Source organism: Melospiza georgiana, chromosome 19 (genome assembly GCF_028018845.1).
Source record: "Melospiza georgiana isolate bMelGeo1 chromosome 19, bMelGeo1.pri, whole genome shotgun sequence".
Lineage (NCBI taxonomy): Eukaryota > Metazoa > Chordata > Aves > Passeriformes > Passerellidae > Melospiza > Melospiza georgiana.
Window position 1 is genome coordinate 5,799,748 of NC_080448.1, and position 211,559 is coordinate 6,011,306.

Sequence of the window (211,559 nt, forward strand, 5' to 3'; positions counted from 1 at the left end):
AAATTCACTAATACTCCCATACATCACGTAGTAAAAGTGATTGTAAGTGCTGGTTTGCCAGACAATAAAGCCAATGGAGAAGAGAAGAGAAGAAGCATTTGGGGTGGAGCTTGGGAGAACTCTGCTTCCCAGAGCACAGCCAGACATTTCTGGGGACATTTTTGGGGTTCAGTCACCCTGACTTAAGGGGAGAGGCTCCTGGGGCCACCCAGACCTGCTCTGGGATGGTGGCAGCAGGAGCCCCTTGGGGTGGCACTTGCTGCCTTCTGGGTCCTTCTCTTGCTTCTCTGGGCAGGTGCCCCTGCCTCAGTGTCCCACCCTGTACAAACCACCCGACTGCCAGTGCAGGATCAGCTGGGGGTGTTGATGCTTTAAACAAATCCCCTTTATGGAGTGGGGTAGAAGAAAACCCCTGTGGTTAACTGAGGGGAGCTGGAGCCTCCCTGGTGCCTCTGGACACTGCACAGGCCCTGCTGAAGGCAGCAAGGGTCTGAGGAGCCTGAGCCTCCCTGCCTCAGCCTGGAACACGTGGGAGCAGGGATTCAGGGATCCCTTGGGGAAGGCAGGACTCATTCTCACTCCTTTGCTCCCTTCCTTCTGTCCTTGTTCAAACAGCATCTACAGCATTTCCTTCATGTGCACAAAGGATAAAAGCAGCAGGGACTGGAGCCTGTCACAAACAAGGATTGCCAGTGACATTACAGAACACTTCAGTTCCCTTTTCATTGCTGACTCCTGAGAATTAAGTTTAAGGAGAATTCCTAATCTCTGAACCTTAGCAGAAATGTTCCATTTTGTTGACAATAAATGCTACACAACAGAGAGCCTATCAGAAAAGCAATTTAGAAAATGTGGTTAATCTTCTTTGGTCTCTGAGATGAAATGACTGATTGTTGGGTTGCTTTTTGTTTCCTTTTAAACAGCTTAAAAAGGAATTTCTTAATGGGAATCAGAAATTCATGTGCCTTTAAAGCCAAGAGTTTGGCTCCCAGACTACAGCTGCTGTGTTTCCCCTCTGAGTGTAAATAGTGGCACGAGGTAGGAAGTGCAGCATTGTTGGGATCTGCTTTGCTTTGTTGTTTCTAGCACCTGCTTGCTCAGGCACTAGAGGAACACTTCTGGCTCTGGTTCTTTAGCCAACTCTTGGAGCTCTTGTTAAGGGATTCCAGGTGACAGAACCCTTGCAGAGGAGTCCTGTGAGCTCTGGGGGGAGGGAGGGCTCAGGGGATCACAGGAATCCCCAGCCTGGCAGGGATTTGCCATGGGGTGAGCACCTGGCACTGGAACCATCTCTGCTGCAGAGCTGTGCTGCAGGTCCAGCACATCCTGCAGGGAAGGGGAGACAAACCCAGGTTTGCTGTGCCTGAGAGATCTTCTGGCACAGCCAGGACAGCAGCTCCAGCCCTAACTCACATCTGGTTCTGCTCTGACATTTCCTGAGCTCATTTATTCCTCCCTGGACCCCAAGGGCCCTTCCTGTGGCAGCCTGGCCCTCTTCAGGAGCTGTGCTCCCCCTCCTGCCCCATCCAGCTGACACAGCACAGCTCTGGCTCCTGCAGGTCCAGGAACCAGACTGGCACCACGACAGCTCCTGCACTGGAGTCCAACCCAGTTCAGCACTGGCCTTGTCTGACAGCTCTCAAAGGCACCTCTGTACAGGAACAGCTACAGGCACAGCCCAGTGCCAGCTCAGGCTGGGTGAGCAGGAGCAAGCACTGCTCTGAAGGCAGTGCCAGCCTCCTGCTCTGGGATATTGGCAGGGAGAATTAGCATTGACAGTCTGATATGGTATCATGTAAACAAAGCACGAGGTCACTGGCACAGCAGTATTGCACTCCCAGGCCCAAGGTGCAGCCATTCAGCCAGCTGGATTTTGGTATTTTAGAAGCCTGTGAACCTCCTAGGAAGGCTGAATTTAGCATATGGAAAACTTTAGAGCCTGTAGGGATTTCTGTCCAACGTTCTTCTGGGCCTTTCTGTGACAACCACCAGCACACCCAGTGCAGTGAAAGTCTCTCCTCTGTCCCATTGCTCAGTCTCAGTGACAGGTGGGTCAGCCACTGGAAGTTTTCCTGTGGTGCCCTTGCAGGCCCTGGCACCTGGGCACTGAGATGAGGAGAGCTGTGGACGTTATTCATGTCTGCTATGGTTGCACAGGCAGCTCCAGATTTCAAATGTTTAAATAAAAAAATTTATCTAAGTATATATATATATATATATCTCATCTAATGTCTCCAGCAGATATAAAGTTTCTTATAACATATTTAAATAAAAAATAATAATCTGAATCAAGCCTTCAGTGTCAAAGAAAAGGTGATGTACAGAACAGGTCCTCAACTAGTGCAGTCTGTGGGAGTGGGAGTGCTGGCAGAGCAGCAGCATTCCATAGGACACCAGCTGCCCCACAAACAATGTGGACTTCATTGGCTACAACTAAAACCATTTACACAATCTACAGTTGCTCACTTGGGCAGCTTTTTCTGGGTCCAGTGGACAGCTGGTGTCCATGCTCAGGGGACCCCTGAATGTCCTTGTGTTCCAGAAGTTTCCACATTCCCAGCTGCCCTGCTCATCTCCTGGGCCTGACCCTGCAGGCTGGAGAGAGGGATGGAGAGATGGAGACCCCCTCTGTGGTGTGGAGCTGAAGGATCCACTGGCACCCAGCACAGGAGGGTTCCAGGTTGAGACTGGTGTGGTGGGAGCAGGAGTCCACGTGTCCTGGCCTTCAGTGGCAGCTGCAAACAGGGAACAGAGGAGTTACTGGGGAAGTGCAGGGATGGATTGCTGGGGCCAGCTAAGAGACTGGCCTGGTTTGAAAAGGAAGTGAGATTGTTTGGAGGCTGTGGTGAAACCAATGGGTGCTCAGATTTGAATGTTGGCACCTGGTGTGGCCACTGAGGACATGGATACACCTCTGGGAACACAGGGGGTTAAAAGCAGAGAACTCCCAGGGGAACTCTCTCTTGGTTCTGGTCCATGAAAGAGGTCAGACCTCGTTTATATTGTAAGTTAATAAAGTTCTTTCCTTTATTCCTAAGCTGGAGCCTGCCTTGCTCCATTTCTGGTCACATCTCACAGCAGACATTAAGGAGAATATATTTTCATGGGTGCACTGGCATTGCACTCTGTCAAACCATGACAGAGACCCCTGGTGTCTGTGCAAGCAGGGGGTTGGCACAGCCTGCCCCTGGGCATGTGCTGAGGCCATTTGGAATGGAGCAGAGGCACTGTGACCCTGGCCCAGCCCCTGCAGGAGGGGACCAGCAGCTGTGTGCCCTGTGCAGGCACAACTGCTCCTGCTGTGGGCTGAGGCAGCCCAGGACAGGCTCTGTTCCTGTAGACTGCTTCTGACACCCCTAAAGAGGGGCTGCCTTGTGCCTTGAATTCTCATTTTAGAAACAGCTGTCCCCTGGAGGGCCCAGCTCAGGTGCTGCTGGCACGGCAGGGCAGGCACTGCCTGTGCCCATGCTGGCCTCAGGGCCATGTCAGCACCTCTCTCACTGCTGAGGTACCTCTGTGTGGCCTCTCCAGCAGCCAACTGCTGTCCCAGATAATGGGGCAAGGATAACCAGTGCTCTCACTGCAGGATTTCCTGTGAGAGGGCCTGGGCTCCATGTTATGCAGGAAATTGCCCCTGACCTTAAAAATTAGTGGTTGCTGGATTACAGGAAAATTCCCCTATGATGGTGCCCTGGTTTCTTTCAAGCTGTATAAGACTGGACCAAAAAAGAGGGAAGTGCAGTGAAAAACCTTGGTGTGCCCAGGACACAGGTAGTGTGGTTTGTAAGCCACTGGTCTGTAAGCCAAGTTTCAATAACAGCACCAAGGATTTCCTCCCAGATTTGTTGATGGCATTTTAAAATAAACTCCTCCAACTTTATCCAAAAGCTGCTGTTGGTGAATACAGAGCCTGCAAACTCCAGGCAGCCCCACACCCAAATCCCCTCCTGTCTGTGGAAATACCACATCTGCCGTGCTAGAGATTGCATGAAATCTTTTCCCTCAAAAGGCCATTCTGAAGTGTCTTATTGAGTTCTGATTTTCTGATTAGTCTTTCAATGCGTTTAATTTATGGGAAAGAAATCTCCTCTTCAAAAACTTGCTTTAATTAATTTTGGCTGCAGTGAAATGCTGGGAAGTGTTTATCACTTGTGGCAGCTCCAGGCAGCAGCGCTGTGGCTGTGGGGCAGTGATAAGGGCAGCAGGAACACGAGGGACAGGGTGGGCAGCAGGGAGGGGACAGGCCCTGGTCCCTCTGGCTCAGAGGTGTCACCCTGGCTCCAAGGGTTGCAGAGGGGACAGGGTCAGGAGCTGCCTGAAACACTTTCTGCAGAAAACCTGGACTGTGCCAGAAATGGTGTTTGGGTAGCAGCCCATGTTTGACCCCGAGCAGGGCAGCAGGAGGTTTTGTGAACACCAAAAGGTTTTCAGTTCTGGCCTGGCACAGTCACACTGGTCAAGGGACATGGGTGACACATGGGCTTTTCTGCTCAAAGAAGGGAACACCAGGTTCTGGAAGCAACTCGATACCACAAAGGACATTTGAGCTGACCCCTGGTTTCCCTGTTCCTGATTTGCTCTGCTTTGGGCTGAGGGTGGCAAAAGTGCAACCAGAGCTGGCTAAGGAAACTTCTCTGCAATTGATAAGGAAAGAGATGGGCTGGCAGGGGTTTGTAGCTTGGTTTGGGTCACTCACCATCTCAGACTTTCACAGAGGCTGGTGGCATCACAAGCTGATTCACCCTGGTGGAGAGAAAACAGAAGTGTTGTGTGAGAGCTGCAATTAGCAAAGAAATGGATTCCTAATAACATACCAGCCTGGTAGATCCAGGTTTTGGTTGCTTAACAGTGTCTAAAGAAGTGGGACATTAAAAACTGTCCTGCACAATGGTATGAAGCTGAAACCTTGTCACACAGGGGTGCCTGACAGCAGTGCTGGAACATGCCAAATAACATTGCTGGCACCAACTGACAAGGATTTGGGAAGGTCCCAAAGGCATCCAGGTAGCTACAATTTCCCTAAGCCAATACAAGATTGCTGTTGGCGTCCTTCAGCCTGACAGCACAGATGTAAACAGTCATCACTGATAAAAACTAAGGAAAATTGAGTTGTCTTTCAGTTTGCAGCTCCTGAAGTCCTGCTGCTGTTCCAGGCACTGCTCTGGGTGATGGGCAGCGTGTGGCAGGGACTGCTGTGCCACCAGGCAGGAGCTGTCCTGAAGGACAGTGAGGGGAGAGCTCCTGCCTGCTCTGAGGGCCACAGGGACAGCAGCAATACTCCTGCCAAGGCCATCCCTCAGCCCTGCTGCTTGTCCTTGCAGAACATGCCCTGGACAATCCAACCTTCCTCAGCAGCAGCTCCTCTCCCATCCCCTCCCGTGCTGTTCTTGTTACTGCCTTTGACAGTGGCACACAGCAGCGCCCTGTGTGAGCTCTCAGAGGTGACATCCTCACCCTCCAAAGCCTTTGGACCTCAGTGGGAACACCTGGATTACCACAACACTGGGAAACCCCCAGCACACCCACAGACCTGCCCTGACGTGGCTGTGAGTGCTTTACCTGAGGGCTCTCTGCCTCTACTGGGGCAGCAGCAGCATAAACAAATCTGAGTTACAAAGGGAGAGTCTCCACCTGCCAGGGGAGGTTGGCTGTGCCGGTGTTGGGGTTTAGGACTTCTCTTTTTGTTTATTTATCTAAAAGAATTTTCTGCTAAATGTGTTGCTAAGAGACAATAACAACCAGGTATTTCAGAGAGGCAAAAGAAGTGGCCACAGCTGAGGGGAGGGCTCCAGCTGGCTGCTCTCTCCTGCTCTCTCTTTACCTGGGGGCTTCTCTGAGAAAGGCAGAGATAAGGGGAGAATTGGGCTGGGGAAAAAACCCCAAAGGGGCTGGGGCAGCTGCTGGCTCTCTTGCTCTTCATTGGAGGAGGAGGAGGAGGAGGAGGAGGAGGAGCTGGCCCAAGTTTCTTCCTACAAGTCCCATTCTTGGTAATCCCAGTGCACTGGAGATCACATTGTATTGAACATTGGAATTGTGCAGAATGCATCAGAGAAAACTACCTGGGCATGCTACAGCCAAATTCTAAAGTAGAAAGCAAGCTATGGAATGTCACAAAACTATCAGAGAACACTGAAACTCCAGAGGTTTGAGTGAGCCATAATGTTTGAAAGTCCTGTCCCTTGGCACATCATTCCATATTCTTAGAGAACACAGAATCTATAAAGTCAGTTTTGCCATGACTTTATCATGGACCTGCATTGCTGACACAACTGGAAATAGACACAACTTTCCTGCTTGAATAACAGTTCAGCCTCCTATGGAATAAAATATACCACCCTTTTATTTTAACACATTTCTCTCAAGTTCTGCTTTATCTCTGTTTCATAGACGGGAACAGAGGCCTGCAGGGGCTAATCCTGAAATGTTTTTTGAAGATTTGATGGGAAATTAGACTGCACGTGACTTGTGAACCTGCTGGGGAGAGAAATGACTTTCAGGGATCACACAGGAAGATGGTGGACAGGAGAGAGAAATGAAATAGTTCCAAATTTGGGACAGTGCCTCCTCAGTCCCTCTGAAGCCCCATGATGCAGACAGTGGTCACTGCCACAACCAGTGGCAGTGGGGCTCAGTTCATGGGTCAGGTGGGATTTTGTTTACTTTTCTTAAAGCAAATCTACAAATAATAAATTTTAAACTCTCTTAGGTGGCAAACTGTAGTACATGGGCTTAAAATAACAAGGCTCAAGAGCATCTAAATCCCTCATTAAGTACCACTTGCCTTTCTAATAACGATAATCCCACACTGAATGGATCACTGAGCATTGGCTCCCAAATTGTTCTGTTTGCTCTGCAGTGTTTTTTTAAGATTATGAATGTTTTCATTCCTTGAAGAGAGTAGGGTGGGAACCAGTCTGTTATTTCTGGAGGAGGAGGAGGAAACTCACCCAGACTGCCTTTCAAGAACAGAAGCTGTACAACTTTTTTGGTTTTTTTTTAGGGACTCCTCTAGCAGTTAAAAATGTGGCTGATTCTCTCTAACTCCATCACTTCCTCTCCTGTCAAACCTAAATATTTCTCCTAGATCCTATCAAGTCATTTCCATGTACTGTGACAGCACCTATAATTCTGAAGTATTTATAAGACTGTCTGTTTAATATGAAACTACATGCTCTAGAGCTGTTAAATATTTATGCCACGTAAAATGGATCTAATTTCACTGCACCTCGGCCGCTCAGAGACCTGCAAGAGGACAAGAGAGCCAATTTAAGATAACAGATGACTGGCCAGGATCTTTCACAGGTCAGCCATGCTCTATTTCAGGAGCTGGGCAGGATTGTTCTCCAGGTGCCTTCCAGCCTTGCTGGTGCCCAGGCCAGCAGCTAATGCAGATTACAGGTTGTCGTGCAGCCAGCCCTCCCAGGGCTTTGAAAGGATTCCTGCTGCCAACACGCAGAGCAAGAACCTTGTGCTCCTCCTGGGCAGCAAGGGGAGAGCCCAGCTGGCCCTGCCCAGCTGTGAGAGCACCGTGGGATGTGTGGCTCCTGCTCAGCTCCAGGGATGTGCCACCTCTGTCCCTGAGCTCCAGGCAGGAAGGAGGACACACCTCAGGGTGCCGGGCCCAAGGCTCCAAGAGAGGCTTTTGGGAATGCTGCCAGCCTGGTTCACGTCAACTTTCATGCCTAAGTTAAACACCACCTGTGTTTCAGGATCCTGCAGCTTTCCCAAAGCTCAGTTTTCTTGCTATGTACACAAGCCAGACTCTGGCTTTTGTATTTGAGAAGCACATTAGGAAATGTTGTCCTGGTTTTTACAGCCTGCTGTACTTAACATCACTTAATTTTTACAACCAACAATAAAATGCTCCGGTAGGGTCCTTCTAGACTGAAAATAAATCAGTTTTTGAGTTATTGAGCAGGAGTTTTTTAGTGTTGAGTTGTTGAGCTGGACCTCATTCAGCAGACAGAAACACAGGGGCTACAGGGGCAGCTGGACCACTGGACTTGGCAGCAATTCCTGCCAGTGATTAAGGATCCTTGTCCTTAATTTCAGTGGGGAGAATTGTGTGTTTCTGCTGCAATGTGCCATCAAGTGCCTGTCTGAAGCAGTGCTTTAGGAAGGGACACTGGAGAGCAGTCACTAATGGCAGCTCCCAGCAGATTCTCCTGTCTGAACTTCCTCAGACATTGGGAGGTTAAAAACATCTCCAAAAAGCCTTGTAAACACATTAAAACATGAAATTCTAGGTGATGAAAAGTTCATGGCCAGACATCCTTGAAAGGTAAGGAGATTTTATGGCCTTCATCTATGAAAACCAAATCTATTTTCAAATGCAGCCAGTTAAAGGGTGGTTTTTGCATCAGAGCAGCATCACCCTCCAGCTGTGCCTCAGGGATGATGAGCAGCCCAGCCAGATGCAGCAGGCTGAAATTCCAGCCACTGAAACAGCAGCATTCAGAGCTGATGCTGCTGCCTGAGACTGGACAAGGAAAACAGAGGCCAAGGATGGTCACTGGTAGCTCCACACCTGCTGTAAGAGTGAATTTTATTAACTCATCCATGAACACAGAAGGGACTTGCACTGCTGCTGCTGTTATCACCAATTCCTGCAGAGAACTGCTGGAAATGTTATGGAGCAGGAGAGCTGGAGCAGCCCCTGGAACAACCAAAGCCACAGCTGTTCTCTCCCTGTTTTGCTCACTGCAGAAGCCAAAACAAACCAGAGATCTCTCAGCTGACTCTGCCACACCCTGAGTGCAAACACTGGTGCCAGTCCTGCCCCACCTTTCCAGCAGACACTTCAGGAGGAGCAAACCCAGCAGGGTGGGCACTCCAGTTCCAGTGTGTGCCTCCTCAGTGCAGAGTTTTGGTAACAGTGCAGCAGGAGCTGGGTTAGCCAGTGCTGCCTGCAGTAGCTAAGCACAGTTCCCATTTTCACCTGCAGCTGGAAGGAGATGGATTTGGCTCCCTGCTCCACAGCAGCTCCCCTGGGATGCTGAACAAGCTGCCACAGCCTCCAATCCTCCCCAGAAAAGCTGCAGAACATGAACCCTCACTCTGAGCTGGTGCCTTCAGCAGGAACAGCAGCATCAAGGATTGCTCCCAGAGAGCAGCTCCTGCTCTGCCTGACCTCAAGCTGTTCTGAGGGTGAAGTCAGGAATTCTGGGACAAGAAGTGATTGGGAACATGAATTCCTGCAGAATTTCAGGCTCCAAGTAGGCTGGAGCTGGGGACAGTGACTGAAAGGGAAGGAGAGCAACAGTGATCCATCAGCCTGGAGCTCCCAGTGAGTGGCACAAGGACAGGATGGCACTGTTAAAAACAGTCCAAGCACTGAGCTTCTGATGCATCTGCAGGTTATCCAGCCTGCAGGAACGGGCTGTTGATGGAGCTGAGGCCAGTTTGCTGCAGGAAAAGGATGCTGAGAGAACTCTAACCAAATTCAGGCAGCAATCTGGCCCAGGAGGGGTTTGCTTTGGAGCAGCAGCAGTGCTCACTGTGGCTGCTCTGTCTGTGCCCTCATTCCAGGGGCTCTGTGCCCTCCATCCCAGGCTCACACAGGAGCTGCCTGTGCCCTGCCCTGCCCTCTGCTCTGTCACTGCAGGGTCACAGTCTGTCTCTCTGCTGGGGACAGGGGCTCCTCCAGCTGCACTGAAGAAATGAATTGGCTCAAATCCCCTTTTCTTCCTGCATGTCAGTGGGTTTAGTAAACAAAATATGATAATCATGTACAGCAAATATGTTTTCCCCTCTACTTGGTTCAGCCCCTCAAAGCTGCACAGACTGTCAGTATTTTCCATCTGTTCATTTAATCCAGGTGCAGATTTGTCTCCAGAGGCAGAAACATGGGTCAGCTCCATTTTTTCCTCTTTCACACATCTTTACTGAGGAGAAAACTGGCATAAAGGAAAAATCAATAACCTTTCCTGCTATTTTCCCAGGCAGCAGAACAGATGTGAAGATGAGCAGTTTACAGCAGCAATCAGGGTCCCAAGGACCTGGATGGAAATGAGCTCCAGAGCTCACCAATCTTTGGGGGTTTTCTGCCACAGACCCCTGAAGTCTGTGAAGATGTGGGTTGTGGAACTTTGTGCCTGAGTCTGTCTCTGGAAGGATAATTCTGCCAGATGTTGATGGGCTCAGAATTGAGGTGGAGGGTTTTAGTGCCACGGAAGATGTGTGTAACAACATGCAATTATGTCCTCTGAAATAATGGAGGAAAGAGGCAGTGGAGTGCCTCACTTTTGATTGAATGATTGGATGGCAAGGGGGAGAAAACATGACATAAAAAGCAGATAAGAACGAATTAAATCTTAAAATAGAAAATCCTGTAGAACATCCTGATGGCACTTGATTAAAAACATACTTCTTATCCTCCAAAATAACTGCTCATGCTGCAGCTCTTTTCACCACTGAGCTACCAGGTGTGGGAAATAACACAACCATGGAAGGGGTTGGGGTGAAAGGGACCTTGAAGATCCTCTCATTCCAACCCCTGCCATGGGCAGGGACACATTCCAGCAGACCAGGCTGCTCCAAGCCCTGTCCAAGCTGGCCTGGGGGCCTCAAGGAAACATCCATCCATTCCACTCCACTGTTACAGTCCTGGCAATCCCCATTTTGGCAGAAACTTTGGGAATCACCAAGCCAGAGCACTTAAGACACTCCTTACTGAATCACTGGAGATAACACTCCAACAGTTTGTCCCTGTTTCTCTAAAAGATGTCACTGGGCCTGTGCTGGCTTTGGCTGGAGTAGATTTAATTGAATTTTCCTCCCAGGGTCTGGAGTGGGGTTGTGTTTTGGTTTTGTGCTGAACGTGGGTGATTATACAGAGATGTTTTTGTTATTCCTGAACAGGGCTTGCATGGATCCAAGGCCTTTTCTGCTCCTTGTCCTGCCATGCTGGTGAGGAATTGGGTGCCCATGGGAGGAGACAGAGCCAGGACAGGAGACCCAAACTGATATTCCACACCTGTGACTCTGTGCTCAGTATATAAAGTGGGGGAAGCAGGAGGGATGGTTGGAGTGAAGGTGTTTGGAATAAAGGTGTTTGTTCTTCATGTAATTTGTGTCTAAAGGGGCCCTGCCCTCCTGGGGGATGGCTGAACTCCCACCTGCCATGGCAAGTGGGGAGTGAATTCCTTGGTTTGTTTTGCTTTGCTTTGTTTGTGGTGCAGCTTTTGCTTTCCCTATTTAACTGGACTCAACCCACAAGTTTTCCACCTCTCAGCCTTCCAATTCTCCCAATGCTCTGGAGTGGCTGTGAGGGGTTAAAGCCTGGCCCAGGTCAAGGACCCAACCACAGTAAATTGCTCTAACACACCCACAGGCACAGGATCTGCCTTGCAGACTGCTGCATTAAGAGAGGTCACTGCTGCTTATAAAAGCCAATACCTTTGCAAAATGCTCTGCCATCAGGAACCAGCAAGGCTGAATTTTTCATGATTCCTTCCATTTCCTTGTGTCAGAGATTGTTTCTTGCTTGGAAGGCTGCTGCCTTCTGCTCAGAGCTCCAGTCACCTGCGTGGGATCTGATCAGATTTTGTCTCTGTGCCAGGGCAGCCTTAGCAAAGGATCTGTCTCAGTGAGAACTTAAAATCTCCTCCTGCATGGCAAACTCCCTCCTGTATGCCAAGAATCCTCCCTTGCCATGCCAGTGCCAATTGACATGCTGGGTCCATTGGTAGCAGATGATTTCAGTGCCCCTTGCACCCTGTGGGAAGGTGCCTCCAATCCTGATTTACAGCTCATGAGCACTCCAGGGACAACCTCTGAATTCCTGGGGCTCACAGCAGAGAGTCAGCAGCCAAGACAGCAGGAGGACTCCCACACAGTTCTTGATCTGGAGCTCCTGGAAGAGTGAGCTTTGGCTTTCCTACAGCACGAGGCACATGGAGAGGTTCCATTCCTGCTGTGGGAGAGCACTGAGGAGCTGGGAATAGTGTAGGGATATTGTTTTCCTTTCTGTGGCACAGGGGATGAACCTGGGAAGGTCAGTCTGCTGGGGAATGGGTGGTTTGGAGATCCCAGAGCTCTGCCCACAGCCCCTTCCACAGCTCAGAGCAGAACCAGCTGCCCCATCCTTCTGCCTGGGCTAAAGCAAAGCTGCTGCTGCCAATGCTGAACTCTGACAGAGCCTTTCAAACACCCTGTCAGGACCACAGCTGAGCTCAAGCTGCCTGTGAGAACCCACACTGACCTTTGCCACCTCCCACCCAACCTGCAGGAAAGCCACAGGCTGGCTGAAGTGGCACAACAAATCAGCAATTGCTCTATATTAGACCAATTTCCATCTGCATAGCACCAGCTGCAGCAGCATTTAAAATTCAGGTTCCCAGTTGTTACATTCTTGGTTTTGCTAGCTGTTCATGGAGTTACAAACGTGGCCAGTAAACAGGTGAGAAACCAACAGCTCTACAAGGAGCTTTTCCAACCAATAACAGAACCACTTACATTTTCACCACCTCTCCCTTTGCATTCCTACCACAGATTCCATATAAACCATCTAACAGTCTAATCTTGTTCATCTGCAGTCTGTGAGTTGTTATCCTGCCACTGTCAGATACTCAAACTCACTCCCTGCCTCTCTCCTCCCATCACCACAGACCCTCTGCATTTAATCCAGGCTTTTTGTTGTAAATTCATGTGGCTTCAAAGGCCAGCAATGTCTTATCTGGGCTAAAAAAGCATTGTGAGTTTCTCCCACTGTAGGAAATGTTTAATTATTGTTCTTTTGTAAAGTCAAAACAAATGAAGCAATGACATTCCTCCCCATAAGCAGCTGGGTATCAGCAGTGAGCAAACTGTTCTCAAAACTCCCTTTTTGGGAGTTGTTAAAATCCACCTGCAGCTCCTGAAATCCTCAAATCCAAACTCTGCCTCCATGCAGCACTGACACAGCTCTCTAAAATAAGTGTCCAGCATCCCATAAAACCCTCTGTGATACAGCTCCAGCAATTTCAGAGAAGGAATGTTCTTTTTGGCAATGCAAAGCACCAGAATGGAGCACACTCAGCACCAGCCAGCTGCCACCTCAATACCTGGGAAATGCTCAATGGCAACAACACCAGGTCACCTGGGGGGTCCCTTCTGTCCCCAGCTGCTGCCACAGAAAAATGAGAGACAGGGAGGTTTGACAACTCTGTGAGTCCTTCCCCTGTCCCACATAATAGAATCTGCAAAGCAAAAATAAGGTCAGACACTTTCAAATTGCTGCAATAGGAGAACTGGGAGATAATTTTATATCCAGTTCTGCAAAAGGCTAAAAATAAGCCTGATAGGAGGCAGAAGAAAGAGCCTGAAAATGGATTATTCTCATTTTTCCTGTAATGCAATTTGAAGATGTGCCATGTTTAAGACAGCAGAAGTGTCTGGACTAGGGATGGTTCTTTTTGTGGATTTTGCTATCTCCTCTGTAAAGAGGATTTTTTTCTAGTGTTTGTACACACTGGTTTTAAAATGAAATGTCCACCAGCACTTCTACTCAGCAAGAGCTTCCACATCAGATCAAAGGTGTTATGAGTAATTTTTTTTTCTTATTAAATGTTTAATTTTCATTTTAGAAGAAAAGAAATACCTTGAGTCGTTTAAATAACCTGATTCTTATTATGCACACAAAGGGGTGAACGATTCTGGTTGCAGGCTCTCAGGTGCTGAGTGGTCACTGGTTAAAGACTGAATTCCTTTGTTCTCAATATCTGCAGCAGTGCAGCTGTTTGCTCCTGCTCTGGCTGCACCAGGATCCACTCTGCAGTTGCATCCTGCTGCCTGATCTGCATTGCTGTGTCCTTGGCAAAAATACCAGCCTCTGTCATGCACAGAGGGACTGAGCTGGTGTAAAACCTGGACACCCATCCTAAGCAAAAAACAGAAAATCTGATGTTTCCAGGTGTAAAACAAGGGGTTGAGTTTAAAAAAATGAACCAAACCAAGAAGAAGTTAAAACAATAAAATCCTTTGAGGAGTAGAGTATCCCACACCTGGGGTATTTTTTCAGGGTGATTTTTCAGGAAGGATCCAGATGAATTTGGTTTTCCCTCAGCAGCAGCTGGGAGTGGCCATGGCTGGGGACAGGGCTGCAGGATCACTGCACTCACTGCCCAGGAAAGGACCCTGATACACATTAATTATGGTGATTTATATCCCTGGTACCCAAAAGCTGTCACAGCTTGGGAAAGGGACTTTTTTGAATTCCTTTTCCTAATTAAAAAAAAAAATTGCACATTTTTTCTAATTATTGATGGAGCTTCTATCAAATCCCCAATGTGGGCTTTTCCCCTGCAGCCCTGCAGGGTGAAGCTTTGTTTGTCCCAGTGCTCCACACTGTGAGTGAGGAAGGGATGGACACAAACCACAGACACAGCCCTCAGCAGTGCTGGGTGTTCAATTCCATGGAGTGAAGAACCTGGACTGCTCCCAGCCTTGGAAATGGCTCCTTGGCAGGGCTGCACAGGTACCTGGGGTGGAGCTTGAGGATGAAAGTGCAATTATCAGATTTCTGATCCACTCCAGAGGGCTCTGCCATGGCAAGACTCTGTTGTCTTCCAGAGAGTAAAATCTAGCTTGGGTGTCACCAATATCCCTCAAGCAGGTAAGAGAATTACAGTTCAGAGTGCTGATGTTTGGAAATAAAATACAACTGCTTTAAATCTCCTCTGCAGAGGTGCAGAGCAGGAAAGAAACAACAACACAGTCAATTGATATCACAGAAGGAATTGTACTTGAGTGGTTTAAAAAACAATTGAAGTATTTATCATTGCTAGTGCCTAAGACCTCTTATAGAACCCATTCTTAACTGTTTTCTCTCTCTTATCACTTTGGAATGGTGGGATTAAATTTGTGTTATAGAACTAGTCCCCAAAATTATTGGATTATTATAGTGATGTGCTATCCTGTTCTCTGCTAGTACTACATTTTCTAAAAGCCTCTTTAAGATGTCAGACTTCTGAAGCAGCATGAAAATGGTAATAAAATAATTTTGTTTTAAAAAAAGAATTTCTATGGAAAGAATTTTTTTCATTTGTGCTTTGTGAGCAGCCTTGTTGACTGGAATTCCTGTGCTAAAAAAAATACAAAATATGCCAGGAATTGTGGCAATGATAAAAGTAGTGTGAAAGCCTGGAAATTCTTGTTTGGAAAGGAAGCAGGGTGGAAACTGGAGGAAGCTTTACAGGAAAGAGTTGCTATCCTGGTATTTGCCCTGCCTGGAAGAAGAAATTATTCCTAAGCAGATGCCCCGAGACGGTTACACAAAGAAACAAACAAACTCAGAAATCCCAGCAATCAATCCCTGAACGACATTTCACAGGAGTGTGGCAGCTACAGCAGGGACAGCTCAGCTTCCAGAGGCTGTGAGAGCAGTGTTCCACCCCTCTGCTCCCTGCCGGGGCACTGGAGGGTGGTGCCAGTGCCCTGTGCCCTGTGCCCTGGCCTGGCGGTGATGGATGGCTGCATCCCTGGCGGGTGACGCCGCTCCCGCAGGTTAATTGATTTCTGTTGGCAGAGCCAGCTCCCAGCTCCCGTGGTGTGAGCAGCAGGGCTGGCTGCTCAGGGAAAACAAGGCAGCCTGAAATAGCAATTCCTCTGTACCCAGCAAGTAATAGGTGGGATGGAGGGGAGGAGTGGCTGGGCAGAGAGCAGCCCCTGCCAAAGGGGTGCGATGCCAAGGGCAGATGGACTGGCAGGTGGGAGCTGGATGGTGGATCTGGGGTTTTTATCCACTAATAGCAAAAGGCTGTTACCCTTCCTCTCACAGGCAAGCATGGAGATGCTAACAAATAAATCCTGCCCCATGAATTCTGAGGAGCCACTGAAGCTGCTGGAGGGGCAGACAGGGCCTGGTTGGCAGCACAGACCCTGCTGCACAAGGGTCCCTCCACAGCCTCCAGCCTTACTTCTCTCTTACTCCACTCTCACTTCTCATAACTTGAGTGAAGCTGCACTCCAGGAATCTCACTGCAGGATGCCACACTGTATTTTTAACATAGGAGTGGGCACACCCCAGAAAGAGTAGCCTTCCTAAGAGCCACTTGAGGGAAATGATTTTGTTAACCATTATTTATGACACTTGTTCTCCCCAGTTTGCAACACAAAATACCTGTGACTGACTAATAAAAAATTCATGAACAGATGTGAGTCAGGAAAGGGAACGATGCTGAAAGAGAAACAAAACCAGATTTGAAACCTGAATGTTTTTCTTCTAAGAATGGAGCAGTGGCTGTTTGGGAGGCTGGTTGCTCTGGATGTGGACAGAGTGCAACCAAAGCTGCTAAGGGCAGACAGCAACAGAGGAATAAACCCTTTTGTGCAGGAGCCATTAGAGGTGTGGATGTGATCTCCCTCCCACACTAACACTGCTGTGACCAGCCTGAGACCTGTGGTGCCCCCTGAGTGAACCAAACCCAATTCCTTGGGATCTGCACTGGAGCTGAGAACAGCTGGAAACCACAGTGCCCTGCCCAGGATAAAGGTACAGGTGGGCTTGACATGCTGAAAAATGGGAGTCACCTGGGACTCATCACTGTCTGAATCCTGAGCCCCTCCTTCACCACCTGAGGTGTCATCATGCCACACTGGCAGCAGATGTGATGCAAAGGGACACAAACCACCACAGCTAGAAGTGGAACGAGCACTCTCCTCTCTGAACACAGGAAAGACAAGCCCTGAAGCTTTTCTATTATCAGGTGAGCACCCTGAGCAAAGGAAAATGCTACAGAGGGGGTTTCATCTGCTGCACTGACACCAAGTAGGACTTTTGGTTCCTTGCAGCAAAAAAACCACCCTGAGCATCCAGAAACTTCTGTTCATCTTGCCATGTCTCCAGGTGGTCACTGCCTGGACTGGCATGGACAGCTGATGTGCACAAGCACAGCACAGGCACAAAACAGGGCTGGAGAGCAGATCCCACCTTCCTGCCTCATGCCATGCCAGGGAGGCCATCAGAAACAAGGCAAAGCTTTCATGTCTTACCTAAATAATCTGCTGTAGGATTTACCTCTGTTTTCCCTTAGGAAGTCCTTCCTAACACCTAATCTCCAACTTCCCTTCCTGCCATTTAAGACCCTTGTATGCAGATAACAAACCAGGCACACACATCCTGGCAAAACCAGGATGTGATGTCCCCAAAGCCACACTGAAGTTCAACTCTGTAGGACTTCCCAGGCTTATGACATGAGGTCTTGTTTTTCCACAATGTTTAATAAATAAAAATAGAGGAACTTCTCCTTCCTTTGGTATTTATGTATGCTAGTAAAAGGAGGGTGGAACTGCACTTGCAGGGCCACACCACCATCTGTGGCACTGCTTCCAAATCTCTTTCATCCATCTGATCAGACAGTGAGAGCCAGAAAGTATCACCCAAACTGTTCCCACACTTATGTGAACTCCAAGCACCTAATTTTCCTTCCACCTCTGCTACACCTGGAGTGATATTCCAGGGCTCTTCTCCTTAAGGTAAATCAAGGCTCCCATTCCCCAGGGGGAAAAAAGCAAAGGGAACTTACAGCCAACACCAGACTAGTCACCTACCCACATACTGAGCATGACATTACACATAGTAACTCTTATTTTTCAACAATGATGAGAAAGAGACTAACCCCAGAAGTTTGTATGTCATGTGGAAGCGTCTTCTGAATTACTGTAGTTGCCAACCGTGAGATGATCCGAATCGGTTTCTTTACTGAAAAACAGTTGCTTTTCTTTCATGAAGCTGCAAGAAGGGACTGGGAAAGACTCTTTATCACAGCAACCCTTGAGTGCACATGTCCCCACACACAGCTTGCTGCCTCCTTGCCTCGTGTTGGCTGGCAGAGGTGGTGAGTGGGGCTCTGGGGATGGAGGCAGGTGGGTGCAGCCTTGACCAAGCTCTGGGGAGCACCTCCTGCTCCTCACCTCACACTCCACCAGCTCCAGCACCCAGCAGCCCCTCACCATGGACAGCCTGGGCTGTGACATGCTCAGGCAAGGGCGTGAGGGGCCTGTGCTCCCCTCTGAGCCATGTGGCCAACAACTGAGATCCACCAGAGCAGAAGCGTGTAAAGGATGCCCAGCCAGCATGACCCAAGCCCCTGTGCTTCGTGCAGCCTCATGCACTCTGCTGAGCCCAGGTTCTGAACACACAACCCAACATCCTTTACCTGGAAGGGCCAAAGCCAGGGGAAGAGTACAAGCATAAGGTTCAAGAGAGCAAACAGGCTGTGGTGCCTCCCCGTTGGCAATGGCCAGGCTACTCACTGTTGCTCAGCTTTGGCTCGGTCACTGAGGAAGAAGAGGGCTGTGGCCAGGAAGAACATCCCTCCCAGGACAATCACGAAGGGGCAGAGCATGAGAGCATAACCCAGGCTGAGGAACTCCCACACTGGGGACTCCTTTGTGCTTTGTCGTATCAGGTCGGAGATCTGCGAGAGGGGAGCAGAAAAAAATGAGTCACACAGATGAAAAAGAGACACCATGAGAGTGAAGGGAACACAACTCCTGAAACAACCACCCACCAAACATGTGTGAGCTTTGAAATGGAACAGTGTGTTCAGCACAAGCTGAATGTCCCTCACACCCTTCATCTTTGCACACAGGAGCCTGGGCAATTTCTGCTCTGAGGTGTGACCGTGTTCACTGGGGCCTGAGGATGAGGGAAGAGATGAGGATTTCACTCCATGTTTCAGAAGGCTGATTTATTATTTTATGATATATATTATATTAAAACTATACTAAAAGAATAGAAGAAAGGATTTCAGAAGATTTCAATAGAAAAGAAAAAATTATAAGAAAGGCTTGTATCTCAGACAAAAAGTCAGAGCCAGGTGACTGTGATTGACCATTAATTAGAAACAACTAACATAGACCAATCAAAGATCCACCTGTTGCATTCTACAGCAGCAGCAGATAATCATTGTTTACATTTTTGTTCCTGAGGCCTCTCAGCTTCTCAGGAGGAAAAATCCTAAAGAAAGGATTTTTCATAAAAGATGTCTGTGACACTGAGGCTTGGCGGGGCTCTCCTCTGGCTGCCACTCTTCTGGCCTGATCTAACATTATTCCCACAGCCCTTTCCATGCTCTCAGGCAGTGTCAGTGACAGCATCTGTGGGTGTCTGACCTTGCTGCTCTGCCCAAACACCCAGGGGAGCCAGCAGGGCCCTGCTGGGGCTGCTCAGGGGGTGAAGCAGGGATCAATCTTCTGCAATTCCTGTCAAGTCCTGCTCACTCCCACACCTGATCTACCTTTCAGCAAAGGGAGGTAATAAATTCCATTTCTGTGTACTGAGTGGGAAGGGGGAAATGTTTTCCTAAGAACAAAAAAAACCCAGATCCCATCTGATTTGGAGAAAAATAATTGGAACCTGGGGGCTTTATGCCCATGTCTGAGGTATATGGGGCTCATTCCTTCTTTCAACCTCCCAGGCTTGAAGTGTAATTGTGTGCAAGACATGGCTCTGTCCCAGGCTCAGACATGGGGCTGTGCTGGCACTGCACACCACCAAATTAATGGATCACGGCAATCTGCACCTTCTGACAACCAAAAAGCATCATAAGGTGAAAGTAAACACAAATTATTTACACCTACACAAAGGAGCAGAGACACACAACAGCACTATTTACTTTGTTATGAAAAGCTTTTGCTAGAACTCACTAAAATGTAATGCATATCTGTAGCTAAAACTTCCACATTTTAATATTTACTGCCCAGCAAACAATTTTACTCTCCATAAATCCAACAGAGAGGTAGCAGCAGTTGGGGTGGGTCTCAAGGCATTGGGTATTTAAATGTCCAGCTCTGTTTTTATCCATGACCTTTTGCTGGGGGAGAAACACTAATTTATACCAAAAGACTGCAGGGAATTTGGAACAAAAAATCCTGCTGCTGTGCACACACACAAATCAGCTCCAGAAAACAGTCAAAGCTTGTGCAGCAACTTCAAAACTGCCACATCACTGGTAATGGAAAAGTTGGAGTCAAACACAACCTACAAGCAAGTTGTGACATTCAAGGCTTAAATCTTGACAGTGAAAAGAAGAACTGTCACATGCAGGAGAAATCACCAGCTCACACTCTGCAGTGACCTGGAAGGTGAATGTGAGTGAGGAGATGCCTGACCAACAGAAGGTCTCAGGAGGATGATGCTCATGGGGTTCCAAAGAACACTGGGAGTGTTTTAGCAGGGAGATTTTGGAGCACTGGAGTCTCAGTGTGGACACTCCTCAGCACATCCTGCCCAACACTGGAAGAGTGTAACTACAGGAAGAATTGAAGGGTTTTAGCCTCATTTCTCTGTTTCATTCCCTGCCCTAGAAAGGATGAGGAGAACATTTCAGTGCTTGGGATATAGAAGAGTTCCAGTCCTCTCAAAAAGAACTTTATTCACAGTGTAAAACACACGAAGAAAAACAAGAGTGTTGCAAACAATTCTCATGTGAGATTCAAGGAAAATAAAGTGACCATTAGCCAGAGAGATTTATTAAAAACAGCAACAAGACTTGAGTGTGAAAAGGATGCACCACAGGAAAGTAGCAGAATGTGCTCTGCATTCGGGGACATCAGCTGGTCATTAATTCCCTTTTGTATCCACACACCTTAATTCCAAACGTTTCCCTTACTCTTCATTATGAACCAGAATTTGGCATCGAGTCAATGTCTCTGTCAGACTGCAATATCCAGAACTGAGGATATTCTAAAACAGAAATCGAGACATCCTAAAGCACTTTTCATTTTGGGGAATGGATACAATTATTCTCTAAAAGGACCAGATAATAAATCACTTGACAAATTGACATGGTAAGTCAGCAGCAGAGGATGAAAAGCCATGCATGTGGTTCTGATTGCTTTCTCCATGGATGGCATGACATTCTAGGCTAAAAACAGCTTTGAAAGTGTAAAGTCTCCAAAAGATAAATCTCCCAATGCAGTTTGTCTCACACCTTCCCTTCTAATGCAACAAATTGTGCTGACCTTTTCTAGCAACAAATCATGTTATTATTAAATCTGCTGTATTTTTCATTTTTAACCAAACACATTCTGCAAATGCACAGTTTAGAAAAACATGCCTTTCCTCCCTTTCAAGGTATAATTCTTTCCACCAAGCCTGCTGGGCTTCCTCAGCCAGGTTCCACATAATTCACTCCCCAGTGTCTTCATCTCTAAACTCTAGGATTTTACCAGGTCCATATTTTTATATATATTATTTTATATATATAAATATATTTTTTAATATATAATTTTGCTGTTAGCAGTCACTGCTCCCTGTTAGTTTGTTCCAAACCACCTGCTAAGGCTGGAACTTTGGCGTCTCCTCTCAAGAGGACACAGGACATAATTACAGACCCAGGCTCCAAGAATGACACACCGTTTGCCAAATGCTCTGCTCTGTACTGCCAGTTTTGGGTTTTCCTTGCCATGACAGCATCCTGAGCTGGCCAACTGTGATTTGGCAGGACCCAACCAAGCATAATTTCTGGTGTCTTCTCTCTAAGATGAGTAACAAGCTGCGGGGGCTGCGCGTGGCCGGTGCCAGCTCTGCAGCACGCAGTCGTGTGTGGGATTCCTCCCTTTGTTCCTCCAGCTGGGAGGTGCCAAAAAGCTTCAAAACATCTCTGCAGAACGTGGGGGTGGAAAATCCAGAGGGAAGTCCTGTTGCTGCTCTGCAGTCTAATCACAAATCTTTGATACCAACTGTAAGAGCCTGAATGAGAGATGCAGTGAAAATGCAGTTTATTGGATCCAAGGTGTTACAGCAGTGCAGGGTTGTGGGTGACAGAGCTGTGCCCACAGCTGCCAGCTCCAGCTGCAGGCAGGCCTGGAGACCCTGAGTTTAGGTTACAATGCATTATAGACTTTTCTTTTGGTTACAATGCATTATAGACTTTTCTTTGCTGAGCATCTTAATACAGCAGAACCAATCTGTACCTTAACTTCTACCTATAGCCTGTCATAACTCTATAATTACCATTTTCATGTTACTGTTCTCCAATCAGTAAAAGTCAGTACATTACAGTTTAAGCTAGAAGTTGTGTTTCAGTTTTCTTGCAGGGGAAAATTCTGAGAACTTTTTTCTACTTGTAACATGGGCAGGCTTGTTTGCCTGTGCTCTCTTTCTGCTTGGTAAAAACATCTTCTTGTTTGAGGTGGGTTTATCCTTTGCTCTAAGTCATAAAAACCCTTCTAACTAACACACCCTTTGCCTCCTTGGTTATCCAGTAAGACTGGCTCAGCAGTTCTTTTCTTCTATATCAAAATTTGCTTCCATTTCTATTCCTTCTTCAGACTCTACATTTAAAAATCTTTCTGCTAAGCACACATAGCTATGAGACTTGTCAAACTTCCATCCTTCCCAACAACCAACCTAGCTGTGAAATTCACATCTCCTCCCTTGCTGTGCAGCACAGAGCTCAGAGCAAGAGGATTGACTTTGCTGAATAAACTCAGCTTGAGGCTCTTTCCCAGCAGAACAGGACAGTGTGTGCTCAGCTGGATGGAGTCCAGCTGCAGACAGCTCCTGCTTTCTGGAGAAGCAGCAGTGCAGCTGCAGTGGGCACCATCCCAGCCCCAAATCCCCACCTGTGTCTCCATCTGAGTGCAGGAGACAGCAGAGGAACAAAGGGAAACTTCATTACTGTCTTGGGAGGAGTGGTGTGTGCTTTGGAACAGGCTGCAGGCCTTGGAGACAGGAGGTGCCAAGGTGGGCTGGAGCCCAAGGAAGGCATCTGGATTCCATGCTCTGTCTCTCCTGAACAGTCTGGGTGGGTAAATTAACTGGTTTATTAATTACACAGTGTAATGGTAACAACATCTCCAAAATCACTGTTTCATTTCCTCCTCTCTTGTTGCTGAGTCAATATCTCAATTCCTCTGCAATTGGCTTCTCTAAGTTTCTGATGTTGCCACTTGGGCACAAATCCTGCTACATAAAAGAGTCTTTCTGGCACAAATATGTGATTTCCATGATTACCAGTTTGATACAAGCCAGGTTCTCCCTGCTCCCTGGCTGATCATTTCAGTACAGTTCCTTAACACAGTATTCCCTGTAACCCCACAGTGGTTTGAGATCCACCCACTCTCAAGTCAGAGTGAATATGAAAGGTTTCTTTAATTTTCTTAAAAAATGGACTATGAATGAAAATGAAGCTGAGAAAGCAAAAAGGAGGGATTTTATAAAGTAAACAATTTGCTGGGCCTGGGGGAGAAGAGTTTATACTGCACTAAATGGCATGAGGAACACTTTATAATAAGAGGAAGTAAACCACTTTTTTTTTAATGATATTTTCCCCCTCCCAGGATGACCAAGCTGCATTGAATATATGGTGCTGCCTTGAAATACAGTAAATTAAGATGCTCCATAGGGATGCTGCTTGCTGTGCCAGCACATGGATTTGGTACATCAGAGCAATATCTGCCCCATTTGCCCTGGAGAGGGTTGAAAGTCTCTTTTCCTCAAGTCATAAACTGCCTTTCTCTCTGGTCTGCTCTGCCCAGGGATTTTGTAAGTTGAGACCAGTCTTTCTCTGATCCCAGACAGAGAGGCCTCATTGCATGGGGAATGTGAAGGAGCTCCCATGACCCAGGCAGGTGAAGGTGTGGGATGGATGGGGGTGCCCCATTCCCATGGAAAAACAGGTCTGGGGCACAGAACCTTTAGCAGAACCCCCATCCCCACCTCTCCTGGCTGCATGGGCCCCTTCCCTGCCTGCACATCCCGCAAAAGCAAAGTGAATCCTTGTGTTGAAGAGAATCTGGACACATTCTGAAAGGTGCTCAGCACCATGAAATCTGCCCAGCTTGGGAGCACGCAGGATTCTTGGAAGCTCAAAGAAAACATTTATTTAAGGAGGTTTTCAGTGCACAGAGGAGTGACAGAGCAGATGAGACAGAGCTTGAAATACTCGAGTGCAGCAATGACCTGCTTTGGATTTCTGGGCTTTCTCTACTGAGGTACTTTCACCTACATTAAACATTTATCAAAAATACTGAGAACCTGAACATCTAACAAAGTCATGGACATGACAGATGCACAGAACTCTGAAAAAAACACCAAAGCAGGCTGTGAACCCTGGGTACAGAGCATTTTAGAGATGGGAAGTCATTTGGTATTTTATTAACAGACTTAAATTTTATCTGTTCCTGACTCATCAGAAGTGGGAAGCTTGTTAGCTCAGTGCAATGGGGAGATCAATCCCATGAGGACTGGTCTCCAGGTGCTTAATTCTCCTCTTCTTTTGCAGCTGACAGCTATGTCAAAAATTTGGCCTTTCAGTGCACTATGAAAAAGGCTTTTAATTACTCAGGACCGGAGAAATCTTCAACCTAAAGTTACTGCTTGAAGAAACAGATAATAAGGAGGAGGGGCTGGAGGTTCTCACCCTCACATCATTTCCCTGGCAAGCACAGTGGATGTTCAGCCCAGCAAGGCCAAGTCCCATTTTACCCACCACAGTGTGAGTATGAACAACACCAGCATGAAGGTGGGGAAAGATCCCTGCAGGAGGAGTGGCGCCATCAGGGTCTCACCACACCTGTCAGGCAGCTGAGGCTTGGGACAGAAAGAACAATAAAAGCCATAAATGTGTATCACAATTCATCTACCAGCTCTGTCAGGTGATGGGAGATGATGCTCATACAGACTCATCTACACTATATCAGAACAAGCTGCAAAAGGCAAAAAGACAGAGACTCTGTTCCATCCTCAGCCCCACAAGAGCAGTGGGATATCTCCTGGTGGTCCATGGACCAGAGAGGGATGGCAGGATGTTGTATTTGCTGGGAAATGTCACAACAAACACAGGAATGAAGAATCTGATTCCATGTTCTCAGAAGGCTAATTTATTACTTTATGATACTAAATTATATTAAAGAATACTATACTGAATATACTAAAGAATACAGAAAGGATACTTACTGAATGCTATAAAGATAAAATAATGAAAACTTGTGGCTCTCTCCAGAGTCAACACAGCTTGGCCCTGACTGGCCAAAGAGTGAAAACAACTCCCACCAGAACCCAAACAATCACCTGTGGGTAAACAATCTCCAAACACATTCCACATGTGAGGACAACACAGGAGAAGCAAATGAGATAAAAATTGTTTTCTTTTTCTCTCAGCTTCCCAGGAGAAAAACCTTGGGAGAAGGGATTTTTTTCAAAGAATGTCAATGTCACAGCAGGGGAGTATTTTGCATTTTTGTTTCAGGACATTACTGCCTTCTTGACCTTGAGCTGTGCAACCCCCAGCAGGCACCTAATGGGCCATGTGTGAGGAATGGCTGCATGGGTCAGCCAGGGACAGAACACCCAGACTGCAGCTCACATCCCAACCACCCACCTCATTGCTATACCCTGGTTTTAAGTCAGACAGAAGTGGATTTGACTCCCAGTGGGCTGAGGTCTGTTTTAGTCTAGCAAACTAAGCTGGGAAAAGTGTCCTTCCAGAGTAAGCATGTCCTACTCTGAAGCAGCCATAGCCTTTTAAGCCATAAAATATGAATTTTAAACCATAATACATGAATTCTACTCTCTCAGGCAGGCAAGTGTTTACACATAAGCTACTTTCCACATAGATATACTTGGTGAGGCCAACACCTTCAAACCAAATCAACAAAAAGGCTGTTTCAAACTGGGCCAAGACCCTGTGAAATCTGCACCTCCAGGTATAACTTTCGTTAAAAAGTATCTTAATTGCTGCATTTACCACAGTTTTCCTTGCCTTGCCCCTAATGAAATTCTGATCTACTTGCCCTGATACTCTGCACCAGGGATAATTAACAGTGCTCTGCTAACTACTTGCTAAAGGAAGGTCATTAGTATTCTTGCTGCTTAAATAGCTCATTAGGTTTATCAACCTGCTCAGAGGAAAGCTGGGGAAGGAGAAAAGTGAAGGTGCCAAGGCTGGAGGTGGTGTCCCTCCAGTAAAAGTGGAACAGCCCAAGAGGGCAGGAGAGATGGAGCCACCATCAGAGGAGTCCAGGGAGCAGTGCTGGTCCATCCAGAGGTGCTCCTGGAGGAGAGCCACCTCTGGCACTTCAGAACATCCTCTCACAGGCTGATGTGGCCGGGTGACAAGGAGACACTGACTGGTTTTCATCCTCAGACCCTCTGAACAGCTGCACAGAGGGGATGAGAAGGAGTTGAAGCAACCAGCAGCAGGGCAGTGAGGGCAGTGTGTGCCCACCTGCCTGGCACACAGGGACAGCACTGCCTGCAGCAGGTCCTGCTGGCATCACAGGCAAGGGTGGAAGAGCAAAGAGCTCAGCAAATCACAAACGTGGAGGAAGGAAAGAAAAAGTCCCAAGCCACAGCCTAGAAATAAAACCCTCCTTCTGCCTGCATTCAGATTTCCAGAAGCAGAAGAGCAGTCAGGGAGTGGAGGGGGACACAAGAAGAAGGATGATGTAAACCCTGAGCAGTGAAACAGGTTCATGCCCGTGCACAGATGGACACAGGAGCATGGACTTACTGTTGTTTTATTTTAAAGGGCAACCAAGATCAAACCAGAATTAGTGATACAAAGAGCTGAGTTGTGATGCAGCCTGACAAGAGTTAACTATTTCACATGCTGCTGCCACCTCCCTCCACTTGCTCTTCTGAGTCTGAAATGCTGTCTGGGCAGCAGTTGAAGACCTTTATAGGATATTCAACATTAATGGTGGGATTTGGGGCATTTCTCTTAACACTTTTGTGCTCCAGCAATCGTGGCAGTGGTCAGAGACAGAAAAGTACTACACATATTTGGGTGCAATGCACTGAGCAGGTGAGATTTCTCACCTGATGCCTCAAGAATAGAGTGTGGGGTGACTCTGGAGGTGTTAAAAAGGAGTTATTTAAACTACAGGTTGGTTATCACAAAGATCCTGAAAAAAGTTACAGCTTTCTAGGAATAAAAGCTGTCTCATCTACTGAACTTCTGCAGCAATGTCTATTCCTATTTGGAAATGAGCAGGCAGTGCTGATTTACAATAAATTATCTCAGAGCTTGCCATGTAGTGAAGCTTTATGCAAATTGCAGCTGCCACCCTAAAGCTGTATTTGCATAACTCCTTTGTAAGTCAATCTGAAGCCTTTTTATCACAATAAAAGTTATCAATATTTAAAGAGACATGAAAAATAGCCACACATATGTGCTCCCTGCCACTTAGCTTTTAAGCACTAATGTGTATTTGCTGCTTTGGGGGGCTTAAGGAGCTGCAGTGCAAGATTTGGAATGGGTGAAGTGACAGAAAGTCTGAGTGTGACCCTGAGCTCCAGGACACACCACAGAGCACAGCAGGAACTGCACACCTGAGGCTGATCAGCACCTTCTGTGTTGTACACAGGGATTTTAAGATCAATACCACATTTATTGGCATCCAGCAGAGATAACTGCTTGCCACAGCTCGGTCCTACAAGGACAAAGGTCCCCAGTTCTTTATTAAGAGCATTGCTGGAGGGAATCTCACTATAAACTCACCAAAAGCAGGTAGGATGCCAGCCATGTTTGGTCAAAGCACTGATCATTTAGTGAGGGAGCTCCAGGGAATTCTGTAAGCAGTTGGAAGACACAGCAGATCCCAGGTGAACCCAGGGGATCAGGAGGTTGAGTTTCACCCATCCTGAGCCTGCCTGTTACTGCAGCTCACAGAATTACAGGATTACTAAGGTTGGAAAGGATCCCTGAGATGATGAAGTCCAACCTGTGATTGAATATCACCTTGTAAACCAGAGCAGAGCACTGAGTGCACATCCAATCCTTCCTTGGACACCTCCAGGGCCTTCTGCTGCTCTCCTTCAAAACCCATCCCTGCTCCTGGTTTGCCTTGTGAAGGGTCTGGGGCTACAGCAGTGGGAGCTGATGCCCTCAGGGTGGGGATTCCATGAAGAACTGTGGGAATTAGGATCCCAAATTTCCCGTAAATCCAGCAGGAGCAGGTTCCTCAGCCCTCACAGACTGCCATGAAAATCCTGGTCAGAATCTGCAGCCTGCCCAGCTGGGGCTCAATGCTGCAGGGGGTTTCTCCATCCTGCACTGCAGCTGGACAGTTCCTGTGGTTTGTTACACCCAGGGGCAGTGCCTGCCTTAGCTCTGGTGCAGAAGCTGGCTGTCCTTTCACTTTAAATAGTGTTTGTTTTCTGTGTTACGTGGAGCTGGAGCTGACCTTTCAGCCCTGGTAGCAGAGGGAGGATGAATCAGCCCAGCCAGAAAAGAGCTGCACAAAGGGATGCTGGCTCCCTTCATGGCACGAGGGCTTCACTCCTCCTCCTCTGCACAGAGCCTTGGACCTGCCTCACCTCCTCCCAAATCACAACTGCCCAACAATTACAGCATTAGAAAAGGAAAATAATTCAAAAATAATAACCAATAATTCAGAAATCATTTAAAATAGCAACAAATATTTTCCCAATCTAAAGAAAGCCTAATTTGCAGCTATTAAATTGGGGCTATACATATTTCAGCCAGAAATACTTAACTCACAACTTGCTTGATCTCTGAATACCAGGAGGGCAAGGCACATTATTCTACAAGCAAAGACCTTTTATTTTTAATCTATGACATCAAAGAGCCCCAGGCAACTTTCAAGAATAATTGCAATCATTCAGGGCCCTGGGAATTCCTCTTGGACATCCCTCTTCTGTAAGGGAAAGGCTGAACATGCAGCAGTCACCTGAGGCAGCCTGGCTGCCCCAGCCCTGCCTGAATCCTTCTCCTCTCCCACACTCCCCACATCATGCCCTGCATGAAGCAGCCTCTCCTGCAATTCCTTTCTTCTTCTGCCACCTTCAAATAACTTCTAAAATAAGATTGTTTCTCCCCAGGTGCCCAGAACATTGAAGTAAATAAAGAGTTAAGCTAAATCGAGCATTTTTATTCTCTTGAGAGATTTCTCATTTCTTTGGTCTTCTCACTCTTATCTCTATCTGCCTTTTCCTGTGTGCTTCAGAGAGCTGCAGAGCAGCCACAGCACTGCCACTCAAAAGTAAACATTGATGTATATTTAAACAGATATACTAAAAAAATTAAGTATATATAAATAAATATGTGTAGCTGCACACACTGGTGTCTGCAGGATGAATGATTGAGCAATGATGGTTGTAAAAAATAAAAAAGCCCCACAGCACCCAGCAGCTGTGTGTGAGCTGGAGGAACACATCAAAGTCCTGTCTCTCAGGGGATGGGACCAGTGGAGATCCCAGTTACATCCCTGGAAGCAGCACTTTCAACACACCAGGAGCAAGGTCACACATGGATTTCTGTGGGAGCTACTGTATTTTATAAATGAAGATCTGTGATCTCTGCAACTCCACGCATCAAACTCCACTGAAGGAAAGAGACATTTCCCCAGTATATCCAGATTTCTTTTCCTCATTACATTTCCCAGGCCTTTTATTTCCAACTGTGAATGTTCTCTGAGTGCCAGATTTTGGAGCTGGGTCTCTTGTTCTGTTCTGCAGCAGGACAAGGGTGGCATAGGAAGGGAGATCCTCAGTCAGACCAAGGGCAGCCACTGCAGCAGTCACAGAAAGGAACCCAAAGTGAACACCCCAGGAAGGAACACAACAAAACCCCTGTTTGGGCACTGCCCAGGCTCCCCAGGGCATGGCCATGGCCCCAGGGCTGCCAGAGCTCAGGAGAGTTTGGACAATGCCCTCAGGGATGCCCAGGGTGGGATTGTTGGGTGTCTGTGCAGGGCCAGGAGCTGGATTGCATGATCCTTGTCAGCCCCTTCCAGCCCAGAATATTCTGTGGTTCTGTGATTTACTGTCACACAAAGCAGGTACAGCTGTGCCCATAAACAGGTATTTGGTTTCTGAGGTCAGTTAACAGCTAAACACACACATGATTCTTCCAGCCTAATTTCTCTGGGCCCCATGTCCACACCACAGCAAGAACATTCTCTCTTTCCAGAGCTGGAAACACCTCAGGCTACAAAGACGTGGTAGTTTATTTCCCACACCCAAGTAGTCCCCCCTGGCTTGAACTGCAGCTCACAACAACCCAACCAGGTAAAGGAAGTGGCACTGCTCTGCAGCACTTCCCATTCTGCTGACAAACACAGGCCCTCCTTCCCAGCAGGACCTAACCTGGCATTTCAGAGGAGCAGTTTGGAAACCAGAGCAAACCCTGCCAGAGCCTGCTGTGAGCACTTACAAATCCAATGAGATAAGGACTGCCAGCATCTCCCAGGAGGTGTGAAGTGAAACTCTGCAAGGCCACTGCGGTTGCTCGGCGAGTTGGAATGACCACGTACTGCAGAGAAGGGGAAAGAAACAAAAACAGGTAAAGAAGCTGAAATATGAACCTGCCCATCTGCCTTGTACTGCTCAGGGCAGCACAAAACAAACCCAGCCAGAGCACTGGCCAGTCCATGGCTGGCTCAGGCAGCTGGGAGCCCCAGATACCCCTCTGAGGGCTGAGGGAAGGAAGCTCTGCCCTCTCTGCTCCTCTCACAGCTTGCATTATCAGCTTTGCCCACAAGACACTTTGCTGTTGCTCCTCAGACTGCATTTTGCTTTGCTGGTGGGAAGAATAATATTTAAAGCTGCTCAACTGTTGGGGAAGATGAAGCAGGAAAGCCTTATAAATATGATTGTCTGGCAAAAGATTTTGAGAATATGGAAACTGTAAGCAAGACTGAAATGAAAGCAAGCTTTGAGATCCCTCAGTTACTGAACAACAGGAAAACAATGGTGTGGCCAGCTGAAGGTGATCCCCTTTCGATGGAACAACACCCTCTGCTTGCAGACAGGCCCAAGGGTCAGGGCAGATCCTACAGCTTGGCAGAAGGGCCCAAAGAGGAGTTTTTAGGGTTTAAAATGTAGCACAGTATGGTAATGTAATGATTCTTATAGGCTGTATGTAAATGCTATAGGATTTGTATCTTGTACTAGATTGGTTAGTGAGAAAGAGAATATTCAGCACAGAAGAAGATTTATGGTATTGTAACGAGAACCTCACTCTTATCCTCTTCACCACACTCTTGCCTTTTCTCTCAGTCCTGCTCTGAGCTGTGTTTGGCAGCTCCCAGCAGGGCCCTGCCCCCAGGCCCTGTGCAATAAACCCCAAATTCCAAGCCCTGGTTTCAGAGATCTCTGCTCTCTGTCCATCCCCACCATCCCACTCTCGATGTTCCTACACTCAACCATCAGCCTTGCAATCAAGGACTCTGCTGTAACCTGGGAAATTTGGTTTATTCCATAACAAAAGTTTCTTAAACTATCAGCAATCCACATCAGTATGAAAGGTCATGGTCACACATCCTCCCTTCCCACTCCCATCTCTAGCCACTTCACATTTTTCTCAAAAAATTGTGATTCCATTTGTGACAAGTGACAAAGTCACCTTAGGAAAATTTTCCACAGCCAAGATCCTGTATTTTGGTCTGCACTCCTCTAATAGGACATGACACCCTTAGCCAGGTCATGCAGAATCAGTCAGATTACACAGGAGCAGTGGAAAACACAAATTACTTCCCCATGAAGGGACTAGAGCTCATAGATAACAAAGCCTTAACCACAGAAGGGAATGAAAAATTAAAAAATAAAAAAACCCAGCAACTCCCTGTCCTGTGGAATGACCTTAATTTTATAATTCACTTTTTAGAGGCAGAAGAAAGTAATTGTCTCTGGCATAAATTGTTAAAGACACTGGCTAAGGACATCTGCATCAAGTCCACATATCCCAGTTTATGAATTGATCCTGTCTTGATTTAAGGGCTGGAAGTAATGAAGAATTCAATAGGTCTCTGAATCCAAGTGAGCATTGTTTCTGCCTGTAAGCACTGATCTCACTGTGCCTTTTGCTGTGCCTCTGACAGGAATAACTCTTGTTCAGCCCTTTGGAGACCATGATCCCTTTTATTTATTCATTTTCTCTCTGATGGGCTGCCTCCATCTTTCTTTAGAACTCCTGGAATCCTTTCCCAAAGTAATTTATAAATGAAATGTGCCATTTCGGGAGTGGGCAGAGATACACAGAGATCCTTTACCTGCACTGAGTGGCAGTGAGCATTCACTGAGGGCACAGGACTAAAGCACACTGCAGTGCCTGAGCTACTCCTCACAGGGCAGGGGAGCTGCCCTGTCTGCAGTGGAAAGAATCACCAGAAAACCAGGAACAAAATAAAGATCACTGAGAAAATCCACACTAAAAGAGAACTGATGCCTGTTTAAAATTATCATCTCATTCCAAGCACAGACAACTCTGAATTACGGCTAAAATTAGATTAAATGCTTTTCCTTAGGGTTTACCATATGTGATCAGATGACATGCCAATGCACACTGCTAATGCACTTTCATGCCATGAATTAAGCAGGCACCCTGTTCAACTTCTTTTGTGCAACAGAAGAGCAGGATAAGTTCAGATCCAGAGCACCCACCCAGCTGTGGATGTCAGGCCCTGCCCTCCTTTTGCATCCAGGAACTCAGAACACGACTTGAAGGGAGAAATCCCAAGAGCAAAATTAGCTCTAAACCTCATTAGAGACACAGAAATGTGCTGCAGGTCAGGATGTCAACAGTAGGAGACCCCACAACTCATTCTCACTCCCCCAAAAGACAGATAATGGATGCAACCTGGATAGACCAGACAGAAGAAAGAATTAAAATTAAGACTGAGTTATTTTTGTTCTTCCCACCTGGCCCAGTTCACACGGGGGCAGTGGAGAAACATTTTGCAAGAGTTCTTTGGGAAAGGGCATCTGAATAGATGAAGTGAAATTCTACCCAATTCAAGATGTGAAACACAAAATTTAAAATCTAAAAAAGATCTTTCTGTAAAGTTTATGTTAATCTGGAGAAAATAATCTGCCTGGTTCCGTATCCTATCATTTTTTGTAGCAAAAGGAGAAAATAAATGGCACATTTATTAAACATTTACCGCTTTCAGGGAGTGGCAGTGAATTGATGCTAATTAGAGGAAGAAATCTTAATGATACCTGTATCATATGTGTGCGTGCATATATAAATATTTATGCACATGAACACACATTTATATATGTGTATATATGAATATACTCTAATATATTCTAATATGAATATATTAGACATAATTTTGCATGTGTAGCTATTTTATGCAAACACAGTTTTGCAAATTAGGAGTACAGTTTCCAGCTTAACTGAAGAAGTTATTGATGGTTGAAACACCACAAAATGCTAAAACTTGGTATATTTGGTGTGGAATTCAAGAGACAAACACTCCCCTCAAAGCAAAAACCCAACATGTAGCAAGCAAAGAACATGATCTCCTTAGAAAAACATATTGGAAAGAAAGAAAATGAAAGCTTAAACCAGCACCTCCAAAAACAATGAAAAATACTCCACCCTATCCCTACTTAAAAAAACATTTTGTTCTGATGGACAGGAAGCAGTTGGTAGCAAACATCTTCTGTTCTTGGAAGACAGAAGTAAATTATAACTCTAAACGGGCATTTCAATACTAAAATAGACCTAAATTCAAACCATGCACAGCCTGGTTTGGACATCCCACAGAAACTGGAGGTGGGAGAGCCACAGCAGCCAAGGAGGAAATCTGTGGGATTGCCCTGGCTCATCCCTGATTCCAGGTTCAGCACAGGGGATGGGCAGGGTGGCTGAGCAAGCAGCTCTGCTCTTTAAATAGAGGTTCAGAAAGGCCAGGGATGGCTGCTGACATCTCCTTCCTGTGATGAAACCAGCAGGAGATGGTCTGAAAAAAGGGGAAAGCCAAGGAGAGATCACCCTTCTCCCAGGAAAAGGCCACGAGACAAAGAGGGAAGTTCTGATGTGTGACGGTGTTCACAGGGGTCTGAGGATGAGGGAAGAGATGAGGATCTGACTCCATGTTTCAGAAGGCTTGATTTATTATTTTATGATATATATTACATTAAAACTATACTAAAAGAATAGAAGAAAGGATTTCATCAGAAGGCTGGCTAAGAATAGAATGGCAAAGAGCAATAACAAAGGTTTGTGGCTCAGACCCTCTGTCTGAGTCTGCTCACTGTGATTGGCCATTAATTACAAACATCCAACATGGGCCAATCCCAGATGCACCTGTTGCATTCCACAGCAGCAGATAATCAATGTTTACATTTTGTTCCTGAGGCCTCCCAGCTTCTCAGGAGGAAAAATCCTAAAGAAAGGATTTTCCATAAAAGATGTCTGCGACACTGATGTTTATGTGTAAGTTTGAAATAAAACTCTACTCTCTCCAGCACTCTGCTGCCTTTTCTGGGTCAGGACAATTCAAACTGGCCTCTTTCAGCACCAAAGACAAAGAAAACATGCACTAACACTGTTCAGGCACTGACAGAACCTGGAAATAGCCCAGTTGTCCCTGCTGCTCAGAAAAGGGAAGGCCGGGATCCAGAGAGACCCTCCACAAAAGCCAGGCAGACACAAAAAAAAATTACTAAAATTTTTTAGACACTAAAAAAAATGTCTAAAAGAACTACTCCTAAATGAAGAGAAAGGAGGCTGCTGTGGTTTCCAGCTCCCAGCACCATGGGGCAGAACACCTCCACCTGCAGCCCTTGGATGGTTTGGGATGGCTGTGTTCCCCCATTCCAATCTAACCTGCAGCACTTGGAGTATTGTGTGGAGACACACAGAAAAACAACAAGAACCTCTGGAAATGCAATTTATCTTTGGCTATAAAAATAGGGCAGCATTTTGTACTAAATAAATAACTGGGTTTTATTTTTAGGGAAGGTAATCAGAATAAAAGCAACATTCCTACATGCCTATGGCACAGCTGAGCACCACTCTGCGCCTGTTCCAAGCCTAAAGGAAGACTCTGACTGCACAACAAAGCATCAAAGCAGCTTCTCCATGGCAGGTCATGACCATTTAGAAAGAACTGGTGTTTTAAAAGAAAACAGAAATATGCAGAGCAATTTTTTTTTTTTGCATGAATGTCAGGACTATGAATAAACTGGAGGATGACTTTTCTCAGCCAAGTCCTAAAGAGACTGTGTTTGAAATAGAGGCACTTTAAATTGCTTCGTGGCTCTTACACAAAAATTCCAAGCCCCTGTCCATCATCTCTGCTTTTGAGATGTGGTATGGATGAAACCCCCACTATTAGCTCCAGATTCCCACAAAGCCCCACACACTGCACATGTCCCAGAGTGTTCCACACTTGCCTGCTGCACTGTAGCTCATTCATTGTTGCTGTTATGAGGCAGTTTTAATGCTGCTTCGGGGTTCTGGTAATTTTAAGGCCAATTTGCAAAGATGGCTGATGAAATCTGTTTCATAATTAGCAAGCTCCACACAAAACATCCCCCCTTTCCCCAAGCACCATCTGAGCATGTGCCTGGGAGGAGATATGGAGAGTTGTGCTCAGGAGAATCAGGGCTGTTTTGTACAGATTTGCATTCAGAACAAAATCAGCCTTTCAGGATCTCAGGCAGGGCAGAGCTCTGCAGCACCGACAGCTTATCAGAGCCAGCACTTGGCACCTTGGGCTGCAGAAAATACAGGAGCAGGGGAGGCAATGCAAGCACAGAGCCAGGAAGAGCCAGCAATTAAATTGGAAGATAATAAGCAAACATCCTTGTTTTGCCATGGAAATTAAACTTGCAAAACCTCTGGAGGTCCTTAACAACTTGCCCAATAGGATTCTTAAGCAGTCATGGGATCTGTAAAATTTGGGAAAGCTGTGAGAGATCATCTGGGAGGCAGTTTCCAAAAAGCCTCACTCCTGACATAATGAAATCAGTGTTCAGGCAGTATTGAGAGCTTTTATCCATGAAAACAGGGTAATATTTATGTATAGGATGAAAGTGTTGTTAAGCTTACGCTAATAATGCTTTTAAACTCCTTCCCAGCCTCAGGCAAGAACAGACACACTTCTGATTACGCCAAATAAATAGTAATCAGGAAAATTAATTTGCCAAACATATAAAGTGCATCTGCTAAAGCATTTCCACATCTTTGTCTGGCAAGGACTTCCCAGCAAGCTGTCTGTCAAACGTGGCTGCAGCCTTGGCTCTCACCTGTTGTCATTCTGAGCCCCCTCTCATCCCCTGTGTGCTCTGTCTGCTCTCCAGCCTCTCTGCTTCCAGCTCTGGCCTCATCTAAGTGATGTTTACATTTATTTCTCTAAAACTTTCACACATCCACTCATGCTGTTAATGCATCAAGCTGGGCATTATATACAACACTTAGTCCATTTTCCAAAACAGACCAGGGAACAGTGAGCTGAAAAGCTGGCAGCAATTACCAAAATCCATTTTTTCAACATGGCTTTAGTTTCTTTGCTGTATTTTGGAAAATTGAGCTATTATTTCCAATCATTTCTTATGGAACTCTTTTGCACTAAAGCAACATAAATAACTGCAAATGCATCCCTACAAAATGCAAGTGACTATAGGATGCTGGCAAGACAGATGGCAAATCCTATAAAAGCTGTTAAAAAGCTACAGGACATTGAAGTCACATTGAAATCAACACAAAAACCTCTGTAATTAAATGGGACAATGATGGCAGCCCTAATACCCTTGATATAACAGAGCAGTTGGTTGAAAATATCTTTTGGGGTTACCTTGAGACAACACAGGTTAAATTTCAGGTCTGTCTCTGGCCCAGATTTTCTGGAAGACCTTGAACATGCCTGACAGGATCCTCCCTCCTGGCTGGGACCACCTCAGCAGAGCCCTCACCTGTGCCAGCCAGTGCATAAACCATCTGCAATTTAAACCTCTCCCCCAATTCTGAGTGGAGAGAGCTGGGATTGCTCCTGGGAACACCACAGCCAGGGGCAGGATGCAGCAGGAAGCTCTGGCAGGAGGCAGGAATGAGCAGCTACACACATTGTACTGTCACTCCTTCCTCAGCACAGCTGTCTCCAGGCTGCACATCTGGGCAAGTGCTGAGATCCCAATTATGAATGGCCACAGCAGCCTTGAACTCAGCACAAGCTGCAAAATCCCCACAGAGCTCTGTCCCACCACTGCTGACCTGGCAGGAGGAGCTTTGGGCATTAAAAGTACACCCAGAGTACACTGACAACCTTTGTTTCTCTGAGCCACTCTCACACTGAGAGGAGTGGATTGAACCACCCACCCCACCTCTCAAAGCCTTCCCTGCACAAAGGAGTGAAAGATGGAAAGTTCATCAGGCAATGCAGTGATGGCAACTGCAGAGCTACTTCAAAATATAAACACAGCCTTGAACTTCAACATAAACACAGCTTAAGCACAGAGGCTTGGAGTTCTTTGCTGAATCAATACATCAACACCATTATCTTTGCATCTCAGAATACTGAACCTGATTGTTTCCTTGCTGGTGTTTGCATAACCAGCAAATACAAGTCAAGGGAGTTTTCTATTGATGCCAGACTGATTATATTTTTAGTTCTGTCAACAAGCTGACAAAAGACCTCAGGAAAGTCCTGTAATGGTCCTGTGCCTCAGTGCCTTTCTTTTCATACAATCAGCAACACCTCCTTCACAACAGGGCTTCAACAAAGTTATGTTTGATGGGCTCTGATGGAAACCTCTGCAAAACATGCAGAGCTCTTGAACAAATGTCCAGACTATTTCATGTGAAAATGGGGCTGCTGAGGTCAGCTTGCTGATTTAAAAGACTTAAAAAGCTCTGTGGTGGAGAAAGAATAGAAAATGAAGGACATGAGTTGAAAAGTCCCTGACAGTTTCCTCTCGGACAAGGTGAACATGGTCCAAAAATTCTTTATACTTTCTTTTCCTCTCTGCTCTCCCAGAGGTGGGCTTCTATTGTGTATGTGTTGAATGGTAGGTAGATGGGCTGCCTTTGTGGTCACAGGAGGGAGGGAAGGATTTCCTATTGCAGAACAAAGCTGAGTTATTGCTAACAAAGCCCACAACCATGCTGACTGTTAGGAAATGCTGCCTGAATTCTCTGCATGTGGGGTTTGCACAAACTTAAAATTTTGGGAAATTATTTGAATTCAGAAATGTTGTCCTTTCTGGACATCTCTCCCTGGTGCTCAGAACAAAGGACAAAAAAAGATCTTTTTTCTTTCTTTCTCCCTATGACACTTTTCAGTAAGCAAAAATAATAATGAAAACCAGAAAAGGCTAAAGTAGGGATGAGGATCTAGAAGAAATTGTGAACTTCAGGTTGCTCTTGCAAGTTGCCAAACTGCTCTGAGCACAGAAAGATGCTGTTCCATAGTGCACTCACCATTAGTATGTCTGCTGTGATAGCCCAGTTTGAGAACAGAAGAGTTTCTCCGATAAAAATGCAAATCTGTTGTAACAAAACACACAAAAAGGAGAAGATTTATTCACTTGACATTCAGAGGAAAAATAACCTGCCACAAACTTTCTTTTGTTGCTTATTTTTCTCATACCTACACAGCACACTCCTTGTTGCTGTTGTGGTTTATCCTGACTATCAAGAAACCATAGACTTGTATCAGAGCTCTAGAGGGCTGAAATGTTGTTATTGTAAACTAAGTTTATGATCTACACAGCAGCTAGATTAAAGGCTGACACATTTGATTTTAGAAGAACATGAAAAACCAGCATGAAGAGACAGCCCCAGGCTTGCATACTTAGAATCATAGAATTGTTGAGGTTGGAAAAGCCCTTTAAGGATCATCAAGCCCAACTTGCACTATTCTTTTCCAAAAAGCCAGTTAGAAAAGGCAAGAAAGCCACAGCTCCCCAAAGCACAGCCATTTCCATTCCTGGGAACCAGGTTTTGTGTTCAGCTCTGCAGCAAAGCAGCTGAGGAGGATCCCTTCCCTCCCTGGCAGCCTCACACAGGTAAAATCTGCCCAGTGGAGACTAGAATTGACTCTGGGCTCTGCTACATCTGTGTCTTGTGGTGAGATGCAATCCTTGGCTCTGTGGAGATGGTCAGTAAGAGACATCAAAAGCCACAGAACTGCAGGAGTGGCAGCTGTGCCATGATGTGACCACTGCCACTGTCCTTCCCACACACCCTGAGGTTGCCCAAATCCCTCAGACCACCCCATCCCTGCCAGGAATAATGTGCTTTATTTAGCAAGTCTTTTGCACTGACCTACAGAAGCTTCCTCTATTTGTTTCTAAAATTGTCTTTGTTTCCCAAATACTTTCCCTCCCTATCCCCTTTTTCTGTGACTGGATCTGCTTCCTCTGTGATGGTGTCCAAGCCAGTCATTACAGCCCAGCTGCAGTTAGGAAATCTCTATTTCCATTTTCCCACTGCCCATGGAATGGGCTTTCCCTAGAAATGACAACTGCCAAAGTAAGAACACATCCAATAAACCAAGGTGCTCTCAGGAGTTGAAGCCATGTGTCCCATGGGTACCAGATTCATACTCAGACCTGCTCTGAAATCTGTCCTGCTACAGCTTTGCAGCTGCTCTGGCTGGGTTCTGTGGCTGGAGAGACCAAAGTGAGCTTGGCAACAATGGAATCACACTTGTCAATGGAGCATCAACCTGTCCTGCCTGCTCCCAGCACTGCAAACAGGCAAATGCTGCCTTCAGCTGGTGTGAACTGCACACATTTGAACTGCTACAGGCAGCAAGAACGTGTCCCTTGTGCAGGAATTTAGCACAAGTCCTTTAAATAAATCACTGAAATGCTGCAAACTTCAGAGCACACCAGTTCTGAGCTGATGAATGGGTGTTTCAACAATTCATGAAACATGTGATTAATGGGTGGCTACTGGTAAAAGGAAAAGAGGAACAAGAGGAAGATCAAAAAGTAGGATAGAAGGTACATTAAAAAATGTCTGCCCTTCAGCTGCTGATGGGGGCTTGTAAAAATGAGTTCACCCACTGCAAAGGGCATGTGAGGATATGTGGCATTTCTGCAGAAGGGAGGCTCTAGGGAAGCTTCCAGCAAATAGGGCAGCTCCAGAGCAGATGACAGCTCTTGAAATGCTCAGTTTGGACTCCTCACACACTTTTTGAAGCCTCAGTTTACACTGAGACTTCACCTCTGTTTCTGGCTCCAGCTGGGCTGTGTAGCATCTCACCACGTCCATTTGGTGTCTGATTGCTCATCTGTGCTTTTCTGTTTAAGTGATGAGTTAGCCAATCCTGACTCCCAAAAATGATAAATAAAGCAGGTTTCAGAGTGGACACACCAGCAGCTCTCACAGCAAGTTCTAAGCAGGTGACAAATGCCTTCCATGACTGCTTGCAAAGGGTGTATCTGTCAATATCTTCATTATTTGTATTTCTCTCTGCAATGGTGGATAACACACCCTCCTGAATTTGGAGCAATTCTGCCTCCAGCTCAGTTCTGGGCAATATTGATGCCTCAGAAGCAGGCAGGTCACCAACAACATGACAACAGAAAGTCCCTGGGGTTGAGACTAAGATGCTGTCAAAGCTCTCTGGCAAGGTTTTACCTTGGGATTTGCTGTTTCTGCAAGATCATAAAATGTCTTTGAGGAATTGAAATAGATGTTGAAATTGAGGAATTTGGAACAGTGTCAAAGGAAGGCAAAGCAGAGCATCTCTCTCCAGTCACTTGGAGATTTAAACAAGTGTAAAATCTGCAGCTGAAATGTCTCAGCAGTGTGAGATGATGATGCCACACACATAATGGGTTTCCAGGGACAGGTTTGAAAACCAAGTTTCAAAGAGTTTGTATTTCAGGAAAAGTGGGACTTACAGATATGCAAATTGGTGCTTTAAGGAGCTGGATTACAACACACAAATCCACACACTGCAAAGCAAAGTGAGTAAGTGATTGGACTATACAGCCAAGCAAGATAATAAAAGAGAAATACAGGTGTCTGGGCAGCTAAATTATACAGAATTGTTGTTTTAGTCCACCTTGCCAGCCACTTTACCACTGCCAATAATTTACTGCATCAGTATGAAAAGATTGGCTGGAAAAAGTCACCTGCCTACCTGCCTCAAGTGGGAGTGGCTGCTGCAGAATGGGAACAGCAACTGCCCCCAGGGACCAAAACCAATTGCAAGAAAGGACTGAGCAGGAGAGAAATAATACATGTGCTCAGGGGAGGGAGAGGGCAGACAGTACACAGCTTGTAAGGGGCAGGGTGGAAGATAAAACCCATAAAACCAAGAAATGAAAAAGCAAGGGCTCTGCAGGCTCTTGCTGGAGTGCTGAACACTTCATTGAAGCTGATGCCTGTATGAGTAGCAATGAAGCTCTCAGCTGTTGACTAAAGCAGGGAGGAGATGGTGATCTGGTGGCCACTGCAGCTCTCTCTCCCAGTGAGACAGAACATCATCTCATGGGAGCCCACCTAATTGCTTGGAAGTGAGATTTTTAAGGCTCTGAGCCAAGGAGGGTTGCAAAAGCATTCACTGTCAATTTTTGCACGGTGTGATCCATGGCAGAAGCCTAAGGACAGTCACAGTACAGAAGGCTGGCAAATACCACCATGCTGCGGGACAGACACTGCCTTGCCTTCCACAGACACAGAACTCAAGGATGTGAGGCAGCACAAGCTGTCAAGGAAGATATCAGAGACAGGAAAATCAACCCATAAATTTTACTGTATTGTTTCCAGGAGGAGATTTCATCATGGATTTTGAGATAAGGAAGGTAACCTAGCCCATCATTCTGTCCAACATCCACAGAATACTCTTCTCTTCATTATGGACCAATGAGACTTAAAACAAAGAGCAATGAGAAACTGCTACACCATGCAACCTGGCAGTGCAGGTCCCCTACTCCCATTCTCCTTGAAATACAAGGAATTAAACTCTCTGGAAGTCTGCAAGATTGCAACAGCTCTTTGAATGGCATGGGAAAATATGAGTTTGTGTTAGAAACTTGCCTTGGAAAGTCAATTCAGTGTGGCTCTGCTACAATAATGAGACACTGGTAGCTCCAACCCAGACCTGTCCCCTCTTTCTGGGCATCAGGATTCCAGCAGCAGAGAATTTGGGGCTATGGAGAGGCAGAGCTTCTTGCTTCAGCCTAATAGATCACAAACAGGCTCATATTCCCTACACCCCCTCCATATGCAGCTCTAACTTCCTTTGCAAATCATTGACTCCTTATTAGATTTACTGCTCATCCATAATAAAATAAATTGCTTCAAGGATTGTTTAAATGATACAATCTATATTTATATACTTAAACAATGCAGAATAGTCACATGGCTATTAAAAAAATAGAAAAAAAAAAGATAGAAATGAGATTAATAGCCACCTCCTGCTGCACAATTTCTGAAAACAGTATTTCCAGCCTAGAAAGGGAGAAGTTTCTGTATAAAGAGACTGAACACCACAAATGAACATGTCTGTCACTAGGTCTGGGAAAGGAGAAAATCACAGCTCTGTCTGCACAAAGAGGTGGAGGGAGCAGGTGAGGGGTGTGATAGATCAATGAAAGGAGGGTAACCAGTAACACCCTCTCCCAGGTTGTCTGAGGTGAGCATTTTCTGCCAGTTCAAATGTTAGCTCATGGTCACAAACCAGAGACCTGAATCTTAAATAGCCAGAGGAGGTATTCCTGGCTGTGCCTTAATGATTTTGAACTTCCACTCTTTCTGGTTGTGCTTGCCCATAACTGTGGCAACTGCTGAAAGACTCAGCAAATAACCATGGCCAGGCCAGTGTGGAGACACAGAGAAATGAGGAACAGCACTTGGCTGGTCACTTGTACAGAACTCCCCTTGCTGGATGAGCAGGTGCTGCAGTGTGGAATGAAAGGATTTTCAGAAGGGATCCCACTACTCCAAACATCTCATACTTTCCCTTCATAAACTTCTCCCAGGTCCCAGGCTTCTCTCATTCTGATGTTAAAAGGGAAGCAGAGACTTGTTCAGTGCCTGGATTTTTACTCCCTGCTGAAAGCAAGATTCTAGCCCGAGGCTGGATTATTTCAGTTGAGCTTTTCTTTTTCCCCTTAGTCTAACTAAAAGAGGGTTGGTTTAGATGAGATGTGAGGAAGGAGTTTTTTAGAAGGTGGTAAAGCATTGGCACAGGGTGGCCAGGAGGTGGGGGATGCCTCATTCCTGGAAATATTCAGGGCTGGATTGGAGGGGGCTCTTAGCAGCAAAGTCTAGTGCAAGTGGGGGTTGGATGACCTTCAAAAGTCCCTTCCAATCCAAACCATTCTATTTATCTGGATCTATTTGATGTCTTTTAATATAATTCAATTATAAGCACTCAGGGAGGGGCCACATTTTAATCTGCTTTTGTGCAGCATCAAGCACTGTAGGTTCCTGGGCAATGTAATACAGATAACAAATTGAAATTACTGGCTTATTAATACTGGCCTGGTGCAATCCACCTGGTTATGGAAATGAATGGCACTGAAAGGGAGCCAGAAGCTTGCCCACAGACAAATCACACTGTAATTGTCATCTGGTACCACTGCAGCTACATTACCCTCACTGCAAGGGAAGTGCTCAATTTTCCTGTACCAAAACATGAGGCAAGAGCAATAAAGGTGTGGATTGAGGTGCAGATAGAAGAGCCCAAAGGCTGTGGGTTTCCATGGAGCTCTGAATTCTGATGGCAGCAGGGATAAGCAGCTGAGATTTCAGGCACACTTAGACACTGCCAGAATGCCAAGAGGCAAAAAGAAGGACATTCACAAGGGCAAAGAGAACATCCCAGGCTTTCTGCAGGGGACAATGCACACAGCCCTCAAGGAGTTTGGTAGGGTGTTGGGGAAGATGAAACAGGAAAGCCTTATAAATATGATTGTCTGGCAAAAGATTTTGAGAATATGGAAACTATAAGTGAGATTGAAATGAAAGCAAGCTTTGAGATATAACTGGAAAACAATGGTGTGGCCAGCTGAAGGTGATCCCCTTTTGATGGAACAACACCCTCTGCTTGCAGACAGGCCCAAGGGTCAGAGCAGACCCTACAGCTTGGCAGAAGGGGCCCAAAGAGGAGTTTTTAGTGTTTAAAATGTAACACAGTATGGCAATGTAATGATTCTTATAGGCTGTATGTAAATGCCGTAGGATTTGTGTCTTGTACTGGATTGGTTAGTGAGAATGAGAATATTCAACACAGAAGAAGATTTATGGTATTGTAACGGGACCCTCACCCTCTTACCCTTTTACTCTCTTACCCTTTTACTCTCTCACCCCTTTTACTCTCTCACCCTCTCATCCTCTCTGCCCCTCTCCCCTCTCAGTCCTGCTCTGAGCTGTGTTTGGCAGCTCCCAGCAGGGCCCTGCCCCCAGGCCCTTTGCAATAAACCCCAAGTTCCTGCCCTGGCTGCAGAGATCTCTGCTCTCTGTCCATGCCCACCGTGCTACCCAAGGCCCTTACAGTAGGGGCTGGCATATGGAAAGGATTTGACTCACGTAGGCTCCCACGATGCTGCTCTTGGCTGCCACGAAGATCAGACAGATGAAGATGGCTGATCCCAGCATTCCAACAGCACAGACAAGAGGATCAGCTCGCTGGGTCTTGGACCTGCACCATTTGGTGGCTCCTGCCCCTGTGATTACACCCAGGAAGCCAGTGAAGCATGTGATTGCTCCAAAGATCAAACTGTCCAGAAATAAAAAATTTAAAAAAAAGGAATGTAAGAAAGAAAATACGAGAAAGGTGGGAGGATTTTTTTCCCCAAAATGGGCATAGTCTTTGGGTATTATTATTTTATTAGGTTTATAGTATTTTATTAGGTATTATGTATTATTATTATATTAGGTATTATTATTTTATTAGATATTATTTTATTAGGTATAATTATTTTATTAGGTATTATTATTTTATTAGACATTAGGTATTATTATTTTATTATGTATTCTTATTTTATTAATAATAATATAATTATTAGGGTAAATTGACTAATTTGCACAATTTGCATAATGGCTTTGCAAATTTTAAATAATACAAATGCTCATGGTTTTAGCCCTTTCCCCCTGCAATTAAGAAAAACACAGCATGTGAAATTTATTATTGTACAAAGGTTTTGATCTATGGGCAGAGGAGTGCAAAGGGCTCCCACTACTTCCTTGGGTGAAACTGGGGTTCCTAGGAAGAGCCCTGAACAGCTAATTATGTAAACACAAACTAATTAATAACCTTTCATTGATCCTGTGAGGGGAAATCATGGACAGGCACCAGGAAGCTTCAGGGCAAGGAAATCTAACAAGACTCTTAAACACCAGTGATTTCCAACATACTTTGACTTTATAACTCCTTTCAGGCCACTTCAAAGCAGCTTTTTGCTGTTAGGTAACACATTTGAAATGAGTTAATTTCAATTTAAAGAGCCATGAGGATTCTCCATATGATATGCACAGGACTTGGATTACAGGGTCTTGGGCAACCACATCAGAGTAACTTGAGGACAGTTCAAAACTGAGGTGTCATCAAGGAGGGGGAAATTCTCTTTGTAAACAGCAGACAGGCAGTCAGGCTGGAGCTGTGTGCTTTGCTCACTGCATTTTTGTGGAACAGCCTGAGCTTGCCTGCTGGACACTCTGGTTGATGGACTCCACACCACTAACTGCTTTAATTGAGATGGGATTATGTTATGGCAAGAAGGTTTCCCTAACATTATTTTCTCTCATGAGCTAAAAAGCAAAAGATCTGACAAAAGGCTCTTTTAGTATCCTTTATTTACCTGAAGGAATGCTTTTATAGCATTTCCTGGTTTGTACCCCATTGTAAATCACAAAATGAAGAATTACTTTTCACAGCTTATGTGTTGCAAGTGATATTCCATAACCAGGACTGAAAACAAAACCACTGTAAAGCATCAAAAACTCCAGCCCAAAGTGTCCCAGATCTCTGGGACATTCTTCAGCAAAACTCAGCACACACAGCAGTTTACAGAGCAATAAAACAGAGAAGTCCTGCCTCACACAGAAACAAAAGCCTTCAGGATTAGTCCCTGCAGCTTTAGGGAAACCATTCCAACCTCTGAATTACAGGCACCACTGGGGCCTCCTCACCTGCTATCACAGATGGGTCTTAAGGAACCAAATTCTCAGCTCTCCAAACATCCTCCTTAGAGGATTTCTCTTTTCTGCTCTACACCACAGCCTGGGAACTAAGACAGAGCTGAGGTCACTGCTTCTCCCTTGGTTTGACTTCATGCAATGAAGAAGAGAAATAAAGCCTAGTTTACAATCCCAGCATTTCCTATCATTGTTACAAGGACCTGGAGGAAATGACAGACATTCTAGTACCCTGTCTCTGTGGGACTTGCCTGTTTCCTCTGGTAAATAACCCCCACCCCCTCTCCCCCTGTGTAAAGCAGCTGACCCTGGCTCTCACCTATCTTTGGTGCCACAGGGCTGGGAGCTGCAGGTCTCTGCTGTCTTCTGCACCACCTGTGCTCTGTGAAGGTACAGAGGGATCCACATTCCAAGTGCCCCCGTGGCAAAGGAGACAGCTGAGGTGGCCAGGGATGAGAACACATAGCTGCGGCTGGGAGACAGAACCAAGAGAAGGTTTGGTGACAAAAATGGAAAAGCAGAACCCCCATGCAGGAGCCAGAGCTTCAGTGACAAAGCCCTGTGTCTCCCACACTTGCCACCTCCCTTTGCCAAGGGCAAGAGGTAACAGAAGGTACAAAGGAATGGAGAATAAGAAGCATGGAAGGTTCACATGTGATGCTCCACTGATAATAATAAACTGAACCCATCAGAGATGCTACACAGCTCTGTGCCAAGGGTCTGCTTGAGAAGACAATCAGTACTTGGTCACTAAGACAGGATATGTGACTTACAGGGCTGTCACCCTAATGTCACCTGTTTACTTGAAGGAGCAGTTTCACTTCTCCCTCCCTATCCATACCACCATATGGTTACTACTTACATAAACTACCAAAAGCATAGAAATAATGATAAATTTTCTCACATCGCTTTTCACAGTCCTTTGGCACTGGATGACAATACCAGGCAGGTATTCTAGCCAGTAGTTCCATCACAAGTTTCCCATCAGAATTACAAGATAACCCTGAATTCAGAAGTGAAAGTATTTGCACATTCACAGGCCAGACTTCTGGAAGGAAGTGCAGCTGCTGAAGCACTTGTGAGCATGTGAACCTTTATGCACACATAGAGTGCCCAAGCACATTCAGTTCTCATGGATTCAGCCACGTGTGGTAGTTCACATATATTTAAACTTGCCATAGTGCAAGCTTCTGTGTGGTTTTTTATCTCAAATTGCTAAAACTCTCTTTTCCCACTCAGCAGAATAGCTCTTTTAAAGAAGAAAATGGATCTAAGTGTCTGAGCAGCAGTGGCACAACAATTAATACAGGAACACAGCAATTTCTACACTTCAAAAGCCCTGATTTGTGTGAAGTATGAGCCAAGCAAAGCAAGCTTTTTCTTAGATGCCAATCTTGGAAAGGTTAGAGCAAAACTTGGAATTCATCATTGTCACAGCAGTCAATACCTCATGTAACTGTGATTTTCTTCCTTAAGTCCACAGACTAAACTTCCTGCAACTCCCTGCATGTCATCACTTTCCAGTCTCACTGTGCTAAATCCAGACCATTGGATGTTCCAATTAAGCATTAGAGGCAAACCATGGTTTTTACTCATGCTCTTACTTTCTAATCAAGGCTTTCATGTCTCTCAGCCACGAAGTCCGAGCCTTCAGCTGCCCCCCAAGCTGTTCAGCATTTCCTCTTTTAGCAGCAGGCACAAATATCAAGATGAGTGTCCCTGTTATCATTCCCAGGAGTGGAGATACCTGCAAGAAAGGAGCAGAGAGTTAGGGAATTAGGAGCCAGGAGGGTTTGCTTTGACTGGTCAGGAAGAAGCAGAATTCATCCTTTTGGTTTCAGTGGCTGCTCCTCTCAGCCAGTCAGAACCTGCAAGAATTGAGGCATCTGCTCCTGTCCTTCCTCCAGGTCGTTCCCTGGACTCTCTTATCTCACTCTGGACACATGCAGCTTCGAAAATACCCTGAGTAAGGCTGTCCATTGTGTTAATAAGTACCAAGATTCATCTAAGCATGATTCTTGAGTGATGTTTAACTCTTGGGAAACCTGCTCCCAGCTGGGCTGAGAGACCAGCTGGCTTCTGGGTGAGTGCAGAGGCCATTTAATGGCAATTAGACCAGCTGAAAGATTTTTGGGTGTAGTAAACATGCTTTGAACACCCCTGCTTGATACACATCCCTCTTCCAGCTAACCCACAATGGCTTCCTGTTTTCAGGCATCTTCCTCAGCACAAAAGACCAAGAAACACTGAAAATTCAGGCTGGAAGATAGGGAAACAACACATTCAAGGGCTTGGTTTCCCAATATCCAACCCTTTCTCCCAAGCACTAGGCAAAAATACAAAGATCACACAGCATTTTGCAAGCTATAAGAACAGTTCTTGTTTTGACAAGAATTGTTTCGAAATTCCATCATTGTCAGAATGGAAAATAGCTCCATCAGGAAAATAGGAACATGGATTTCACTGACGTATCATCTCATTGAGACATGCTACTTAAAAATAATTCCTGTCCAAGAAAAAAAAACAACAACAACAACAAAAAAACCCAAAACAAAGCAAAATAAAACAAAGAAAAAAAAGACAAATAAACAAAAAACCCAAACCCACTTCCATTATTAACCTAAGAATGGCCTTTACACATGGAGCAGTGTTTCCTATCCAAAGATGACAAACTCACAATCCTTCTAGGGAAGGAAAGACAAAAGTATTTCAGTATTTAAAAGTCAGGAGAACCACTCATCCAGGAATATACTGAAGCCTGACACAGTATCCTTATGACAGGTGAACAGAAGACACAGAACTGGTAAAAAGTACTGGAAATGCTGTTTTTTCTACAGCCAGATGACTGCAAGTGTCTTTGATTTTTATCTAAAAGCATAAGTACCCATCAGGACAATATCCTTGGGCACTCAGTAATGCTGCAATGAAACACTTGCTTTATTGTAGGATCCAGAGACAAAGCTGCCACTTGTCCATGTGCCCTGCTGTGTTTTTCAGCCCATTGAAGTGTGGATTATTCCTGACCTCTTCTGTATTTGGAGCCCACAGGAGATCACAGAGGGAAGCATCATCTTGGGGAGTCATTCCCATCTTGTAAGAGCACATAATTGCCATAGGGATGGAAGCTGCTTTACACTGATGTCTGGATGCTATTTATATGTGCTGTGTGACTACAAAGTCTGAGCAATGGTGTCTAAGGCAACCCCACAGATGTGTGCAGCTCATCAGATTCCCCAGATTTTGTACAGCCAGGGAATCCTGCACCAATGTGTCATTTATAGAGGAAATCATGAGCTGTAAGGGGTACAGTCTTGCAGACAGCCTGAATTTCTCAGGATAACTATGAAGACACCACCTGAAAAGTTCTAGTAATGATCTCTTTTCACAGATTAACCACTTGGGTTTAACAGACAGATTTGATTTTCCAAGAGTGCTCCAGTTAAAGCCCTGCTGACCAGAGGACAGGCTTTGGGGTTTTTACTTCTTGTGTTCACCTCTGCTCCAAAGTTCATGTTACTCTTAATTATTTCTGCTAATGAGGCAGCATCCTCCTGGTGGGAAGCTTTAGGCTACTCCACTTTCCACTCTGGTGCACAGCTGGAAATTGCCCTCCACTCTCCCAGATGAACATTCACGGTGATGCTCCTGGCTTTGCTTACCCTGGGCATGGCCTGTGTCACAGAGGATGTATTTGCTTCAGATGGGAACCCTTGCATTTCATCACCAAGTGTTATAAACAGTGCTGGCCTGAGCTTCATGAGCTTTATGGTCTCCATGAAGAGCCAGAGCCAGAGAATGCACCTCACATGCCACCCTCAGCACCAAAGGTCAGAAACCAGCGCTGCTGGGCCACTTCCTCCCAGCTCTTTCAAGACATCTTTGTGTGCAGAAGCTGTTTGTGAGCATGTCACTGGAGTGGATTATCTTTTCAGCCCATTTATCAGGGTCCCAAGAGGCTAAAATAGAAGGAAATGGAGTGTCTCAGGGCAGAAAAACAAGCGGAAACTGGAACAAAGTGTTTTTTCCTCAAAGCCGGAAGCCATTCTCAGAGTTTCTTGACAGCAGGAGACTGAAAGACTGTGGAGTTGATTTAAGGCCAATGCCTCGTCTTCCTGCCCCCATCAAAAAGTCATGATTGATTGATTGATAGCAAAGTGATTGGAAAATTCTTGCTCCCAAGCAGGGAAAACTCCAAGTCCCACAAGCCCACAAATCTTTGCTTAGAAAGTGCATCTGCCATACACTCACCATCCACAGAGGTAATCTCCAATCCTTCACCTTTCAGATACAATAACATGTTGAGCCATTGTGTGATGGAACTCTTGCTAACACTAATCAACCAATTAACTCTCATTAAGATGTGCCATTAAGAGGAACTTACCCGCAGTGCCCAGTGCCAGTCTCCAGCAACCTGCTTCACACTGGAGCCAGTGATGTACCCCAAGCCACTGCAAGAAAGGCCAAGAGAGAGTTGGTCAGAGCTTGAAGTGTGCCACACTCACAGCTGTTCTTAGACAAAGGCAGAGAGGCACAACCAACTGTGTGTCCTCAGCTCCCTTGTCCTACAGGAAGAAATATGGGGATTGAAGCAGATGGTGGATGGTATGTGACTCTACCCAGCAGTGCTGATCTAAAAATGTCCAAATCTGATGGAAATTTAGAAGTTTATGGCTGACCTTTCAATCTACAGTGGATGGAAAGAAAGACTTAAAAAGAATTTATTTCCCAATTTTACTTCTACATCAGGCCTTTCTCTGTACTCATATGAATATTGAACAATTTTATGTTCAAGCTTTCAGTTAAAAAGTGCCCTTCAAGGATAGGCCATACTCCATCATTAGATTTTTCTCTTCTTGTCACTAAATAGTACTTGGCTCTAATTAAGCAGGAAGAGTCTATTTTCTGTTAGCTTGGAAGAAAACTCAAGAAGAACATGCAAGTTTGATGGGAGACCTTCAGCCACATGTAAGACAAAAGGTGCATCAAAAGGTGAACATAGCCACATTTCTCTCAACATGAACTGAAGGTAAACACTCTTTTTCAAACCTGCTGCATTTGTTGCTGAGATTGCCTTGGCTAAAAGTTGCCAGGATTGCAGTGGGGCAACTGTGAGCCCCTCCCCAGACCCCCCTTCCTTTACTGAAGAATCTGCTAAGCTTTGGAGGTTGTCAGCTGTAACCTCCCTATAACTGGACATCTTACCCACTCAGGCCCCCAAATCAAGCCATGAATCATCACAGACTGGTTTGGGTTGGGAAGGAACTTAAAATCCATCCAGTGCCACCCCTCCCATGGGCAGGGACACCTCCCACTGTCCCAGGCTGCTCCAAGCCCTGCCAGCCTTGGGCACTTCCAGGGATCCAGGGGCAGCCCCAGCTGCTCTGGGAATCTGTGCCAGGGCTTCACCACCTTCACAGGGAAGAATTTCTTCCCAATATCCAATCAAAACCTCTTTCAGTTTACAGCCCTTGTCCTGTCCTCCATGGCTTTGTAATCCACGCTGCTGCTGGATATTGAGACAATGAAGTTCTAGAATCAGGCTCAACAGGATTAATATTTGTAATTTCTTTTTTGTTCATTGAATTTTCTATGTGAATACTTGGAATTCATGATCCTCTTGGCAAAATACTCTTTTCACCAGTTAAGGATCTGTTTCCCTCTATTTCCTCAAGAGCAAAAGGATGTTTGTGAGTTTTATCTCACAGGTAAGTGCTCCAGCTTGTAAAATGCACCACCAGAAGTTTTTCTCTGAGTTTGGAACCTGTTGCCCATGGATTCCCTGCTGGAAATGAACCCATACTGCCCTTTTCCCCAGGATATTGTCCAGCTCTGGGAAATGGTATGCAAACTATGCAAAGCCACCTTGCTGACAATACCACAATAGAGGGTCAGCCATTATTTTAAAAAATAAAAATAATGACAGATTCCCTCCTGTCCCAACAATCAGATACTGTGTTGTGCTGATAAAGAAATTCCACTGAGAGAAAAAGTCAGTTAAAATATTTTTATTCCATTTCCACCCATTGCTGTAAAAATGGAGGAAGAAAACTAAATAAACCAACAACAAACTTCCCATTAGTTCCCAAAAGTCACACATGAACCAGTAACAGGGCCAAAAAAGAATCTAATTCCTGCAACTAATTAGTCACTGCTCACAATATTTTCCTGTCTACATTCCAGTCAAGGTCAAGAACTATCATCATTAGCAATTTCAGATCCATGTGAGTTTATTTCAGAGAAAAGCCATAAGGAGATTGAAGGATCTTTGTGTCACTTACCTGCCCAGAGGAATTGCAAAGTAGAAAACAGAGAGCATCAGGGTCCTTGTGTTTTTGGTGAACAGGTCTCCAATGATGGTTGGTGCAATAGTAGAGTAACTCGCTTCACCAATGCCAACCAAACCCCGGGACAGCACAAAGAGCCAGAAATACTGAGAAAAGAAATTGAAACATTAGCAGGTCTCCCCTTGGCTCTTTTAATTCAGGACAGCAATCAGTGAAATACAAATTCATGTGACTGGAAAATGATGCTCCTGTATGCATTTATTTTTAGAACTCTATATTTATTATATATTTTTGGAACTTCAGAGCTGTTTCATTTGTCTTTTGCCCAGAAGAAAGGGATGATAATTTTTGTGAAGATTTATAGGCATGAAAGAAAAGTAATAATAAAACATTTACTCAGTGACATTCAAGAACATTTCCTAAAGGAGGCAGAAGACCCCCAGTTTGTTGCCAGATCCCAGCTCACTCTTGCTGCTTTGGGAAGGCCTGGGGAGGTGGGTGAGTGTAACAAACCGTGCTCTGGGATCCAGGAACAGCAACTCCTGCTGAGCACAGCCATCCTCCCCAGCGTGCCAAGGACAGTCCTACTGGGAAATCCTAAAGGCTCTGCAAAGTTGGGATAGAGTGGAACCCGAAATTCCCCAAACTGAATGTCCTTCTTCCTTGAAAGCTATGGAGTAAGAGAATCTTTTAAAGCTGCTGAGCACCCATCTCACTCCACTTGCCTTGAACAGCAGCACACACCTCCCCAAAACTGTCAGAGGTGACCTGAGCTTTACTGGGAACCCAGGAACATCCATGTCCTCTGTAAGCAGGGAATGACCCAGAGGCTCACAGGGCAGTGCATGCAGGAGGCATTCAGCTGCCCAGGGAGCACCTGCCTGTCTGGCTGAAGGGCAATCCCACAGGATGAGGATATATCAAAAAACAGGTGACCCCAACATCTGGGAATGATTGGCATCTGACTCCATTCATCCAGAATTATGAACTTTATTAAAATTATATTATATTATATTATATTATATTATATTATATTATATTATATTATATTATATTATATTATATTATATTATATTATATTATATTATATTATATTATATTATATTATATTATATTATATTATATTATATTATATTGATACTATACTAAGACACGTACTAAAGAAAACTCATGACTGTCTCCAGACAGTCAGGACACAGTTTTTTCCAACTGGCCAAGGAAACAAAACAATCCTCAGCAAAATCCAATTTACAAATCACTTCAGGTAAACAATCTTCCTAATATTCCACATGTGCAAAAACAACAGGAGCAGCAAGTAAAGATAAGAATTGTTTTCTCTTTCTTCTCTCTGTTCAGAGAACATGAATGCCACAAGGATACACTTCATATTCAGCACAACTCAGTCTAAAATGGTCAAAAAGAATTTGCTTATCCAATAGAAATTTTTTAATGGCCCATTTCAATCAACACTTTCATGAACTGTGAGGACCTGATTTTCAACCTCAGCTCTTTCACTGCCCCTGCAGTTTCCTGAGTGCAGGCTAAGACACAATGCTTTGATGCCTGAATACCAGATACATGAGAACAAGCAAACTCTCAGCCATCTAAGCAGCTTGAGCTACACCCAGAAATAATTGCAGGGACAGAAATGAAGCAGTCACTGCAGAAAGTTGTAAGCACAGGGAAATCTATTTCTACAAATTTAACCTCTATAAATCCTCAATTTGCTGTCATTATTCTGCAGATCATTTGTGAGAAGAACAGCAGGGATTTACACTGAAGGAAGGCAAGCTTAAATTAGATATTAAGAAGAAATTCTTCCCTGTGAGGGTGGTGAGGCCCTGGCACAGGGTGCCCAGAGGAGCTGTGGCTGCCCCATCCCTGGAAGTGTCTAAGGCAAGGTTAGATGGAGCTTGGAGCAACCTGGGGAAGGTGTCCCTGCCATGGCAGGGGGTGGGATGGGATGAATTTTAAGTTCCTCTGTGATTCTATGCTTATGATGTGTCCTTAAGCATGAAAGTGCTTTGGGAAAAATGAGCAATTACCAATTCTCCTTCTTCAAATAGGAAAAAGACAAGGAAATGACTGATTTTGTGCCCTACAGCAAAGCCAAGCTAGAGTCCAAGTCTCATTCACAAACATGGAAAATGCCATGCAGACTCCAAGCCACGTGCCTCAGCCATAAATACATCCATCAGCAGACAAAAATCTACCACTGACACGTTTGCATTGTTCTGCTCACCGTAATCCCTGGCTGAAAAGAACATTTTGAGAATTCCAACAGCCACAAAAAAACAAAATACTTTCGTGTACTCTTCACTTCCTCATATTTTGGTGTGAATTGTGGAGCAATATGCATTTTCTGCAGGAATACAAGTTCCTTGTTTGCTGGCAGGGTGTGTGCAGTGCTGCTCACATTCATGCATCTCCCACAAGCTGCACATACGTAACTCACACACGTGGGTGTGAGCAGAAAGGGCAATACCGTGACTCAAATGATTTAATTTCTGTCAATTTCCCAATGCTCAACCACTCCACTGCAGAAATATGCTGGCAGTCATTGGTGCACAGGTAACCAATGTATTCTGAATGAGCAACAGTATTTCTAACGTGCTGAAAGGCTTAGTCATGCAGAATTAGAAAGCAGGGAGCTGCAGGCTGGCTGTGGTTTCTGAGGAAGATCTGGATCCCAGAGAGGGTGACAGGCAAAGTAGTCACCAGCCTGGGATGAAATGGGTAGTGTCACCTACAACTGAAGAATGACAAGTTTGTAAATGCACTGGATGTTCCTCAAATTGGAAATACCTACAGAAAAATGTCACAGTTTTGTGCTCACCAGCTGGTATTGCCCCCAGTGAATGCACTGGGTAGGAATTTCCTCCAAACAATGCTGTGAGAAGGTTCCTCTTACAATCCTTGTGCAAAGCAGGAAAGCTGTGCCAAGTACTCCTTTTGTGGTAGAGTGACTCATTTTCATCAATACCATGGAATCAGATGCCCAATAGCATGAAATCATCTGCAACAAGTCATGTCCACTCTTCTCTCTCAGTTCCTCCTCAAATCCCTCTCCTTGGTTTATCCCATGCTGACACACTCCAAATATCTGTTTAATATTTAAACTATGTTTTTTGAAGCAGTGGTATTCAAACTTAAGTAATAAGATTTTTACTTCATCTGGGAATAAAAGCATTCTTAAAAAACATAATCCACATAAAGACCTGAATAGTATTGCCCTTCTGAGATCAGATATTCAAGACTACAGACCATCCAGCCATCTAGTTGTGATAACTGGATTAAACATACAAAAATCTAAAACAATTTAGGGAATTATTTATAGTTGGTTCTATACTGTGCCTGGTTTTGGAGCTCTATATCTAGGATTAAAGAGCTAATTCCTCTTCTTACCAGTTCTTACAGATCTTTGGCTAGCATGGATCCTGTTGGAACTCATATGATAAAATTATTTTGCTAAAATGAGCTGGGACCCCGATCTTCCATCTCTAATCAGTCACTCAAAAATTCTGTTTTAGCTGTCTCTGAAGAGGGACAGCTGTGGAGCTCCCCAAGGCAAAAAGGGGTCCCATCCATGACAGGCCTTGTCTGTTTGTTTTCCATATAAGAAGAAAAAAAAATACAAACAACAAAACAACTCTAAAATTCTTACTCTACTGCTCATTTGGACCACAGGCGTTCCATGAACCACTCAGAAACTGGTCCCAAAACCACTCCACATGCAATACAGACAACTGCTATTTTTTGTGTACATTTATACACATCCACCCATGAACATCCCTTTTCCTCTCCAAGTGTATGAGGACACGACAACCTGCACAAACACATGGCAAAGTCAGATATTCCACATGCTGAGGGAAACTCTGTTCTCCTCCACAGCTGGAGCAGGACACCTCTGCCATTTCCTCTGCTCCGGATTTTCCCCCCACTGCTTTTCCATTTATGTCCTACCTCAGGGTTCTCAGGAGTTTAATGAAAGAAAAAGGGCTGACACCAGCTCAATTCTGCCAGTGCTCAAAAGCAGAACAGGCAGCTCAGACTTTAACTGAATTTCACTGTTCCCCAAGCAGAAATTGATATATATTGAAGAAGCCAGTTTCTTTCTATATGACTTGGTAACTCTGCTGTAATTTGTCCATCTGTGCAAGTAGGTTTCTGGCAGGAAAACTGAAAATATCTGAGTCAGCTTTCAGGACCTGAACTAATTCCTTCCCCATAGGTTAAGCCCAGCAACCTCAACACTTATCAGCAGTGTTTTATGAAATGAAATGCTTGAAACTGAAGTTTATTTGAAGCAAGCTATTAGGGCAAACAATTAATTTGTCTTAAATTCTGGAAAGCAGTCATATCAGAGACGGTCTGCACCTCCATGAGAGCTGCCAACATGTGGTTTGGAGAGATGCAGAGAGTTTTTTGGGAGAGTTCATAGCCTCCATCCCCCTCCTTGCCCATGTGCCAGCCCAAGGTGCAGCTCCCTGGCTGTGCCACTGGGGAGGGACACCTGGGCCACACAACCTGCCTGCTACCAGCTCCAGGAGCAAGTCAGGGTGCAAAATTTCCTCCTGGAACTCACAGCAGGCAGGTTGTGTGGCTCAGGGCTTCCAGTCCCTTTCTCCACCTTGTGTGGCTGGTGAGACACAAGCCAGGGAGGATTCCAGCACACAATAAACCATCAACATATGGAAAGAATGTTGGCTGCAGAGACCCAGAACTGCCACAGCCTTGCTGGGAATTTCCCTTGAAGAGATGGCATCACCAGAAATTAATGCATGGAGAAAGCACTCACACCTGTGAATGGGAGGTACAAAGGGTCAATGGGTGTGCTCTCTTCTTCCCATGTCTCAAATATATAGAAGGATAAACAGCCTCTAGCCATAAAGGAAAAGAAACCCAATTCCTCAAAATAGAAATGAGTTTCAGAAGGGATACAAATCCTTATCCCTTGGGGATGTGCCAATAAGGAATAGAACATTCTACCTGCCAACTTCTACATTTCTCAAACTATCAGCAAGCCTTAGACAGGAAGAGTGACAGATCATGGGGTCCAAGGGACCTGGTCTCTAGAAGCTATGGATGTGACAATCCTTCCAAAATTTACATCTGAAAAAAAGCTTTCATGGTTGGAGTTAAATATTTATAATACAGAACCATTGACTTGTTTAGGTTAGAAAAGACCTCTATGCAGATCAGATCCCACAGATAAAATGTACAGTGTGGTTTCTATTCACACCTTCATAGTGACTTTACTCTCCATCTCCTGCACACATAAATGTTTGATGGCCTAGGACACATGACTGGCTTTAATCATGTTTGGTGAAACCTCCTAATTATACATTTATCCTAGTTGTATAGACCATTCAGGGAGTAATATGTGTTTTAAGAGGTCTAATTACAGCTTGAAGTTCTTTCTCCTTTTTTAATTAGCTAACAAAAGGAGTAAAGCCACTGGGTCTTTAAAAGATTATCTGCCAGTGGTAAACCTATAATCTGCCAAATATGTGTACAACTCTGAGCCACCAGATTTACTGTCTAAAGAATCATATGATCCTTAAGCTTTGTTTATTAAGTATTTGCATTTGAATGTGGAATAGCTTGTAAGGGTCTCAAGAGAAGCTGAACACATGCTGCTTTCAGCTGAGGGGCACATGGACTGAGGAGATCCCACAGACAGAGACACTCCAGAGTCACGAACTCCTGTGTGTGCACAGCACCAATGCAAACCATGTTTAAATCTGCTGTTGATGGTCTAAAAGAAGGATCTTTTAACTGCTACAGCACCTGCACCCTTCACTATGAGAGAATGCTGATAACTCCCGTGGATAATGCATTAACTGATGTAAAAGAGGACTCAGTACCATTAAATTCCTCTTTGAGCTGAGTTTTGCCATATTTTCCTTCTTTTATTTTATAAACATTATGCAAAAATCAAGAATATAGAATCAGGGCTTGCATCCTTTGAAAGAAGATGTGCATGAAGCCATTCCTACCACAGGCAGCTGGGGTTGTCCCACAGAGCCTAAAACGTGGTGAAATGACAATAAACCAAGGAGAAAGCATTGGGACTGAGCTGATTTCCCTGAGTTGCACTCCTGTATTTCTCCAGCTGGCTGAGCCTGGCACGAGGCAGTCAGGGCAGCACAGCAGTCACAAGTGATCAGCTGGATAAATCTGAGACACTGCAGGAGTGTTTGATCAAAGTAAAGCCCACAGGGCTCGAGTATCGATTCAAGGGCTGCACAACAGTGGCTCCCTTTGGCAGCTGCACTCACCGGCAAGAATTTGCCCTCCTGGAGCAGACCCTGCATTTGCTGGCCAGGCAAACACCACTTCCTCCTCTGCTTCTGTAAGGTTCCCCAGCACTCTGCAGGGTTTAAATGGTTAATGATGACACACCACACCTCTTGCCAAAAGATGCACCATTAACTATGAGGTAAACCAAACCAGGAACCTGCTCTGAGTATCGGGGTGGTGACTCAGAGCATTGACTCCTGCACAGTCACAGCTCAAATTCCAGCTCATTAGCTGAGAGCCACCGAAGAGCTGAGCCCTGGAATGACATTACATATTTGCTTAAACACGAAAAGCTCCAATTCTCACAGCCCTCCCAGGAATGAGGGCTCACCTTGAACAATATGAGAGTTTCTAAGTCAAACAAGGACACTGACATAGCACGAGAGACAAGCTGACATTAAACAATGAGGTTGGTGTTTCAAATTCCATTCTGTGCCTGGGTGGATGACAAAGGCCACAGCAGAACAGATAAGCTTAAATACATCTTCCAGCACTGTGCACCCCTAAAGCTTTAAGAATTTTGCATATATATAACCAAGACACCTGGCTTCCATCACTGGATATAAGTTCTGGGCACAAATACTTGATGGGAATGCTATGTCAAATCTAGATATGAAACTCAAAGTTAATGCCTCACCTTTTCAAACATCAGTGGTTCTAACTCTTCTCTAATAAAAGCAGAATAAATATTGTAAAGAGCCAGAGAGGAACTACATAGTACTGGTGAATTTGTTCCATGCCAATCCTGAAGAACATGTCCTCCTGTCAAGTTCAGCCCAGATTTTTAAGTAACTGAATATTCATTCCAAATTTTGGCCATCTGATGTCTTACCATCTGGGAGATCTTTGAGCAGGAACAAAGGAAGATGAATTTCTTTTTCTTTATTGACAAGTAATCTTACCTAATCCCTCATGGGAGTTGCCAGCCAAGAGACAAAAATACAAACCAGCATGAGGGCAGAACTGTGCACTGAGATGTTTTGTGGATCAGTACTTTCCTCTCCTGTTCAGGGGGTGGCTAAGCACTGGTTTCAGGATTTCCAACAACCAAAGGGAGGGGGTTATGCTCAGTCTCTGGGTGGTACAAAGGGACCAGCAGGGCACATGCTCAGGTGGAGAGTGGTTGGAGACAGGCTGATGGGTTATCAGCTCTGAGTCAATGCTGATAGTTATCAGTGTTTATCTGTTTGCTGTAGAGATACCAGTGCACTGAGAAGTTCATGTTAGAGCTACCTGTCAGATAAATCTAATTATGAACCACCCTTCTCACCTCCACCAAGAGTTCTCCCCTTATCAGCCCCGAGTACTGCACCCAGGGCAGAGGCACTGCAGCTGCTGCTTCTTCTGCCATTTATCCTCTGCAGGGAAATGATTGGGTTTACACTCCTCTTTTCTTCCCTCATTGTGTGTGTTATCTCTCACCCATGCCTACTTCTCACTCCCCATCTCTACCATCATAACCACTTTCTAAGTCATTACTGCACACAACATTTCCCAGAACTTCCATCACCACTGGATTCTAGTTGAGTTCTACAGTTTTCTCCCTTCAAATGGAACCCTTGATGCTAAGTCCATCTTCCATCACCATTTTTAAACTGCTCTTCTCCTTTGCAAGCACTCAGAGAATAAGAGAATAACTGGGACTGGGAGGAGTTTTGGAGATAGTCTGGTTCCTGTCCCCTGGTCACAGCAGGACCAACAAAAGAATGTCCAACTGAATTTTGAGTATCTCCAAAGATGGACGAGCCACAGCCAGGCTGGACAACCTGTTGCAGTGTTGGACCATCCTCAAAAATTGCCTCTTCTTATGTTTAAGTGAAATTTCCAGTATTTCAGTCTGTGCCCCTTGCCTCATCTTTGCACTGGGGACCTTTGAGAGCAGTCTGGCTGCACCTTCACAGCTCCCATCAGGTTTCAATGTACACCAAAGCAGCACTATGGGCTCTGTGGGGACAGAAGCACTTCTAGAGTGAGGATGCCACTTTGACAAAGGTAAAGTATTTAAATTCAGTTAAATCCATATGGCAGACACCATCTCACATTTGCTGTGTCTCTGCCACGTTCACACCAGCCAGGTTTTTCTTCACTCCTTTTCCCTTAAGCCTGCCTGGCATAGAAAGCATACTAGTTTAAATATTTATGTCTGGCAAAGGATGCTTCTCTTACCCAAAGAGCCTCCCCTAACTCTCACAAGCAGGTCACTAAAATTCAAGTGCAAATGCCCCAGGCTTTCTTCCTTCAAGTGCTCACAGGTTTTATTCCCACATTCACATCAGTTTTATTCACATGTATTTATTCCACACAGGCTGGCTGCAGGTTATAACTGTGTTACAGATGAGACCACACCAAAATTTAACAGCAAGCTCTAATTTACCGAAACCTTAATGCATGTGATTAATCATTTCCTCAAGGGCCAATACTGAAACCCTTTGCATTTAGGATGGACTTATACAACAGCCTCTAAGCAGGTCTGATTCCTCTGCAGCATCCATTTACACTTTGTCAAACACTTCCAAACTTCAGCTCATTTGGATGCATTAAGTGTCTCACTGATTCTCAGCTCTGAACACCTCACCTTTGAGCAATTCCCTTTTGGGAAAATTCATCTGCTACTCAGAGCCCTGAGAGGAGAAAAGAGACTACAGCAAGCAGAAAGAGATCAAAATACATATTTAAATATAAAAATGAGCAAGAGAGACGAAGCAAAGTCCACTCACCTTTGCTTTGATTGCCTCTAGTATTTGTTAATGGCTTTAGTTCTCCCAGGTAGCCTGTTCAGGCACACTTAATAGAATGTGGAAAGTTTTATTTGGGAATGCATTTAAGATTCTGGCTGATTAAAGCATCCCTATTTTATGAGATTTATATTATTATTTAGTATATAAAAATAACCAATAAAGACAGTAAGATACTCCTTTTTCAACTCATCACACCCTTCAATCAGCAACTAAAGTGTTTAACAACTGCAAACCCACAGGGAGGCTCTAAGGTAAAACACCCAGTTAAGTGTTCTGGAGATAAAAAACAAACCCAAAGGACCCTGGAAGTAGCAAGATTCCCCCAGCTCTTCTTCCACAGAGTTGCTTTGTGCTTCATAGGGACAAAAACCTGTGGCAAGTTTTTCTGAGCTATTTGCAAATGCTGAATTTGAAAATCCCTTTCAACACTAAAATTTCAGTGTCTGAAATCCATCACTCTCTTCCCTCCAAAGCTGTGGCAGTCCTGAGGGAATCCTCTGTTGCTTTTCAGTCATTATTATTATTTTTGGGCGGCACAAAAAAAACCAAAAAAACAACAAAAAAAAAAAAAAAAAAAAAAAAAAAAAAAAAAAAGAAGCAAGCCCAATTCCCATTCTCCATCTCATTAGGGAGTGTAATTACAAGACACTGGGTGATGAAGCAGCACCACCAGGTCCTGATAATTGATAATAAACTGAGTAGAGTTTCAGCTCCCTAACTGAAGGGCTTTTCATTTGATTGATCTCCCCATGGTAAAAATACTACAACATGCAAATGATTGGATTTACATTCTCCTCAGTTTAGTTTCTTGGTCATTAATATTGGATTAATGACAGGGACCTGGGATGAAATTAGGAGGGAGGTACCAGGTTACTCACACACCAAACCCCATCCAGCAGATGCAATGTTGCTGTAAAATAGACCTTAAAGAAAAAAGCTGATGTTCAAAATAAATCACAGGGTTTATAAAGAGCCTCATGTTCCCAGTGCCTGGTAGAAGACAGAGTTAAAACATTTCTTTTCATCCCTGGCTGTGGTGTAAGGCCCAGAGGAGTCCATGGCCCTTCACAGGGCTGAAATAGTGGTCATTTATCCCTGTTACAAAACCATTACACCAGAATGTATCTTCCAGAAGTGTTCCCCTAAGAACATTGATAGTTCTGGGTCTGAAGCAAATGGCTGCATTTTGTTCCAGATCTGTCAGGTGGGACACACTCACCAGCACTTGCCTCCAATATCTCTGGCATTAGGCACCATCACAGTTTCCTTCCTGAGATGTGCAAACACAGCCATAATCACTAAAATAGGGACTGGAAAAAATACAATATATTTTTGCAACTGTGGAAACACTGCAAGGTTTCTGACAGACTCAGGTTCCCAAATGCAGCTGGAATATGGGGAGGCATTCACTGAACCAAAGAATTTTCACAGGCAGTAATGGATTACTGTGTCCAGGCCACAGATGAATCAAACCCTAAATCCAAGCAATAAAGAGATGCCAGATTTTTCAGAACAAACATTTTGAGGCATTGGTACTTATCACTAACAACATCTGCCCCTCCAGTGATGCCTACAGAAATGTGTGAGACCCAGCCTCTTCAACATGATGGGCTGTCTTGGCTCTCTTTGGTTTGGACCAATTCTTCAGCAAAAATTTGGTCAAATCCATCAGGTTGGATTGGAGATTCTTGGAGAGCACAACCCCATGTCCCTATCCCTGGAACCACTGCAGAAACTGATTTCTCAGCACCCTTTGAAAAAAGCTTCATCCAACTGACTGAGACACCCAGGTGTGAAAACTTTGCCTGCACTGGACCCATTTTCAAGTTTTGAGAGTTCATGAAGGACACATTTTAAGGGACTCCCTCAAGGTTTAAATTAAATTCACACAAAGTTACAGTCCCTGCAACTTTTCCCATACTGTTGGTTCTGCTGATTCTTGGCATATTTTGCTTTGCATATGCTAAAAATCAAGTACACCAGCAGGTCAGCTCTTGCAGCAGCTTTGCTGAAGAACCATTTAAATCATTCCAAACTCTGATTTTTGCTCCTGCTTTCTGTTTTCACGCTTCCCTGGGCTTGCTGACTCAATCAAGATCCAGAGGCCTCCAAGAACTCTGCAGAAGGCTGAGCTTGCAGTGTGTTTGGCCCATATCTGAGAGATGCCTCTCTTCTAGCATCACATTTCCAGAGAGGAAGTGGTGCACCTACCAATTCCTTCTACTTTGGAGTTACTTCTTATTCATGATCTTCCTTGAACAGTTGTCATGTTCCTTTTTGAAGTGTTATTAATTGAAATGGTTTTGTCGCGCTGTAGCTTAATTTCATTCTTTAAATCCAGCCTATCTGACAAAATGACAGCCTATTAAACCACACTAAACACATTTGGATGTTTTGTGACTGTCTTCTCCTGAGGCTTCATCACTCATGTTTTCAGATTTGATGATCATCACCACTGCCAGGGATTTCCAGCTCAAAATCTATTAAGGAGGGCTGAGATTAGTACTCTAATTTGACTTATCTGAATTGCAAATGCAGTGTTTTGTGTAGCCTGGGAACTTTATACATTTAAAAGAAATGTCAACACTTCAAAAGACTAATTTAGCACCTGGTACTGTAAAACATTTCCCTTTTTCCCACTATTTGCACATGACTTAGAACATAATGGTCCTTTTCTCAGCCTTTATGCACAACCCAGGAGGCCAAGGCTGTGTGGCCATTGAGGCAGCACTTACACTTCCCAAGGAGTGACTGATGCATTTGGATCAGCAGGCAGCCAAAGAAAGGCTCAAATCCATACTTTAGCATCTGAACAGAAGGCAGAGCCTGAATAACACATTCTCTCTCTCCTGCATCCTGTTTTTCAGGACAATACACACAACCTTCAAGAACCATCCTGCTAACAGAAAGTTTAGGTTTGTTTCCAGGCCTCCTAATGAGCCTAACCTGGGATGAATGGATTGTTTTCTTTGTGAGGCATCATTAACCAAGCTCTGCTGAAGCACTGTGCTCCCTCCCAAGGCATCAGCTCCAAGAACACCATCCCAAGCTGCCTCACATTTATCCATGCTGAACACACATCAGTTTACAGCCTTCAAAAATGGAAACATTTCTCCAGAGCCATATCTGAGCATCCCAGTGGATCATGAAGGCACACATTCTATCTACACCACCAGCTTGGCACCCTCTCTGTACCCTCAATACACAGCTAGCTGGGAACTAATTCCCAAAATGACAGGACCACCCAGGCACTGCAGCAGTGACTTGCTTTGCCTTCTGAACTGGTCTGACCAAGCCAGGCATCCCCCAGCATGCAGCCATGGACCCCACACCAGGAATGATGTTGTGTCCCTCAGGCCACAGCACTATTGCAAGGATCCTGCCAGGCTGATAGGAAATTTAACAATTCCCTTATATTTTAATATTTGTTTTAATATTTGCTTGGAAACTCACATGCAGCACTACTACTTTTTTTTTTTTCCCCACACCAACTGATTAAACCCCAATCTATTTAAGAGCATTTTCCCTTTCTTCCATTCCTTGAATGTTTTGAACAAGGTTGAGCTTGAGATACTGTCATAATTATTTATAAAACATAATGCTAAAGCATTATAGAGATTTCCACTTACACAGAGTTAAGACATAAGACATTATTTGTGTTCCATCAGCATGCCCTGGGGTTAGGTCTCTGCTGCAGCATGACAAGCAGAATATACATTTTAACAGACAGCACAAGAAGGAATGTTTCCAAGACACACACAGCCTGGAAATAAAACAATCATGCCTTCTTCCCTCTGCCTCCTCAGCAAATAACTGGCCCAGGTGAGATTTCCTGCTCAGGCACAACAAAAGCAGGACAGGTGGAATGTTACATTGCTTCCACACCATCCATCAGCTGACACAGCAGATGAACTTTCCTACTCTTCAACCCAGATGCTATAAATTCAGCTTTCTGTAAAAAAATGGGACAAACCTGTAAAGGTCTTTGGCCTGCAAAACTCTTTAATGCACCATGCTGCTGTCTCTAAGCATTTCCATGATCCAGTGAAACAGCACCAAATGCGTGTGGATGCAGGGTCTGACTCAATTGCCACAGACACACAAAAGGTTCCCACAGGCCTCTAAAGAAGGAGCTGAATCAGAGCCACAATCACAGAGCCTGTGATAATGGTTTCAACATCTTCCAGTAACCCAGATAACAAAGAGTGCTCTGAAACAGGACAGGCAATCACAGAGGGCCCTCACTGAGACCCTGTGCACACCAGCACTGAGCTCTGAGCCTGTTCCTGGGGGCTCTCCCAGCACAAACCTCTGCTCACCTGCTCCAGACAATGCCCGAGCTCTGAGGGGCAGCTCTGACACCTCAGTGCAAGAAACTGAGCTGGGATCACAGCCTCTGCTGCAGCACACACTGAGTGAGTTCTGATGCCAAGCAATGGAAACATCTTTCATATCCACAGTGTTTGATTCAGATACTGTATGATTTCAGACCAATTAATGACCTAAAAAGAGGTGCAGGAAGCACATTTGTGGACACACAGCTGCCCACAGCTGGGGTGATTTGAGAAATTTGAATAGGACATGGGGCCAGACTGACCCCACCTGGGGGGTGCATCTTGATTGCTCTCAGGTCCCAGAAGGGAGAGCAAAACCATTCCTGTTCCAGACACCCTGCAGATGGGAGACACAATGTGTGGTAGAGATATTCCTTATGATAGTTACTTGAAGTTCATTTTCCCCATCACAGGCATAAGCTTTCTGAGTAGGCTTTGGATCTGTGCTGTGTCTCTCCCCTGGCAGCCATCACCAGCTGTGTTTTCAATAACTCTTCCCAAATGCTTCACAGGTACATGGACACAGATACTGGATGGAAAAACCCCAGCACTGAGCAGAAAATACACTTCAATTTCTGATAACACTTTTGAAAAGCTGCCTGTTCTCACAGATTGGCTTTTTTGGGTCTGATGCTCTGAGAACACCTTAATCTAGTTTTCATTTATAGTTTCCCTTGGAAGAGTGACAGGTACAAAGGGACAAGGTAAGAACATAAAATGACCAGGAGACAAACACATGACAGTAATTCTGCACTCTACAACTATTTCATTTATATAAATCTTTTCCCAATGCTTCCATCCTTGGTTAGCAAAATCTGAGGGAACAGTGAGGACCCAAGATTGAAGAGTTCAAATCATTGCAGTTGTATGTGCAAGAGAAGATGTTCTTAGAGAAAAACAGTTTCTCCAATACAAGTACTCCAAATACAGTATTGGAATCAGCTGTGCTGAAGATGATAGCACAGATACCTGGAACATCTTAAGATACCCAGAACATCTTAAGACCAGCTCAGTCAGTGCTCCATTATTAAAGGAATAAGCAATAGTGCATTTTTTCCTACAGTACACCTCATATAATCCATATTAAAAGGTGTGAGATAGTGAAACTCACAAAAGCACTTGGAAGGAACAGCAGGTGCCTTCTTGCTGGTGAGGGGTTAAAGAAATGGTGCCTTTCAATTTCCACATGGTGATGCTGGGTTAATGGCTGGACTCCATGATCTCAGAGGTCTTTTCCATCCTTAACAATTCTATAATTCTAAAAGGAGCTGTGGGAACTATCTCTCTTTAAATTACCTCCTTCAGACAAACAAGAGAGGGGCAGTGGGGCAGAATCAGTCCTTACACAATTCCACTCTGCAGGGTAGAGCAGAGATGAGAGCCCTTATCCTTTCCCTCTCTCACTGGGACTCCTGAGCCACCCAAGCCCAGCCCAGCACCTCCTGCAGCTGGCACCAGTGCCCCCAGTGCCCTGTGGAGAGAGGGAGCTCTGACAGCTGGAAGGAGAGGAGATGCAGGGATTGCCACATCTCATCTTAGAGAGCAGAGGCCATGCAGGAGCCTGGGGGTATCTCGTGGTGCAGGGGCACTGGGGCAGCACAAAGGGGCAGAAGTGCAGCTCAGAGGGATTTGGGAGCTGACACCCCCCACACAGAGAGCACCAGCACCCACCTGATGCTGGTACCAGCAGGCAGCATTTCTCCTGAGCAGTCTAGCAAAGGCCAAGTGTGCAGAAATCCAAATGCCAACAGCACTTGCTCACCTGCAGGGCTCCTGTGCCCCATCAGAGCTGGCAAACACAGCAGAGCCAGCCAGGAGCTGTGGCCATGCCCCTCTTTGGTCACTCCAGCATCACCTGTGTGACAGCCACAGGGCTGCTGGAGCTGCCTGTGATGGAAGGGACTGGATGCACACACAGCTGAGTGCCCAAAGCTGCTGGGAGAATCCCTTCTGCCTTTTCTCTACAAGAGAGTTCTGCTCAAAAATAACAGGCTGGAACAGCAGGATATAAACATCCCAGTAATTCATGGGGGCTTCAAAGACAGCATTCAGTCTCCTTACATATAAAATGTTGGCTTGGGGATTTTAGTTTTGTTTGTTTATGTTTTTCAGGCTGTGTATTTATCTAGCACAGTGGAACCACAGGCACAGGAGCTGTATGTTTTACATTACAACTTCTGCTGGAGCACTTAAAACTAAATCCTTTTTTTTTTCCTATAGTGAATCATCATGTGTAGGGGGTGGCTGGATTATATTTATGTTTTTAAAATTAACCCAGCTAACCATTTGTTCCATACTGCACACAATTTGTTGCTTCTCTTTTAGAAACTCCTTGAAAGACAAGTTTGGAAATAAAAATACATCTGGCAAGTCTGAAAGACAGGACTTGAGCAAGCACTGCAAACTAACTGCAACTCCACCATGGACAATTTGCTTCCTCTTCCAGAAATAAATCAAAATAAAAGAAAAAGAAAACAACACTAAGAGAAATACCTATCCAGAGGTAAATTGCAATGGGAGCAAAAAGGTTTTATCTTGTCAGCTATATCAAAGTCTTTAAAGAAATATTTACCAAGAACTGGAGAATTCAAAAGCACATTCCTGGTTTACCTTGTCAATGCTTTGCTTTTCCATTTCCCAATTTTCTGGCTGGTGTCTCCCACCAAACCCCACTAGCACAGCCTGCCCTGGGTGCTTGAGGCACTGCTGCACTCCCAGCCTGGGGGAGCAGAAGCCTTGGTTCATTTGTAAGCCAGCATGCCTTTTATACAGAATTATGCTTTATACAAGATATTTACATGGACACAGCAGTATTTCAGAAGACTAGAGAACAGTCTGCAAATTTTCATCTCCAAGCTCTTTCTTGCTTTAAGATAGAGGTGTCTCCCCATAGGGGAGAGGGATCCTGATGTCCCAGAGGGATCTGCTGAGAGGGGCTGGAAGTTTAGCACCAACCCCAGGGCTCACCTAAGACAATCTGCTGCTCAGACAAACCAGCTGAGAACATTTATCATGAATAATGGATGTGGATATCCAAGCAGCCAGAAACAAACTCTCCTGATAACTCTCCTGATGATCACTCCTGACAACCAGGTTGGGTCATATTAAGCTGTTCAGAAAGAGAGAAATGGTGCAGTTGGGATTACAGACCCTTGCCAATGACATCCTGGAATATAAACCACCTCAGGGTGATCACCAACCACAGGCAATCAGGCACTGTGCTCATGGAAATGCTGTCTAGGGAAATAAACTGGTTACTTATTATTAAATCAGAGTTTATATTGATACAGAGGAATACAAACATATATTTAGCTTTTTGTGTGGTTGGAAACACATCTGGGTGAAGAAACTCTATGAAGATTGTGCCCTTGGTTCATTACTTTGGGATATGACTCTATGCCACACAAAACCCTACTGATTTGTTGTTGATTTATTACAGCTCATGAACCAACAACCAGCAAGTGTTTCCCCAAATGCCTGACAAAAGCCAAAAACAACACAAGAAACGGTTTTGCAGGTGAAAGTTGTGCTGGTAGGTGCAGACCTGATATAAAGTCAGGTTTAAAGGGAGAAAATCTCTAAGCAGGTGTTGGTAATTAGAAAACAAAAATTAAGACACACCCATTATTTATTGAAGCTTCTATAAATGGAGTTAATTTAGAGATATGTCTAAATATGTACCAACTTTACCTGATTTTATATTATTGAACAAGTTTGTTAATGGTTTCTTAATGGAACTTTTATTTTAAAGTGCTAAACAGTGCTATAGAGCAGAAATGTGCAAGTACCAAAGCAGAGGAGGCCTCATGTCTTATCTTTCTATAGAGAAATTCTGGACTAACATAAATCATCAAACAACACTAAAAAGTGAGCTTACCAATGTTATCTCAGTCTTACTACTTCTGATGATTTTCTTTAGTTAAATTTATAATTAGATATTTTTATCCATGGAAACAGGTGTATTTATGGAATCAATCTGTGATACAGTATTTATTTGGTTTCTTACTCTGATTTCTTTCAAAATTAATTTAAGCTCTCATGAACAATAACCAAACTTTTAAGCATGAGCTGTCCTGTTTGTATTTTGCTATGTGTGGAATTCAGGCATTGCTGTTTTCTATCACCCCCTGTATGCACTGGAACTACCCTCAGATTTTGGCCTGATTTTCTTTTGCCTTGTGAGAGCCTATTATCTAATTATTTAGTACCTACCAGCAGATAAGACATCAATTCTTCATTTATTTGACAGACATTATTCCATTATAGGAACCCAGAGATACTTGATAATAAATAACTAATGATATTTTTAAAAGGCAGAGCTCTCTAACAACTGTCTGCATGGCACATGTATCCGATTCCTGATTTATCTGCTGATTTTCAGTTACTTTTTTTAACCCAAGCAGAATAAAATAGCATTTAGACAGTATCTTAGATGAGCTTTACTGCACTCCAATTCTTTTGTGCTGGGACAGAGTTAATTTGGGTTAATTTTTGGCTGGGACAGAGTTAATTTTCTTCCCAGTAGCTGCTATGGGACCATGTTTTAGATTTGTGCTGAGAACAGAGCTGATAACACAGGGATGTTTTCATTGCTGAGCAAGGGTTAGACAGAGTCAAGGTCTGTTCTGCTCTTCAGCCCCCAGAGAAGGGCTGGGGGACACAGGAACTGGGGGGACACAGGAATTGGAGGGGACACAGGAATTGGGGGGACACAGGAACTGGGGGGGCACAGGAATTGGGGGGACACAGGAATTGGGGGGGACACAGGAATTGGGGGGACACAGGAACTGGGGGGACACAGGAATTGGGGGGGACACAGGAATTGGGGGGGACACAGGAACTGGGGGGGACACAGGAATTGGGGGGACACAGGAATTGGGGGGGACACAGGAACTGGGGGGGACACAGGAATTGGGGGGACACAGCTGACCCCAGGGACATCCCAGACCACAGGGCATCATGCTCAGCAGATGGAGTTGTGGCAGGACAGTAGGACAAATGAGAATGAACATGTGTCTCTCTGTAAATTTGTTTGTACAATAATCTAATCATTGACTCAAACAACAGCATTTTCCATGGCTTCCTTTAGATGTTCAAATTTTAGCCAGGGACTGACACACTACCAAAGAGCTTCACAAACTGGGTGCCTTCAGAGTTCACCAGCTCTGTAGCTGCTTTTGGCCTTTGTTAAGCTGTCTCTTCCCATTTGCACTCCAGATTTGAGCTGTGTGCTGTGCATTCTATTTAATTGCACAGCGACAGGATGCATGAGGCACTAGGCCCCATCAAAATGTGAAGAAAGGCAATCCCTGAGGACAGGGATTCTGCTATTCCTCCTGAAAGGCTGCTCTTTCTCACCTAATTCAGGATTTTTGGTGCTGCCACATAAAGGAGTTCTCCTGTGTCAACTTGCTCCTTCCAGCCCTGTGTTCTCATCTCAACTTGCATGTGACAGCTTCTCTACTCACAGATGTTTTACTACTGCTTTTATTTGTGCCAGCAAAGAGTTTTTGATATTTCAGCTCTCTGTCCTCCTTCCCAACAAATACCTATACTGTCTTAAAAGGAAAAAAAAAATGTTGATAGAAAAAGCAACATTTTACTCCTCAAATGAATCCTCGACAACAAAGATCAGGAAAAATGCCTAGATTAAAAAAAAAAAAAAAAATAGAAAAAGCTCTTCTCTGACCCTTTTAGCATGTCAGGAATTCACCTTGTTCAATGTGGCATGTTGGAGAATTTTGCTCAGAAATGGCTTATAGAGTTTTGCTCAGACATGCCATAATCATATACAGCTGATGGAAAAGGCAGTAGTGAAGAGCAAATTCTCACAGCCTGTTTCTGTAAACAGCAGAAGTTCTCAGGCTGTTTTTTCATAACAGGTAAACATTCTGTCCTTGGCTGGTATGGGAAAGCAAAAGTTGACAAACATGGAGGCCTTGAGAACTTTCAGAACAGGGTGAGAAAATAAATCTTGGTTTCAATAACAAACCACAGGTATTGAAAACAAAAGGAGGGGTTAATGTTTAATCTGTAACCTATGATGAGCTCGGGTTTTGCAATATGTATGAACTTAATTAACACTGTTATAAAATGTGCTTGGTGGATCAATAAATCGGAGTTTGATGCTGATCAGAGGATGGGTTGTCTCCCTTCACTTTCCACAGTGGCATGTCTTCCCAGTTAGGGCTCAGGGCTCCAACATGGGCACCAAAGTGGCAGGGATAACATGGGAAGCTGGATTATTCTTAGGACCTTGCTCAGTGCTGCAGCCACTGGTAGAGAACATCCTTACAGCAGCTGCAACATCTTCCATTGCCTCCTGAGCCAGTGACAGGGGCTGGGCATGAGAACTCTGGATTGATAACTAAGTCTTCTGCTGGAGTTGAGGACTACAGGACAATCAGGACAGGGGATTTTTCTAAGTATTAGGGTGGTTTTTGTCAAGATGGTCTTTGGGGTCCAGAGTTAGTACTGATGCATATCCAGGATGACTTAATACAGGTCTGGCTATTTTGATCTTGTCTCTCTTATGACTTCCAAAACATTGGGGCTTGGATTCCAAACATTTGCTACTGCCACTCTGAGCCCCTGTGTACAAATAACCATTTATATTAATCCCTGAACTACTTCAGCTAATAAGCCCCAAATCCTTCAACTGAAATTCAACTCTGAAAGCATCAGTCCAGTTCCAGTGCTCTCCCACTTCCAGCTGTGGGACCCAGTTGCAGGGAGATCAATGAGAACCTAAGCATAAATATATGTCTGCAACACAGGAAGTGTTCATAAGAAGGTCACTGGCTCTCTCTAAAATGCTTCTGTCTTTGGGCTCTGATCAAAGCTGCTTTTGCAGAATGTTATGAGAAACATTTAAAGAAAAAAATTAAAGAGAAAACAAAAAAAATTTCCTTCTTTATTTTAGATGAGACACATTCTTTCTCTGGAAAAGGTGCTTCCTGGCCAAGGGTAACCCAGAACAATTTCCTGAGTTAAAGGCTTCTACTTTTGGCCATGTGCATCTTGCTTTAGAAATGCAGCAACAACCAATCCTGGTGAAAGCCACACTGACATGAGTACCACTGCCTGCTTTAAGTGGAAACTCTCTTTTTTTAAAAAGTGAAGAGCATGTGGGTGGGCAGGATGGAGAAGGGTGGAGAGGTTTAGCCCCTGGTTGTCATTCTTTAGGCGTGACCACAATGCTGCAATCCCTGGAACGCAGCTGGACAGAAAGGATGAGGAATGCCCCTGCCTCCCTTGGGGAAACCAGCCTGATGATGGCAGGAGCTGGGATTTACCTCTGCAGGAATGTTGCCACCTGCAGCAATTAAATCTCTGCTATAGTATGATTAAACAAGAGGATATTTCCCCCCAGAAACTGCCAGATCAGTGTTTCCTCCAAATGCCTCTGACAAGAAAATGAATGCAGTGAGGAGCGCTCAGAATGGGGCACTGCAGCTGTCCTGGGAGCAGGAGAGGGAGGCAGAGCTTGACAAAATTAGGTGAGCCTGGCAACTCCATCACCAGTTTCCCCAGATAAATCCTTTGAGAAGTGTTAAAGGAGCTGAAACTGTCTGATCTCTGTGTTATCATCCACTTTCTCTGCCTTGGTGGCCAGACACCAAAGTGCATCTGTAAAACCACTGCTGGATGCATTTTGTTATTCCACATACCACGAGCAGACTTCCCAACAAAATCCAATGGCTGCAGTTACATATCAGAAGACAAAAGAACCACTGTGTAGCCATGGATTCATTTTCCCCAGACTTTTGTAAAGCCTTTTAAAGCTTCTTTAGGATCTCCCTCAAAACAAAGCCCTTATGTCAACAGAAACTCTTGCTTAGATATGCTTCATCTGTTCCTTTTTATGAATATGCACTATCAAAGGGTGACAGCTTTCACAGTTAAGCAAACACAGTTACACAGAGCACACTTCTCCCACAAAAGGTCAGATAATACAACATGCTAAATGTTAAATACACACAGGAGGGATGTGTTCCCCTTGAGCACACTGCAATGGGGAGTTGTTTAGGAAAATACTGTCCATCTTTTCAGGACAACCTGCAAAGTGTCTTTGCAAAGATCTTACCTGTTCAGTGATGAAGGAGCTTGAAAAAGTGACAGCTGACCAAAAGAAGATGCCACAGCTGAGAATGATCTTCCTGTTGAAGCGGTCACCAAGGTAACCAAAGATCGGCGCCGCCACCATGAAACTACAGATAAAAACTGCAAAGGAGAGAAAAAGGAAAAAACACTTAATAAACATCAGGCCAAGAACAGGAAGACTAATTTTCTGCAAGCCAAATCCTCTAGAGGACAGTTCCAAATAATTAGACATTCTGCAGCCCTGCCTTGCAGAGCTGTGCAGGCCAATAAGGCTTTCTGAAGTCGGTGCTTCCTTAATCAAACAGATTTTTCATTCCCAGAGAAACTTCAGGCCAGGGAACTCGTATTACTTGAAAGCACCAGCCCCTCACAGTCTGACTGGGGATGGGCAAAACCAGGACAGAATAAATTAAGAGCTTCTGCTTAAATGTTACTGAGAAGGTGAAGTGGAGGATGGAAGGAGTTTCAAGCACACAGAAAACAAGGGAAGGGCTCATTTTTGGCTCTGCAGCAGAGACCTGAGAGAAATGGGCCACAGAAGCTGAGGCTCTTTCATCCTTGCATCCTTCCAATTTTAAAGAAATTATGAAACAGTGAGGAACACCATTAAACACCACTATCATCCTACTGTCACCAGCCCTGTCTCCTCACTAGGTCCTTTCACCATCACTAAACTTGTACTTAAACCATCACTGAAGCAGCCTCACTAGAAGAAAGAGTTTTAACCTACAAAGTCCAAACAGGCCAGGATTGTCCTCATCTGAAAGACTTCAAGTTGACCATTTGTTCCCTCCAAAAGCCCCAAAGCATTAAACAAAGAGCTGCTATCATGTAAGAATGAGGCTCGTGACAGAGAAACTTCTGCAAAATCACCTCAATTCAGAGTTCATTCCTTCGCCCAACTCAGAACAACCTGGCCTGTGAACCCCCTGAGAACACCTGAAATGGGTCATACACAACACGCCCCTTATTAATTTGGATTTTGGCAGAAATTTCCATGTCTGAAGCTGATTTTTACCTGGCTTTTGTCTGTCCACATTAGAGGATTGGATAAGGGCAACTACATGGACTTTATTGGTGTGCAGTATGAACTCTGACTATAACTGGCTGTCTGGGATTCAGCAAGTCCAGAAGGATTTGGGTAGGACACCAGAACACCTGGGGGTCTCTCTTTAGTCACACAGTCCTGACACTCATTTCTTATCAGGTGGGTCTTGGAGGGCACTGTGGGCTTTTGGCACAGCCCAACCCCAGCTGTCCACTTTTTATTGTGTAAAATAAGGTGGGGGGACAGTATAGGTAAAAAAATAAAGGACAAGAGCAGAGGACACACCTCCTTTTGGGTGGAGTGTGTATATAAAATTAAAATGGTTAAGACCCAAATAATGAATTTTTCATGGGTGATGATATATGATAGTTCAAAAATGTGCAGAATGCTGAACTATGACTAAATGTATTTTTTTAAGTATAGTAAGATGTCAAAGCTGCTTTATAAATAATACACATTAATTTGCATCTGTGTTTTGTGACCCATGTGAGTGTGTATGTATTTTGCACTGTGATATTTGAACTCAATTTCAGGATTACTCTTTTTACATTTAGAGTAAAATAAATCAAGATAACAGAGAAATGTTAAGGCCTGAAATGCAGCACATGCAACATAGCACAGATACTTCAGTAGTAATGCTATGAACAGTTTTGTTCCTTAGCTCACACATAAATCCTATTGATAGAACTCAGTCCCTGCATCTATCCCAAAATCCTTGTGCAAACAAAGCCTACCAATAAAACTACAAGCAGTGTTCTCATCTCTGTTTCACAGAGAAACTGGACCAGCAGCAGCTCACAAATCTCTGCTCAGCAAGGGCACATCTGCTCTGGCCCCACTCCAGCAAGGCACTTAAGCACATGCTTATATTGGGCACTTCAGAGTCATCAATTCCATGATTAAGTGCTTTCCTGAATTAACACCAAGGGCTTGGCACCTTGCAGGGCTGGTGCAACAACTTGGCACGAAGGATGTGTGGCTGTTCATTGGGAATGAGAAGCAGAAAATGACTGTGACTCGTCCAGACCAGGGTGAGCACTGCAATTTGATCTTTCTCTTGGAAGGACACTACAATTCATTCATCTCAGACCCTCATTTTCTGCCATTTTTACAATGTAAAAAGGCACAAAACTGAAAAACTTCCAAGGGAAAATTAGAAACATCCAAGTCAGCATCCCAGCATTTCAAATATCAAAAAATATGGTTAATTCAACTTTGAGACACACAGGGTGTCATTCAAAACTCATATTAATCACTGGGATTATTAGCTTCAATGACCTCTGGATCATAAATGAAAAGTCTAATTCTGGAATCTGGGCAAAATGGACAAAGCTACTCTTTCAAATAAAACCAACAAAAAAAAAAAATTGTCCAATGACTTTCCAACAATATACATCCTTCTGCTGCTCAAATCCCTTTGGAGGATTTATTTTTGGAAGACTCTGAGCTGTGAGCTTTGTCAGTGGTAAGCAGCTGACTTGACAGCTCCGCAAGGTGTAAAATGAAAGGACAACAGAGCCAAATAAATAACAGGTAATAGAACACAGCTGTCACAAGAATAAATGCAATTTATATCAAAGTATTTATGACCCAAATATGCATCAGAGCATTGATTGACTCAAATAAATGCAGGGTATGATGGCTGTGTGGTCTGTCAAAAGGATTTTCCTGTTAGAGGCATTTCCCATGAATCAATTTCTGCAATTACTCCTGCCACTGACAGCAGAGACTCCTGAGCCCAGCCTGGGCTGGCAGAGCTGAGGTGAACAAAAGCAGGGCCATTCCAGGTGGGATGGAAACCTGAGTTACTCTGGCACAGGAGGTTCTGTGAGGTTCTGTGACAATAAACACCACAAAGGAGAGACCTCATCCACCAGACACAAAACTGCTTGTATGTTTTTACAAAACAGGATTGAACAAAACCCTGTAAGAATACAAACTGAAAGGCTGCTGAAGGGAGCTCCTCTTGTTCAGGACATCCTCAGTGGGAGAGAGGGGCAGCAGAAATGTTTAACCTGTAGGCAAGAGGGCTGAGCATAAGGCATTAGGCACAAATTGCATTCCAGTAATAGAGCCTGGCACTTGTGCCAGCCTCCTCCTCTCTGGATTCTCTCCCTTCTTCCACAGCATCTTCTGCTCCTTGCACTCCCCCACTCCCAAATTAATAAAACTGAAGTGACACCACAGCAGCTGCTGCTTCAGCTCAACCACAGCCACAAATCTTTTCTATGAGGGCAGCAGTGGGACAGAGGCTGGCATTGCACTTTCCTCTTCCCAATCAACAGCTCCTCTTCCCATTTTCACTTAGAGACATCCTGGAATATTACAGCTCTTGAAGAGACACAGAGTGCAAGTCAGGGCAGGGTTAGAAACCCACTGGGATTTAAGATGAGCTACTGTGAGGCAGTGATGGCACTGGGGGCAGGTACAGCTCTGGCAGTCCCATTATGGATGTGTACAGCTCATTTCTCCTGGTAAATGATCTCCAGCAGTGCCAGCAAAAGTGGCTCAGTCCCAGCACAGGGTGGAGCTGAGATCCATTTCTGCAGGAGTAAATTATCATGTGAGCAAGGGATGAATAAACAGACACACAGTGAATGCCATCAAGGAGGGAGGTTCTTTTAAGTACAGGTATTTTCAAAAGGAGAACCCATTTGTCTTTATTCCTCCCTTTGTGGCTTAGCCACTGGAACACTGCCTGTGGTGAGAAGGCAGGAAGAGTGTAATTGCCCAAACAGGATGGCTTGGTGTCTATTTCTGCCTCTGGATGCCTGTCCCACCCTGTACAGGTGCACAAGCACTTTCTCAGCCAGCACTGCCCAGCTTTTTCTGTGCGTGGCTGGAATTACAACAATGTGCAGCAGAAAAAGCCTTACACGTCCCACCCAAACACCCACCAGACAGGGAAATCATCCTCCCAAGCCTCTATTGCTGCTGCAGGTGCTGCAGCTCCAGTCCTATTTCAGGATTATGGCCAGGGAGCTGCTATTCAGACACATTCCCCTCTCAGGAGCTGCCTGTGTACCCAGGGGAAAAGTAAATCCAACAGTGGAAGCAAAGGAGATGAGAGAAGAGGAAGGAACTGTAAACTTTATATTTAACAGTCGCAAAAAAAAACCCTGCCTCCTGGAACTAGACACCATCACTTTTATTTTTCTCTTCTTCCTCTCCAAACAAAAACTTTACCAGCTTGACATTACAGCTATTCCCTGAAAAGGCTCTGACCTGCCAGCTCTCCACCCGGTGATTCCAAAGACACTTGCCTCCATCTCACTCGCTCTTTTCTTTAGTGGATTTTTGTTTAGTGGACTTATGAACCCAGAGATAACCCCAGAGAGGGGCTTCTCCTGCCAGCAGGTCATCCACAGAGCAGAATCGAGAAGGAAGAGAGGCAGTGACAGAGCCACACACACAGGGGCTGCTGTTCCTCAGTTCCTGGAAGGTTGAGCAGATCACAGGCACCTCTGAAAAAAAGTCCCTTCTTTTGGTTTTGACTTTAAGCACACAGGGCTTATCTTTTCCTGTCAGGAATAATGCTAGAAAGGTTCAGGGTCAGGTGAAAATAGCTTTCTCTACACAAGGATGCTCAACAAAAAAACCCTAGTGGGTATCTTTGAGTCAGCAGAAAACGTGTGTACACATCTAATTGAGTGCTGACAGTGAGTTTGGCTCTGTGGAAGGCAAACCCAGACAGCCTCTGCCTCAAGGGACTGGCATCCACTGAGACACTGCTGAGAACTATGTGCTGAGAGCTTGATAACATCTTCCCAACAACAAATTGCCAAACAATGAGAACACCCCAACAGGCAGCTTGCCCTGGATGGGATGCTTCATGGGTGTGTGCAAGTACAACCCTGGGGTTTGGTCGAGCCACTTCTACCCCAGGGACTTTCAGTCATGAGTGCACGTGTTTCTCAAGCTGCTTGTGACACCAGTCACCATCCACCTGCAATGGTGAATAAAACTCTCCAACATCCCAACCAGCTCCTCTACTCCAAAGACATGTTTTTGCAGTGCTTCCCTCTCTCTTTTAATTTTTATTTTCTCTATAATACAGCATATATATATATATATATATATATATATATATATATATATATACATATATATATATACACATATATATGTATATAATATATATTATTTATATAGTATATAATACATACACGCATATATATAAGTGTATGTATTATATACTATATAAATAATATAAATAATATATATTATATACATAATATATATATTATGTATATATGCATGTATCATAATAGCATAAACTCAGCAAATACAACACAGCACATTTAATCACAGAGAGGCATGGGACAATTTAGAAAGAAAGTTAAACATTAATTTCTACTTTAGGGCTAAGGAAATTAAGACACAAGAGAGTAACCTGCCCATTATGAACTACAACATCTGGAATCTGGAACCCACACAGGTCTTCCAGCTTCAGCAGTGTCCTCTTTATATGATCATCTCTAAGCTGGAGGGATTTCTGAAGGTCTACAACCACAATTTAAAGTGATTTTTTTCTTACAGCACCATTTAAGCTAAGAAAACACAGATCCTTTCATGCTACTTAACCATTGAACCTGACCTGTGCCCCAGCTCAGGCACAGTGTGGTGATGGTCAGGCACTGGAAGAAGCTGCCCAGGGCAGCAGAGAAATCACCATCCCTGGAGTGCTCAAAAACTGTGTAGTTGTGGCATTGAGGGCCATGGGTTAGTGCTGGAGTTGGCAGTGCTGGATTAATGGTTGGACCTGATGATCTTAGAGGTCTTCAACCTTAACTGGATGATTCAACCTGGATTGTATGATATGACCAAGGTAAAACTGATACCTAATGGTGGGGCAGCCCAAGGCCCCAGGAACCTCAGCAATGTGATTTTACACATTCATCTTTTGAAGGAGGATGAATTAATACAATAGAATTGATTTCAGAAAATACCACCCTGAAACCATTCCTGCCACAGACATTTTTATAGGTACTCTGTTACATCCCTCTGCACATGGGCTTTGTTTTACTTCATTGCTAATTCAGCAGCCAACAGATGGATTGTGTTACTGCACTTTGCTGGGTGCAAAGCACGAGACCACCAGGTTCCAGACTCATGCAGACAAGAAGTTTCTGACAAGTGTGAGGAGCTTTGAAACACCATCAGTTCCATATGCCATGCAAAGCTGTCACACACTGACAATGTCGAACACAGGAGCATTAAAAAAGAAATAAAAACCTTGAGAATGTATCAAATCAATTGGAGTAAGGTATATGAAGGTTTGGGTTGGATGTGGTCTGAAAAGTTCTCCCAGAACAGACCACAGGACAAAATGGAGAATTTTATAAAAGCCTCACAGTGTCCTTGTGCTTGTTGAGTAAGGCAAAGTGAAGAGTCCTGCACTTCAGGCACAGCCCAGGGCAGTGCCACAGGCTGGGGACAGAGTGGGTAGAAAGCTGCCAGTGGGAAAGGACCTGGGTGTGCTGGCCAACAGGGGCTGAACATGAGCCCACATGTGCCCTGGTGGCCAAGAGGCCAATGCATGCTGTCAGGAGAGTGTGGCCAGCAGGAGCAGGGACACTGTCCCTGTGGTGACCATGGGTGAGGCCACACCATGAGCACTGCACCCAGCTCTGGGCCCCTCACTGCAGGAACAGCACTGAGGGGCTGGACATGCCCAGGGAAGGGCAGCAGAGCTGGGCAAGGGGCTGGAGCACAGGCATGATAAGAAGCAGCTGAGGGAGCTGGGGGAGGGCTCAGCCTGGAGAAAAGGAGGCTCAGGGGGGACCTCCTGGTTCTCACATCTCCCTCCTGGTTCTCCACATCTCCCTCCTGGGGACCTCTCAGTTCTCCACAACTCCCTGACAGGAGGAGGCAGCCCATGGTGTTCAGACTCTGCTCCCAGGGAACAGGGACAGGACATGAAGGAACAGCCCCAAGCTGTGCCAGGGAACACTCAGGCTGGACTTCAGGAGGAATTTCTTCACTGAAAGGGTGTTCAGGCATTGGAAGGGGATTCTCAGGGAGGTGGAAGAGTCCCCATCCCTGTAGATGTTCAAGGATCAACTGGACATGGCACTCAGTGCTCTAGGCTGGGGGGCAAGGTGGGAATGGGTGAGAAGTTGGGAAGAGAGGAGAAAATATGTTTTGAAGGTGTGGCCCTAACTGCTCACACAGTCTGTGTTTTCCAGTGTGTGTTTGTGTTTCACAGGACACTCCAGACCATGTTTCCCTCACTGCAAATGCCACTCATCAGTATTCAAGCTCAATCTTGTCTTTTCCATAGGGAGAACACTGCACCATGAGGTGCCAGTTTTTTCCCTGCACAAGCTGATACAAAATGTAAACAACATGTTTAGGATGAGTATGTGCACATACAGTTGACACACACACACACAGAGGGAGGCTGTGGTACAACACACTCAGCTCCATTTGCTGAGACAGGGTCAGAACCTGGTTACAAAAACACCACTTCAGAAGCCAGACAAGGCCTGAACGCAGCTTGTCTGGCAAGTTCACAATTCACTCAATAATACTCAAGATGCAGTGCTTGGAAGAGTTCAGTACTGATAATTCCCCTCTTTTTCCTCACTGCAGAAACCAGATTCTTCCAAGGGTTAGCCCCTATGTTCCCAGCAAAGGATATCCTGAAGTTTGCTTTGTTCACCTTAACTAACAAGAATAATTGCTTCAGTGGGAATTGCTGGGAAATCCACTCCTTAGAAACAGAAAGTAAGATAAGACTGTCCAGAAACCCAGCACTCAATTTTTTAACTGTTTTTATTAATTTTCTATATTAATTGAAGCTGAACTTAAAGATTCAGCCATTCATATCTTCCTTATTGCTGAAGGAGACTAAGGAGACTAACTATCTCATAAGGAGATAGTTACTCACAGTTATCAATTCACAACTCTTTTATGCATCTGAGGTTCAATTCCATCTTGCTGTATTTCCCCTGTTGTACACTTTGAAATACAAGTGTACAACAGTGGAAAAGCCAGAATTCTACTGCACTGTTTTATCTCTCTGGATGTCCAGCAAATTAATTTGGAGCAGGAGCTGACATGCTACAAGACTAAACTTTGAACAGCTGTACAGAGACAGCATCATTTAAATAGAAAAGAGGAAACCCCCTGCTTCTGCTTTTCATTGTGGGAATTACAGTGATCACATTAGCACTGTTTTAAAGGGATTTGGGCAACCTGAACATCAATAAAACTGTTACTCAAAGGATGGCTCCAGCATCCAGCTCCCAGTCCATCACTTTCCTTGTGCCTGAACTTGACTGACCCTGCAGTGGGAGAGCAGCAGCCATCCAGCCCTGAGGAGCAGCTTGTCCAGTGAAATAATAGTAGCAGAATGTTTTCTGTGACTCTGAGAACTTGAGGAGGAGCAGACACCACCTCTCCTCATCAATTCAAAAAATAATATTCACATTAGTGAGTTCCACAATCTGGTTCACTCCATGCAGAGGGAAGAGGAGGCTGTGGCACAGCTGGGTTTCCATGGCAGTGCCATACAAAGCCATGCAGATTATTGCCTAAAACAGCATTACATTGCTGGCACTTGTCAGCAGAGCCCAGAAAACGTGCTTTTCTGGCAGTGTTTAAACTCTGCTTTTGCATTTCTTACTTTTCAGAAGTGATGGATGAAATAAGCCAAGGCCAATTCTGTTTTACAGCTACTTCCACTTTGAGTTGTTTTCCTGCAAAATGCTTTCAGTGTGGTTTCATTTAGACTCCTGACCAAAGCTGATGGAAGACTCCTTGATTCAGTGGGCATTACAGCTGAGAATTTTATTTAGATAGAGCTGCTTATGGCTTCTAATGGCAGCAGAGATCAGAACCTCTGTGCCAATAAAAACACTTCTGCACCAGTAAGTTTACTGCATCCCTGTAATATTAAAGGTTATTACTGAGAAAGGCACAGTAGGCATCAAAAAGAATTGCCAAAAATGCAGAACAATTCCTTTTACAGTAGAACATTAAACAACTGAGAACGGAACAACCAGTGTGAAATATGGAGGAGATCTAACACCATGAGTGACAAGGAAAAGGGAAAACTGAATCCCCTCCTCTCTTAGAAGACTGACCAGCCAGGTGGCATCAAATAACACTGGCAGCTGAAAAATGCAAATCAAAGGAGACCTTAATTCACAAAACTTAACTAAAGACTGGAATTTTAGCACAGGATGCCCCAGGAGTTAAGAGTTTATGTTTTTACAAAACAGAATTGGACAAAACCCTGCAGGAATACTGACTGAAAGGCTGCTAAAGGTAGCTCCTCTTGTTCAGGACATCCTCAGCTAGCCAGGATTTGGTATACCCAGGAACTACCACCCTATTCTTGTCCTGTTCATCTTTTTCTTCCCTACATGTGTGATCACAACCAAAGACTCTGGCTAATACACTGAAAGGATGTGGTCTAGAAGTTACAACTATTCCCACAGTATTCTGAAAAAAAAAACAAACCAAACCAAACCAACAAAATTTAGGAAGACAAAACTGCATCTGCATCATTTCTACCAGCTTGATCATGCAATAACCTATTAACAGATCCCTGAGCTGCACCCAGCTTATTCCTAAAAGCTGGAATGTGGCTCACAGTTACATTTCTACATTTCAGTTACTCTGACCCTGTACATACACAGTTATGAAGCTCCCAGTCAGAGCTTTGTCCTGTTGCAGTTTCTCCTCCATTTGACTTAAGCAGCTCTGGGTGTTTGGGAACCTTCTGGTCACACAGGGCAGCAGGAGGTGTCAGCCCTGCCTGGCTGTGGTGCTCACACAGTGCGTGACAGGGTTGGTTTGCCACTGTGTAATCAGTTGCAGGGAAAGTTCATTAACTTAGTTAGCCAATTAGGATGGATTTATATCCATTCTGGTCAATCCTGAATTAGACATGAGATCCCAGAGGTGCAGAGACTGGTCAATAGCTGTGCAGCACTGCAGCATCATGAGTGACACAGCTACGACATGACCAAAATATACCGAAACCAGTCTTGGCTGCTGTTACAGACACAGCCAGCAATCACTCTAGCACTCATGAAAGTCTGCTCTGAACAAATAGCACTTTTGCTTTTCCCTTTCTGTGCACTTTTCCAAGATGTTCTGCCCGTTTTCCATCCCTCTGAGAGCTGCAGTCACAAATAACCCTCCAGCTGGGACGAGGCTGCTCCTATTTGCCAGGAGGATGAAACACCTACACCCAGGGCTCACAGCCAGAGAAAGGTGTCTTAAAAAAGCATTTAAATAACCACAAACCCCAAAGGAGCTTTATTTTGTTCTGCTGCCTTCCTCTACTTGAAGAGCTCTTTCTTGGCCATTGCAATTATGACTCCAGGCACACGCACGGCGCCACATCCGCCACATCCGCGGAAGCAAAGGTGAGATCTCCTCAAGGAGCTGCTCAGACTTTCCCTGGTGCCAATACAGAGCTTGTGTGACCATCTGGAGAGCAAAATCTGGGGCCTGCTGGGGTCTGAAAAAAAATTTTATCTGATTTCTGGCAGCATGAGCTGGAGGGTGGAAGTACAGCGAGTCCCCTGGGGCAGGGACAGGGATGGGCACCTTCGCCCTCAAAGCCTTTCCAAGCACAGCAGACACTTAAACACATCAAGAAATGACAGCCTAAAGCTGGTAATGCAGGATAATCTAAATCCCTTGATCCTTGAAATCTGCATTGAGCACCATGAATTAGATTTAACTAGCAATAAAATACTTTAAATCTGTTATTCTCATAATAGAATGATGCTTCATTTGCGTGTGGTATAAAGAGGAATAATGTGCCTGGTTCCTATTTGAGATAGAGAGGAAAGGCTGTTTTCATACTGAAATGAGCTTTGCCATCCTTCTGTACAACAGCACTACTAATCCTGCGTCCTTCCTCAACAAACATTTTAATTTCAAATAATTAACTAGGATGCAATAGGAATTATTCTGTCTCAATCTCAAAACCTACTTCCTGCAGCAATAGAGAACAGGATAAAGAGGAGACACTTGTACTGGGTATTGCTAATAAATTCCTTGCTGCATGTTATTTACTGACAACAGCAGTTTCCTCAGAAAAAAGAAAAGAAAAACAAGGCAATAGGAAGTGCTTCCCCTTCTCTTTAGAGTGGAATCAAGAGCTCCTCATGTATTTGGGAGGGAGATCATCTGGTATATTCTCATCCCACATCTTTCAGACTTAAGGTTTGTTTGGGTTTGTTTTTAAATGAAAACCCTAAATAAATGACTATTCCACAGTGGGAATGCCTTGCTGACCTCTATACACAGAGCTCTCAATATCTGCTGGTTGCATTACAAGAGTTACAAACTCTGCAGGACCCAAACATTCTCTTCCCAAAGGGATTTGGCCAAGGCTGGGACAGGATGATGGTTTTGCCAGCAGTCTTGGCCAGAAAGAGACCCTCAGCCCCTGCCTTCCACCAGGGGGATTTTGGAGCTACCAGTCCTGATGGCTACACTGCTGGGAGCCAAGGAAATGCTGAGAGTGGAGAGGAAAAGCTGCACAAAGCCTTGCAATGCACATGGATCTGCTTTGGGAATGGGGAGGGGACACAGCTCTTTGCTGACATTCTCCCCAGGCTGGCAGTGGCACTGATTGATTTCTTTTTAATTATTTTTACAGTTCTTTAGGGGGCTGTTGTAGCATCTATTGTGGGCTTGGCAAAACACATGCTCCCTCTTTGGAAGGGAAAATGGCCAGAGATGCATTTTAATGATGGAATTGGCTGTCAGCTACCACAGCACTGACAGCCTTGGGACAGCATCTAATCTGGTAGGGAACAAGGAGTAAATGAGAGTTTATTCTCAATTTTTATGTCTATCATTGGCACCCACCAAAGAGAGTTAAAACTGGAGACATTTCTGCAGATTTTGTGCTCAGGAAAGCACGTAAGCACAGGCACATGGGCAGGAAATGCTCTGGGGTGAATGAGGGACATGCAGGACACCCCAGATCTTGTTTCAGTGTTATCACCAAGGCACAGGAGCAGAGCACTGCTGTCCAGGGAGGGCAGGACAAGGAATCACATTCACACTGTGTGTTTGTGCATGTGCAGATAAAAGGGTGTCAGAGCTTGGTAGCAAACTCCTTCCACACCATTTTTCACAAAACTGTTCCCTTTCCAATTCAAGCCATACATCTTCAAGATCTGCTTATAACAGATCAGTAAAATGCCATCTTTTAAAATCAACAAAACTCAATAACTAAGGAAATTATCAATTTGAGGGGGAAAAAACAGATTTATCTCTATATTAGAGCTGACTTCCTTCACAAGAGCCAGTTCACATCTTTCTGAATTTCCAAACACACTGACTTCACCCTGGTCTCACACTGCCTGCCTCTAGAAATCTGGAGGAAGGCAAACATTTGTCAAATTAAACTGAATTCTAAGGGACGAAAATATCTTTTTTCTCATCATGAAAACTTTAAGAGGACATCTGAAATATCTGATTTTTATTCACTTGCTCTGAGATGCAGGCGGTGGCAGCAAGGGGTACTGCTCTTTAAATCCTGCCATCTGCAGCCTTATGCTAATTCACTTTTTTTAGGAATAGAAATCACTGTGGAATGAGAATATGCTAAAATTCACAGAAGATATGGATATAAAAGCCATTGTGGGTAATTGCCTTGGTTTGATGCTTATCCAACAACTCAGAATTGTCTTATTTTCCTCTAAGATTTCCCTCCTCCCAGGGCCATTAGTGCTATTGATAGCTTCACCTTTATTTGCAGAGGAAACACACACATTTCATAACACTACCCAGCCAATCCTTACTTCTGAAGAGCTGTTTGCTGCTCACAGAGGGAATTTCAGTATTTTGTCCTGCCCAATTACCTACTTTTTTCTGGGTTGCCTGTAAAATGCAAAGTGTCCTGTGCAATGACAGCTTTCTATATAAGCTACCACCCATTAGGGACAGGCCCAAAACCACACTAACTTTACAGGGGAAATTTCTGCAGTGCTGAGTGGGTTTCAATTCAAAGCACCAACACAGAAAGAGAAGGGAAAAAAATCATCTCACAGTGGAATCTCACAGTTTCTCCCTAGCAGCCGTGTCCACCTTTCTGCCTGAGGCATTGCCAGTGAATAAATAAGTCCCCCAGTAAGATATCTTTCATTTAACCTCAGGAGAGCACTTCATAAGAGCACAAGAACAATGACAACAGATCAGAAAACCATGTAGCCTTGCATCCTGTCTGTGGCAGGGACAGCAATCAGATCCTTCCGAGGAAAGTACACAGAATTCCTGCACAGGCAGCTGAACCACTCAGAGCCTGCCTTCAGCACTCCCAAGAATTATAATGGGTTATCCACACACAGATCTGATCTTTTAAGCTCAGGTCCTGACAATATTCCTCGTGACATTCATTTCCACTCTTCCTTGAGAAGTTTTTGGAATGCTTTCCAGCAAACTGACCCCTCAGAAAAACATACACCCCACATCCTTTTCAGGACTTTCATTATGTTATGTGATTTTACATTACTCCCCTCTTATTTTTGAGGACAAGCAAAATAGAAGTAATGATTTTTGAAACTTCTCCTGTGAGAAGGAAGTGGAGGGTGTCTGTGAGAGTGCAGCAAGGGCCAGGGCTAGCTGCTCTGGACCAGACATGCTGGCCCAAAGTGTGGTTTGTGTGTAAAAGTGCTCACTGTCTGGTTTCATTATGAATCACAAGTCCTCTACAAGGCAAGGAAGGAACCATTTGCTCTCACTTACCCTGGGCCCTGATCTGATTCTCATTTATTACCCATCATTAAACTCACCCAAACACAGAAACCGTGTGCTGGACACGAACAATCACCAGCAGCTGCAAAAGACAGGTAATAAAGTGCTGAACCATTTCCTAGTGTGATTAGCAGCACTGTGAGGGTCAGAGAGGAGTCTGAGCCACCAGACAGCAAGATCTACTTTTGGCAGAAAACAAAGCTCCAGCCCCTCAGCAGTTGTCAAGCTGCTTTCTCCTGTGTTAAAGCACACCAGGTAACTCAACCTATTCTCCTCTGAGAGTCTGGCACCTAAACTACAACACAGGTATAGATATATACAACTATCTACTGATTCATCTATCTAGATATACATATATAATTGAAGACATATTTATTTTGAAATACTACAGGCTTTCCAGACAACCACCAAACCCCAAGTACAAGATCCAGAAAATGCCAGAGGTATTTTGAAGATGACCTTAGGACATTCATAATACCCTCATCTCCCACACTTTTTCATGTCCAGCAAGCTTTAGGGAGAGTCTCACCATCATTCAAGCACCAGTGGTCTGAGAACAGCTCAGGGACCACAAATATTTTCTGCTTCCTATCCCATGCCACACGATGCCCATCAGCACATCCATGGGCTGATCCCTCTATTATTCCAGATGCCAGTAACATTTCAAAAAGCTTTTGCATCACAAAGTAAATGCAAAGAAGCATCATCATTGTCTTCCATTTGCAACTGTATATTGAGGACTAGGACAAGAGCTGAACAACCAGCAGGGCACAAATAAACACCTGCAGTGACAACAGCCTTCACCCCACAGTGAAGAGCCACCCCAGGATGCAGGGAAGCCTCTCACACACTGTAGGTGCTGTGCAACAGAATTATTTGCCAAGTCAATGTTGTCTGCAGTATTTAGAAAAACTCCTGCCTCTTGCTGTTATAAATGACAATTTAGACAAAGAGCAAGTGTTTCACAGTGGCTGGGGGGCCTTCAAAAAGGGACAAATTAGTTTAAGGAAATTGTTGAAATACTGGCATATACCAGTGTTTAACTTGCCACGGTTTGGAAAAGGATCACAGCTACACTGGAGAATGAATCTCTGTGTGTCTCACAGAATCTCTGTTTTACAGTTGTTATTGCTAAGATTATCACCCATGTGTCATTCCTGACTTGGAAAAATATTCTAATGCCAAACTGAGCTTCAGTTCCAGGAGTGAGCTTTGCAACTGAACTTGCTCCTATGGATAAAAGAACACGATATCTGTAGAAGACTCCAGGGTTAATCACAGTGTGAACAGCCTGTTTTAAAGAGTGTGACTGGACTCTGTTTAAAATAATCCCTCAGTTGAAATTTCTTTGGACCAGTATCTTTCTGGGAGAACAAGCAGCACTGGGAAAAACCACCCTGAAACAAACACTGCAATGCGCAAGGGTTGCAAATGCAATTCCTTCATGCATCATCAATTACATTAATGGAGAAAAGGAAAGGCAACATTGGCTAAATGCAGGGATTGTCAAGGTATTAAAGAGGCCCATTTCAATTAGGTCTAAATATGTAGAAGGTGGGCCTGAGGAGTGGCCAGGGGCCCATCTGGTGCTGGTTTGTGTTCAGTGCCTGTTCCATTCTCCTCCCAAGAGACCAGAAATGCCCTGAGGCACCAGCTGAGCTCTGCTATCACAGTCCTGTTCAGCTGGAAATGAACCTTGGGGGAAAACTTGGCAAGGTGCTGCCCAGAGCTTATTTGTCCAGTGGCTAGACAAGAAACCAGTTTCTGGATTATGAATCTAGAAAGAATAAGTTCAGTAAGTACAAATGAGACAATTTAACACATCTTTTATGTACAATGCAAATATTTTCTCTGCTAGGTGTGTCATACTGAGTCTCTGGAAGGTGTAACATTAGCAGCTGGTAGGAATATCTCACTGGGGAACTTCCATTGAAAATTCAATATCCCTTGTACATCATCCTTTATAATACCTCTTCTGCCATAAAACATCCTCTATGAGAACAAGGACAACTTTGGACAATTTGCTTTTAAGGAAAATGTTTGCTCTCTTCATGTTTTTTGAGTTTTTTCCCCCCAGAGATACTTTCTTTTAATATTTTCTCTTTGTTTTGCCACCCTCCCCCTCAATATGACATATTTGCTGTCACACTTGCTAATAATTTTCCCCATTATCACATCCATGGGTTTCAAAGCAGTTGGCAGGCAGCAGGGCTGCTACATCAGCCAAAAGCTGGAAGTCACTGAAGGCTCTGGGTGGGTAAAGCAGGAATGAATCCACCTACATTTTTATAAGAATTTTCTAAGAATTACAACCCAATAACTCTTAGAGACAGAGCCTCTTTCCAGGCCCCCCATGACTAAGCCACAGAGCTGAGGCAGTCTCAGCTCCCTGAGCTGTAACAGCAGTGGTACCTCACTGGTGCTCCAATGTGATGGTGGGAGATGCCAATTTAAAAATAAAGCAGGAGATGGTGAGAACGAAACCAGCAAAAATCATGAGACATTTTCATGCTCCTGTTCTGTAGTTTTACTTTCAAGAAGACAGATAGAAGAGATGGATTTATGTAGTGAAATATTGCATGGTTCTCACTGTAATAACTGTTTACATCAGCTCTTCTGAAGTAATATCTATTTTTAGTATCAGGCTTTTAAAAGATTCTTAGCTCAATCACTAATTTTGAGCTTTTAATTTATCCTGGGAGCAATTTTTCAGGTGGAATTAGTGCCACTTCACTTTGATTTGCAGGCACAGTTAGTAAGTTAAGCATTTACATATCCCAAACTACACCTGGAAAATGGAAAGCTGCTTTTCAAAAAAGACCATATGGTTAAATTGAATAGAACTCAGTAAAGACTTTTTTTTCTTTTTCTTTTCTTTCCTTTTTTTAAATTGGTGCTAAAGTTATTCTTTAACTCACCCATCTTTCTTAACATGACTCATTCTATCACAAAGGCTCTCATGAAACAATTCCTTTCTTTGTCAGACTTTGTCAATGATTTCTAGTGCTCAAGAGATGTGGCCAAGGGCACTACAAGAATTTTATTGTTATTTGTACTCCAGGTAGTTTGGACAAAACCACAGGATGCTGATGACACAAACACAGTGCTGACAACTGATACCATCAATTGCTGAGGACCACTCACATCCCTGGGTGAGGCAGAGCCAAGGAAAAATCCAAGGAAAATTGTGAATAAGGCAGAATTAAAAACAAAGAATTCAGGACATACTTCAAACATCCTTCAAGGAAAACAAAACAAACCCAACCCAACCCCAGACAGACAAATCCTCTGCTGAAAATGTCACTGTGTAACTCTTAGCAAGGTTGGTTTTAACAGGCATTCATCAGAGGCTGGCAGGGGATCATCCTGCCTCCACAAACTGATGATCCAGACTAAGAAGGAAGCAGGGAAATGACACAGAGAAGAGAGCACCTTGGCCACCACTGTCACTGCAATGATCTCAGACATGGGGTGGGATTGTTGGGCTCTCTGTGCAGGGCCAGGAGTTGGACTTCATGATCCTTGTGGGTCCCTGCCAACTCAGAACTCTCTATGATTCTATGAATTGTAAATTCATAGAAATTACAATTAAAAAAATCAAAGCTCAAACTGTTTTACCTGCGCTGCCTCCCTAATTCACCTCCAAGTCCACCCCAACAGTAATTTGTTGTAACCATCCATTTGAAGTTAGTGCAGCTCCAAATGAGCAAGTTTTTGTAACTCCTTAGTTCTTTAGGGCAACTCTTTGCAGGAAAGGTGTGTTACTATTAATGTTCTCACTTCAACACCACTGTCCCACAAGGAAATAAATTAGAGGTGCCTCATCTCCAGCTCAGCTCACCTACAAAGAACAAGGGGAATGAGGCAGGAGGAGAATATGTAAAGTAAGTCTTCTGTAAACATTAGTGGATTAAAAGCTTGGAAGGAGCAAATGGTTAAAACTGTTCAAAAGTTTAATTGCTAATAAACTAATGTATAACTGAGTGGGGGAATAAAAGATATCAGAACTGAACTTTCCCTAGAAATGTCCTTTCCGCTGAAAACCAAACCACTTCCCTGCTTTCAGCAGCAAAAACCACAAGAATGTGTGTGAACCCCTCCTTCTACTACTCATGCCATCAAAGAACTGTTTGTTTTTCACCTGTGATTTAAAAACCTGAGCCTTCCACAGTCATCTGACTGCCTTGAAAACAACCAAAGAGAGTTTTAGCAAAAAAATGTTTATATACATTTACGTAACTGTACATGTACAGTGAATTAGGGTGAGTAATGGATTATGATCAGTAATATTTTCTCTCCAAAACTAGGTTCCCCACATAATTTAAGGAGAAAATGGCTCTTTGCTCTATAATCTTAAATCAGCATACAGGAAACATCCCCAAATATGTGCATGCACTGGGGGAAAGGGGAGAGCATGGGGAGATTAATACAACAATACACCATTCATGCAAGTCAGGCTTACTTGTGTTAATTGGAATCTAGTTCTGCAGGCTGCTAACACTACCCAATACCACGAGGAATGTTCACTTTTGCAGGTACAAGTGCCTATGAATGAGTCACTGCTCCTCAGGTGCATTTGGGTCTTTATATGGGAACCACTGCAGCCCTGCTGACCTGTTCTTGCTTCTGCCATGGCTACAGATCCCAAAATTGTGGCCCACAACATAACAGCAGGTTCTTTCCAGCCAGACCAATGCTACTTCCAGTAGCAATGCTACTTTTATAGTGATAAATCACTACACAGATTTGATTGTGAGGATGCAGAGTGGTCTGGTACACAGCCCAAAAGGCTTGAGCAGCACTGGTTTGGAGGAAAAGTCACCTGGAACTCCACAGAGAGGACACTAGAGAAGCAAAACAATTGCATGGACTGGTCCAGGACCCCAACATTCCACTCCTGCAAACACAGCCCTGGATGGCTGCTGTGCTACAGGAACCAACCTCAGTTCTCTTCATTCCCAAACAGCACCTTCAGTGCTCCACAGTCATTCACACTCTGTCAAGACTGTTTGGGTTATCCAAGTGATATCTCTCTCTCAAATCCCACAGTATGGCATCACCCTGGGGATCTCCCAGTGGGCACAGACCAAGCCTGACCTCTTTGTCACCTGATCTCTCCCTGCTCTTCTCATTCTCACTAACTCACCTGCAGAACTGCAGCTCTGTGCTCTCAAAAGTGAGAGTTCTCCAGGCGTGGGAGACAAGACAAAACCAAAACAACCTTAAAATAAATCTTTTCAGAGAAAGCACTTCAGGCTCCCCTGGGATGAAGCATTTTAAATATATCAAATGTACTATAAATATATAAAATGTACTATAAAAATTAGGTATATTTTCTCACCCCCAGTTAATAGAAGACCCTGATCCAACTTTACCTAATGTCAAAGCAAAAAAACCTTTCTCTTCTGAGCTAACATTTACCTTTACACTGGGGCCAAGATGCATCAACAGCAACTGATACCATACTGAGGCCACACACAAATGCTCCCCTGGTCACCACACTTGAAAATTAAATTTATAAGCAGAGTGAAAGCAAGAATTAAAGATAAGCAGCTTTTCCACTTACTACCAAAAGCTTTTAGTGCCACTGAAGAAGGGGAGGAAAAAAAGTAACCTACTTATAAGGCTTTTGAATATAAGTCCATGCTTTCCTTCCAGCAACTGGTAGCCATAAAATACATAATAACTGATAATGAAAATGTTTATCTCCCTCTTTCATAATTACAGCTATGGTGGTAATGAAAAACGTCAAGGGAGCCAGACCAGCCCTTCTGAACTATTTGTGCATAAAACTGTGCAGATACCAGTTACATGAGACTGCACTGCTGGTACTAAGAGGAAAGTGCTGTTTGAAAGTATTACTCAATACCAACAAAAATCCTGTCTTCCACTCTACAGTGCTTGAATCAAATTCTGAGGTCCTAGGAACATACATGGGGGGATGGACAGTCTGTGTTAAAACTGTGGGGACTTTGGGTGGAATAATAACTACTTCTCTAAAATCTGTGGGAAATCTTTCCCCTCATTATTATAATAAATTGCAGAAGTGAAGACAACCTTGGCAAGAGGTGTCTGAACTACAGCCTGAGGGAAAATAGGCCAATTTCTACTCATAGAACAGATGTGCCACAGGCAGCAAAAGTGCAAGTTTCCCTCACAACACCCAGCCCAAGTACCTGAAAGGCCAATGGTGAGGACAAACTTTCCTTGTGCAAAGCAGAAAGCCAGGATGAATTGTTATCTTGTGCTACTGGCCATGCATTATCATAAAGTGAAGATATTAATGTGAAGATATTAATGAAGATGAGGCAGTCTGGATATTTTCCCTGCTCTAGTGGCCTGCACTCACTTGCTGACACAAACAGCAGAAAGATAAAATACAACAGCAGCTGGAGCACTTCCCTCCTCTCAGCAGGAAGCAAGGACACCTTCCCTTCCCACCCTGACCATTCCATCCCCCCCAAAGAAGATTTACTTTGCAATCCAGGGCAGTCCAGTGAGAACACAGGCTGTAAATGGCATTTTTATACTTCAGTCCTTGGTGCTTGGGCACTGGGCCAGGGCATAAACACGTTTGCCTCCAACCTGCTCACTGATTCAGGACAATACTCTCCTCCTTGATTGCAGAGGCATTTTCAAATGGGTTTAAGTGCTTTCATGAATCAGACCCTCAAAATGCCATGACTTCTCAGGAAATCAGACTGTTCTAGCACACAGGAGAAAAAGACTGAACTTGTAAAGGATGTAGGTAGGAAATCAAGTTCTGAACTTTGTCAACTCACTCCAGTGAAATAAGACCAGCCCTTGTCACAACATTAATCAAGGCATATTGAAAGTGCCCGGCTTTCTCCTCTTCATTGCTTAAACTGACCTTGCTTAATCCCTACATCAGCAGAATCCTACAGAAGGTGGAAAAATTTCAGAGAAAAGGACACAAAGTCAGGTATGGAGGGGGAAATGGGGAGAAAGGTTTTGCTCATTGTTGAAAGGGTTTGGAGGATCTCCTGGCAGAAAGAGAGCTCCACCTTGTCCTCCACTTTGAGCACTAGACTGCCAGAGAAGTAACCTGGATTTAAGAATTCTTAGTGTTGTTGGAAGCAGTGTAGGACATGGTGGACCAAACCATTTGCAGTCATAAGAAGAGCAAGCACAAAGTATTCTATAAGCATTCTATCTCACCTCCTGGCTTGCACACCTGAGGAACCACCTCCTTGGGAAGTGCTCAGGTGCAGGAAGCCATTCACCCCAAAGGAAAGCCCATGAACTTGAAATAGAAAACAGAAAGTGTTTAGATGATGGTTTTCTCTGTTCTGGCAAGAAGAGGAGTTAAGTGGTGGAGTAGGAAGCAAAATGTGAAGATGGAGTCCAGTTCTGCAGAGCACAGCTGAGGAGAAAGTGTCCATTTAGGGAGAAGCAGATGGTAGAAAAGAATCAAGCAGCACCTGCAGCTCATGTAAAATGCACATATTCAAGGGTAGCACCTGGAGAATATTGTTTCTGCATGGAATAAATAAGAATGTTAGAGAGGTACAGCTGCCACCATAAGCCAATGACAAGAAGATGGGAGTCAAAGGGAAGTGAATTTCATCAAGTCTGATTTATCCCACCATTGTGCTGCATCCACTGTGTCAAGACCCATTCTCAGTGCATGTGTTTATAGCTTGGTGGGAACAATCACAGCACAAGAGAGCTGATTGTGTATTTGTGAGGCTGTAACCTACTGAAAGGTTACACTATGTCAGCTCAAGAAGTAGGGCAACACAGGTAGATAAAAGTTTCACTTTTCAAACGAACAGAGATTGGAGCTGGAATTGACCCTTACAGGAAAAGTGAGCTCACAATAAGATTTATGAAAAAGTACCTGGCATTGGTTGGCTTTCTGGGAAATCAGGGGCTGAAAGGCATCTGGGGGAATGCCCATCCCTGTGCACATGAGGAAAGATAAGTTTCTCCAGAGCCCCAGTTATCTGTGATTATTCACCTTTCATGAGTCCTTGCTGACCTCTCACCTCCTTCCATTTCCTGGCTTGTGACCTTACACTGCACACTCCTGCCTGCCAGGGTTTGCTCTAATGACATCTCTATGCTGTTCCTGAAGACAGAGACTTTCCCCCTTCTGCATTCCCATGGAATCCTTGCAATAACCTCCATTTGATACATCTCAGTTTCCACCTGCAGAAGTTCCTGAGCTGGAGCTGGTTGGAGGATTCAGGTGCCCAGTAACAAGGACCAAATCTCTGGGTCTAAATATTAATTATTCATTAATTAATTATTATATATTCATTAATTCATATATTAATTAATTACACTAATGCTGCATGTTCAGGAACTGGACTGTAGTTCTCATCCTGGCTCTGCTGTGCTACTTTGGGCAGGTAATTTTTCCCATTTGGCTTTTCTTGGTTTCCCCATCTACAAGGCCCAGCCTTACAAGCCCTCCTGATATAAAACATCCTGAGATCTTTGGACAACAAACTCTATCATGAGCCAACCACTGCTATTATTAGAGCTCTTGTGTGCTACAGAGACTCTGGCAAGATACACAAAAGCAAAATAAATTCAAGGGCAGAAAGAGCAGACAGAGCAATAAAACACAAAAATTGTAGAAGGAAGAGAAAATAATCTAGTGAAAACCAGAGCACAGCACTGGGGCATTACTCCCATGGTATAGTGTATATGGAAGGATAACACTATTTTGAAGCAGTTTAAAATCCAGCTGGAGCAGTACAAATACAGTTGTCCACCTCCTTAGTCTCTGTGTTCTTAGTGGCCTGTAGTTCTGTAGCTGCTCCTACCTAACTCCACACATAGAAAAGCCTTTTTGTATGGTTTGGTTTATAAATGTATTGACTGGCTACAGCTGTACAGCTCAGTTAGGCACAGAGATGCTCTACCACCTTCTGAGTTCAGCCAGGTTTATCCTTTCTCTGGCTGGGAAAAGAAGCCAGTGAGAACTGAAATGCACAGGAAAGCTTGGATGCAGAGCTGTGGGAGGGTCAACTAAATCAATATTTACACAACTGCATATGTAGTGCTGTAAAAGGGAAGATCAGCACACAGTTACAGCATCATTTGGAGATAAGTGAACCTCAGATCACCAGTTTTATGTGTGCCACTCTAGAATGCTACTGAGCAAGCAGCAGTTGTGCTCCATCTGTCAGTGTGTCCTCTGCTGTCACAGGATGCTTGCTGTAGAGCAGACCATGGTCTGCTTCTTTCCATTATGGATGAGGCTGGATTGTCCTGTGATTTTTCTGTACAGAGAATTACAGTGTCTCTATAACCAGTTTACATTTTCTCTTGGTTAAAGAGCAGCTTGCATGTCAGGATTAATATAAATGAAGACAAAAACTCTATTTGTGCTTGCAATTCCTAAGTAACATGTCACCTTTGCTTTCCAGAGAGCATCAGAAGCTGAGAGCATGGACTGGTTTGGAAGTGATCAGAGGGAGAGAGATACCAGATCAGCTGTGTCTGCCAACAGTGGGGTGTGGGATGAACACAGGGTCAAACATTATCCTTGGGGGATTTCTTTTCCCCGCTTTCTGTTTGGATTTTCAGATCCATTTCCTCCTAAAAATTTGTGCAACCTTGTTTCTCAGTTAAAAGGCTTTTAAAAATTTTAGAAGTTTTTTATTTTACTGCCTTTTTGATGAGTGCATATAGACATTTCGCGCTCCCCTTCATTAACATTGTAAATTAATTTAGGACTGATTTAGATGCAGGATTAACAACCTGAGGACTAATCCACTCTTTATTCAGAGGACATAATCAGGATGAGCAGTCTTTGGTCTCACATCACTCCATTAGTTAGCAGGACCATCTCATGGGAAGCAAACAATATTTGTGTCTGCTGGCAGAGGAACTGTTCAGGGTTGGGGCAGAAGAGTGGGAGACACCTGGCCTGGCTCCAGCTTGGCTCCAGGCTTCTTCTGCAACCCTGGGCAGGTGCTCCTGCACTGCACCATTTCCCCTGACTTTACATTGAGGAGTCTGGTTTAGAGAAAAGACAGAAGATTAGAAGCAATGTTTGTGGTGGTTTAGGGTAGTATCTTTTATTTAAGCAGGATTAAGATACCTGGGCCATGGGCCACCTGCCAACACAGAAACTTGGTAAGCTGGAGGAGTAGATTTGATAAGCCTTCAGTTACATGCCCCTATCCTTATTTACATGAAATGGTTTAATTTTCTGAGCACTGTTTTCCTCTGATAGCACTGTGATTAGTACATCATTATCTATACTGCAGAAGCAAAGTCAAGTCCTCAGTTTTCAGATCAGCAAAAAACACCCAAGAGAAAACACAGCTTTTCTAAAAGCAACAATTACCTGTCAGAAAACTTGACACACTCAAGAGAAACCCTGCACTATCCCAGTGATGCTGTTTTCAGATGTCCTGTGTGTTTGCCAGAGAAATAAATAACATATCTTGCAATTAACAAATGAATCTCCTGCTGAAGTTAGCTTTTACTTGCTGTCAATGAATAATCTTCAGAAGGATTTCATCCACTGAAGTGAATGAAGATTAAATACATGCTTTGGCAAGTGTCCTTTTCCACCAGAATATTTTCTTGAAAGCACTTTTTGTCTAATGATACACTGAGGACCTGTTCCCCTGAGTACAATAAATAAATACAAATAATTGCTGTAGAAAAGAGTGTGACAGACAGGCAGTGCCATTTTGGGCATAACTGATTGATGCTTTGTATAATCAGTGACACTTGTAAAGCTGAAACCTTCTGTTCTGGACACATGCTGCTCACATCAGATAAGCTGAGCTCTGCTGTCCCACAAGGACAGCATTTTTAAAACATTTAATACAAATTGTTATTAATTGTTTGCATGACATTACCAAGAACTACAACCACAAATGAGGACCCTGCTGTGCCACTGGCTGCAGGAAATAAAAAAGGAGGGGATATTGCAGTTCACATCATTTGAAATCAAAGAACAATTGATGGAGTTACAGAACAGTCTCACCTTTAGTGAGATCATAAAGAATGAATGATTTTCTACAATTCAGTGTTGGCCACAATTTCACAGACAAGCTCCTGACAGGTGTTGGGTACCCACCATGATAGCATAGGAAAACATGTCATGCTGGCACACTATTTCAAAGCCTAACAGAATTCTCACTTTTTCAGAGATATAATTGTTCCAGCGTGGCTCCCTCAGACAGATGACAGTGACAAGACAGCTACAGCACCACAAATCCGTGACTCTAATTAATACTTCTGCAGGAGCTTTTCAAAGCAGACTGTTTTCTTAAAACCCTGCAGTTCTTACAAATCCTGCTACTCCTTTCCACTCTCCTCGAGGATCAAACATGCTGTGGTGTGTGCATGAGACTGGCACTCAGTGTCACCCTGTGCAGCTCACTGATACAGACCCCCCTCTAAACCCCTCAGGACAGAGGCCACAGAAGCTGGGATTCTCCTGGGCTTGTTCAGCTCTGCCTAAAGATGTCTGAGACATGAAAATGCCTGCTCCATTAAAAGGACATCAGAGCTGCAATAATCCTTTCTTACACAACAAGAGAAATGCTGGAAGCTAGCAGCAGAATTCCAGGGCTCTTGTTCATCCATGAGTTCTCGTGGATGCAGTGGTTGTTAGCCTTGCCTACAGCTTTCATCCTTGGGTTCTTGCCCCAGTGAGTTTTACATTTTCATGCCACACCATGCTCCCAGGGACTGTCCATTCAGCAGATTCTCTGTCAAGCACTTGAAGGGCAAAATGCATCATACTTATTACCAACTAAAGAAGTGAACAGGATCCTGGTGTTGGTTTTTTGATCTAGGGGAAGGAACCATCTCCTGTTTGAATTTAGTTCTTATAAATAAAGTAATTATTGGTCCATTGTACACTCAAGTCATTCTGAGACCACACCTCCTGCCCAACAGCAAATCAAAGCCAAAAAAAACCCCTCATGTTCATTTAGCTCCCCAGTAGGAGTGTATTTATTCACCTTTCTAAGAGCATATTTCACAATCAATATGGCCATGCATCAGAATGAAGAAATCTGTAGGCATCAGACAAATGGAGTGTTAGAAAGAGCAGGGAGAGATGAAACACTTTCTCACCTGTCTGCAGCAAGCCAGCCCCACTGTCTTTGACTCCAAAGTGCTGCTGGATGTCCAGTAACACACCTACAAGGAAAACAGAGAATATGCTCAGTGCCTTCAGCCTTTGACGAGCATTCAACTCAGACCTTTTGTGATGCATCAGCAAAGCTTCAAATTCCACTTTAAACACATAACTTCTAAAGGTTGTGCTTTTTTTTTCCCCTACACATGCACTCACAGTAATTTTGGGCTGCTACAATAAAAGCAGGGGTGGGCAGATGCAATATCACACAATGAGCCTGGGAATTAAATCCTCATGAATGGAAACTGGTCTTTTCTTTCTACTTAAATAAGATCAGACTTTTCTTTTTGGGTGTTTTTTTTTCTTTTTTCATAATCCAGACCTCTTACTTCTGTTATTTCACAGAAATACAGGGAAACTGATTCTGCACCTAAGGTGCTTCTAATGGTTTGACAAGACTGATTGAATCCAAGACAAGTTTTAACAAATCTCTGCTGGGAGGAGATATGACAGATTGATAGCAATGATAAAAGGTTTCATATTTAACTAGTTCTGGGGAGTTCCTACTTTCAAAGCCAATATAACAAATACATTTAAAATACCTTAGTAAAGGTGGGTAAATGACCAGATGCTCAGATTTAAAGCACCTACAAGCAGAACCAAACTAAATCTTCTGCCTTCCTTGAACCCCAATAAATTAATTGGCACAAGCAAAATTAGCAGGTTTTGAAGTATTTACACATTCAACTGGACTTAACATTTTTGTACCAAACACTTTCACATATGTAACATCAGGTGTATGGGACAGCCATGTTTTTGTAACCAACAAACCAAGATGAAAACCCAGAGCAGAGCTTCAATAGCTCATTTGGGGGCACACAGGTTTGCCAAGCTCTCCAGTGGTCTCAGATGCAAATCCATAGGCCTGAATATTTGTCAGTGGTCCAAATAACCAGCATCTGACTTCCTGGGTCTGGAATTGAGGCTGTTGCTCTCTCTAGATCTGGGACTTCCTTGTTTTGACTGCTGTCTTCCCCAAACCTGAGTTATGCAAGTTTCTTTTCTAAAAAGAAGAAAACCATTCTCTAATCACACTGAACATCCACAGAAGTTCACCTCCGGCTCAGATTCTCATCCAAGGCTTTATCCAAAGTCATTCTTCTCATCTCTGCAGGTTACAGAAATCAGCTGAACACCAACCTGAATCACTCACCATAAATGTCCCAGCTTTTGGGACAGCCAAGATCACACTAAATGACAAATACAAGGAGATAAAAGACCCAGAGATAACCATTCCCAGAAGACATCTGGGACAATGCCAAGGGAACAGTCATAAATTAAAGACACTAAAGGAAAAGAAGAAGATGGAGAGAAGGAGAGAAAAAGGAAGAAAGCTCATTTGAGCTATTCTGTACTATTTGTATATCACTGTTTACTCAGGACAGCATTCAGGTGGGATTTAGGCCTCCATATCTGCCCAGAAACATTAGTTCAACCTCCTGCAACACCTCCCACTTCCCCATTCTCTCATCAGAGTGTTTAGCCCCAAACAAGAGGGCTGAGGGTGGGGAAGGGTGTGAACCTAACTAATGTATGTCATTACTGATAAATGTGGGGAGATGCAGAGCCAGACTCCTCACACTGGTGCCCAGTTAAAGAGGCAAAGGGCAACAACTGAAACCTGGGAAAGTCCATTTAAAAACAAGGAAATGAATTTTTAGTGCCAGGGAGGTCAAGCTTGGATGTTCAGAGAGGTTGTGGGCTCCCCATCCCTGGAGATAACAAAAACCCAACAGGACACACTCCTGTGCAACCTGCTCTAGCTGACCCTGCTTTCAGCAGGGGGCTTGGATTAGATGATCTCCAGAGGTCACTTCTGACCTAATTATTCTGTGATTCTATACTTTTCTGAAGGATTAAGTGCCTGATTACATCCATCCTGACACAGTGTTCCCCTGGCCTTTCTTTTCTTTTGGAACATTGCTGTCTACTACAATTTCAATTTGTAGTAGGAATTTCTTTGCTTTTTCTTGGCTGGCAGATTTAACTCCATTTACAAAGTGCCCTGGCATTTCTTGACTGTGCTCCCCTAGTTTGTTCCATTAACAACTGAGATACCATTATCCAGGCAGCAACTGATGAGCAAAAATTAATTTGCATTTGCCTAGCAAACCCCTCAGTGGTGTAGCTGACTTACCTGCCTGCTCCCCTTGGTGTTCCACCCTTCTACAAAAAAAAAATGTTTCTCATGCCACCCAATTTAGAAACCTCACTGATCTTAACCAGCTCTGAGCACTTTGTGCTCCAGTACTGCTTGGTCCCAGACTGCCACATCAGGCAAAGCTCAACAAGTCAAAACATCTCCTGGGCACTAGAATCCCAATTTTAGGGACAATGAACTCATCAACATCCCCAAGAACAATGTGGAAGAAGAGAGGAAATGCCAAGGACAATATTTTCCCATGCTCTCCTATCATCACTCAGTTGTGCTGCACAGAAATGAAATATCCTACTCACTGCTTGCAGCTGAGCAGGGGGCTGGACTAGATGGAATATATTCCATGAGGGAATACACTCACATGTCAGGAGATCCACCCAGCACCCTGAAAGGTGGCTCTCCCACCTTCAGCAACATATTCCCAGCCATGACAGAATGCCAAAGAGGCACATTAAACTTCTAAAAGTATGAGAAGCAGGAGCCTGGGATGTGATGGAAAACAGACTTTTGTGGATTTGCATGAAAAACCAGAAAGAAGAGGGGATTATAATGGTGCCTACACAAAAAAGCAGAGGAGAGTTTCCAGTTTGTGAAAAATTATTTGTCCAGTGACAGTGGTTTTGCCATCCTACAGACCTTAATGAGTTTTACAAGCTTGAACTCTTGTAGCCACAAATTAAATACATTTTGGACACAGACATGCAGACACTTGGATTAATCCTACAATTTTATCCTGGTGGTGGAAAGCAGGTTCTGTGGAGAGTCAATACAACAGGACAATGCAGAACCACAATTATAAGTCCTGTGTGACCTTGGAAGAAGGTCTCAGAGGATTAAGAGAGATCTGCATGTCTAAATTACATGGATTTCCTACTCCAAGTCATTTTATATTCTCTTTGGACTACAGGTGTTTTGATTTGGGTTTAGAGCATTAAATTAGAGGCAACAGTGGGCAGATGATGCAACACACCTGTGAAGTGATAGCAGCTGTCTGCTGTGGGAGTTTTCCTGCTCAGCCACTCCTCCTCTCCTGAATTCACTCAGCTCTGTTTGCACCTCACCGTGGCAATGACTCACCCCAGAATTTAATAAGATTTAGGGATACAATTAAGCAATGATAGACCAGGGGAGAATACAGGAAAATGATAGAGCTTTTGACTTTCCCTTCTGCTCTAGATGAGGGGAAGGGAGAGAGCTGGAGCCAGGCTGCAGACAATGACCACATTGCTTGCAGGGCTGTGTCTCACAGCTCCTGATGCAACCCAAGAGGTGAAAACACCACACATGGCTGGCAAGGTCTTTCTGGGATTAAAGCTCATACTTATGACCCAGGAGGATCTCAAAATAGCCAAGAGCAGCCAGCAGGCACCAGCCTTCCTGAGAGGCTCTCTGGAGGGCTGCTGGCCATTTGGGATGGCTCTATGATTACACAGCACCTTGTGCTCTCCCACCTTTTATTTCTTAAGCACATTCTGTGTTTTCAGGGCTGAGCAAACATACAGGAAACGTGGTGCCAATCTCCCAGAGCATCTCAGCAGCTGAAGCAGACACTGTTAATGCTGATGTAGATTTGGAACTCAATGAGATGAAACACAGGCAGCACCCAGCCAAGCAGTGCTGATCAAGATGGGCACAGGGACAGGAGTTACTGAGAGCCCAGACAGAAGAGCACAGACTGGTTACTGCAGCCATCTCCAGGGCACTTTTACCAGGCCTGATGTCTAAGAACCTACAGACACCAAGGCAGCTATCAGACTTGTGAGCACTGGGCATGAAGAGGACTTTGAGGAGCAATTTGGAGGATAAAAGGTCGTGGAGTGCTACAGATAGGGAGGGACATGCCTGACCTCATCACTCGCAGGGTCAGAAGGTTTCTAGGGTACTGCTGATATATTTACTGATCATTTCACAATCAGTGATTGTAAAAGACCTGATTCTGATGTGCTTTTGGAATGCAAATCCACATTTAATGGCCCAGGTTATCTCTGTTTTAGGGGAAATACTTTGGGAAAGCCAAATATTCCTGGAAGTGAGCAGTTCACACCTCACACAGGGAGTTTGGTGGTCCAGATGAGGCATGAGGCTTGCCTAAATAGGTTTTGTGTCTCTGATCTGAGCTACAACAAATCAAAAGCTGCAGGATTCTACATGGGCTCTTCACCAAATACTGCTGCCTGTATACATTGCCATGATCAGAAACAGAGTCCATTAGCTAAACCACAGTGAAATGACAATTTCAAAGCAAAACACACATTAGAGCTTCCCTGGGACAGCCCCATTTTCCAATCACCAAAACAAAACATCATGATTTGCTTTCAAACTGCTTCCAAGGCAGGTGCAAAATGTAGAGTTGGGCTGTGCACAGAGTGCAGAGCTACAGAAGTAAAGGCACAGGTTTGCAGCTCACATTTTGAAATACTCTGTGTGTGCTGCAACACCACTGGCCAGCATAACTACTTACTTAAGATAGCATTTCATTTTTAAAGGTATTTTTGAATGGGGGAAAAAGGATGGTGCTTGAAAGGAACAAGCACATGGTTTTCCACAGGATACAGGATGTGTTCCCCTAGCACCCTCCCTCCTGCCCCACTGCAGGTCTGGACCTCTCTTTAGGGAACCCAGATTCACACTCTCAACTCCCTGAGAGCCAGTGCAGACTCTGTACTGACAACTGTGTTTCTTCTATTACCTCTTGCTGCCCACCTCTCTTCCTTACAAAGGCATTTTCTTCCCAGACTGTGGTCCCTGGTACTTCCAGGACCTTCCTCAGAGGGATAGCCAAGGCCTGGCCTTCTATCCATTAAAGACACAAACCACCTTCCTCCCATCAGGCTCTTCCTCATGCCTGCAGCCATATTCAACCTCCTTCAAATAAAGCATTAAGGAGGCAGAGGAGTGGTGCAACACACCTGTCTCTTTAGAGACATGTGAGGAGATTAGGTGGAGAGAAGTTTATTCTGAAGTCTCTGTGATTGTATCTTCTCTGCAAGCCCAAGGTGCAGCAGCAGTTCACACACTGATCCCTGAGCTTCAAACGAGCTGCCTCAGCTCAGCCACCCACCAGCTATTAAACACCAGCGTCACAATTTGAGTCCCATTTAAATATTCAGCTGCAGAAAACCACCGTGGTAGCCCTACTGATATTTGTACCTCAAGATAAATTCCCACTGCTGCCAGAACTAGCATGTCTAGAATATAAATGCAGTATTACCTTCTTTGGATTGCCATGAAAGCATTCCCTGCCTGCTCTTCAAGTACTGATAAACGCCTGGTGACATCTGGCTTGAAAACATTGACAGGAGCTTCCTTAGGATATAAACACCAAGTTTCATTCTGCAAAACTAGTTTCCACTGTTGCATGACACGACAATACACACTGGTGAAACAGTCTTTGGTTTCGAAATAATGCTGCAGGATTAAAAAGAAACAAACAAAACAAACCCAGCAATTAGACAAATCAAAACAAGGGTTTCCTAAGATCTGCTCACACTGGAATGCATGAAACTTGTGACCTAGAAAGCACAGAAAAGCAACTGCCAACACCCACAGCAGCGTCCTTTGGAAGGGGTTTCCCTGAGTAATAGAATAGAGTGCTGGGAAGAGACAATCACAGCAGCTTGAGCTGAAGATCAGAGTGAGCCAGGATCCTGATGTCATTCACAGGACATGAAACAGCTGCTTAAAGATCACAGAAGAGAATCAGAGAATACCCTGAGCTGGAAGGCACCCACAGGGATTATCCAATCCAGCTCCTGGCCCTGCACAGACACCCAACAATCCCACCCTGGGCATCCCTGGGAGCTCTGTCCTAACTCTCCTGGAGCTCTGGCAGCCTCGGGGTTGTGCCCATTTCCTGGGGAGCCTGGGCAGTGCCAGCACCCTCTGGGGGAAGAAGGTTTTCCTGATTTGCAGCATAAACCTCCCCTGAGAAAGCTCCAGCCATTTCCTAACAAAACCCCAGAGAAGTGTGAGAGCTCACAGCCCTCACAGGCACTGAGAGCCTCCCACAGCTGCAGAAGGTGATGAGTGGAGCCTTGTCTCAGATGATGGTTTTGGACTGTCAGGACACAGCAGAGGAATTGCTGCTCACTCCAAGCAGCATTTGCAGTGGGTTTTTGGAAGGACAGGTGCTGTGAGCTCTGCAAAGCACACACTACTACCTGGGAAATGAAACAGAAATGCCTGTCTGAGGTGACATTGCTATTCTGAATCAAAACCTGTGTTATCCTCAGAGACTCACACCACCTGTCACACCCACCTTTTCCATTCATTGTTTTTGCCATTATTATAGTATCAGCAGGGAAGTATCTGAGCTATTCATTTATTCATTCATTCCCAAAGGCTACTACTGGCTTACCTGCATAGCATGTAACAAGTAATTAAGCATCAGGGAAAAAAAAATAAGGAATGTGATTAATGAAGAACATGGAGAAGAAGTATATTAAAAAAGCAACTTCTTGCTCTGGCAGTAATAAATGATGGTTTCTCTAACACAGCTCAAGCTCCACTGTAATGTGGTATGCAAAGTCTGAGCACAAAATTGCCTGGGAGACTGGGAGGAGATAAAAAAAGTTCATCAGGTGTAGAATCGATTAGCACAAGGCATAATTACCACAGGGTCAGGGCGTCTGGGGAAGGCAGCACAGGACAGCCAGTCTTGTTGGGACTAAAAAAAAACCAAAACAAAACAAATAGGAGTTTGAATGTAACCATGGCTGCCAAATGCTGGGTGCCTCATTGGTAAACCCACACCCTAATCAAATCCTTCATCTCCTTAATTACAGTGTATGTCTGTTCCCAGGACTATGGCTGGGAAGGATGTCCTTGTCAAATAGGGAACATGGGATACTTGGCCAGCATGAAACAAAGAGCTTAAATAATTTCCAAAACGTGGAACATTTTCCATTTATGACCCATTTCAACAAAAGCTCTCAGCAGTAAGACTTGAAAATGACATGGGCCAGATGTGAGGAGAAGCTCACAGCGTCACTTCCCTGTCCTCTCCAGCTGGGACACAGCTCCCTGCAAGATCCCTCATCTCACTTGCAGACTCCTGCCTAGCCTATATAATCAGCCTGGCAGCTCCCACAAGCCAAGGGAAGACTTCAATTAGAGATAAGTGACAGGATTTGGCTCAAAGGACAGACTAAAATGAATTGGCACCTAGACCTGAACTTAAAACCAAACTTATTCATTGAGACTTGGAACAGTTCCTTTCTGTGGAATGGGAAAAATCAGAAGCTCTTGCAAATCTGAAAAACCAACAGAAACTGAAGTAGTAGCTGAGGTTTTATATCAGTCATCTGAAAGGATAGGAACCATTAACTTTCAGGCAATGCTTTCTCCCACACCCAGCATCTCTAGCTCAGGACTCAGTTTAGACCCAATTTCTGGAGGTTTTTATCTCATGCAAACACAGAATGAAACACAATCTTTACCAGAGGAAAAAAACCTCCTCTTGGGACATTTTAGATCTAAGCAGCAGCCTCACCAGATTTTCACATCAAAGAGGAGAGCCTCAAAAAATAATGTTATTATTTCAATTATTCAAATCTCAGAAAATTCAGATACTCCCCCAATTCACATTCTCCTCATGGACTCTGTGGCAGAAAAAATTGGGCCTGCCACCAGAAGCTCTACTTGTCTTCTGCCTTTCTAATCTTTAGACAAGACTAACAAGTTGAGCTAATTCATGCAGTGAAACATATCTCAGAGACTTTGTATATGAACTAATTAAAATAAAGAAAACCAGTATGGATAATGATAGAGCAAATCAAGTGCATATGAATTCAGTCAGTGACTCACTGCTCCCTTGTTTTCCTTATTGGAAAACTTGGCTTATCACCATACCGGGGTGACAATGAGTCAGGAAACTGGCATCAGCCACAAATTGGAAGGAAATTAAAATAAGTATCTACAGAATCTCTTTTTTGGAGAGATTTTGGAGATTTTTGCTGTCTTTGTATGGATGTGGTTATAGACTTCACAGTTGGAACCTCATGGTTTTCTGACTAGATAAAATCAAGAAAGGAAAGAAGCATTTATGAGATCCAGAGACAATACTTAATGATTGGGCTCTTATTCTCAGAATCAGTTTGAGGCCTTTACTTTTATTAAAGTAAATATTTTAACCAAACACATTTGAAGCATATTATCATATTCTACTGAATGCTTGATACTCCCTTATCAAGTAAATAGGTGGGTATTAATCACTTGGAACCACTCAAAGCACATGCAAATATTTTAACAGCACTAAACTGAGAACTAAGAGTGTGCATGGCATGGGGTTAACAGTTCTAAACCCAAGTCCATGCCAGCACAACCACTTTGCTGCCACCTCACTCACACAGACCATGAGAACTTGCTCTGTTACACCTTCTGACACAGCACCTGTTGGATTTGAGGTTTCCAGGCAGGTTGGGAACACAAATCCCACCAAAGAGCCTGGGCTATTATGTGCATTTCTGTGTACAGGCCGCTGTGTCTCTGGAGCTCATTGATTTAATTTCACAATAATAAAATTAAATCCAAACTGTTAAACTAAAAAAAAAAAAAAATCAGACAAAAATGTAAATTTCAAGGTTGTGAAGGTGAAAGGAAGAAATCCTCAATGTTCTCTAGTTCCACACTCCAGCACTTTTTACCCACTTCCTTTTCTCCTACAGCTCTGCACATTTCTGTGACACAGGAGACTGAATGAACTGGGCTAATTAGTGACTGATGATTTACAGCAGATGACAGCTAATTTCTCCAGTTAAGAAGATTTCTATCAAATCTGTAGAAATGTGCACCCAGATTGGACATACTTCCAAGTGACTGCATCTCATCTCTCATTTGCATTTTGCTTCTGTTTGGCAGTGCCTCGCAGCTATTTCAGAACATCACAAGCTGTCCAGGGCACATTGCTATATTGTATGTCATTGTAAGGAGCTTGCTATTCTTTTTTACCACAAAGAATGTTTTACAGAATGCAAGGGAGATGCCAGATGCACCTTGTACAGAGGGATCTGCAGAAAAGCAGCAGCCAGGAGCAAAGCAGCCCATCAGGGAATGTCAGGCACGTTCCAGGCAGGTTCCTGCAGTGCAGGACTGTCACATTGCCCAGTCAAAGAGTGAAACATCCACTGCCATGGTCCTGGGCTAACAAAGAGCTCTTGTCATCAACTCCATGCCAGTCCAGGGGTGTAAGAGCACACCTTCAGTGCTCCTGCACACTGATTTTCACAAGTGGCTGTGCAATGGTAATGTCCATTACACAAATCTCCCTCTATGATCTAGATCTCATGAGGCTTTAAGTGCACAAGCAGGAAAAGCTGGAATTGTCCATAGCATCTCGTCCACAGATTAAAACCTGGATAAAACTGTGACACAAACTTGGTGCTGCCACCCTTTTTTTTAGACAACAGGAAGGAAATCTGTAAAAGAACCCAAGGCCCCACCATTTCAAGTAGCAACTTAAACCTTGTTTAAAATTCCAGATGAAGAAGCTTTTGGACTCAGCTAAAAATACTGACCCTAACTTTAGTAATCCAGAATAGCCTTTTACTCCTAGACACATGCTTTAAACACCCCTGAGACTGCTGCTGAACATGGCAGGTAGGTTTATGACTCTGTCATCCTGCATAAAGAATCATGGAATGGTTTAGGTTGGAATGGATGTTAAAGCTCATCTTGTTCCAAACCCCTGCCATGGCCAGGGACACCTTCCACTGTCCCAGGCTGCTCCAAGCCCATCCAAGCTGGCCTTGGGCACTGCCAGGGATCCAGGGGCAGCCACAGCTGCTCTGGGCACCCTCACAGGGGAGAATTCCTTCACAACATCCCATCCATCCCTGCCCTATGGCAGTTTGAAGCAATTCCCCCTTGTCCTGGAACTCCAGGCCCTTGTCCAAAGTCCCTCTCCAGCTCTCCTGGAGCCCCTTCAGGCACTGGAAGGGGCTCTAAGGTCCCTCCTGAGCCTGCTCTTCTCCAGGCTGAACAAGCCAAACTCTCTCAGCCTGTGTTCATAAGAGGAGGATAAAGCTGCTCCAGGGCCACCATAACACAGTGCTTCCTTTCATCCACCTCTTTTCTCTCTAGATCACCATAATTAGGACTTTTGGGGTCCCCTCACCCACCCTGATCTGGAGGGCACATCCCTACAGCAGCTTCCCATACCCAACACCCATTCCCTTCCTCCTTTTCCTTCTCTCCATCCTGGTATTGAGCTGGGAAGTCTCCCACCACAAGTGCACTGCTCTGCAGGAATCCCACTATCTGCATGATGTAAATAAATCAAAAGGTCCTGTTTCATCCTCACATGCTCTGGGGGAGATGTTTTTCCCACAGACGAGGCCGAATGGGGCTACATTCCTGCACACTGCCCATGTTTGGGTCCTGGAACCACCCTGAGCTTTCTGTCACAAGTGTTTAAAGCAGCCACTGCAGAGTCCAACCATGGGCATATTTTAATTTATGTATGAGTGGAAATGGCCTCCTGTCACTGCCCATTCCAACATCTCCCTCAGATTAAAACACCCTTCCCTGAGCACAAAGCAGTGTGACACTCCTCACAAGCATTTATCTCCCACAGACACACTCTGAGTGTTTTTATTTCATTCTGGGTCCTGGTCAAGATGTGTCAGGTCACAGCTGAGTATGGTGCCCACCTGTCCATTAGTTATTCTAAGCAAAGTGTCTTTAAATTAATCTCACTGACAAAGCAAATGCCTTTGTACAGGTAATTAGTAAGAGCACACAGGTATTCAAAGATCTGTGTAGGGCACAAAAGCTTGTAAAGGAACCCACAGCTTACCCACAGCACTGTTAGAGAAAAGAAACCAGCTCTGGAGTTATCACAGGAGATATTTAAATGCCTTGGTCTAACTTCTTAAAATGATCTACTAAAGAATTTACTGTGTTCCACAATAGGTCCGTGGCTGATATAGCAAAAATCTGTGGATAAAACCTTATACCTGCATGAGAGTGTGTACTCAGATGAGAACAGGGACACTAAAATAAGCATGGGTTATTTTTTAGAAGTCAGGGCTTCTCCAGTCCTGCCAGGACTCAGTGGTGTGGGCATGTGGCTGCAGTGAGACCAGGAAGTCCTCACAGCACAAAGTGCAAGTTGCAGTGGTTTTTGGAGCTAAAACACCCTTCACAGGAAGGTTTTTGATTCTGCCAAGCTGCACTGCCACAGGACCTCCATGAGAAGGGCCATGGTAACAGGACAGTGATGCACCCTCCTAGGTGACAGAGCAAAACCTGAATTCAACCCTGAATTAGGAGACAGGGCTGCTCTGCTCTCAGTCCTGACACTACATCACTATTTAACCTTGGGCATGTTACTTGATCATGCAGGATTTCAGAGTCTGCATTAGCCTAATGAAGATAATAACAATAATCATGTGTGTCACAGATACAGTTGGGCTTGGTTATTATGTTCTCATGAAGTGCTTGGAAGAGCCCCAGATGAAAGGGAAATTAGGAGAAGGAAGATTAATTATAAGATGTGCATCCCAAATAAAAACCAGACAGGAACATTGTTGTTGCTGTTATTAGTGGAGAGTCTGTCTTATTTAGGCCAGCTTTTATTTCTCTGTTGGTAAAGCAGACCCATTTTAATCACTTTCCATGTTCAAATTTTATTTGTAGATGGTAGGCAGCTGATAAATGCTGCTGAGCTTCTGATACTGCAGACATAAAAGCCTTTGATTGAAGGTCTGATTTCACAGTAACCACTGTCTGTGATGTGACAGGCCTGTGTTTTTACTGTTGTGAGGCAAAACAAGGAACCAAAAGTTTACTCAGAAGGAAAGACTGGGATTGAAGAAAAGGAAACATTTCCTGTGGCTAAACACACCACAGTGAGCATAGTCATAGTGGGAAATTATATCAAAATTGGGTATTTAACAAAAACTTGTGCAAATGGGAACATCTTTTGTACAGTGATTTTGTCTCAGGAAGTACCAAGTATTTCTCATTTAGGTTAGTATCATTTCCTGTTTCAACATGGGAAAAGGGACACAGGGAAAGGCACAGTGACACATCTGAGCTCACATCCAACTGAGCAGCACAGCCCAGAGAGACCCAAGAGTTTCCCCAAGCCTCAGCCTGGGCTGCTCTCCCTGGAGCTGCCTCCTCCTCTGCCAGAGATCAACCTTGTTCCTCCTGCAGCCTGCTGAGAGCACCCACACAAACTGCAGCCAGGACAAACTGCAGCCAGGACAAACTGCAGCCAGGACAAACTGCATCCCACACAAACTGCATCCCACACAAACTGCATCCTGGACAAACTGCATCATGGACAAACTGCATCCCGGACAAACTGCATCCCACACAAACTGCATCCCACACAAACTGCATCCCACACAAACTGCATCCCACACAAACTGCATCCCACACAAACTGCATCCAGACAAACTGCATCCCACACAAACTGCATCCCACACAAACTGCATCCCACACAAACTGCATCCCACACAAACTGCATCCTGGACAAACTGCATCCCACACAAACTGCATCCCGGACAAACTGTATCCCGGACAAACTGCATCCCACACAAACTGCATCCCAGCCTGCTGAGAGCACCCAGACACCCCAGAGTCACTGAGGATGGAAAACATGTCCCAGATCATGGAATGCAACGTGATCCCCACCTGGTCAGCCAGCCCAGAGCACTGAGTGCCACCTCCAGACATTCCTTGGACACCTCCAGGGATGGGGACTCCATCACCTCCCCGGGCAGCTCCTTCCAATGCCTGAGCACCTTTTCCATGGGGAAATTCCTCCTCATGTCCAACCTGAACATCCCCTGGTGCACCTTGAGGCTGCTCCCTCTCCTCCTGTCCCTGTTCCCTGGAGCACAGCCCCACCTTCCCCTGCTGTCCCCTCCTGTCAGGAGCTGTGCAGAGCCACAGGGTCCCCCCTGAGCCTCCTTTGCTCCAGGCTGAGCCCTTTCCCAGCTCCCTCAGCCATTCCTCACATGACTGACTCTCCAGACCCTTCCCCAGCTCCACTGCCCTTCTCTGGACACACTGCAGGCCCTCAATGAATGCCAAACTTAAATTCAGCATCATCCAGTGACAAATACAGTTCCAACTCCAACTTCATTGTGATACCAAATTTCATTAAATATCCCTTGGGGTATTCAGTAATGAATTGCTTAAAAAATAGATGAGTACAGGAACCTGGGAAAAAATTAATAACTGCACATAGTTTCCAGGACACACAAACTCCTTGCTTTCACCTTGCATAGAAAGTTTTCAGGTTTAAAAAAAAAATAGGGTGGTATTGAACCTTTCATTTCTCAAGAGTCAGATTTTTGAAAATTCTTGTCAGCAAGTCACCTACACCTTAATTTGTGGTAATTAACAATGCAGCAGAAGAAATGAAGTACATAGCCTCCTCTTGTTTCAGGAGACACTGCAATAGAGCTAAAGAAGGAGTTTCACCCCTTAACTATAAACAGCAAAAGGCTCTAATTTGTTCAGCTTTGCTCATGAAATGTGCATTAATTCCTTAATGACAGGTGCACCTTGGAGTCAGGACAGCTAATCACTAGATCAGGAGTTAACCACAGTACAGGGCTCAGAGAAGCCCACATCTTTTTCAAAGAAAGCCTTGGCAAGGTCCCACAAGCCAGTTCACAGCAAGTTTATAGCAAAAGGTTATTTCCTAAAAGCAGAACTAATGATCCCTGGTTTTCTATGGCTTTATGCTTGAGACAGCAATCTCCAAGCTTTTTCAGAGGTGGTGGATATTTAAAATCTTTTGCCTTTGTGGTTTCTTTCACATCTCATAAACATTAAGATCATCTTCCAGGGACTCCCTCCTTTCCCTGGCTCCAAATGTCTGTGAAACCCCCATCAGTATTGTATCATGAAGAAATCTTCCTTCTAGTGTGGCCAAAATTGCCAATGGATTAAAACAGTTAGGGAGGAGGGAAATAATGAATAATCCAGAGAGAAACCAACTTACAAAATACTCTCTGTTTAAAAGAAACTGCTTCCATTGCAATTCACGTCTCCATTTACTGGAATTGCTGAAGTTCTTTTATTTTCTATTCTCCATTCTTTCCCATAGTGACTTTCCTGTTTCAGAAGAGCCATCTGCTTCACAGGTCCAGAGTCAGCCACAGCAGCTCCTCCTCTCCATACAGAAGCAGTATTATTCCACTGCATCTATAAACTTGGAAATGTGTGCATTACCCCTTGTCTCTTACAACTCTCTCTTCTGTTAATCAACACTGTCAGTCATTTAGTAAGATAAACACCACAAAACTTTGGTGGTGGTTGGTTTTTGGGGCAGTCCCTAACTCCCATTCCTTATCTCAGGATGTTATGTAAGAAGTAGAAAGCTGTTAAAAATTCAGAGATAATCAAAATCAGTCACAGGTGCTGCACACAAGGGACTAACACTGAAATAAAGCAAACAGACCCTTCTTTTGCACAGAAATACCTGAACAGCTGAAGAGATGGGGTTAGGAAGAATCTGCTTAGCCACCAAATGGAACACAAAAGGCAGAGCTTTGATGAAGAAGCCCTGTTGGTGTCCTGTGAACTCCCTTTCTCACTGAGAGAAGGAAAAGATCCATTTCAAAAGTAAAAGGCAACTCAGTCCAAAATCTGGGCAGTCAGTAATCCAGACACTGGTCCTGCACTTCAGACACTGGTATCAAAGACATTTCTTTCAGGAAAAATGCCAGTCCTTTTGTTAATTTATTCTTGAGTTAGACATTAAGCAGAAAATGAAACACTGAGCTGTATGCCCATTAGAATGCTGCATTATGTCTAGAGGAGGAAATAAAAACAGTGCCAGTCTGAAGCAAAAAGGAAAACCAGCCTCAGTGCTGTTTGGGTGTTGAAGCCAATGCACAGTATAGCAAAATGCTTCTGTGGTGGTAAATTTAGAGTAAATGAGGATTCAGGAAGTACTGCAAACTCTGAGCACTGAGATTGATACCATCAGATAAAGTGATTGTTTGATATAAGAAACTCTATGTCAAGCATTCTGCTGTGGGACATGGTGGAGAGCAGGCTTAAGACCTCACCTAAGGGTGCTGTGTCCCACAGCCTTTATCCTGCTCCTGCCACTGGCTGGAACCATGCCTGGCTCCAAGCACCCTCCTGGTGCTGGAGGGCTTTGCTGGGCTGGTGAGCACCTGCTGACCCCAGCTCACATCAGTCCCAGTCCTGCAGGAGGGGTTTGCTGAGCTGTAGAGCACCTGCTGACCCCTGCTCACATCAGGCCCTCCCCACCATGAGGGGTTTGCTGGGCTCTAGAGCACCTGCTGACCACTACCCACATCAGTCCCTCCTGGTGCATGAAGGGTTTGCTGGGCTCTAGAGCAGCTATTGACCCCTGCCCACATCAGGCCCTCCCCACCATGAGGGGTTTGCTGGGCTGTAGAGCACCTGCTGACCCCTGCCCACATCACTCCCTCCCCACCATGAGGGGTTTGCTGGGTTCTAGAGCACCTGCTGACCACTACCCACATCAGGCCCTCCATGGAGAACGAGGAGGCAGCTCTGGAGGGAAGTGCAGAACACCCCAAGGTGCAGACACAGGTGTCCCTGAACATGTTTGAGCACATAAGGGCAGCAGGTAAAAGCACCAGGACCTGACAAGAGGCACAGGTGAGCTGCCCCAGCACAAAGAGCTGTTTTCAAACAGGCCAAAGCCAAGCTAGCAAGGGTGCTTTCAACTCAGGCCAAGCCCTGCTGTGAGTGGCACCCAAAGCCAGCAGATCCCTGTGCAGGTCTGAGCAGGCAGGCAGGTGCCCCCAGGAGGGATGCACTCCACCAAGGCACTGCAGCATTCCTCAGCAGCCTCCGCACTGCCGGGTTCTCAGCCAGGGCCCCAGAAGCAGTTTGTTCCTTAAGCTCTTCCCCGCAAGGTATTGGAGATGATGGAAATGAAAACAAGAGAAAATTAATCTTTTTATTAATTTAGAAAGATGCAATTCATGACTCATAGCCAGCTTGTATAAATAATGACATTGTTTAAATCTTATTTGTAATTATACTTAAAGCCAGAGACTTTCAAAGCTGCACTGAGAATAAGGCATCCAACTGTCTAATTTATTGTTATTTTAAGCAGGTACTGTATGCCCAAATTCCCTTGGCAGATTATATCTCAGTTTAAGTGTTTTGCTAGAGGTAATTTTCACATGTTCATGACAGCAGCAATGAGAGGAAGGAAATCAAACAAAAGAGAATTCCATCTATGTCATCCAATTTCTTCCTCTCTCTGGCAAGCCTGGAAGTGCTTTGTGCATGACTGAGAAACTGCACATGCCCTCTGCTCCACCTGGCTGGGCAGGGAAGAGAAAGTGGAAGTGAGGAAGGACCAAATGCAAGTGGTTTGGGAAAGGAAACAAACCAATAGGCTTTCTTTATCTTCAGTGCAGTCTTAGAAAAATGAAAAACTGCTCTTTGTGCAACTTCTCATTCTATGAGGCACCTGCTCTTTCATTACAGCAATGGTAATAAGGAACACAAACTCACAAGTAGATCACCTTGAAAGTCTTGTTCATACTTCCTCAGACTCCTGCATTCCCCAACCACAGACTTAAATTTAATAAGGATCAAAAAATATGTATAGAAAACTAGAAGTTACCAAGGGGAAAATAATTTGTGCTAATGCATTTATAAACCTGGAGCAGCAATCTGCCTAGGAAATTAGTCTTATTAACACCTCTCTTGAAATACCCATGGCATGCTTGGAGGGCACCTGCTGATCCTCAAGGAAATGGGTGCAATTTTGAGGACCTGTCATACAGCTGGTTGATCTGGAAAAGTTGGACAGATAACAAAAATGGCTGGAGAAGTGCCCAACATGTATCTACTGCTTTTAAATCCTTATCACAGTGCTGCACTTGTTGCATGAAATCCCAGATGTAGCAAACACATGGAAAATTATCAGCCTTCTAATATATATAGATGCTAGTAGCCAGAAGGATCACAGTCACCCATTCATTCAGCACAGAAGTTGGGCTGGGAAAGAGTTACCATCCATCTTTCCTTGAGACTCTGTTTTAACCATGAGAATTTCTACATCTAAGTATAATCAAATCCTAAAATCCTATATTTACTAGGACTGCAGGATATAGATTACAGATTCAGAAAAATTATACTCTAAATCAGTTTAACTTTTTCCTTTCCCTGCTCCTAGGAATCTGGGGTGCTCCTCCCAAAATGAAGAAACTTGCCTTTCATGTCAACTCCAATTCCCATGCAATAGATTTCATTTTTGTTTTTTCTCCTGCTCATTTTGCTCCCACTTTGTGGTGGAAGTGACACTGAGGAATCAGAGCTGCTCCTTGCACACTGAAACCAAATAGAGCAGATTTTCCTTCTGTGTTCACAAACATGATCTTTGACTTTTACGTGGCCATTATTTAAAAACACAAACACAGCGTTTTCCAACCTGGGACTGACTTTCAGTTTCTTCCTTGACTTAGCTGTGTCCCTGTCAGTGTCTGCTGCAGGTAAGAAAATACAGCATTGATATCTTCAATGGCAGAGACTGAGAAAGCTCTTGTAATTAATGCATTTTAAATGACCTGTAATTTCAGAGAACACCATTAATTCACCTCCTCACATGTGGGGTCACAACCTGCTCTTCCCTCTCTTCTGATACACCAAGGGCCCAGAGGAGGATTGCAGATATTGAGGGACAATAGCCATTAGATGTTAAAAATTCAAGTGTTAGAAATGATAAAGACATTTATCAAATGCAGACACACTCTGTCCCACTCCTACCTTCTTTTTTGTATAATTTCCTCCTTTTTATATTGTTATTAATGCCATTTTTTGGAATAGAGGAGGAAAAAATATTCACCTCAAGCACATCACCCTAAGATACATGAAAAAGAAAAGACTGCATAAAACATCTCTAGACATAAAGTTCCTGCTGTGTGCTGGAGGCAGAGTATATCACCATTCAGCTAAATGGTGCAATAGAGAAGTGGAGAAAAAAGACAGAAATTGCTTTGAAAACAAAAACAAAAAACTGCTTTCCTGGAGCTATCATCAGGTTTGCTTGTCAGATTGGATACTTTTTTTTCTATGCTCCATTCAAATGCAAAGAAAATGCTTGAGGAAAATTGCTAGTTCTGATATTTACACCCTTCACATATGCAGCTGGAATGAGATTTCTGCTGTGGTGGAGCAACAGCATCAACAAAACAGTCTAAGCCTAATGGCAGTCACATTGCAAGCACTATTTAAACATATGCAAAGGATTTCTTGATTCCCTGCTACATATTTCCTAGTAAACTTCATGCTTATATAATTTTTAAGTACTTATTTTTACAGGAAATTTTAAGAAAATGGGCCAACTCAGGGTGAGATGAGTTTGGAGGCAGAACTGGAGGAAGTAGGTTAATAAAGGTAGATGGAGTAATGTGTAGATGTGGCACTTGGGGACATGGTGACCTTGGCAGTGCTGGGAATAGTGTCAAGACTTAAAGGTCCTAAAGGGCTTTTCCAATCTAAACAATTCTCAGATTCCCTGAAAAACCTCCCCACTGCAGCAAGGAAAGCAGAAGCTTCACAGAAGTTCCACACAAGGCAAATCTTCCCTGAGTCACCAGCAAACATTTGTTGTGTTTTAGTTTCCATCTGACAGCTCTGCCTCATGCCATGGCTTTCCAAGGAAGCACTTACAGAGTCAAACCAAATTTTTAGAGAAGTAGGATTTAAGAAATGCCATCTCCTGTGAGATTTGGCATTCTCCTTAAAACAGCTGTTACTGAATACTATAAGACTGAGCTCTACAAATCCACATGGTTGTACAAAAAATCCCCCAAACAGGAAAAAGCCAGGCTCCAAATCCAGAATCCAAAAGCTATTTATCTCTAAGTTCCATAGCAAAATTGAAAGGTCAAGTCATTATAGTGGCCACAGTTGTGGCAATTATTATCTGTAGGGTGTAAATTTCCACCAGACTTCAGTATCACATCTTTTATTTTTTTGCAAACAGAAAAAAATAAAACTCTGCAGCCATAGAGCTACAGGTAAATAAAATCCTCTGCCTTTTGCTTTGTTAACAAAACACTACCATGCCTCAAGGATGTTGTCTGGGGTTTTGCCCCCACAAAAATTTAATTGCCTAATCTTTCTTATCCAATCAGCACAGTGTCCCAGTACTTTGCTTATCAGCTGCTTATTCCCAGAAACCTGCCCTGCCCTGATCCTCTCACTGCTGCTCCCCAAGTCACCTGCCAAAGCAGCTACTTGTGTGGCCATGCCCAGAGCAGAGAGGGAGCAAAATCACCTGGAAGGGAAAGGGAAGGGAAAGGGGGAGGTATGTTATTGAGTTACTTTCCCCTCCCTGCAGAAAACAATGGCTGATTTGCCTTATAAGACAAAATTAACAATGTTCCTGCCTAAAAATATTCCAGAAAGTCTTTAGAAATGCCCAAACACATTATTCCAGCTGAAGCTTGTCCTAATCCTCACCACCACTGCTCCAAGTAGATACAGGCTGGTTCCAGAGCCTCCTAAAGTGCTCTGAGTTGAATCAATTTCCTCTTCAAGTCTTTTATACCAACTGATATGTTCTGAAACACATCCATTTCTGTCACAGTACAGGTATTTAAAACCCCTCCATCAAGCTATTTTTACTCACAGCCCTTGCCCTCTTTCTCCCTTTCACACACACACATACACTCTCAGAATAAGCAGGGAAAGCTTCCTGTTTCAATGCACACTTCCATCAGCAGCAAACAAGAGGTGTGAAAGGAAATTAGGCATGCAAGTCGGCTCATTCACAAATTCAGTGCCTATTCATTTGCAGGAGCACTGGAAGGCCCTGCCAAATAACAGGAGGTGAGCAGCAGTGCTTTTCCAGCAGCCTGGAAACAGCTGGAGCAGGTAGAACACAGACACCTCCATTTCTCTGAGAAGCCATTTCAGCATCAGCTCCTCCTGGTTGCTGCTCCCAGGTCCCAAGCACAAGGCAGACATCAGCATCAGCACCAACACTACAGTATTAATGACAAATAATAAACTTACAGGGCCACTGTGAGTACTGATTGCTTGGGAGGAGTTTTTATGTGCCAGAGAGCCTTGCTGTGCTCGGTGGGAAAGCACAGAGGGGCTGTGCTGAGCTATCCCAGGGCATGCAGCAGGTCTGAAGAATGGACCTGGAGTGGAAGAATGGAATGGAGCCTGTGCATTCCTTGTGTGCCTGCTGAAGGACCCTGACATGACTGAGCCCCTCTCTGTCCTTCAGCTGAAGAGCACAGAGATTTCTGCAGCAGGGTCTGCCCCTCTGGATCTGTGGGCTCTGGGCTAATACACACAGCAACACTCCATGGCAGTGCCCAAAACCAAGAGCTCTCTGTCGTGTCACCCATTTATCCTAACACAGGGAAATAAGTAGTGAAATCCAGATCTCAGTTGTGCAATATAAACACTCTGCAACTGCCCTGTATTCACACTAACATGAAGACACTCGAGCCCAGCTATTTTCCTTCCAAACTATACATTACTCAACTTTGATCAAGACATGCATATCCTTTCCTCTCTGAAACTTTTCTCCCCAAAATAAACATTCCTCTTTCACAATTTAATGTCTTTCTAGAAACCCACTACTAACATTTCACAGCACATTTGAAAAAATAGATGCTTGCAGCCTATCAAGTAAAGCATTTTGCTTAAATTACACACTCCTCTTTCATGAAATTCCAGCATGTGGTTTTGCCTTCTCTCCATTGCTGGGCCTGCACAAGAGAACACTGCAGGCCCATATTCTCCTTCATGTTAATCAACATAAAACCCATTAGTGTGTTGAGGAGCAGATAAAGATGGTCAGCCTTATCACTGAGGGTGCCAAGGGCAGAGAGGTGGAGGTAAGGAAAGGCAGGGAAGGAGTCCATGCCTCTGGCTGGGCACAGGTGATGTGTGTGCTAAGCAGAGCTCCAGATCCTGACAGAGCCCTTAACTGCAGTTCCCAAGTGTAAATGGAACCAGTCCATAATTACTGTGCAACCAAAGAACCTTCCCCTGGCATTTCAGATTCAAGATGAATCCATGACTGCTTTAGTAAGCATCAAGACTTCAGTAAATTTTAGAGCTGAGCAGAAAAGTAAAAATACCAAGAGCTGAAAGTACCTTTGTACTTGAGACTGACCTCCATCCACAGCTTCAGTTACCTCATAAAACTCTGAAGATCTGAATAGTTGGTTAATTGCATTTATTTCTCATGTCCTCTTACTGAGAGATCCATACTGAGGCTATGAGAGCACTACAGCCATAACAACAGCAGATGCCAAGAGGATAAAACCAATGTAAAAAGCAAACAAAGAGTAAGGTTAAACTTCTTTGGACTCCTAAAAAAACCCCAAACCCAACAAAACCAAGATGAAACCCAACTGAAATGATGAAAACCAGATCAAAGTGCAACTCACATCCATCTCTCCTTTCATCTCAGCATTTCACGTTCTGAGATAAGATAAAAAATGATATATTCTTTCAGTTTATAACATAACAGTCAAACATATGGCATAAAATGAAGAGACTGGGTGCTAGCTGAACCTCAAAGCATGTAGCTAATGATTTCAAACCAGCCAAAGGCTCATAGCAATAGCTGATCCTTCCAGCAGCTGATAGGAATTGCACAGCAGGGATCATTAGTTGGAAAATTCTTGGATTTTCCATAACAAATGCCTCAGAATTGTTCTCACAGTATTTTATCTCACATATTGAAGGATTGCAGAAGAGGACAGCCTGTTTCTCCAGCACACCCTTCTGCTCGATGGCTTTCTGAGCCTGCAAACCCAGAGCTGCTCATCCTCCCTGCCAGGCAGGGGCCTCCACCTCCACCAAACAGAGAAAAACCATGCTGGAGAGTTTAAAGTGCTCAAAAGTCCAGCCCAGAAAGAGAGAGCTGCCCATGGCCAGCATTTCTAAAGGCAAAATTACAGCATGTGGGAATTACAGATCTGCAGGCAAACCAGCAATTTGTGAGGAATTCAAGTGACCAGAAGCGACAAATTAGGACCACAACGCTAACAAAATTAGACACAGTCTCCTTTTAACCCCATCTCTATTTTAAGAGCTTTTTTTTTTTTTTTTTTTAAAGAGGGTTCGTATTTATTTTGTTGTTAAAGTTTCCATGACATTGGGCTGAGACTGTTTAAGAACAATGTTCCTCCATCATTTACTCTCTTTACCTTAGGATGTGTAAAATTATGCCCATGCCTGTTTCTCTCATGTGTAAAATTATGCCCAAGGAGGTTTCTCTCAGCCCTTGAACAGTGACAGAGTCACCCAGCAGAGATAAAATTCAGTAGCCACATGAAAATTTCAAACATGCTGCTTGACTGGAGGCTGTCAGCTCTGGGATTTCTTTTTTAGGTTCCCTTGCATTCTTCAGTCTTCTCCCAACTGGAGGCAATACTAGAATCAAAAGGCAGCTCTTTCCCAATGAGATTCTCACTCATCTACAAGTCAACAGACTGAACTATGGAAAAACAAAACAAGAACTGAGCCAATTTCCATCCTCTCCACTCAATAACAATAAAATCACACAACAGCATCTTTAAAGCCCTGCCTGTTCATTTGGATAATTACTCTAACAGCCCATCTAAGCATGGCCTCAGCCCTGTCCCCAATGGAGAGACCAAAACCTGAAAGAGAAGGAGGAAACAGCTCATCTGCTGAACACAATGTTCGGAAATGTGAGGTGAACATTCCTCACCACAGCAAGATAAATGTTCCCACCCCACAAAGAAAGGGTTCACATTTCATATATTTTCCATTGTTTGAGCTTGCTTGTACATAAGCAACTACATTTAGCAATTACCAATGGGAGAGACTGAGCAGCTAAAAAGATTATCAGGTTTTTAACAATGCAGCAGCAGAATCAATGAGGGAGGCTGCACCCTGTTCAGCTCCACTAATGTTCTCCAGTTCCAGCAGAGAGACACCTTGCCATGGGTACTGTTACCTGCAACACTCACTCATGGGGTGTGCATCATCTGCTGCACAAATGAAAATAACCCATCACAGGAGAAGTTATCCACAGTGAGGGGGCTGCAGCAATGCACTCCCAAGGAAGCCAAACACCACCAATTTAGTACTTGATCTCAGCAGGGCTCTTAAATAGATCCCCTGTGCTCATCCTGTCTCACTGGTGTCTTCAGTAGTGGAAAGGGAGTGGATACACAACTGTATGGAACCACAGAATTCTGGATTGAAACAAGTCCATATTTTGAAATGTGAAATATTTCAATGAGATGGCTTTGTGACATAAGGAAATACCCTGTAGGTAGTGATGGAGAGGGTGCTTTTGGACTGGTTTGACTCCAAGGAGTTCATCAGGCAGTGAAGAGCACACAGGAAGGGCTTGCACAGCCCTGGCAAGTCTCACAGCCTGGTGCCTGTCCCACTCTCATGTGCTGCTGCATCTCCAGCCTGCCCAGACAGCAGCTGCTGTGGCTGGCACAGGGTCCTGCCCAGGGAAAGGGCAGCAGTCTTGTACTCAAGGAAGGCCCAAGGATCTCAATAGAAACAGCAAGAAAGGCTTTACCCACCTACAAAGGGTTTCAAAGAGAAGTCTGCAGTGTTGCAAGAGTGACTGCTCCAGCTCCAATGACACAGCATCCTCACACAATTATCACTGCCCAGCAAGTGCTGCCTTTATGTGTTCAACAGAAACCTCCTAACACTGCCTGCTCTAGCTTTCATTCTGTGCTCTGAAAGCACTCCTCTACCGGACCCTTACAAAATAATGCAGAGTGTTTATGGACAAAGACAAGCTTTAGAAGGCTGGCAAGGAATTAAGTGTCCTTAGAACTATTAATTGGGATGGAAGGAACAGGGAACACTTATCAGAGCAGGCTGCTGGCACAGGAGGTCACAGCAGCAGCCAGACACGGCAGGTGCAAGCCATGAAATCTGTGTGCACATTCTGCAGGGACAGCTTCAAACAGAGCTGCTCTTCTCTGCTCTGGCTGCTGCTGCTGCTGCTGAATTTGATTACACACAAGTGAGAGCTGGGGGAGGGAAGCAGGGACAGGAGCAGGACCCTCGGGCACCCATGAGAGGGCACTGGGCAGGCACAGCCGCGGGCTCTGAGCAGGAGCCCCGGGAATTGCAGGGGCACCGGGCAGCTGCACGGCACGAGCCTCTGCGAGACACAGCATGACTTGCTTTCCCCTCAGCAAACCACAGGCCACACAGCAATTTGGAGTGGAAAGATGCTATTCTGGATTTAAAGGGAAAGGAATCTGCCTAAAGAAACAGATCCTGGAGCAGGAGGGTCTGCAGCCCCCGTGTGAACAGCCCTCACACACACTGAGACCCTTGGTCCCTAACACTTGTGGGTGCTGCATTCTTCCAGCTTCCCACCAACCAAGTCTTCCACTGCCTGCCTTTCTAAGAACTGCCAAGAGACTCTCCTGTAACAACAATCTCTAACCTAAAATTATCCAAAGCCTGCTCTTGCTTCCCTCTAGCCCTGAAATCTTACAGAAGAAGCCTAGGAGAAGGAGCCTGTCCTTTAAAAGAATAATTCAGTCTCTACTGAATTCTGGGTTAAAAGGAAAAAACCCAAAGCAAAAAACCCAGAGTCTAGAATCAGGTCCTCCAGACTAAGCCCAAGAATATCACTAAAGAAAAATTTCTCTTGTTGGGATATTTAGAAACAAGATATTTTTAAATCTACCTTAAATTTTTTATGACACTACCTACCAGAGTCTAATTATACTTTCATAATTATATGTATTAATATCTAAAGTGTGTAATTACAAAGGAGCCGATATATTTTAGAAATCCCATACTTAAAAAACTATTTTTTTAAAATAGAAACTTCCTGCATGACTTTAAGATCTGTATTTTAGTTCTTCTGTCTTGATGACTCAATACTAGCAGAGGCAACTGGAGACCACATGTTTGAATGGAAGCTGCAAATAGGGATCTTTCTATATTGTGTCAAAGGCATTGATCAAAAAAACCACCAAAACCTTGCTCCTGCAGAATAAAAGAAACACCTGAAAACAGTGGAGAAATAAAATAAAATAAAAAATAAACAATTATTAATAATTAATTTTCTTTTTAGCAGCTTTCTTCATTAAAGCAAAAACTTTCATGCATTTGTTTTAATCTACAAGAGAACTGGAGCACTGAAAAATAGAGATCTTGCCAGCCAAAAGGGTGATTAATGGAATTTACAAACACCTCAATTATCAGATCAGTGATACAAACCTACTGACTGTTGTGTCCACTCCATGGCTGAGCCTGCCTGCTGTTTTCTGGCCAGAAACCACAGGTGGGGCATCCATGACTGCCTGGACAGTGGGAGCTCTCCCACTGCTGGGCTCAGGCTGTGCACACAGAGCTCTTCTGCAGGCAGCAGGGGCCCAGGAAATCTCTCCCACTCGGGCCTGAAGTGGTTTGTGCTTCAATTGCTCAAGTCTGAGTGAATAAAACCAAACATCATCAGGTTACAAAGCCCAGGAATTTCTAAATGGTGATGAACGTATTTCCCATTCATGTAGAAAATGAGAAGGGATGGTATAATAGAGCTTGACTAAATATTTAAATCAAAATTGTTAAATCCTGATTCAGATTTGATTGCATCTGCTTACAGACAGAGACCTTTCTCCAGCCACTCACATAACTCCTGGTTTTATTCAAACATCAGCTCCACTTCTGATTTATTCTTGTTAAGTGGCTTTCAGCAATGCAATGATTTAAATGCACACTTGAGAGGCAAATGTAAGCTTGCAATGAGGTGCAGTTTGACATTTAAACCATTACATATTTTTGAACATAATATGGCTACAGAAGCATTACTAACTTTGGCCACTTCCAGATAGAAGTTTAAAAAGCACAGTGAAATGCAGGCCAAAAGTGATTTATTTCTCTTTTCTTCAGCAACTGTTGAAACTCTCTTGATTCACAGCCCAAAAACCTGAAAATTTTGATAGCTTTGTAGTAACATAAAGTGCTGCCACTGCACCTTAAACAGCTGGAATTGCCGACAGGTAAGAGGTGAAAATTTCAACTACTTAAAAATATGTTTCATGAAGGAAATAGCAAGTGACCCTAAACTTTAGCAGATCTGCCAAGACCCTTCTATAATGAAGTAATGAAGAGAACTCGTTAATTTTATTGCCTTTGCAGCTTTTCTGTACAGTTCAAGGTACACCCAGAGCTGAAAAGCAACAGATGCTGGGGAGGTGTTGCTAACTGCTCCTGAGCACCCAGCATCTCTGCACCTGCAAAAAGGAGATGAAATAAACACAGAGGTGAAGGAAATAAAGTTATTTCCTCAATATACTAAGAAATGCTGTTGGAGAGAAAGGCAAGGGAGGAGGGCAGGAGATGTACTCACTATGGCTCCCAACAACCTCATGTTCTGACCAGTGACTCAAGGTTTTTCATTAGGGATTGAGTAATTGCTTGTGTAGTCTGTATAAACACCAGCATCACAATTCCTCCCATTTCAAGGGGAAAAAAACCTTCCTTGTCTTAATACCAGCTGAGAATAAAACAGGCAAACACCAGATTTTAACTAATCAGCATATTGTTCTTACAGTCAAAAATCAATGACTAGAAGCCAACACTTGGCATTTTCTGTACCTTGTTATAGGAAAGTCATCATGGAGAGATTAATGTTGGCCCTTCCAAGCACTATTACTCAGGTACTTTGGTACTTCTGAGTTATAAATTCCTGGAAAATTGCAAAGGAGAAAAAAAAAGTCTCATATCCTAATACTGTTACATTAAATAATTTTTTGTCCTCTGTCTTCTCTTCCCATGAGAAAAAGAACTAACACATCCAAGCCAGAGCTGATCAGGAACTGTCAGTTTTAATCAGAGCACTGTAGCTGTCAGTCACCAGTGGCCCTTGGGTATTTTGTTTCCTGAATATATAAAAGATTGTTATCCTGAAAGTTAGTCAGCATTTCTGCCTGCTGGACGGAAATAACAAGACTATGAGGAATGGTTTAACACTGGTATAAGTGCAGCAGAATTTGAGTTCTAATAGCTCAGCACACCAATGCAATGACCCCACTTTATGAGCCACACTAGTGCAATAGAAATAATTTCTCCTTATTGCATAGTTTGCACTGTTGGTATTTATTAATAGTGTTGCAATTCTGTATTAATTATTATTTAGCACTGAGAACACGCCTGAAACTGCACAAAATTAGTGCCTGGCCCAAAGTGCTGCAGCAGCTCTGATTCAGCATCCCCTAAACAACATTTCATCCACCAACCTGCCCAGGGACTGAGGCCTGGGCAGCAGTGGCACTTGGTCAGCTGATGTCACATCAATTTATTTACATCCTACAGCTTGGGACAGCCAAGCCCCAGTGGGTCTGGCTGAGGCAAAGTTTACAAGCACCAGTCTGATGGAAAAAACCACCCAACACTAAAGGCAATGTGAAAATGAGAATACAGAATCTCATCCAAAGTTCTCAGAAAAGAAATCCTGTCATAGTCTCCCATTTTCAAATGAAAAGTCTCACTGAAGAGGAACACAGCAAGAGCACACAGTGATTTGTGAACTTCCCAAACTGCCCACCTGGTAGGAAAGCTGAACTAAAGCAGCTGCCTAAGCCAGGGTGAAAAGCAAAACTTCCAAGGTCATGACCACCACACAGCACAAATCATGAAATACAAACGTGACAGGCAGAGAGAAATGAAAATCACAAATCCACAGCAGGGCAAGACCCCCCCTCCACCTTTCAGATCCATGCTGCTTTGTTGGCAAACCCTCCTGAGGGATCACTTGTCTGAAATGAGAATATGCAGAGAGCACAGATCAGCAAATCCCAGGACAGCCATGGGAATCAGAGGTAACCTTCAGCAGGTTTCACTCAGGCCCTGCACACTTCACACAGACACCAGTCCTGCTGCCACTGTCACTTCACCCATTTTTGTTGTTTTCCATGCTGCCAAGAACACAGAGCTGTATTCTAGGACAATAATGATATGTTACAAATACAAATAGGGAAAATAGGAAGCTATGAAACAAATAATTAACTGTGATCTGTTATTTACATAATTATTGGCAGAAGCCTGAACAAGGAGTAAGATGGATTACTGCAGTTTTGGTTCAGTGCAGCCTTAAAATAAAAAAATTACACAAAAAAATCATCACATGCCAAGGCTGAAAGGATTTTCATTCCAGCATGGGGTTCTCTCACTCTGCCAGCCAAACTCCAAGCTGTTACTGCAGCTATTCTCCAGATAAACACTGGTCTTTTCCCCCTGCTCTTCTGTTCAGCTACTGCAGTTGCTGGCCACCAGGAGAAGCATAAGAAATATATAAGAAATATATTTAAAACAACAACAACAACAAAAGAAACAAACAAGAAATCACCATAGGAGATAATATTGCTCACCAACAACATAACCCTGGTATGTTCATATTGCTCAAGTCTGAACTTAGGAAAGGCAAGGCACAAAGCCTGGTTTTTCTTCTGTATTTCTCTCCCTTCTCTAAAGCTAAAATTGCTCTGTGATTTCAGTTGTGGCAGGAGATCAGTTCTGGAGAAGGAGGATTGGTTGATACCTATCTCCTCAAAACCAGAAGCACAGAAGATGTGGGATGTTGTTCTCACAACATGCTCCATTGCTCTCTAGAAGGTTCAGCCTGACAGAAGACTTCTGCAATTTTCTATCGTGAGAGATAACGTGGTGGTTGCAGCCATGCCTTGTGCAGAGGCTGCCCTGAAACACACAGAGCACCATGGAGAGTGGACAGAGCCACCAGAGCATCCTGAGCAGCTCCTTCAGGAACCTTCCAAAAGAAACCTTCAGCCCCTCCTGACTGTGACAGGCCCAAAGTCATGACCACAAGTGGGAATGATTCCCCATCCCCTTACATCCTCATCCTCCTGATTTTTTACACGCTGTTGTAAAACCAGGAGCAAGGATATTGGTGCTCCCTCCCTTTCACTTCCTTTCCCTGCAACCCTACAGAAATAGCTGGGTTACATCAGCCAAAACCACACTCAAAATAACAATGAAAACAGATGTGTCAAGAAAAGAAAAGCCGTGCATGAGGTGCCTGCTGTGCTCAGCAGCTCAGCAGTTCTAGGTGGGGTGCTCATTCAGTCAATGAATTGCAGGGTGAGAGGTTTTACAGCACCAAAGTCAAAGGGGGCATCTAATAGTTAAGAACTCAGTAGTTGTTGTTTGGGGATTGTTGTTTGGTTCAGGTTGTTTGGGGGTTTCTTTCTCTTATTTTGCCCCTGCCTGTCTCAGATTTGCCTCTTGATTTTCAGACCAGTTCACCAAAAATTCAATTTACAGGAGAGGTCCATGCCAAGATGTGTACTCAAAAGTTTTCTGGAAACCATGAGGTGTTGTTCACCTCACTTACACCTCTCTGGGCTCTGAGCCCAAGCCCATTTTGCTCAGCTCCCATTAACTTCCCTGGCCCCTTAGGCACCTCACAGGTTCTTTGCAGGACTCATTTTGCACAAACACATTTTTTCTAGAACATTCATCACCCTACATCCATATTGCCAATTTCCACAAAACTCCCTCAGCCAGAAGGGCACCATCCTCCTTGAACCATTTCCAACAGACATCTTCATCCTTTCTCCTGTGATGTTCATCATTTTTGGAAGATGCTGTTTGTAAACTCTTGTTGAAAGCTGCCCTTTTCTTCCCTCCTCACCCCTTGGCTATACTGCCTACCAAAAAGCCACATCTGCTCATCCTCTGGGACCCTCCCACTGACCAGTGCTGTCTCTTGTGTCCCTCTGGCTCTCCACCCTTGGCCTGCAGCTCTCTGATGTATCTTGGAGATATGGAGACACTGTAAGCACTTTGGAGGCACCACTTGATTCCATAGAAGCTGCACAACAATGTCCTGGTCTATAACACACATCAAGCAATGATGATGCAAACAGGCAACTTAGAAGAGTTCTGATATCTGGGGTTCCTAATTTTTATCTGTCAAATAAAGTCAGGGTTTCCCATTGCATCTCCTGAAGAGGTACCAGAGCTTCTGACAGTTGTAAGGAACCTCAACTTTCCAAACTTTACCTTTAGAAACTTTACCTTTACAAACCTTATTTGATGTGATACATTATAACACCTTTCAACCACGAGTTCCTCAGCAATTGAAATACCAACCAAGAGCTATGGGATTTTGTATTCCAGGAAAAGTCACCAGTTTTTAACAATATCTGTTCATATTTATCACCCGTTGTGCTATGTCATCAGCAGCTCATTTGCTTCTCATGCACAGTGTACCAGAAAAAATGAAGAGTACATGTTCTCAGTCCCATTTATTAGAATTTAGCCCTCTTGCAGCTTGGTGTGGTATTTGAAAAGTCTGAAGGAATGATTACAGATTTCCCACACTTTTGACCAGAGGAGCTTTATCACAAAGCTGCTGGTGTTGACAGTCACAGAGATCAAGGGACTAGTAAGATCATTACATTATTCTTAAGAACACACTCAATATTTATGAGTATATTAACTCCATGTAATAAAGGCCACATTCTCTGGCTGTGATGCCTTGGATGCTTTGGGGATAAAATTAATCAACATGCATGAAAGAGGATCTCAGAGTCAAACAGGAAAATCTGCACATAATAACAAAGATAGTTAGTATCTGGCAAACCTACAGCACAAGGAAGAAAAAAAATACTATGATTAAACATAATAAGACTTCACTTGAAATGTAAAATACTCTGGAACAAATCCTGCCAGCTCGCATAAGAATCAGCAAACAGGAAGCAGCAGCCTTTGCAACACAGCCCAGCACACAGAAAACAACACTGGAGAACAAGATGCTGTGGCACAGTCCCATCACTGTGCTGCAGAGCACTTTCTGTCTCCTGTTTGGAAGTGCATGAGGTTCAAGTCTAATTTCTGCTCCCAAAGCAGGAGTAGTTGGATTTGAGTCAGTAGCAGGTCCCTGCTGCCCAAGTACAACACTGCCATCCTTTCTCACACCCTCACACGTGTGAGCTGGCAGCACTGCTGCCTCAAGTGCATTCTGTCAGTATCATTTTCTAACATTTTCCAGCATTTCAGCCCTTCCAGAGCTGTGTCCTGGGTGCTTGCACTGCCTCTCAATACTTCCCTCCCTGAAGCTATGAGCACTGAGCACAGTCCTGTTACAAGGGGAGAAGGGGCTCTTTTATCCCATTCCATGTGAGTTCTCTGACTGCATTCACTAAGAAACACTCAATGGGGCACTATGTTGCTATCAGAAATGTGAGCTCACAATAAAAAGAAGCAGTTTTGGCTCACAACCGCTTGAATGTCTTTGCACTTGAGAGTTAGTGCTGAACCTTTCCTAACCCTTCAGCTGCAGTCTGTACTACATAGTTGTAAACTCGACTTTCAACTTTCAGCGATCATTTGCATGTGTGTATCTTCAAAGAATGGCATTTGATTTGCAACTATGTGTTGTAATGAGAGGCTAATTAACACAAATACAGTTATTAGCAAGTTGCAGACATTTAAAGGACAAATCCAGCAGACCAAAGTCTGTGACATACTGTGTGACAGGGATAGAGAACCTCAAGGATGAGCTGATACCAGGGAAGGCTCTGCCCCTAACTCCATTACCACAGGCAAATCACCAACATTCTGCAACTTGGTTTCCCCTTCTGTAGTGGGATAGTGAGACTCATTTACTTTGCTGGGTAGTTCTCCAGCTTAATTAAATCGTTACCTTTAAATTAAAGCACTACAGAAATGCCAGGAAGCAGCATCTGAATTAGAAGGTGGAGGTGACACCCTAATGAAGCAAGACTATTTCCATCGTCAACAGCAGGCACAGTAAAAGGTCACCCATGGTATAATTGTGAAACCACATTCCAAGCTTCTGAAGGCAAGATGACTTTTCCCAAAACTTCATTAAGGAAGAAGATATGTCCTAGCATCGTGGGATGGCTGAAATCCTGCAGTTTCACAGGAAATCTGCAATGGTTTCATTATTTTTGTTTTCCCCTTGTTTGCTATCGTAATAGCAGTGAAATATCACAGCTTTTGAAAGAGTGCTTTCTCCACAGGCAGCTGTTATCAGTATGGTCAAAAACCTATTAAGAAAATTGCAGAGGATCATTTCCCTTCAAGTTGGTAATGCTCAGCACTGATTGAGTTTTCAATCTTTTCTTTACAAGAGCCACAGTAGAGGCACTGGCACTTTTTGTTTGGGACAGCTTCTCCCAAACATCAGTATGTTCCAATATACTCCACATACACTGGAAATTTCCAACTCTTTGTAAACCTTATTGAAATACACACTAATGCTGTGCAGACTTTATTTTTAAGTACTGGAAGAAATTCATTCTGAAACCTTAAGAAACAGGCCAGTCCTCAGTGGAGGCCCATTTTCATCATGCACTCCCAAAAAAGCTGCAAACTTAGTGTCAGGTGTGAAGCTGTGTATGCCCTGTATCTTGGAAACTGCACTCAAGCTCTGTCCCAGATACCAAAAAGGCAAATCCCATCATAAACTCATTTAGTCCATTCTGGGAAGTCATTAAACCAAAACCAGGAAAACAGGCAGCTACTTCCTTGTGTGTTGTACTTGAAAAAAAAACAGATTACCCAAAACCAACTCATTATACACAATGTTTATGTTTCCAGAGTGTAAACACCAAGAAACAACACATTTGCTGTTTGCTTTGTAGCAATGCAAAAGCTTTTACTTTTAAGGGCAAGATGTGCTATAGGACAGGTCAGCCTAGTTCTTTCTATTACATAAGATGCTCTTACATTGACTGGATACATATTATCCAGTTTCTGTGAGGCTATGTTAGAAAATAGTGGCAGATACTCAGGAAATTACAAATGGAAATAACTCTGTATATGATTTTATCCCAGTAAATAAATACATACTTGCATATACTTTGTATGTTTATGGTTTATATATATATATACACTAAATATATACTTGCTTTTTCTTATACTTTTTGGCCAACCAAAATGATTGCAACTAAGTTCTCAAGTAAGACAGAAGATGTACTTGGAGTATTTGTGAGTATTGTGCCCATACTGCTGGATACTCTGTTTGCTTGAGTCTGCCTGTCAGCTGCTTGCTAATTGCTTTTGAGGCCACTGACCTGCCTTTGACTAAATCTGACAGCAGGAAGAAGTCCCAAAGATTCCAACACTTTCATTTTAAAAAATGGTTGGGTAGATGCAAGATTCTTATAAGACAAGAAGAGAAAGGCTAATGACAAAGGTCAACTTATTTGACATCAGAGAATCCACAGCAGGGATCACCCTGGAGACAAATCCTCAGGAACCAGTTTCCATTGGAACTGCTGCTCTTCTAACACTTGTTTCAAATAGAGCTGGAACCAGAAATTAATTCCAATTCTCACAACAGTCCACTGGCCTTAGGTAAATTATAACTTCTGATGCTACTTCCCCTGCCATAACGTGGCTGGTGTTAAAATCCCTTATTAGGTTGCAGCAACAATTCATATTTGAAATGTACTTTGAAGGTCTGGAGAGTTGTATTTACTAATTATTACCTGTCTTGAGACATGAGCTGCATATTCAAAGTGCTGGCTTGATTCATCTGCAAGTGCACATCACATAAGCATGTGGTATGCACTAAGACTCAAAATACAAAAGTAAAGATTACTTTTAGAGAAGACTTTATAATCAAGTCAGTTTTGAGCTCAAAACATATAATTTTTATTACCACAACTCTTCCATTACACTGGATTTAAATTATTTCATGTTTTAGATTAGCACTTTATATTACACCAGTTTGAAAAGTAAATACCAATTGACAGAAGACAAAAAGCCCATGCAAAGTTTGATTCTGTCCCCAAAGGCAAGTCTGATGTCTGAGATCTTAAACCTTTGATATCAAGCTGCATGTTAATAGATAAGTTCCACAGGGCAGTTACTGAGCACAGTAATACCAGAGCTTGTCCTAGGAATACCAGCAACCACAGCACTGGGTTTGGCAATGCCACATACAGCAAGCAGGCATTTTTACCTTCTGCTTGGTCAGGCACTCTCCAGCCTTTCCAGAAAAGAAGATGCTTTCAGTTCTTGCAGGCAGAAAAATCAGATGGCAAAGGTCTCAGTGGAAGTGCTACAGCAAATAGGTGAACTAGATGTGATTTTTAAAATTTTTTTTCTTAAGATTGCATGATGGGGGGAATAGCTTCCTAAAAAGGAAACTTGCCATGCATTAAAGGTGCTTGGTAGAAAAACTCCACTTAGAGAGGTCCCTATTTGAGGGCAAGGGAGCACACTACAATTTCCTTCAATAATAACAGGTTAACCTTCTATCTATCTTCAAGCTTCCTTCTGTAACAGACTGACTACCAGCTGAGTACTTAATATCTTCCAATACTGGCCTTTACATTTCCTGAAGGAACAAGCCATATCTAAAAAGAAAAACAAAAAAGCCACAATGGTGCCAGCTAAATTCTCCTTCTAATCCTCCCCATCTCCCTACTCCAGACAAAATAAATACAACCTGGCAAATTTATTCTAACAACAGTGACTTAGATTTATGTCCCTTGCTCTCTATCACTGCCCTACAAACATATATTATTTTAATGTAGTATAAACAAATATTGGATTTGCTTAACACCACATTGAGTCCTGGTGATTAAAACATATATATGCATAGAGAAAAATTTATACATGCACAAACCCCTTTGTAAGCTCTGAAGATAAAATTATCAGTATTGCCAAACAGAGAATATGTATTATATTCTAATGGCATGAGACAGTTGATTACCAACAAGCCTACTTCATTTCTAATTAGGAAAAGTTCAGTGATGATCTTCTTCCCGGCTGTTATTGCCTGACAAGAATAAACAAGGAGTCCTCTCTAGGGATGGCACAGTAAACATCCAAACAGGCATTTGCTTTGGAGCTGAGCTTCACCGTAGTAGTAAGTACTGAGAACATAGTGGCTCACACACTACGGCTGGTCACACACCCACCAGCGCATCATTTTGAGTGTTTACCTTAAGAAAACCGAGCTTTGCAAAGTGCATTGCAGCTGCCTAGCCGCTCCTCCTAGCTCTGCTGCCACCCGCTCGGGAGTTCTGCAGGGAAGGGACCCTCCTTGGCACAGGGCTGAAGGGCAGCCGCCTGCTCCAGGCTGGACGCGCTCCGCAGAGACAAAGCAGAGGGGATTTGCTTCGCTGCGATTTTCACCCAAGGACACCCCGCTCGCCCGTCCCCCCCGTGCGGCAGCCGGCTGTGCGTGTCTCCCCGGCCGCAGCTGCACCTGTCGCCCGCAGCGCTCGCCCTGAGCCGGGATCGATAACGCGTCTGCCATGACCCCGAGCCTCGCCGAGCGCCCTGCGCTCGCACCGCGCTGCGGACACCGCTCCCTCCCGAATCCCAGCGAGCGCCGATTCCATTTCATCGAGCCCACACAAACAAAGGGCGCTCCGCTTATTTTCGATAAAATTCAAACAAACTAGAGAACAATACCGGAGGGGCCGCACAATGGGCACCGGCCGCGCCGCATCCCTCACGCCATCCCTCCTCTCCAGCTCCGGCACGGCGGGAGAGCCCCGCTGACCCGAGCCCGCGACAACCCCGGGGACGGCGGCGGCTGCACCGTGCCCGGGAAGGGCTGTCTTTGGGCAGCGGGGGATGCCCTCACAGCCGCGGGGTGCGCTCACCTGCCACGGTGTACCGGTCCAGGTAGTTGAGCACGTTGCCCACGCTGAGGATGCCGGCGGCCGCTACCCGGGCCCGGCCGAGGGTCGGCGCCTTGCGGAGGGCGGCGGGGCGGTCGAGGTGCTTGCCGGCCGCCGGGGGGTTCATCCTGCCCGATAGGGTCTGCACCTCGCCCTCGGCACCCCGGCCGCAGCAGCCCCGCTCGCCGTCCTCCTCCTCCTCCTCGTCTCCAGATCGGAGCCGCCCGCCGCAGACCGGGCTGCTGCCGGAGGAGCCGTCGCTTTCCAGGCACATCATGGGCTGCGGGAGGGAATCTCGGCGTGCGGGAGCCCGGGCGGGGAGACCGACAGACAGACAGACGGACGGACGGAGAGAGCGACCGGAGCGCGCTCAGCGCCGCATCCCGCGGTCGTCCTGAGCCTCCCCGGGACAGGCCGGCAGTGACAGCCCGAGAGGGCTGAGCCCGGCGCAGCACGAAGCTCCGCCTCTGCCCCGCGCCCCGCCCCGCCCCGGCTCGGCTGCCGTGCGCGCCCCGCCCCAGCGGCCCCGAGGGGTCCGTGCGGCCGGCCCGGGGCGGCGCAGCCCTCGAACCGGCCCTAGCAGGTGCCGCCTCAGCCGTGCTCTGCACCGGCCCTTCAGCTGTCCAGGGACCAGCCCGTAGGGGTGTCCCCTCAGCCCGCCTCGGGGTTCCTCCTCATCCCTCCTCAGACCGGACCCGAAGGGTCCGGCAGGCGCTTTAGGTCGGCGCCTCCTCTGTTTTCAGTGTGGCCCCGAAGGTGTCCCCTTCAGCACCCCCCATGTGCCCTGAGGGAATCCCTCAGCCTAGCCAGGAGCGGGTCCTCCCTCAGCCCGCCTCAGACCGGGCGGTTCCTCAGAAAGCTCAGCTCGGCCCTGAGGGGATCCCCCCTCAGCCCAGCCCAAGCCGGGCATGAGGAGGTTTTCCCTCTGTCTGCCTCAGGTGATCCCTCAGCCCGGCTGTGAGGGGATCCCCCCTCAGCCCAGCCCAAGCCGGGCATGAGGAGGTTTTCCCTCTGTCTGCCTCAGGTGATCCCCCAGCCCGGCTGTGAGGGGATCCCCCCTCAGCCCAGCCCAAGCCGCATGAGGAGGTTTTCCCTCTGTCTGCCTCAGGTGATCCCTCAGCCCGGCTGTGAGGGGATTCTCCCTCAGTTCACCTCAGCCCGGAGAGGCCGGGTCTTACCTACCCAGCGTCACCAGAGCATTGGGTCATGTAATGAATTTCCTTTATCTACCTTTGTTATTCTTCAGCACTGCACAACGAGCTTCTAACATACAGGTGGAAGTGTGGAGGTAGCTGGAAGAAAAACAAACCCACCAAACAAAACCAATGGCTCCAGCACTACTGGCTTGTACCCAACAATGAACTCCATGTGGGCCATGCAGGCCCACCCTCAGATGTAGATTTTAAGAATAAATCTGTCCAAAATTCTCCTTGCCTATCCTGAGTGCCCAGAGCTGTCTCCTGGGCAGGGAAGGGACAGTGCAATGCAGGGCGAGGGCTCGCTGGGATGTGCCACAGACCTCACAACTTCCTGCTTGGCCCCAGATGATTTTCCTATTGCACAAAAGTAGCTTCAGGAACAACACACATCTTCAAAGGAAGTAAAATTGCTCTGGAGTTCCCCCCACTGCCAACAGTTCCATCCCGCTCCCTATAAAGTTCCACCTTTGAGCTAAGAATGGCCAAGAAACATTTCATTTCAAAAGGAGAATCTTCAAAGAGATAAAAGTGTTCACAAGCAGAGTGGCTCCAGCCTGTCATACCTGTCATAAAACTACAAAAGGTAACTAAAACCAGAGAAATAAAAAGGCTGCAGGAGAACCAACACATGTCCAAAACCAGCATGTTACAATTTCACATTTCTCTCAGTTTGTTGATATTACCTAAGAAAATGTGTTGTGATTAAAGCCTTTGTCTCTCGGGTATTTAAACGAACCCCCCCTGCCTTTCCCTGAGGAACACAGAGCTGCTTGCAGCACAGCCCATGTGTGTGTGTGCTCAGCATAGCTGGCTGTGTCACACCCTGCCCACCAATGACACCAGATTCAGACTATGCCAGAAATCTGGGGAGATGCCACCAACGTGACCCTCAGGATGCTACCAGAGAAAAGGGCACTTTTGGTGAGTCACCTGCAATTCAGGGCCGTTTGTGCAACACCGCTGAGAAAGGAGCAAACACCATTTCCGGAGATAGGTGACACTCCCAAACTGTGAGAGGTGACAAATTAACATTGGGAATGGGTCTGCACAGATGTTCCAGAGTTCATTTCCAAAACAGAAACAACATATCTGGTTTAATGATAATGTTCAGGTTGACTTATTGAAGTCTAGGGAGTAGTTTTTTGCTCCATAGCAGCATCTGCAGTTCAGATGTATATGGGAACAGTTATTTTGACAAAAGTGCTTATTCATGCCCCCACTAATTTCAGAATGCTAGTGGTGTATCTAATTTGGTTAAGTCACAGTGCTCACATGTTATATAGTCCAAAAGGAAACACAAAAACAAACCAAACAAACACCAAACCAATAGAAAATGGTAGAAGTGAAAAGAAGAAAAAGAAAGAAAAAAGGAAAAGGAAGAAAATAAGAAAAAGGAAAAAAGAAATGAAATGGCTTCACAAGCACCACTTGGCTTGCTCAGCAGTGGAGGCAAAACTCATGGGTTTTTTAACTTATCAGGCACTAAACACAGCTGAAGTGCCACTTCAAGGAGTCCCACAGAGAGCAGCCAAAGTGTCCTGGAGCCCTCAGATACAAATGGTCTGCTCCACAGTCTATTCTACTCTCTGCTATTAGACTCTCACAGTCTATTTTCTCACTGCTTGGTCTACCCCAGGCTCTGCACACAGAAAACAATGTTCAGAAAATGTCAATGAGATTAAAAGGCAGGGTAAAATTAAAGACCAGAGTCTCTTGAGTCAGATGGCTCTCCTGAAAGCAGCTAAGAAAGCACCATTTTCTTAAGGAACAGGTGTTTAATTTCATTTTTCTTTTCCTTTACCAGTATCAAGCACACAAACACAGCTAACTCTGGAGCCATGGTGCCTTAATGCACATTAGAATAACTGCCTAAAAAGACTAGGGAGTGACTTCACCAAATCTCCTCAATCCAGCAAATCCCCAAGAAAAGAAAAAAATCATCCCAAACACCAACTTACAATTAAGGTCAACATATCAGGCAGACTTCTGCTGGCCATTGAGCATGGAGCAATGCAGGACCAAGCTGAAGGAGCATGCAAGAGCATCCTTTTATTCCTGATGTAGGGAGAAGTTTCAGCTCAGACACAACCACAGATACAGCACAAAGACATTGGTTGGGCAGTGAGTTATGTGGACACACAGAATCTTGCAGCCAACCCTGACACCTTCCACCGTAGATGGAAAACTCACAAACACAGATGATGCCAGTGCATCCCTGTCATGAGGTTTATGTAAAGAGAAAGCAGAGGGAACTGGAAAAAGTGTAATAGAATGGTCTTTACTGGCAGGATGAATCATAGAACTGAACTGCTTTTAAGAGGAACAGCACAGATTCTAGCTCAGAAACATTGCTGGGCTTGGCTGTTACAGGGTATTGAGAGGCAGGTTGATTACACTGTGCAAGTTCTAACATGGGGAGAAAAACACCAGTTTTAAGAGCTCTAATCAAGGGGGGAAAGGCATAGCAAGAACCAGAACAATGCTGAGAGCTGGAGTTAGAAAAATTCTAATGAATCATCTGGTTCATATTTGTTACAGTGATTATCCTCTGGAACAAAATATTAAAGAAGGAGTGTATTATCTATCCTTTTCTGTCCTCTGATCCAGGTTTGATTGCCTTTCTAGAAAGTGCATTATTGAATTCAGGATGAGCTCTTGCACTCCCTGCAGAGAGAATGGGCTGTAATTTGATGATACAGGAGCTCAGGCTAGGTGGGTTGAAGTCCTAGCCCTGAAGATACCAGTTCTCACTCAGCTTACCAAGCACCTACCTCAGTCATTAGATTGATCTGAGCACAGCCCTAGGAAAGCACATAACAACAACCCAGTCTTGAAATGGTGGCTGCACAACAGGAGTGTCCACATAGCCCAGGTGACAAAGATGGACAGCATCCTCCTGGTACTGGGATACTTTGTTTTGTTTAAAAGCTAGGAGTCTCCTTCATACTGGGATCACTACAAAAAAAGAGGTTTGTGGATACATTGAAAAGCAAGTTTGAACTCAGCTAGCTCATCTTCCATCTCCTTCCACATTAGGCATTGTCTCTGCTCCAGAATGAGCCCTGGCCAGTTCCTGCAGAATCAAGTGAGCTTAGTAGGACTGGTAGAATAAGCAGCCTTCCTGGTCTCTGAGAGCCCCTCAGCCCATACCCCATCCCTGTCTGGTGCCAGTGCCACAAACACAATGTCTGGGTGAGACCAGAGCAAACCAGGCACGAGTCCTGTGCTCAGGGAACTGGCAGGCTGCATACTCTGTGAGGAAAGAACAGACTCAGTAGCCTTGTCAGTAGCCCTGCTCTCTCCCAGGGCAGTCAACAGAGTGTATCCCTTCAGGGATTATTTTCTTCCTTTCAGTATTTTGTTAGTATCGTAAAAGCTTGAAAAATGTTTATTTTAGTTTATCCTGGTCTGCACTTATTGATTTTTCCTCATCTCCAGAGTTCTAGAGAGGGTCAGTATGAGCAGAAGTGCTTCTGTTTGACAACAGAACTTATCTTTGAGGAAACAAACCCACATTTGCCAGTGCCAATATTAACTTCAGTGACACAGTCCAGCAGCTGACCCAGGGGCTGTTCCTGGCCTCCCACCTTCTCTCCCAAGGGAACATGGCTGTTTGCAGGGAAGGGTGGGGAGCTGCACCACCTGTGGAAGAAAATCCCAGATGATTAATAACCAGGCTGGACCTTACCCAGTTTAAGCAGTTACTGGATGCTGAGGAACTGGACCATCATGAGAACATCACATTGCCCTTTTGGAAATAATGGAAATTAGCCTAGCTTGTTTCAAACCCAGTTTTCTTCTTCAGTTAGTAAAAATCTTAGAAAAAAACCCTCACTTTTTTGTCTTCAGAAACTGACAATAATCTCTAAACCAGAACTGTCAAAGGGCTGGAGTCTCCCTGAAGTAATCCTTTGCCAAAATGTACACCAGTGCAGCCCCTACCATTATCAGGAGCAGTAACTGCATGCAACAGTCTAACATGTTCAACTGTAAATAATTATGACTCAATGCTATTATTGTGCTTTTCCTGTTTTGCTTTATCTGATTCAAAATCAGGACTCAAACAGAGACACACAGCTTCTCACTTAAGAAAAATAGAGCTACACAGAGTACCACACTACAGGATCACAAACCCTGGATTTTGGGTTATCCAGATATGAGCCTCAAATTGATGAAATTCTATGAAAAGTCATATCATCAGGTGGTCATCAAGGCTAAGAGGGCAAAACTCAGGACAATGACACAACTGTCTGTTGCACTGTGCATTCTTGGGCTTCAAACAGATTGCAGCTCTGCACAACAAGAATGACAACCCTGCAATTGCACACCTGCATCCCCATTATGCCCATGGTTATACCATGGTTTCTTTTTTCTTCACAAATTTCTCAGCTGAATTAACCTGTGTTACTGACACTTGATATTACACAGTAGCATTTACAAGCTCATCCAGCTCAAAGGTTTCTTGTGAGATGCTGTACCAGGGAGACAAGGATCAAACAGCTCTCCCAAGGCAGTGAAGGGAGATATACATTAGCACATATCTCCATGTTTTCCAGCAATCACTCTCTTAGACAGGCTCTGTACTCTAAACTACCTCTGGAGACCATCCTCTGGATCTTATTTAATGCATTCAATGCTCATTGATGTGAAAAACCTTCTGGCCATCATCCATTTCCTTCCACATATCACACATCTCACTGAGGAGAGCTCTGGACACTGACCATGGCGCCTCCAGAACAATTTCATTAAACAAAGAAGATACAAACAGTGCCCCAAGATGCACAAAAGTTTGAAAATCTCCCAGAAGCCAAATGAGACTTAATATTGAAAGTGTAGCAGTGTTTTATTTCATTGAATTCAACAGAAACATGGAGGCAAAACAGTGAATCAAAAGAAAAATCAATGAAAATAAGCTGGCATCCCCAGGCCCAGTTCTTTTCTGATCCTCACATTGTTGTGCCTGAAAAGATAAATTGGATGCAGAAGAAGCTGTATTTCCATGAAAACATTTCGCTTTTGAAACAATACGAGCAGCTGCTCTCACCCTCCACTACAATCCTACATAAATGCTGGAATATTTGTTTGCGACTCTTTCAGTTACTACAGTTGTATAATGTTCCAGGCTGCCTTGCATAGAATAGCTTATGCCAACCAAAACCAAATTAAAGGGAAAAAACCAAAAAAGTCCCACACACAAAAAAAAAACAAACAAAAAAACCCAAAAAAAACCAAACCCCCCCAAAAAAACCAACCCAAGCACTCCAAACAGCTCTGTTGTCTCCACTCCCAGAGGCAGTTGGTACAGAAGGCAAACACTGCCACTGCCCTTTGTGATGTCTCAGTAAATGGCCTTTGATGTTCAGATTTGTTGAGTGCCATGATCCATTTCTAGAAGTCCTTGCCTTCATTATACTCAGAGGAATCCTAATGCTCCAAATAAATGGAGTTTGTGGTGTCACCTCAAGTCCCAGCAGGGACTACAATTACTAGTGTGCCACATTTTTGGCAAGTTTTGTTCTGTTTGAATGAAGGATGTAGACTCTGAACTTCTGCCTCTGCCCACTGGAGCAGTCGGATTGTGCAGATGATAAGATGCATCTTTGCCTTTAGCCCCACTTCTCAGAACTGCCAAATACTTGAGGTCTGATTAACTGGTGTTTAAGAGCCCAGTGTGGAATGGAGAGCTACAGAAATAGCATTCTTGCACTACCCCAGCATTTTAGGAAGAGACTGCCAGATCCATGTGGGAGCAGAGGAATCCTAAAACAATAAGGGCAGACCCAGCAGTTACCAATTCATAAACAGCTTCCTGGCATCTTACAAAAGGGTTCAAGCCATGAGAAGGGGATGCAAAAACATTAACAGGAATGGTTCCATTCTTTGTTTGCCCATGTGAGGACAGGTAAAAGATGCAGTCACACAGTGTGGAGCAGGCTGGAACTGTACAGCTCTAACTGCGTGGTTTATTCAATCAAGTTGACTTAACTAATTTCAAGACCAAATTTCCTCAAGCAACTTGGAAAATTCTGGATTAATCCTAGCAGCTCTAAATAGAACTGAGCATCAATTGCCCCAGACATTGTCATGAAAATTGCAAGCCCAGTCCCATAACATCATGTGCTTTATGTTAGTACATCATCAGGGTTACTTGAATTTAGAGGGCTCTAAGCAGACTGAGCATTTTCAGTTAAACAAAATACATCTATAACTTCATCACCCACAGGGTCAGTCTGAGCTTTCTGAAGAGGAGATTATTTTACATCACACTTAGTAATTTTCATGCTTTTTCAGCATTTTCAGTGAAGCCATTTGGTTTACAATAGGATATTGGGAATGCAGCCTCCTAGACTAGCAGCAGTTACACCCTGGCACTGAATGGCTGCCTACAATTCTGTGGGACAGCATTTGACAACCAGGTAGAGAGGATGGAAGGAACCAGCAGCTGTTCCCAGTGGTTCTACACTTAGTTCAGCAGTTTCAAACTCTGCAGTCCACACTGGGGACTGATTCACTTGATCAAAGAGAACAGAACATGCAGGGGTTTCTTCACTGGTGTGTTGCCCTGCCCAGCTTGTAAAGAGATCAAGAACATCTGCAAAGAGCTCTTTTGTTAATCACAGCAAATTCTATGCCATGAGCATTAAAATTAAAAAAAAAAAAAAAAAAAAAAAAAAAAGAACAGGAAGAAAATGAAAGGCAGTTGTTCTTCAAAGCCAAAGTGCTACTCCAAATTTAGAAAGCTGAGCTAGGTTTCTACCCAAGGTAGCAGTGGTTGCAGGTATTAGTGAGGTACTTTGAAGGGATCACAGTTTGAATGGAGCCAGGATCAAGGAATTTAAGAGCAATTTGAGAAAGAACATCCAAATTATTCTCAGGTCATTCATGTCTTAAAAGGAAAGAGAAACAATGAGCTCAATGCACTGCCTAGGTAAAGTAGCATAGGGTAAGGGTACACTTGAACTTACCTCTTATAGAATGGAGAGATAAGGGAAAGGAAAAAAAATGAGATACTTAGTAAAAGGATGTGTGCTGCCAATTACAAAGTTACCTGCAACTCTGAACATTATTAGCAGTTTCTATTTCTTAGTGCCAATAGTTCTGTATCCTAATAAGAGAAGCTTTAAATTAGGCTTCATTTTTGATACCAGAGGGAACTGACCACATAACTAAATGTTGGTTGTGGTTTGTGTAGGTGTGCTTTCACTGGGGTCATCTTTCTTGTATGCAAACAGAATATAGCTGCTGAGTGCTTGGTGTTGTAACAGGGATTGTTTCACAAAGCTGAGAAATCAGGAGTCCAACTGGTCAAGAGAAGGGTTAGACAACAGTGATAGAATAGAAAGCCACCTACTGAGAAAGAGGCTACAAAAAACATACTATTACCACAGAAGAGACAAATTTTGATAACTTGGAATATAAAAATAAAACAAATTGATAACAAAACAAAGGACACAGAATATTCTGTAAGCAATATTTTTGTTTTCCAGTCAGTTTTAACATAAGAGCATTGCTGACAGCATACTGCCTCCTCATTAGCTAATGGATAGAGCTGTCAGCAGTAGGCCAGGCTGCAGGCTGGAGCTGAGGAGGCCTGGACAGAACTTTACAGGCTGTAAAAAAAGCTGGATGAGGGTGCTCTGATCTGCTGACACAAGACTTGCTGATAACTGTTCACAGAGAGAACTTCTAGGAGCCTGAAAAGATGCTCATGTCATGCCAATATTTTAAACAGAAATGTTGGTTTGCCAGCCAGGCATCAGTCCTGAGTAAAATAAAAAAGGGCTGACTTGATTAATAGAAAAACAGGGGGGATCATATAATTAGTACCAACAAAAAAGTGTTTATCAGAAGGTAGAACAGAAGCTAAATTAATCTGATTTTAATTTTAAATGGACCAAAAGTTTCCTTGCCTGTTGAAAAGTATCACTGTCACTGGACTGGACTCCTGCACACTTCACTGAAATTGTGTGACATGCTGATCAGGGAACTATGGCAGCTGAGACTTACCAGGACACAGTAAATTAATTAAACCTGGCTATACAACATGTCACACAACAGAAGTGGGGATATTTTACTAAGTGTGATTCTGAAGGAGTTCCTCAGGTATTTCAGCTCTGTTTTCTTTAATAAATTGTTAGCGAGGGAGGATACAATCAACAACCCCATCCTAACGCTGTAGCTTTTAGTAAATGAGGAGAGCAGAGCTCACTGCTGGAGTATTGTGGCTTGCTTGGCAAGTTGGAATGTTTTAGTGTCTAAAACATAGATCTGAGTCTTACAGCCAAAGGATCCTGCTTTGGAAGGCAGTCCCTTTGGAGGGGTGACTAGCCTGACAGCAAGAAGCCAAAACTTGAGGAGCTGCCAGCACAGAGCTGTGGGGAAATGGGCTCTCAGCACTGGGACAGGCAGCGAGTGCTGTCACTGCTCAATTGCAGAGTCACATCTACCCCAGACACAGCAAGTGCAGCTTTGTTGACTGCCACTCAGGAAGGCTGTTGATAAACAGAAGAGCACTCAGGAAACAGCTGCAAGAAAGATGAAGGGGCTGGGAATGATGTTTGATAACAACAGATTCAAGAAGCACAAATGGGTTGGGATTTTTAGGCCAACGGCTGATTTGCACAGGGTTGTGTTCTTGTTGTAGGAAGACAATTCAATTGTTACAGTTGTCTGTGTGACAAAACTGTAAAAAAGCCCTCACCAGCTGGATACAAACAGCAGACAAGGCGTTTATTAGTAATGAGGGTAATTAGCTGGAGCAATTCACTAGTAATTGTAGCAATTCTACTTTATCAAAAATTATTCAAGTCAAAATTAGATCTTTTTCTGAAAACCTGTGTAGTTCAAACAGGAACAAAATTTACAGTAGTCTACAGCTAAAACACAGAGGTTATCTATTTATAGAGATTAAATAGGCAGAAATAGTCTCATATGCTCTGACAATCTGTTTTTAATAGAGTCAAATTCAAATATATATAAGCATATGTATATATGTATTTGTACATACACATATATACATATTAACTAAGAATTTAATATACATATTAAATAGGAATCTTAGGGCAAGTGCTTCTGTCTGTTCAAATGCTTTTTTCTTTTTGAGCAAGTGCAAAGATGGAAAAAATGGCTTTAACTGCAGTAGTAAGTGGTGCTGTTGAAGAGCATAAATGCCAACTCTTCTTATCACTTTTCTATTTCTATGCTCATTGCTACAAAACCTAATGAACCTCAATTGATATGTGGCAAGAGGGCAAGATTTGTAAGCTTTGCTAAATTACAGAGAATTACAAAGTCAGAACAAAGCTAGAGGGCATTGCTTAAGTGCTTAATTCTCAAGAATAGAACAAACCTCTCAGGATTGCTGTTTCCAACTTGCTCTTTTTAGCAGCTAATTCTTCTAAGATGTGTATCAGTGTAGCTACTGCTCATTTGAGCTGCTGGAGCAGCTCAAACCTCATCCTGGAATGTAACCTGCAGCAAGACCAGTCACACAACCCTGCCAGCCAGGTAAAAGGAGCAAGGTAAACTTTATCTGCACGTGTAGCACTGGAACTGTCACCCTCCTGCTGCTCAGGGACATCTGCCTGAACACCTGCAAGAACTGTCCTTCCCTTCAAAGCACAGATCCCAAACACAGTTGGGGCCATGTGGCCTCTGACAGATCAGTTCTTGCCCCGTTGCAGTTTCCTACTGGGCATTGACTGGCAGACAACTGCACTGTGAAGAGGGCTGGGCTGTGTGCTGGGAAATACCTACTCTGGCAGGAAGAATATTGTAAAGTTTGCAACCTGCATCATTTCCTAAAATGACTCAAGCAGCAATACTCACACAGATGTATCCTATGGCTTATTTTACAAATTCCACACATTCATCGGTGTAGTTGTAAAGAACATTAAAAATAAAACCTTTGCAAGCAAGGTCCATGTCTTGCAATGGAGGATCTGGTTCAATGCAACTGTAGCTCACGTTTTCCTACCATTCATAAACTGCACAAATGCCATCAGCAGTTCCTCTCATTGAACTGCAGCCAGGTTGTGGAATCAGGAAACATATTCTCTACTCCAAGGGCATGAGGATGTAGGCATGTGTTCTTTAAGAATGCACATGTTCAACACTGGTTCCCAGGCAGGTCTGAAAGCATTGTGGCAAAATGTGGATTGGTGTGAAACTTGCCCTGTTGTCCCAAAAACCAGAGGTGAATGGTCTTTGGCAAACACTGTGGAGATAACCAGACTCTACCTGAATGTGACTTCTAAAAAAATAGTTCAGTTTCCTGCCACCTAGAACAAAATTATTATCGCCTGATGGCACCTGGTGCTTTTAATGTCAACTTGTTCAGCTGTATCTGCATTATCATGTCCATAAATCATGGGGCTGGAAAGGCCTTCCAGACCTCCATTTTCTGGAATAAGTTTCTTCTCTTCACAATATCAGTTTGGAGACTCTTATAAAGTCTCCCTGGTCAGAGGGTTATAGGTTTTTATATTGTTTCAAGACCAAGTTTATGTCTGGCCCAGTCATACCCTTTTGCTCTTTGACTAATGCTATCCTTTGATTTAAATATGTTTCTCTTCCTGTTGTTCATTCCTGCAGTGTATTTATAGATGGCAGACTCTTTTCTCCTCTTATCCTGGGGGTTTCCAGGGTTACTGGGAAATTAATAACCTTTTTCTGCCCTTGTTTCAGAGCTAAGTACCTGCAAAGCTAGTTAAAACTTCGTTCCTGCTTGTACAATGCATCAATAACCCCTCATCCTTCCCCAATTACCAGGACTGCAATTGCATTTTCCCACCTAGCAGGTCAGATCCAGACTTTGACTGGCCCTCCCATCCTTCTCCCCCATCTGATTCCACTTACCTGCCATGTACAGCAGAAATCTCTCTTGATCTCATAATCACATGTTTTCTGTTGCTGAATTGTATCCATTTCAATTCCATTACATTTTAAAATTCTCCATGAAAGTAAACCAATTCAAATATTAAATAATATCACATGTATTGTTAGGAACATCATTACTCTCTACCCTCATCTCATTTCTATGCAGCCTGCTTTGTCTCCTCCACCTGCATGGTTCTATTCTCAGAGGACAAGTCTGCTCAAACCCTTTGTGCTGCTATATTCCAGTTCTTTCAGAATGCTGGAGTGAAAAGCCCTCTACTTGGATAGGATCCTGGTAATAAAAAAATTGTACAACAGTTGACAAAGAAATTCCTTTATCCATATTCAAGTATGTTGGTTTCCCTAATCAGTTCTCCCTTTGAAAGAAGAAAATCTGAATCACAAACCTACTTTTGTTTATCCTTACAGTTAATTTAAATAGAATCAATCTATGATCACCCCAGCTAGCATGTTTTTCAGCAACCTCTTTATCATATCATTAACACTAGGAAGAATCACATTTGAAGTTGTATCATCCCTTGTTGATTCAGGCATATTTTGATGAGGAAGATCTATGAGATATTATATCTGACCTCACATTGATGAGCATTTGCTCTCCAGTCTATTATCTGGGTTTGTCTTCGTGCAACAGTCCCCAGGATTATATGGCTCTTTAATAACACCACACAGATTTAACCCAGATATCATTCTGCTAAAAGAGAGAACCCTTCTAGCACCAACAGGCAGAACATTTTATCCATGCAGTCCTCCATGGGTTATTACCAGCTGCCTTGTCCTGAGAAAAAGATAGAAAGGGGATCAGTTGTCATGTTTTGAATTTTCTGGATAATACAGATGGATTTCAGAGAAGTAATTTAGACAAAATCTGGGTTACAAGGAAGATTGAGAAGTTTGAAACCTCACCACAGAGTCAATTTTTATGCTAGAACAAACAAATAACAGGGCACCTGCCATTAGGTCTGTTTGCACAAGTGTTAGACTCTGCCTCAGCCAGAAGGGAATGGCTGGGAAAGCTGATTTTATTATTCATTCACAAAACATTTTCTACCATTATGAAAAATTAGTCTCAGTGATACCCTTGAATCTGAATCTCCAGCTTTAGCTTATAAAAGCAAAACCAAGGCCTTGGAAATATTACTGTTGAAAAAAGCTGCCACATCTTTCTCTCTGAAGAAGCCACAATGTGTTGAACTGTGAAGTCCTTCACAATACACAAGCCACAGCACTTTTATCACCACAAAGCTGGCCCTTGATACCACATAAATGTGTTGTGGGTTTTCTCTTCCATACAAATATTTTTAGCATTTGGGTTTTCCCTGATTTTTGGTGGACTGCACTCCCTGAGGAATAGGTGGTGGAATGAAATGAACTTTCCCACATGGGAATAGCTCTGCCCTCTACATGGAGAAGTGTGCCATAAAAACAACATGCTAAGTGACTGACTTAAATTGCAGCTTTCCTCCCAAGCACTTGGAACCATCCTCCTGCCACACAAACATGGTAGAGCTGATTTACAGCTTGTGTGAGTCTCACAGGTAGGAGCTGATTTACTTTTGTCAGCTATCAGCAAGAGGGTGAGAAAAACTAGTTTTAGAGGAGGCAGAAGCCTTGCTGACTCCAGGCTGTAAGAATGCTCTGCTCCATCCAACCAGCTCACCTGAGAGGTGTGGCTTTGGCACAGCACTGGGGAAAATTACACCAGATAAATAAATGCAGTTCTGACAGATTCCATTCCTGTCCCTGGACAAGCTGCTTCACTTCCTTTGTTCCTCCATTCAACAGGCAGCCAGCCAAGGTGCCCTCAGAGAGATCAGACTGAGCATTTTGGTGGAAACAAGTCAAAAAATTAGGCCAGATGAGAGCAAGGCTTTGCACAGATAAACCCACTGGAAGGCTCTCTTCTTCACAGGCACTTAAATCAGTAGTGTCCCTTTCAAGGTCCAGTCAAACATCTACAGGTCCAAACAAACATCTGTAGGTTATACTGGTACAACTTTCCCATGCTGACCATCTCCAGCTTTTCTCTGAGCATTTCCAAAGGGAGCTCAATGTCTGTGATCATCTTTAAAGTGATGCAGAGGTGCCCAACCATCCACTCAGTCCCAGTGTGAGTCTGGGTGGGCAGTGGGTTACCCTGCTGGGCTCCAGTGAGTCTGAGCAGCTGGAAGGCAGGTGGCCAGGAAAGCTCCTGCCCCAAAGGGATACAACAGGAGTTCCCATAAATGCTGTGTAATGGCTATAGAGACATCCCAGTGGCATTTTAATTCCTTACATAGGAAATCCAAGCAAGAGGATAACTTCTTCCAGAATCATCATCTAGGTTTGTAGATGCAGAAAGAAGGGATCCCTTCAGAAAGGGCATATCAGCAACCTGACTTGTCCTTCTGCTCCTCGAGAGTGGGAAAGAGCTTCAGGTGAGGTGTTCTGCAACAGGAATGTATCCACTCATCAAGTGTCAGGCCTCAAACACACACAATGAACCAGCTACAATGACTGTGAGGAGGCAAAACACTGGGGACAAATCAAAGCAGGCCACTTCTAAGGACAAAACATTTATAGCTACAGATTTATATGCAGGAGCAAAGAAATATGCAGAGAAGTCATAGTTAAAGTTAGGAGTTAGGAGACTGATTATAGCCATAGTTAGGAGTTTTAGTTAAAATATTTGAATGCTTCATAAAAGCAATTGCAGGAGAGTCACACAATGTTTTGGATGAAGCAGTATCCCCTCAGGAAATGATCCATGAGCTGCTGCAGGGTCCCAGTGGAGCTGTGCCATCATCCTGGCATGTGGAGCAAGGGGCAAGGTCCTGCCCCGTGGGTGTTTGAGGCAGAACAAGCCCAGCAGCACAAATATTTCTGTCCTTGCAGCATTTTTACCACACTGAGCAGTCTGGTAGCACTTCCAGGTTCTTCAAATTGCCATGAGGCATCCAGCTAATCTTTTATGCTTCTCTCATAACCGAGTTCACACTGCAAGTCTGGAAACAGAGCTAGACTCCACCAGGTCTGTGCTGCCCAGGGTTAAGTCTTCTCCTCACACCTCCCATGAAGCACAATACAAGAAAGCACAAGAACTTGCTCCTGTTTCCTAGTGGCAGCAGGACTTTGGCATAGCTTGCAAAACACTTTGCATGTTTCTGATAGCAGGTGCAATAGAAACATTATTTACCACTATATTTTCCTGGCATCTTTCCTAGATCTTCCACAGAGCAGATGGAGAATGAGCAGCACTGAGGCTGAGCTGTGGGTGCAATCATTCTCACATGCCTAATACTCCTCTGAGTAGCAACCACTACTCAGTACAGAAAAGTGTGCTTACCATCACTACTACAAGAGCCAGAGCTCTTGCTCAGCAATCCAGAAAACAACGTTCCCAAATGCTCCCTGCCACTTGCAAGGGGCTCCTTGCTGCCACGAGCTCAGAGAGACCAGGGCTGAGCTACAACACAAGAGCAGTGATGAGGAAAAATATGTGAAGTATTTTCGTGCACCCCCAGGGGACAGGTCACAGCCCTGTTAGCATGAAGCAAGAGAAGGGGGGGGAAGGCTTTGAGTATTGTAACCACCTCACAGGACAAAGGAAATGCTCTGCTCTTGCAGAGCAGTGTGAGCAAGCAGATGCATTAGAAATCCCAAATCTCAATCCCCTGTGATGCTTCCTCACCTTTTGTTCCCCAGCTGAAGAGGAGGCTGAGAGCAGATGCCCTGTGTGACCCAGGATGGTGGGCTCAGCCTGGAGGGCAGCAGCAGATGCAGAGCACACATTCATGGGGAATGTTCCACTGGGTGTAGCCAGGCACTGCCCTCATGGAACACAAGCAAGGTTTTCCTGGATCAGCCCCAGTTTCTTCTGTCAGAACAAATACAACAGGAAAAATACACAAAGAAATTTAAAAGTATTTGTATAGTGAAGCCCATTACACCAGCTCAGTCACAGCAGTTTAAATGCATTTCCTGGTGAATGCTGGCATTCCTTTCCCATGTTTACTGGGTTCCCAAAGCTGATACCCTGCAGATTTCAGGATCCACTGATTTTGTTGTGGCCATTCCAGCCAGGCAGGCAAAGAGAATATCACTCACTCCCACTGGAGCCTCACAGTCTCTAAGGAAAATGGTGGGAACAAACACCTATCTGGCCTTGAGAAAGGCCAGTGCAAGACCCGTTCATATCCTCTGCTTCCCTTCCCTCTTTGCCTCCCTCCATCCTTTGGAGGCTCAGGTGACAAAGTGAGCCGTGAGGGGACAGGCACAGCCAGGTCCTGCCTTCCCCTACACCACAGCGCCTCTGCTCCTTCCGAGGGCGGGCAGCCCCCTCTCCTGGTGAAGGGTTACCTGCAGCTCCAGCTCACCTATGGATGGAATTCCATAAGGACCAAGTTTCCCAATCCCATTCGAGCTCATCTGACAAGCACAGACTGACTGCTCTGCATATCACCAACAATCTCCAGGCAAAAGGCAAAAATAGGAAAAAATTAGAAGACAACTTGCAGTAGATCTTCCATCAAAACGAGATAGCACTGACCCTGCAGTTCAACCAAGCAAGGTTAGTTTACAAATATTCCTTCTAGGTGAAGGAAGTGCTTGGCAATAAGAGGTGCTGAGTTATCTGCATTCCAGTCAGCCCTGCTGGATGGTGGGGCCCCACTCTTCACACACACAGTGAAAACCTGTCCCTGCCACATGTGGCTGTGTGAATTCAGAAAACACAAGGTGCAGCAGAATCCTCCCGTGGCAGATGGGGGCTGTGACACAGAGCAATTAGCTGACATCCTAAAGGTGTCACTCTAAGTCTGTAGCACAGCCAAGGACTGGATAAAGGTGTCAAATACCAGACACTCCTGTGTTTTCCTCGGGGGATTATCTAAAAATCAAGGCTATAAAAATTCATCTAAGTGATACAGGCATGGATGAAAATACATTCCCTGGCAAATTCCACCCCTACCTTCATTGTTCAGAAGCTCTCCTGTCCATCCCTCCCCTGACCTCTAGTGGCTCAGGCTCTGTTCAAAGAGGAGCCTTGCTAAGCTGCAGTGACAAGTGACTCTGTAGTTCTGGCCCAGCAAAATGCAGTCTTTCCCCACTGAAAATAAGTGTATAAAAAGGAACTGAATCCCAACCACCTCCAAATGACATTTGGAACTTGCAGAGTTTGAACTAGACAAGCCTGGTTTGTTTTTACCATTTGTAAGCCTGTTCCTGTAGAAAGCACAGGAGACTTTTCAGAGGAAATATTAACCTTGGCTTAGCCCTTCCTAAGCTCAAGCATGTGCAGGTTTCTAAGGGATTTGTCTGTTCCTCCTGCAGACTAAACATGGGAGGGAAAGAGTAGAGAAGGTGCCTCACAAACCCAGAAACCCAGGGACAGGAGAAGCTGGGACAGGGACATGCAGCAGCTCAGCACTGGCCAGTTAAAACATTCATGTTCCTGTAACCCAGAGGATTAGGAAATATTTTTTGCCTAGGAAATATTCTTGCACAGGTAAATGGGTGCAAACATGGCATGCTATAATTTTTGGCTGTGGGTGGAGGGTGCCATGGACACACAGAGCCCTGCTGGCTTCTGCAGGGGTGTGTAGGACACTTTCTAAGTCTGGATACTTCATGAAGTTCTAAGACTCAAACCAGAACATGCCCAATATCCAATTTATTTGCTGAATTAATGCACTGCTTATAAATACAGCTGCAAGGTCATTGTGCCTTAGCAATCAAAACTCTGTGGCACAAATATGGACATGCCAATGTGTGGAAAAGATTACAGAAGAAATTGATTCTGCATTTTCTAACCAGGAATAATTCCAGGTAGTCAATGGCTCATAAGTTGCTATTGACTTAGAAATGGATTTCCCATAATCTGCTTGCACAGAGGATGTGGTAAATAGCAAGAGAAAAGTGGGGAAAGGAATCTGGAAAAGATTTATTATTGCTCAGTAAAAGACAAAGGAGGTGTTCCCTGTATTTTTAACTCCAAGGACCTGCTCTCCTTCCCAGCTTCAAGTCTGGAATTTCAGCCAAAAAAGCAGGTCCCAGACTGGCTTCAGAGCCATTCCAGGTGATGTCTAAAACATTCAGATATCAGCAGGAGGCCCTGCATGCACTTGTCAGTAATGCTAAGAATAAAACCATTTGCAGGATTGAGATCCGCTTGTGAACAGAAAAAGAACAAAAAATTTCCCCTGAATTCCTTTGCAATCAGTTTTTTAAACTCTCCCTGTTTCTGGCATCACACAGGTTCCTTGAGGTAAGTAGGAATTACCTTCCACTACAAAATACATTTTCTGTGTCAGAATAAGAGATACATGGGTGGAAGCTGATGCAACAGACCTCCAGTTTGCTTTGAGCTGCACCTTAGTCACACACCTGCAGAACATCCAGTGTCACACAGGACTGGGCAGGTACCACTGAACATCATATCTGTAAAAATAAATCATCCAAGGTGAGGGCAGAGGGTGCATGGAGGAGCTTGGAGTATTCCAGCTTTCCTACAGAAATTACAAAAATAGAAATGTTGGTTAAAACTGTTGGTTTTACAGCAATGCATTTTATTGGTTTGCCTTCATCCATTAACTTTCCTAGAAGAGATTGTTATTTTCAAGTTTCTCCTGCCCAGCCCATTGAGATGGCTGAGAGCCACTATATTCTCCTCAGAGCTAAAGTTTCTTCCTCACCAATTGATCCTCAGGCCAGGTTTGCTCAGTGGAAGCCAAGCCAGAGCTGCTGAGGCATTTCCAGCTGCCTCGGTTCAGATCTCTCTGTGCTGTGACCAGCCCAGAACTTTGCCCAGCTCTTGGATTCACACCTACAGAAACTGCCAATTCCCCACCAGGCCCCATTCCCCCTCAGAACTGCCCTGTATCCATGCAGAAATTCTGAGATTCACTTGCAGTTCCTAAAACTTATCCTGCTCCAGTTTGCTGTTGCAGGGCTGGTTTGGCCATTTGTGCTTTTTGGAAAGACTTCTCTCTGAGACCAAATGAGATTTTGACGTGTGTCCAGTTCCATGCTACTTTTTTTTCTCAAGATGCTGCTTTGAAGCAACTAAAATGATTTGTTTGGGTTAAAGGTAACATCAGTTATATTTCTTTTCAGATATCTGTGATTCTAGTGAGGGATGGGTAGGAATGTCACCACTCCAAGGGCCAATCACTGACATTTGGCCCAGCTGCCAGATGCATTTCCTGCTGGATGCACAGTACTCACATCACACACCCTCCAGGGCTGGCCCAAAATTTGACAATAATCCACGTGTCCCTGAGAACACAGAAAGAGTCAGGTCATTCCCTTCACAGCACAGCTGGCACCTGCTGCCCCAGCAATACCTGAATATCTCTTCCAGACTGTGATGCCTCCTCCCTTTGTTCATCTCTCCTGCTAAATAAATGAGAAGGGAAGAATCTCCTGCTTTGATTTCTCTGCAGGTATAATCTGAACTCTTTCCATTATTGTAACTAAATTCTAGAGCCCTGCAAATTGGTCACCATGCTTTAAAGCACAAAGATGAATCTGTGCTGACTTTACTTCCAAATCAATTCCTCTCAGCTGTGTTTGCTTCTGGCTACATCAAGGTTAGGGTAGAAGCACCCTAGAAGTAGAAGATTCTGGGCAGTGTGTGCAGCTGAGTGCTTGGCAGAGTCAGTTTAGATGTAATGTAATATAGTGTAATATAGTACAGAATCATATAGTAATAAAGTAATATAAAATAATACAATAATGAAGTAATTAATTAACCTTCTGCTATCCATGGAGTCCTCCTCATCATTTCTCCCTGCCAAAGGGGCTGTCCTGATTCAATACCTGGACATGGAGAGCAGAAGAATTTCCCTTCAGTTTAGGAAATCCTGCTACCACAGGAATCCGTGGTACTTGGGACTTCCATGGATGCTGATGCCAAGTGTTTTGAGTTGTTTCACCCTCCCACCCCATTTAGACCAGTTCAAAGGGTATTTTATTTCTTTGCACCTTTGTTCCTAAACCCGTGAACCCAGAGCCACAACCTGCATTGTATGAATGAAAAAGGTGCCTTGTGTTCATCAGTACTGGCCCAAGTTGGGTTTTAGGGGAGATTTCAACACAAGTTCAGCACTAGCTGCCCAGCTGAGTCCTCTTCTGAGCTCTGAGGCTAATTTCTGCAAGCCCTGAGAGGATTTTATGCAGGGTCTATTAGCCATTGTGCAGCAGGAGGCACATTACCATGGAACAACAACTCCAAGGAAACAGCTCAGATTTACAGTGCAACTGAACAGAGTGGGAAATTAAGTAGTCCCAGGTGTAGCCTGATAAAGTTCCTTGTAACAGGAAGCAAAAAAAAAAAAAAAACAGAGTGAAAACTAAATAGTAATAGTTCCTGGAAGGTGTGCATGTCTTTCACTCATTTTCCTATTTAATATTAACAATTGTATATTTTATCCAAATTTTTACCCTAGTCCTGTGGGCGTACAAGGAATAGGCTTTAACACACTATATAAATTGATAGAAATATAAATGCAACTAATATTGTGCACATACAGAAAATTACAACCTTCTAAGTGAAATATTCTTTACCAAAACATTTATGTGCAGTTGTTTGTAAGTTTTTGCTACTGTGAAATACTATTAGTCTGGAATACTCATACAGAAGTATCATGTGTGGGTCACAGTCCTGCAGCCATGAGGATGTGATGCTCAATGTTTATGAGTACTGAAACTGAGGTGGAGCCTTTCCCTTCCAGCCTGGAACAAGCTGAGGAGATGCAAACACTGTTACACAGACAGGGCTGCACCTCCCAGGAGCAGTGAGGAACATGAACATTTATATTTACACCTAGGGACATCCCAGAGAGCCCCTGGCAGGAGTCCCCTGTGTCTCAACTGAGGTTGTTTTGCTTTAAATGTGATCCACTCAATGGTCTCCAGCCTTGCCTCTGCCAATTGGATCCTCCAGGGGTGCCAAAAAAAGCAGAAACTCTGATTCAAAGACATGCCCCTGTGACAGCACAGGTGTTTTACTCTCACCCCATCCTGATGCTTTTTGGAAGTGACAGAACTTCCTCATCACAAGGAAGACAAAGGCCTCTGATAAACAACTCCTCACATGTTGGCAATACAGGAATGCTGTCAGAAAAGTCTGAAGTGCTTCTGTGTCTCAACATTTAGCCTGTCAGGTTAATGATACACTTAATGCTCTGAAACTCTTAGGAGACAGCAAGGACGTACTTAAAAATAAGCACAATAGAAGTTAATTTCTGCAGCATGAAAATATCACCTCAGATTGTAGCTCCACACACAGTGCAGGTATTCTCTAATGCTTGGGGGATTGCTCATCATGGCCAAGTATCCCCACATGGCAGATAAGAAGCAGCTGAAAGGGAAGAACTTTGCTGCTTGTGGGCTTTGCAAGTCAGGGCAGTGGTACGAAATGAGGATATCTAGATAAAGAATTTCCTGTTCAGTTTGGAGCAGCCCAGTTCCAAAGAAGGAACCCCTCCCTCAGAACTGCTGCCAAGAAACCTTGAGTGAATCAGCCTCAGACACATCCTGACCATATTCTGACAGGAGCTCTAAAACCTGCATTATTAGTGACAGAAAATGAGGCTTTATTGAGGTGTTTTTCTACTGGTCTCTCTTTGTAGGACTTTATCCTGGATCCCAAGGTGTTTCCTATCAGATGACCATTTCAGCACTGCAGAAATCACTGAGAAAACCCCAGGAGGAACTCCTTGGACCACATGTTTCAGATGTTTAAAACAGCCTACTCTAGCTTGGAATCCAATATTCACCATGCCCTGTGATGGATGGAGCCACTCTAAAACATCAATAGTACAGTCTCTCTGTCCTTTAAGCAATTACTTCATTCCTCTTGCTACTGTCTGGAAAATAAATCCTTCAGCAATGATGGACCTGAGCTTTGTGCTGTATCAGTCAGGACTTTAATCCTGCTGTTTTCTCACTCACACTTTACCTTGCTGCTCTGCATAACACAGCCAACGTTTATCCCAGAGGTTATTGTTTTAATCAACATTTTTAAATCTCTATGAATGGGAAACACTACATCAAGTGTCAGGGCTTTTTTCTCTTGGTTTTTTGTTTTTTGTTTTTTGTTTTTTTTTTTTTTTTTTTTTTTTTTTTTGTTTTGTTTTGTTTTTTTTGTTTGTTTTTTTTTTTTTAATAAACTGATATTCTGTTTCTGTAATAGGTTTAGTTCTCACCAGTGCTCAATTCTTACTCATTTGTTAAGTCTAATTAGTCAGTATTCAAATGTGCCATGCATTAATTTGGCCACTGCTCAAATCTCACACAGATTTCATAGGAAAATGGATTATTTGAATTTTAAACACAGTCTGTTCCACCAATTCTGACATAATAAGCCAACTCACAAGCCATTAGGGCCATAAAATGCCAGTTGACCTAACAGCCTGCAACAGTAGAGAGTGAAAAAGCTATTTATGTTTTTAATTGATGCTCTGAAGTGAGAGCTGCACACTGCAGCTGATCCTGAATCGTTTCATTTCTCCAGGATTTGGGTGCAGCCCAGATGCTTGGCTACTGATTAACTGATGCTCTGAAGTGAGGGCTGCACACTGTAGCTGGTTCTGTATAATTTCATTTCTCCAGAATTTGGGTGCAGCTTGGCTCCTTCAGCCTCAGAACTGTTGGCCCTTAGACACAAAAGCAGAGCCTGGAGATTGCCCAGAGCCAGGATTCACTGCAGCCTTCTCAGGAACATCCTCCTGCCTGCTTCACCTCTTTAATATGGTAATTAAGGCATTTTAGCTAACGGGCTTTAAATTCATCTTTTAGGGTAGTCTAGACAACTCCTTACATTGTCCTCAGAGCTAGGAAGGATCTTCTGTATTTCTGACAGATCACAAGCTGATCAGAGGCTGATTAAAGACCAGCCTAAGCCCCCACTGCTGCTCTCACTGCTGCAGTTTCCCTGTCTCTGTCAAGTTCACCAAGGGTTTTTGCCTTCACTCAGAACACTCAAATTCTCCTCTCAGAGCAGAGGGAGCAGTTGGACACACCAGCCTTTCCAGGTTCCCCCAGTGCCTCTGGCACACAAAGCTGTGGCCATTACCTTGTCTAGACAGGGATGTTGGGCTGCTGATGTTAGCAGAGAAAAGGAAAGTGCATTTCTGACAAGTCTGCTCTGCCTCTGCTCCTGCACTTGGGTGGCAGCACAGCCACTGTCCCTTCAGCCAGTCTAGACAAGGCCACAGGGACTCTGGGACCTGAGCACTCAGCTCACATTTCCTTGAACTGCATTGGCTTTGTTGTAATTCAGCACGACAGCACTTCCCAAACACAGCAACCTGTGAAATAAATGTTTCAGGGTTCAAATCAGGGTTAGCCTGACTCCTTTGGCAACACTTCCTCCTCCAAATAAGTGCAGAAATTACAGGAGAAAAGCAAGTCCACCCAAACCATGGCAACAGTCCAGGACAAGGATGATTAATAAAATCACCTTAGGGTGAAAAAGCACAGGACTGCCGAGATCTTTGCAAATAACAAGCCCTGAAATTCCACCACTGAAGCTTCCATGAGGCAGCAGTGTTCAGAAGGGTGATAGAATCCTCACTCTGGGCAACAGCAAATGAAAGGGAACCTCCCAGCTCTGCCTCCCTACACAGGGCCAGAACAAAACAAAGGACAAGAGCAAAGTGGGGCTGTTTGGCTGCCACAGTTTTTAAGCAGCACTGACTTGACAGTTCTTCTCAAAATGAGCATGGGACTTGGCAAATCATCCACAAAACTTTGCACAGCACTGCCCTGGCAATGGGATCAATTCCATCAGCATGATGTGAAAACTGAACAACTTCTTCAGGTTCTATGGACCCAGAGATGAGCAAATAAAAGATTTCTCTTTTAGTCCAATAGTGAAATTGCACACACATATGAGAAATTGGGGGGTGGGAGAGACACATTCTGAGTGTGGAGGTGTAGAGACAGATTTGCTTGGGGATAAATGAGGTTTTTCAGGTGCATGGAAAGAGCCTGTAGCTTTTGACTGAAGAGCTCCCTGCCCAAATGAAGTATTTTACTTTGCCTTTGTATTATGCAAGATTTAGATAATTTTAAATTTTTTCCCCCATTTCAAACTTTATATTTCTTAAGTAAAAGTCAGTTTTTCAACTGGCAGTCTTAGGGCAAAATGCTTTGGTATATTAAAAGTGCTGTCCTTTATCCTTTTGACTTAAAATATTTGCAAACTGCTTTAAAGGCCAGCATAGCTGGTCAGGCATGAGTGCTGAGCACAGCCTGGGGTTTCTTGTTGTAGTCCCAGTCCTCTGGGATTAAGGCACAATGCAGCATGGACACATCCTCTGTAATTATGTCTGATAACATTTTTTAACTTATCAAGGACTTTGAACACTTAATATATAAGGACACCCTTGCAATTTCTGGTTTGGTCTGTTTTAAAACTTCTTGTCAGCACAACAGGTCTAAGAATCTGAATTTAAGAGGAATGACAAAGAAAGGCTAAAGCTCCCTGTGCCTTTACTGTCCAGGATTTTCCACAACTGTCTTCCCAGCACAGTCTTTATCTGGACATAATTGAGCTGGCAAAGAAGAACCCAAAGAGCTCTGTGTGATCACTGCAGCAGAGATTAAACTAAAGCTCTTGTACCACAGGCCACTGGGTTTTCTTCCCTCAGGTGCTGATGCAAACACTTTAGTAATGAGTGAGAGCCCAACTTCTGTTCACAAGGAGAGAAAACACCGAGGGTTTGGTGCTTCTGTCCAAGAAATGGACAGTGACAAGGCAGCAGAGCCATCCCTTTGTTGTGCTGCTGATGGGACTGGGTCACTGAGTCCCTGCTCCTCCCTGAGCTCTGGGCTCAGTCCTCTGTGCAGGGCTGAGCACAGCCCACAGCTTTTCCCTCAGCACCACTGCAGCTGCTCCAGGAGCAGTTTCCCCATAAGCTGTAGGGGAAATGCACCTTTCAGAGCAGGAGAGAGACTTATGAGAAGTCACTGGGAGACTCTGAAATGCACAGAATGCAATGGCTGTGAGAAATGCTCAGGCAGCTCCTCCAGTCCTTGCTGGACACCTCCACCTCTGCTGCCCACTAGCAGCCAGCCCTGCACTGCCACCACCCTTGTGCCCCAGGAGCAGCTCATCAGCATCACAATCACACCAACCTTCAGAAACACCAGCTATACCCTTCACTCTCTGACTATCAAGAAGCATTTGGAAATGCTGATAGAAGAAAAAAAAATCTTTCCCTTCAGAAGAATCCCTGCAGGAGCCTTCTGTGTCTCACTCTGAGGAGAATTGGGAACCACACAGTGCAACAGGCAGAGGCAACAAGCAGCAGCCTCCACAGCTTGGACACTTGCAGTTCTGTGCTGTTCCCAGTGCTGCAGATGTGCCTCCCAGTGCATCCCCCATCCAGATCCCCTCTGGGAAGCAAAGCATTCAGCCAGTTTGACTGCCACTCACACAGAGAAATCAGTGACAAAATGAGTCCAGAGCTTAGATTTCTAAACTGCTTTCTCCATTGCCACCAAAACCTACTTTTCAAGCAGGACTTGCCAAGGCTTCAAATCTTAACCAAACGAATCAATCTAAATGATGAAATTGGAAAAAATAGAAACTGAAGAAATCTTATAAAGCACAAAGCTGTTCTACCACACAGGCAGATGAGGTCACAGGTATAGGAAATACACTTTACTGTCTGAAGTGGAAAAATGATGAGCTATGGGATGTGTTTTTCAATGGAAGATCAAGTTTCCATTACCCTTGCCATTCATAGGTCAAAGTCATCGAAACTCTACAGCAAAAGAGAGAGAGATGCACCTGTGCTACCAGAGAGTCAAGGATGAGGACAAAATAGAGAATCAGAGACAGAGAAGGCTTTGACATTCCTCAGGAGAGAAAGGCTTTTTCATGGATTTAAATTAAAACTGTGCACAGAGAGCACTGCTGGGAAGCGAGAGGATGGCTGCCATTAGCATGAAAATCCTGTCTGACACATTTTGTCTGTGACCCTTTGCTGTGACAGGGAAGGCAGAACCTCACCAGATGGTTGGGGCTGAAAAATTATAAATCACCAGGAGAGTGGTGAAATGAAATAATTTTAAATAATATTTTTCAATCCACTTACCATTGAGGATTCAACACCAACATGTATTTCCTTTATAGAAACAAGGAAAAGTTTCTTTTTGTCCAACTCAATGTATTGGGTTTGTATAGCAAGGTTTGGGTAGCAGGGGTACAGGATGGCTGCTGTGAGAAGCTACCAGAGAGTTGCTGGGTCTGATGGAGCCAAGGATCATGGAGACAAACAGCCTCACATTCAGCATGGCCTTGGACACAACACATTTGATACCAGCAAAGGGCATCAGATGTCTCTGATCCATACTGCTTCCACACTGAGCAGCAGGGCAGGCAGCAGCAGGACAGTGTGGGGTGCAGCCTGGCCAGGAACAATGACTCCTCTGCATTTTCATGACCTTCTCACCCTCTGGACTCTATGGCAGCTGCTACTGAGCAGGCCAGCCACTGCCAGGTACCAGAAGGATTTCTGCTCTCAGGTTAGCTGCTTCTCTCTTCCATATCAGCAGCAGCATTATCTACCAAAGTGCTCTAACCCAGCAATCCAGGCTGGGTCTAGCACTGTATCCTGGATGTGACAGGAAACCATTCCATTGCCAAAACACTCCCTAACCCCTCCAGCATGCTTCATGATGAATGAAGCACTCAGTTTGCTCTCAGTAGTTAAACATTTGAGGCAGATAGTGTATGACATGGGAGATGAGGGTGCACTGAACTTGTACCAGGCCCCAGCTTTCCCCTGTTTGCACAGCCAGGTGTGTGATAGAGGTGTCCAGCACACACCACATCAGCATGATTCAATGGAGTTCCCATCACTGTGGTGCAACCCTGGAGCACAGCCTCTCCCACAGAGAGGAGAGCAGAGACAGGCTCAGATAAGCATGTTTCAGAAGGAAACAAGAGGATTTCCACCCAACTTTGTTCTTTAAATGTGTGTGGATACATAAACACTTGCTGCTCTGGAGGAGGACAGGGCTGCTCCTGTGCCACAAGTGGCTGTTCCTCAGGGAGTCAGCAGCTCTCCAGAGCACCTGGTGCCTCTCCAGTTTTCAGCCTCCTCCCTGCTGGGCACTCTGCTCCATTCATACCTGATCCTGTTCACTGGGAAGTGAGGGAGCAACGAGCAGGAGCACTGGGTACAGCCCCAGCCCCTCAGCCCAGCAAGGAGCACCCCAGGAGTGGGGCTTGGCTGCAGAACTCTCCTGACCATCACTGTCAAAGCTCACAAACCCTCAGGATCACAGCCACAGGCTCTGAAGTGTAACAGCAATGGGAGAAAAGCTCAGGGCTCTCCAGATGTCCCAGTGCTCTGGAAGTCAAAGATCAAATAAAAATACTTGCCATGCATTAGAAGTGTTACTTCAACTGAGTCTTCTGTGACACTGAGGTCAGTCATCAGTGTTAGCATGAACAATTACCAGCAACTGCAGATTGTTAATTCTCCTTAAGGTCTCAAATGTCGATGGGTCATGGATGTGAACCCAAATTCCCTTTGTGCAGGGGCTGAGAGCAGCTTTCACCCATAAGCTAATCTCAGAGAGCTAAACCAAAAAACTGTAGAAAAGTTTTGATTAAATCCAACAGACAAATTCACAAGAATGATGTGCTGAGATGTGCTGCATAATGAGCTCCTCCCTTCCCAAGCAGAGCTTTTCAATAACAGTGAAGATTCCTGAAATCTAAATAATTTCTTTTAATTATCAAGATGTTGTCCAGGAAATAACATTTAAAGCTGATGTCAGACACTGGACTTGTTTGGAATGCTTCTGAAACAGCCTCATGCAGCAGAGTCCAGGGTTTTGGCAATCAGCAGCAACAGGTATTACATGAGAGCTCAGAAATCAGTTCTTTCCTGTGATCTCATCCCCCTGATGAGCAAACCCTTTAATTAACCACTCAGTGCACTTGCCTCACTCCTGTAGCAGCATCACTCACTGTGTGAGGAAAAGCTGCTGCAGAGAGGATGAGTCCATTAAAGAAAAACTGCCCTGCAATCTCTCAGGGAGATTACACAACTGCATCAAAATTAAATTGACATTAATCCAATTCTCATTTCACTGTTTGCCAACAAAGGCCCACATGTGATATGGAACAGTCTCTTTACTTTTTAACTAAAGTCTGGAATGCACATTCAATTTTTATTTTGTCTCTGGTCTAATCTTAGGGGAAGCCTGCAAAAGTGATTCCTTCAGGTTGCAATTCACTAGTGGTTTCCTGAGCTGGTGAGGCTGGTGCCTGGTGCCCTTCCCTTCCCCCATAAACTGGATGGTGCAATTGCTCTGCTGCCCAAGAACTTCACCCACACAGAGCCATGGGTTTCCTTCTGTGTGCTGGGATCACTGGGGACCTTCCAGCTCCCTTCCTGGGGCACAGTTTGTGCCAGCAGGGGGTTTTTAGCAGGTCCAAAGCTGGGCACAGAGCACACCCACAGGGCACTGTCGTGGCCCAGCTCCTGGCACACCTGGTGATGGCTGGTGCTGTTCCCTGGAGCTCAGGGCACTGAGGGGCAGCTCCATCAGCGTGCCAGGAACCCAGCCAGGTGGGCACCAGCCCTTCACCCCGGCCCGGATGGAGGTGCCAGCTCTGCCATGGGGGGAACAAACCCCAGCTCATTCCAGGAGCCATCAGCTCCTGCTGTGCCGTTTTTGAAACCAGTGTGAATGTGACCAGCAGGGACTTGTCAAACCTTCAACATTTAATTTGGGGCATTATGATAAGACTCAAAATTAAGCTGGATCCAGGGCAAAGTAATTAAAAACATGGCTGGGGAATGGTCCTACTCGCATTTGCCTCGGGCACCTGGATCTGCCGCAGAAACACAGCAGCGTCTCCCTGCAGATTGAGTGTGAGCGACCTCCTCAGCAGCACCATTGGAGACTCTGACGTTGCAAAAGCTCCATGAATGCCAGAGGGAAGCTTTTTGTTCACCCTGCTGGCATTCACTGCAGGGATTATCGCTAGGAACGCAAATGAGGTGAGCACGGGTGCAGTGACAGTCTGTAATCTGTGAGGGCAGCTTTACATCAGCCCAGCCCGATAACAGCAGCAGCTTTCAGTCTTCTGTTCTAATCTACACAGCCCTTAAAATTCACTTTCAGCAATTACCTGACATAAATTTCAGGAGAAGTTTGGGGTGTTGTACCCAGCCAGCCAATTAAAGCTGCAGAGTGAGAGCCCCACAGTGCTCTGGGCTCCTGTTGGACTCAGAACCATCTTTCCCTTCAACAGCCTGAGCAACGATGGAATATTCACACAGGCTGTCCATACAACACCAAAACTGAAAACTCATTCCTGGTAATTCTATCTGGAGAGGATCTGCCTCACACAAGCCATAGGAGACTCCACAGCTGAACCCTTTCTACCAAAGCAGCAGCAGACCTCTTACAAACTCTAGACAAGGGCAGTGATTTGAGCAGGGAACATTGTCTCCACCAAGCAAGAAAAATACAATAAACTTGGCAGCTTTTTTTAGAAAAAGTCCAGGACTGCTGGATTCTAGCACACGTCCCCAGCCAGCAGCATCTCCCCTCCTGCTGTTCAGTGACAGCACACACAGAGCAGCCTCCATCAGCCAGTGCATGGGGAATTACTGGGAAAAGCTGTTTCAAGGGTGGTTTCAGACTGAAGTAAAATGCTGTGTAATCTCCAGTTATCTGTTATTATTCCTTATTAGAGAAAGAAGAGCCTCCCAGTCAGATGTAACAGAACTGACAGGGCTGACTCTCAGTGCAGTCAGCAGAGCCCCTTCATGGTGCTCCACAATGGGAAAGCACATCCCATCTCCTCCTCCAGGTGCACAGGGGAGCCAGGGTTTATAGGACTGGGAAAAGTCCTATTTTCTTTTTATAGTACCCATTTCATGCCCTGCCCACACTTCCAGGACCTTGCTGTCATTCAGAAATGAAAGCATTTTGATGTGTGTGTGCTTCATTACAGAAAATCATGCTCAGAGCAAGTCTGTGGTAAACCACACAGAAAAAAAAATGTCTGAAGGAGAAGAGATTCCCAAAGCACCCCAGCCAGCCCTGCAATCATTCAACAGCTGGTTTGGGGAGAAAATGGAGCTAAACAAAGGCTGCAGCATGTGCAGTGCTCTCACTTAGAACACAACTGAAACATGTTACAGAAAATGGGCCTGCCAGCCAAACAGGGATTTCAGGCAATGTCTTCATTCCCAAACCCAGTCTATTGACAGTGATTTCCATGTGACAGGAAGGCTCCAGAGCAGATGGGAAGCTGACAGGCTGTTAGGATAGCTGCAGTCCAAGGAAGATTGCCACTGAATGCTCCAACAGTTCTGTAGAGCACAGACAAACTAAATATGCAAACTGTAAATGTAATTAAAAGGACTGGAGGGATTGGTTAGGAAGGAGGAGAAGGGCTTGAAAGGTATATGTGGAAATATTTAGGCTAACACGTGGGATTTGTATGACAACATTAGGAGGGATGAGTATCAGACAATGAATAAATTTAGGGGGAAATCCACAAGGCTGTTTACTAATGCTCCTGATACACTTAACTAAGATAATTTAAAGCTATAAGCTGACATGCCATTTAAGGAAAAAAGATTATAGGAAACAGCCTGGTAACAGCAAAGAATAAATTGGTCCAATACACATTTTTGAGTCAGTCTTACAAAGATGCACTGCAAACCACAAATCCAATACACACACCCACAAAACCCTGCTCTGCTACCCCAACACTTACTTGGGTTCTACATTTTTAGGTCTCCCAGTTCAGCACTAACATCATCATTTCTCATGGGATATTAAGCCTTGTGTCCTCAGAGGCAGCACTTAGTTCTGTCCCTTAGGAACTCATATTCCAATTTCCACATGTGCCAGTGGGAGGACTTTGCTGTGTGGCAGAACTGAGAAATCATTTTAAGGAGCAAGTCCTGTACTAAATGCTCTGTAATACACACAGTGAGTCCCCCAGTTGGAGCTTCTCTGTGTCACAGAGAATCCAGAGCTGCCACCCCAGCAGGGGAAGCCAGGAGTTAAACCAGGCCTCAGTCACCCAGGTGAGGAATTCTGACCCTGGAGAGCCCCAGACAGTCTGACACAGATGTTAAAATACCTCTCCCCTTGGCTGGCTGGGAGTGTGCAGCTCCTTCCCTCCCTTAGAGTCAGGTCAGTGTCTTTAAGAGCAGGTGGGTATATTTGCCTTGTGCCATTTCAAGCCTTTTAACCACAAAACAGAGCAAGACTGTCTATTTTTTTAAAGCAGGGTGCTGAGTGGCACTGGGCTTTGCCAGTCTCCCAGCAGACTCTGTTGTCTGACATATCAAGAGTTCTATTGTCATTATAGTGCAAGGATTCCATACCACCAGAGTTTTGTGCCTCCTCAATGGTTCTCACAGGCAGCTCCTCAGAGCACTGACTGTTCCTGGTCCTTGCAGCAGCCATCTGAGTCCAGAGCCCACCAATCCACTCTTTTATACCACTGCTCTTATTGGCTACAGGTGTGGCCTGTTAAGATCAGGCCTGCTCCTAATCTTTAGTAATTGGTCCAGCTGCAGCTCATTGGGGGATAAGATTACATTCTATACCACCTTCATTTACCCATACTGTATCCCCACAGACACCAAAGTTGTTTACTCTTGACAGACTCACACTCCAGCACCTGTGGAAAAGGCTCTTCATTCCTATTTCCACTTTGGTAGTTCATTTCTCCTTCAGATCATTTCTAAAATTAGTCAGCACATGTCCTTTATTGTGTATTTTATCCTGTAATTCAGAAAATGACCTTGTTGCCACTGAAGCTGCTCTACAAAATGCTCCTAAATCTGATTTTCACCAGTTGACACTTTTTAGGAGCAGGAGCTGTGCTGGGCCAGTAGACCCCTCTCTGTGCTCCCTGTGTCCCTGCTGCTGTCACAGAGGGACAGATGGCCCATCTGAGCAGCACCAAGAATTCAGAGTTTGCTTTGCTCCAGCTCCAACTGTTTGGAAGCAACAGTCAAGAGTCAATTCCATCTATCTCCCCCCAGTTAATGGGATCAGATTTTCCCAACTCCTCTGCACAGTACCTCTATCCTGTAGGGATGCTGGCCTTCCCTTCCTCTGAAGGGACAAAATATTCTGGAACACTCAGGATGTCTTTAGATAGCTCCTGGGGATTGTTCAATGAATTTTCCAGTGGTTAAATCCATATTCTTCTTTTATGTGTCAGAGTCACTTAAAGTGAGATCTTGCACCTTGTTCAACCAGACCATGACAAAGTTAGTCTCAAACTATACATCATTGCTGTGTATCAGCAGTTCTTGCAGATATTAACAAAAATCCTGTTTTCACTGAAATTTTGCAGCATCTTCAATCAAGGGAGATAAAGGAGTAGTTTCATCAGATCAGAGAAAAAGTAATCTCTTGCCTCAATCAGGGCCCAGCTGGAGTTACTTCAGGAAAAAATGGAAGAAACTGTACAGAGTTTAAAGCTAATGCCTAATTTTAGATTAAAACACTTCCCTGAGGAGATTTAAAGTAAATTTCATTCATGTCAGTAAAGTAACTTTCATTCATTTTTTTTTCTTGCCCACCAAAACTCCTTGGGAATGTTCACATGCAGTGAGCACAGCACTGCAGGGCCACAGGAAGGTGCCCTGTGGGTACAGCAGGCACAGATGTGTTTTACAGCTGTTCAGTGGCTCAAGCCAAGCTGGAGTCCCAGTATCTCCTCAGGACTGTATTTTGTGTGTGCACATGTCAAACATCAGACTGCAATGTTTCCTGTACCCATAAAATTATAATGCAACCAGTAACATACATGGAACAACATCCTGATTTTATAAACAGACCTAAATTGTCTCCAAACCTCCTACCTCACTTCAAAAGCAGTGTCACAGACATCACTTCTTACAACCAAACCCAGCCCATGGTTACCACAAGGTGTGAAGGAAAGCAGTGCTTGGGCAGCATTTCTATTCCTCATGGTTACCTGTGAGCATCAGAGGAATACAAAATGCTTTGATCTAAGGCAGAGGGAGTGCAGGATTCCAGGTAGAGTTTAGCATAAATGTATTTCATTAAAAGGTTCATTAACTTGAACTGTTTTACATCTCATTAGCTTCAGACATTCTGGTTTAGCCTATGTTTACCTTCTTCCACTTCTGCACTCCTTCCTCCTCTGTCAGATGGTTCCTGAGCATCTTCCACCACTTCTGGACATTTCTGCTCCAGTAAAAGCTGCTGATTCTGGAAATGCTTCAGCTGGCAATAAAGCCTTGCAAGGGAAGGCTGAAAGCAGCATTCCTCTTGGCTACAGAAAATTGATTTTTCTAAAGTTTACATTTCCTTGGCATTCAGGAGAGAGTTCCTGTCCACATCCCTCATGACACAGGATCTAGTCAAGAAAAATGGGTGAAACCTCCATGTCCTGCAGTCCCAGAGATCCCAGGGACAGAGGCCATCAAACCTTTGTCCTGGCATCCCTGTGTGAAAGCCAGAACAGCTGCCCACCCCCCTAGAGCACATCTTTTACTCAGACATGTGGCAGCCCCCTTTCTTCTGCCTGTGCATCCCTCTAATCCAAATTCCACTCCTTTGATTTTCCCATCTTCAGCTTTCTTCTTGTTACAGTCCCAACTTCCTGTGCCATTTCCTACTTTCAGGTTATAGCACTCAGAGCATTTAAAATATTATTTTAATATTATTTATTTTATTTATTATTTATTTTAATTTATATATTTAAAAATATTTTAAATTCCTGCCAATCAAGCCTGCAGAGCAGGGGGCTCTCCTGAGAACACTCACCTGTTTTCTGCTGCTTTAGGCTGCAAGAATTGAGTATTTGAAATCTTTACTTTGGTGTCCATGAAGGTCTGACTTTGAAGATGGCACTGACTGGGGCTCCTCACTGACACATCCTTGCACTGTGGCTGTTTCCTCAAGGCCTTTTAGAACAGTCTTGAGAAGATGAAAAAGTGAAACTAAATACATCAGGAGAAAAGTCAGCACTTAAATGCCATGAAATAGTCATGGCTCAGGTAGTTCATCTCAACTCATTGCAGGACACTCCTCTAGTTCTAACAGGAACAGCAGGAGAATTGAAATCTCACCTGTTCTGGCAGCACTATCAGTGAATACCACTGGGAATATTTTAATTAGCATTTAATTATCAGCATCTACACTGGAGCCCTCTTAAAACCTTTCTAAACAGATCAGTGCAGAGCACCTTAAAAATACATGAGGATGCAAGGCTGGATCACAGTTCCCTGAGCTCCCTCCCTGCCAGGCCTGGGCAGTTTGCTGAATGGCACTAAAACTGCATTGCTCCTCTAATCTGTGTTAGGAGAAGAGCTGGAAATCCAGGGGCACTGCCAGGGAAAAGCCTCAGGGACACTCTGAGCCTGTCTGGGGCTGCTGCCACAGGGTGAGCTCAAAGGGAAGCACAGAGCAGGGAACAAACAACCTGAGAGTTCAGTCAGGCTCAAATCCCAGCTCTGCCTGAGCAAGACACTTCTCTGGGCTTTACTAGCATTAAAAACAACCCTGCAGATGACACTGTTCCCTCTCAGTAAAATACTGCTCAGTTGGGGGGTTTTTGGTTACTTACAAGGGAATTAAGTATTATACTCTTCCTTCCCTCCCATTTCTTTTTTTTTTCAGGAGACACAATTTCAAAAGATGGGAGAAACTGCAATTCTGGTGCCAAAGTCCTCCTGTTGGTCTCTTCAGAAGCTGAGAACTGCTGGCACTAGCCCAGGAAAAGCAACAAAGAACAGGAGGAGTCTGGAGAGCAGCTAGACTTGCAAACCCCAGAGTAGTGTAGAATTAACCCAACACAAAACAGAAAGATGATTGGCAGGGATGGGATGACCCTGCTGCTGGAAATGAAAGTGCTATGAATAATCAGGCACCTCTGACCCAGGAAAACATTGACTTCATTTGCAACACAAAACTGATTGCAGATGGTATTTGGGGAGGGGAATCCAGCTATTCACTGTGCTTTCCCCTCACCAGAAAAATTCATTTCCTCTCTACTGTTGAGCAATGAAATGCACCTGATTGGACCTGCTGAGACAGCTGCACATAGAAGGTCTGGGATGAAAAACTAAAGAGTCCATGGGGTTGATGCTAAAGGTAATCCTATTAAAACAGTGGGCTGAGGGGGGGGGGGGGGGGGATGCACATATAACTCCTATTTTAATAAAGAATTAAAACAAATCCCTTAAAGGAACAAATTTATTTGAACATTTCTTTGAAGATAATAAGATTGTTGCTGAATTGGATGCTGGATGTCAGTGCACAAACAAGGACATCCCTCCCAGTTGTTCCTATTGCTGCTCATTTGTTCCTATTGCTGCTCATTTGTTCCTATTGCTGCTCACCCCTTCCTGCACTTGCAGCTGCTCCCTGCTCCCACCTGGCTGTGCTGGGCACACCTGCCAGCCCCCTCTGCCCTGGCTCACAGCCCTGGGAGTGCTCCTGGTGCCCCTGTGCAGGGACAGGTGCCTGCAGCCCCTGGGGCTCTCAGTGACACATTCCCACAACCAGGGCTCCGAGAGAGAAGGGAGAGCAGCAGCAGAGCCCATCCTTGCAGCAGGCTGATGGCCCTGGCTGCTCCTGCCCAACACCCTGTCCTGTCCCCAGCTGACACCACAAGAGTGAGGCAGCTCCCACTGGGAAGAAGCCTGAAGGTACAGAATTACATTACCCCTCCTCACCTCTGGGCTCAGGGGAGAACAGGGTGCAGCAAAGCCTGGCTGGCAGCAAAACAGCTCAGACTGTCCTGAGTCCCTGTGGCACCTCCATCCCTTCAGCAGGTGCATGTGTGACATGCACAGCTCCTGGCTGCAGCTCAGCTGTCACAGCCCCTCTGAACAAATGAGTTTAACACTGCCTTTCCAGGGCCACCAGAAATAAAGCCCAGGGAGGAGGAGGAGGACAAGGACAAGGAGGAGGAGGACAAGGAGGAGGACGAGAAGGAGGAGGAGGATGATGATGCATTTAGATTTTTTTCTTGCACCCCCTCAGCATCACTGGAGGGCAGATGTTTGTCACACCAGGAAATAAAATGGGGGAAGGTGTAGGAAGCTCAGCTTGAGTTTAAGGCAGGTTTGCCTCAAGAAGAAACAGATATTTTCCTGTTGCAACACAAGCAGAATATTTTCCTTTCTTTTCCTAAAGAAAATGCCTACAACCAAGATTTCAAATGCATGTGACTGAGATTAGTCAGTCCTCAGTCACTCCTCAACCAATAATTAAATCTTTAAGCAAATGGCCTGATCTTCTTCAGTGTTGATCACACAGTGACTTAACCCACCTTCATTAGGAACTGAGGGATGCAGGGCTCTTGGGAAAACAGGAATGAAAAAAGAAAAAAGTCAGGCCCCTTCCTAGGGTACATGCTGGTAGAATTTAACAGGTACCTTGAAGTCAGCACTTTCAAAAATTATTCCCTCCCTCCTTTTACAGTTTCAATCCTACTGCCCAACACATTTGATACTGAAAAGCAAATTATACCTGCATACATGAATGCATAAATTTACCTCTGAATTCAATTGAAAAGAATTTTCCACAGTAATACAGAGAAATATTAACTGTAGGAAAAGACTCACCAGAGTGTATGAGCAGCTTAAGTCAGACCTTGGTGCCACAGTGTGAGCTGAGTCCTGGGCAGGTTGGGTTTGCTCATTGCACTCCTGGTTTTAGGGAATTTGTTTCCCAAGCCTGCTCCAGCTCCTTGGGCAGGGTCAGGCCTGCTGGGACACAAACACATTCCAAACCTGGGCACTTCCAACAGGGCTTTTACAAAGCACCTTCCTGCCATGGGATTTGACAGCATGCACATTAATCTCTGCAATTACAGCCATTTGACTCTTGCAGGGTATGTAGGCAATTTACATATTAATAAAAAATCTGTTAGGAAACATGAAATTACACAAAGTGAGACTCACACAATTTTGATCAGCTACACAGCATCAGGATCAAGAGCCTCCTCATATTAACCTTTGTTTCCCTTGTAAGCCAAAAGCTTTCTAAGAACCTTTCCAAGGCTTTATTGGATTACAAAGAGGGTAATTATAGCACTGAGATGAATCCAGTGGCTCTCTTGTAATGGAATAAAGCCAGTTCCAGCTACTTGACAGCCAGCCTGCCTTGGCAGGGCCCCACAGACACTGTTCTTTTGTGGGTTTTTGCCTGTTCCAAGGGATGAGGTGACTGCACCCCTGTCCCAGGCACCCTCACAGGCAGAATGGGAGAACCCAGTGCTCAAAGGAGGTCTGAAGAATGAACAATGTTTGCAAACCAGCAGAAGGATCTCTCAAGAAAACTTTTTCCATGAAAGTTTGGGGATAATGGAGGGTTTTTAGCTTTCTTGAGTTATTTCAAAATTTATTTCAACAGATGCTGCATGTGCATTGTATTGTGGGGAAGAGAAAGAAAGAGCAGAGGTGATGGATCTACTGCTAAGAAAAACTAAAATCAGCTACAGCATAAATATGGCTGATTGGGCCTTTCTGCACTCCTGTGATGCTATTCTCAGATGGACAGTGTCTATCTCCTTTAGCTTGCTTCCCATACAGCAATTCTACAGCTTCTGAGCCAAGAGGACACATGTACCTAAGGGTGAAGGCACAGGTGAGCTCCAGTCACTGGGCACTGCAGGGCTGCAAGGGGAGAGGAACAAGACAGAATTCAGCCATCTATTCTGAAATAGAGTATGGGGGGAAGCACCAATTTTCATTACTAGAGTACTGACCCAGGGCACCTGTGCTGGTGCTGAATTTTTCAGTGGAAGTTAGCAATGAGTTAGTAAAAAATCAGCCATCAGGGCTGGTACAACTCTGAGTAGTCATAGCTGACCCAGGCTCAGCACCATCAGAACCATCCCGAGCCTTTTTTCCCCACTTTTGACACCCAGGGCTATATCAGCAGCATTATAAAGTTCACAGTTGTTCTAGAAAACAGCTTGCAGAAGACATTTCAGCTGCAGAAGCAATGAGGGCAAAGAGGAATAAACCACAAGATGTTCTTAGGAACAACCCAGACAGGATCTCCAAAGCTGCTGCCTGGGAGGCCAAGCTGCACCTTCAGCTGTGGCACAGGGTGTTCCTGAGGGGCTGTGAAATCCCTTCCCAGGGCAGAGCACAGGCTGCTGGTGTGGGAAGGAGAGAAAAACTCACATGAAACATCTTTGGCAATTCAATTCCTGCTGGCAGCAATGTCACACCACGTTACACAGCCTGGTATTGTGACTTAGACATTTCCTGTCCACTGGATGCCTTTGCAGGCATTTGGCAGAACCTAGAAATAATCACAGCTCTGAGGGCAATTTTTATGCAAAGCAGAGCTCTAAAACTTGTTTAAAAAATATCCACACAAACAGCAATAAAGGTCACCTGTCCCTGCTTTGGGAATGAGAGAAGATGAGGAAAAGATCAAAGGATTACCTGAATGGACTTATAAAATCCCACCTTTTGGAGCTGTTTCAAAATTCCTCTTACTCACTATCTTGAGTGGAAAGAGCCAAGAACAAATCTTAATAGTAGGAGGCTAATATACAAACAATTACAGAAAATATACATTTTAACAACTTGTTTGATTGTCATTCAGTTGCTCCAAGGGACAGATTCCCTGCAGCAGGAATGCTGCAAAACAATCTCAACAACCAGCAGCAGCTCTTTCCAATGCAGACAGAGCAGCTGATTTAGTAATTTTATTTAAAGCCCTCCATTTTTCTCTTATTTGTACTTAATTAGAACTATAGAAAACAACTGGTATTTCAGTTGAGGCCTGAAAATCTCAGTTCCTCCACTGGCCATGGCCAGGACTCTGTGACTTTCCCCAACACAGGTTGTTGGTGGCATGACAAGACTGGAATGTCTGAAATAGCTCCAGTGCAGCACAGCCCCCTCCAGCACTAAGGGAACCCCTCCATGCAGAGTTTGGTGACACCCACTAGGAAGCAAAATCAAGATATGCAGAAAATGTTAAGAAATGCTACTCATACAAATCCTAGTGAGGGAGTTCCATCTTTAGGAGACAGGACCAAGCAGCTGATGGAAGCAGCTCCCTGTGCTGTTCCATGCAGGGGCTGCATCTCTCCTTGGCCTCTGCCAGCAGCTCTCAGTGAGACAGGGCAGCTCCAGGGAGGCCCAGGCACAGCTCAGATTATCCACTTGTTAGTCCTGCTAAATGCAGAAAAAATAACAAAAATACACCTTCTTTGCCCATAAATTGAAATGAAAAGAGCCAGGCATTTGACAAGATGGGATGACTAGTCAGTGTGATCCTGCTCATTTCTAGGCACTGACTTTCACAGAGGAGATTGGAGTAGGAGGAGGGAGGAGTTTGCTTGTACCATTTACAGAACAGCATTTGGCATCTCTTGCTCATATGTCAAATACGTGCCTGCACAGTGGGCCAGGTGCAGCTCCTGATGAATTTTTTAAAGAGGAATTTAATGCTGACATAACAAAAGTGATAAATTACTCAACTGTTTGCAGGGCAAATCCTGAATGTACCAATAGAGAAGCACATGGAGCTGCTGAAATCCTGCCATGGCTGAAGCACTTAGGACCTTTGCAAGCATTCATATCCAAGAGCAAAATCCCTTCTTGGGTATGGGGTCCCTGGCAGCACAGGGATTTCCAAAAGGTCAGTGCTATAATGGCCATGGCTAGTTTTACAACCAGAAAAAGTTGCTCAATCTTTCAGAATACAAACTTTTATTTTAAAGACAATTATTACACTGTCACTGAGTACCACAAAGTTTCTCTATTATTTCCCACAATGGTCACATTTCACTACCTAGGTTTAAGACAGATTTCAGAACAGATTTTTTTAAATACTAGGTAGACAGAGGGAAGAACAAAAACCTGCAGTAACTGAATTATGCTATTTACAGTGACATTAGATATTTATTACAGGAATATTGTGCTTATGAATTACTGGGAAAATCATGCAAAATTTACAACACTTTACAATTCACTTGCCAATATCTTGCTTGGGCTTTAAGGTGCTACTGGGAGCTAAGCCAGGACAAACAGTGGAAATTGGCCACAGTGGTCATGTCCTGTTTGGTACCTGGCATGATACTGTGACAACAGATAGCACATCCAAAATCCCCTTCACTTTGGAGATAAGAGTTAAATGGACAGTTGTAGTTAAGTGGTTTTACAGGTGCTACTGCTCACTCACGAGAGGAGATACTTACCCAAGGCCTGAGGATACAGTGAGGAGCCTCCAAGTATTAGGAAGAGGCACACCATTAAGATGTTACATATAAAATAATCACAACCCTCCAGTCTTGAATCTGACACAACTTTGATTGTTTCTGCTTCTCTTGGTCATTTTAGACAACTTAAACCACTCTTTTTAGTACCTACATGTTCCAAATTCTACAAGCAAGTCTCATCCTGCTGAGAGCTCACAGGCCTCCCTAACCTCCAGGAGATGTTGTGCCTCAAGAGGTTCTGCCTTGTTGAGGTCAGCAGTCCTGCTGGTGACAGCTCTGTAAAACACCCTCTGGAGCTCCCCAGCCCACAGAGGACAAGGGCCTGGTTATGGATGGGGGAGGAGTTGCCATATGCCAAAGCATGAGCAATTTTGACTTGCAGTCAAAAGCATCCAAAAATTCAGTATGCAGGATTTGGTGCCATATGGAGAAATTGTGATTTGGCCTTTTCCCCAGCTGTATCTCATTAAGCAAAAAGGGAAAGAAAAAAGGGAGGACATTCTTTTCTTCTGTGCAAACTCTCTCCCAGAGTTCATCTTCCTTTGAGGGACAGTTCATTGCTGGTACCTGGAAAACCAAGTCTGAGCAGAAGGGGGCTGTAAGAATCCAGGTGCTTGAGGACAGGCCTCTGTCCAGTTCAAAAGGTTTTTTGTAGATCTTTTTACTTTGAACATGACTTCTTTTAGGAAAGAGGGAGAAGTGCTACAGAGAGACAGGACTGGTTCTACAGGGCTGAGAAAAATCAGAGTAGAAAAAGAACCTGATGTTCCATGAAGTCTGCAGGGGTGCCCTACAGTAAATGATGTTGTTTCCATGTACTGCAGCATTTTGCACTAACAGCATTTTGCTTGTGAGCTCTGTGGTCTGTTTTGCTCAGTGTGAAAGGTTTGTTTAATCTGAGACTTCACTGAGATTTTGTCCTTATCTTTTTTATAGAGACTGATGTGGCATTACCATAAGGCAGACATTAACATGGTTTGATGTTACAGAGACAATCCCATGGCTGGTGTCACACGGGTGACCACATCCAGGTTTCAAAGTTACAAACACAGACACCTCAGAGCCTCTGTGCTTCTTTCCGATCTTCCTCGACGTAGAAAGATGTCAGGAGGAAAAATCCTCCTCCAAAGACCCCCACAAAGGCACAGGTGACAAAGCTGTACTGCATGCTCCTGAAACTCCACTGCAGCGAGGGCACGTTCCTGGCCTGGATGGCATTGGAGATCTGGGGAGGGAACAAGGCTGCATTAATCTGGAATAACACCTCCATCCTCTCCTGCTTTAAACTGACTCTTCACACTGTGAGCCTTGAAGAGAATAAAAGAGGCAGGCAGGGATGAGAGTTTGCTCCCAAAGTTTGCCAAACCAGTACCCAGCACAGCTGTACTGCACTGCTCTCCAGCTTATCCTTATCCATCCTTATTCTGTGATTCTGTGATTCCAAAGGGTCAAGAAATCTCATGTTGTTTGACACCTTCAGTGCCTCCAGTCACAAGAGCAGGAAACATTTTACCATTTCCTAGCCCACCTCCAGACTGCCAGCACAGGCTGGGCCTTGGGCAGTGACCTTTGGCATTTCTTGGTCCTGTTCAGTAACTTCTGCCTCCCTTGTTGAAACTCAATGTATAGAAACAGAGAGTCAAGCAGCAATACAGGCACAAGAACACTCATAAGACAGGGAAAAGATTGAAATTAACCTAAGACAAGAGTGGGGTCTGCTTTTGAGCCAAAAGGCATTTGAGGAGTTATGGAGTGACACTGTGAGTAAGTGGGAGGAAGAAAATACCAGGCAGGTGCTTTTTGCACTGGTGGGAGAATGAGGCTGTAAAGGCTATAAATGATAAACATTAATTTTATTTTTGTAGACAGAAGGAAAATCTGATTTCCAGAAACTCAGTTAGATTCAATACTTAACCCAGGAACCTGAAATCTCTTCTCAGCATAAACAAAAAGATAAATGGTGAAAGCAGTAATTTTTATTCCCACATTTGTTCTTGAAGGTTAGAATATACTGTGTGACTTGAAATGCATTAATACAAGACTCTTCAGCCTTTGCTGGGTTTCTATGATTATTTATGACAGTTTAGGAAGATAAGAGGAAGATCAACTCTAAATGGGTACCTAGGGATTACAGCAAGCATAATGGCCATGATACAAACCTAATACATTTAATTTTAAAATGTTTAGTGAAAAAAATCTCTGGGGTGCAGAGGGAAGAAAAACAGGCTTTGAAAAAGAAAATTCCCTGATTCTTCAGACAGATTTTTAAGCTAAAAGTTTGGCTGAAGCAGGTTAGGAAACACTATCAGGACATGAAAGTAGAAGACTGGTGTTTAACCTTCAGCAGTCATGGGAAGTGTTGGTGTAAGGGCTCACAGAACATTCCAGAGGAAAAAGTGGGTGCTCCATACACAGGAACCCACTTGGACACAGAGCAGTTTTATTCCTGGGTTTAATGCCTCTGTTCTGAGATTAATCTCATCTGGATAAGCTTTTTTTAGGTTTTAGGGTTTTTAGGGTCTTCACTCTTTCAAGAGCTGCTCTTTAAGGTGACTTCTGCTGGTCCTGCACACAGTGACAGGCAGGATCAGCACAAAGCCTCAGTTCTGCCCAAAGAGGGCAAAGCACAGAGGGCAAGAGGCACAAACAGTTTCATCTTTCAGGTAGAAAGCCTAAATCAATACATTGGCCAAAGGGAGAATGAACAAGACACATTTCAGCTGTTGGGGTACCTCCCATTTTTGCATCCCATCTCAGCATTTTCCACAGGGATGTTGGTTGTTGTGTTCTCACACATGTACAGTCAGATATGTGTGAGAGCAGGAGTTCCCTAACACCAAGAAGCAAAGTGATTTCTTCATTTGCCAAAAAAAGGAAGTCAGCAGGGGTAATCCCTCAGGGAGAGAGGCTCTCTTCTCTTCCAGACAGATGACACAGTTGAGACTCTGGGTTTCACCCAGCTGAGGACAAGGGGAAGCCCCTGTGTGGCTGGGCCAGCAGCAGCTGTGCAGGCACAGCTCACTTGGGCATTGCTGGCCCTGTCTCACCCTGACACTGTTAACAGGGGGTGAACTCTTTAAATAAACTTTCATAAAAACTAAACTTTAAATCACTGACAAAGACTCAATCTCCCATGTCAAGTAAAGCAGAAAATTCAAAATGGGTCCTTTGTTAGCTACTGTGTCTTAAAATAAATGGAGGAAGGAAATGATACTGACAGGGTCCACTGGAACTAAAATTAATGAACTGCACAGAGAAAGCAGAATGAGGCTGATTTGCACAGAAGCACCTAAGATCAAGTAAATGTAGGAAGGGCAGAGAAATCAGGTCGCAAGGAATGTGGGAATTCAGGGTTAAGGTGATTTGAGACCACAGCTTTAAAGGTCAAGTAGTATTTAAAGACAACCATTGCACCACTTTTGTTCTGATTTTCAAGACTTATTGCAAGATTTCAAACGTCAAGATTTGAACTAAGTCTTGGGTTTTAACACATTGAATTAATTTCCATGAAACTCTCAAACTTAGCAGAAAGTGCTTAAATCCTATGACACTGTCTCTGCAAAAATGCATGCCTCAAAAAATATATGAGTCTGTAAATTTCTACACACTGCATAGAAGTATTCACACCTGCAAGCAGTGTCACAGGACCAAGTGCTTCATGCAGGTAAAAACATTTAGGAAAATGTCTCTGTGTCTTAGACTCAGGGCCAGCAATTTGAGTAGTTTCTGGTTTTGGATCAGGTAGTGCCTGTGATTCTGTGAGTGTCTCTCAATTTCTAGAAGTTTTACCCCTCAGTAAGGAAAGAATTCACTTACAGCTCCAATGAGGAATGGGCTGCCTGCATCTCGCAGCAAATGGCTGACCAAAATCTGCAAAAATGCATGCCTCTAAAAATATATGAGTTTGTAAATTTCTACACACTGCATAGAACTATTCTCACCTACAAGCAGTGTCACAAGACCAAGTGCTTCACGCACTTAAAACAATGTCTCTGTGTCTTAGACTCAGAGACAGCAAATTGAGTAATTTTTGGTTTTGGACTGGGTAGTGCCTGTGATTCTGTGAGTGTCTATCAATTTCTAGAAGTTTTACCCTAAGGAAAATTCAGTAAAGAGAGAATTCACTTACAGCTCCAATGAGGTATGGGCTGCCTGCATCTCCCAGCAAATGGCTGACCAAAATCTGCAGGGCAATGGCTGTGGATTGTCGCCTCGGTGCCACCACGTACTGAAACAAAGCACAGCCCACAGAGAGGGAACATCAACACAGGGAACTTCAGCAGTGCCCAGCTGCTTCCAGAATATCCCAGAGACATGGACAGAGCAACACTGATGTACTTCAGATTCAAACACTGTTTACAACTTTGTAAGACAAATTTCACAGAAAAGCACTGTGATGTCATGTTGCCACGACACTGCATCCAGTCCCCAGGCAGTGTAGGAGCAGAGCTGTGTGAGATTGGCTGTTCTGAAATCCTGGCCACCCATGGGATGGAGGAACAATCCAACAGCTCCTCCTCACTGAGGCCAAAGCACACCATGGCCTACACTGAGGCTCTGCAGTCTACCCACTTCTTTTTTCTCTCTCAGAACCTACCTGGATGATGAGCATGCACACTTTGTGAACAGGCTCTCTTGTGCAGAGACAAAAAAACTACAATAGGAAACTCTGAGCTTGGGGAGCCGACCTGGCTGTGACAGACTGTACTAGACTGGAGCCTGTCAGCTCTTGGCTCTCTGAGGTTTTCATGTCATCTGTCCTAGACTCAAATTTCTTTTATGGATAATGACATACTGTGTTTGAGAGATGCAAATCAAATATTGTTATGCACTCAATATATCATGGGCATTGCAAGCGTAGAAAAGCTAAATGTACTTTGTCTCTCCAGTGCCTTGCACCACTTCCTTACTACCTTTATTTAATATCCCATATCTGCAACTACAAGAGATGGAACAAAACTGTAACAAGAAAAACACAAGAGAAGGATGGGGTATTTCCTATAGTTTCAGGGCTCATGCAAACTCTGCTATCACTCAGGTTCCTCTGCACAACAGAAACTATACTCAAGAGCTCAAGGGCCTGTGGGATCCACCAGGAAAAGAAGAAACAAAACAGAGTTCCACAGGGACTCTGAGGAAGCCGTGGGGTCCTGCCTGGTCACAATGACTGCCCAGGACCCCACACCATGGCAGGAGTGGAGGTGACATCCTGCACACTTCTCCTCTGAGGAGATCCAGCCCAGATGCTGAACAGAAGCAGGTGCCCCAACAGGAGCAGTTTGCAGATCCCTTGTGCTGCCTCTGGAGGTTTCAGAGACCTCCTGCAGACTCTGCCTCAGAGCTGTCAGCTGAAAAAGCAGATGGAACACACAGACTGGTGAACACTTGTGTACCTCCCAGGGCACTTCCAAAGACAGGGACACCTTGGTAGCCTTCCCAAACCCCTCCAATTCCAACATCTCCTACACTATTAGCTGCCAAAACCCTAAAAAATAGAGTTCCACAACCTCACAGATGGCAAACATTTCATAAGGAACACTCCAAGAGCAGCCTCTCAACAAACCAGCAAGGCAGCTACAGCACTTCTCCACTTGCACATGAGGATTGCAGTGGTTCAGCAGGTACCTTTGTGTTTACACTGAATAGGAGGCACAAAGGTGGCTACATGCAATGCCTCTTGATGAAAAGGCCACAAAGGGAGAAGTCCTTATCATTCAGGCAGCATCTTCCTTGCCTTCAGCTCCACAGGTCACAGGAGAAATGAATTCCTGGCTACATTGTGTGGTTATAGTACCATGGGAAGAAAGAAAAGTCATTTTCATGGCACACTAAGAACATGCATTAGCAAATCCAGCTACATTATCAGAGATGCTACCAGTTCATACAGGAAACAAGGCAGAAAGAGAAATTACTGCTGTTTTCTATGGCACCCTTCAGTAAATGTAACAGCAGTAATACATTGAGCCCATGGGGTTTGAACAGGATGAAACCCAACTCCCAAATGAGATTGCCACTGAATGAGCAGACATCTACAAATTCAGCTCAATTCCATCATTTTCTGATAAAATAATTAGTAGCATTTAGAATTCAAGAGATCCAACCCAAAGCACATTTGTGGTAATAAACTTGATATCTGTTCCCAGGGTAACACAGCACCCCAGTGCTCTGCTATGCCAAACTTTTCAGCTCCCCACTTGTTCCCAGTTGATACAATATTGCTGCTAACTAACCCCACAATATTCTAAAATAAATGGAAGTGAGGGATGTTGGTCACCTGGGAGACAACTTCCTTCATTTCTAGATTTACATGGATCCAGGATATGGCAATGATGCTCCCCATAGATTTCCTGCAGGCTGCAATGTGATGCAGCATTCCCTCAGAAAGCTGAGATTGGAGTGATGGAAGTGAACAAAAGCTCTGTTTGGATTCAGGAAGGAATTGAAATAAAGAGCTGATAGCAACTATCTGCCTCTCTCTCCTCACCATGTATCACCATTTCCTAACTCAGTGATGTCACCTTCCTCTTTAACAGTGACAGAGGACAGAATTAAAATACAGATGTAGGAGTTCAAAGAAAAGTAAATTGAGAAACTTAAAAAAGTTGGTGCCTCAACTCATGTAAAAAGAATGGCAATGGTATTTATATTTGCTTCTGGTGCAAAAAACCCCAATTATTTCAAAATAAACTGAAACAGAAGATAAGTAAACCCATCAGTCTGGACCAGTGATAGTTGTTCTGCACCTGTTCACTGCTGCAATTATCTCATAGGATAATTCTTTCTGACCATTCTGTGAGAGTTAAATAAGAATCAAAACCCTCCTGGCTGCTGGCTGAGATTTTAAGCAAGCAGCCAATTGACTAATGCTGACTGCATTATTTACTATTTTATTAAAATTCCAGAGTGCAGAAAACTGACATGTAGAGAGCAGCACCGTGAAAGAGAACATAATGCACAGTCAGTGTCAGCAGGACTTTGCTGAAGACCCATGAAATGTAAGTGGTTCCATTCCTTCATCTCAATCAGAATGTAAAGAGAGGTTCTTCAGCTAGGAAATACAGAGATAAACAGACTCACAGCAAGGCAGGGTCAGGCAGTGCAAGGAGAGCTCTGTAGTGCTTCCCAGCTGGTCCCTTTGGTCACTACAGAGTGCTCAGCATTTGGCAATGTGCTTTCTGATCCTTTTACACTGTAATAGGGGTACTTTCATCTCTGCTCAGCTTGTCCACTTCTAGGGTTCAGTTAGCCAGTAGAGATACCAAGCAATTTGTATATCTGAGCAACTCAGACACAGTGCCAGCAATTTCCAGCTCCTGTGATAGCAAGGGCCACTGACCTGTGCTCCACTGGAGCCACAGGCTGCAATGGTTTCTCCTGTCCTTCTTGTGAACTGCTATTGTGCACCACTGCATGTTGTGCTACACATGAATGCACTCACTGTGGTTCTTAAATAAAACTTTTATTATGACCATGAAGTTTGCAGCAGCAACCTGCAAATAGATTTCAGCTCCCTTAGAATGAAACACTATTACATAAAATGGGGAACACTCACATTTGCTTGGGAATAAACAAAGATCTCTGTTCTGCTGTCCCTTAACTTTGTGCCTTCTCTCACTTGTCCTGATGGCTTTACACAACTTCCCACCTTCAGTGCCACCTGCAGCAGCATTGTGCCTGTACCACACTTGTCTGAACAGTCCCTGTCTCACAGGGAGCCTGCTTGAAATATTAGGGTTACCATCACATCCACAGTTTCTCAGCACAGAGGTCCCAAAGTAGAGTTTGGGTCCCTTGGGTGATCTACGCCTCAGAGAAAAGAGTAATGTTAATTTTAATATTTTGTTTTATGCCCACAAGTAGCAACAAAAGAACTGTCAATCATATAAATAACTTACTTTGGTATTTAAATCAGCTTTCTGCAGTCTATCAGATATGAGCATTTTTTTGCTTATTGCACTGATAAGCCATATTCAAATTGTTCATATTATGGGTTATTAAAAAAAAGTCATATAAACTACTTGATAAGACTATAACGATCTGTGTAGTGCAGCAATCACAGTATCTGCCCCAGGGTTTACACAGACATCTATTATTGACTGTGGAGCTACAACCTAAATGAAAGGTTGCCAAATTTTTATTTACAGTAAAAACCTTTGAAATGATAAGAAGAAGCTGCTCATCACAGTCTAGACAAACTGTGCTACAAGATGTGTGCTATTCACATCACTCCTTTCTGAAGAAATTACTGATGACAGAATCCAAATGAAACCATGCACTGCAATTCCCTGGCTTGTGGTGTCAGTCCTGGAATTCCCAGGAGTCCCTTAAGCATCACTGCTGGCCTGATGCTCTGGCAGTGTAGCACACTTCTGAACTGGACTTGCAAGAGCTGGAATTCATCTGCCCTGTATTCTGAGCTAAGGGAACTTGCTGATAGTTCATGGACTATCAACTTTGCCTCATTTGGATCATCCTTTCAAATCTCTGGAAAACAAATAGAAAACCTGATTATAGGCACAAAATTACCTTGTTTCTGGTGCAGGCCATTTTCTAGTAGATATCTGACAACACAGAGCTGTACAGAAGCCCAAAATACAATGGGTACACACAGCACTAGAGAATACCATGTGCATGACTTCCATCCAGATCAGGACATCTTCCTGGGATTATAATAACTTGGACTACTGCACCACCACACCCTTATTGCCACTGGCATCCTTGCCCAGCAGTACATTGTGGCAGTGATTCCAAGCAGGATTCCAACAAGGGGATTCTCTGTAGGAGTTTTTTCAGCTGTCCCCAGAATGCCACCAAGATGATGCAGGCTTAGGAACAATATTACATTGTCAAAACCTTGAAATAAGGAAATAGTTTCATGAGCACTTACCAGCAGTATGTCTGTCACAACAGCCCAGTTTACAGACAAAAACAGTTCTCCAAATGCAATAAAAATCTGCAAAACAGAAAAAAAAGCAGTGACTATACTATGCTATACTCTGCTCCTCTACTCTGCATTGCCCCTCTATATTGTGAAGATGAGGCAGGCTCACTGACTCTGCTTATCTATGCAAGAGTTGTCCTACATTCCCATTACTTCTAAATTAAACACCTCTGTCTATGCTTACAAACACTAACTTCATCTTAAAGGTGGGGAAAAGAATCAAAGAAGGTGTTTGAGTCATAAATCCTCAGCAGAAGAGCCAAAATAGGAAACATATACCACCCTCCCAAATGAACTGCTATGAACTACTGAACCCAAGAAGAGAAAAGCAAGATCTATGGAAGAGGAAGACTCAGCACAGGTTTACAAAGTGCACAGGGATGGAAATGAAGCCAAGTGAACACCTCTGGGTCAGTACAAGTACTCTTAAGGCCTCCTCCAGAGAGAGAACCTCCAAAATGGGATGGACTCCAAGGAACAGGCAGTCTCCAAACCTTGGTGTCCTGTGGGAAATCTCTAATCCATCACAGATGGAGACCCAGCCATGAGGAAAAGGGGTAGGGCACTGAACAGTTCTTATAGCTGAGGGCCTCAGAAAATATTAACCCTTTCAGCCAGCCCTGGACACAGATTGGAGCAGCCTGCCCAGACTGAGCAAGACTTAAAGGAGGAAAAGGATTAAAGTTACACCACTGAGGTGGAGCAGTGCTAGAAAACAGAATCTCTTCAGAAATACAGGTCACACAGTCACATGGCACGGGGCACAATGTTCTTATCTACTAATCAGACTGATGGCACATTGTTACAACAGGTGCCAGCACTGTGTTTGGTAAGGTCTTGGTCAGGATGTTGTCCCTGGTTGATAAGAACACAGCATAGGAAAGGCACAGTGACAAACTCAGGTATTTTTGTAGGGGTTGCTTTCATTCTCCTAAGGAGAACTAGACCTAGAATACCCAGGATACCTATAGATATCCTGTAGGTAATAAATATAGATAATAGACCAGGATATCCATACATCCTGTGGTTCTTCTCTGTTCTGTTCATTTGTTTTCTTCCCAAGCCAGTTTGGGGAAAAAAGTTCCTTGAAGCACTGATATACTTATTACAAACCATTATCTAGACATCTTCTCTTTCACAATGCTTTAGATATAGATATTATAATTAATATATTATATTATTAGATATAAGGAAGAAATTCTTCCCTCTGAGGGTGCTGAGGCCCTGGCACAGGTGCCCAGAGCAGCTGTGGCTGCCTCATCCCTGCAAATGTTCAAGGCCAGGTTAGACAGGGCTTGGAGCAACCTGGTCTAATGGAAAGTGTCACTGCTCATGACAGGGGAGTGGAACTAGATGAGCTTTTATGTCCCTTCCAACCCCAAACCTGATTCTATTATTCTGTGATTCTATGATTCTAATAAAAGGTATGTTTTGGTAGTTCCAACCAAATATATTGATTCACTCATCTAACACAGACTGGCAAATCAAACTGCTGTTCTCTACCTCCAGTCTACCTGGAGCTTGTGGGACTCTGAGGAGCAGAAAAAGACAATGGGTAATTCTTGTGGGCACTCAGACCCCCACTATTGAATCCAAAATAAACTTCACATTTCACATTCTGCTTTGAGACACACTCAGGCCAATCCACTTGTGTTTTCTTTTGGTGTAAAGGTGTTTTTCCACAGGAATACACATTCCTGATGAGTCAGAAGGAAAAGCTCTTTGAACAAGCATTATTCTTAGAAGCAAAAAACATGCAAAGTGCCCTTTTGCAGAGAACTGTTGATTACTGTAATTTACTTTACTTTACATGTTAATCATGGTGATTTTGGCTGTGGAGTCAGAAAAATGCACAGGAGTCTTTCCCCAGCTGTTACCAGATTACAGTTGAAATAGGGTTTACATTCAGTTCCCTCTTACAGGGATTTTTTCTCATTCCTAGTAAGTTTCTGTTTTCCCTTTGACTGAGAATGGAATTTAAGTGATTTATACTTCAGTTTGTATTGCCAAAAGCTTTGACTTTGAAGATCAGCTAGTGATCTGGGCCTTTGAAGGTGAGGGCTAAATTATTCTTAGCAAGAACAGTGTATATTGCACAGCCCCAACTACACCAACCTTTAAGTACTCAGAGAGCAAAAATAAATAAGAATACTAAATTAGGCACAAAGCATTAAAAATTAACATAAGATTGAGACTTGCTTTAGCTACATTTTTGCATAAGGGCCATGTTTCAACCCAGCTAAATGCATAGTTACTATTCTGTTCTTCAGTGTGGGCACTCTGCAGGACCCCAGGCCCAGTTTTTGTGCTCTGTCTGCTCTTTATTCTGTTCCAAGGACTGCCCAGTGTGGCTCTCACAGGACAGATCTCAGCTATGGGAGCATCAGAGCCCTCAGCTTACCTGGATACCTTGCCACAAGTCACTGAAACCTCTTAATGGCCTAAAAGACTGCAGAGAATTCTGCAAAATCCATCCCTTGCCTCCTCCTCCCCCTTCCCATTCCCCCTAGGAGGCCAAAATTTTGCTAATTGTCACTTACAAAAGTGGAAAGGATGTTTGTCTGGGCCACCATCAGAGCTATGTAGAGGCACAGGGCAGAAAGGAACATGCTCGTGGCACAGATCAGAGGATCAGCTTTGTTGTTTATCTTCCTTAAATGTCTTGCAGCTTCTGCCCCAGCAATAATACCCAGGATTCCTGTCCCAATGGTGATGCCTCCAAATATTAGGCTGGTGACAAAGCAAAGGATTCAGCTGAGCATTGTAAAACTGTACTGTGGAAAAATAAATGGTGTTAGCTTGTACCTGTAGTTTCAGAGGAATCTTTAATAGGGAAGCTGAATTTTATTCCATTTGATGTGACCCTCCCACTCCTTCTAAATGGATGCAGTCCCAAGCCCCAGCTGAAGCTGTGGCTTTGCAATGGTGGCTGTATCCCCTGGAGAAGATATTTTCCCATTTGCAGAGCAGGTGTTGTGCACCCAGGCTCAGGCAGGGCTCTGCTCAGTACAATCTGGCCTGGACATGCTGTGATTTAGAGGAGACAGAGTCATTGTGGTTACCCTGTGAATCAATCCAGCCAACCATCCCTGAAACACAGATGGAGTAACCCTGTATCACAATCTGCTGCCTTGGAAGGGATCCTGGCACGTGGAATGATCCACATCTAAATTACAACCCTCTGCTTAGCACAGCTGAGATGAGTCACTTCTCTGACTATGGGAAACACCTACCACTTCCCAGAAGAGTTCAAAGAATACTGAATAGGTAACTACTGGCAGCTCCATGTAGCATTTTCTGAACACAGGGTTTCCAATACTATTCAGCTTTGTGTGTCTGCAAATGCAAATGTGTTCTTCAGGAACCACAAGTTCATGTTTTAAAAGAACATGTCAGAATAGTTGAGAAGATTCAGCTTCCAAAGGGACTTGCATGTGTGCTTTTGTCTCTCTCCCAGTGAGATCCCCCCAATGACAAACAAATCTCTTGCACAAGATCACTGGTGCCACTGCACCATAATTCTCTGGAGGCAAGCAGGGGCAGGATCAATGTATTCTGAGCACAAGCACTTCTGAATATTTTAGAGTGCTACATGGCAAGTTCTGTACATTTTCCTGAACTTTTCTAACTGCAAAGCAAAGTAACCAGCTGGGACATGATCTGTTCCTTTAAACTACAGAACATCCACTTCTTAATTTCTTTCTGGCTGATTAGGAACTCAATAATGCTACAAGAAAAAAAAAAAAAAAGGTATTGCTATGCAAGATAACAAACTTTAAGAAAATTTGTACTCTCCCTGCATGTTCTTCAGGATTCTGATCCATCACTGACTATAGCTTGATAGTGACATTATAGATTGTCACTTGGCAGAATAATCTCAGACATTTGTTCAAGAGAGGCAAGTTCCAAGGTGACATTAGTTGATTGAAGCATTCATGGAATTGTGTTTAGAAGGCTCATGTGTAAACTGTAGTTGAAATAAACCTGCAGCTGGAATAAAAGAGAATGGCCAAAACTAAACCCAAGCACAGTTCAGTTGACAGGGAGTAGGAAGGTACAGAAGCCTGGTACTGGGGAAAGGCTCCTGTGGGATCCTTCAGGGGCTGAGAATGCTCACTTATCTCTCTGATCTGTTTGAAAGTGTTTGCACAAAGACCTGAACAAAAACTTCACACTGCCTATTTATCTACCTTGAAAGCATCGAGACTTGAATCAGTTGTGGTGCCATTTGAGTCTGTGTTTCCAAGGAGTCTGTGACACAGTCCTGATCCTTAAACAAAGTCTGCAACTGCTGAACAGCCAGAGGGAAAAACATCTTTAAAAGTATCCCTGGGCAGGTCTGGTAATGTGCAGCTCAGTTCCTCCAGCACCAGCAGGTCTGACACAGTAGTTTATGTTCTCTTTCTTTACATCCCCTTGGAATAACAGTCCAAAGCCAGCCTTATGCTGCTTCTGGCATGAGCTTATGCCAAGGTTATTTTTAAAGCATCCTATAAGAAGCTGTACATGAGGTTAAACTATCAAATGCTCTGTTTCACTTCCCTGAAGACCATGTCTGGTCGAGCAACACTACTGTGGAATAATAATTCAGAAGTGGATTAGAAAACAAACTAGAGGCCAACACCTTCAAATTAACAAAGGAAGTACTTAAACTGCATGTGTGAACAGATACAGACAAACATCTTAAACTGTTCAGCTTCCCTCATCTGCCTACCCTGAGCCAGACTCCTGGGCTTCACTCCCTTCCTAGTACTGTTCATTGATAAGGAATGTGCCACTGGTGGCATCCTGGAAGGACAATTGATTTCCCTTGAAAGGATTTTGGGATGACTCTTCAATTAATCTGGTTTTGCTACAACTGAGAAATCACATCTGAGTTGACTCAATTATTCCATTGCAGAAAACCAGAAAAATCCCATTAGCAGAGGATACATTGAACGTGTGATTACTGCTTTTCCCTTTAATTGTTTTTATCTGGAAAGGCCATGCAATAAGCACTTAGTTCTCTGAAATCCATTACAAAAGCAGAGACTGAAACAAGACTTGGGATACCTCTGGGAGAAAGGGATATTTGTATGGAGTCACTGCCAGGAGTCAGCCCCAGTGCTCACTGTGACTGAGGGAAGCTGTGAAGACTCAAGAGGAACACTGAATACATATTTGTATTCTGGACAACACACTGTGAAGAAAAACTTCTCTTTCTTGGTGGGGAAAAGGGATCTACAAAAAGGTGTGTCATGACTACTTCAAAATGTTCTACTAGTGTAAATTCCCCTTCCTTTACAATATTTGATACTATTCACGAATCTTCATTGGTCTGGACATGCTTTGTAAGCAGAGCTCTGCTGGCAGCTATTCACAAGATCCTGGTTTGATGTGATGATCTGATACTACATCAAAATCAGCAAGCTTTCTTCAAGCTGGGAGCCACAGTGAACTCACCAATATGGCATGGATTACAAAAACAGAAGAAGAAGATAATAGGCAAGTTACTACAACACAGGATTTAAATATACTTAAATGGATATTTAAGTAACTTGGGGTGCACAGTCATTTGTCAACTAAAAACTCCTTGCTAAAGCTGCTCCTTTTTCCCCACAACTGTTGCTATTACTGCTTCTTCCCACTTTACTGAAATAGGGCTGGCAGCATCTTTCCAGTTAACTGAGTGATTATAAACAAACAACCAAAGGGGAGTGTCTCAGATAACTGGAGGCAATTTAACATTCACACCCCATTGCCTTCCCAAGAAGTGCCTGGTCACATCATGTGCAAACCCAGAGCACACAGGGAATATTTCTCTGTCTGCTCTGGGGTGTCCTGACCCACAGGGGAGCACTGACTTTGACCATCATTCATGGAGAAAGTTTCCTAAACTCCAGAATAGACTGGAATCCACAAAAGTGTGAAATAGATTATAGAGAGCAGTGTAGGTGCATCACTTGGTGAGAAATTGAGGGTTTGGGATTTTTGGTGTGTTGTGGATGGAAGCAAGATGGAGGGCACAGGGTGTCATCCTGGGTTTCTTCTTCTTCCTTCTTCTTCCTCCTTCTCCATGGGTTTGGGTGGCATTTGTAATTGGGCAGGAAAGTCTGCATTGAGGGCTCTTGGGATCAGTTACTGGGTTAAAAGGGAAATAATCCAGGTGTCAGTTCTTAATTGGATAGGTTAGTCTTAAAAGACCTTGGAACAAGAGATTGTTGGCCATTTTGTGCCTTCTAATGAAAAGCTGCCAAACTCACAGCAGTGAGACTGTTTTACTGATAAGAAATAATAAACACCTGAGTCCAAACATGAACTTCTGTCCTGACTGCCTTCAATCCAGACCCAGAGAAACCACAACTGGAACCACCACAGCATCCTCCCCTCAGGAAAGCAGCTGTGATTGAGCCCCCTGCAGTGTTTCCAGGAATGCTCCCAAGGCACAGCTCACCTGTTAGATGAATTGCAGGAGTCCTGGAGGCATGGTGGGACAAGGCCCTGGACAACCTGAGCTCTGTACAGAAACAGTGGCATCCACATTCCCAGGGCTCCAGTGACAAAGGCCATGGCAGTCAGACCCAGTGAGGAACAGACAAAACTACAGCTGAAAGTATGAAAAAAACCAAAAAACAGCTGAGAGATATTAGAATGAATGGTGTGTGAGGAAAAAGGGAAAACCTACCTGCAACACCCAGGATTTCAAGCAATAACACAATAACAAAACAATATGTTCAGACATCTGGTAATCAAAATCCCCTCCCTTGAATATCTGAACTCTGATCAGGCTTTATTATGAAATTCAACAATAAAGTACTAATTAGAGCAAAGGGTATGACCTACTGATTTGATGTTAAATCCTGGTCTCTTGCAGATTTCATGCCAACTTCTGCCAAAACAATTGCTGTGAATATTTTGATAGCAGAAGTGTAACAATAGAGAGTGAGCAATAATTTAATGGCTTTGTATGGCTTAGTACCTAAAGGAAAGGGTTCTATGTTCAAGTTTGAATGCCTCAGGTTTTAAGCTGTTTCTGTAACCAGTATAAATGAGAGCAACATCTGGGTTTGGGCTGGGCTGGAGCACTCCTTAACTCTACCTGAGTAAAAACAGACTCAATCTCCACAGCAAGGTTCAGACAAAAGGAGAAGCATTTTTGAAAACTGTTCCAAACCTTGTCTCCTTCCTGCCCTGTTCTAGGAGAAAATTAAATTTTTGCCAGACTCTTTGTCATTAATACTTCAGGAGAAAATCCCCTTTGAGGTCAATAGGGATGTATGAAATCTAAAGACTGCTGCAAATGATCAGGTGACCACCAAACTAGAGGATTTGTTAAGAAATTAACCTAATTCTCCATTTCCTAAAGATAAAGTGCTCTTGGACTTGATTAAAAGTGGAACCACATAGTTTTTCAGCAGTATGTCTTTATGCTTTGGAAATCAATTGCCCAAGGAAAAGAAAATGAGAATCAATTGCTAAAGGAAAATAAAATTAAAATATATTTTTTTACACTGGAACATCTCTGTAGGAAAGCAATTTTGGAGATAGTCTAGTTGTTGAAATGTCAGAAAGGTTCATTTGGGTTTTTGATTCAGGAAAATGTATTTTTTTTATTCAGTTCTGGATGTAGTGCCTACAAATTGTGATCCCACAAAATTGATCTCTAATGTACCCGCTGATCAGGATGTAAAGAGGATGCAGATTCAGCGGGCAGTTGGAAAATGCTGGATGCTCTGGAAGAACACTCCAAAGAGAAACGATGTCCCAGGACAGCAAGTCTTGAAACGAAAAGCGCCGGACTGGAAGGCAGCGGCAGCGGCGCAGCTGCACAGCGGCACCTGCTGTTCCCTGACCGCTGCAGCGCCTCGTCCTGCCCTGGCACCGCCTGGCACCGCCTGGCACCGCCCGGCTGCGGGGCACAGCACCGAGCAACCTGTCTATTCCACCCTGCAGGGCAGCTGCATCTTTAATTTTTATGTGATTAAAAGGAAGATGTCATCTGCCAGCCACAGCTCAGCCCATCAAAACACATGGATAATTACTTTATAAAGCATATCCCACAAACTTTGACTTCATGCACAGCAGGTTCCCAAATATCACAGAGTGCCTGAGAGATCCTAATCCAACCTTCCTCAGGTGCTAAGAATTATAAATAAATTTACATCAGAAAATTATGCACTTTTACCAATCTAGCTTCTGTAGGAAAGGGAAAATTTAGTAAGAAGTAGAGCTTTGGATTCAAATAGGAGCAAACTGCCATCATAACTTCTCCCCTTTCCCCCTCCTCAAAATGGGAGGATAGAAGAAGCAAAGAAATTTTTTATCTCTTTTGCAGAATTACTTTTAAAAAGTAGAAGAAAACTTTTTACTAATGGTGTTTCCATCCTCCTTCATAGAGCATGTGGCTCAAAGGAGCAAAGTGGGACTCAATGGACATATTTCTTATACCACTTACTTCTTGACAAGTGACCCCACATCTTGACACCAACTAGTCCTGGTAGCTCTGTAGACATCTGGCTTCTCATCTGCTCCTCCTATCATGCCAGAGATGCTCAGGGCTCTGTGGACTGCTGTCTTTCTCTGGATCTTGTGAGGGACCAGTAGAATCAGGAGAAGCAGTGCCAGTCCTCCCATGCAAGGAGTTACCTGTAGACACAAGGTTGGTTAGATCAAAGATCTGTTTTCTTATAGTGAGAACTCCACAGAAATTCCAGTTGCATTAGAATCACTAGAAGAAAATTGCAGATATGTTCAGAAATAGATATGTGCTGGTTTAGGTCATATTTGTAAAGAAAAATAGTGACTTTGGTGGCTTTGAAGAAAAGATAATAGAGCCTTCCTCTCTATCATACAGGTACCTAATTGCTCCTCCCTCTGATTAAAAAAAAAAATGTGAAAAGAAAAATGTACTGTATTCTAGCCACAAACACAAGAATCACTGATGCAGCCACCAATGTTACCTGAACAGCATCAGAGTTATTCCAATAAATACTCTGCCCCACTCACCTGCATGTGTTAGCTGATTTTGTATTCAAAGGAGTTGTTCCCAACAGCATTCCAGAACTCTGGTGCTACCAGTATAGTGATAATTTTACCTTCAAATTCCTCTGTTTGAGGAGGTCTTGGTGCAGTAACAACCATTCCAAATGTGCCCTCAGGTAAGAGGAACATCAGCACCTGCCTGGCTGCTGTACAATTTCACCTACACCTATCAGAGCTAGGCAGAAAGCTGCCACTTGTCCTGCAGGAAAACTTCTCCTAAACAGCACGTTCCTGACCTGTCAGAGGGTAGGAAGTCCTCCCACTGCTCACCTTTAACACAATGAACATAAAGAATCCAAACCCCAGTGATGATTTTGATTTTACAGTGGATTAAAGTGACTCACCCTGAATGCCCAGTGCCAGTCTCCCGTGCTTTTTGCCATGCCAGCTGCCAGCATATAACCACAGCCACTGCAAACAACAGAGTGGAATGGTCAGTAAGCACCAGTGAATTTTGGATGGCTGAAATGACATGTCCTGCCAGCTAAGGAGAATGTTCTGTCATAGTTTTCCAAAGGGATAAACAGAAATAACCCCCATGGTGTGTGCTAGTCTGCTTGCCAGCCAGTATTAAAAAGAGAGTCAAACCTCCTCAGAGCAGACTTGAGATGATGACAGAAATGTCCCAGATTCCCCTTGGAATACATATTCTGTAGAATGACACTGCAAACCCGGATCAAAGAGCCCATAAAACATTTTATTACCTACTCCCTCCTGTGCTAGCCAAAGGAATTATGCCCTGCAGGAATTTCTTTAGTTTTATTCTACCTTCTGGGCCCAGCCTTGGCTGCCTGCTCTGATACAGAGTATGCCTCTAAACCATTTGAAAAACTCTTCTCCACCTTTTCTTCAGATGTGAATTTAACTAAAAGAGAAGAGGGAAGTAACCAGCTCTTCCTTGGGAGACACTTAATGGAGGGTTTTTTAAAAATCTGTCAAATAAACGAATATCTAAAAGCTTTTGTCTCTCAAAACACAGAAATAAATTACATACTCTTGTGCACTTATTTCTTTTAGAAAAGATTCAATATTTTATTCAAAGCCAGAGTTTCCGGAGTCTAGACTCTCCCTAAAAATGTTAGGGGGAAAAAGTGAATTTTTCTCAAGGTAAGTAGAGAAATACAACTAATCAGCTCTATTCAAACTTGCCAAGGAAGTGACAAATCCCTTTGTAAGAGCCAATGAAGAAATACATCAAAATAAATCTGATTAGGGCTCAGGGTATAGTGAATTGCAGGTGTGGTCAGACAGAATTTCAAAAGGCCACTGCAAGAAACCAACCTGCCCACTGGAATGAAGATGTAGAAGATAGATAACACTGTGGTCCTTTTTCCTTCCTCAAACAAGTCTGCAATGATGGTAGGTGCTATGGTGGAGTAACTGGCAGAGCCAATGCCAACCAGTCCTCGTGAAAGAACAAATATCCTGTAATGCTGCAGGGAAAAGACATATTAAAGTCAAAAAAAGTCCATGCAAGAAGGAAAAGAGGGGCATTTTAGTGGTGAAATCAAGCAGAGGAAATCAGAATTCAACTGCCTTTTGCCTGTGTCTGTATTCCCTCCACTCACACCTGCTCCCCTCACATCTCACTGCTTGGCTTTCTCTTTCTGCACAGCAGTGACTTCCCAGAGTGACACCCAGAGGGAATTTCAGGACAGGGTGAATAGAGCACATGTAACCAACAAGTTGCCACACTGTAAGGTCATAAACAAAAATCATTCACGACAACAATGAAACCCCATCAATCACAACAATAACGTGTGGGTTCTCTATTGCCTAGGCTGGACTCCAGAGTCCTGGAGTATATTTAGTCCAAGCTTAAGGCTTGGGAAATGAGTGGTCACTGATGCTTTTCCAAATGTGATTAGAGAAGAAATCTATCAAGTCCTGCAAGATGTGTGCAGTTATTTTCATGGCACCCTCTAAAAAGCAACATACTGACTGAGTGATGAACGAGCTCCCCAAGGTCACACCAGACCAGAAGAAAATCCCAGCTCCAAGGATGATCTTCCTGTTGTAGCGATCTCCCAGGTACCCAAAGATGGGGGCAGCCAGCATGTAACACAAGGTGAACACTGAAAATCCAACAATGAACAAAGACAATATTGATCTGAATATTTTTGTCATTTATGTACTGCTCAGCCCTCAGATAAACTCAGGTTATTTTACGGCAGGGGTTAAAGGCGGGCTGAGTTTCTAGGATTAGGAGGAGGATTGATATTTGGAAAAAGACAAATGCAGACTCAAAATATCTATTCAGCAATAAAATGTATGTGAATTGAATTGATGTGAATTGAATTAAACAATGTGAATGTATGTGAATTACTCAACTTTCTTGAGAAACCCTTCATCTTTTGAGATTCACATACTGTGGGATTTTTGAAGAACCCAACTCCAGTGTGACATTCAGTTTTGCACTATAGTCAGCCTGCCCACGAGTGGAAGTGAGCAATGCCACATAGAAGGAGGAACTAGAGGAGCTAAGTAACTGGTCTGTGTTTTAGGAGCAGACCACAGGGGGGCAAGGCAAATTCAGCTCTCTGAACTGAGGAGATTTTATTACCTGTCTGCAGTAGACCTGTCTTCCCATCACTGAGCCCAAAGTATTTCTGTATATCCAACAGGATCCCTGCAACAGAGGCACACATTGAATGACAGCAAAGCACCCAGCTCATCCTGGTTACTGCTAACCCAAAACCAGGGCTTGCAAGAACTGCAGTACATTTAGATTTTAGTTTAGATATAAGCCATTACTGTACCACAAGCAGGAGATGCACAGAGGATTAAGAATTCTTATCAATATAGATAAAAATAATGATCTTCCACTATAAGGGTCTTATGAGAGTTAGTTTACCCACTGTTTCAACCACTCCTGTTCTGCTTCTTTTGCACCATTAGCACCTAAGGACATGAAAAATTTAGATTTCAAAGTATAATGGACACAATGCAGAACAAAACAGTGGATGTTCGGACAAAAAAGTCATTTTCTTCTCTATACCATGCCAGAGCTGCAGATCTTCCATCTCTTCCATCTCACCTCTTGTATTTCTATTTACACTGCTGAAAACCAACTGAAAATACAAGATACTACTTTGAAAAACCATACCTGTACTCCAGTGTTGAAAGATATCAATTATAAAAGACATTTACTTCTCATGCCACTTCAATTTTGTCAAAATAGATGAAGTCATAACATTGTTAAGAGGATGAAACCACCACCACTTAAGAGAACAAGTTCTGTGTAGTTTGCCTGCTGTGCTCACAGGAGCTCATCTGCAGCAGAAGGGAGTGGGTGAGGTCAGCAGGAGGCCCCCCCTTCTCCCTTCTTCCCTTCTGTGTTTTACACATTGTGCCATGAACTACACTGCTCCAGCCACTTAAAAGCAGTGTGGGACCACTAATTTAAAGCTAAATCCATGTTCTCCCCATGGCTGCAGCATCACTCCACTCACTATTTACTGATGTGACTTCAAGTCACTGTAGATCAAGGTCCAGCCTAACAGCAGCTCCAGAGGTTTACAGCTGTTTCTCAGTGACTCTTGAACAAATTTCACATTTAGGGGTTTCCTAATGGTTTTAAAAGTTTAAACAAAAGATTTAATTCAAACATTTTGCATCATTAAAACAGGACAATCAATTATGTCCTTCCTTTCTGGCAGCCAGTGATCAATGCACAGAAATACCTTATTAGAGGAATTCATGTTTGGTCTCGTGGAGTATTTAGAAAAAATCACAGCTACCAAGCCTTGAACTGAACCACAACTTCATCTCAAACTAACATTCACACTGAGCACCATTAAAATGTCATCCTCTCCACATAACTAAAATAACTGACCCTTCCAGATCCTGGCAAATTATAAGGAATGGTTTTGAGCAGTTTGGTGGACAGAAAAGAGGGGAAAGGTCTGCATGGTCACTAGTTTCAACAGAAACCCCCACACTCGGGGCACGGCCCCACACTCGGGCACAGCCCCACACTCGGGCACGGCCCCACACTCCTGAGGCACAGCCCCACACTCGGGCACAGCCCCACACTCGGGGCACGGCCCCACACTCGGGGCACGGCCCCACACTCGGGCACAGCCCCGCACTCCTGAGGCACGGCCCCACACTCGGGCACAGCCCCACACTCCTGAGGCACAGCCCCACACTCCTGGGGCACAGCCCCACACTCCTGAGGCACAGCCCCACACTCCTGGGGCACAGCCCCACACTCCTGAGGCACAGCCCCACACTCCTGGGGCACAGCCCCACACTCCTGAGGCACAGCCCCACACTCGGGCACGGGTGTGCACTCCTGAGGCACGGCCCCACACTTGGGCACGGCCCTGCACTCCTGAGGCACGGCCCCGCACTCCTGAGGCACAGCCCCACACTCGGGCACGGCCCTGCACTCCTGAAATCAGCAGACAGCTAAGGGGAAGAGCTTGTTTTCTGTGATGCAAACACTGTCACAGCCTGGGAGCAGAACTATCCGGAAACCACAGCTTGGTAACTGCTGCCAGTTCACTTCTGAGCAGATCCTCACACCTCCCCTTCCTCCCCTTCCTGTGAGCTGAATCTGACAGCATGGTCACACACTGGGACAGCCAAACTCAAATGTGCTGCTGCAAGAATTCTGCAGTGGCACTGAATTCCAGCAGGTGAGCAGTCAGTGCATATTGCTGTGTATAAACTGCAGCTGACAGACTTCCCCATGGCCCAGCAGTCACAGAACCCAGTAAAATGGGGTTTGGTCATGTAGTGTAATTAAAGAGGATGTTTCAAAGGGCTGGGCACTGTCCCCACCTCTGCTCTTGAATTCTTGCATGTCCCTGAAGGTACCTCACTCACAAGAGCACAGTGGGAGAATTTTAAGCTCTTAACTGGTTCAGGAGCCCCTGAATAGTTGAAAGCCTGGAATGAGCCAAATGGTTTCTTACTCTTAACCCTCCAAGGGGATACCTTTCTAGCATCCAAGCTCTTCCTTGAAGGTATTTTCATTCTCTTCTGTCCCCTGCCCTTCTCCAAGGGAAGCTACTTCACAACAGAAGGCACACACAGGAGTTTTTCACTCACAGCCTTGCAGTGACATTCAGCATGCACTCCTACTGCACTCCTACTCTGCTTCCTTCCCTCTTGTGTTGTTAAAAAGTACTCAAAAAACCAAGCTCAAACTCTTAAACCCACTACACTCTCCATTTCTAAAGACACTGACTGAATGTCCTAAATTTCTGAATGGTCAAAGTAGCAAAATTACTTTGTATACTGTAACTAGGTATTAATTCCAAATTCAATAATCCATCCTTTGGGTTTTTTCAAGGTTTAAAACAATTCTGTTTCCCAGGCCACTCAGAAGTAAAATACAGCAAGCTCACAACAATTGTTTCCCCTATTTTCTAAGTCAGATCCCTGGAAGCATGGGAGATGCTTAGGAGTAGTACTAAATAGAAGAATTTACATAGACCACAATTTATATGGGAGAAAAACCCCTTATTTTCCCTCCAGTTTACTGTAAGCAACTCTTGGTTGTTTTCAGCTGGGAAAAAATAGTTTAAAAATCATATTTTGGAGGAAGGATATTATTTATTAGACAACAAGTCATAACTTGGGTGGGGGAAGGCTTAAGGAAGTGGGTCTCCATTCTTTTTCCACAATCATGTTTCACTCTTAATTGCAGAAATCACATGGCTGCCAGCAGCTCACAAGGAAGTTAAGCCTCCCCTAAGCAAACTACACTACCATGGATAACAAAGTTATCACAAAGATCACATAGCTCTTGAATTTGTAATGGAGGGAATAGCATCAGTATTCTTCAGCTAAAAGAATAACATATAGAATCTGCTAGGTGCAAAGAAGGCCTTGTACAGGCTCTGCACAGTAAAGAGAAGCTCCCTACTCACATTTCTGTAGAATCCAGCCACAAAAATGGACCAGTTGCCCTGTATGCTAAAGTCTGTTTACAAGAGACCTAGATTTTAAAGTACTCTTTTATTTTTATAAGCATTCTACTAACTATTAATACCTAATAAATCCCTCCTACCTAATAAATCCCTCCTAGGTATTTCCAGATTTATAACTGGAAGCTTCATTAAGAGCATGATCAACAGGTTAAAGCAGATAAATGAGAGAAAGTAAAAAGACATAAAGCATATCCTTACTTTAGAAACACTTGTAGAGAGCTGCTGAGAAATTAAATTTCTTTTTCTTTAGAAGAGAAAAATGGGTTCTCACCTGGCACAATGAACCAATCAATGAAATTTATCAAATTCCCAAAGCACAGCACAGCAACAACCAGGCAATCCCTCTTTGCTGGGCTGTTCCTTGGCACAGCCACTGATGGACACTGGGTCCCATCTGCTGCAGCAGCTCCATAACTCTGTCCCTCCAACAGTGGCTGGAGCAGCAGGTTTGTGTCTTCATGCTCACAGGGGGGTTGCATGGCTCAGTGCAGACACTCAGCAGGGGTGTTGAAGCATTTCCTCACACAAAATTGATGTGTTGGGGCTATGAGGAACTTCAATCACTACGGTCATTTCCGGACTGAAGCACAGGCACCAAGAACTGAAATGTTCCTTGCAGTCAGAAGAACTTAAAAGAAAAAAAACTGCAGTGCTGTGTTTTGCAAAAGTGGCCTTGAAGACAAGGCAAAGTAAGTGTAAACAAAAGCAAAGTAATCCATTGCGCACCCAAGAAATAAAACAACTCCACAGTGATCACACAGAAACTACAAATGCAAAAATAACAGTGTTCTATGTTGTCAGAGCTAGAAATAGTCTTTCTGCAGAAGAAAGAAAGAAAGAAAGAAAGAAAGAAAGAAAGAAAGAAAGAAAGAAAGAAAGAAAGAAAGAAAGAAAGAAAGAAAGAAAGAAAGAAAGAAAGAAAGAAAGAAAGAAAGAAAGAAAGAAAGAAAGAAAGAAAGAAAGAAAGAACACAATCAGCCTTTAAAACAGGGATGTTTTCCCCTTTCTCCCCCAAACAACAGGTCCAAAAGGGGAGGAGGAGAGGGCACAGGAAGGCATTCTTGCTCTTTTGGTGCATGTAGACACTTTTATCTGCCTTTTTTCTTCTGTCCACTCACATTTTTAGAAGTATTCAGTCACATGTCTTTTGAGCGACTTTGTGGATTACAACTTGAGAAGCTAATTTATTTTTTGCACTCTGTTAATAAAATTTAAAGTGAAAATTACCAGCAAACTCTAAGAGTTTAAGAGTGAGGCAGCTAATTTGAAGAAGGACTGCTTATGGTTCGTGACTCATGCATGAAGACACAGGTCTGTGGTTGGGCTTTTTTTAAGAACTGGGTATTTTACACTTTAGACTAACTGATAAACAAAATAGCACCTACCATTTTTGGCCCTTTGCAAAATGCACACTCCTTTGCTTCCATGTGCCCAACTCTACTATTTCATTCTATCTTCTTCTTTTATCTCCCCTATTCTCTGCTGTAGACCAAGGATGTTCTCTGAGCGATGTCACCCTATCCCAGTGCTTAACTAACACAGCAAAATCAAGAGTTCCTTGGAAGTTCTGGGAACCAATAAAGAATCAACACAATATTGTAGACAGTAAGAGTTTTATCTCAACCCCAGTGGTGCACAAAGGCAAATCTGAACCACAATTCCATCACCAATTCACTGCCTGTGAGCAGCTGGAGCTGTGGCTGTGCTGGATTCACCGCTGGGTGAATCAGAACCACTATTGGTCTTGGCTATTTGCCTTAATCAGAACCACTCTGCTGGGCTGGGGGAGTTCTGAATTTTTTCATGGGGAAAGTCCCAGACTAAAGGGTCAGAGAATTCCTTCAGGATTTGGCCCATCTCCTCCCATTTCCCACACCACTTAGGATTTTCCACACCTGGGTCTACTCCTGGGTCAGGGGTCTCATCAGCCTGTCTAGAAATCTCAGCCCTCATTCTGGAGAAGCTGCAGATTGTATAGAGGAAGCTTACCAGACTGAATATCAGAAAGATGGTCTCTTTTACATTCAGGGGAAACTGAACTTTCTCCAATAGTGATGTAACAGATTCAGAGGAGAAGAAGGAAAGCAAAGGCTGAAAAGCCCTCCACCTGCTCCTCCTCTAACAAACTGGATGCATAACCATAGCCATGAATTCATACCTGGAGCAGACCCCAGCATGTTTATAAACTTCTTACAAGTCATTACCACCAAGCCCAGCAGGATAGCTATTCTGGTCACTGCCCCTCTGCTGTAAAAACTATGTATTAGGGACAATACTAGAGCTATTTCTGGATAAGAAAATAAACCTAGGGACCATAGAGATATTAAGATCTCAAAGAAACCCCTAGGGACCAGAAATTCATTCAAGCCTTCACCCCAAGAGACATTATGAATTCAAAAAGCATGGCTATTAACTGCTTTATATGAACACAGAGTAATGGCAACCAAAATGCACTCAAAACAGGGTTTTTTCCACTTCTCTCCGAGGAATCCTTCCCGAACCGGTTGGGGGGAGGGGCCGTGTGGGTTTGCTTTCTGGAGGGGCCCCCTTTTGGAGGTTTTCTCCCAAATTTGCCCTAAACCAGAACAAAATTTGGGGAATCAGAAGCACAATTCCATCACCGATTCGCTGCCCGTGAGCAGTGGGAGCTGTGGCTGCTCTGCCCCGCTGGGTGGCGCCCCAAGGCCGGCACGGCGCCCGCCCGGCCCCGAATCCTTGCCCGGGAATGTTTTCCATGTTTGATGCCCGGGCACAGCTCAGGCCTTGTAAGGAAGGACTCAGGGGCAGCTCATCAGGGTTTAACTCTCACTTTGGATAGTTTCAGTCTCTCTTGATCCAAGCGTTGTCGGAGTATCCAGGGCAAATCCTGTATTGCTCTCAGTGACGTTCACTGCTGGAGCTGATGTTTTGACAGGGCCAAAAGCAGGTTTCTAATATAACTGCTGTGGCAGAACACGATTCTGCTTTTATAGAGCAGAACTTCCAAATTCTGACTCTTTCTTTGGAAAATTTGGAATTTGGAAATTAGAAGGGCATATAGAAGGCCACTATACAAGTCAACTTTTGTCAGAGCAGAACTTCCAAATTCTGACTCTTTCTTTGGAAAATTTGGAATTTGGAAATTAGAAGGGCATATAGAAGGCCACTATACAAGTCAACTTTTGTCAGAGCAGAACTTCCAAATTCTGACTCTTTCTTTGGAAAATTTGGAATTTGGAAGTTCTGCTCTATAAAAGCAGAATCGTGTTCTGCCACAGCAGTTACATTAGAAACCTGCTTTTCGTCATCTCAAAACATCAGCTCTAGCAGTGAACGTCACCAAGAGCAATACAGGAAAAAGTCAGATTAAACAAAATGTTCCTCACAAACACAAAACCATCAGTTCTGAGCACTTCTTTTGATTCTCTTTTTGCCCTTTATTAAAGTTTCTAGATACCACTTGATGCTTTTTGTTGCTGTAGTACCTGGCCACTGGTGCCATCACCTCTGTCTACACATCCCCTTCTCCCTTCCCTTGATGTCACAAGCACCTCCTTCCAGCCACTCTGGGTTTCACTGCTGGGTACAAATCTGCAGTGGTTTTTGGAAGGGCCCCTGTGACTTTGCCTTCCTCAGCTCCTATAGCCATCATTCCTTGAGAGCCACCCTGCCTTAACTGCATGCTTGTCCTGTTCTCCAACCACAATTTTCATGTTTGCACCAAAAACTCCCACCCAAAGTTTGTGACAATCCCCATTGTGGGCATATAGAATGCCACTTTACAATACAAGTGAACTTTTGTCAGGCAAGATCACAGCTCACTTCGTTATAGCCAATTAAATTTTTTCCTTATTTGTTCTGTCAGTCAGGCAGCTCCTTTCTTGGAACAAAGTGCAGTGTTTGCCTCCACAGCTTACCCTGTCGGTGCCAGGTGCCCATGCAATATAAAAAGCAGCTTTTTATGCCTGTCATACTCCTTCAGGAGCTCTGTTCTCTTGGTGGCTCATTTGAGCACAAGATCTCATAGCTGTGCCATGCAGTTAAACCCTCCCATGAGAGCAGCAAGTCACAACCTCATTATTCTCATGTTTGGCACTACTCCTGACACAGAGCAACATATTTTCTTACACTATTTGGAATCTGGCTGAGGTACCAAAAGTTGTTTTGGTGGCTGAACCTGACAGAGGCAACTGAGCCCCCCCAGATGAGCAGAGATGTTTGGTGATAGTTAAAGGGGTTGGCTGATCCTCAGCAGGACAACAAACATGCCATGCCTGAATCCTGACAGGACTGCTTACACTCAACCTATGTGAGAGCTTCTGGCTTTCCCTGAGAGGATTTCCAAGTATTTACTACAAAATGCCTTTGAATGCATTTATTTATCCAAATATCCTCTAATGGTGGATGCTGCCACATCTGTGAACAGCTCTGGAGGTTTGCCAGAGCTTTCCCAGAAAGATACATCAGAAGGGCATTAATAGTAAACCAAGATGTCAAAAGATATAAATTGAAAATATATTCTTATCCTGACTCACTCTAAACCACTTTCATGCATGTAAAGAAAAAAAGCTTATTAAGCCACTGAATAGCAAACAGCAACAAAATCTAAACTAAATTAAAAACTAAGTATGAAAATAATATTCATTGTTGACTAGATGTAACAATACTGATTTTAGGAAGAAAGAAATAAGCTGCTTTTGGTATCTCTGTCCTGCATTACCCAGCCAGAGAACATAAAGTAACCAAAAGAAAATATATACTTGTGTGTATTTGCAGGTATATATTTAATTGCTGCAATATAGTTAGAACCAACAAGCATGCATTTAATGCAGAACATATAAGACTGGTCTGCATTTTAAGGTGTATGTATTTTAAGCCTGTTGTGATGGAAGCAAATTCATAAATCATGAGATTCTGCAAATAATTGACATTTGGATTGGTTCACAACATAATAATTTTAGTGTCTGACAAGATCAAAAAAGTGAAATTTCACATCCATCTGTAGACAGACAGCTCAATAAATGCATGTCCAGACCCACCTGAAATATTCCACTCCAAGAAGATTCAAAGAAAATTATAGTGACTGCAAAAGAGCTGCAGAGTGAGACATTCAGGTAAGAGGCTGTGGGGGTTTAAGGTTTGTCACTACTTGTACAAAGGCTGCACCATAACTCACTTTGGTTTGGAACCCAGTCTGCAGTGCTAAAACACAAAGGCAGACTTGGAGTGAGACATGAACACCTGGGCTGCATGTCTGCAGGGGCAGAGGTTTGACAGCTCAAACCAAGCAGTGACCAGCCTGACAGGAGGGCAGGCAGCTCAAGAAGTGTAATCATGTGTAAAAGTAGCATAATTTTCAGTTACAGATTTATTACAGAATCAACACTTGATCCTGTTCTCATAAAAGTCTATATTACAAAACTCCAGAGATGACTCATCTACTAATGTGGATATTTTTCTTGCCTTTCAGCCCTCCAGACTGATGCACATTTGCCAAGCTGTTATTGCCTTGGAATACACAGCTGAGAGGGAGCACAAGCACTCTCCTTCCAAGGGAAGTTTGAGAAATTCTACACCTGGACTTTGTTGAATCTGCTCTATCTCTGTGTGCTGCTTGCAGCTACATTAGCCATGATGTCAAAAGCTGTTAGGAAATATTTAGTATTTTAGCATGAAATTTCATACCTGAATAATCAAAACTAGATTGCCAACAGTCTTTCTTCACCTTTGCAGGCAGAACTACATGTGTGAGCCATTATTTAATTTGAGTCTTTGTCCATATCTGCCAGACTAACAATCTTTATAGTAGTCCACTACTACCAAAAACTTCAAGAAAACCAGTAGGACCAGCTGATCCACTATACACTTAATTGGAAAATATCTGTTAGGAGGATTCTCATTCTGTGAGTTTCAATAAATGCTGGTTTTAGTCACCACATCCTTTTTTACCTCCTCACCCTGAATTTCTTTCTAAAATGCTCTCTTTCTTATTGCCTGAGTAATAGCACAAAACCCAGGGTGGATTCACTGGAACATATTCTAGCATTGTGATAGCAGCAAATAAAATTTAAAAAGTATAAGACCTACTATTTCAATATTACTGACAAAGCTCTGTATAGATTCCTACTTCCTGGAATGCAGATGATGCTTTTGGTTGGGCAGGGAAGCCAGTTCAGACTCTTCTCCTTCATCTTTTAAATTAGGAAACAAACTGTAGCTTTACAAAAAAGTTCTTGGGGTGCTTACCTAGATAACTTATCTCCCAGGTGACATTCTCCTTGGTTGTATCCCTATAATTCTGTCCCAAAAAGTATAGCAGAAGAAATTACAGTTCCAGCACATAATCACAGAGCAGCAAAAGATGAAGACACTTCAATTCTATTAACTGCTCCCTTCTTCTTCTGTGGGAAAACAGAAAGAAAAGCAAAGACCTCCTTTGCAAATGAGAATATTTTGCATTAATATCAGACAAAGGAGAAAGCTACACATTGCTGGAACAGAGCTGCCTCTTCCAGCTGAGATTTAGTCAAGCACAGAGCAGCTCATGGAGGTCAAGAGAAGTGAGGAATTGTAGTAACTGTGCACCAAAGATACTATTTCACCAACCAGTTTATCTGCTTTGGCCTTTACCATTATTTAAAGCTTATCTTTGTTGGTACAGCTGATAAGAGAATTTCTTGCATTTTGGAATTCTGGATGCTTCTGACACAATTATAGCAGAAAAGGGCTGTGACATCTGCTTGGATTCTGGAAGAAAACAGTGGAATTAAATGTCTATTTAACCTGTGTTTGACCTTTATACCACAGTGAAACATTCATCCCCAGAAGAATCATTAGTTGACCACTGCAGTCTTCACTGTGATACACCAGAGTCCTTTTCATTAAGACAACAGCAAAGGAGACAGGAACCATTTATTATGAGACATGACAAACAGACAAGCACTGACAGAACAGAAATGGAGGCCTTTCCCTATGAGGCCTCTCTCTTTCCAGCCTCACTACCTCCAGACTGAAAGGGAAGAACTGCAGTGAACACAGTATTTTAATCACTACAGAGAATGTTAAGGTCAGGGTTAACTAAGAATTAGAATAAACATTGATTTAAATTAAAAATAGTCTAATTAAGTATTGAGAATGTCTTTATTTCCCAGAAGTAAATCCTGCACAAAGAGATTTACTGTCAGTCTCAGTGCTTCCAGCAAGGCACAGTGAGGCTGTGCTCACCCTTTTGGGAAGGGTAGGTCCATGAATTCACTAAAGCCATGCTTCATTCACAGCACTGGGAAACAAATTCTGACAGCAACAAAAGAAACTTGGTCATTTTTAAGCACTAACCCCAGGATATTGATTTTTATGATAGTTATCATGCAAATTTTTTGAAGTTTTTCAAGTTATAGTGCAATTTAGATAGGGAATTTGGATTAAAATACCTCTATAGCATCATTGATAGGTACCCACCTCAGGCAGAGGGCAGCTCCCAGTTGAACAGCAAGAGAACAAATGGAGAAAGTATCTAAAGTCACTCTTTCCTGGGCATCTTCTGTTTGATTTTAATCCAACAGAGTTTTAAAGTCTGTAAAAATCTTTACCAGTCAAATATCTACTTTTAATGAAGTAAAATACAAAAAAAAAAGTATTAAAAAATAGAAAATAAAGAACATGGAGAAAAATCATCTATCAGTTATATTGTAAGAAAAGGGAGAAAAGAGTTGGGAAGAACTCCTTTCTCTGCTCTAACTTCCTTTGCTAAAGCAAAGGGACCTCAAGCCTGATGTCCTAAAGCAAATGGCACCATAAATAATTTAAAGGGAGAAAGAAAACAATAAACAGTAAAACTTTGAAACACTTGCACAGTTCTACTTAACATCTGATTCATGTTAGCTAATGTACAAGATGTTTTCAGGCCTCAGCACTTGGTTCTTAAAGCTCTGGTTTGGATACAGTGTTCTTCACAAAATTTAAAACCAGAGTAATAAAATTATTATATGAATCATTTATTAATTACTTAGCAATATTACAGTAAAACTATAGACATTAAACTTCTTTCTATTCATTTCATTCACAATCTCCTTCCATTGACTCTTGACACCAGAAATTTTACCTGCTCTGAAGATGGTCCCAGGATGTTTTACATGTAAGATGCTGAGGTATATGAATAAACTCTGGCCTTTCTGTTTTTCCTGGAGTCATGCAAATGTTGGCATTTGCACACTTCACACACTTTAGAGAAAGTATAAGAACACAGAATCTCAGGCTGCTAATAAAAGAATTTTATTGTCATTATTTTAGAAGCTACTTTTGCTTAAAACAAGCTCAGTACCAGTGGAAGAACTATTATCTCTTTATTCCTATGAGCCAGCAAGCAGCAAAGTCTCCTTGCCATACTTCAAAGTAGCTTTTTGGATACTGTTCATAATAGAGCATTAATATCAACTTCAGCTGATACATTTGCTTGAAAAAAAAAGTGTCAGGAGATTTATTATTGTAAATCCTGAAGTTAAATGAAGCTAAGAAGAGGCTTTGTTTCAAAGTTCAGAATGGCTGCAGGAATTAACTGGCAGTGATGGAAGAACTGAAATAAATCAGTTTGCTAAACTATCAAAAGAAAAAACAAAAAAACTTTACCTTCCAAAAAGCCTTATGTCAATAGAATGTCTTCTGACTTAGTTCATTAAAATGTTTCCTTAAGAAATGATTTAAAAGTACAGAATAAGGACAGTGTAAATCAACAAAGTGATTAATCTGTTCAAGAAGCCAAATATAACTGAAGCCACCTGTGTTTTCACTGCCTCCATTCCCCCTCCCCCTCTTCTCCTCCTCCAACAAGTTGTGAGCCCTGACAGAAACCAAAGCAGTCCTACACAGCCCCACACTGACATCACCAGACTCCCCAGGTCCCAGCTCTTCATCCCTTTTGTCCTCCCACCTGTTTCCACCACAGACCTGCCTGCTGCTCCACAGCCCAGCTTTCCCCTGGCCTTCAGGTGAAATTCAATTCAGTTCCTGTGGATAATATAAGAATTGTGCTTATATAATTTTCTACTAGAGGCAAATATTATATTTTATGATACCAGTCTAGCCCACTGATGGCTGGACTTGCACTATCTTAACCTATTTTGCCTCCCTGAGGGGACTAATCCTCACGTAACATCTCTAAGTGCATCCACATTAAGGGATTTGGCCCCTGAGCTGTGCAGTGCAGGTTGTGCTGCTCGTGCTCTCCTTGTGCAGGTTACACCTGAATTCCCTGCTCCCTCCATCTCTGGGCAGTTCTATCCAATCCCTCCCTGGCTGCACACATATTTCCTTCCCTTTTGTGCACTGCACTAATTTTGTACTTGCAAAGGCACCAGAATGTGTCAGGTACAAATATGAGAATATCTCAAAGAACTGCAAGTTTACTGCTCCAGGAAAAAATTGACTTTCTTGCCAAGCCCTTTATATATCTCATAATCAACAATTTCCGGCCACAAGTTGAGGTAAGAGGCATCAACTGGGATGCATTTTGCAAAATTAATTTTTGGGATATATTTTATAAAATGTGAGCAAAATAAAGAATTTAGCAAGTTAAATGGAAAAATAACTTTTAAAGTGTAATTCTTTATTTTAAACCAAGTATGTCTGTTCTTTTAAAAACAGCCCTATCTAAAATAAAATGTGAAATAAGGGCAGCCCACACGCCATGGAATCCAGCATCACAAAGTACAGAATATACCAGTAGTTCAGGCTTGCTGCAGAAATTTCAGAGAAAGTCAAAACACTGAACTGGTGGGTGTAACTGAGTAAGTGGCTGGAAATAGATGTGGAGTGCTGAACCAGCTCCTTCCAGCAGAGCTTCATCTGCAGGTGCAGAAAGAAATTTCTTCATCTGAGTTTATTCAACAAGTCCATTTTGATGCCAGGTTCATTAAGAGATGGAAAGCAAACATGGATTTGGAAAAGGAAGGCAGTTTGATTTTTCCTTCTTCAAACTTTGTGCAAAATCAAGGTGTGGGATGCTTAGCTCTAACTTGTGGGAGGATGAGATCTGATGATATGAATATCTTGGAAGTGGGGGGAGCTAAAACCAAATTTTCATTTCTGATTTTTAATGATTCCTTTGTGCATTTTAACAGAATCCCATCAAATGTAACTTAACAGAAAGAAGCAGTTAAAATCTCACAGCATCTAATAAAATAATACTTGATGGATTAAAGAACAAAATCAGAAGTTTGAAAATATATGTTCACATATCCTAAGTCAATTACTTCAGTCCTACTCACTGTCAAAAAGTAATTTCATGCCAAGCACATGGAATCTGCTATTTAAGAACGTAATTAAAAATTATAAATACAAAATAAATTATGTAAATTTGTATTTCCAGCTTGCCATTTTAAATGATGAATCAAGTATTTAACTCTCTTGTTTAAGCCAACAACAGAAAAAGGAAGTATTGAAAACAGTATTTTAACTTCTGGCATCAAATTTACATACAAATAACCATTCTTGAGTATGTGTCCTTGTTTCTTCAAGAAAGAATTCTGATGTTTATTTTCTTCCATGCCAGCATGCCAGCATTTCAGAAAAGGCAAATCAATTATGACCTGCCTCATATTTCAATCCTTGTGTTTGTTCCAAGGACTGAACACTGACACAGCAGTGGATCTCATGACTGCTTTCCATCAGGTATATTAAACTGATTGTCAATTAGGTCAGGCTTTCAGGTTGCAGAGCAAAGCTGTCTTACACTCCATCCTTTAGAAATCTGAATTAGAAAATAGCAACTTTCATTTTAGTTTAACCCTCCCCATAATTATGTTGGATTTAAGACAGTCTTTCATCATTAATTTCTGTTGCTTTTGTTTGCAGATTTATTTTGATGATGTTTTTTAACTAATAATAAGGAAAGAAATCGAATTCTGAGGAAATCATGTCCATGTTGTGTAAAGTGAACACCTCCCAGGGGTCATTTTACCCTCTCCTACCACTAATGACCAGGCCTGTCTGTTTCCCAGCTGAGAATGTTATCAGTTTAAGTAATAGTTTAAGCTTATACAAATAAAGTTTGGAACAAAGTCAGTTTGGTTTACCCAGCTCTGAAACAGCACCTTTCTGCCAAAAGCCTGAATCAACACCTCCATAAGAATCCATAAGGATTTCCTGCACTTCCAGAGACTATTTTACCACAAGCATTCCTGTCAAGCCTGATTCATAGCAGAAATCTTACCCAAAAGTCAGGTCAAAACACTTGGTTTAGGTGTCACCCTTATTCTACATCTACATCTGCTCTCCTTGGCTCAAGCAATCATGGTCCATGCTTCATGCCACAACTAAAGCCTTTATCTGTGGTCAGTGACCTAGAGGGAATACTGCTGGATTTATTAAGAAATGACAGACAGACACATGGTGAGGTTTGAACATTAGGGTCACTGTGGTTTCATTTATCAGGGAATGTAAGTCAGGACTAGCTCCTATTTCTGGCTCCAGGGCTTGCTCTGGTATCTTGGGCAGGAAAATTTAGCACCATGCACTGCCATGAATGTCCATGCTGACTATTGGGGCTGGTGGGGAAGAATGGAGATCCTTACCTGTGCAGGAGATCATCAGGGATTAGTGTTAACACAGCAGGAGCTGATCTGAGCTGGAGAAGCTGAGCACTGCAACCACACAAATCAGTGTCAGTGTTTTCATCATGCCCTGCATAGGAACAAATTCTGAAGAAGCTGAGCACTGCAACCACACTAATCAGTGTCAGTATTTTCATTGTGCCCTGCACAGAGGCAAGCTCTGAAGAAGTTGAGCACTGCTACCACACAATTCAATGTCAGTATTTCATCATGCCCTGCATAGGAACAAATTCTGAAGAAGCTGAGCACTGCAACCACACAATTCAATGTCAGTACTTCATCATGCCCTGCATAGGAACAGATTCTGAAGAAGCTGAGCACTGCTACCACACAATTCAATATCAGTATTTCATCATGCCCTGCATAGGAACAGATTCTGAAGAAGCTGAGCACTGCTACCACACAAGTCAGTGTCAGTATTTCATCATGCCCTGCACAGAGGCAGGTTCTGAAGAGATGCATTACAGCAGCTGCAGCAATTCCTGTGCCAGGCTTCTCCCTGTTTGCCATGC

The 211,559-nt window shown here is 44.0% G+C and overlaps 2 protein-coding genes across 4 annotated transcripts; both read right to left on the bottom strand.

Moving 5' to 3' along the window:
* Positions 1–1,360: 1,360 nt before the first annotated feature.
* Positions 1,361–135,683, bottom strand: LOC131091487 (sphingosine-1-phosphate transporter SPNS2-like). Of its 3 annotated transcripts, XR_009115398.1 has the most exons (14): positions 135,227–135,683; positions 99,409–99,474; positions 73,531–73,667; positions 52,064–52,215; positions 50,167–50,233; positions 47,390–47,532; positions 46,105–46,257; positions 44,178–44,367; positions 38,106–38,171; positions 30,108–30,206; positions 18,235–18,398; positions 17,598–17,680; positions 4,697–4,743; positions 1,361–2,735 (listed from the first exon to the last, which is right to left on the bottom strand). XR_009115398.1 is itself a non-coding variant. In XM_058037586.1 (13 exons), exons 1-12 carry the CDS (start codon positions 135,519–135,521, stop codon positions 4,701–4,703), a joined length of 1,575 nt encoding a protein of 524 aa, XP_057893569.1. In that variant the 5' UTR covers positions 135,522–135,683; the 3' UTR covers positions 1,361–2,735; positions 4,697–4,700. The 3 variants fall into 3 exon arrangements, 1 of the variants encoding a protein (XP_057893569.1); XR_009115399.1 differs by lacking the exon at positions 30,108–30,206; XM_058037586.1 differs by lacking the exon at positions 17,598–17,680.
* Positions 135,684–176,126: 40,443 nt separating this feature from the next.
* On the bottom strand, positions 176,127–205,746 carry LOC131091529 (protein spinster homolog 3-like). Its single transcript, XM_058037644.1, has 12 exons — positions 205,688–205,746; positions 199,734–200,090; positions 196,084–196,149; positions 195,459–195,595; positions 194,802–194,953; positions 193,865–193,931; positions 192,934–193,124; positions 190,933–191,085; positions 187,040–187,229; positions 184,446–184,511; positions 179,688–179,786; positions 176,127–176,783 (listed from the first exon to the last, which is right to left on the bottom strand). The coding sequence occupies exons 2-12, from the start codon at positions 199,939–199,941 to the stop codon at positions 176,616–176,618; spliced, it is 1,497 nt and encodes a 498-aa protein (XP_057893627.1). The 5' UTR covers positions 199,942–200,090; positions 205,688–205,746; the 3' UTR covers positions 176,127–176,615.
* Positions 205,747–211,559: the final 5,813 nt, after the last annotated feature.

Excerpts from the sequence above, each read along its gene's own strand:
- LOC131091487 (XM_058037586.1), bottom strand. The coding sequence starts at position 135,521 with ATGATGTGCCTGGAAAGCGACGGCTCCTCCGGCAGCAGCCCGGTCTGC. Across the intron at positions 99,475-135,226 it reads GGACCGGTACACCGTGGCAG|GTGTGTTACTGGACATCCAG; the intron begins GTGAGCGCACCC and ends TTTTCCTTGTAG. Across the intron at positions 18,399-30,107 it reads GTCCTTATCTCATTGGATTT|ATCTCCGACCTGATACGACA; the intron begins GTAAGTGCTCAC and ends CCCCTCTCGCAG.
- LOC131091529 (XM_058037644.1), bottom strand. The coding sequence starts at position 199,941 with ATGCAACCCCCCTGTGAGCATGAAGACACAAACCTGCTGCTCCAGCCA. Across the intron at positions 191,086-192,933 it reads GTGGGGTCACTTGTCAAGAA|CTGTAGTTTTGTCTGTTCCT; the intron begins GTAAGTGGTATA and ends TCATACTTTCAG. Across the intron at positions 179,787-184,445 it reads TTGTGACAGACATACTGCTG|TACGTGGTGGCACCGAGGCG; the intron begins GTAAGTGCTCAT and ends GCTTTGTTTCAG.